Source organism: Anomaloglossus baeobatrachus, chromosome 3 (genome assembly GCF_048569485.1).
Source record: "Anomaloglossus baeobatrachus isolate aAnoBae1 chromosome 3, aAnoBae1.hap1, whole genome shotgun sequence".
Taxonomy (NCBI): Eukaryota; Metazoa; Chordata; class Amphibia; order Anura; family Aromobatidae; genus Anomaloglossus; species Anomaloglossus baeobatrachus.
Genome location: NC_134355.1, coordinates 201,155,921 through 201,444,278, shown reverse-complemented (window position 1 = coordinate 201,444,278; position 288,358 = coordinate 201,155,921).

Genomic DNA, 288,358 nt, shown 5'->3' with positions numbered 1-288,358 from the left:
GCAAACTGACCTTGTCCGGGTGTGTGGCCCGGGCACTAAGAGCAAGGTTGGCAGACGGTGGTGGCCGTCTGCAGGAGAGGCAGATCAACGCGGAACCGTAGGGGTAGGGCCGGGGATGGGCGGTGGCCCGCCGGTACCAAATCGGGGAGCGAAGTGAAGCCAGCACACACAGGCAGGGCCTACGGACCCCGCCCAGGCTTGGAGTCGCCATTTGAGGTCAAATCCGTCAGTGACCGGAACCCCAGGGGTTTCCTAACAGCCAAGACCCGATTGAAGGCAACCGTTCGACCAGCAAAAGGAAACACAGCTACCGCCACAGCTAGAGTTCCAAGGGTCAGAGCCTGTGGGAAAAAGGGCTCCTCCGGCACATACACACGCTGGGGAGCGGGTTACCAGTGGGAATCCATCGGGACCGAACATATACAAAGGTGCAGGGAAAGGCAGCCACCACTAACCGTCCAGGAGAAGCCACAGCAGCCGGCTGCGGGACCCGTCCATCCAGCCGTTTGGTTTACCAGACACTTTACGTACCTTTGTGGCTGAGTGAGTACTATCGTGCCGTCTGGCACCGCGCTGCGCAATCCAAGCAACCCTGCACCCATCCAACCCTGCCTCCCCGTCATCTCACCGGGCCCCGGGACCACCAATCCCTACCCACGGAAGGGGAAAACAACATCCCAGCTGCTCCCTGCCATCGCTCCCGGGATCCCCGTCACCAGCAGCGGTGGTGCCCAACCTCACCACAACCCATGAGTGGCGTCACGGACCAAATCCCCAAACCAAACTACCCCCTTTCACTCACGGGCGAGGAGCGCCGCTCGAGTCCCCGGATCGGCCCACCGAGCAGCCATCGCATCATTGCCGGACTCGAGCGTTAGCGAGCGCAGCGGCGTCCTTCCCCGCCCGCGACAACTTGGCATCACGAACAGGATCTTACCGTTCTGCCGGCTGGTAGAAGTGCGCCTTGTGCCCCGCCGGCGGTTTCCGACCAAAAAATTTCAGAATCCGACATCTTGGGCGCGAAGATTTTCCCGCTCGAGCGCCTTCTTGAGCAGTGGAGGCACGAAAGCCGAAGCCCCGCCCCTGAAGAGGAGGTGCCGAGAAAAGACCAAGGGGGGATGGATGGCGTCCGGCTGCATGTAAGCCGAGACCATGAAAGCAGGGACGCCAGGACTCTGTAAACAATCCAGTTCCTGGAACTCTGAAGCCGCGACACCATGTCAGCCCCGCCTGCACCGCCCGAGGCCCAGCAGCCCGCGCCCGGGACCGTGGCGTGGATGAGGGCCCGAGTAACTGAGTCTAACCAACGTCATCGGAATCAGATACGTCTCCTGGTGGAGCAGTGGACCACCAAGGTGGAAGCGCTGGTTGCGATTGCCCAGATGCATGAGATAGGAGCTGACGTGACGGAGCTGGTGAGTGACCCACGCCTCCATGTCCCACAGGGACCGGCCGCTGCGGCTGGGAGACCCGGTCTGATCCTGGCCCTTGTACCGTCCCTGCCACTAACCATGGGGCCTCCCAGCGCTAACCTGCCTGACCTGCTGCCCCGTGCTACGGCGGTGGGACCCGAAATGCTGAGTGTCGAGGGTCCGGGAGTCGGAGAGCTCGAGGAGGCTGTAGGCCCGGATGCTGCCGCGACTGGTAACGACTCACATGGTGCGGAGGAGAAGAAGGCCCCGGCCGTCCGCCTGGCCCTAGAGGGAGCGCCTGACCGTGAGGGGGTTAGGAGTGATGATTCCGGGCCTGACACAGAGCCTGTCTCAGAGGAGGAGGGAATCGTCGGCTTGTATGACATGGATGCCACTTACATCCCACGGAGCGGAAATAATGGATATCGGGTGGCCCTTCCCCCATCACGCCTGCCGTGCGCTGGAGGGGCTGGAACCCCTGTTTCTTCACCTGGGACCAGGTGAGGAGTACGAAAGTGAGCAGTGAAGGCAGCGGTTCCTCCGTTGCACCGTTGTCCCCATTGGGACCACAAGTACTATAACCTGTTAAGTGAATGTGTAAATGAGTAAATGAATGAATCAACCGAGAAAGTAACCTGATTGGCACCGTGATTGACCCAGCCGTTGCTGGCAAGTTATCCCCGTAGGGACCCTTTGTACCGTTGCATGAGGAACTCTTCATGGACATGCCTGAGAACTTGCAGGGCACCCACGAACTGGTGGGATTGTAAATATGTTGGGGCATGTTTTCGTTGCCACCTCCGGAGAGGCTGATTTGGAGGATGGGCCTGGAGGAAAGAGATGGCCCAGGCCCGCCACTACCGCAACCGGTGGCGATCCTCCGGGGGTCAGGGGTCCCCCATGGACGTGGGGTCCCCTGAAGTGACAGCTGGGTGCGAGGCACCGTACCCGTTCCCGCTCGGGCAGCCTGGATCTGGACTGGGGTCAAGGGGTGCTATCCACTTCTTAGGGGCAGAATCAGGGCTAGGTTGCTTGGGTGGGAGAGCGGAAGCCGTCCGTTGTTATTAAAAATGTAAATATCTGTGTTTTTGCAACGTTCAAGATGACCTGAAGTATGCTTAATGTGTACCGTTACATGTTATTTATTATTTTTACAGTTGAAAAGAAAAATAAAACCGGTGATGGACGGGCAGCCCACGGACGGTCTGCATTTAACCAAGGGGGAATGTGGTGCCCTGGACTAGCCAAGTCGTCACAGGTACTACAACACACACCCCCACACTGAGACAGGCACATCAGCCAGACACAAAATCCTTGTTGCCTCCCTCCAGGGGCTGATGTCCACACCAGGTGGGGTGGAGCCAGGCGGTTGGTCCTACCCACTGAGGAGTTCACAGTCCTGGAGGCGGGAGAAGGAAGTCAGTTCAGAGAGTCAGGAGTAGAGAACAGTTGGGGAAGTGATAGGAGAGGAGAAAACTGACCGTGTCCGGGTGTGTGGCCCGGGCACTAAGAGCAAGGTTGGCAGACGGTGGTGGCCGTCTGCAGGAGAGGCAGATCAACGCGGAACTGTAGGACAGGGGACGGGCGGTGACCCGCCGGTACCGAACCGGGGAGCGAAGTGAAGCCAGCACACACAGGCAGAGCGTACGGACCCCGACCAGGCTTGGAGTCGCCATTAGAGGTCAAATCCGTCAGTGACCGGAACCCCAGGGGTTTCTTAACAGCCAAGACCCGATTGAAGGCAACCGTCCGACCAGCAAAAGGAAACACAGCTACCGCCACAGCTAGAGTTCCAAGGGTCAGAGCCTGCGGGCAAAAGGGCTCCTCCGGCATATACACACGCTGGGGAGCGGGTTACCGGTGGGAATCCATCGGGACCGAACATACACAAAGGTGCAGGGAAAGGCAGCCACCACTAACCGTCCAGGAGAAGCCACAGCAGCCGGCTGCGGGACCCATCCATCCAGCCGTTTGGTTTACCAGAGACTTTGCGTACCTTTGTGGCTGAGTGAGTACTATCGTGCCGTCTGGCACCGCGCTGCGCAGTCCAAGCGACCCTGCACCCATCCAACCCTGCCTTCCCGTCATGTCACCAGGCCCCGGGACTACCAACCCCTACCCACGGAGGGGGAAAACAACATCCCAGCTGCTCCCTGCCATCACTCCTGGGATCCCCGTCACCAGCAGCGGTGATGCCCAACCTCACCACAACCCGTGGGTGGCGTCACGGACCAAATCCCCAAACCAAACAACCCCTTTCAGTCAAGGGCGAGGAGTCCCCGGATCCGGCCCACCGCTCGAGCCACCGAGCAGCCATCGCATCAGCGCCGGACCCAAGCGTTAGCGAGCGCAGCGCAGCGGCGTCCTTCCCCGCCCGCGACACAGCAACAGATATAAAAAAAAGGGACGCCTATGAAAAACTTGTCGACCTGTTCAAGAAGCATAATCCAAGCAAAACCGTGGATGAGACTGTTGTGAAAAAGAAAATTCAGGGCCTCCGCACAGTCTTTATAAGAGAATTGAATAAGGTCGAGAACTCATTGACGTCTGGTGCCCGAACTGAGGAACTATACCTGTATAATCCAAAATTATGATACTATGACTTAATGAGCTTCACACGAGACTAGAAATGAGCGAACCGGCCGTGGTTCAGCTCGAGTTCGGTTCGCCGAACGGAGGTCCCGTTCGAGTTCGGTTCATTGAACGTTCGACGAACCGAACTCGAACTGCATGGGAAACAATGGCAGGCAATCACAAACACATAAAAACACCTAGAAAACACCCTCAAAGGTGTCCAAAAGGTGACAAACGACTCACAACACAACACAAACACATGGGAAAGGGACAAGGACATATACTCATGTGAAAACAAAAGAGCTGGACAAGCAAAAAGAGGAGGAGACACAGATATATGAGTATATGCAAGGAAACATCGATGCCATTACTGTGCAACTTGAGTCCTGCTCATTTTAGGCTTCCAATCTGGATAAATTGGCTGAGCTTGCCACGTACGCCTTGGGGATCTTGTCGTATCCCGCAGCCAGCGTTCTCTCGGAACCTGTCTTCAGTGCTGCTAGGGGTCTGCTGGCAGATAAGCACACGTGTTTGTCCACTGACAATGTGGACATGGCTCTCAGAGGACTTTTCTTCCCCTGGGTCATCCAGGGGACGCGAAAGGCACGCGTATTTTTGAGAGTGCTTCATGCAAAGCATCTTTTTCATTATGAAAAGGGGGGTCAACTGATGCTAGTCAAGTGGGGTGTGTGTGGCCCAATTAGTGGAAACGAGGGAGACTGTGGTTGGAGTCCCCTTGCAGTGTTTTACATGATTTTCGAAGGGCAGGACATGCCTAAGAGGTCGAGTTTCAGCATCTGCAACTTGTTGGCTACAGAAAGGTTGCCTTTACACCCTTTTGAGACCGAGGATTTTCGAGACCTTATGCCCATTGCAGTGCCCCAATAGCCGATGGCCAGTCGCCACTCCTTCTCCAAGAAAGGTGTGCCCGTGCTACCACAGCAGGTCGCACACAACATCACCGATTCCTTGAGAAACTCTGTGTGTGACAGGGTGCATTTCACCAGATACTTGGACCAGTAAGCATGGACAGGGGAGTTACATGTTGCTGACTGGGCACTGGGTAACTATGGTGAGAGATGGAGAAAGGTTTGCTGTACAAGTCTTGCCGTCCCCACGACTTGTGTGTCAATCCTTCCTCTGTATGTACAAGTTCCTCCACTGCTTCTGCCTCCTCAACCTCGTGTGGGTCCTCCACCTCGGCCCAAACCCTGTGTGGTCAGGCCACCCTTCCTTGTAACTGCGCCCAAGGAATCCCACACACCTCCTTACTATGCTGGCAGCAGAGCTCAAGGCCATCAGGCGGTCAAATGTTTACTTTGAAATGTAGGGGAAATGTGAGACACCGCTGAGGAATTGTGGACGGTTAGCTCTGAAGAGTGAGACCGAGTTTCATCGATGGTTGTCTCCACTCAACCAGCAGCCAGGGAAGGCCGGGTGCGACAATGATGCAAACCAGTCTGCGACCCTTCTTCAGGGCAATGTGACACATGTGCCTTGTATGGCTCACGTGTTGAACCTGGTTGTCCAGCAATTTTTAAAACACTATCCCGGCCTACATGGCCTTCTGCAGAGGGCACGGTGTAACGCCTGCCTGGATCGACACACTCAGATGGGCTGTAAAGGATAGGCTAGAGGGAAGCCACTCACCAAGCTGGACACCCAGAACCCTGAAACCCTTTAACCCCTATACAGTGATTTGGAATTAGACAAGGCCCAAGTTGATCAATACCTGTGGAAGGCTGCAGTTCCAGAGAATAGTAGTCATGCAGGGTCAAAACATTAATTGAGGAAGAGGAACAGAATGGGATGGCCTGGACTTAATCAGAAACCAAGCAGAGGTGAAATGCGGATCGGCCAACGAGGTACATAAACAGAAAGCAGGAAAAGTAGTCAGGTAACAAGCACACAAAATCATAAAACTGAACTGTGGGTAACAGTAACAAGAGGTTCATAGCTTTGTCTGGCAGTGGTCTGTAGACAGGAGGGGCCTAAAAAAGGGTGTGGTAAATTCCCATTGGTTGTAGCTGAATGATGGTACTTCATCTGTGAGATACCCACCACCTACATTCAGCCTGTGGTTCTGCATCTGTCAAGGTAATGCAGCCCAGTGGGTGAGCATAACCTGCGTCCACCTGCGCCGCTGGCATCGACTCCTTTCCCATCATCAGCACTATGCACGAAAGGAACACGTTGTCACCTGGCAACCGGAGTAAAAATTGATTGAGTGGACTACGTTGGTGACTTAACAGCCGTGTGCGGCAATGATGCAAACCTGTCTGCGGCCCTTCGTCAGGTCAAAATGACACACGTGCCTTGTATGGCTCACGTGTTGAATCTGATTCTCCAGCAATTTTTAAAATACCATCCCGTCCTACATGGCCTTGTGCAGCGGGCACGCTGCTATGTGCTCACTTTCATCCTTCGCATCCAGCAGCTCAACAACTTTCATCGCTCCTGAAGTCTTAGGGTCTGGCGGTTAAACGCCGGAAATGCGATGTTCCGACACGCAGGAATTGGAATCTGCACATGTTGCAGCGTCTGTGGCAGCACCGCAGAGCCCAGCTGAAATACGGTATGATGTATACCCTGGGCTAACTTGATCCAGAGGTGGTGCAGATCACGCTGCTGGAGTGGTGTCAGATCAAGGACCTATGCACCCTTCTACACAGTTTACAAATGTCGATGAAGATGTTTAGCACTGGCGATGCCATTCTCAGCGTGACAATTCTGGTCATCTACAAGATGGAGCACACTGTAAGCATTATTCGGAGTCAGGTGTTGGTCCAAGAGGAAGGGGAGGAAGTACAGGAGGAGTCATATGCAGAAGAGATAATAAGATCTACAAGGTCCAGACGGTGAGCGGCACCTAGGCGGAAGTCAAGGGACGGTGGGGGAGAGGGATTAACAAGGGCGCATAGTATCAGCAAAAATTGTTGAGGAAGGTGCAGGAGCCCATGAAGAAATGGAGGACGAACTGGCGATGGGCATGGAAGACTCAGCAGATGAGTGAGAGCTTGCACACATTTCGGTTGTGCATGGTTGGGGGAGAGGGCAGAGGAAGGAGGCACGATTCTCACCTCTCTGCCACCAACACACCAAGGACTTGGTCCTCCTGGATGCACAAGACACATGAGCGCCTTCTTGCTGCACTACCTACAACATGACCCTCGGATTGTACGAATTCGAAGTAATGCTAACTACTGGGTTGCCACACTGTTAGATCCCCGGTACAAGACAAAATTTGGCGAAATAATTCCTGCCATAGAAAGGGACGCACGTATACAGGAGTATCTGTAGAAGGTGGTACGCAATCTTAGATCTGCTTTTCCACTAAACACCAGTGCTGCACAGAGTGAATCTCAACGCTTTGTCATGGATAGGAGGAAATGGTCTTTTACTTGTCCACATCTGAGGGACCGAGGGCTGGCTGCTGTGCTGAGATGGCATTGAGTACGGTGTCCCTGCAGAGTTGCACTTTTGGTCATATACTAAATGAGTCGAAAAAGGACAGATGCTGGTGGAAAGGGGAACAGTTGTGTTGGAAAGGGGAAAAAGGTTTTTGTCCGTGGGTTTAGTGGCTAACCAAAAGTAACATTTGCTGAAGAAACACCATCTGTTACGGTGGGACTGGCAGATTTGGATAAGGTGGTATATACTATGTTACCACTATATAACGAAAATTAATAAGAAAAGAAAGAGAAAGGTATATATCCCCATCAGCAGTCAGTGTCCACCGTGCTCCCAGATGGAAAAGTAGAGGTTGGCAACTGGAAGGTTAGGTGGAGGATACAGAGCTGTGTGGCTATGAAACTAATAGTAGCCTGAACCGAGTTAGACGCCACTCGGATCTGGACACTGGGAGCCCTGTTAGCGTCACAGGGTCAACACGCCCACCCAGCCCAGGAACTCCCTGTTAACATCACAGGGGCCATTGAGTACGCTGACCGTGTGCATTGGAGCCACACCTGTGGACAGCAGGCACATCAGCAGCAGCAGGCCTGTTAATGCCACTGGGCTGCACAAGCAGGACTGGTAGAACAGCAGCTGGTCTTAACCGTTCTGCGTTACCAACTGTGGTGGCGGCCTGCATCGACGCCCTATCCATGCCTACCTCTGGCCTAAAGCCGCAATGGGTTCAACACATGGAGGTGTGCTCTTTAGAAGACTGCGCACCTCCTTGTTGGCTCCAGCCCGTTTTATAACCTGGGTCCGCCCCAAACCAGGTTGGACCACAATGCACCTCCTGGAGACAAAAGCAGAGTGACACGTCATGAGTGGCATAACTAGCGTCCTTTTTGTAACCGCAACTTCAATAATGACCTCATGGCTGCCACGACACAAACACCTCACCAGTCATCGTCTGACCATCAAAAATGAGGTGAAAAGTCATAGGGGCGGGCCTCTGCAAGCCATTTGGGAGTGGCTGGCAACATCGTCAGGACACCTGATGCCCTGTGGTCTATATGGGCCCCCCACGTCAGGGGCAGGGCCAAAGAGTTCATTACCGGACCTAGTCTCTGATGCAGTAAATGCCTGAGCATGCTCAGTAGCATGAAATACAGTCTCTGAAAAAAGACTATCAGCTTTAGCATGGTGTCTAGGCACAAAACAGGACTTAGACCCGGCACGGAATGCAAGTACCTGTGCAAAGAGGCTTTTCGCACTAAGTGTGGGAGCATGCGCTGTATCCCGAAATGAAGTCTTAGCCTCAGGAATGGCACAGTCAGGCTGAGCATACTCAGTAGGCGAAACACTGTAGTTAGGCTGCGGCTGGGGTAAATCGGCACACGCATGCGCACTAGCTGCCTCTCCACACTTAGACGTGGAGGAGAAATTGCTCTTCGGGTGTGGACTTGGAGATGCTGTCTATGAACAGAAGGAAAAGCTAAAGGTGTGTGTTACAGCAAGGAGCCAAAGCGGAAACACTTCGTTCAATTGTGAGGCGAGTCATTTTGGAGTTTGGTAAGGAGTACCGTAACGCCAGTGAGCAGCATCTTGTGCCACAGAGCAACATTGTTACGGTGCTGTCTATACTGCTTACCGTGAGAGGAGCGTAAAGTCTGTATTTCTGGCAACTGGACATCACAGTACCCGGGTACGGTAGGCTGTGCCCAGACAATAATGCGGGCACGCAACACTTTGTTTTATTAGCAAAACACATATCTGTTCTGTGTAGGCCGACTATTTAGAGACAATAAGACTTGCTGCCTCTGCACTGTCAAATTGTCACGTACAGTTTAAATCATAGAGGGACAGCGACACATGTTTGCATTGACTGTTGATTTTCAAGATTTCCATGACTATGTTGCAGAGCTGTGTGGTTTGCATTCACACTGTTATCTTCTGCCTTATCTGTGAGGCTTCAGCTAACAAGGGTATTCAGGGGGGGTAATGTGTTTTGTCTATGTTTACGTAGATAACTGGGAAGCTCTTGTGATGTGCCACTTGTAAGTCGTGTTCGCACACACACACACACACACACGCACAAACACACAATTACTGCTACGCAGAGGGATTAGGAGGTAGTAGGCAACAGAATAGATTGTTCAATTATTTAAATTGTATGCATGGTTCTTATTGTTTGTTTTGGTAAAGTTAAACAATCATTTATCAACCCAACTGCCTAGAGTCCTTTTCCTGTTGCCTGGTTTTGCTGCATACTGGGGAGCCCACCCTGTACACGACTTAAAATGAAGCATAAGTCGCAATGTGAATTTCACTGTGCTACAATGCGGCCTAGCGTGCCTGTGCAACCACTGCCCGCCCCATCAAGTGCATCTGCGTGCTCTTCATCCTCTGTGACTGTGGGGACAGCAGTCTCACATGGTTTTTCACACTGAACTTCCACCCCTTTACACGCAACAAGGAGTGTTATTGGCAGGTCATCACTTGTTTTGGAAGTGGACACAGATGTTATTGTTGAGCTGTCAGACATCGAGAAAACCAACATTGGATGCAGGATACATTATATCCGCACCTGCACTTTCGTCGCAGATTGGCTGGACTACCTGCATTTAATAATTGCATTCCAGAAATGGAAAGGAGTGTAGAATGCACATGTGTTGTACCTTGCTTGGCAGCAAAGGAACACTAACTTAGTATTACAGACAATTTTAGGAAGGCAGAAAAAGAGTCAGCTCTTTGGGCAAATTAAATAGCGTGGCAAAAGTGGACAGGTGGGTACAGTGTCCGTGTTCTGTGGGTACCAGGACAGTAAAGGAAGCCTCCCTTTCTATCCCTCCGAATGATCAAATGCAGCAAGGAATTGTCTGAGTTTGCTATAAAATTAGCGTAGCAAAATGTGCATGAGGGTGTCATGCAGAGGTGCTGCAAATAGATTTGCACCAGTGGGACACTAATGAAAGTCCAACAGTCACTTCTTGTATGCCACAAAATGGCAGCATTTTTTGCTATTATTATAGCTTATTAAAAACAGAGCAGGAGGGTGTCATGCAGAGGTGCTGGAAATAGCTTGGCACCAGTGGGGCACTAATGGAATACAACAGCCACTTTTAGGATGCCACTAAGTTCACTCAGTGTTTGCTAGTATAATGGCTTAGTAACAATAAGTTTGAGTGTGCAATGCAGGCAGACGTGCTGCAAATATCTTTGCACTACTGGGACAATACAGAAGTCCAACAGCCACGTTTAGGATGCCACTAAGTTCACTCAGTGTTTGCTAGTATAATGGCTTAGTGACAATAAGTTTGAGTGTGCAATGCAGGCAGACATGCTGCAAATATCTTTGCACTACTGGGACTATACAGAAGTCCAATAGCCACATTTAGGATGCCACTAAGTTCACTCAGCGTTTGCTAGTATAATGGCTTAGTAACAATGAGTTTGAGTGTGCAATGCAGGCAGACATGCTGCAAATATCTTTGCACTAGTGGGACTATACAGAAGTCCAATAGCCACGTTTAGGAGGCCACTAACTTCACTCAGTGTTTGCTAGTATAATGGCTTAGTAACAATGAGTTTGAGTATGCAATGCAGGCAGACGTGCTGCAAATATCTTTGCACTACTGGGACAATAAAGAAGTCCAACAGCCACGTTTAGGATGCCACTAAGTTCACTCAGTGTTTGCTAGTATAATGGCTTAGTAACAATGAGTTTGAGTGTGCAATGCAGGCAGACGTGCTGCAAATATCTTTGCACTACTGGGACAATACAGAAGTCCAACAGCCACGTTTAGGATGCCACTAAGTTCACTCAGTGTTTGCTAGTATAATGGCTTAGTAACAATGAGTTTGAGTGTGCAATGCAGGCAGACATGCTGCAAATGTCTTTGCACTACTGGGACAATACAGAAGTCCAACAACCACGTTTAGGATGCCACTAAGTTCACTCAGTGTTTGCTAGTATAATGGCTTAGTAACAATGAGTTTGAGTGTGCAAAGGGCAGGAGGGAACAGTGGCAGGGTTGTGGGTCTCTGGGTAGAGGAAAGGAAGCCTGCCTTTCTATCCCTCCTAATGGGGAAATGCAGTGAGGAAATCCCTGACCTTAGCTACACAGACGCTGTCATCTTGTGTAGCTGTTAAACTCTGTTTTCACGGACCTGTCATCTATGGCTCTGACCCTGCTGGTATGAGCCCTTAAAAGGACTGATAGAAAGTGCATGTGACATGGACATCCTATCACACATGCCGTTGCTTCTCTGGCTAAAAGTCCACTTAGCTGTGTGTGTGTCTGGGATTGGCTGACATGCTGGCCCGCCCCACTACACGCGCGCGCTTAGGGAAGGAAGACAAGGAAAAAAAAAATTTGCGATCGCCATTATCCATACAGCAGTGATCTGAATGTGCTGTTCCCGCACACTATACACTGAAATGTCATAATAGTGTGAGTCACAGAGTGACTTACACTATTACAGCGGAAAGCCAGCTAGGAATTAGCTGGTCTTTTTACTGCTAGAACCGTTCTCAAATGTATCTAGAACTATTGAGCTTTAGCAAAAAGCTCGAGTTCTAGTTCGATCTAGAACAGCCCCCAAAATCACTCGAGCCGCGAACTGGAGAACCTTGAACCGCGAACCGCGCTCAACTCTACACGAGACCAAGAGATTCCTCGTCCACTGGCATCTATGATATCAGTGGAGGAGGAAGAAGAGGCAGAGATCCGACCTGACTCCCCTGTCGGAGATGTAAGTACCTTTTTTTTATTACCCCTAATTAGCATTTAAACTTTGTATATACATGTCAATTTTAAAGAAAATATGTACTCCAGTGTGGCAATGATTAATGTGTCTGTTTACAAAAATTATCCCTTTCAGTTCAGATAACTGTAGTCCTTTACTAGTTTTGAGCCGCTCATTTTTCATACCGTTGAATAACATTTCATATCCTGTATTACTAATCCCGCCCCTCACATTTGTTTGCAGTTCACATGTACCCATGTACCTGCTGGTTATGATATCCAATGCAAACACAATACTGTATTTGGGTTTTGCTGTATGTTTTTAAATTAGTTTTTGGGTTTGCTTTAACATGAAATTTGTCTTCCTGTAGGACCATTATCAAGCTGTGGACACACCAACAGGTGTGAATGATGCCATCGCCAGCACGGAACATGAGGATTCTACTGAAGAACATTGTACTCAAGCTGTGCGACGATCGGCATCTCAGAAAAGAAAGGCCACTACCTCGCCTTCAACCTCTTCTTCAGCTCAACTCATCGCTTTGGCCAACACTAGAGATAAGCGATGTTTGAGGTTCGCCTATTTCATGTTCGAGTGATTTTGGGGGGTGTTCGAGTCGTTCCACGAACTCGAACGATTTTCTAATAGTTCGGCAGTTCGAGTTACGTTCTAGAATGGTTCAATCACCAAAAATGTGGCTTTTCACAGCTATGTGTGCAGGGAGCCATCACTGGCAGCCTGCGGTAAGCTGGTAACCAGGGTAAATATCGGATATCCAAGCAAAGTGCTTTGCTTAGTAACCCGATGTGTACCCTAGCCTGATGTGCAAAAATCCCCGAAAGCCACGCAAAAGCACTTCCGTGTGACTTCCGTCGGATGCAGTCTGTGTCCCGCTCCAGCTCCAGCCCCGCGGCTGCCCGCTCAGCAGTGCACGCAGCTGCCCGCAGTGTACGGTGTCCGCAGCTGCCCACACTGCAGTGTCAGCATATGCCTGCACTTTAGTGTGTCCGCAGCTGCCCGCTCAGCAGTGTCCGCAGCTGCCCGCACTGCAGTGTAAGCAGCTGCGGGGATGACAAGCGCTGCCGTTAGGAGATTAGTAAAGTTCCTTACCTGTGGTGATGAAGTCCTGCCCTCCTGACGTCAGCGCTGTCACTGTCTTCCATGGCCGCCGCTTGTCACATCTCCTCTTGCTGCCGACCCAAGACTGTCACTAGTAGTTACGTCACAGGCTCCCGCGATACTTGGTTTATGAAGGCGGCAGTCATTGAACTCAGTGACAGCCCTTATGTCAGGAGTGCAGCGATCACCGCAGGTAATGTACTTTGCTAACCTCCTGACAGCAGTGCTCGTCATGCCCTGCAGTGACAGCGCTGACGTCAGGAGTGCAGGAGATCGTCACAGCAGGTAATGATCTCATCTAACCTCCTGACAGCAGCACTAGTCATGCCCTCCAGTGACCTGGGCTGACCTATTGATGTTAGCTCAGGCCACTGCATTGCTTTCCCAGCCAATATGGAACATTCTGTTTTTCATTGACTGGGACATTAACTATGGTATGGATCATCGTGGGACCCCCTTGGATTACACCAGACCTGGATTTGTTTTTCTTTCTAATAAATTGGTGAAAGAGGGAATATGTTGAGGAGTGTTTTTTCAAATAAAAATATGTTTTTCGTCTATTTTTTTTTATTACTGACTGGGTTGGTGATGTCGGATATCTGATAGACGCCTGACATCACGAACCCCAGGGCTTGATGCCAGGTGACATTACACATCTGTATTAACCCCATATATTACCCCGTTTGCCACCACACCAGGGCAACGGGATGAGCTGGAGCGGCCTGCTATTTTTAGGCTGGGGAGAGTCCAATAATCATGGACCCCCCTAGTCTGAGAATATCAGACCCCAGCTGTCCGCTTTACCTTGGCTGGTGATCAAATTTTGGGGGGACCCCCACGTGTTGTTTTTTTTTTTTAATTATTTATTTAATTTAAAATAACAGCGTGGGGTGCCCTCAGTTTTGGATTACCAGCCAAGGTGAAGCTGCCAGCTGTGGTCTGCAGGCTGCAGCCGTCTGCTTTACCCTAGCTGGCTATCAAAAATAGGGGGAACCTATGTCATTTTTTTTTTAAATGTATTTATTTTTTTGACTAAATACAAGGCTAAGCACCCCTTAGTGCCACATGAAAGGCACCAAAGGTGCAAAATTACAAAATGCAGGAGAGTGGGACATTATGTGTCTTTCTGCCATCATAATGACAGAAAAGACTGATATGAAGTGTACAAGCACAAGAAAATCACCAGAGCGCTCTACGCTGTGAAAAGCAGTACAAAATGGCACTGGAGTGAACATGTGACCGCCTCATGTAGGTTGAAGCTATCCTAAGCTAAGCTATCCTAAGCGATCCTGGGTAAATTTATGTATTTTCCCTCCTTCAGTTTTTTTGCGGTACGGAAAAAATCTCAAGGCACACGGATGACAAACGAATGACATACGGACCGTATATGGAACGGAACGGAAACAGATGCCACACGGATGCATCCGTGAAAAAAATGGACCGTTTTTTGCGGACCGCAAAAATGGATCGGTCGTGTGAATTTAGCCTTATTCTAATCTGCCGTTTATAAATAGCAGGCAGAAATAAGTGAATAGTTCCCCCCCATCGTTAGAAAATCTCCGGGGTTTCAGGGGGTAGCTGAGACGCTGGAGATCATGATTCAGGCCGGTTTTTCCAGTCCCCCCTCACGTGATCACAGGTATACACCATATACCGATGATCACGTTACAGTAAATGACAGCACCAGTAAAAAAATTATCTCCCATCTTGCATGAACAAACATGTCAGATAGGAGATAAATCTCCTCCCCAGTCCCCTCCGGTCCCCCGCTGTCGCCAAAGTGCCCCCTCCCTGATCCCCTCCCGGAAATTCAAGATGGCCGCACGCACAGCAGCGCGCCGGCCGCATTCACCCTACTCCTCTGATTTCTGTCACATATGCCATGACACATGCGACAGAAAACTCCTCCCCAGGCCCTGCCAGGTCACCCCCTATAACCCCACCGGTGTTCCCCGGTGTCCCACAGTATCTGTGCAGCATTGATCCCCGCGGCCCCCTCCTTCACAATAGACGCTGCCGTATGCACAGAGCGGCTGTCAGCTCAGCTTCCTGTGTTCAGACACAGTGAGTAGCGGTAACCATGCATCTGTAAGCTACTGCAATGCTCTGCTCATGAGGTAAAGAACATAGATGATCAGGAGAGCTATACTACATTTTCAAATGGAGGTATTTGATTTTATAGTTGCCCCGCTGAATGGCTACCAAACATGACAGTCTGTTGTACGCCACAAGAAAACATGTCTAAATAGCAAGCTCTGTTGTTTAGTATTCATTCAGCTGGATAACTGGACTTAAAGGGGTATTTCATCTCTAAGATCCTATCTCCAATATATAGTAGGTGGAATCGTAATAATATCAGTAAATACCAATATTTGGAAATGTAGAATAGTTCTCCTGATTAGGCATGCCCTTACCTCATGAGCAGGGCATTGCAGCCTTGGTAGCAACAGTTACGACATGGACTCTGCTGCTGTGGACCCGAGGAGAGTGGGTGCAGATTCATTGCACCCACACTCCGCATATGGAGGGTCTGCACTCCTAGAAAATGGGGGATACGTTCCCTGAGCATGCCCCCCATATTCTAGACGGTCTAGAGTCGTCGTAGGACCCCCTTATTTTTTTCCTTACAATAAATTGGCGAAAGAGGGAATGTTTTGGGGAGTGTTTTTTAAAATAAATTTTTTTTTGTCAATTTTTTTCGTTAGTACTGACAGTTTGTGATGTTGGGTATCTGATAGACGCCATGACATCACAAACTGCTGGGCTTGATGTCAGTTGACCTTACAGCTTGTATCAACCCCATTTATTACCCCGTTTGCCACCGCACCAGGGCACGAGATGAGCTGGGGTGAAGCGCCAGGATTGGCGCATCTAGTGGATGCGCTACTGATGGGGTGCCTGTGGCCTGCTATTTTTAGGCTGTGAAGGTCCGATAACTATGGACCTTCCGACCCTGAGAATACCAGACCACAGCCGTCCGCTTTACCTTGGCTGGTGATTCAATTTGGGGGGGACCCTACTTTTTGTTTGTAATTATTATTATTTATAAAATAATTATAAAAAAGAGCCTGGGGTGACCTCCACATTGGATCACCAACCACGGTAAAGCTGCCAGCTGTGGTTTTTCAGGCTACAGCCGTCTGCTTTACCCTAGCTGGCTATCAAAAATGGGGGGACCCCACATAATTTTTTTTTTTTAACTATTTTTTTAAATAAAAAAAATTAATGGGCTTCCCTGTATTTTGATTGCCGCCAAAGTAACGCCAGGCAGATGGGGGTGGCAACCCATAGCTGTCTGCTTTATCTGCGCTGAGAATCAAAAACACCGCGGAGAGCTACGTTATTTTATTTAATGATTTATTTTTACAGTACTGTGATGTCAGGCAATCAAAATACAGGGAAGCCCATTTTTTTTTTTAGTTATTTAAATAAATATTTAAAAAAAATATATATGGGCTCCTGCTGCATTTTTTGTATTGCTAGATAAGGGTAATCTAAGCTGCTACTGGCTGCTAACCCCCACTGCTTGGTGTTACCTTCACGGGCAATGGAAAATCCAGGGAAGCATTATTTATTTTTTTTGCCAAAAAAACTAAAAAAAAAATGACGTGGGTTTGCCATATTTTTGTATGCTATTTGTACCCTGCTGGGAACTAAAAATATAGGGAAACCCTTTATTTAGTTATTTCATGAATTTCATGAAATAATTAAAAAAAAAAAACGACATGGGCTTCCCCCATTTTTGTTTCCAGCCAGGTACAACTAGGCAGCTGAGGATTGGAATCCACAGCACAGGTTAGCCCGAGCTTTCATAGAAGCGCCATCATCTGGCTCTGTATCCAACTCTTCCAGCAGCCCTGAAACGGGTGACTTGCTGGGTAATAATGAGTTAATACTAGCTTTGTTTTACTAGCTAGTATTAAGCCAGAGATTCTTAATGTCAGGCAAGTTTGACCCGGCCATTAAGAATCTCCAATAAAGGGTTAAAAAAAGACACCACACAGGTAAAAAATACTTTAATAGAAATAAATACAGACACATTAGAGACTCCATGTTTAATACTTCCTCTCATCCTTCCACGATCATGGTCTTCTGTCTTCTTTCTCCTTCAACCCATGCAGTTCTGCTACATCAGACAGCACTGCATGGGAGGAAGACGCTGCTGCTCCTCGTGCAGTCTAATCCCTTAGTGAGTGAGCAGACGCTGCGGGCTGTAAGCGGTGACGTCACCGCTGACAGGCAGGTAACCATAGCAACGGTGCTCCGATCACGTGATTCCCGGTGCCGCTATTCACCGGCTATGGCATCAAGTCCTTGCATGTGGGCTGATTCTGTAAAGAGCGCTCACATGCAGGAACAGGGAAGCTGACCATGTGCCAGAGCATCTCGCCGGTACACGGAGATGCACAAATGAGCACCGCGTACCGGAGAGATGCACTGACAGGACCTAGCATGACATCTAGCCATGCGACCAGTCTGAAGCGAATAAGATAATAGACACATGACTGGTCACATGCTATTTTGACGTCACGATAGGTCCTATCGTCAGTGCTGGTTACCGGGAGGACGCAGCGATTATCAGAAGGAAAAGCGGGGGGAGACAGAGTGCAGGACACGTCGCGCGCACCTGTAAGGCTATGTGCGCACGTTGCGTACAGTTCACTGCAGAAATTTCTGCAGCGATCTGAAGAGCACATGTGCGCTTCTAATCGCTGCAGAAAATGTCCGTAGTGAAGCCGATTCCATGCACTCTGCCTGCAGCTCCTGCCATAAACAGAGCAGGAGCTGCCGGCAAAGCGCAGGAAAGAAGTGACATGTCACTTCTTTTTACGCAGCGCTTTGGCAGTAGCCGAAGCGCTGCGCTCTAAAGCGCCACGTGCGCACGGCCCCTGCACAATCTCCATAGACTGTGCAGGGGACGCAGGACGCATGCAGTTACGCTGCGCTACAAAGCGCAGCGTAACTGCATGTATTTGCGCAACGTGCGCACATAGCCTTAGTGTAATGGCAATGTTTATTAACTGTATGTGTACATGTATAATGTGTTTTTATGTGTTTGTGTTTGCCTCCCACTGTTTTCAATGGGGTTCGAATGGTTAGTAGAACGTTCGGCGAACGGAGCCTCCGTTCGACGAATCGAACTCGAACGCTAGGGGGCTCATCTCTAGCCAACACCATTTTGAACCAGGAGAAAAAAAACGCTATTTGCGGCTTTACACAATTTGCGGATGAGAGACTACAGCAGCTGGAAGCAACACAAAGGACGCATGCAGAAAGAGTCATGTTTGAGGCTCTTAATAAAGCGGCAGAGGGAAAACTGACCGACAAATCTACTGTGCTAGACCATGATCCATTCTCATACTCCTCATGGACTGCCTCTTCAGAGCCTGTTCAAAGCACACCCAGGAAGGTCCACCCACAGTATCCCATGGGATAGCAATCACCCAACTTTTTCCTACACCCAGTGAACAATATGCCTTTTCTGACTCTTATTATCAAGATTTGTAGTTCGTTATGTTTTATTTTGTTTGCTCTTTTAACTTTTAACATGTTGTGTTTGCTTGATTGTTTACATTTTTGTTAAATTGTAATAAATATGTTTTTTGGTTTCAAAATTGTTGTCGCCTTTACTGCATATAGTTAGTAGCTGACCTAATAAGGCGGGGTAATGGGCTGGGTTGAGGTCAGGTCAGATCCAGGGTGGGATTCAGGCAGGGGGAGGGACCACATGAGATGGGATCAGTATGAAATGATGCCACATGAGATCGACAAGGGGAAATTAATATAATCCCGCATTTGCGCACTTCCTTTCACACGCTCTGCAGATTTTGTTTTTCACTCCTGGCAATGGCTATATCAGAGGGGTGGGGACTCACCGGTGTATGTCTAATTTTCAGTAATTTTTTAATGATTCTAACCATTTGGAATTTGCATGATAATCAGAATAAAGCTTATTTGATTTTTTTAAAAAAAAACAAAAACAAAAAACATAAAAACAACCTGATTTGTACTCCCGTACATGGTGACTGGAGAGGGTCAACACTCCGGTCAGGCATCTATGACAACTGGCCATTTACTATCTAGTAGCAAAAAAAATGAGACAAAACCTTTATTTGTAAAAAACACACAAGAACAGCCCTGTTACCTATTTATTAGCTCCCACCATACCCTCCGACGTAATCCAAAGGATGTCCCACGTCGTCGCTGATTCAGCTCTGATACATTGGAGCTAACACTGAGAACCTTCTTCTCAGTGCCATCTCCAATGTACACTGACAGCAGGGCGAACTGTCAATGAGGTCATCGGAGGACACAGCTGAGTTACCATGGTAACCGGGTCAGCTGTATCCTCCGATGACCACAGAGATAGCATGGCTCTGCGTCTCCCTGCCAAGGCTGCACTGTGTCAGGCAGCGATGACGTCATCACTGTCCGACACACTGTCAGACCAGCCCAAATTCCTGCCGCATGAACTCTAGTAACCCTGCAGGGATATTTGAGTTCATGGGACGGTGATTAAGATCCGTGTGGATCACATACTTATCTTTGTAATCCACATGGAGACATGTTAGTTTTTATACAGCCGAGGTCCCAAGCTGGCTGATGTTCAGGGTGAGTATGGATGTACATCTGTCGCGGGCGGGGAGGAGGGTGTCAGCACACCGCGCTCACCCCTTCTGCTCGGGTCCGGCAGCTGCTCAGTGGTGGCTCGAGCGGTGGGCCGGATCCCGGGGTTTCTCGAGCGACACTCCTCGCCCGTGAGTGAAAGGGGGGTTTTGTGGTTGGGTGTGGGGATTGTTATAGTTCGTGACGCCACCCACGGTTGTGGTGATTTCACCACCGCTGCTCAATATGGGGATCCCGGGATGGTGATGCGGAGCAGCCAGTTATTGTGTTGCCCCTCCGTGGGTTGGGGTTGGTGATCCCGGGGCCCGGTGATGGAGAAGTAGGTGCGGGGCCTGATGGGCGCAGGGACGCGGGGGGGCAGCGCTGTGCCTTGCGGCACTGTGGTACTCACTCAGCCTGAGACACGGACACAGTTTGTACGGTAAACCAAACGGCTGGTAGGACGGTCCCACAGACGGCTGCACCTGCACTTCCGGTAGGTGAGTGTGATGTCCCTCTTCCTTGCACCTTTGTTTGACTTGTGGTAGCGGTGGATTCCCTCCGGTTACCCGCTCCCCGACTGCAATCTGGGCCGGAGGAGCTCTACACTTTGCCCGCAGGCGCTGGCCCTGAGAAACTGGTGCCGTGGCGGTGGCGGTGTCTCTCCAATACGGGTTGGGCTGTTGCCTTCAATCGGGACTTGGTTGTTGGGGGATCTGCGTCCCCGTCACTGACGGATTCGGCAAATTTGGCGACTCCTAGCCTTGCCGGGGTCCGAGAGGCCCCTGCCCTGGTGCTGACTGTCCTTCGGAACACTGCTCCAGACCACCGGGCACACAGCCAACGGGGTCCTTCCAGGAACTTCCAAACGGTCCCCCTCCAGACAGTCACCGCCGTCGCTGACCTTGTTGATCTGGCCCTACACAAAGCTGGACCTTCAGGCTTTCTTTCTTTACTGTCACTTCACTTGCTTTTCTCCTTTACTACCTTTCTACTTTCACTTTCTTAACTCCTCTACTTAGCGCCTCAAACTTGCCCTGCCTGGGCTTAACTGCCCGGTTTTCCCGCCTCCAGAGTTGTGAGCTCCTCGGTGGGCGGAGCCAACCGCCTGGCCCACCCCCTGGTGTGCATCATCAAACTCCTGGAGGAAGGCAACAAGGATTTGTGGTTAGCATTGATGTGCCTACCTGGAGTGTGGGGTGTGGTGGTGTTGTGACCCGTGTCCCCTGGCTTGCCCAGGGCGACACATTCCCCCTTAGCAAAATGCAGACCGTCCGCGGGCTGCCGTCCTACACCGGTTTTATTTTTCTGTAAAAAGGGGTAACAAGGTTAAGAAAACATAAATAACATTTTTAATCAAAACTCTTCCCAAGACGGGAGGCACATTTACTTAAACGTTGCAATGGTTTACGGTCACGGTTTCCGCTCTCTCCCACCCAAGCAACCTGGCCCTGATGCTGCCCCTAAAACCCAGGCAGCACCCCTTGACCCACAGTCCAGCACAAGTTACCCGAGCGGGATCTGTCCTTCCCCTCCAGAGGGTGGCCACCGGTTCCTTTGGTGGCTGGGCCCTAGCCTGCTCTGCTCAGGGCCCTCCCTCCAACCTGCCTCTCCGGAGACGGTATTGCGGAAACGGTAACGGTAACCAACATATTTACAAGCCACTTAACGTTTGTGGTGCCCTGCAAGTTCACGGGCTTGTCCATGGATAGTTCCCATGCAAAACTTAAACGGTCCCCACGGGGACAACGGTGCCGGCTCCGGCCGGTTCAATCACAAAAGCAAATCAGGTAAAACTCGGTAATTATCACTTTCCTTATCATTCTTCAAAACTTTTAAACAAACAACAACTTCAGTGGTGGTCCCAACGGGGACTGCTGCTGCGGGCATCCGCTGCCCTACTCCGGTCCTCCAGGCTCCAGTGCTCCTTCCAAGGGAGGGGGCGCGGCGCTTGCGAGGGCCTCTGGGCTGCCCTTCAATCTAGCGTCCAGCGCAAACCACCCTCGCTCCCTAAAGAACCGAGTGTACTGGACAATATCACCCGGCATCAGATTACGGCCAGGATGCTCCTCGGGCAGGTGGGCATTCACATCCCGCCGGGCTACAAAAACTTCGGCCTCCAGGCCCGGCTCGTAGATGAACCCGTAGCCCCGGCGGACATCAAACCGCCTCACCTGCCCCACGTACAACGGTCCTCGGGCACGGGAGGTTGCCCGCCGGAGATGCTCCTTCTCCCGGATCGCTCTGGCCACCAGTTCGGCCTTTTTCCGCTCCCTCTCCTCGGTTTCCAGGCCCAGCGGTACCGGCTCCCTATCCCAGTACGGCGCTGCTGCCAGTGCCGGTGCACGGGTCGGGCCCCGCGGGACATCCAGAACGTTACCCACTGTCAGGAAGGTGGGCGGCGTATCCCGCGGTGTCAGGGCCTTGGGCGCTGCCTTGCAGCAACAACCCGGCGCCACCTCAGCCGAGGTGTGGGGGATGGGCATAGGGGTTTTCCGCTGCCGGGCCTTGGGCTCGGAACGGGTCATCGGCTCCGGCTCGGGGAGTTTTTCAAGGGATGCCTCCGGTTCTACTTTCGGCGTCTTCCACGGTAACACCTCCGGTGTGCCGCGGGCTCCGGTTACAGGTCGGCCCGCCTGGGCGGGGACGCTGGGTGCTGCTACCGGTTGCGGTGGTAGCAGGCCTAGTGGCGGCGTCACGGCCTCCGGGACGAGTGGCGAGGGAGGCAACGGGGGGAGAGGGCTTGGACCGGGCCCCACAGCCGCGATGACCGGCCCTTCAAGGGCATCGGGACGTGGGTCACTCACCCTCCCTTTCTCCGCCTCCTCCTCGCGTCTCCGCACGGTGGCTACAACGTCCGCCATGTCGGCCTCCCACTCCTCCATGAGGAGCTGCATCCTGACCTGCAGCCTTTGATAGAGCTGCGCGGTTCGGATCTCCACCCACGCCGCGGTTCCAGGCGCGGGGGCTACGGTGTCGCGGGACGGCATCCACATGATGGTTTCTCTGTTTGCTTCCAGGAACGGTATATCCGCAGGGTCCTGGCGTCCCTGCTTCCACAGCCGCAGCTACATACGTCCAGCCGCCATCGCGTCCCCCTTAGCTCTTTTCGGCCCCTCCTCTCTCGGGGCGGAGTTTTGGCCTTCGCGCCTCTACTGCTCGAGAAGACGCTCGAGCGGGAACTTTTCGCGCCAAAGATGGCGGCTTCTGAAATTTTCCTGCCGGATGCCTCCGGCGGTAACAAGGCGCACCTCTACCTGACGGCAGAGCGGTAAGATCCTGTTCGTGACGCCAAGTTGTCGCGGGCGGGGAGGAGGGTGTCAGCACACCGCGCTCACCCCTTCTGCTCGGGTCCGGCAGCTGCTCAGTGGTGGCTCGAGCGGTGGGCCGGATCCCGAGGTTTCTCGAGCGACACTCCTCGCCCGTGAGTGAAAGGGGGGTTTTGTGGTTGGGTGTGGGGATTGTTATAGTTCGTGACGCCACCCACGCTTGTGGTGATTTCACCACCGCTGCTCAATATGGGGATCCCGGGGATGGTGATGCGGAGCAGCCAGTTGTTGTGTTGCCCCTCCGTGGGTAGGGGTTGGTGATCCCGGGGCCCAGTGATGGAGAAGTAGGTGCGGGGCCTGATGGGCGCAGGGACGCGGGGGGGCAGCGCTGTGCCTTGCGGCACTGTGGTACTCACTCAGCCTGAGACACGGACACAGTTTGTACGGTAAACCAAACGGCTGGTAGAACGGTCCCACAGACGGCTGCACCTGCACTCCCGGTAGGTGAGTGTGATGTCCCTCTTCCTTGCACCTTTGTTTGACTTGTGGTAGCGGTGGATTCCCTCCGGTTACCCGCTCCCCGACTGCAATCTGGGCCGGAGGAGCTCTACACTTTGCCCGCAGGCGCTGGCCCTGAGAAACTGGTGCCGTGGCGGTGGCGGTGTCTCTCCAATACGGGTTGGGCTGTTGCCTTCAATCGGGACTTGGTTGTTGGGGGATCTGCGTCCCCGTCACTGACGGATTCGGCAAATTTGGTGACTCCTAGCCTCGCCGGGGTCCGAGAGGCCCCTGCCCTGGTGCTGACTGTCCTTCGGAACACTGCTCCAGACCACCGGGCACACAGCCAACGGGGTCCTTCCAGGAACTTCCAAACGGTCCCCCTCCAGACAGTTACCGCCGTCGCTGACCTTGTTGATCTGGCCCTACACAAAGCTGGACCTTCAGGCTTTCTTTCTTTACTGTCACTTCACTTGCTTTTCTCCTTTACTACCTTTCTACTTTCACTTTCTTAACTCCTCTACTTAGCTCCTCACACTTGCCCTGCCTGGGCTTAACTGCCCGGTTTTCCCGCCTCCAGAGTTGTGAGCTCCTCGGTGGGCGGAGCCAACCGCCTGGCCCACCCCCTGGTGTGCATCATCAAACTCCTGGAGGAAGGCAACAAGGATTTGTGGTTAGCATTGATGTGCCTACCTGGAGTGTGGGGTGTGGTGGTGTTGTGACCCGTGTCCCCTGGCTTGCCCAGGGCGACATACATCCATACTGTTACGAACTGGCGCCACCATAGCCACAAGCAGCCTGCTGCGGTTCCTATTGCGCCCAGGCTGCCGTTCTTGGCCGTGCCTCGGGTCGTCCAGTTGGCTGTTCCTTCCACCACGTCTAAGTATGGAGAGGCGGCTAGTGCGCATGCGCGTGCCGACTTGCCCCAGCCAGAGTCTAAGCCCAGTGTTTTGCCTAGTGAGCTCAGCCTGATTGTGTCATTTCTGAGACTAAGTCCTCAGTTCAGGCTACTGAGCATGCTCCCACAATTAATCCTAACAGCCTCTTTGCACAGGTACTTGGACTTCGTGCTGTGTCTAAGTTCTGGGATGTGCCTACTGAGCATGCTCAGGCAGGTAGTCTGATTTCTGAGTCTGTTGTTCAGGCTACTGAGCATGCTCAGTCACTTAGTGCATCAGAGGCTAGGTCCGGTAAGGACCTCACTGAGCATGTCCGTGAGGTGGCAGGCCCTGATAGGGCAGAGGGTGTCAGGTGTCCAGATGACGTGGCCACTCCGGACTGGCTCGCAGAGGCCCGCCCCTATTATCTGGCACCTCACCATTGGTCGTCAGACGATGACTTGTGAAGTGTTTGGGACGTGGCTACCATGAGGTCATCAATGACGTGGCAGTTCCGGATAGGCCGCTAGTGACGTCGCTGATGATATGGCACTCTGCTATTGGACCTTGGCGGTTCCACCCTGGGTTTGGGGCGTATCTAGGTTAGAAAAGGGGCTGGAGACAACATGGAGGTGCGTAGTCTTCTTCACTCATATTCACTTAGAATTCATGGTGGCATAAGCCTTGTTGGAAGCGGTAGGTAGGGATAGGCGAACGGTGCCTGTCACGCCAAGATTCGTGGCTCAGCACATGAGGGTCAGGAGCTGTGCTTCCTTGCTACCGTTCCTGTTGTGCTATAGCAATCCAGTGGCATTAACTGGGCTGCGGCTGCTGCGTAACCTGTCCAGTTGTGCCTCTTACACACACGGACAGCATACCTGCTGTGTCACCTGTCCGAGAGTGCCCTCTATGCACACAGACAACGCACCTGTTGCGCCACCTGTTCGGTTGTGCCTCTTACGCGCACGGACAGCATACCCCAGGACCCCTGTGGAGTTAACAGGGTGTTCCAGGATTGGGTGTGTGAACCTATTATCCTCCTTGGCTTCCCAGTCTACGCTACTGGTGTGATCTCTTGGCCTGACGTGTCCTCTACACACATGGCCATTTGCGTAGTGACCAGAAACTCTAATCAAAGGACCGCTCGGCCTGTCGTGTCTGACACACGTGGCCGACAGGGCGCTGTCGCAGCGGTCTTCTCGGTCAATGCTACCTGGTCACCATCCGGCCTGACATGTTCCCTGTACACGTGGTCGGGGTTGTGCCAATTCCACCGAAACGCTAACTGGGTTGTCGTCTGGTCTGACGTGTCTCGACACACGTGACCGGTTCCCAGGTCTCCTGGGTTATCTCTGAGTCATCAGTCCTACAGTCTCCGCCTAACCCACAGGGTGCCAGCAGCTCAATTGCCATCTGGAGCACGGTGGGCCCCAACTGACGATTGGGATATATACCCCCTGGTCCTAATCTGCTGGTCCCCCCCGTAACACATACTCACCCTGTCCGCCTCAATCCTGATGCTGCCAATCCATGTCTGGCTCCTGGGGAAGCCTCCGATCTTGTCTTCTTCCTGTGCAATTGTCCTGTGTGCAGTAGCGCCAGACAGGTACAGGAAGATGAAGGACCTGTGACGCACGCACGGTCACCTTACGCGGTGACGTCACGAAGGTCTTTGAGCTTCCTGTACTTCGCTACTTCACCGGCACTTCTACACACAGGATGATTGCACGGGAAGAAGACAAGATCAGAGGCTTCATCCAGGACCCGGACATGAATCAGCAGCATCGGTGGATGGTGAGTATGGATGTATGTGGCTGTGTGTATGTATATATGTGTGTATATGTATGTATCGGTGAGTATGAAGGTGTGTGTGCGCGCACGCATTTTCCCTCTAGTGCTGCAGTTTTGTTTTAAACAAGCAAAACTGCAGCACTACAAACAGAGCAAAAAAGCAACACAAACTAATGATATGTTTGTGATGGTTTTTTGCAAAAAACATATCGTAGGTTCCGTTTTGGAAAAATAAACCCTAGCCCATCTTTGGCCATAAAAATTAATATAAGCCAGTGGCTTATTTTTGTGGAAACACGGTACGTGCACGGGCCATTATTATTTGAAATAACAACAACTATTTTCAAAAGTAAAACGTAACGTTTATTACACAAATCATTACACATAATGAAAGGATTGTTTATATAACATCATTAGACCACTATAAATTCTGATGCTGCCAAGTAACAGCACCAGGACCATTAAAATATTGGCAGTAGTATTCTCGGCAGGCCTTCGCATCATCCTTGTTTCTGTGTACGACTGGTTGAAGGCCTGCAATTGCGGGATCATTTGCACGTCATTCACTGAGTACCACTTCCCCATTTGTTAGGTCTACAGAGTCCACAAAGCCAGGCGGACAGTACCCAATTGCATCGCACCGGCGAAGTAAGTTGTGCAACACACAACAGGCCAAAACAACATAGTCTATTGAGTCAAGCTTCATGTTTATAGGTGTGTGGAAAACTCTGAAGCGGTTGGCCATGATCCCAAACGTATTTTCAACAACCCGACGTGCCCTTGGACAAGCGGTAATTGAAAATTCGTCTTTCCTCCGTCAGACTTTTTTGGGGGAATGGTTTGAGAAGATTGGCATGAAGCGGGAATGATTCATCGCAGACAAACACAAAATTAAGGTTGTCTCTAGTCTCAGATTTGGGAGGCAAGTTCATGTCACAGTTGTCCAATCGCTCTCCAAAACGTGTGTGCTCTAAAACACCACCATCGGAAACCCTGCCATTCATGCCAACATCAACAGTTATAAATTCGTAATTGGCATCAACAAGGGCCATCATAATGACGCTGAAATAGCCCTTATAATTGAAGAAATAGGATCCGCTGTTCCATGGTTGGGTGATCCGCACATGTTTCCCGTCCAAAGCCCCTCCACAGTTAGGGAACTGCCAAAGCTGCTCAAAATCTGAGGCACTCTTTCTCCATTCCTCTTTCGTTTTTGGAAACTGCATGTAGCTCCTGAGAGTGTGGACAAACGCATTACATGTCTCTGGCATTATAACACTGAACAGGAGCCTTGAAATGGCTGCAGAAAAATGTAAGTCTTGCAGTGAGCGTCCAGAGGCCAGGAATTGCAGCGTGATGACAAATATTTCCTCTGCCAGGACAGCAGCACGCATTTGTGTATTCTGCCGTTGAATAAATGGCCTAACACTTTCCAGTATCAATTTGAAAGATTACTCTGACATGCACAGATAGTTGCGAAAATCATGAGGATTATTCTCCTGCAGCTCTCTTACTAGTTGCATGTGGGAGAATTCGGACCTCTTCTTGTAGCGACTCTCTGGTCCACATGTGACGCCTTCGTTTGGAACGCCTCTCTAGCATCCGTGCCTCATCTCCTTGCTGAGCTGCCTCAATCAGCAATGCAGCAACCAAAACAGCACGCTGGGTGTCGCTCATGATGTGCAAACTTCAAAATAAAATGTTACAATGAGATAAGTATCAACAAAACAATAATGCAATTATTATAATTGAACACATAAAATTCAGCAGAAAGACAAAATGGATACCGACGCCAAACAGTATAGGCTTGCAAGTGTAGAAGCATGAACACAATGCAGAATATAGTTATATCAAACAAGACCCCAAATTATACCTACTAAGAAAATGGAATATATCTATCAGAAGGTGGAAGATGTTACGACGTGGAAGTCAGAAGTCAGAAGCCTGGAGAGCTTAAGATCCGCAAACCAGCACGCAAGCCTGGAGGTCTCTAGTATGATCAGAAAACCAGTATGCGATCTGCAAACCAGCACGCAAGCCTGGAGGTCTCTAGTACAATCTGAAAACCAGCATGCACTCTGGAACAAAGGACGGAAGTGTGACCTTGTTGCCTTATTTTCAAACAAAGCCGCAGTCGTGACCACCAATCGGAGTTGAAGAGGGCGTTGTAAAGAAAAGGCAAAACCATGCCTGCGTCGCTGAGTTCTGAGTCGCCAATAAGGTCGCTCGTCGTTGCTATGGCATCAGGAATGTTGCCCAGCGGGACCCCAACAACCAAAAAATGGTCCAGGACATTCAGCAATGACCGGCGACCTCACAGCAGCGATGTCGCTAGCAATGTCGCTTAGTGAGACGTGGCCTTTATAGTCTACTTGACTGCAGTAAACTGTTTGTGGACTTTCTTAGGCATAATCTTTAGACAAAGTTTTCTTTTGAAGATAATACCATGCAGACCAATTTGATTCAGTGTGTGGTGTATGGTCTGAGCACTGACAAGATGAACTCCCATCCCTTTAACCTCTGCAGCAATGCTTGCAGGACTCGTACGTCTATTTTAAAAAGACAACTTCTGGATATTACACTTTATTGATATGAGTAAGTGCACTCAACTTCTTTGGTCGCCCAAGGCAAGGCCTGTTCTGAGTGGAATTTGACAAACGTCTTATAGGCTAGGCCATATTAATGTAGAGAAACATTACTTTTTTTCAAATCCTCAGAGAATTCTTTGCCATGAGGCGCCATGTTGAACTTCCAGTGACTAGTATGAGAGAGTGTGTGAGTGGGAACACCAAAATTAACACACCTGCTCCCTGTTTACATCTGAGACCTTGTAACACTAATGAGTCACATGACACCGGGGAGGGAAAATGGCTAATTGGGCACAATTTGGACATTTTCACTTAAGGTTGTACTCACTTTTGTTACTAGTGGTTTAGTCATTATTGACTGTGTGTTGAGTTATTTAGAGGGCACCAGATTTACACTGTTATACAAGCTGTATACTGACTACTTTACATTGTATCAAAGTATCTTTGGTCTTGTCCCATAAAAAGATAAAATAAAATGTTTGCAAAAATAAGAAGGCGTACTCACTTTTGTGATTTACTGTACAAGTATAATTACTGGTTGCTCATTGGCAATTTACACATAAAGTAAAAATAAGTAGCTTTGTTTTCAATGGAATTACCTAACAAATGCAATTTTTCACATACTGTTGTTAAAACATCTAAAACTATTTAAACATAATAATTCTCAAGGAAAAAGAGGCATAACTGTGAAGAATGTGATAATTACAGGCACTGTATTGACTAAAATGTTTTAATTAAGTACTTAAAAGCAAGAAACGGGTAGTCATGCATGTCATGTACCTTTAGCTACCAGACAGTTCTTCACACACACTCTCAAGTATTTCCTCAAGTTCAAACACCTACTGGATAAAAACACTTTGCTATTCTATGAACTTTGTGAAGTTTTATAGTGCTTACAATTAAATAACATTATTTGCAATAAATACACATTTAATGTAGATTCATACAATTAATTTCAATGACGGAAGTCAATTTCCGCAATAAGTATCAAAATGCACGAACTGTGCCTAATCTGAAACTACTACACATGAAAATAGCCTTATTAGAATGATGTTTTAACTACATTATTATTAGGGATGATCGAATATCACAAATATTCGGCAATATTTGGCTTCGCGAATATTCGACGAATAGGTCGCCACGATGCGAATATTCGATGTGCAATGTAAGTCTATGGGAAGCCCGAATAGTTTCCATTCGGCAACTATTCGGGTTTCCCATAGACTTACATTGCGCATCGAATATTCGCAAATAGTCGAATAGCGGCGACCTATTTGTCAAATATGGGCGTAGCCGAATATTCGAGGTATTCGATCCTCCCTAATTTATTGACCCTTTAATCTTTAATATAAATGGATGTATATCGTTCTCCAAATTCGGTAGATGCCGGATAAATTATACAATCTGTGTCTAACAGTATCGGTAAGAGCTGACAGTAGGGTTTAAAGGTAGTCTGTGAGCACAGAATGAGTGTTCAAACCAAGTACAGGCGCTTGATGCATCATGGAGGGGCCAAACATTTAACTGCAGCTTCCCACCTGCTTGTATCCCCACTGTCTCCACCCTCCCCTTTTCTTTGACAGCCGTGGCTTCATAGAGCCAGATAAGGGTGGAGATAGATGGAAATCAAGCAGGTGGGAAGGTGTATGTAAGTGTTTGGTCCCACCATGATGCACAGTGCGCCGGTACTTGGTTTGAACAGTTTATCTGTGATGATAGAGTCCCTTTTAATGGCTTGGTTACCAAAGTTTGTTTGTACCGGCTGGCATTGCCCCCAGAAACTGGTTTTCCCTGATAAAGCCCAATTCAGATTGTTTTGGACTTCTTGAAGAATGATTATCCGAAGAGTCAAAATTTATAAAAACTTTGTGAAAACCAAGATTTATGTCAGTCTCAAAACTTTTAGTCGCAACTGTATAAAACTGCAGACCAGTGACCGGACAATTCATTATCTAAGTCACATGAATTGACTAAATAAAAAAATATATATAGAGACTACTGTATTTTTCGCTTTATAAGACGCATCTGATTATAAGACGCACCTAGGTTTTAGAGGAGGAAAATTAAAAAAAAAAATTGAGCCAAAGAGTGTGCTAAAACATTTTAATAAAATTAAAAAAACATTATTTTAACAATTTAGACTCAAAAGGAGGGTCTGTTATGGGGGGATCTGTGGATGATGCACTACTGTGGGGGACCTGTGGATAACGCACTGCTATGGGGGACCTGTGGATGACACTGCTATGTGGGACCTGTGGATGACGCACTATTATGGGGGACCTGTGGATGACGCACTGCTATGGGGGACCTGTGGATGACACACTATTATGGGGGACCTGTGGATGATGCACTGCTATGGGGGACCTGTGTATGACGCACTATTATGGGGGACATGTGGATGACGTACTATTATGGGGGACCTGTGGATGACACTGCTGTGGGGGATCTGTGGATAACGCACCTCTATGGGGGACCTGTGGATGACGCATTGCTATGGGGGAGCTGTGGATGACGCACTATTATGGGGGACCTGTGGATGAGGCATTGCTATGGGGGACCTGTGGATGACGCACTATTATGGGGACCTGTGGATGATGCACTGTTATGTGGGATCCGTGGATGAAACGGCTATGGGGGACCTGCATGATGCACTTTAATGGGGATCTGGGACTACCACCCCCCCTCATCCTTAAGAATACACCCATGTACTGTATACCATACATGGCTGTATTCTGAAAGATGAGGGGGGTGGTAGTCACATTTACACTTTGGCCACTACATTAGTCCCTCCCTGGAGTGTTTACACTAAAAGACTACAGCCCCCATCATCCTTCAGAATACACTGATTGATACAGTATATTCTGAAGGCTGATGATGGGGGTTGTGTTCCCCTTCGGTGTTTTTTGCTCGCCTATTAGGACCCTTCGTTCAACTGACAACACTTTGTCAGGCTCAGATCACTGATTGGTGGAGGCAGCTTTGCAGAAGTTGTCTCCACCAATCAGCATCCAGCCCTAGCGAGGAGGAGGAGAATCGTTCTTCTCTCTCTCCTCTTTCTTATGATAGTCTCCACCTGCTGCGGAGATCTAAAATGGAGCCCGCGCATGCGCAGATCGCGATCTTCGAGAGCCGCGATCTCTATCTGCGCCTGCGTAGCCTCCGACACGATGGACTTCAGGAAAATGGCTACGGAAGGCGGCGCATGCGCAGATGGAGATCTCGCATCTCTGAGATCTCCATCTGCGCCTGCGTCACCTCCGCAGCCATTTTCCGGAAGTCGCGTTGGAGGCAGCGCAGGCGCAGATAAAGATTTCAGCTATGGTGACCGCTGCTGTAGCTGATTGCCGGGGGATCCATGGCAGCCGCAGCCGATTGCCGGGGGATCCATGGCGGTCGCCACCGCAGCCGATTGCCGGGGAATCCATGGCGGCCGCCTACGCTCCAGCGGCAGCACCAGCACCAGCCTCCTGTGACTCACTCCACCGCCGCATTACTGCCCGGTAAGTTACATTCACTTTGTAAGACGCACCCCTTTTTTCCCCACAATTTTGGGGGAAAAAAAGTGCGTCTTAGAAAGCAAAAAATACGGTATATATATTTGTTTAAAAGTAATAAAAAAAGGCCCAGAAACTAAAAAAAAGTGTGTGAAAACAAACAAATATATACATATTTGGTATTTTTTTTTTATCTGGAATGATCAGATGTATACAGCTGACATGCAATTGAACTACTATATGAACATCTTTAGAAATAACTCTGCTTTTTCTTCAAACTGGCACACAAAGAATAAGTTAAAACATAATTAAAAATTCATAATTTTGTTTATAGTGAGAAACCCATCACTCCAGGTTATCTGGCAAAGAGAAGCTGCCTCGGACCCACCTGTCAAACTAGTCTCTTGTATAGCTCTTGTACAGCTCGGCCCCTAGCAGCTAATAAACTATTTTTTCTTTGAAACACCAAGAAAAACATTTATAGATATGAAATCATGCAGCGAGAAGAATCTAAGTGTATTGAAATTGCGGTGAACATTTAATTGTCATAATCCGAGTAGAGTACACTTAACAGTACTTGTGAATTCAGAACCAAAGTAGCCAAAAATGAGTCAGACCAGTCATGCATGGCACAGGGGTCCTATATAAAATATTGCACTGCTTCTGGTGCTTTTTACAGCTTGGTGCTAATGATCCTTTCATTCAGTCTGTTAATTAGACAGGAACCTGTGATAGCAAGTCCCCAGAAGCTGGCCAGTGACGGTTAGGGTGGTTTCAAAGTTCTTCTTCCATTACTAGAAGCTGTTACCTTTAAATGAAACATTGAAGCAAAAAAATTTTTTTTTACCATTTAAAAATGTATTTTCGCTACAATTAAAATAATTTTGACATTTCCAAAAAATAAAACTCACACATTTGGTATTTTTTTATAATATATCTTGCAGCCTTTGAAACATAAAAGTAGCAGATTTGTCTGTCAAATCTTAAAAGTGAAATAACGAACAGTAGTAAACAGAATAAGAAAAGTTGACATTGCTGGATCTGCTTAGGATCACTTTACACCCAACATAGCTGTGGGAAGGAAATGATTAGGGTTTCTCACGGTATTGTAGTATGAGAAATTAGAAATTAATGCCTTAATACATTTTTTATGATGATTACGATTTCATGTGTTAGAATAAAATGATTTCCATTGATCTTCAAATTCAAGAGGTCAAATTGTTTGCTTTTTAGAAATCAGTATTTTACAAATCAAGGTCTGGAAATTGTTTAAAATTAAAAAGAAAACCGGATCAAAAGAACTAGATTTATAACCTTTCAACAAAAGATTCAAAAGTCAAAATTCTCCACAGGCATACTGATGTATAAAAAAAAAAGTAATGATGTTCACCTACCGACGCCAACCTGGATCCAGCACAACCTACTTTGTGATTTGCATTTACACAGAAATAAGACATTTCACTGCTCCACCAGCAAGAGGACCACTGCAGACAGTGATTGCCAGCAGTCGACAGATTAATTCAACAGCATGGACAACTCCAAAAAATCCCTTTAAATTTTCAAAAGTAATTTTTCAAGTCTAAAAGTTTACAGGGGTCTTCTGTATATATATATATATATATATATATATATATATATATATATATATATATATAAAAAACAACTCCTTACATTACAACATTTTTGAAGCAATAATGAAGCCATATTTTAAGAAAACTCTGATTTGGTCAATGCAATTACAATAACGAAGGGCCCAAAAGTTCACATTCTTGGCTGAGATCTAGATCCACAAGGGTGTCAGTAAGCAAGCTTATCAACCTCAGATAGTCCACACTTGAAGAATCCATGTCTTCCAGTTCTGATATAGGTGTTGCTATTTATGACATGAATGACGTACCATAAATGACATATGTATAAAGAGTACAAAATAGATTATTTCTACTTTAATAGATAAAAACATTCATATGCTTCAAAGGTACAGTAATAGTGAACATAAACAGCTAAATTAATAAATAATGAAGGAAGGAAGGGGGGGAATACACTAAGAGTATTAAATGGACACCTAGTCTTCTATTATAGAGACCAATAAAATATGGTGATACAAAGCTGTCTTGAAAAGAGGAAAGTTGCTCTATATTAGTTAAAAATTGCTAATAGGATATATCCCTAACAGTGAAAAAAACACTTGATAAATTTTACTATAGGTTGTATTCCTGCAAGAGTTAATCAGTGGTCGCTGCTGGAATTCCCAGGTTAGTGTCCTCTGGTTAACAGATCACTAATAGAAGCCTGACAGGAGAAGGGTTAACTTCCTTAAGCATGTTTCAACTGTATGCAATGTCCTTCCCTTCATAGATTATATACGAGTTGACAATGATGGTATCATTTAATACCTTTAGGAAAAATCTACATAACACAGGTTGCACATGTTATGCCACTTAAAACAAAACTAATAAGGTAGTGAAGTACTCATTATTCTGTTGTGGAAATCTGCCAATCCTGGCAATGTGGGCCAATTCTAAAAACAGGCACTGTAGGGGCCTTTTTTAAAATTGTTACTCTGTTGCGGAACTGTACCAGTCTTGGCTGTGTTGGTCAACTGTAAAAATGGGCTCTGTAGGGGCCATTTTAAGTTGTTGCACTGATGGGGAACTCTGTCAATCTTGGCTGTGTGAGTCAACTCTAAAATCAGGCTCTGTAGGGGTCATTTTATATTGTATCTCTATGAGGGAACTTGGGCAATCTTGGCTGTATGGGGTCAATGATGAAAACAGACTATCAAGAGACCTTTTTCGAAATTGAAACTCTGTGGGGAACTTTGTCAATCTTGGAAGTGTCTGTCAACTCTTAACGCAGGCTCTCTAAGAGCCTTTTTCATGTAGTTGCGCTGTGGGGGAGCTCTACCAATCTTGGCTGTGTGGGTCAACTGTGATAACAGGCTCTGTAGGGGCCTTTTTGAAAATTGTTTCTCTGGGAGAAATTCTGACAATCTTGGCTGTGTAGGACAACTCTGTGTAGGTCAAAATAGGCTTTGTAGGGACCTTTTTTAAATTATTGCTCTATGGGGGAACTTTGCAAATTTTGGCTGTTTGGGTCAACTATAAAAACAGGATCTGAAGGAACCTTCTTTTAAAATTGATGTTCTATGGGGCAACTCTCCCAAGCCTTGCCGCAGACCGTCAGCTCAATCCCAAATCCAATGACCAGCTTTTTAATGGCATCAGCTATAGTGTATGATGCTTGAGATTAAATTTTGTTTCTGTGTAAGAACTGTGAAAACAGAAAGTGCAATAATCAGATAGGCACTCTATCTGTATACAGGCCACATAGTACTCTTCATCAACAAGAGTCCTACAACTAATAGTTTGCATGACACTTCAAACATACTGTACATTTAAACCACACACTCAGTTGAGTATAAAACTGTGGGTAAAGAAGTGTGATTCATGCTAAAGTAAATATAGAATATTATTTAATCAATAAAGTAAGATTGTTGTTACAAAAACAGGAAAACTCTTTTGAGGGACTGAAAACTACCTGTCAATTAGAAGGGGGATAGTGCAGTACAGTGACATTTCATAAATAAATGGAGCAAGAAAAAACAACTACACAGTATTGTTATATATACATAAATATATAAGATAAATCACCAATGAATAATAAATATGGAGGTGGAGAGATTGTATATCCGTGACCCATATCACTCGTTCCATTATCTTATGGTATGTATGCCTAATAGAAAGTTATACTATGTGCAATATGTGGTTAGGTCTAGAGTTAGATGGAGCATCAGTGGCAAGCAGCTTGTTATATATGTTAGCTTAGCAGCTGTGCAACTCAGTGTATTTATTATTGTCTAAATATCATTTTGTGGGCAACTATATTTGAATTCCTTTGTAGGTTTTGATTAACAGATTTTTTTATATATTTATGCAGTACAGACCAAATGTTTGGACACACCTTCTCATTCATAGAGTTTTCTTTATTTTCATGACTCTGAAAATTGTAGATTCACATTCAAGGCATCAAAACTTTAAATTAACACATGTGGAATGAAATACTTAACAAAAAGTGTGAAACAACTGAAAATATGTCTTATATTCTAGGTTCTTCAAAGCCACATTTTGCTTTGATTACTGCTTTACACACTCTTGGCATTCTCTTGATGAGCTTTAAGAAGTAGACCGGAAATAGTTGTCACTTCACACGTGTGCCCTGTCAGGTTTAATAAGTGGGATTTCTTGCCTTATAAATGGGGTTGGGACCATCAGTTGAGTTGTGCAGAAGTCTGGTGGATACACAGCTGATAGTCCTACTGAATAGACTGTTAGAATTTGTATTATGGCAAGAAAAAAGCAGCTAAGTAAATGTAGATTATTTTTATTGTACAACTCCATTTACAGGCGTCAAATATTATAACGCGTTTCGGCGAAAGCCTTTCTCAAACAAAAGATGATTACTGCATCACAATTCCCACTCTAAATAATAAAGGTTCATGGATCTGGTAGGAGTAAACACCCTACTCATTTGCATAATCAAATATATCAATTAACAACTCAAATCCCAAGATCCAATTCAAGTTAACAAAAAAAAAACACCAAGAAAAAAGAGATATACTTTGAAAAATGCAGAGCATATGAGGGAAAAAGGGGGAAACATCAATAATAATTAATGTGAATCATCAAAAATAAAATAAACTCTTGTTCATATAAATTATTGCAAAAAACCTTTTTGCCATTTTTTTTACTATTATAATTTTTTATAATTTTTATCCTTAAGGATTCACATAGCATCATGAAATTTAAACTAGAGAAACATAGGTTATATTATAGCAACCAAACAAATAAGCTTCCAAAAGCATTTTTACAAAGTTATATGATGGGGTTACATTTATATCACAGAAAAATACACAGAGAGAATTTAATCAGCGAGTAGTGATGAGCGAGTACTAAAAAGCTCAGGTGCTCGAGGCTCGGGCCGAGCATCCCAAGATACTCGTGTACTCGGCCCGAGCAACGAGCCCAATGTTATCCTATGGGAGACCCGAGTATTTTTCTGAAATGACCCCCGGCAGCATGTAGAAACCCTAAAAATGTCACAAAAGTCTCAGAAGAGTGCTCAGATGACATGGCAACAGCATGGGGAAGACCCCTTGAAGCATTTATCACTCAAAAGTCATAGCTGTGAACAATTTTGTCCGCGTTTTACGCCATTTTTACGGACTCACCAGAAAACCTTCCAAAATGACACCAAAATGAATTTTCATGGCGGAAATGTTAAGGGCACATACCCAATAGTGAGATAGAGCTGGTGTATGTTACTTTTGGAGATTACATGAAAGAATTTACGTGAAAACATTGTGTGGCACTCCGATGTCCCTGAGAAGAGACGTACATGAAGGCCTCTTGAGTCTAATGTGCCCATTTTGAGGAAGTGAGTCTTTGTAGTATTTTCCTTTGCCAGGGCAGTCCAAAATTGTGAGGTTCACCAATGCCCCTGCATACAGACGTGCATGAGGGCCTGTAAACCTGAAGTGCCCATTGTAAGAAAGTGGGTCTATTGTAGTATAGCCCTTAGACAGGGCAGCCAAAAATTGAGAGGCTCCACATTGTCCCTGGATAGGGACGTGCATGAGGGCCTGTAAACCTGAAGTGCCCATTGTAAGGAAGTGGGTCTTTTGTAGTATAGCCCTTTGGCAGGGCAGCCAAAAATTGGGAGGCTCCACATTGTCCCTGGATAGAGACGTGCATGAGGGCCTGTAAACCTGAAGTTCCCATTGTAAGAAAGTGGGTCTATTGTAGTATAGCCCTTTGGCGGGGCAGCCAAAAATTGGGAGGCTCCACATTGTCCCTGCATAGAGACGTGCATGAGGGCCTGTAAACCTGAAGTGCCCATTGTAAGAAAGTGGGTCTTTTGTAGTATAGCCCTTTGGCAGGGCAGCCAAAAATTGGGAGGCTGCACATTGTCCCTGGATAGAGACGTGCATGAGGGCCTGTAAACCTGAAGTGCCCATTGTAAGAAAGTGGGTCTTTTGTAGTATAGCCCTTTGGCAGGGCAGCCAAAAATTGGGAGGCTCCACATTGTCCCTGGATAGAGACGTGCATGAGGGTCTGTAAACCTGAAGTGCCCATTGTAAGAAAGTGGGTCTATTGTAGTATAGCCCTTAGACAGGGCAGCCAAAAATTGAGAGGCTCCACATTGTCCCTGGATAGGGACGTGCATGAGGGCCTGTAAACCTGAAGTGCCCATTGTAAGGAAGTGGGTCTTTTGTAGTATAGCCCTTTGGCAGGGCAGCCAAAAATTGGGAGTCTCCACATTGTCCCTGGATAGAGACGTGCATGAGGGCCTGTAAACCTGAAGTGCCCATTGTAAGAAAGTGGGTCTATTGTAGTATAGCCCTTTGGCAGGGCAGCCAAAAATTGTGAGGCTCCACATTGTCCCTGGATAGAGACGTGCATGAGGGTCTGTAAACCTGAAGTGCCCATTGTAAGAAAGTGGGTCTATTGTAGTATAGCCCTTAGACAGGGCAGCCAAAAATTGAGAGGCTCCACATTGTCCCTGGATAGGGACGTGCATGAGGGCCTGTAAACCTGAAGTGCCCATTGTAAGGAAGTGGGTCTTTTGTAGTATAGCCCTTTGGCAGGGCAGCCAAAAATTGGGAGTCTCCACATTGTCCCTGGATAGAGACGTGCATGAGGGCCTGTAAACCTGAAGTGCCCATTGTAAGAAAGTGGGTCTATTGTAGTATAGCCCTTTGGCAGGGCAGCCAAAAATTGTGAGGCTCCACATTGTCCCTGGATAGAAACGTGCATGAGGGCCTGTAAACCTGAAGTGCCCATTGTAAGAAAGTGGGTCTATTGTAGTATAGCCCTTTGGCAGGGCAGCCAAAAATTGGGAGTCTCCACATTGTCCCTGGATAGAGACGTGCATGAGGGCCTGTAAACCTGAAGTGCCCATTGTAAGAAAGTGGGTCTTTTGTAGTATAGCCCTTTGGCAGGGCAGCCAAAAATTGGGAGTCTCCACATTGTCCCTGGATAGAGACGTGCATGAGGGCCTGTAAACCTGAAGTGCCCATTGTAAGAAAGTGGGTCTATTGTAGTATAGCCCTTTGGCAGGGCAGCCAAAAATTGGGAGGCTCCACATTGTCCCTGGATAGAGACGTGCATGAGGGCCTCAAAACATTGTTCCCATTGCAAAGGAGCGGGTCTCCTGTCGTTGTAATATCCATTCTGAAAGAATGGGCGAAAAAATTTACCACTGGGGGTATACCTGAAACAACGGCCTAACTATTGTAACGGTCATCATGGTGGCGCATGAGGAGAAGGAGGAGCAGTCCCGCGATTATCCAAAGTCTAGAAGTGTGTACCCATGGGTGAGTGTAGGTACATGGCAAATTCCCGTTACAAACGTTAAATTCCGCTCTCATTTACTGGTGGTGTGGTGAAGTCTGGCCCAATCCAACCCTTGTTCATCTTGATCAGAGTCAGCCTGTCAGCATTTTCAGTTGACAGGCGGGTTCGTTTATCTGTAATGATTCCACCTGCGGCACTAAAAACACGCTCTGACAAAACGCTAGCGGCAGGGCAGGCCAGGACTTCCAAGGCGTAGAGAGCCAATTCATGCCACGTGTCCAGCTTGGATACCCAATAATTGTAAGGCACAGAGGAATGTCGGAGTACAGTTGTTCGATCTGCAAGGTACTCCTTCAGCATCTGGGCAAACTTAGGATTTCTTGTGGCACTACCCCGCACCTCAGGGGCTGTGGTACGTGAGGGGCTGAGAAAACTGTCCCACATCTTAAAGACTGTTCCCCTACCTCTGGCGGATTGGACTTTTGCCCCTCTCGGCTGTATGCCTTGGTTGTCCACTGATTCCTGACCTATGCCACTAGCGTTTTGTGAGGGGAATGCTTTGCCTACTTCCGTGACTATGGCCTTCCGGAACTGCTGCATTTTGGCTGACCTCTCCGCCTCGGGAATAAGAGACATAAAGTTCTCCTTGTAGCGTGGGTCTAACAGTGTTACCAACCATTGTAAACAAAGAGAACACACAGGAAAGAAGGTTGCATGATTGTTATCATATATATACAAGGAAAACTCCTATATAGTGCAACCATAGGCTACATATCCATACTGGACAAATCGCATGAAGATTAGGAAGAAAAGAACAAAAAGAACGATCAAACGTCCATAAGGTGAAAAAAGATTTATTATTGATCAGTGTAAAGGTGGACACACAGATAAAAATACCATTAAAACACCAAAAAAGGAACAACCGGCAGTAAGAATATTCACAGGATTTAGTAAATGCCAGACTTGAAAAAGCACCAGAAGGTCACAATGGTAAGAAGTGCATAATTATGCCTATAGATTCATAAAGTGCATAGCCACATATGTTTATTAATAATACTGCATTGTATACCCATATCAAATCATTAATGCTGTCCAAACCGTATATATTGCATAATGCGCAATCAAATCAGTCATGGGTATGATGCTGCACTATAGAGCTACATTACATCAGTGCAATCAAATATAATGCTGCACTGTAAGACTTATGTCACATCAGTATAGTTGATGTAATGCTGCTCCACAGGGCAATCTCATAGGACTATGCCACAAAGCTATATTTGAGTGTATATTGCACTATAAGACTATACCACAGACATTGGTGCAGTCAAGAGAGGCAGAGATCACATGAAATTATATCAAAATACACATGCAATCCGCTGCATAGGAGGCAGAGGTTCACCGTAAAGTGAGGATAGGGTGATAAGCCCCATAGAGTGATTTCACCTATAATAACCGCGGACATGGCATTGATTATAGAAGCGGCGATGAAGCTTACCACATGTGCAGCAGGATAGGATGTGACCTGGCCGGAAGATCCGCCTACCAACCAGTAATGATTGTCGGCCAAGATGTTCTTAACGCGAGGGTCACGAGACAGGCAGCTTACCATAAAGTCAGCCATGTGCGCCAGACTCTTAACAGCCAGTACTTCAGTATCCTGACCAACACGATGACTGAACATGCTGTCCTCCTCCTCCTCCTCCTCCTCATCTACCCTGTCCTCTGGCCAGCCACGCTGAAGCGAGGATATGACTGGTGTGCATGTCATATCCTCAATTTGGCCGGAGAGTTGCTCCATGTCTTCATCCTTCTCCTCGTCATAGTCCTCCACTGCACATTGTGATGAGACGAGGCACGGCTGTGTGTTATCACCCACACCCACTACTGTTTCTTGCTCCAACTCATCGCGCTCCGCCTGCAATGCATCATGTTTGTTTCTGAGCAGAGACCGTTTTAGAAGGCAGAGAAGCGTTATGGTGACGCTAATAATGGCGTCATCCCCACTCACCATCTTGGTGGAGTCCTCAAAGTTTTGTAGAATGGTACATAGGTCGGACATCCATCTCCACTCCTCAGGTGTTATGTGTGGAGTTTGACCCATTTCCCGACGGCTTAGGTGATGCAGGTACTCAACAACTGCCCTCTTCTGCTCACATATCCTGACCAACATGTGCAGAGTTGAATTCCAATGCGTGGGGACATCACACACCAGTCTGTGAGCCCGAAGATGCAAACGGCGCTGAAAGCCGGCAAGGCCGGCTGAAGCAGTAGGTGACTTTCGAAAATGTGCAGACAGGCGGCGAACTTTTACCAGCAGATCAGACAGCTCTGGGTATGACTTTAGAAACCGCTGAACCACGAGGTTGAGCACATGGGCCACGCATGGAACATGTGTCAGCTGGCCTCGCCTCAAAGCCGCCACCAGGTTCCGGCCATTGTCACACACGACCTTTCCTGGCTTTAGGTTCAGAGGTGTGAGCCAGTGATCTGCCTGCTGTTTCAGAGCTGTCCACACCTCTTCTGCATTGTGGGGTTTGTCACCTATGCAGATTAGCTTCAGCACAGCCTGTTGCCGCTTCGCCGAGGCAGTGCTGCAGTGCTTCCAGCTTGGGACTGGTGTGGAGGGTAAAGTGGATGATTATGCGCAGGAGGAGGATGAGGCTGAAGAGCATGACATTCCGGAGCTGTAGAGTGTGGGTGAAACCCTGACTGAGGTAGGGCCTGCAAACCTTAGTGTGGGAAGGACGTGTTCCGTCCCTCACTCAGACTGGGTCCCAGCTTCCACAATATTAACCCAGTGTGCCGTCAACGAGATGTAGCGGCCTTGCCCACAAGCACTTGTCCACGTGTCTGTGGTTAGGTGGACTTTGGCTGAAACAGCGTTGTTCAGGGCACGTGTGATGTTTTGTGACACGTGGTTATGCAATGGGGGACGGCACACCGGGAGAAATAGTGGCGGCTGGGGACCGAGTAACGTGGGACAGCTGCCGCCATCAGGTCGCGGAATGCTTCTGTCTCCACCAGCCTAAAAGGCAACATTTCCAGCGCAAGCAGTCGCGAAATGTTAGCATTTAGAACTGTGGCATGTGGGGCGTTGGCAGTGTATTTGCGCCTGCGTTCAAAGGTTTGCTGAATGGATAACTGAACGCTACGCTGGGACAAGGACGTGCTTGATGATGGTGTTATTTCTGCGTAGGCAACTGCAGGTGCAGGGCCAGAGGAGGCTTGTTCACAGGCAGCATGGACAGGGGATTGGCACGCATGCACAGCAAGCAAAGAAGTAGCAGTGACACCAGCAAGCACTGCTCCTCGACTCTGTTGTACCTCCCACAAAGTAGGGTGCTTGGCTGACATGTGCCTGATCATGCTGGTGGTGGTCAGGCTGCTAGTTTTGGTACCCCTGCTGATGCTGGCATGGCAGGTGTTGCAAATGGCCTTTTTAGAATCATCTGGAGCCAACTTAAAAAACTGCCAGACTCGGGAAGACCTAACATTTGTACAGGCACCTTGTGTCGTGTTGTTGTTCCGGGGAACGGTTGCCTGACTTCTGCCTGGGGCCACCACCCTGCTTCTTACTGCCTGTTGGGATGCTACGCCTCCCTCCCCCTGTGCACTTCTGTCCTCGCTCTGCATATCCTCCTGCCAGGTTGGGTCAGTTACTGGATCATCCACCACGTCGCTTCCTCTTCCGCACCCTGCTCCTCCTCCTGACTTCCTGACAATTGTGTCTCATCATTGTCCACCCCTTGTTGAGACACATTGCCAACTTCGTGAGAACGTGGCTGCTCAAATATTTGGGCATCTGTACATACGATCTCCTCATGACCCACTTCAACAGGAGCTGGCGAGAGGCCAGAATGTGCGAATGGAAACGTGAACAGCTCTTCCGAGTGTCCAAGTGTGGGATCAGTAATGTCCGTGGACGTGTACTCAGCCTTGTGGTAGGAAGGAGGATCAGGTTCTGAAATGTGCGGTGCAGTATCACGGCTACTCACACTTGACCGTGTGGAAGACAGAGTGTTTGTGGTGGTGCCAATCTGACTGGAAGCATTATCCGCTATCCAACTAACAACCTGTTGACACTGGTCTTGGTTCAAGAGCGGTGTACTGCTGCGGTCCCCAAGAATTTGGGACAGGACGTGCGAGCGAGTAGATGTGGCCCTTTGTTGTGGCGAAATTAGAGCTTGCCCACGACCTCGGCCTCTGCCTGCACCACCATCACGTCCACTTCCTTGTTCGTTGCCAACGCCCTTGCGCATTTTGCAATGCTGTGCTGACGTGTATTCACTAGACTTGTGCGTTATATCCAAGTTTGTGCAAAACGCACACAAGTGCACCTGTACGCTGCCACCGACAGGCACACACGTGCGGTTTTTAAATGCAAGCACGGACGCACTAAGAACCTAACAGGTTTTTAGGAGCGACAATTACTGAGAAGTTTGACACTATCAGACACTGCTGACTGACGTGTATTATTCACTAGACTTGTGCGTTATATCCAAGTTTGTGCAAAACGCACACAAGTGCACCTGTACGCTGCCACCGACAGGCACACACGTGCGGTTTTTAAATGCAAGCACGGACGCACTAAGAACCTAACAGGTTTTTAGGAGCGACAATTACTGAAAAGTTTGACACTATCAGACACTGCTGACTGACGTGTATTATTCACTAGACTTGTGCGTTATATCCAAGTTTGTGCAAAACGCACACAAGTGCACCTGTACGCTGCCACCGACAGGCACACACGTGCGGTTTTTAAATGCAAGCACGGACGCACTAAGAACCTAACAGGTTTTTAGGAGCGACAATTACTGAGAAGTTTGACACTATCAGACACTGCTGACTGACGTGTATTATTCACTAGACTTGTGCGTTATATCCAAGTTTGTGCAAAACGCACACAAGTGCACCTGTACGCTGCCACCGACAGGCACACACGTGCGGTTTTTAAATGCAAGCATGGACGCACTAAGAACCTAACAGGTTTTTAGGAGCGACAATTACTGAGAAGTTTGACACTATCAGACACTGCTGACTGACGTGTATTATTCACTAGACTTGTGCGTTATATCCAAGTTTGTGCAAAACGCACACAAGTGCACCTGTACGCTGCCACCGACAGGCACACACGTGCGGTTTTTAAATGCAAGCACGGATGCACTAAGAACCTAACAGGTTTTTAGGAGCGACAATTACTGAGAAGTCTGACACTATCAGGACTGTTTTAGACTGTGTACACCAGCCCCAGATATGGTGATGAAGGCTGGTATACGGTCACCACTAGGAATGGCTATATACCCTGCCTGCCTGCCTGTATACAGCTACAATAGTCCTGAGAAGGACTCTTCTGGTCACTAGCCTGTATTCCGACCTGGCTATACCCTGCCTGCCCGGCCTGTATACAGCAACAATAGTCCTGAGAAGGACTCCTCTCCTGTACTCCAACCTGGCTATACCCTGCCTGTATACAGCAACAATAGTCCTGAGAAGGACTCTGCTCCTGTACTCCGACCTGGCTATACCCTGCCTGCCTGTATACAACTACAATAGTCCTGAGAAGGACTTCTGGTCACACTGTTTGCAGCCCTGCTACGGAAATAACTATAAAGTACCGCAAACCTTTCCCTGAAGCAGCAACACTCTCCCTGCACTGACTGTCTGGATGGCTGTGAGCAGAGCACAGCGCGCCCGCCGGTATAAAGGCTCGTAGATGTAAAGAATCCGGCACACTAAATAAAGTGATTTCCAAAGATGATATTTCGTTTGAATATATTTTATTGTTCTTGTGAGGATATCAAAAAAATCGTATGTGTACAAGTCCAACGTTTCGACCAAAACTTATGGTCTGTTTCAAGGACTCAAAGGGTTATGGTATGATGCATATCACATGGGATATTCACTCGCATGGATTTTATATGTATCACTCTTATAGCCTTAATACCCTCACATAGATGGTAGGATGACTAACGTCCTCTTATTAGATTAAATTTGTTTAAGAAGATGGTCGTCTAACCATCCAAGATGGGAGAAAGCAATGTTCCTCACGTCTTTATAATATATGCAAAAAATGCAATCGTGAGCAAAAACAGCAACTAGATTGGATTAAATCCATCGGTTAACACCCCTGTCGCTCATGATCTGTAAATGGCTTGTCTATATGTGGCACCTAATAGAGCCTGAGAAAGGTTCAATATGGTAGGTACAGTAAGGCACCCACAGTGTGAAATAATAGGAAAAGTCCTGGGTATGAAGGTGGGGCCTTGTGTCTGTCCTGGTGAACGCCGTGCCTAGGAGTGCCTGGAGGTGACATCTACTGGACTTATATTTTCCGAGCACCTTAAGCTTTTTTTCTTAATGAGCCAGGCATCTCTATTATATTGGTATAAAGGCTCGGTCACGCTGTGCAGGCCGGCCAATCACTGCAATTCCACAACTAACAGGGCTGTGGCATTGCAGTGGTCTGCCAGCCAATCCCTGCATGAGGGCTGGCTCTCAAAAGAGCGCCAACATGCAGGGATGAAGACCACGAGTACAGCACGAGTATCGCGAGATTACTCGGTCCCCGCCGAGAAGCCCGAGTACAGTGATACTCGTGCGAGTACCGAGTAGTGATAAGCATACTCGCTCAACACTATCAGCGAGTCATTCACTACAAGAAACCACTAATGTCATAGTCTCTATTCAGACCAAGTGGCTGCAGAGATTGCAGCCTGAATATCCAATAGGTCTCTCTCCTCTTCAGCATTGTGATGCGATCCCCCCCTCGTCTGGGCAGCTGGACCTGCTCCAAGATCTGGAAACGTAGTTGGGAGACATTATGCCTAAATTCAGCAAAATGCTGGGATACAGGTAAGGTTAGATTTTTTTGCCTTATTGTATACTTGTGATTAGATAGTCTCTCTTTTAATTTTTGAGTGGTTTCACCTACATAAATTAAACCACAAGGGCATTTCAACATATACACCACAAAATTACTATCACAGGTATAATATCCATTTATTCTAAAAGATTCCCCTGTACGAGGATGCTGAAAAGTGGATCCCTTAATCACACCTGAGCAGTGGACACAGTTCAGACACGGGAATGTGCCTGTCACAGGTTTAGAAAGAAATCTCTGAACTAGTTTACTTTCACTGCCCAGGTCCACTCTCATTACTTTATCCCTAATATTCAGAGACCTACGATGAGACATAAGGGGAGGTCTGTGAAAATCTTTAATATTGGGGTCCTCAAGACAATATTGTTTCCTCAAGACTTTATGGATTAATACAGACCATGGATGATAAGTGTTTGAAAAAACTAGCCTCTGCTCTTTATCCCTCTGTGTAGATTGTCTGTCTTTCTGCTCATTCAGCAACTTTGAGGGGTAACCCCGCTGTGAAAACTTTATGGACATTTCATCTACTCTTTGTTCAAGCACCTTTGGATCGGTGACTGCACTCTTTCATATTGTGAATGTGGCAATGATTTTTTCAGATGAGGGGGATGATTACTAGAAAAAAGCAGGAGATTATTTTTATCAGTCAGCTTTCTATATAGGTCAGTTTATAGATTATGGTCGTCACCCTTAATGACAATTTTATCCAAAAAATTAATTCTGTCCAAATGACAGTTCATCGTAAACTTCAGTTCAGACCAGATAGAGTTAATCTCATTAAGGCCCGTTTCACACTTCAGTGAAAAACACTGATGTTTTTCACTGGCGTGTAAAACACGCAGATGTCCTTGCGTGGCCCGTGATTGCACTTAGAGATTCACTCACCTGCGCCCGCTCCCGCTGTCCATGCAGCTGATCGCTCCCGCGGTGCAGCATCCGGTAGGCGGTGACCCCCGCAGCAGCTGCTTCCGAGTCGGCTGTGTCGCGCATCATGAATATGCGCGACAATAATGAGCCGGCTCAGAAGCAGCAAGCTGCACGGGCTGCAGAGAGCGTCGCTGGACGCCGGGTGAGTTAAAATGTTTTTTATTTTAAAAGCACGCTTTTTTCTGGCACGTGTTTCATGGACCACACCACTGCGTGGTCCATGGGACATCAGTGATGTTAGAAAAAAATGGACATGTCTCCGTGCGGCATTCACGCACACGCGGGTACGCCGCACGGAGACACGTGCAGTGTGAGCAGACCCATTCATTATAATGGGTCTGCGTATGTCAGTGATTCTGGTACGTTTAAAACAAAGCACAAACGTACCAGAATCACTAACGTGTGAAAGAGGCCTTATAAAGACCTCCAGGGCTCGAATGTCACACCTCCAAATACAAAAAATATCATCCAGGAATCTGCGCCAAAAAACACAGTTCGCTTGAAAAAAAAACACAAGTATACAATAAGGCAAAAAAAATCTAACCTTACCTGTATCACAGCATTTTGCTGAATTTAGGCATAATGTCTCCCAACTACGTTTCCAGATCTTGGAGCAGGTCCAGCTGCCCAGACGAGGGGGGGATCACATCACAATGCTGAAGAGGAGAGAGACCTATTGGATATTCAGGCTGCAATCTCTGCAGCCACTTGGTCTGAATAGAGACTATGACATTAGTGGTTTCTTGTAATGAATGACTAGCTGATTAAATTCTCCCTGTGTATTTTTCTGTGATATAAATGTAACCCCATCATGTAATTTTGTAAAAATGCTTTTGGAAGCTTATCTGTTTGGTTGCTATAATATAACCTATGTTTCTCTAGTTTAAATTTCATGATGCTATGTGAATCCTTAGGCTATGTGTCCACGGGAGAATGTAGATGCGGATTTTTCTGCATCAAAATCCGCAGCTTTCCCGCAAAATCCGCACCTTTTCAAAGGTGCGGATTTGCCGCGGATTTACCGCGGAATTGCCGCGGATTTGATGCGGATTTTGGTGCAGATTTTTTTTTTCTTCCCAATTTTAAAGCCAAAATCCGGATGAAAATCCGCAACAATAATTGACATGTTGCAGATTTTTCCAGATCAAAATCCGCAAGAAATCCGATGCGGAAAAATCCGCAGCGTGGGCACAGCATTTTCAAAATGCCATAGAAATGGCTGGGAAGTGCCCGAGCTGCAGATTTTCGGGAAATCCGCGGCTTTTCCACAAGAAATCCGCGCATTTTCTGCAGCGTGGGCACATAGCCTTAAGGATAAAAATTATAAAAAATTATAATAGTAAAAAAAATGGCAAAAAAAGTTTTTTGCAATAATTTACATGAACAAGAGTTTATTTTATTTTTAATGATTCACATTAATTATTATTGATCCCTTTTTCCCTCATATGCTCTGCATTTATAAAAGTATATCTCTTTTTTCTTGGTGTTTTTTGTTTTGTTTTTTGTTAACTGGAATTGGATCTTGGGATTTGAGTTGTAAATTGATATATTTGATTATGCAAATGAGTAGGGTGTTTACTCCTACCAGATCCATGAACCTTTATTATTTAGGGTACCTTCACACTTAGCGATGCAGCAGCGATCCGACCAGCGATCTGACCTGGTCAGGATCGCTGCTGCATCGCTACATGGTCGCTGGTGAGCTGTCAAACAGGCAGATCTCACCAGCGACCAGTGACCAGCCCCCAGCCAGCAGCGATGTGCAAGCGACGCTGCGCTTGCACGGAGCTGCCGTCTGGAAGCTGCGGAGACTGGTAACTAAGGTAAACATCGGGTATGGTTACCCGATGTTTACATTAGTTACCAGCGCACAGCTGTGTGTGCAGGGAGCAGGGAGCCGCGCACACTGAGCGCTGGCTCCTTGCTCTCCTACCATAGCTACAGTACAAATCGGGTTAATTAACCCGATGTGTAATGCAGCTACATGTGCAGAGAGCAGGGAGCCGCGCACACTGCTTAGCGCTGGCTCCTTGCTCTCCTAGCTGCTGTACACATCGGGTTAATTAACCCGATGTGTACAGCAGCTACATGTGCAGAGAGCCGGAGCCGGCAGCACAGGCAGCGTGAGAGCTGCAGAGGCTGGTAACTAAGGTAAATATCGGGTAACCACCTTGGTTACCCGATGTTTATCTTGGATACAGCTTACCTCAGCTGTCAGACGCCGGCTCCTGCTCCCTGCTCGCTTCATTTGTCGCTCTCTCGCTGTCACACACAGCGATCTGTGTGTCACAGCAGGAGAGCGGCTTTGAAGAAAACGAACCAGGGCTGTGTGTAACGAGCAGCGATCTCGCAGCAGGGGCCAGATCGCTGCTCAGTGTCACACACAGCGAGATCGCTAATGAGGTCACTGCTGCGTCACAAAAAGCGTGACTCAGCAGCGATCTCGGCAGCGAGCTCGCTGTGTGTGAAGCACCCCTTAGAGTGGGAATTGTGATGCAGTAATCATCTTTTGTTTGAGAAAGGCTTTCGCCGAAACGCGTTATAATATTTGACGCCTGTACATGGAGTTCTACAATAAAAAGAATCTACATTCATAAAGAAGAGTGCTGGTCTTTTTCTTCAATTTTACTTTAAGAAATAAAGGTCAGTCAGTCCCAAAAATTGGGAAAACTTTGAAAGTGTCCCCAAGTGCAGTGGCAAAAACCATCAAACGCTACAAAGAAACTGGCTCACATGAGGACCGCACCAGGAAAGGAAGACCAAGAGTCACCTCTGCTGCAGAGGATGTTTATTTGAGTCACCAGCCTCACAAATCGCAGGTTAACAGCAGCTCAGATTAGAGACCAGGTCAATGCCACACAGAGTTCTAGCAGCAGACAGATCTCTAGAAGAACTGTAAGAGGAGACTTTGTGCACCAGGCCTTCATGGTAAAATAGCTGCTAGGAAACCACTACTAAGGACAGGCAACAAGCAGAAGAGACTTGTTTGGGTAAAGAACACAAGGAATGGACATTATACCAGTGGAAATCTGTGCTTTGGTCTGATGAGTCCAAATTTGAGATCTTTGGATCCAACCACCTTGTCTTTGTAGAAAAGGTGAACGGATGGACTCTACATGCCTGGTTCCCACCGTGAAGCATGCAGGAGGTGTGATGGTGTGGGGGTGCTTTCCTGGTGACACTGTTGGGGATTTATTCAAAATTGAAGGTATACTGAACCAGCATGGCTACCACAGCATGTTGCAGCGGCATGCTATTCCATGCGGTTTGCGTTTAGTTGGACCATCATTTATTTTTCAACAGGACAATGACCCCAAACACACCTCCAGGCTATGTAATTGCTATTTGACTAAGAAGGAGAGTGATGGGCTGCTACGCCAGATGACCTGGCCTCCACAGTCACCAGACCTGAACCCAATCGAGATGGTTTGGGGTGAGCTGGACCGCAGAGTGAAGGCAAAAGGGCCAACAAGTGCACAGCATCCCTGGGAACTCCTTCAAGACTGTTGGAAGACCATTTCTGGTGATTACCTCTTGAAGCTAATCAAGAGAATGCCAAGAGTGTGCAAAGCAGTAATCAAAGCAAAAGGTGACTACTTTGAAGAACCTAGAATATAAGACATATTTTCAGTTGTTTCACACTTTTTTGTTAAGTATTTCATTCCACATGTGTTAATTCATAGTTTTGATGCCTTCAATGTTAACCCTGCTGTTCTGTTCGCATTTGCTATACACTTGTACTGTTCCCGGGTCAATATGACCCGACCTATTAATTCTTGATTTTTAGCTACTCTAATTGTTTTATTTGAATACTTTTTTCATTGAAATACTGTATGTGAACATGGTTGATCATAAACAAATGAAAAATTTAAATTCAACTTAATTATTTATTTTTTTTCATAAAAAGGTTACACAGGCTTTTTGCAATTATCTTCGATTGTTGACATTCTGCACACAAATAATAAAGAAGCTTTACATTACTATTACTAAAACATGAAATTTAACTTTTTGAAAAAAATTTTTTATAAATCAACAAATGAAAAATCATAAAAACTTCAACCTTTTTAGAAAGAAAAAAGAAAAAACTGAACATGTTCTTGCGTTTTTACACTGAACACAATAATAAGACACATGTCCTTTACACAGATATTTTGAACATCCAGCACATGTCAGATTAGTCTTATTGTCACAGGAAGATGGACAGAAGCTACATCTCTTCCTTTTTTTGCTGGTAGCTGTGCTGGTGGAGGCCGTGGATGTGGAGTCTTTCTTGAGCATGCTGGACACTTTTTACAATGGCTGTTGCTCCATCACTTCTGGGGGTCACTTTTCTGCTCTCAATATATGGCCTCACCAGGGATTTTCCCAATTCCTCATGAAATAATCTTCTTTTATGCAGCTTATTCCGGTTCCAATCGGGGTCGATTTCTCTCCATAAGACAAATGCATTGTATGCAGAAACGTCCAGTATGTTATAAAATAAAATCATTGGCCACCGATTGGTTTTGCGTTTGCATGTATATGTTGATATTGATTGGTCTAAAGTATCAACTGCTCCCTTTGTGGCATTATAATCCAAAATAATGTCAGGCCTTCTGTCTTCTCTATCACTTACAGCATTGTCAGGGTGCATTGTGCTCATTAGAATTACCTGTTTGCTTTTTTTTGGAACATAAGAAACAACAGTTGTATTTCCAGAAAAATAAAAAGTAGAACTGTACACCTCTCTCTTGCTAAGGATACCTTGCGGTAGTTCAGGTTTGTTTTTTCTCATAGTACCCAGCATGGTAAGTTGTTTTTTCTTCAACATCTGGCCTAGTTGATAGGATGTAAAAAAAGTTGTCACATGTGACATTTTGTCCTTTTAGTCCATGAGTCAAATCTAGAACAACACGCATACCCTGATTTTTTTCAGGTCTTTCATCAGGGGTTTTTCCTGTATACATCATTTTGAGATGAAGTACACATAAAAAAACATAACTTTTGCAGTCAGAAATAATCAGAGACCTGTAGAACAGTATAAAATGCTATCGGGTCATATTGACCAGAACAGTACAAGTGTAACAATCAGCGTGTAGCAAAAAGTAAACGAAAAAAAAAAACAAAAACAAAAAAAAATTTAGAGATCCACAAATGAGGAGGAGTCAAGGAACCACTAGTTTCAAATCCTTATTAAAAAAAAATCTGCAGGGTCTCAAAAATCATTTCGGGTCATATTGACCCGAACAGTACAGCAGGGTTAATCTACAATTTTCAGAGTCATGAAAATAATGAAAACTCTTTGAATGAGAAGGTGTGTCCAAACGTTTGGTCTGTACTGTATATTTATTATTCATTGGTGATTAAACTTATATAATTATATATTCATACCCATACTGTGTGGTTGTTTTTTCTTGCACTATTTATGAAATGGCACTGTACTGCCATTAGTAATAGTAATATCTTAATCTATTGATTAAATAAAATTTAATTTTAGATTAGCAATAGTGTGAATGGATTCTTTACCCACAGTTTTGTACTAAACTGAGGGTGTAGTTTGCTGGAAGTACTCTGCACTTTTTTGGGGTGCAAAGAATATGGAGAGCATCAAATAGGACATGTGGCTAGAGATGAGCGAACCTCTGAAGGCTTAAGTTCGGTTCGTTGAACGGAGGCCCCGTTCGACGAACGCTCGACGAACTGTTCGACGAACCTCTCGAACCCCATTGAAATCAATGGGAGGCAATCTCAAACACATAAAAACACATAGAAAACACCTTCAAAGGTGTCCAAAAGGTGACAAACAACTCCCAAGACACCACAAACACATGGGAAAGTGACAGTGACATATACTCATGCGAAAACAAAACAGCTGGACAAGGAAAAAGAGAAGGAGACACAGATATAGGCATGGCACGCCCTTCTAAAATCATGTAAAGAACATCAAGGGTACTCCAAGCTGAGTCTCGCTTTTATCCAAAAATTGGGCCCCACAGACACCACTTCAGTGGCATCACTTGTGCCCCAGTTGCAAACTTGACAGGTAGATTTGCATCAAGCACATTCAAAAATTCGCCAGCCTTAACTGTCCCCAGGATGATACCGGGGTAGCAAAGTCCTTGCTGAACCATGACTTGTTCATCTTGGACCATTTTTACAAACACAGCAAGGGGACTCCAAGCGGAGTCTCCCTTTTTTCCAAAAATTGGGCCACACACACCACCTCAGTGGCATCACTTGTGCCCCAGTTGCAAACTTCACATGTTGATTTGCATCAAGCACATTCAAAAATACGCCAGCCTTAACTGTCCCCAGGATGACACCAGGGTAGGTAGCAAAGTCTTTGCTGAGCCATGACTTGTTCATCTTGGCTCATTTTTAAAAACACCACAAGGGGACTCCAAGCAGAGTCTCCCTTTTTTCCAAAAATGGGCCCCACAGACACCACTTCAGTGGCATCACTTGTGCCCCAGTTGCAAACTGGATGTGTTGATTAGCATCAAGCACATTCAAAAATACGCCAGCCTTAACTGTCCCCAGGAAAACACCGGGGTAGGTAGCAAAGTCTTTGCTGAACCATGACTTGTTCATCTTGGCTCATTTTTAAAAACACAGCAAGCAAAGGTTACTCCAAGCAGAGTCTCCCTTTTTTTCCAAAAATTGGCCCACACACACCACTTGAGTGGCATCAGTTGTCCCCCAGTTGCAAACTTGACAGGTTGATCTGCATGAAGCACATTACAAAATACACCAGCCTTTACTCTCCCCAGGATGACACAGGGGTAGTAAAGTCCTTGCGGATCCATAACTTGTTCATCTTGATGAACGTTAGTATGTCCACATTGTCACTGGACAGACGCGTGCGCTTATCTGTCAGCACACACCCAGCAGCACTGAAGACACGTTCAGAGACAACGCTGGCTGCGGGACACGACAAGATCTCCAAGACGTAAAGCCCGCTACACACGCTTCAATATATCTCACAATCCGTCGTTGGGGTCAAGTTGTAAGTGACGCACATCCGGCATCGTTTGTGAGGTATCTGCGTGTGACAGCTACATGCGATCAGGATTGAACGCAAAACCGTTGATCGCAAACACATCGTATCATTCTCTAGAATTGAGCGTTTTGTTGCACGAACCTAGTCAATTGTAACGTGTGACATCCCTCATACGATTTTGTTGTCTGATGCTATGTGCGCAGGTGTGCGCTCTGCACCGCAGCTTAAAAAAGGTCTGCTTCAGAGCGCAGCTGAAAAGCTGCGTTCTGAAGCGCCTCACAATGTCTGTCATTCACTAATCTCTGTCAGTCCGTCACTATCTCTGTCCCTCACTCTCAGTCCATGTCAGTCTATCCCCCTCTCTCATATACTCACCGATCCCCGATCCCCGGCGCTGCACGGCATTCACACTGCTCCGGCGGCTTTTACTGTTTTGAAAAAGCCGGCCGCCCATTAAACAATTTCGTATTCCCTGCTTTCCCCGCCCACCAGCGCCTATGATTGGTTACAGTGAGACACGCCCCCACTCTGAGTGACAGGTGTCACACTGCACCCAATCACAGCAGCCGGTGGGCGTGTCTATACTGTGTAGTGAAATAAATAATTAAATAATTAAAAAAAACGGCGTGCGGTTCCCCCCATTTTTAAAACCAGCCAGATAAAGCCATACGGCTGAAGGCTGGTATTCTCAGGATGGGGAGCTCCACGTTATGGGGAGCCCCCCACCCTAACAATATCAGCCAACAGCCGCCCAGAATTGCCGCATACATTAGATGCGACAGTTCTGGGACTGTACCCGGCTCTTCCCGATTTACCCTGGTGCGTTGGCAAATCGGGGTAATAAGGAGTTATTGGCAGCCCATAGCTGCCAATAAGTCCTAGATTAAACATGTCAGGCGTCTATGAGACACCTTCCATGATTAATCTGTAAATTACAGTAAATAAACACACACCCGAAAAAATCCTTTATTAGAAATAAAAACACACACATATACCCTGGTTCACCACTTTAATCAGCCCCAAAAAGCCCTCCTTGTCCGGCGTAATCCAGGATGATCCAGCGTCGCTTCCACCGCAGCTGCATGGAGGTGACCGGAGCCGCAGCAGACACAGCTGCTCCGGTCACCTCCACACAGCAACTGAAGACAGCCGTGCGATCAGCTGCTGTCACTGAGGTTACCCGCGGCCACCGCTGCATCCACCAGTGGCCGCGGGTAACCTCAGTGACAGCAGCTGATCGCGTGGCTGTGTTCATTTGCTGTGTGGAGGTGACCGGAGCGGCTGTGTCTGCTGCGGCTCCGGTCACCTCCATGCAGCTGCGGTGGAAGCGACGCTGGATCATCCTGGATTACGCCGAACAAGGAGGGCTTTTTGGGGCTGATTAAAGTGGTGAACCAGGGTATATGTGTGTGTTTTTATTTCTAATAAAGGATTTTTTCGGGTGTGTGTTTATTTACTGTAATTTACAGATTAATCATGGAGGGTGTCTCATAGACGCCTGACATGTTTAATCTAGGACTTATTGGCAGCTATGGGCTGCCAATAACTCCTTATTACCCCGATTTGCCAACACACCAGGGTAAATCGGGAAGAGCCGGGTACAGTCCCAGAACTGTCGCATCTAATGTATGCGGCAATTCTGGGCGGCTGTTGGCTAATATTGTTAGGGTGGGGGGCTCCCCATAACGTGGAGCTCCCCATCCTGAGAATACCAGCCTTCAGCCGTATGGCTTTATCTGGCTGGTTTTAAAAATGGGGGGAACCGCACGCCGTTTTTTTTAATTATTTATTTCACTACACAGTATAGACACGCCCACCGGCTGCTGTGATTGGGTGCAGTGTGACACCTGTCACTCAGAGTGGGGGCGTGTCTCACTGTAACCAATCATAGGCGCTGGTGGGCGGGGTAAGCAGGGAATACGAAATTGTTTAATGGGCGGCCGGCTTTTTCAAAACAGTAAAAGCCGCCGGAGCAGTGTGAATGCCGTGCAGCGCCGGGGATCGGGGATTGGTGAGTATATGAGAGAGGGCTGCTAACTTCAGTTACTCAGGAGATTAGCGGTCACCGGTGAGTCCTTCACGGGTGACCGCTAATCAGGGCGCGACACAGACACAGCCGCAGCATCACAATGAAGTCGGGTGAAGTTCACCCGAGTTCATTCTGACAGTGCGGCTCTGTCTGTGTCTGCTGTCATCTGCCATTCAGCTCTGCTACATGGCTGTCTGTGTCTGCTGTTAGCGGCCATGTAGCAGAGCTGAATGGCAGATGACATAGTAAAAACGCATCCCACATTACACACGCTTGGCAAGTCAATAAATAAAAAAAAAAAAAAGGTGCTCAATGCATACGTCACAGAACACATGATCTAAAGGATCGCACACAAAATTGACCAATTTAACATAGACTACTAACGCTCGTGTGACAGCAAATGAACGACCAACGTGAAATCTCATAGATCCCGTATGCAACCTGGGCGTGTCACATCGCAAATGCGATTGTACAACTAATTGCAACGTGTAAAGTGGGCTTAAGTGGCGAGCTCAGGTCATTTTTCAAGATTTGAAGCCCAAAATGAGCAAGGCTTCAGTTGCAAAGTCATGGCATCGATGTTCATTTGGAGATACTCCTGTATCATCCTCTCCAGCCGTTGACTATGTGTCAGACTTCTTTTCTCTTGTGGCCTTGCATTGGATAGTCTAAAAAAATTATGAAACGATTCCATAAATTTGCTGTTATTAGCACCAGATACGATGTTGTTGGTACGGTTTGACTGATAATGATGAGACAGTCCCATGCCTGGCAAGTTACAACTGGGAGATTCACTCCGTGCACCACTGGTGTTTGATAAAAAAAGCCAAGCTAAGATTGAGTAACAGCTTCTGCTGATACTCCTGCATACATGCTTCCCTTTCTATGGCTGGAATTATTTCGCCAAATTTGGACTTGTACCGGGGATCTAATAGTGTGGCAACCCAGTAGTCATCATTACTTCTAATTCCGACAATCTGAGGGTCATGTTGTAGGTAGTGCAGCAAGAAGCCACTCATTTGTCTTAAGCATCCATGCAGACCAAGTCCATGCTGTGTTTGTGTCGGTGAGGTGATAACCGTGCTTTCATCCTCTGACATCTCCCCCCAACCTCGTTCAACCGAAATTTGACCAAGGTCTCCCTCATCTGCTGAATCTTCCATGCCCATCGAGAGTTCGTCCTCCATTTCTTCCTGGTCTCCTGCACCTTCCTCAACATTTTGGCTCCTACCATGCGCCCTTGTTAATCCCTCTCCCCCACCATCCCATGCCTGCCGCCTTGGTGATGCTGAACGTCTGGACCTTGTAGATGTTGGTATCCCTTGCACATATGAATCCTCCTGTACTTCCTCCCCTTCCTCTTGTCCCACCGCCTGACTCCGAATAGTGTTTAGCGTGTGCTCCAGCATGTAAATAACTGGAATTGTCATGTTGATAATGGCATTGTCAGCGCTAAACATATTCATCGCCATGTCGAAACTGTGCAGAAGGGTGCATAGGTCCTTGATCTGAAACCACTCCAGCAGCGTGATCTTCCCCACCTCTGCATCTCGTTGGCCCAGGCTATACGTCATAACGTACAGCACCAGGGCTCGGCAGTGCTGCCACAGTCACTGCAACATGTGGAGAGTCGAATTCCAGCATGTCGGCACATTGCATTTCAGGCGATGAATCAGCAGGCCGAAAGACTTCTGCAGCGATGCAAGTCAGTCAGCTGCAGCAGTTGAACATCGGAAGTGAGCAGAGGGTGAGCGTGCCCTGTGCAGAAGCCCATCTAGGCCGGGATAGTGGGTTAAAAATTGCTGGACAACAACACGTGAGCTATACAAGGCACGTGTTTCACCTTGCCCCGACATAGGGCCGCACCCAGGTTTGCAGCATTGTCGCTCACGGCCTTCCCTGGCTGCAGGTTGAGTGGAGACAACCATTTTAGTAAACTCGCTTGCAAGAGCTGACCACAACTCCTCAGCTGTGTGACTCTAATTTCCAAGACATTTCAAGGTAAAGACCGCCTGATGCCATTGAGCTCTGCTGCCAGCATAGTAAGGAGGTGTGTGGGATTCCTTGTGCGCAGTTACAACGCACGTGGCCTGACCAGGCAGGCTTGGGGCAGAGGTGGAGGACCCAGATGAGGTTGAGGAGGCAGAATCAGTGGAGGAACTTCGACATACAGAGGATTGACATACAAGTCATGGGGATGACAACACTTGTTCAGCAGACCCTTCTCTATCTCTCACCATAGTTACCCAGTGCCCAATCAGTGACATGTAAAGCCCCTGTCCATGCTTACTGGTCCAAGTATCGGTGGTGAATTGCACCCTGTCACACACAGAGTTTCTCAAGGAAGCGGTGATGTTGTGTGCGACATGCTGGTGTAGCGCAGGCACACATTTCTTGGACAAGTAGTGACGACTGGGCATCTGGTACTGGGGCACTGCGACTGACATAAGGTCTCGAAAATCCTCTGTTTCCACCAGGCAGAAAGGCAGCATTTTGGTAGCCAAGAGCTTACAGAGGGAAAAAGTCAACCTCTTAGCTTTGTCATGGCTCAGAGGAAATGGCTTTTTATTTGTCCACATCTGAGGGACCGAGATCTGGCTGCTGTGTGGAGACGGTGTTGAGTAGGGTGTCCCTGGAAAACTGCAGGTCTGTGAGGAAAGTGCAGGCGGAGACATGATGTTGCCTTCATCCAAAGTTGGTGCTCTTGATGTCTGAGAGAGCTCTACACCAGCACTTGTTTCCCTTTCCAAAACACGACCTGCCAAGCAAACTGCCTGTTGCGGTTAAAGAGGTGGAAGGTCTGTGTGGAAAAACATATGTGACAGCTGTCCCCACAGTCATAGAGGATGAAGAGCGCGCGGATGCACTTGAAGGGGCAGTTGGTGGTTGGTCCGCTCCGCTAGGCCGCATTGTAGCACGGTGAGCTTCCCACTGGGACTTATGCTTGTAATTCATGTGACGATTCATGGAAGAAGTTGTCAAACTAGTGAGGTTTTGGCCTCTACTTATAAATTGGTGACAAATCTTACAGATCACATGATTTGGGAGATCCTTTGTGATGTCAAAAAAGTACCAGGCTAGGCAAGGCTTAGAGCCCATGCGACTTGCAGAGCCACCCCGACTTGTGCTCACAGGCAGAGTTGTGGCTGAGGATGCAGTTGTTGACGTGCTTCCAGTACTCCGACTTTGTCCATGAAGGCGCAGGGTAACTACGTCGTCAGTCGCATCCTTCTCCACCGCCTCTGGTGACCTCCTCGAGTGCCTGACTGTGGGTTACCAGTAAGTGGGATCTAGAACTTCATCATCAAGCATTGTGTTTGCACTCCCCTCGCCATCAGACCTAACCTTTTCCTGCCCTGACTGAATAGTTAAGTTGTCATTCCAATCAGGTATCTGCGTCTCATCGTCATCAGTATGTTCCTCATTGTCTCCACCAACAGGTGTTACAGTTTGGAAATGATGGTCCATGTTATGCTCAGAAACTTGGTCATCAGGGCCTGAGTCTGACTCACAAAGCTTCTGGGCATCACTGCAGACAATTTCCTGGTCTGTACTCACTGTAGCTTGGGAGTAGACCTCTGATTCCCAGCCTATAGTGTGACTGAAAAGCTCTGCAGACTTACCCATCTCTGTTACACCTTACTCTGCAGGGAGGGTGGAGACTTGAGAGCTGGGAGAAAGCAAGTGTGATTGGAGTGACAACTCAGAGGACTGTTGTTTTTTGGATGTTGAAGTTGAGGTGGAGGAGAGGCCATTTGTTGGAGCACTTGAGATCCATTCAAGAATGTTCTTTTTTTGTGCATCATCTACCTTTGTTACAGTTGTTCGGTTCCGTAAAAAAGGTAGCACATCTGATTGTCCACGGAAAGTAGTAGACATCTTACTTTTGCTGGAAGATGGCCTTTCTTCAGCAGATGTTAATGTAGCTTTCCCACCTACCCCACGGACACAAACATGTTTTCCTTTTCAAACACGCCTGTTCCCCTTTCCACCAACATCTGTCCTTTTGCCACTCATTTTGTTAGCAACAAGATTGGACACTTAAAATGTGGTAGCAAAAATGGAAAGGTGGTGTAAATTGCAGAGGTGGTCTAGCTTTATTGACAGCTGAAGAACCAACACTGACTATCCTAGTCAATTTTAGTATGCTCCTGACAGTGGCAGGACAGTTTGCAATTAGAATTGCGTAGCAAAAATGGACAGGTGTTAGCATGCACAGGTGCTGTACCGTGATTGTCAGCAAAGGAACACTAAGGTAGTATCCCAGTCAATTTTAGTATGCCCCTAACAGTGGCAGCACAGTTTGCAATTAGAAATGCGTAGGAAAAATGGGCAGGTGGGTAGAATGCACGGGTGCTGTGGGTCAGTGGACAGCAAAGGAACACTAACTTAGTATTCCAGACATTTTTAAGATGCCACAAAAAGTGTCAGCTCTTTGGGGAAATAAAATAGCGTGTAAAAAATGGGCAGGTGGGAAGAATGCACGCGTGCTGTGGGTCAGTGGACAGCAAAGGAACACTAACTTAGTATCCCAGACACTTTTAGGATGCCACAAACAGTGTCAGCTCTTTGGGGAAATAAAATAGCGTGTCAAAAATGGGCAGGTGGGTAGAATGCACGGGTGCTGTGGGTCAGTGGACAGCAAAGGAAGCCTCACTTTCTATCCCTGCTAATGAAAAAATGCAGCAAAGAATTGCCCGAGCTTAGGTATAGAGTTGAGCGCAGTTCGCGGTTCGTGGTTCTCCAGTTCGCGGTTCGAGTGATTTTGGGGGCTGTTCTAGATCGAATTAGAACTCGAGCTGCTGGGATAATGGCGATCACCATTTTTTTTTTTTCCTTGTCTTCCTTCCCTAAGCGCGCGCGTGTAGTGGGGCAGGCCAGCATGTCAGCCAGTCCCAGACACACAAACAGCTAAGTGGACTTTTAGCCAGAGAAGCCACGGCATGTGTGATAGGATGTCCATGTCACATGTCCCTGCATTATAAATACGGGCATCTGCCCATCTGGACGCCATTATCTGCCTTCTGTGTCTGGGTGTCAGTCACCACTGGCGTAGTTCCTGTCTCCGATACTGCTGTGTACGCTCTACACACAGCGCTATACAGAATAGGGATAGAAGTTTCTATTAGCCCTTGTAAGGGCTAATACCAGCAGGCTCAGAGCCATAGGTGACAGTCAGGTCCGTAAAAACAGATTTTAACAGCTACACAAGATAACAGCGTCTGTGTAGCTAAGGTCAGGGATTTTCTCGCTGCATTTCCCCATTAGGAGGGATAGAAAGTGAGGCTTCCTTTCCTCTACCCAGACCCACAACCCTGCCACTGTACACTCCTGCCCTTTGCACACTCTAGCTCATTGTTACTAAGCCATTATATTAGCAAACACTGAGTAAACGTAGTGGCATCCTAAAAGTGGCTGTTGGACTTCCATTAGTGTCCCACTAGTGCAAATCTATTTGAAGAACCTCTGCATTGCACACTCAAACTCATTGTTATTAAGCCATTATACTAGCAAACACTGAGTAAACTTAGTGGCATCCTAAAAGTGGCTGTTGGACTTCCATTAGTGTCCCACTAGTGCAACTCTATTTGCAGCACCTCTGCATTGCACACTCAAACTGATTGTTACTAAGCCATTATACTAGCAAACACTGAGTAAACTTAGTGGCATCCTAAAAGTGGCTGTTGGACTTCCATTAGTGTCCCACTAGTGAAAATCTATTTGCAGCACCTCTGCATTGCACACTAAAACTCATTGTTACTAAGCCATTATACTAGCAAACACTGAGTAAACTTAGTGGCATCCTAAAAATGGCTGTTGGACTTCCATTAGTGACCCACTAGTGTAAATCTATTTGCAGAACCTCTGCTTTGCACACTCAAACTCATTGTTACTAAGCCATTATACTAGCAAACACTGAGTAAACTTAGTGGCATCCTAAAAGTGGCTGTTGGACTTCCATTAGTGTCCCACTAGTGCAAATCTATTTGCAGCACCTCTGCATTGCACACTCAAACTCATTGTTACTAAGCCATTATACTAGCAAACACTGAGTAAACTTAGCGGCATCCTAAAAGTGGCTGTTGGACTTCCATAAGTGTCCCACTAGTGCAAATCTATTTGCAGCACCTCTGCATTGCACACTCAAACTCACTGTTACTAAGCCATTATACTAGCAAACACTGAGTAAACTTAGTGGCATCTTAAAAGTGGCTGTTGGACTTCCATTAGTGTCCCACTAGTGCAAATCTATTTGCAGCACCTCTGCATTGCACATTCAAACTCACTGTTACTAAGCCATTATACTAGCAAACACTGAGTAAACTTAGTGGCATCCTAAAAATGGCTGTTGGACTTCCATTAGTGTCCCACTAGTGCAAATCTATTTGCAGAACCTCTGCATTGCACACTCAAACTCATTGTTACTAAGCCATTATACTAGCAAACACTGAGTAAACTTAGTGGCATCCTAAAAGTGGCTGTTGGACTTCCATTAGTGTCCCACTAGTGCAAATCTATTTGCAGCACCTCTGCATTGCACACTCAAACTCATTGTTACTAAGCCATAATACTAGCAAACACTGAGTAAACTTAGTGGCATCTTAAAAGTGGCTGTTGGACTTCCATTAGTGTCCCACTGGTGCAAAGCTATTTGCAGAACCTCTGCATTGCACACTCCTGCTCTGTTTTTAATAAGCTATAATAAAAGAAAAAAAATGATGCCAGTTAGTGGCATCCAAAAAGTGGTTGTTGTACTCCATTTGTGCCCCAATGGTGCCAAGCTATTTCTAACACCTCTGCATGACACCCTCCTGCTCTGTTTTTAATAAACTATAATAATAGCAACAAATGCTGACAGTTAGTGGCATCCAAAAAGTGGCTGTTGTACTCCATTTGCGCCCCAATGGTGCCAAGCTATTTCTAACACCTCTGCATGACACCCTCCTGCACATTTTGCAACGCTATCTTTTTTAGCAAACTCATGGAATTCCTTGCTGCATTTCACCATTAGGAGGGATAGAAAGTGAGGCTTCCTTTACTCTCCTGGAACACACAGAACATGGCCACTGTACCCACCTGCCCACTTTTGCCACGCTATTTAATTTGCCCAAAGAGCTGACACTTTTTCTGCCATCCTAAAATTGTCTGGAATACTAAGTTAGTGTTTCTTTGCTGCCAAGCAAGGTAGAACACATGTGCGTTCTACACTCCTTTCCATTTGTGGAACGCAATAATTAACTGCAGGCAGTCCAGCCAATCTTTCACGAAGGTGCACGCGTGGATATAATGTTGCCTTCATCCAATGATGGTTCTCTCGATGTCTGACAGCTCAACAATACCATCTGTTTCACTTCCAAAACAAGTGACGACCTGGCAATCACACTCCCGCTTACGGGTAAAGGGGTGGAAGTTCATCGTGAAAAAGCACTTGTGACTGCTGTCCCCACAGTCACAGAAGATGAAGAGCACGCAGATGCACTTGATGGGGCAGGCGGTGGTTGCACAGCCCCGCTAGGCCGCATTGTAGCACAGTGAAATTCCCTTTGCGACTTATGCTTCATTTTAAGTCTTGTATTTGGTGGGATCAACAGTATGCAGCAAAACCATGCAACATGAAAAGCACTATTTGCAGTTGGGTTCATAAATGATTCTTTCACTTTCCCAAAACAAACAATAAGAACCATGCATTAAATTGAAATAATAGAACAATCTAATCAGTGGCCTACTGCTTGCTAAGCCCTCTGCGTAGCAGCAGTAATGTGTGTTTGTGCGTGTGTGTGTGTGTGTGTGTGCGAAGACAACTAACTAGTGGCGCATCACAAGAGCTTCCCAGTTATCTACCTAAACATAGACAAAACACATCACCCACCCTGAATACCCTTGTTAGCTGAAGCCTCACAAATAAGGCAGATGATAACAGTGTGAATGCAAACCACACAGCTCTGCAACACAGTCATGTAAATATTGAAAAGCAACATTCAATGCAAACATGTGTCGCTGTCCCTCTATGATTTAAACTGTACGTGACAATTTGACAGTGCAGAGGCAGCAAGTGTGATTGTCTATATAGTCGTCCTACCCAGAACAGATATGTGTTTTCATAATAAAACAAAATGTTGCGCGCACGCATTACTGTCTGGGCACAGCCTACCGTACCCGAGTAAGGTGATGTCCAGTTGCCATAAATACAGACTTTACGCTCCTATCATGGTTAACAGTATAGACAGCATCGGAAGAATGTTGGTCTGTGGCACAGGATGCTGCTCACTGGTGTTACGGTACTCCTCACCAAACTCCAAAATGACTCCCCTCACAATTGAACGAAGTGTTTCCGCGGTTGCTCTTTCCTGTGTGCCGATTTACCCCAGCCGCAGCCTAACTCCAGTGCTTCGCCAACTGAGTATGCTCTGCCTGACTGTGTCATTCCTGAGGCAAAGTCTTAATTTTGGGCTACAGCGCATGCTCGTTTGGACTGTGCCTGAGTCATTCTGCGACCTGCGGCTCAACACACTTACACAGGGCCCTGGTGCTTGACTCACTCTTGGGAGGCCACTAAAACTAACTGCACCCAACATCAGCCCCAGGTGTCCCCTTACACTGCAGTGGCGGTCCCCACTGACCGCAATACCGAGAGTGGTGTCACTAAAATACATATAAAGAAGCAACCTAAGTGTGACCAGACTCTTCCTCCACGTGGAGTCCCTGAAGGTAATGCACCAACACAACACCTGTGGGACTTCACACTGACTGAGAAAAGCCTCTTTGCACAGGTACTTGCACTCCGTGCCGGGTCTAAGTCCTGTGTTGTGCCTAGACAGCATGCTGAAGCGGATAGTCTTTTTTTCCAGAAACTGTATTTCATGCTACTGAGCATGCTCAGGCACTTACTGCATCAGAGGCTAGGTCAAGTAATGAACTCTTTGGCCCTGCCCCTGATGTGGGGAGCCCATATAGACCACAGGGCATCAGGTGTCCTGACAATTTGGCCAGGCCACTCCCAACAGGCTTGCAGAGGGCCGCCCCTATGACTTGTCACCTCATTGTAGTTGGTCAGCCGATGACTGTTGAGGTGTTTAGGTTGTGGCAGCCATGAGGTCATCATTCAAGTGGCGGTTCAAAATAGGACGCTAGTTATGCCACTCATGACGTGTCACTCTGCTTTTGTCTCCAGGAGGTGCATTGTGGTCCACCCTGGTTTCGGGCGGACCCAGGTTATAAAAGGGGCTAGAGCCAAGAAGAAGGTGCCCAGTCTTCTATTATGCTCCGAAAGAGCACACCTCCATGTGTTGAACCCATTGCGGCTTTAGGCCAGAGGTAGGCAGGGATAGGTCATCGATGCAGGCCGCCACCACAGTTGGTAACGCAGAACGTTTAAGAACAGCTCCTGTCCTACCAGTCCTTCTAGTGCAGCCCAGTGGCATAAACAGGCCTGCTGCTGCTGATGCACCTGCTGTCCACAGGTGTGTCCCCCAGGCACACGGACTGCGTAACCAATGGCCCCTGTGTTGTTAACAGGGAGTTCCGGGGCTGGGTGGTCGTGTGGACCCTGTCACGCTAACAGGGCTCCAAGTCTCCAGATCCGAGTTGCGTCTAACTCGGTTCAGGCTACTATTTGTTTGAGAGTCAACCTGCTCTGTATCCTCCACCTAACCTTCCAGTTGCCAACCTCTCCTTTTCCATCTCTGAGCACGGTGGACACCGAATGGCGATTGGGATATCTACCTTTCTCTTTCTTTTCTTCTTAATATTTTTTATATAGCGGTAACATAGTATATACCATCTTATCCAAATCTGCCAGTCCCACCATACCAGATGTTGTTTCTTCAGCAAATGTTAATGTTGCTTAACCACCAAACCCACGGACACAAACTTTTTTACCCTTTCCAACACACCTGTTCCCCTTTCCACCAGCATCTGTCCTTTTTCAACTCAGTTTGTATATGACCAAAAATGCAACTCTGCAGAGACACTGTACTCAACGCCGTCTCAGCACAGCAGCCAGCCCTCGGTCCCTCAGATGTGGACAAGTAAGACCATTTCCTCCTATCGATGAAAAAGCGTTGAGATTCACTCTGTGCACCACTGGTGTTTAGTGGAAAAGCAGATGTAAGATTGCGTACCACCTTTTGCTGATACTCCTGCATACGTGCGTCCCTTTCTATGGCAGGAGTTATTTCGCAAAATTTTGTGTTGTACCGGGGATTTATCAGTGTGGCAAAGCAGTAGTCAGCATGACTTGGAATTCGTACAATCCGAGGGTCATGTTGTAGGTAGTGCAGCAAGAAGGCGCTCATGTGTCTTGAGCATCCAGGAGGACCAAGTCCTTGGTGTGTTGGTGGCGGAGAGGTGAGAATCGTGCCTCCTTCCTCTGCCCTCCCCCCCCAACAATCTCGCACAACTAAAATGTGAGCAAGCTCTCACTAATCTGCTGAGTCTTCCATGCCCATCGCCAGTTCGTCCTCCATTTCTTCCTGGTCTCCTGCACCTTCCTCAACTGTTTTGCTGATACCATGCTCCCTTGATAATCCCTCTCCCACCGTACCATGACTGCCGCCAAGGTGCCGCTGACCATCTGGACCTTGTAGATCTTGTTATCCCTTCCGCATATGATTCCTACAGTACTTCCTCCCTTCCTCTTGGACCAACACCTGACTCCGAATAATACTTACAGTGTGTTCCATTATGTAGATGACCAAAATTGTCACGCTGAGAATGTCATCGCCAGTGTTAAACATCTGCGTCGACATTTGTAAACTGTGTAGAACGGTGCATATGTCCTTGATCTGACACCACTCCAGCAGCGTGATCTGCACCACCTCTGGATCAAGTTAGCCCAGGGTATACATCAAAACGTATTTCAGCTGGGCTCTGCGGTGCTGCCACAGACGCTGCAACATGTGCAGATTCAAATTCCTGCATGTCGGAACATCGCATTTCTGACGTTTAACCGCCAGACCTTAAGACTTCAGGAGCGATGAAAGTTGTTGCGCTACTGGGTGCGAACGATGGAAGTGAGCACATAGTGAGCGTGCCCGCTGTACAAGGCCATGTAGGCCGGGATGTTGTTTTAAAAATTGCTGGACAATCAGATTAAACACGTGAGCCACACAAGTCACGTGTGTCACATGGGCCTGACGAAGGCACGCTGCCATGTTTGCATCATTGCCGCACACGGCTGTTAAGTCACCACCGTAGTCCGCTCCATCAATTTGTACTCCTGTCGCAAGGTGACAACGTGTTCCTTTCGTGCATAGTGCTGATGATGGGAGAGGAGTCGACGCCAGCAGCGCAGGTGGACACAGGTTATGCTCACCCACTGGGATGCGTTACCTTGACAGATGCAGAACCACAGGCTGAATGCAGGTGGTGGGTATCTCACAGATGAAGTACCATCATTCAGCTACAACCAATGGGAAGACAGAACACCCTTTTTTAGGCCCCTCCTAAACAGACAGACAAAGAGACATAACTATGAACCTCTGGTTACTGTTACCCCCAGTTTAGTTTTATGAGTTTGTGTGCTTGTTACCTGACTACTTTTCCTGCTTGCTGTTTAGGTATCTCGTTGGCCGATTTGCATTTCACCTCTGCTTGTTTTCTGATTAAGTCCTGTCCCTCCCTTCTGTTCCTCTTCCTCAATTAATGTTTTGACCCTGCATGACTACTATTCTCTGGAACTGCAGCCTTCCACAGGTATTGATCAACTTGGGCCCTGTGTCATTCAACATCACTGTATAGGGATTAAAGGGTTTCAGGGTTCTGGGGGTCCAGCTTGGTGAGTGGGTTCTCTCTAGCCTATCCTTTACAGCCCGTCTGAGTGTGTCGATCCAGGCAGGCGTTACACCGTGCCCTCGACAGAAGGACATGTAGGCCGGGATAGTGTTTTAAAAATTGCTGGAGATTCGGATTCAACATGTGAGCCATACAAGGCACGTGTGTCACATTGCCCTGAAGAAGGGCCGCAGACTGTTTAGCATCATTTTCGCACCCGGCATTCCCTGGCTGCTGGTTGAGTGGAGACAACCATTGATGAAACTCGGTCTCACTCTACAGAGCTAACCGTCCACAACTCCTCAGCGGTGTCTCACATTTCCCCTACATTTCAAAGTAAACATTTGACCGCCTGATGGCCTTGAGCTCTGCTGCCAGCATAGTAAGGAGGTGTGTGGAATTCCTTGGGCGCAGTTACAAGGAAGGGTGGCCTGACCACACAGGGTTTGGGCTGAGGTGCAGGAACAACATGAGGTTGATGAGGCAGAAGCAGTGGAGGAACTTGTACATACAGAGGAAGGATTTAAACACACAACTCGTGGGGACGGAAAGACTTGTACAGCAGACACTTCTCCATCTATCACCATAGTTACCCAGTGCCCAGTCAGCGACATGTAACGCCCTGTCCATGCTTACTGTTCCAAGTATCTGTGGTGAAATGCACCCTGTCACACACAGAGTTTCTCAAGGAAGCGGTGATGTTGTGTGCGACCTGCTGTGTTAGCGTGGGCACCCCTTTCTTGGAGAAGGAGTGGCAAATGGCCATCAGCTCTTGGGGCACTGCAATGGGCATAAGGTCTCGAAAATCCTCAGTGACAAAAGGGTGAAAGGCAGCCTTTCTGTAGCCAAAAAGTTTGAGATGCCGAAACAAAACCTCTTAGGCATGTCATGCACTTCGAAAATCATGTAAAAAAACAGCGAGGGGACTCCAACCACAGTCTCCCTCGTTTCCACTAATTGGGCCACACACACCCCACTTGACTGGCATCAGTTGATCCCCATTTCCAAAATGAAAAAAATGCTTTCCATGAAGCACTCTCAAAAATACGCATGCCTTTCGCCTCCTCTGGCTGACCTAGGGGAAGAAAAGTCCTCTGAGAGCCATGACTTGTTCATCTTGGTTCTTTTAGAAACACAGCGAGGGGACTCCAACCACAGTCTCCCTCGTTTCCACTAATTGGGCCACACACACCCCAGTTGACTGGCATCAGTTGATCCCCCTTTTTAAAATGAAAAAGATGCTTTGCATGAAGCACTCTCAAAAATACGCATGCCTTTCGCCTCCCCTGGATGACCCAGGGGAAGAAAAGTCCTCTGAGAGCCATGTCCACATTGTCAGTGGACAGAAACGTGTGCTTATCTGCTAACAGACCCCCAGCAGCATTGAAGACAGGTTCCCGAGAGAACGCTGGCTGCAGGACACGACAATATCCCCAAGGCGTACGTGGCAAGCTCAGGCAATGTATCCAGATTGGAAGCCTAAAATGAGCAGGGCTCAAGTTGCACAGTAATGGCATCGATGTTTCCTTGCATATACTCATATATCTGTGTCTCCTCCTCTTTTTCATGTCCAGCTCTTTTGTTTTCGCATGAGTATATGTCCTTGTCACTTTCCCATGTGTTTGTGTTGTGTTGTGAGTTGTTTGTCACCTTTTGGACACCTTTGAGGGTATTTTCTAGGTGTTTTTATGTGTTTGTGATTGCCTGCCATTGTTTTCTATGTGGTTCGAGTTGTTCGCCGAACCGGTTCGCCAAACCGAACTTGAACGAGACCTCCGTCCGGCGAACCGACCTCGAGCCGAACCGTGACCGGTTCGCTCATCTCTAGTTAGGTAGCCAAACGCTGTTATCTAAAGCCCTACTTAGCGTTTTCACGGACCTGCCTAGCAGCTATGGCTGTGAACGCCTGTAAATCAGCCCTGAAAAGAGCTGAAATAACCAGTAGTCCCTAATCCCTAAAGCGCTCTGCAGATTGCACTGTATCTCTATAGCACACACAGCAGCAGCATCTGGAGCGGTGACGGTCACCCACACGCAGCAGAGAGATAATAGCGGCGACGGGGAAAATGGCCGTGTCTTATAAGGCAAGGACATGTGACATGCACAGCCTATGACACATGCCCTTGCTTGTCTGGCAAAAATCCACTTTGCAGTGTTTGTCTCTGTGATTTGCTGACAGCCTGGCCCGCCCCACTGTACACGCGGTTAGGGGAAAAAAAAAATGGTGATCAGCATTCTCTCAGTACTCAGCAGCAGCACTGATATAATCCCCGTCCCCCCCGCACACTATACGTTGAATTTTGATAATAGCGTGATTCACAGTGACTCACACTATTACAGTGAAAAGCCAGCTAGTAACTAGCTAGGCTTTTTGTTGATCGAACCGTTATCGAATGTAACTCGAACTGTCGAGCTTTTAGCAAAAAGCTCGAGTTCGTCGAACATCTCGAACACCTCCCAAATTCACTCGAACATGAAATTGGCGAACCTCGAAATTCGAACATCGCTCATCTCTAGACGTGGCCATGGTGCTGCTGCAGGTGATGAAGCTTCCGCAGGGAGAGGATGTTGGTGATCTGTGCTCGAATTGCACCCAAATGAAAAACCTTTCTCTGGTGCATACAGCGACAGGACGTTCCTCAGCATGCCCCAACATCCAGAACCACCGTCTGATATGCTCCGTATTAATGGGAGGTAGCCTCTCAAAAAAAAATTTGGAAGGGTATGTGTCCACATGTCTCTGTCTACTCAGTGAACTGTCTGCCCCCTTTAGGTGCAGTTACTTCACTTCAGCTTCCACTGGGTCAAATCTTAATTATGGCCCCAGTACGGACAACAAACAAAACAGAAACAGAGAACTATTCCATTTTTCCTAGCTCTAGTATTAGGCGTGGCTGCCTGATTTGAACAATAATTTTTTTCAAACTAAACAATTTGGGCCTCAAGGATACTCATTCAACAGCATCGGGGCAGCGCACAAAGGAAATGGGGGTGGTACTAGTGGTAACAAGGCTAGCTGTTGGACTGCCAGCTCAATACCAAACCCAACTATGAGCTTTTTAACTTTAACAGCTGTAGTGTACACTACTCTAGCTGAAATTTAGGCTCTGTAAAAGAAATGTGAAAACAGGCTCTGTAGTGGCACTCTTAGAATTTTGGCTTTGTGTGGATCAACTGTGAAAATAGGCTATATAGTGGCCCTTTTTACAATTGTTGCGTAAGGGAACTCTTTAAATCTTGGCTGTGTGGGTCAACTGTGAAAACAGACTCTGTAGGGGCCTTTTTTTAAATTGCTCCTTTGTGGTAACTGTTCCAATATTGGCTGTGTTGGTCAGCTGTGAAAACAGGCTCCGTGGAGACATTTTTTTAAGTTGTTGCTCTGTGAGGGATCTTTTCCAATCCTGCCTGTGTCGTTCAACTGTAAAAACAGGTTCTGTAGGGGTTTAAATTGTTGCACTGTGGGGGAACTCTGAAATCACTTTTTGTGGGGACACTGAATTTTTTAAATGTATTCTTTTATTCCCAATGTAACCATGATTGCTATGCTGACAGAACCCCTTTAAGTAATTTTCCTATCCACATTTGTTTTCAGGGCAATCGTCTTTCTTTTACCCCTATTTAGATTCTCTTTTCAGCCCCCAAGCCCTTATTATGACCGTTTTACAGCCATTTTACAGCACAGAGGTTCAGATCTGTAATGACCTGTATAGGGTTTGAGGTCTGGGGTCAAGTTTGGATCAAGTTCAAGAACCAAACCAAACTTTTAACCAAACTGGTGAACCCAGGACACCTGAACATCTTTGTGTCCACTCTTCCCTAGCTCCATGTAACAATTTTGTAATACAACATACAACAATCTCCACTTTTTCTAATATGGGGTGAAATTCAATGTTGGGGTTTTCCCAAATACACATTATCCCTATTGTGCGAAAGGGCAAAAGTATTTAAAATTATCAGGCAAAAATTATTTGGCTTTCATAAGTCAAAGTTTCTTTAACCCCTTCACGACCGCGGGCCGTAAAATTACGTCCTATTTTAACGTGACTTAACGACCAGGGACGTAATTTTACGGCCTAAACTTCATTTGATTGCCGTGGCCATAGCAACGGCTTTCAAATGATGTCCCCTGCTGTTTCTTACAGCAGGGGACCTTTGCTTGACCCCAGGGGGGGTGGCATCGCCACCCCCTATCGACGATCGATGTGATTGGCTGTTCAAATCTGAACCGCCAACCACATCGATCGCACTAATTTCGGCAAAAATAATGCCCGAATTAGTGCGATCCTGTGAGATCCAGCTATGAGATGCCGCAGCTGCAGCAGCATATCATAGGTGGACCTCAAACATGCCGCCCCCAGCCCCTGCAGCTCTGATTGGAGCGATCGTGCTATGACGCGCAATCGCTCCAATCAGTGTGCAGTGGGGCGGTCTGATCTGCCGGTGGCCGCCCTCCCCAGGCCTGTGCTGGCCTGTGAGCCCTCCCCCAACATGTCTGCAGCGTGGAGTGGCTGGTACTTTTGGTACCACGCCACCGCTGCTGCTGCCGCCGCCGCCTCTGATGTCTCCGCCGCTGGTAATTATTCCGCTCCCTGCGCGCTCCCGTGAAGGCCCCTGCGCGCTCCCGTGAAGGCCCCTGCCCGTGCCCCCCCGATCTGCCCCCCTACGCCCCGATCTGCCCCCCTACGCCCCGATCTGCCCCCCGGCATCCCGATCTGCTACCACCGCTGCTGCTGAGGTCACCGCTGCTGCTGCAAAGTGAGTACTGTGCTCACTTTGCAGCCCGTGCGCGCTCCCGTGGTGCCCCTGCGCGCTGCCGTGATAGCCCCTGCCGTGCCCCCCCCCGCGATCTGCTCCCCCCAACCACCCCCCCCCCCCCCGACATCCCGATCCGCTCCCCCCGCGATCTGACTGCCTCCCCCATTATTTCTATTCTGCTTCTGCAGCTCCCTCTCCGGTCTCCCCCTCTGCTCTCCCCCCTCCCCCTCTGCTCTCAACCCCCCCTCTGCTCTCACCCCCCCCCTCTGCTCTCAACCCCCCCTCTCCCCCTCTGCTCTCCCCCGACGTCCTCTTACCTGTCTTCACCGGCCTGACCACATCTGCGTCCATCGCTGGGTCCTTCCTGGGCATTCTGCTGATCTGCCTGCTGCTCCTGTAAAGCTGTCCATCTCTCTGCCATCTGTTCCTCTGCAGCTCTTCTGGTCAGTGATCCTCCTGCTAGTCCTATGGGTACTGTGAGTATAACTTTTTTTTTTTTTTTTTCCGTATCCCCTGTCCATTTTTACACCTCATCCGTCCGTGCATCCCGCCAAGCGCTGATCAGGGATGCAGATAACGGATCGGCATCCCTGCTCAATTTTTGGCGTGACTTTTTTTTCCGTATCCCCGACGCTTTTTGTATCGCATCCGTCCGTGCGTCCCGCCAAGCGTTGATCAGGGATGCAGATAACGGATCGGCATCCCTGCTCAATTTTTGGCGTGACTTTTTTTTTCCGTATCCCCGACGCTTTTTGTATCGCATCCGTCCGTGCGTCCCGCCAAGCGCTGATCAGGGATGCAGATAACGGATCGGCATCCCTGCTCAATTTTTGGCGTGACTTTTTTTTCCGTATTCACGACGCTTTTTGTATCGCATCCGTCCGTGTGTCCCGCCAAGTGCTGATCAGGGATGCACATAACGAATCTGCATCCATGGTCAATTTTTGGCGTGACTTTTTTCCGTATTTGCGACGCTTTTTGTATCGCATCCGTCCGTGCGTCCCGCCAAGCGCTGATTAGGGATGCAGATAACGGATCGGCATCCCTGCTCAATTTTTGGCGTGACTTTTTTCCGTATTTGCGACGCTTTTTGTATCGCATCCGTCCGTGCGTCCCGCCAAGCGCTGATCAGGGATGCAGATAACGGATCGGCATCCCTGCTCAATTTTTGGCGTGACTTTTTTTTTTACGTATCCCCGACGCTTTTTTTTATCGCATCCGACCGTGCGTCCTGCAGCGGCCGATCAGTGCACTGCGTTTGAAAAGTCAAATGGCGCTCCTTCTCTTCTGAGCCCCGCCATGCGCTCAAACAATTACTTTCCACCACATATGAGGTGTCTGTGTACTCAGGAGAAAATGCACAATACGTTTTATGGTGCATTTTTTCCTGTTACCCTTGTGAAAAAAAAGCTACCTAGTTGAAGCAACCGTTTTGTGGTAAAAAAAAATTTTTTTCTTTTCACGGCTCAACGCTATAAACTTCTGTGAAGCGCCCAGGTGTTCAAAGTGCTCACCAAACATCTAGAACAATTATTTGAGGGCTCTAGTTTCCAAAATGGTGTCACTTGTGGGGGAGCTCCACTGTTTAGGCACCATAGGGGGTCTCCAAACGTGACATGGCGTCCGCTAATGATTCCAACCAATTTTGCTGTCAAATGGCGCTCCTTCTCTTCTGAGCCCCGCCATGCGCCCAAACAATTACTTTCCACCACATATGAGGTATCTGCGTACTCAGGAGAAAATGCACAATACATTTTATGGTGCATTTTTTCCTGATAGCCTTGTGAAAAAAAAAGCTACCTAGTTGAAGCAACCGTTTTGTGGTAAAAAAAAATTTTTTTCTTTTCACGGCTCAACGCTATAAACGTCTGTGAAGCCCCCAGGTGTTCAAAGTGCTCACCAAACATCTAGAACAATTATTTGAGGGCTCTAGTTTCCAAAATGGGGTCACTTGTGGGGGAGCTCCATTGTTTAGGCACCTCAGGGGGTCTTCAAACCCGACATGGCGTCCGCTAACAGGTGCAGCTAATTTTGCACTCAAAAATTCAAATGGCGCTCCTTGCCTTCCGAGCACTGCTGTGTGTCCAAACATTTGATTTCCACCACATATGAGGTATCTGCGTACTCAGGAGAAAATGCACAATACATTTTATGGTGCATTTTTTCCTGTTACCCTTGTGAAAAAAAAAGCTACCTAGTTGAAGCAACCGTTTTGTGGTAAAAAAATTTTTTTTTCTTTTCACGGCTCAACGCTATAAACTTTTGTGAAGCCCCCAGGGGTTCAAAGTGCTCACCAAACATCTAGAAAAATTATTTGAGGCCTCTAGTTTCCAAAATGGGGTCACTTGTGGGGGAGCTCCATTGTTTAGGCACCTCAGGGGGTCTTCAAACCCGACATGGCGTCCGCTAACAGGTGCAGCTAATTTTGCACTCAAAAATTCAAATGGCGCTCCTTGCCTTCTGAGCACTGCTGTGTGTCCAAACATTTGATTTCCACCACATATGAGGTATCTGCGTACTCAGGAGAAAATGCACAATACATTTTATGGTGCATTTTTTCCTGTTACCCTTGTGAAAAAAAAAGCTACCTAGTTGAAGCAACCGTTTTGTGGTAAAAAATTTTTTTTTTTCTTTTCACGGCTCAACGCTATAAACTTTTGTGAAGCCCCCAGGGGTTCAAAGTGCTCACCAAACATCTAGAAAAATTATTTGAGGCCTCTAGTTTCCAAAATGGGGTCACTTGATCATGCTGTTTTTTTCCTTTGTCCTGATGAAGAAGGCGGACATGCCTTTGAAACGCGTAGACCTGGCCTAAATAAAGAAAATATAGCAAAGAATTCATCACATCGTTTGGCTTCATGGTTTTAGCGCAGTGTTAAACCCGACTTTCTTATCCATTCATGATTCCCTGTTGCATCATCGGGGCTGCTGCTTGACCATTTTCTGCATACATAGGAGTTGTGCCTGTCACAACTTCCATAGGTGAGCACCTGTTTTCATTTTCTAAGCCTGCATTGTTTGCCAGATAAGACCCTATGTGCGCTTTTCTCTCCACAGCATTTTGATTCTGGACAGGTTGTGTGAGCAGGCACACCACAAAATATAAGCAATGATCAGGGACCACCTGGTAACCAGAAAATCCCATCCCAGAGGCCGCTGGCACCTCTGTCTGAATATGCCGTGCCGAAGGGCCCAGAGAGTCCACAGATGATAAGAGCCACCAAGTGCTGTGTTCCAAACCGAGCTGATCCCACTGATGGCAGGTGGATGCTGGACCCTCACAGCCTAAATAAATAAGTAACACTTGCAAATCGCCATTGCACTGGCCACCCACTCCCAGAGGGGAATGAAAAATAGAGACAATGGATGAAAAAAAGGTGCAGTGCCTGGGCACTGCTGATCAGTCGTGCCACAGAAGAAATGTCTTTCTTTAGTTAACTACAACATGTTTCTCGAATGATCCGTCCCCTTCTTCAGATGGCAGTACAATGAAATGAACTGCAATCCCATAAATATTGGGTGCAGTAATCGCATGATGAATTCATGATTATCAATTAATTAACACTAATCAACAACAATAAAAAATACCAACAATAAAAGAATATCTGCTGGTACATAGATGTGAGTTAAAATGTCATAAATACGTAAAATGAAATTAAAAACAATTTAGCAAAAATTAATAAGAGTATCCCTAATAAACCGAAACATTTGTAATATCAAAATAAAAACCTTACTACACTAACTAACATAATTATTTATTTGATATGTTCAATGTGATATTGAGTGTAGTTAATTTTAAAATCCAGTAGGTTTCCCTTTGGACTACTCTCCTAAAATGCTCAGAGACATATTCAGATATTTGTACCAAAATGGTGAGTTGTTGGAGGTTGGGTATTTTTTTTGGTATTCTATGAAAAAGTGTTTGGATACACTATAGTTGAAATCCCCCTGCCTAATGTTAAATCTACGTGATAAGACATTTATGCATGCTCTGGATAGTGCAGCCCACATATTGCATGCCGTGTGTACACTCATGCATGTAAATAATATAGGAAGAATTACAGGATAGGAATTGTTTAATAGGAAAAATTTTGCCCGGAATGTTTGACTTAAAGGATTTTTCTTGTGTGCACTGGTCTTATAACAAACACTCCGGGTGACCACAAAGGAACAACCCCCTAAGATCACTGGGGAACATCTTTTTTACTTTGTGACTTGTAGACAAGCTAGTTTGGCTGGGTGCATTAAGGTTCTTCAGATTTTTGCTTTATCAGAAAATAACCATGGGGTGATTTAGCAGAATTGTGATTACACCGGATCGTTACCCAAAATGTACCAATTTTTCTTTATTAGTTTTTTTAATCACATTATAAAACGTACTAAAAGTGGTGATGAGATTATAACTATATTTGGAGAGGGTTTATGTATTCCCTGTGATACCACTGTTCATTTTCCTGTTCATCACAGATATACAATCTATTTGTTGAAGTGGCTTCATCCTATTAAATACATCAATGATGAGGTTTTTGGTGGGTATCCCTTGACTAGAAATCTTTTTCTCAGTGTATCAGCTTCTTTTTTTAAAAAAATTAAAATTATTGGAACAATTCTTTCTAATATGCCAATATTGGACATATGGGATGTTTTTTACCCATTTGGGTGGATGGCTACTGCTGAATTCCAACTGCTCACATCCACCTATTTGAAATAGGTGAATGTTACAATTTTTCCTTCTGAATTTTTGGAGCTGTTTAAATCCAAGCATTGTATTTGTTCATCTGAGCATATGGCTGAAAATACCAATCCCTAAGAGTTTAATTCAATTCCTCAACAAAGGAATGGAGACTTTTAACAGTTCCTTTCCTGACGAAAAAAAAAGGTCATCTATGAAACGACGATAAAAATAGATGTGACCCATCTGCAGGAAGGACTGCACAATAAAAGGGATTTATGCCCCTTGTATAGATTTGCATAACTTGATGTGCCACATCTATTTTTATCATCTTTTAATAGACAACATTTTTTTCATCGGGGACTTTTTGGTGAAGCTGGCAAATTCGAATTTCAAAAGATCCAGTCATCTATATGACCTGTCTAAATCACACCCTGATGAAATAACCCAAATGCACTGCAATTATTCATAGCAACTTCTTAGGCTAAAATTGGCTTGTAAGTAATATGTTGAAGTAATCTACCCAGAGGCTTCTTTTAGATCTGAACTGTGCATATTCTCTGTAAATACAATTCTGCAGCTTAGACATGTATTTCTAGATACAACAACACCAAATACACAATCAAAAATTGGGAAAACAAGACATTTATATGAACCAAAAACAAGATATACAGATGCAAGATGTATCTGTATAACTTTTTTCTTCACAGATGTATGACACACTTGTTTCGATAACAACACATCTACTGGTATAAATTCTTATGTGGCACGGATTGTTTCCTTGATTGTACAATTGTTTATGGGAGGGATTTCCAGGTCACATGATATTGATGTGTTGTTTACTTATGCATCCATGGGGAAACTCACATGAAACGTATCTACGGAGGTAACATTATAGCATGGTTTTTTTTCGCTGGTTATACACTTGTTTATGGGAGGGATTTGCGGATCACATGATTTTTGTGCATCCTGTTTATTTGTGTATCCATGGAGACACTCATGTGAAGCGTATCTCCGGATGTGACGTTCACATCTAACATGGTGAATTAACTACACTAACAAAGGCTGGATAGTCTGGATATGATATCCCTCCTCCTTGCCAATGAGTCCTTGGTAACGCTTATTGTGTCATATGGAATGACCAGACGTGACAGATTTACAGTCATATGAAAAAGTTTGGGCACCCCTATTAATGTTAACCTTTTTTCTTTATAACAATTTGGGTTTTTTCAACAGCTATTTCAGTTTCATATATCTAATAACTGATGGACTGAGTAATATTTCTGGATTGAAATGAGGTTTATTGTGCTAACAGAAAATGTGCAATCTGCATTTAAACAAAATTTGACCGGTGCAAAAGTATGGGCACCCTTATCAATTTCTTGATTTGAACACTCCTAACTACTTTTTACTGACTTACTAAAACACTAAATTGGTTTTGTAACCTCATTGAGCTTTGAACTTCATAGGCAGGTGTATCCAATAATGAAAAAAGGTATTTAAGGTGGCCAATTGCAAGTTGTTCTCCTATTTGAATCTCCTATGAAGAGTGGCATCATGGGCTCCTCAAAACAACTCTCAAATGATCTGAAAACAAAGATTATTAAACATAGTTGTTCAGGGGAAGGATACAAAACATTGTCTCAGAGATTTAAACTGTCATTTTCCACTGTGAGAAATATAGTAAAGAAATGGAAGAACACAGGTACAGTTCTTGTTAAGCCCAGAAGTGGCAGGCCAAGAAAAATATCAGAAAGGCAGAGAAGAAGAATGGTGAGAACAGTCAGGGACAATCCACAGACCACTTCCAAAGACCTGCAGCTTCAACTTGCTGCAGATGGTGTCAATGTGCATCGGTCAACAATACAGCGCACGTTGCACAAGGAGAAGCTGTATGGAAGAGTGATGCGAAAGAAGCCGTTTCTGCAAGCACGCCATAAACAGAGTCACATGAGGTATGCAAAAGCACATTTGGACAAGCCAGTTACATTTTGGAAGAAGGTCCTGTGGCCTGATGAAACAAAGATTGAGTTGTTTGGTCATACAAAAAGGCATTATGCATGGAGGCAAAAAAACACGGCATTCCAAGAAAAGCACTTGCTACCCACAGTAAAATTTGGTGGAGGTTCCATCATGCTTTGGGGCTGTGTGGCCAATGCTGGCACCGGGAATCTTGTTAAAGTTGACGGTCGCATGGATTCAACTCAGTATCAGCAGATTCTTGACAATAATGTGCAAGAATCAATGACAAGTTGAAGTTACGCAGGAGATGGATATTTCAGCAAGACAATGATCCAAAACACCGCTCCAAATCTACTCAGGCATTCATGCAGAGGAACAATTACAATGTTCTGGAATGGCCATCCCAGTCCCCAGACCTGAATATCATTGAAAATATGTGGGATAATTTGAAGCGTGCTGTCCATGCTCGGCGACCATCAAACTTAACTGAACTGGAATTGTTTTGTAAACAGGAATGGTCAAATATACCTTCATCCAGGATCCAGGAACTCATTAAAAGCTACAGGAAGCAACCAGACGCTGTTATTTTTGCAAAAGGAGGATCTACAAAATATTAATGTCACTTTTATGTTGAGGTGCCCATACTTTTGCACCGGTCAAATTTTGTTTAAATGCGGATTGCACATTTTCTGTTAGTACAATAAACCTCATTTCAATCCAGAAATATTACTCAATCCATCAGTTATTAGATATATAAAACTTAAATAGCTGTTGCAAAAACTCAAATTGTTATAAAAAAAAAAAGGTTAACATAGAGGAGCCCAAACTTTTTCATATGACTGTGCATCACGTCTGGGTGCGGATCCAGATGTGGACTTGTTCCGGAGGTGAAATTACATGGATTATGGTTATTGAATCACGGCACTATAAAGAAGTATCTGAACTGGTTTTCTACCACTCCTGGAAGAAGCATCGCTAAATGCGAATGGTGAGTTGGGTGTGAGGGACGCCATTCCCTTTCTCCGATGACTCTCTTTATAGGTAAACTGTAGGCTAATATAGAACCTCTGTTAAGTTTATGTGATTGTGATGTGACTTCTGTTTGACATGCTATGGACACGCTTGTGTTTCTACTTTATGACTTTGTTGAACATGTAAATACATGCACTATCTATATGTATGATTATTTATATATTATTGTTTGTTCCGGCTTCATTTATCCTTAAAATACATAGGTGGGTTGGCTACGTGTTTCCAATATTCTATCTACCCTGGTTGAGGGATCATTTTTTTTAAGACATTCCATTGTATTTTTTTTTTAAAAATTATCTACTTAATAAAGATTTAATTATTCTATGCAGTTGCATATGTTGTTGTTAGTTCATGTATTTTTATGTTATATTTTTAAACAACAAATAGTTTTAGCATACTTCTCAAATTTGAAAGAAAGGAAAGAGGGGTACATACTGCTTTGAGCGCCATTGCGCTTTCTATTTTAAACTACTTCCCTAACTTTGCCTGGTACTTTTATGGCACCCCAGGGTTCAGTTGCCACAAATATACCTGTACCTGGGCAGGGAAGGATATCCACATCGGGTAATCCCACATACAACATTTCCACTCCAAGCCTGGAGGGGGACCTCTACAAGTCGAGTTCAGGTGAGGTCCCCTTTAAAGCCAGGTTTGGAGGCGGAGTCAGAGAGACAGTTGACAGTTGGAGAAAAGGAGACTGTGCGAGCAGAGAGTGAGGGAAGACATCAAAATGGAGAGGGCAGTGCTTAGCCCGCACAAGTAACTGTGTGACCGCCTGAGGGATCAAGAGTGAGGCAAAAGAGGAGTGACCGGGGAGGAGGAGCCAGACCGGTTCATCCCCAAGGAACAGCGCTGATTATCGGACACCGGCATCCGAGATTGTGAGGGATCTAATCTGCCCAGCAATAAAGACCGGGGGCCAGGGACACTGCAGATTTCCTGGTCGCAGCAGCACCTGAAGGCAAAGCCGCTACACAGAGCTTAGGGACCGCAGTGAGTACAACAGTGCCCCTTAGAGAATTGGTGTGATGCACTTTATTTCTTTCATCTGAGAAGCCAAAGCCATAGGTTGCTGCACTAAAGTGACAGTTGAAAAAGCTGTGAAGAAAAACCACCATATCTGTGTACTACAAAAACTGCCCTGGGGACCCCGCTTCACCTACGGGAAGCGTAAACAACTGGCTGCCTAACCATCACCCCAGAGGTCTGACCTGCAGCCCCAGTAACCATACTGGAACCGTAGGTGGCGTCACGAAATACTTTTATTTATTTATTTGTTTATTTATTTTTTTCTGTATTATTTTTTTTTATTTTTATTATTTATTGACTTTCAGCGACCACCAGGGCCACGGAACCGGGCACAGGCCCCCGTGACATAATCCCATTAACCAACACCCGGAACCGAGTACCCCACGGCCCTGGGGCGGGTCAGCTTTTGGCGTCACGAACAGGATTGGACAAGGCCCAGTAACCCTGGGTAACGTGTGCCTTGAAAACTGTTTAATAATAACTGAACTTTGCTGCCATTTTGAGCATTTGAAAAATTAACTGCGCCACAGTGAGGATGAAGATGCAAGGCGATGCTGATGCCGCTGGAGCAGCTGCAGCACCTGAAGCTGTAGCCCCGATCATGCCGCTTGCTCTGCCATATGTCCCAGGGGCGGCATGGTTACCGCAATATGCTGGGGAGTCCAATACCCTAGCTGAATTTAGAGAAAAGATGTGCAATTTCCTAGATATATACTCTATGACTGACAAGCAAAAAGTGTCTGTTTTGCTGGGGCAACTGACGGGTGCAGCAGAGCGAGAGGTTAAATCCTGGCTGAATACAGATAAAAGGACAATAACCCAGATATTTGCTAATTTAAAAGCTGCTTTTGAAACTCGTACTGTAGCTGAGCTAAGAATGAGGTTTTACAACTGCAAACAAAGACCGCAGGATAGCATACGGGATTATGCATTGAACCTTCAGGAGGCGCTGCAGGCTGAAAAGCAGGTAGACCCTGAAAGTGCACGAGAGGAAGATAAAATGTTAATTGAACAGTTTCTTGAGGGGCTACATTAACCAATTCATCAAACACAGCTGCGTCTATGGGTCATGGAGCATCCGAGTCTAGACTTTGTAACTCTGAAGAACCGGGCCATTAGAGCACTGCGACTCCCTGTGACTACAGACCCCGCACCTCAACCGCGGCAAGCCATCACCTCTCCCTCAGAGGTGGCGTCCCTTTCCTTAACTCCAGCAGAAATCAATGGACAGACTGTAATACCTGGTGCCTCTGATGACTTGCGTTCCCAGGTACAGCAACTGACAAAAGATGTGGCCATGCTCCTAAAGGCCATGCAACTCCAGCAGAAACCACAGTCGTCGGAGAGGATCCAGTTGGCTGACAGCCCTGAGGACATCCCGTGGATGCGAGGAAGGAGGAACCCACCGCCCAGAAGAAGACCCAATGACCGCTACGACTCATCAGGACAGCCTATCTGCCGCCGTTGTAACGAGGCGGCCCACTTTGCCAGGTCATGTCCTTTAAACCAGCGACTGCTGGGGCAGCGGGCTGGCCACCAGGAATAAAACAACCAGGCCCATCGAACTGGCGCGATAGATATGTGGGAGGATGACCATTCCTATCTATCGTGCTAGATGGCATTCCCACACTTGCTCTATTGGCCACTGGCTCACAGGTGACGACGATCCCGCATATCCTTTACAAAAGATTTTGGGCCGATTCTGAGCTCATTCGCCCAGACCCAGACCTTACTATATATGCTGCTAATGGACAGCCGGTATCACAAGTAGGGTACAAGGAGGTGACGATAAAGGTGGGGAGGGAGGAGCTAAAGGGCCAAGGACTTATTGTGGTGGATACTGATTGTCGTGAAAGAAATCCAACAATGATATTAGGTACTAATGTTGTTGAAAATTGTCTAGGAGAAGTTCTTTTCTTGCTCCAGCAGGTTGCAGAAACTGCCAGCATCGGGCAGCAGAGGGTCCTACAGAAAGAAATCAAAGCCCTTCTGCAGAGACAACAGGTAGAGTTGTCTGGTGGAGAAATCAGCAGTGTACGGGTAAGCGACCCATTCCCCATTGTGTTACCCCCAAGAAGTGAAGTGATGATTTGGTGTCGGGCAGCTATAGGCCTCAGAGGGCGGGATTACAGGCAATGGTGGAGCCCATGTACTCAGATAGTAGGCCCACAGTCCTGACAGCCAGGGGGATAGTTGATGTACGCAAAGGGAGGGTACCTGTACGAGTTTTAAACTGTGGAGAGGAAGAGGTCAAGCTACCCAGATATGCTACTGTTGCCAAGTTGTTCACTGTCAACAACAACTCAATTCAGGCAGTGGAACCCTTGACCCCGTCTGACCAGGCGGAGGACAAAAGCTCCAAGGGACAGCTGGAGGACTGGTGTCAGAAGCTGCATGTCGGCACTGATTCCACCCCTTCTTACCAAAGGTACGGAGTTTATCGGGTAGTGAAGGAATATGAATGGGTCATTAGTAAGCATCCATTAGACTTTGGGTGGATAAAAGGGGTACACCATCGCATACCCACAGGAGACCATCCACCTATAAAAAAGAGATACAGGCCTATACCACCAGCTCACTATCAGTGTGCTAAAGATATGTTATGGGAAATGAAGGAAGCTGGGGTTATTAGAGATAGTTATAGCCCCTGGTCAGCCCCACTTGTCCTGGTAAGAAAGAAAGATGGCACAATGAGGATGTGCGTTGACTATAGGCAGATAAACCGCATAACACACAAGGATGCTTACCCGTTGCCCCGCATTGAGGAATCACTTGCTGCACTGAAAGCTGCTAATTTCTTTTCCACCTTGGATCTTACCAGTGGGTATTGGCAGGTTTCCATGGCAGAAGAAGATTGAGAGAAGACCGCATTCACGACGCCGATGAGTCTGTGTGAGTTCAACAGCATGCCGTTTGGACTCTGCAATGCACCCGGCACGTTCCAAAGGCTGATGGAGTGTTGCCTAGGGCACCGAAAGTTCGAGACTGTACTGATATATCTTGATGACGTCATCGTGTATTCCAAGACGTATGAGGAACATCTGGAGCACCTGGCCGAGGTGTTTGAAGCATTGTCAAAGTTTGGTATGAAACTAAAGCCTTCAAAATGCCATTTGCTGAAGCCGAAGGTTCAGTATCTTGGGCATGTGGTCAGTGCGGATGGTGTGACACCAGACCCTGAAAAGGTCAGTGCTATCAGAGACTGGCCAAAGCCAACAACCGTCAAAGAGGTGTGTCAGTTCTTGGGGCTAGTAGGATACTACAGGAGGTTCATAAAGGACTTCACAAAAATAGCGGCGCCTTTGCAAGATCTCCTGGCAGGCCAGACCAAAAAGGGCAAGACTTCTGGCCCTCCGTTGGAATGGGGTGAAAAAGAAGAAGACTCCTTCAAGCACATGAAGTGGGCCCTGACCGGTGAGGAAATCCTGGCCTACCCTGATTATAATCTGCCATTCGTGCTGTACACAGATGCCAGTAATGTGGGATTGGGAGCTGTGCTGTCACAGGTGCAGAATGGCAAAGAACGTGTAATTGCCTTTGCAAGCAGGAAGCTCCATCCTACTGAGAGAAACCCAGAAAACTACAGTTCGTTCAAGCTGGAATTCCTGGCCTTAGTCTGGGCCGTCACTGAACGATTCAAGCACTACCTGGCATCTGCGAAGTTTACCATATTTACGGATAACAACCCGCTTACTCACTTGGACTCCGCAAAGCTAGGTGCACTAGAGCAGCGATGGATGGGCCGGTTGTCAAACTATGACTTCACCATCAAATATCGGGCAGGCCGCAAAAACGCTAATGCTGATGCATTGTCGAGAATGCCCCATTTACCAGATGCAGGAGAAGAATTGGATGAGCTAGAAGAGATAGAGCTGCCGGCTTTTCACCGCAACAGTGCATCCCAGTGTAACCAAGGTGTTAAAGGCAAACGCCAAGAGGCCACGCTGAACCCATTACCTTACCACGGGTGGGAGGAAACGCAAGACAGCGATCCGGCTGTTCGCCTAGTTAAAGAGCTAATAATCCAACCAGACTCAAGTCTTAGCCCAGATGCCCCACCGGAAGCGCAGCACCAGTGAAAGGAAAAGAGCAGATTGTTCATCTACAGGGGTAGGCTATGCAGACATTACATCAACCCCCGAACCTATGAGAGGGTGTTGCAAATAGTGGTACCAAAGAGAGATGTTCAGATGGTGCTGGAGGTGTACCATGATGGAGCAGGACACTTCGGGTGGAAGAAGCTTGAGGTACTGTTATGCAACAGAATCTATTGGGTTGGCATGAGAACTACCATTGAGAACTGGTGCCGAAACTGTGGCCCATGCAACCTGAGAAGAAAGGATCGTGACAAAGTGCTCCATTACAACCAATTGTCACCAAGCAGCCGCTGGAACTTGTAGCCTTGGACCATGTGAAATTGATACCCAGTAGATCCGGTTATACGTATGCCCTCACTATGGTGGACCACTATTCCCGGTTTCTGGTGGTAGTACCTGTAAAGGACTTGACAGCAAGAACCGCAGCAACAACCTTTCAAGCCTACTTCTGCAGACCACATGGCTACCCGGAACAGGTGTTGACGGATTAAGGTTCTGCGTTCGAAGCTGAAGTGTTCCAGGAGTTTTGCAACCTGTATGGATGTAAGAAAATCCGAACTACACCAAATCACCCACAGACAAACGGCATGTGTGAGAAAATGAACCAGGTGGTTATAGACCTGTTGAAAACCTTGCCCTTGGAAGAAAGAAGCATGTGGCCAGAGATGTTGCCTGATTTAGTTGATATGTACAACAACATCCCTGTGAGTTCCACCAATTGCACGCCAGCATACTTGATGAGAGCAAGACCCGGGAAGTTACCAGTTGACTTAGAAATGGGAATTGTTGTTCCTGAAAAAAGTTCACCTGAAGCTGATTGGGACACTAAGCGCCAAGAGCAGTACAAAAAGGTACAGGAGTGCGTAGAAAGAAGCCTAGACCAAATTAGAGAAAGGCAAGAGAAAGATTATAACAAGAATGCACCAGCTGCTCCTTTAATACCTGGAGAGATGGTTCTAAAAAGAAAAAGAAAGACCCATAAGCTTGATGACCAGTGGGAAGCAGAACCATACACAGTATTGCCCTCTGAATTTGACAACAAGAAAATCTGCTTAATCAGCAAGGATAAGGGAAAAACGTCAGCGGCAGTTTCTAGAGACCACCTTAAAAAATGTCCTGAACGGTTGAAGCAAAAAGAAGTAATCCCCTGTATACCTCAACCTAAAGAGGAAAAGAAAGAGAAGATGATAAGAACAGTACTTGGTGATTTTCCTGAAAGTTGGCCTCAGTACAATGGAGCCATAATTATACAATTATTGACTGGCGCTCAACCAGTAGAAGTCCCAGAAAGACTGGAAGAACCGGTCAACGTTTCAGAAGAACTACCTGTCGCAGTAGAACCAGAGAACCCTGCTATTGGGGATCCTGCCAGTCCTATGGTAAGACTAAGACAACATTCACGCATACCAATATTGCGTAGATCCTCATGCAGACTAGTAGATAGTGCACGCATAGCACCAGCACTAGGTACCAGTACACTGCACCGACCAGTTGTGACACAGGCATTACGTAGGTCTAGCCATAGCAACTTTGGTCAGCCCCAGTCCCGTTATATAGAAGAATATTAAAAAGAAAGTGTAGTAGTTAGTAAAATGTAAAAATATTTTATTTGTTTGTTTATTGCAACTAAGTAAATTTGTAACCGTCAAGCGTGTTGAGCCTGCAGGACTTTTTGCAGGAACTTTTGCATCTTCTTGAACTTTTATGGACCAATGGACCATAGAACTGGTAGTGGTCAAAAACTTTCTTATATATACCATACTCACATTTTGCAGAGGAAGCACTGCATTTTTGTTTTATTGGTTTTTGTAATTTTTATTTTTTAAGACTTTGTACTACTCTTTATTGTTGCTAATGTTTTATAAGTTTGTGTTTCCAGTCCAGGAGTACTGAATTTTAACTAAGGGGGAATGTGGCACCCCAGGGTTCAGTTGCCACAAATATACCTGTACCTGGGCAGGGAAGGATCTCCACATCGGGTAATCCCACATACAACATTTCCACTCCAAGCCTGGAGGGGGAGCTCTACAAGTCGAGTTCAGGTGAGGTCCCCTTATAGCCAGGTTTGGAGGCGGAGTCAGAGATACAGTTGACAGTTGGAGAAAAGGAGACTGTGCGAGCAGAGAGTAAGGGAAGACATCAAAATGGAGAGGGCAGTGCTTAGCCCACACAAGTAACTGTGTGACCGCCTGAGGGATCAAGAGTGAGGCAAAAGAGGAGTGACCGGGGAGGTGGAGCCAGACCGGTTCATCCCCAAGGAACAGCGCTGATTAACGGACACCGGCATCCGAGATTGTGAGGGATCTAATCTGCCCAGCAATAAAGACCGGGGGCCAGGGAGACAGCAGATCTCCTGGCCGCAGCAGCACCTGAAGGCAAAGCCGCTACACAGAGCTTAGGGACCGCAGTGAGTACAGCAGTGCCCCTTAGAGAAGCTCCCGCCGCCTGTCATACAGGTGAAGACAGTGAGAGAGGGACAAGTTATAGGTACAGGCAGCCTAGTACCAAGGAGAAACATAGCGCAGCAGGGAGGCCACACAACTGACCTGTTGCAGAGATCCTGAACTGTTCCCAGATTACCCAAAAACTGTAACATCAGAAACTGAACCCATTTTTAATAACACCTGCAAGTAAAACCTGGTCAGAGTTAATGAATTGGTGTGACGCACTTTATTTCTTTCATCTGAGAAGCCAAAACCATAGGCTGCTGCACTAAAGTGACAGTTGAAAAGGCTGTGAAGAAAAACCACCATATCTGTGTACTACAAAAACTGCCCTGGGGACCCCGCTTCACCTACGGGAAGCGTAAACAACTGGCTGCCTAACCATCACCCCAGAGGTCTGACCTGCAGCCCCAGTAACCATACTGGAACCGTAGGTGGCGTCGCGAAATACTTTTATTTATTTATTTGTTTATTTATTTTTTTCTTTATTATTTTTTTTTATTTTATTTTTTTTTTTTATTTTTATTATTTATTGACTTTCAGCGACCACCAGGGCCACGGAACCGGGCATAGGCCCCCGTGACATAATCCCATTAACCAACACCCGGAACCGAGTACCCCACGGCCCTGGGGCGGGTCACTTTATATGTGCCCACACAGAAATATTGCTCCTAATGTTCTCTCAGATGAGCAAGATTAGTGTTCCCACACAGTACGACACCTCTTTCATACTGCTTCACCTAGAATACCCTTCCCATACACAGTATATGCCTATACACACTATGATGCCACCAAAGCCTAGCAAACACATTATGATGTTCCCACACTTCACCTCACCAATATGATTCCCCACAGCCTCTCACACAGTGTAATACATACAAAGCCCCACACAATATGATACCAAGGCCCCTCTCCACACACAGACACACAATATAATGCCCCACAGTCCACCCCAACAGTATGATACCCCTACAGTCACTCCAACAGAGTATGAAACACCCATAGTCTACAGACACAAAATATGATGCTCCAAGGCCCTCACACCGTATGAAATACACACACACAAACTTAATTGCCTCTCACATCACTGCTCACTGCTCTTTGGTTACTGAACTGGTTTGCTCGCTGCATGTTCTGCTTTCAGGCCATGTGTCATTCAGAATGTACCTAGACCAGGTTGATGAAGCAAAGTACCTGTTAACTCCTTGGCTCACCATTACATTCACCTGTATCTGTGTCCAGACGACATAGATGCAGTTCAATTAAGGACATATCCTTGATGAAATGGGACTGCAGGACAGCTCTCCAACTGAAGTACTGTCCTGCTAGGTTCGGCATGGTTGGGAGGTGGGCTCTTATGGAAGGTGCCTTCTGCTAGTTTCACCAATCATTGATTTGCTTTGAATGATTGCTACTATGTGTCCATATGTTTGCTTATACCATTCACCCTATTACACCTAAATGAGAATTGGTGATGTAGTTCTATATCAGAGCTCAAAAATGATTGAAAATATTCACAAGTCAGAGAAATGCATCCAGCTCACAATAAGACAGACTTCATGCAGATATTTAGTTTAACTTTGCATCAGAAACAAAAGGGCAGACATTTTAAAACATCAGCCATTAAACACTCACTAGTGTCGTCACCCGCAATCACACTGACAATGCAAATGTTTTTAACAGCTGCTTTCATTTGCCTCCCATAGTGAGATGAACCACCAGAGCAATAGAAATGGGACATGGTTTCTCCGTAACTGAGAAACCAGGAATGGGAGCATTCGTTCTGAAAACACCCACATAAAAGGCAGCTTTTCATTTCCAATACAGTAACATTTGCATGGCTGAGCTTAATCTGACAGTTATTTATTTGTAGGCTAAAGCAAGAGGATGATACTTGCCAGGTTTCACAGATGGCTTTTTTCTCAGATGAACTGGTTACACTGGAACAAGTGTCTGTCAATCTCTAGATGAATAGCACTCATTCCAATACTTCCAAATGTGAAGTGCTTAAAAATAGCTCAATAATGTAAGCTGCAAATGCTAAAGATGAGTGAATCTTTAAAAATTTGATTTGCAGCTAATTTATTTGCCATAAATTGCAATACTGCAAAGCCATAAGTTACAGAGAATTCATTATAATATAAGTTATAACACTCTGTGGTCTCCTAGGACTGTACTGAACTCCTTTCAATCTAGGGGTAAACAGAAAGTAGTAACCAACAGCCTGATTAAAAACTCACTGCACTGATAGACTGTTTAACCCCTTAAAGAATGTGGGCAGTAATATTGCGTCCCTGCGGTCATAGTGTTAATCCCCACCTGCTGCTGCAGGTTGCAGGCAGGGATCCGCACACATGTCAGCTGATTTGTACAGTGATCTGTTAACCTTAACCTCTTAAATGGCGATGTCAAGATGTGACATCGCTATTAGAGTTGAGCGCGGTTCGTGGTTCGTGGTTCTCCAGTTCGCGGCTCGAGTGATTTTGGGGCATGTTCTAGATCGAACTAGAACTCGAGCTTTTTGCAAAAGCTCGGTAGTTCTAGAAACGTTCGAGAACGGTTCTAGCAGCCAAAAAACAGCTAAATCATAGCTTGGTTTCTGCTGTAATAGTGTAAGTCACTCTGTGAATCAAACTATTATCACATTTCAGTGTATAGTGTGCGTGAACAGCGCCTTCAGATCACTGCTGTTTCTATAATGGCGATCGCCATTTTTTTTTTCTTGTCTTCCTTCCCTAAGCGCGCGCGTCTTGTGGGGCGGGCCAGCATGTCAGCCAATCCCAGACACACACACAGCTAAGTGGACTTTGAGCCAGAGAAGCAACGGCATGTGTGATAGGATCTGCATGTCACATGTCCCTGCATTATAAAACCGGACATTTTCTTCACGGACGCCATTATCTGCCTTCTGCGTCTTTGGTGTCAGACATCACTGTCGCAGCTCCGTCTTCCTGAGTCCTATAGCCGATACAGCTGTATGCGCTGCATACACAGCGTTAGACAGCTTAGGGAGAGCACTTTATAGCAGTCCTTTTAAGGGCTCCAACCGGCAGGGTCAGAGAGCCATAGGTGACAGGTCCTGCAAACAGCAACAGCGTCTGTGTAGCCCAGGTCAGGGATTTCCTACCTGCATTTCACCATTAGGAGGGAATAGAAAGGCAGGCTTCCATTCCTCTACCCAGAGCACCACAATCCTGCCACTGTACCCTCTTGTCCTCTGCACACTCCAACTCATTATAACTAAGCCATTATACTAGCAAACAGTCAGTGTACCTAGTGGCATCCTATACGTGGCTATTGGACTTTGCTATAGTCCCACTAGTGCAAAGACATTTGCAGAGCGCGTCTGCCTGCATTGCACACTACAACTCATTCTAACCAAGCCATTATACTAGCAAACACTCAGTGTACCTAGTGGCATCCTATACGTGGCTATTGGACTTTGCTATAGTCCCACTAGTGCAAAGACATTTGCAGAGCGCGTCTGCCTGCATTGCACACTCCAACTCATTAAAACCAAGCCATTATACTAGCAAACACTCAGTGTACCTAGTGGCATCCTATACGTGGCTATTGGACTTTGCTATAGTCCCACTAGTGCAAAGACATTTGCATAGCGCGTCTGCCGGCATTGCACACTCAAACTCATTTTAACTAAGCCATTATACTAGCAAACACTCAGTGTACCTAGTGGCATCCTGTACGTGGCTATTGGACTTTGCTATAGTCCCACTAGTGCAAAGACATTAGCAGAGCACATCTGCCTGCATTGCACACTACAACTCATTCTAACCAAGCCATTATACTAGCAAACACTCAGTGTACCTAGTGGCATCCTATACGTGGCTATTGGACTTTGCTATAGTCCCACTAGTGCAAAGACATTTGCATAGCGCGTCTGCCTGCATTGCACACTCAAACTCATTTTAACTAAGCCATTATACTAGCAAACACTCAGTGTACCTAGTGGCATCCTATACGTGGCTATTGGACTTTGCTATAGTCCCACTAGTGCAAAGACATTAGCAGAGCACATCTGCCTGCATTGCACACTACAACTCATTCTAACCAAGCCATTATACTAGCAAACACTCAGTGTACCTAGTGGCATCCTATACGTGGCTATTGGACTTTGCTATAGTCCCACTAGTGCAAAGACATTTGCAGAGCGCGTCTGCCTGCATTGCACACTCCAACTCATTAAAACCAAGCCATTATACTAGCAAACACTCAGTGTACCTAGTGGCATCCTATACGTGGCTATTGGACTTTGCTATAGTCCCACTAGTGCAAAGACATTTGCATAGCGCGTCTGCCTGCATTGCACACTCAAACTCATTTTAACTAAGCCATTATACTAGCAAACACTCAGTGTACCTAGTGGCATCCTATACGTGGCTATTGGACTTTGCTATAGTCCCACTAGTGCAAAGATATTAGCAGAGCACATCTGCCTGCATTGCACACTCCAACTTTTTTAAACTAAGCAATTTTACTAGCAAACACTCAGTGTACCTAGTGGCATCCTAAACGTGGCTATTGGACTTTGCTATAGTCCCACTAGTGCAAAGACATTTGCAGAGCACGTCTGCCTGCATTGCACACTACAACTCATTGTTACTAAGCCATTATACTAGCAAACACTCAGTGTACCTAGTTGTATCCTAAACGTGGCTATTGTACTTTTGTCTATTCACAGTATTGGAACGATATTTGCAGCACGTCTGCCTGCATTGCACACTCTAACTTTTTTAAACTCAGCCATTTATAGTAGCAAACACTCAGTGTACCTAGTTGTATCCTAAACGTGGCTATTGTACTTTTGTCAATTCACAGTATTGGAACGTTATTTGCAGCACGTCTGCCTGCATTGCACACTCAAACTTTTTTAAACTCAGCCATTTATAGTAGCAAACACTCAGTGTACCTAGTTGTATCCTAAACGTGGCTATTGTACTTTTGTCTATTCACAGTATTGGAACGATATTTGCAGCACGTCTGCCTGCATTGCACACTCTAACTTTTTTAAACTCAGCCATTATACTAGCAAACACTCAGTGTACCTAGTGGCATCCTATACGTGGCTATTGGACTTTGCTATAGTCCCACTAGTGCAAAGACATTAGCAGAGCACATCTGCCTGCATTGCACACTACAACTCATTCTAACCAAGCCATTATACTAGCAAACACTCAGTGTACCTAGTGGCATCCTATACGTGGCTATTGGACTTTGCTATAGTCCCACTAGTGCAAAGACATTTGCAGAGCGCGTCTGCCTGCATTGCACACTCCAACTCATTAAAACCAAGCCATTATACTAGCAAACACTCAGTGTACCTAGTGGCATCCTATACGTGGCTATTGGACTTTGCTATAGTCCCACTAGTGCAAAGACATTTGCATAGCGCGTCTGCCTGCATTGCACACTCAAACTCATTTTAACTAAGCCATTATACTAGCAAACACTCAGTGTACCTAGTGGCATCCTATACGTGGCTATTGGACTTTGCTATAGTCCCACTAGTGCAAAGATATTAGCAGAGCACATCTGCCTGCATTGCACACTCCAACTTTTTTAAACTAAGCAATTTTACTAGCAAACACTCAGTGTACCTAGTGGCATCCTAAACGTGGCTATTGGACTTTGCTATAGTCCCACTAGTGCAAAGACATTTGCAGAGCACGTCTGCCTGCATTGCACACTACAACTCATTGTTACTAAGCCATTATACTAGCAAACACTCAGTGTACCTAGTTGTATCCTAAACGTGGCTATTGTACTTTTGTCTATTCACAGTATTGGAACGATATTTGCAGCACGTCTGCCTGCATTGCACACTCTAACTTTTTTAAACTCAGCCATTTATAGTAGCAAACACTCAGTGTACCTAGTTGTATCCTAAACGTGGCTATTGTACTTTTGTCTATTCACAGTATTGGAACGATATTTGCAGCACGTCTGCCTGCATTGCACACTCTAACTTTTTTAAACTCAGCCATTATACTAGCAAACACTCAGTGTACCTAGTTGTATCCTAAACGTGGCTATTGTACTTTTGTCAATTCACAGTATTGGAACGTTATTTGCAGCACGTCTGCCTGCATTGCACACTCAAACTTTTTTAAACTCAGCCATTTATAGTAGCAAACACTCAGTGTACCTAGTTGTATCCTAAACGTGGCTATTGTACTTTTGTCAATTCACAGTATTGGAACGTTATTTGCAGCACGTCTGCCTGCATTGCACACTCAAACTTTTTTAAACTCAGCCATTTATAGTAGCAAACACTCAGTGTACCTAGTTGTATCCTAAACGTGGCTATTGTACTTTTGTCTATTCACAGTATTGGAACGTTATTTGCAGCACGTCTGCCTGCATTGCACACTCTAACTTTTTTAAACTCAGCCATTATACTAGCAAACACTCAGTGTACCTAGTTGTATCCTAAACGTGGCTATTTTACTTTTGTCTATTCACAGTATTGGAACGATATTTGCAGCACGTCTGCCTGCATTGCACACTCTAACTTTTTTAAACTCAGCCATTATACTAGCAAACACTCACTGTACCTAGTTGTATCCTAAACGTGGCTATTGTACTTTTGTCAATTCACAGTATTGGAACGTTATTTGCAGCACGTCTGCCTGCATTGCACACTCAAACTTTTTTAAACTCAGCCATTATACTAGCAAACACTCACTGTACCTAGTTGTATCCTAAACGTGGCTATTGTACTTTTGTCAATTCACAGTATTGGAACGTTATTTGCAGCACGTCTGCCTGCATTGCACACTCAAACTTTTTTAAACTCAGCCATTATACTAGCAAACACTCACTGTACCTAGTTGTATCCTAAACGTGGCTATTGTACTTTTGTCAATTCACAGTATTGGAACGTTATTTGCAGCACGTCTGCCTGCATTGCACACTCAAACTTTTTTAAACTCAGCCATTTATAGTAGCAAACACTCAGTGTACCTAGTTGTATCCTAAACGTGGCTATTGTACTTTTGTCTATTCACAGTATTGGAACGTTATTTGCAGCACGTCTGCCTGCATTGCACACTCAAACTTTTTTAAACTCAGCCATTTATAGTAGCAAACACTCAGTGTACCTAGTTGTATCCTAAACGTGGCTATTGTACTTTTGTCTATTCACAGTATTGGAACGTTATTTGCAGCACGTCTGCCTGCATTGCACACTCTAACTTTTTTAAACTCAGCCATTATACTAGCAAACACTCACTGTACCTAGTTGTATCCTAAACGTGGCTATTGTACTTTTGTCAATTCACAGTATTGGAATGTTATTTGCAGCACGTCTGCCTGCATTGCACACTCAAACTTTTTTAAACTCAGCCATTATACTAGCAAACACTCACTGTACCTAGTTGTATCCTAAACGTGGCTATTGTACTTTTGTCAATTCACAGTATTGGAACGTTATTTGCAGCACGTCTGCCTGCATTGCACACTCAAACTTTTTTAAACTCAGCCATTATACTAGCAAACACTCACTGTACCTAGTTGTATCCTAAACGTGGCTATTGTACTTTTGTCAATTCACAGTATTGGAACGTTATTTGCAGCACGTCTGCCTGCATTGCACACTCAAACTTTTTTAAACTCAGCCATTATACTAGCAAACACTCACTGTACCTAGTTGTATCCTAAACGTGGCTATTGTACTTTTGTCAATTCACAGTATTGGAACGTTATTTGCAGCACGTCTGCCTGCATTGCACACTCAAACTTTTTTAAACTCAGCCATTTATAGTAGCAAACACTCAGTGTACCTAGTTGTATCCTAAACGTGGCTATTGTACTTTTGTCTATTCACAGTATTGGAACGTTATTTGCAGCACGTCTGCCTGCATTGCACACTCAAACTTTTTTAAACTCAGCCATTATACTAGCAAACACTCACTGTACCTAGTTGTATCCTAAACGTGGCTATTGTACTTTTGTCAATTCACAGTATTGGAACGATATTTGCAGGACATCTGCCTGCATTGCACACTCAAACTTTTTTAAACTCAGCCATTATACTAGCAAACACTCACTGTACCTAGTTGTATCCTAAACGTGGCTATTGTACTTTTGTCTATTCACACTACTGCAAATCTATGTGCAGCACCTCTGCATGACAACCTCGTGCTCTGTTTTTAATAAGCTATAATGATAGCACAAAATACTGCCATTTTGTGGCATCATAGAACTGGCTGTTGTATTCCATTAGTGCCCCACTGGTGACAAGCTATTTCTAGCACCTCTACATCACACCCTCATGCACATTTAGCTACGCTAATGTTATAGCAAACTCATGGAATTCATTGCTGCATTTCATAATTCGGAGGGATAGAAAGTCAGGCTTCCTTTAGCTTTTCCTTCTGTTCATAGACAGCATCTCCAAGACAAATTTCCCCTCCACGTCTAAGTGTGGAGAGGCAGCTAGTGCGCATGCGTGTGCCGATGTACCCCAGCTGCAGCATAATTACAGTGTTTCGCCTAGTGAGTATGCTCAGCCTGACTGTGCCATTCCTGACGCTAAGTCTTCATTTCGGGATACAGCGCATGCTCCCACACTAAGTGTGAAAAGCCTCTTTGCACAGGTGCTTGCATTCTGTGCCGGGTCTAAGTCCTGTTTTGTGCCTAGACACCATGCTAAAGCTGATAGTCTTTTTTCAGAGACTGTATTTCATGCTACTGAGCATGCTCAGGCACTTCCTGCATCAGAGACTAGGTCCGGTAATGAACTCTTTGGCCCTGGCCCTGATGTGGGGGTCCCATATAGACCACAGGGCATCAGGTGTCCTCCCAAATGGCTTGCAGAGGCCCACACCTATGACTTGTCACCGCATTATTGATGGTCAGACGATGACTGGTGAGGTGTTTGGGTCATGGCAGCCATGAGGTCATCATTGAAGTTGCGTTTCCAAATAGGACGCTAGTTATGCCACTCATGACGTGTCACTCTGCTTTTGTCTCCAGGAGGTGCATTGTGGTTCACCCTGGTTTGGGGCGGACCCAGGTTATAAAAGGGGCTGGAGCCAACAAGGAGGTGCGCAGTCTTCTATTATGCTCCGAAAGAGCACACCTCCATGTGTTGAACCCATTGCGGCTTTAGGCCAGAGGTAGGCAGGGATAGGGTGGTGGATGCAGGCCACCACCACAGTTGGTAACGCAGAACGGTTAAGACCAGCTCCTGTCCTAACAGTCCTGCTTGTGCAGCCCAGTGGCATTAACAGGCCTGCTGCTGCTGATGCGCCTGCTGTCCACAGGTGTGGCCCCTACGCACACGGTCAGCGTACTCAATGGCCCCTGTGTTGTTAACAGGGAGTTCCTGGGCTGGGTGGGCATGTGGACCCTGTGACGCTAACAGGGCTCACAGTCTCCAGATCCGAATGGCGTCTAACTCGGTTCAGGCTACTATTAGTTTCATAGCCACACAGCTCTGTATCCTCCACCAAACCTTCAAGTTGCCAACCTCTCCTTTTCCAACTGGGAGCACGGTGGACACTGACTGCTGAAGGTGATATATACCTTTCTCTTTCTTTTCTTATTAATTTTTGTTATATAGCGGTCACAGATTATATACCACTTTATCCAAATCTGCCAGTCCCACTGTAACAGATGTTGTTTCTTCAGCAAATGTTACAGTTGTTTAACCACCAAATCCACGGACCAAAATTTTTTTCCCCTTTCCAACACACCTGTTCCCCTTTCCAACAGCATCTGTCCTTTTTCAACTCATTTTGGGATATGACCAAAAGTGCAACTGTGCAGGGACACCGTACTCAACGCCATCTCAGCACAGCAGCCATCCCTCGGTCCCTCCGATGTGGACAAGTAAAAGACCATTTCCTCCTATCCATGACAAAGTGTTGAGATTCACTCTGTGCAGCACTGGTGTTTAGTGGAAAAGTAGATCTAAGATTGCGTACCACATTCTGCAGATACTCCTGTATACGTGCGTCTATTTCTATGGCAGGAATTAGTTCGCCAAATTTTGTCTTGTACCGGGGATCTAACAGTGTGGCAACCCAGTATTCAGGATTACTTCAAATTCATACAATCCGAGGGTCATGTAGGTAGTGCAGCAAGAAGGCGCTCATGTGTCTTGTGCATCCAGGAGGACCAAGTCCTTGGTGTGTTGGTGGCAGAGAGGTGAGAATCGTGCATCCTTCCTCTGCCCTCTACCCACAACCTCGCACAACCGAAATGTGAGCAAGCTCTCACTCATCTGCTGAGTCTTCCATGCCCATCGCCAGTTCGTCCTCCATTTCTTCATGGGCTCCTGCACTTTCATCAACACTTTTTGCTGATACTATGCGCCCTTGTTAATCCCTCTCCCTCACCATGACTGCCGCATAGGTGCCGCTGACCATCTGGACCTCGTAGATCTTGTTATCCCTTCCGCATATGACTCCTCCTGTACTTCCTCCCCTTCCTCTTGTCCCAACACCTGACTCCGAATAATAATTACAGTGTGCTCCATCATGTAGATGACCAGAATTGTCACGCTGAGAATGACATTGCCAGTGCTAAACATCTTCGTCGACATTTCAAAACTGTGTAGCAGGGTGCATAGGTCCTTGATCTGACACCACTCCAGCAGCGTGATCTGCACCACCTCTGGATCAACTTATCCCAGGCTATATGTCTTACCGTATTTCAGCAGGGCTCTGCGGTGCTGCCACACACGCTGCAACATGTGCAGATTCCAATTACTGCGTGTCGGAACATCGCATTTCCGGCGTTTAACTGCCAGACCCTAAGACTTCCGGAGTGATGAAAGTTGTTGAGCTGCTGTGTGCGCACGATGGAAGTGAGCACATAGCGAGCGTGCCCGCTGCACAAGGCCATGTAGGCCGTGATGGTGTTTTAAAAATTGCTGGAGAATTCGGATCAACACGTGAGCCATAAAAGGCACGTGTGTCACATTGCCCTGAGGATGGCCCGCAGCCAGGTTTGCATCATTGCCGCACACGGCTGTTAAGTCACCAACGGAGTCCGCTCCGTCAATTTGTACTCCGGTCGCCAGGTGACAACGTGTTCCTTTCATGAATAGTGCTGATGATGGGAGAGTAGTCGATGCCAGCGGCGCAGGTGGACGCAGGTTATGCTCACCCACTGGGCTGCATTACCTTGACAGATGCAGAATCTCTGGCTGAATGTAGCTGGTGGGTATCTCACAGATGAAATACCATCATTCAGCTACAACCAATGGGAAGACACCACACCCTTTTTTATGCCCATCCTGTCTGCAGACCACTGCCAGACATAGCTATGAACCTCTGGTTAATTTTACCCCCAGTTCAGTTTTATGATTTTGTGTGCTTGTTACCTGACTACTTTTCCTGCTTGCTGTTTATGTACCTTGTTGGCCGATACGCATTTCACCTCTGCTTGTTTTCTGATTAAGTCCTGGCCGTCCCATTCTGTTCCTGTTCCTCAATTAATGTTTTGACCCTGCCTGACTACTATTCTCTGTAATAGCGGTGTGACTCACATTTCCCATACATTTCAAAGTAAAACTTTGACCGCCTGATGGCATTGAGCTCTGCTGCCAGCATAGTAAGGAGGTGTGTGGTAGTCCTTGTGCGCAGTTGCAAGGAAGGGTGGCCTGACCACACAGGGTTTGCGCAAAGGTAGAGGACCCACACGAGGTTGAAGAGGCAGAAGCAGTGTATTAACTTCTACATACAGAACAAGGATTGAAACAACTCGTGGGGACGGCAAGACTTGTACAGCAGACCCTTCTCCATCTCTCACCATAGTTTGCCAGTGCCCAGTCAGTGACATGTAATGACCCTGTCTATGCTTACTGGTCCAAGTATCTGTGTTGAAATGCACCCTGTCGCACACAGATTTTCTCAAGGAAGTGGTGATGTTGTGTGCGACATGCCGGTGTAGCGCGGGCATGCTTTTCTTGGAGAAGCAGTGGTGATTGGGCATCTGGTACTGGGGCACAGCGACAGACATAAGGTCTGTAAAATCCTGTGTGTCCACTACGCGTAAAGGCAGCATTTCGGTAGCCAACAGCTTACAGAGGGATAGAGTCAACCACTTAGCTTTGTCATGGGTCGCAGTAAGTGGCCTTTTATTTGACCACATCTGAGGGACAGAGATCTGGCTGCTGTCTGTAGACGGTGTTGAGTAGGGTGTCCCTGGAAAAATGCAGGTTTGTGAGAAAAGTGCAGGCGGAGACATGATGTTGGCTTCATCTTGCCTTCAGATCTGTTCATCTTGTATCATTTTTAAAAAACACAGCAAGCAAGGGTTACTCCAAGCGGAGTCTCCCTTTTTTTCCAAAAATTGGGCCCCACACAGACACCTTATCAGTGGCAGCACTTGTGCCCTAGTTGCAAACAGGATGTTTTGATTTGCATCAAGCACATTCCAAATCCACAAGCATTTACTCTCCCCAGGATGACACAGGGGTAGTAAATTCCTTCTGGATCCATGACTTGTTCATTTTGATGAACGTCAGTCTGTCCACATTGTCACTGGACAGACGCGTGCGCTTATCTGTCAGCACACACCCAGCAGCACTGAAGACACGTTCAGAGACAACGCTGGCAGCTGGACACGACAAAATCTTCGAGGCGTAACTGGAGAGCTCTTGACATTTTTCTAGATTTGAAGCACAAAAGGAGCAAGGCTCCATTTGCAAAGTCATTGCATCGATGTTCATTTGGAGATACTCCTGTATCATCCTCTCCATCCGTTGACTATGTGTCAGACTTGTTGTCTCTGGTGGCCTTGCAAAGGAGGGTCTAAAAAAATTATGAAAAGATTCCATAAAATTGCTGTTACCAGCACCAGATACGGTCCTACTGGTACGGGTAGACTGTTGAAGATGACGAGGCCGTCCCATGTTTGTCAAGTTACAACTGGGAGAATCACTCCCTTCACCTGCACGGTTGTTTGGTGGAAAAGCCGAGCTAAGATCGAGTAACAGCTTCTGCTGATACTCCTGCATACGTGCGTCCCTTTCTATGGGTGGAATTATGTCACAAAATTTGGACTTGTCCCGGGGATCTAATAGTGTGGCAAGCCAGTAGTCATCATCACTTCTAATTTTGACAATACGAGGGTCATGTTGGAGGTAGTGCAACAAGAAGGCACTCATGTGTCTTGCGCAGCCATGCGCACCAAGTCCACGCTGTGTTTGTGGCATAGAGGTGCTAACCGTTCTTTCTTCCTCTGTCATCTCCCCCCAACCTCTTTCAACTGAAATTTGACCAAGGTCCCCCTCATCTGCTGAGTCTTCCATGTCCATGGACAGTTCGTCCTCCATATCTTCATGTCCTCCTGCACCTTCCTCAACATCTCACCTGCTACCATGCGCCCTTGTTGATCCCTGTCCCCCATGGTCCCATGCCTGCCGCGTTGGTGATGATGAACGTCTGGACCTTGGTGATGTTGTTGTGTCTTGCGCATATGAATCCTCCTGTAGTTCCTCCCCTTCCTGTTGTCCCACCCCCTGACTACGAATAGTGTTTAGCGTGTGCTCCAGCATGTAAATGACTGTAATCGTCATGCTGATAATGGCATTGTCAGCGCTAAACATATTCGTCGCCATGTCGAAACTGTGCAGAAGGGTGCATAGGTCCTTGATCTGAGATCACTCCATCAGGGTGATCTGCCCCACTTCTGCATCTCGTTGGCCCAGGCTATACATCATGACGTATTGCACCAGGGCTCGCCGGTGCTGCCACAGTCGCTGTAACATGTGGAGAGTTGAATTCCAGCGTGTCGCCACATCGCATTTCAGGCGATGAACCGGCAGGCCGAAAGACTTCTGGAGCGATGCAAGTCGCTCAGGTGCGGCGGTTGAACGGCGGAAGTGAGCACTGCAGACAGTTTCCGTGCCCTGGTCAGAAGGCCATCTAGGCCGGGATAGTGTGTTAAAAATTGCTGGACAACAAGGTTAAACACGTGAGCCATACAAGGCACGTGTGTCACCTTGCCCAGGCGAAGGGCCGCACCCAGGTTTGCAGCATTGTCGCACACGGCCTTACCAGGCTGCAGGTTGAGTGGAGACAACCATTTATCAAAATCAGTCTCCAGAGCTGCCCACAACTCAGTCGCTGTGTGACTCCTATTTCAAAGACATGTCAAGCTAAAGACCGCCTGATGCCGTTGCGCTCTGCTACCAGCATAGTAATGAGGGGTGCGTGATTCCTTCTGCGCAGTGAGAACGCTGGTGGCCTGACCAGGCAGGCTTGGGGCGGAGGTGGAGGACCCAGATGAGGTGGAGGATGCAGAAGCAGTGGCGGAACTTGGACAGACAGAGGATTGACACACAAGTCGTGGGGACGGCAAGACTTGTGCAGCAGACCCTTCACCATCTATCACCATAGTTACCCAGTGGCCAGTCAGCGACATGTAACGTCCCTGTCCATGCTTACTGGTCCAAGTATCGGTGGTGAAATGCACCCGTTCACACACAGAGTTTCTCAAGGAAGCGGTGATGTTGTGTGCGACATGCTGGTGTAGCGCGGGCACACCTTTCTTAGAGAAGTAGTGGCGACTAGGCATCTGGTACTGGGGCACAGCGACAGACATAAGGTCTCTAAAATCCTGTGTGTCCACTAGGCGGAAAGGCAGCATTTCTGTAGTCAACAGCTTACAGAGGGATAGAGTCAACCTCTTCGCTTTGTCATGGGTCGCAGGAAGTGGCCTTTTATTTGACCACATCTGAGGGACAGAGATCTGGCTGCTGTGTGTAGACGGTGTTGAGTCGGGTGTCCCTGGAAAAATGCAGCTTTGTGAGGAAAGTGCAGGCGGAGACATGATGTTGCCTTCATCCAAAGTTGGTGCTATCGATGTCTGAGAGAGCTGTACACACTCACTTGTTTCCCCTTCCAAACCAACTGACGACCTACCAAGCAAACTGCCTGTTGCGGTTACAGTGGTGGAAGTTGTGGGTGGAAAAACAGGTGTGACAGCTGTCCCCACAGTCCTAGAAGATGACGAGCGCGCGGATGCACTGGAAGGGGCAGGCGGTGGATGGTTCGCTCCGCTAGGCCGCATTGCAGCACGGTGAGCTTCCCATCGGGCCATATGATATTTATTCATGTGACGATTCATGGAAGAAGTTGTCAAACTGCTGAGGTTTTGACCTCTACTAAGAGAACCATGACAAATTTTACAGATCACATAATTTGGGCGATCTTTTTCTATGTCAAAAAAGGACCTGGCTAGGCAAGGCTTAGAGGCCATGCGACCTGTTGATCCACCCCGAATAATGCTCAGAGGCAGAGTGGTGGCTGAGGATGCAGTTGTAGACGTGCTACCAGTGCTCCGACTGTGTCCAGGAAGGCGCCAGGTTACTTCGACGTCGGTTGCATCCTCCTCCACCGCCTCTGTTGACCTCCTCGAGTGTCTGACTGTGGGTTGACAGTAGGTGTGATCTAGAACTTAATCATCAATTGTTGTGTTTGCACTCCCCTACCCCTCAGACCGAGTTTCTTCTTGCCCTGACCGAATATTTAAGTTGTCATCCCAATCGGGTATCTGCGTCTCATCTTCATCAGTATGTTCCTCATTGCCTATAACCACAGTTGTTGGAAAGGCAGCATTTTGGTAGCCAACAGTTTGCATATGATGAAAGTCAACCTCCAAGCCATTTCATGCCCTTCTAAAAGCATGTAAAACACAGCGAGGGGACTCCAACCACAGTCTCCCTCGTTGCCACTAACTGGGCCACACACACCCCACTTGACTGGCATCGGTTGAGCCCCCTTTTGAAAAAGAAAAAGATGCTTTGCATGAAGCACTCTCAAAAATACGCGTGCCTTTCCCGTCCCCTGGCTGACCCAGGGGAAGAAAAGTCCTCTGAGAGCCATGACTTGTTCATCTTGGTTCTTTTAGAGACACAGCGAGGGGACTCCAACCACAGTCTCCCTCGTTGCCACTAACTGGGCCACACACACCCCACTTGACTGGCATCGGTTGACCCCCCCTTTTGACAAAGAAAAAGATGCTTTGCATGAAGCACTCTCAAAAATACGCGTGCCTTTCCCGTCCCCTGGCTGACCCAGGGGAAGAAAAGTCCTCTGAGAGCCATGACTTGTTCATCTTGGTTCTTTTAGAGACACAGCGAGGGGACTCCAACCACAGTCTCCCTCGTTGCCACTAACTGGGCCACACACACCCCACTTGACTGGCATCGGTTGAGCCCCCTTTTGAAAAAGAAAAAGATGCTTTGCATGAAGCACTCTCAAAAATACGCGTGCCTTTCCCGTCCCCTGGCTGACCCAGGGGAAGAAAAGTCCTCTGAGAGCCATGACTTGTTCATCTTGGTTCTTTTAGAGACACAGCGAGGGGACTCCAACCACAGTCTCCCTCGTTGCCACTAACTGGGCCACACACACCCCACTTGACTGGCATCGGTTGACCCCCCCTTTTGACAAAGAAAAAGATGCTTTGCATGAAGCACTCTCAAAAATACGCGTGCCTTTCCCGTCCCCTGGCTGACCCAGGGGAAGAAAAGTCCTCTGAGAGCCATGACTTGTTCATCTTGGTTCTTTTAGAGACACAGCGAGGGGACTCCAACCACAGTCTCCCTCGTTGCCACTAACTGGGCCACACACACCCCACTTGACTGGCATCGGTTGAGCCCCCTTTTGAAAAAGAAAAAGATGCTTTGCATGAAGCACTCTCAAAAATACGCGTGCCTTTCCCGTCCCCTGGCTGACCCAGGGGAAGAAAAGTCCTCTGAGAGCCATGACTTGTTCATCTTGGTTCTTTTAGAGACACAGCGAGGGGACTCCAACCACAGTCTCCCTCGTTGCCACTAACTGGGCCACACACACCCCACTTGACTGGCATCGGTTGACCCCCCCTTTTGACAAAGAAAAAGATGCTTTTCATGAAGCACTCTCAAAAATACGCGTGCCTTTCCCGTCCCCTGGCTGACCCAGGGGAAGAAAAGTCCTCTGAGAGCCATGACTTGTTCATCTTGGTTCTTTTAGAGACACAGCGAGGGGACTCCAACCACAGTCTCCCTCGTTGCCACTAACTGGGCCACACACACCCCACTTGACTGGCATCGGTTGAGCCCCCTTTTGAAAAAGAAAAAGATGCTTTGCATGAAGCACTCTCAAAAATACGCGTGCCTTTCCCGTCCCCTGGCTGACCCAGGGGAAGAAAAGTCCTCTGAGAGCCATGACTTGTTCATCTTGGTTCTTTTAGAGACACAGCGAGGGGACTCCAACCACAGTCTCCCTCGTTGCCACTAACTGGGCCACACACACCCCACTTGACTGGCATCGGTTGAGCCCCCTTTTGAAAAAGAAAAAGATGCTTTGCATGAAGCACTCTCAAAAATACGCGTGCCTTTCCCGTCCCCTGGCTGACCCAGGGGAAGAAAAGTCCTCTGAGAGCCATGACTTGTTCATCTTGGTTCTTTTAGAGACACAGCGAGGGGACTCCAACCACAGTCTCCCTCGTTGCCACTAACTGGGCCACACACACCCCACTTGACTGGCATCGGTTGAGCCCCCCTTTTGACAAAGAAAAAGATGCTTTGCATGAAGCACTCTCAAAAATACGCGTGCCTTTCCCGTCCCCTGGCTGACCCAGGGGAAGAAAAGTCCTCTGAGAGCCATGACTTGTTCATCTTGGTTCTTTTAGAGACACAGCGAGGGGACTCCAACCACAGTCTCCCTCGTTGCCACTAACTGGGCCACACACACCCCACTTGACTGGCATCGGTTGACCCCCCCTTTTGACAAAGAAAAAGATGCTTTTCATGAAGCACTCTCAAAAATACGCGTGCCTTTCCCGTCCCCTGGCTGACCCAGGGGAAGAAAAGTCCTCTGAGAGCCATGACTTGTTCATCTTGGTTCTTTTAGAGACACAGCGAGGGGACTCCAACCACAGTCTCCCTCGTTGCCACTAACTGGGCCACACACACCCCACTTGACTGGCATCGGTTGAGCCCCCTTTTGAAAAAGAAAAAGATGCTTTGCATGAAGCACTCTCAAAAATACGCGTGCCTTTCCCGTCCCCTGGCTGACCCAGGGGAAGAAAAGTCCTCTGAGAGCCAGGTCCACATTGTCAGTGGACAGACACGTGTGCTTATCTGCCAGCAGACCCCCAGCAGCACTGAAGACAGGTTCCGAGAGAACGCTGGCTGCAGGACACGACAAGATCCTCAAGGCGTACGTGGCGAGCTCAGGCAATTTATCCAGATTGGAAGCCTAAAATGAGCAGGGCTCAAGTTGCACAATAATGGAATCGATGTTTCTTTGCATATACTCATATATCTGTGTGTCTCCCTCTTTTTCCTTGTCCAGCTGTTTTGTTTTCACATGAGTATATGTCCTTGTCACTTTCCCATGTGTTTGTGTTATGTTGTGAGTTGTTTGTCACCTTTTGGACACCTTTCAGGGTGTTTTCTAGGTGTTTTACTGTGTTTGTGATTGCCTGCCATTGTTTCCTATGGGCTCGAGTTCGGTTCGTCGAACGTTCGACGAGCCGAACTCGAGCCAGACCCCCCGTTCGGCGAACCGCCTCGAGCCGAACCGGGACCGGTTCGCTCATCTCTAATCGCTATGTTAATGGTGATCGCGGTAGATCTGTACTCACAGGCCGCCACTGGAAGTCACGTGACGCGATCACGTGAATCCGATGGTTGTTATGATAGGATACAGTCATGTGATGACTCCTATAGCTCACATGACTAAGGTCCTGTAAGTAGCAGCCACGTACTGAAGCTTACACAAGATGATGATTTCTCCCAGTCTAAACTGTGCTGCTCTGATCGGGAGAAATGATTGAGCGATTAGACAGCTGATCCTTATAGTCCCCTAGGGCACCTAGTAAAATAAAAAAAAGTTTAAAAATGTTTTGAAAATTAAAACAAAACAAAAAAAAAACTACAAGTTCAAATCACTCCCCTTTAGCTCCATTGAAAATGAATGAGTTAAAAAAATAAAAAAATATACACACATTTGATATCATCGCGTTCAAAAATGTGCAGTCTATCAAAATATAAAATCAATTAATCTGGTAAACGACATAGCGGCAAAGAAATTCCAAATGCCAAAATTACAATTTTTGATTTCCGCAGATTTTTTTTGTAAAATGCAATAACGATCACAACGTAGCATCTGCGCAAAACTAGTACCATTAAAAATGTCAGCCTGAGATGAAAAAAATAAGCCATCACTGAGTCATAGATCATGAAAAATAAGAACGCTACGGGTCGCAGAAAATGGCACAAAACGTGTGCCACATTTTTGGACAAACTTCTGATTTTTTTAAACTTTTAGATAAAAGTAAAATTATACATGTTTGGTGTCTACAAACTCGCACTGACCTGAGGCATCACACCAACACATCAGTTTCACCATATAGTGAACACTGTGAATAAAATATCACAAAAACAATAGTGCAATTTTTCCGCATTTGGAATTTTTGTTGCTATTTTCCAGTACATTATATGGTAAAACACATGGTTTCATTTAAAAGTACAGCTTGTTCGGCAAAAAATGAGCCCTCACATGACCAGATTGACTGAAAAATAAAAAAGTTATGGCTCTCGGAAGGAGAAAGGAAAAAAAAACAAAACGGAAAGAGCAAAATCAACCGGTCATAAAGGGCTTAAACTTTTTAAAATGTAAAAAATGTTCAAAATGATTATTTTTTGGGGACAGATAAATGTTGTGCCTTTGTTTATACACAGGCAGGGTGGACAGAAGAAACTTTTTGACAAGCAGTGGTTGAAAAATTATCCATCTTTCTAAACTTGCAACAGGCTTGTTGCTGAAGATGCTATAGCTTTTGGTTAACAAGTCTTCAAAAAAAATTAATATATGTTAAAGCAATGGCCTTTTTTATCAAGCTGTCCAAAAATTATTCCTATTTTGGAATGAACTTTGCCAAGATGGGAACTCTGACTTTCCTTTTCATATGTCAATTTGCCCAACCGAAGAACTTCTTAAAAATTTTGACAAAATGTAATATTTGTGAAAAAAAATCCCTTATAGAAGTCAAAGAAATTTGGATGAATAATTGTAAAACTTTTGTAAAAATTTTTGCCTTTCCAATTTTTTTTTCCTTTCTGACCTTCCCTGCACAGGGGCTGGACATCCCTGTTAACCCTGCAAGGAAGAGATAGTGCTCACCAGGTCATACCTGCAGTTGGCAACTGTCAACAGCTTCACCAAGCTGACAACATTGAAGTTTTTGACAACTCACCTGTCTCCCCGCCCAAAAATGTTTTAAGTATTTTGAAAACATTTGATTATTTCATGAAAGAAAATTACAATTATGAAATTGAAAGACGTTTGATTTTATAATTAGAAACCAATTTCTCCATTTTTCACAATCCAGATCAGAGAGCTGCAGGCAATAACATTTAGTTTAAGCTAAATATTAGAAAGAAGGTGAATTATATTAAAAAGTTTTTTCAAGTGACACAATACGATTTGATGCTAAAATATTTTAGCATTGTGTGCCACACCTGTCAGGCATAGTTTTTAGTGCAATATTAATGGGGACTAGGTATCTTCCATTGAGGCTGATAACACAGAATGTTTTGCAAATTACAGTACGTTCTACATGGACTTGCATCTATTGTGGTGAACTTTTACAAGTGGGAACAAAATTTCTATGCAAACGGATGCCTGAATGTGTGATTAATGGGCACAAAAAAAGAGAACTGACTATGCATTGGAGGTAAAGTTGAAAGTTTACAGAAAACAGTGGGAGATGATGTTTATGAGGCTGTGGACAACAAGATCAGACTATTTAACAGAAAGAAATGACAGCGTAACAGAGAGAGAGGAGGAGAAGAAGAACAACACCATGAGGCTTGCTCATCTTGCTTATGTAATTGCTTTCAGCTACAGATTCGGTTTGCCAAATTTTCTGAGGTTGAGGAAGTAGAAGTGGAAGCGATAGATCCAGAAGTTTGTCCTAAATGCCTTGGGGAGTTTCATATTTTGGGGAGTAGCCCTTTCCCTGCCTGTCCTCACAGCCACCAGAGTAACCCAGTGCCCAGTCAGCGAGATGTAATGCCCCTGGCCATGCTTGCTCATCCAGGTGTCAGTGGTGAAATGCACTCTGGGAGACAGATTTTTTCAAGAAAAAGGTAATCTTGGCTGCAACATGATGGTGTACCGCAGACACAGCTTTATTAAAGAAAGAATGGAGACTGGGCAACTGGAACTGGGGGACTGCAACGGCCATCAGGTTTCGTAAAACCTTTGTATTCATAAGGTGGAAAGGCAGCATTTCCGTGGCCAACAGTTTTGAAGTTGTGAATTTTAAGCACTTTGCTTTGCCTTGTGTGGGAGGAAATGGTCTTTTACGTGACCAAAACTGTGGGACCACGGGCTGGCTGCTGTACTGAGAGAGGGTCGAGTAAGGTGTACACAGCAAGAAAAAAAGATGCATTTCAAGTTATTGTACAACTTGAATCATATAGATTAAACAATTTTATATTTTATAGATTGGACAAATAAACAGATGTAACTACAGGATGAAAACAGAAAACACTATACTCTGCACAGAAAACGACAGATTAAAGTAAGAAATCACTACAGAAAGCAGAGAGTTTAACAATAATAGTAAGAAGGCGACAGAGTATACAAATACACTATATCAAGTATAAACAAAGCAAAGAAATGTGTGGTAAAACCACAAGGATCATATCTTGAGAAAAGTGGATGATTCCAATTTTAATACTATTTTTAATTGTTTATACAAATTTTCATTTTTTATTGTACCTGAATCTTTGGTCAATTAACCACTTGTAGTATATACAGTATTACTACTGTATTGCTGTATATAATAAAAATCATGGCATCTTATGACTAGAGTTGAGCGATGTTTGATGTTTGAGATTCGCCAATTTCATGTTCGAGTGATTTTTGCGGGTGCTCGAGATAGAACTCAAACGCAAGCTTTTTGCTAAAAGCTCGATAGCTCGAGTTATGTTCGATAACGGTTCGATCAGCAAAAAGCCTAGCCATTTACTAGCTGGCTTTTCACAGTAATAGTGTGATTCACTGTGATTCACGCTATTATCAAATTTCAGCGTACAATGTGCGGGGGGATGCTGTTTAGATCGGTGGTGCTGAGAGAATGCCGATCGCCATTTTTTTTTCTTTTTTTTTTCCTTAGTGCGCGTGCAATTGGGCAGGCCAGGATGTCAGCCACTCCCAGACACACACACAGCTAAGTGGATTTTTGCCAGACAAGCAAGGGCATGTGTCATAGGCTGTGAATGTCACATGTCCTTGCCTTATAAAATACAGCCATTTTCCCTGTGGCCGCCATTATCTGCCTTCTGCGTGTGGTTGACAGTCACCGCTCACGCTGCTGCCGCTGATCCTGCTGTGTGCGCTATAGACATAGTGCAAGCTACACAGCGCTGTAGGGATTAGACACTGCTTGTTGTTTCAGCCCTTCTCAGGGGTGATTTCCAGGCGTTCATAGCCATAGCTGCTAGGCAGGTCTGTGCAAACGCTGTGCATAGCTTTAGATAACAGTGTCTGTGAACCTCAGCTCAGGGAATTCCTTGCTGCATTTCATCATTAGGAGGCATAGAAAGTGAGGCTTCCTTTCCTGTCCTGGTACCCACAGAACCCGGGCACTGTACCCACCTGCCCATTTTTGCCACGCTATTTTATTTGCCCAAAGAGCTGACACTTTTTCTGCCATCCTAAAAGTGTCTGGAATACTAAGTTAGTGTTCCTTTCCTGTCCACTGACCCACAGAACACGGGCACTGTACCCACCTGCCCAGTTTTGCTACGCTATTTTATTTGCCCAAAGAGCTGACACTTTTTCTGCCATCCTAAAAGTGTCTGGAATACTTAGTTTTCCTTTCCTGTCCTGGTACCCACAGAACCCAGGCACTGTACCCACCTGCCCATTTTTGCCACGCTATTTTATTTGCCCAAAGATCTTACACATTTTCTGCCATCCTAAAAGTGTCTGGAATACTAAGTTAGTGTTCCTTTCCTGTCCACTGACCCACAGAACCGGGCACTGTACCCACTTGCACACTTTTGCCACGCTATTTTAATTGCCCAAAGATCTTACACTTTTTCTGCCATCCTTAAAGTGTCTGGAATACTAAGTTAGTGTTCCTTTCCTGTCCACTGACCCACAGAACCCGGGCATTGTACCCACCTGCACACTTTTGCCACACTATTTTATTTGCAAACTGTGCTGCCACTGTTAGGGGCATCCAAAAATTGTCTGTGATAGTCAGTGTTGGTTCTCCAGCTGTCAATAAAGCTAGACCACCTCTGCAATCTACACCACCACTCAATTTTTGCATCCACATTTTAAGTGGCCAATCTTGTTGCTAACAAAATGAGTGGCAAAAGGACAGATGCTGGTGGAAAGGGGAACAGGCGTGTTGGAAAAGGAAAAAAGTTTGTGTCCGTGGGGAAAGTGGGAAACCTACATTAAATCTGCTGAAGATAGGCCATCTTCCAGCAAAAGTAAGATGTCTACTACTTTCCATGGACAATTCGATGTGCTCCCTTTTTTACGGACCCGAACAACTGTAACAAAGGTACATGATGCACAGAAAAAGAACATGCTTGAATGGATCTCAAGTGCTTCAACAAGTGGCCTCTCCTCCACCTCAACTTCAACATCCAAAAAACAACAGTCCTCTGAGTTGTCATCCCAATCACACTTGCTTTTTCCCAGCTCTCAAGTCTCCACCCGCCCTGCACAGTATGGTGTAACAGAGATGGCTGAGTCTGCAGAGCTGTTCAGTCACACTATAGCCTGTGAATCAGAGGTGTGCTCCCAAGCTACAGTGAGTACAGACCAGGAAATGGTCTGCAGTGATGCCCAGAAGCTTTGTGACTTAGATTCTGGCTTTGATGACCAAGTTTCTGAGCATAATGTACACCCTCATTCCCAAACTGTAACACCTGTTGGTGGAGACCATGAGGAACATAATGATGACGATGAGACGCAGATACCTGATTGGGATGACAACTTAACTATTCAGTCAGGGAAAAACGAGGTTAGGTCTGAGGGCGAGGGGAGTCCAAACACAACACTTGATGATGAAGTTCTAGATCACACTTACTGTCAACCCACTGTCAGGCACTCGAGGAGGTCACCAGAGGCATGGTGGAGGATGCAACTGATGACGAAGTTACCTTGCACCTTCCTGGACAGAGTCGGAGTACTGGAAGCATGTCTACAACTGCATCCTCAGCCACAACTCTGCCTCTGAGCACAAGTCGCGGTGGATCTGCAGGTCGCATGGCCTCTAAGCCTTGCCTAGCCTGGTCCTTTTTTGACCTTACAAAGGATCTCCCAAATCATGTGTTCTGTAAAATTTGTCGGCAATCTATAAGTAGAGGCCAAAAATTCACCAGTTTGACAACTTCTTCCATGAATCGTCACATGACTAACAAGCATAAGTCCCAGTGGGAAGGTCACCGTGCTACAATGCAGCCTAGTGGAGCGGGCCAACCATCTGCCCCTTCAAGTTCCTCACGCTATTCATATTCTATGACTGTGGGGACAGCTGTCACAAGTGGTTTTACATGCAGACCTTCCACCACTTTAACCGCAACAGGCAGTTTGCTTGGTAGGTCGTCAGTTGGTTTGGAAGGGGAAACAAGTGCTGGTGTACAGCTCTCTCAGACATCGAGAGCACCAACTTTGGATGAAGGCAACAACATGTCTCCGCCTGCACTTTCCTCACAGACCTGCATTTTTCCATGGACACCCTACTCATCACCGTCTCCACACAGCAGCCAGATCTTTGTCCCTCAGATGTGAACAAAAAAAAGGCCATTTCCTCTGAGCCATGACAAAGCTAAGAGGTTGACTTTATCCCTCTGTAAGCTCTTGGCTACCGAAATGCTGCCTTTCTGCCTGGTGGACACAGAGGATTTTCGAGACCTTATGTCCGTCGCAGTGCTCCAGTACCAGATGCCCACTTGCCACTACTTCTCCAAGAAAGGTGTGTCTGCGCTACACCAGCATGTCGCACACAACATCCCCGCTTCCTTGAGAAACTCTGTGTGTGACCGGGTGCATTTTACCACCGATACTTGGACCAGTAAGCATGGATAGGGGCGTTACATATTGCTGACTCGGCACTGGGTAACTATGGTGAGAGATGGAGAAGGGTCTGCTGAACAAGTCTTGCCGTCCCCAAAACTTGTGCGTCAATCCTCTGTATGTAGAAGTTCCTCCACTGCTTCTGCCTCCTCAACCTTGTCTGGGTCCTGCACCTCCGCCCCAAGCCTGCCTGGTCAGGCCACCCACGTTGTAACTGCGCACAAGGAATCCCACACACCTCCTTACTATTCCTGCAGCAGAGCTCAGCGGCATCAGGCGGTCTTTACCTTGAAATGTCTTGGAATTAAGGGGTACTTTGCACATTACGACATCGCAGGTGCAATGTCGGTGGGGTCATGTCGAAAGTGACGCACTTCCGGTGTCACTTTCTACATCGTAGTGTGTAAAGCCTAGATGATACGACTAACGAGCGCAAAAGCGTCGTAATCATATCATTGGTGTAGCATCGGCGAAAACCATAATTACCTTGCTGCAACGGTCCGATGTTATTCCTCGTTCCTGCGGCAGCACACATCGCTGTATGTGAAGTCGCAGGAGTGAGGAACATCTCCTACCTCCTTCACCGCAGCTCCTGTCGGCTATGCGGAAGGAAGGAGGTGGGCGGGATGTTTACGTCCCGCTCATCTCCACCCCTCCGCTTCTATTGGCCGCCTGCCGTGTGACATCGCTATGACACCGCACGGCCCGCCAACTTAATAAGGAGGTGGGTCACCGGCCAGAGCGACGTCGCAGGGCAAGGTAAGTGCATGTGAAGCTGGCGTAGCGATAATTTTCGCTACGCCAGCTATCACCACATATCACAGCTGCGACAGGGGCGGGGACTATCACACTCGGCATTGCAGCATAGGCTTGCGATGTCATAGTGTGAAAACTACCCCTAAGAGTCACACAGCGGATGAGTTGTGGTCAGCTTTGTGGTCTGAGTTTCGTAAATGGTTGTCTCCACTCAACCTGCAGCCAGGGAAGGCAGTGCGACAATGCTGCAAACCTGGGTGCGGCCCTACGCCGGGGCAAGGTGACACACATGCCTTGTATGGCTCACGTGTTGAACCTTGTTGTTCATCAATTTTTAACCCACTATCCCAACCTAGATGGGCTTCTGCACAGGGCAGGGCCACTCTCTGCTCACTTCCGCTGTTCAACCGCCGCAACTGAGCGGCTTGCATCACTCCAGAAGTCTTTTGGCCTGCCGGTTCATCGCCTGAAATGCGATGTATCGATACACTGGAATTCGACTCTCCGCATGTTACAGAGACTGTGGCAGCACTGCCGAGCCCTGGTGCAATACGTTATGATGTATAGCCTGGGCCAACGAGATGCAGAGGTGGGTCAGATCACGCTGCTGGAGTGGTCTCAGATCAAGGATCTATGCACCCTTCTGCACAGTTTCGACATGGCGATGAATATGTTTAGCGCTGACAATGCCATTATCAGCATGACAATTCCTGTCATTTACATGCTGGAGCACACGCTAAACACTATTCGGAGTCAGGGAGTGGGACAAGAGGAAGGGGAGGAAGTACAGGAGGATTCATATGCGCAAAGGATACCAACATCAACAAGGTCCAGACGTTCAGCATTACCAAGGCGGAAGGCATGGGACGGTGGGGGAGAGGGATTAACAAGGGTGCATGGTAGCAGCCAAAATGTTGAGGAAGGTGCAGGAGACCAGGAATAAATGGAGGACGAACTCTCGATGGACATGGAAGACTCAGCAGTTGAGGGAGACCTTGGTCAAATTTCGGTTGAACGAGGTTGGGGGGAGATGTCAGAGGAAGAAAGCATGGTTAACATCTCTGTGCCACAAACACAGCGAGGACTTGGTCCGCGTGGATGCGCAAGACACATGAGCGCCTTCTTACTGCACTACCTACAACATGACCCTCGGATTGTCAAAATTAGAAGTGATGATGACTACTGAGTTGCCACACTATTAGATCCCTGGTACAAGTCCAAATTTGGTGAAATAATTCCAGCCATAGAAAGGGACGCACATATGCAGGAGTATCCGCAGAAGCTGTTATGCAATCTTAGCTCGGCTTTTCCACCAAACACCAGTGGTGCACGGAGTTAATCTCCCAGTTGTAACTTGCCAAGCATGGGACTGTCTCGTCATTATCAGTCAAACTGTACCAGCAACACCGTATCTGGTGCTGGTAACAGCAGTTTTATTGAATTGTTTCATAATTTTTTTAGACCATCCACTGCAAGGCCACAAGAGAGAAGAAGTCTGACACATAGTCAACGGCTGGAGAGGATAATACATGAGTATCTCCAAATGAACATCGATTCCATGACTTTGCAACTGGAGCCTTGCTCATTTTGGGCTTCAAATCTTGAAAAATGGACTGAGATCGCCATGTATGCCTTGGAGATCTTGTCGTGTCCAGCTGCCAGCGTTGTCTCAGAACGTGTCTTCAGTGCTGCTGGGTGTGTGCTGACAGATAAGCGCACGCATCTGTCCACTGACAATGTGGACAGACTAACGTTCATCAAGATGAACAAGTCATGGATCCGCAAGGACTTTACTACCCCTGTGTCATCCTAGGGAGAGTAAACGCTGGCGTTTTTTTGACAGTGCTTGATGCAAATCAACCTGTCCAGTTTGCAACTGGGGCACAAGTGATGCCACTGAAGCAGTGTCTGTGGGGCACAATGTTTGGAAAAAAGGGAGACTCTGCTTGGAGTCCCCTTGCTGTGTTTTTAAAAACGAGCCAAGATGTACAGGTGATGGTTCAGCAAAGACTTTGCTACCTACCCCGGTGTCATCCTGTGGACAGTTAAGGCTGGCGTATTTTTGAATGTGCTTGATGCAAATGTACCTGTGAAGTGTACAACTGGGGCACAAGTGCTGCCGCTGAAGTGATGTCTGTGGGGCCCAATTTTTGGAAAAAAGGGAGACTCCGCTGGGAGTCCCCTTGCAGTGTTTTTAAAAACGAGCCAAGATGAACAAGTCATGGTTCAGCAAAGACATTGCTACCTAGCCCGGTATCATCCCGGGGACAGTTAAGGCTGGCGTATTTTTGAATGTGCTTGATGCAAATGTACCTGTGAAGTGTACAACTGGGCCACAAGCGCTGCCACTGAAGTGGTGTCTGTGGGGCCCAATTTTTAGAAAAAAGGGAGAATCCGCTTGGAGTCCCCTTGCTGTGTTTTACATGATTTTAGAAGGGCATGCCATGCCTATATCTGTGTCTCCTCCTGTTTTTCCTCATCCAGCTTGTTTTGTTTTCGCATGATTATTTGTCCTTGTCACTTTTCCATGTGTTTGTGTTTTCTTGTGACTTGTTTGTCACCTTTTCGACACCTTTGAAGGTGTTTTCTATGTGTTTTTATGTGTTTGTGATTGCCTCCCATTGTTTTCTATGGGGTTCGAGAGGTTCGTCGAACGGCTCACCGAACCGAACTCGAACGCGGGCTTCGTTCGACGAACCGAACCGAACTCGAGCCTCTAGAGGTTGGCTCATCTCTACTTATGACACCCAAGATTTAGCTGTATGTCACAGGAGAAATTGTGTGATAGACTCGCAGAACCGATAGGCTCCCAAATGACTGCCTTGGCTAGATTGCTGCCCTTAAATACCACTGTCAATGAGTGGCAGCAGCATTTCAGAGATTAACAGCATGTAGCTGGATTCTCCCCCTTTGGGAAGCAGGCATAGCTCCTGAGCTCATTCCAGCTAGACATATTACATTATGAAATAGTTTGTCATAAATGTAATCTTTTGATTCTTATTACAAAAACATTTATATGTAGAAGTAAAACTATTTGATGTCATAGAAACAAGAGCCGAGTAAAAATTTTCATTGTCAGATTTGAATTCAGTAAGAGGTCAAAATCATTAACATCTTTACGGTTGGGGACGCGACAGTGATTTCTGCACATGTCTGCTGATTTGAACAGCAGACATGTGGGGCTAACAGGTGGGGGTGGATTGGCGATCCACCCACGTCTGCTTGCCACTTAGATTGCACTGTCAAAATGTGACAAAGCAATTTAAATGGCCACGGCAAGGATTGCGCCATTCCCTGCCGCCATCAGAAGCCCCGTGACGTGATTACGTGATGGTTGCCATGGTAGCAAAGGGTCATGTAACGACCCTTGCTGCTATTAGGACATTTCCTGTAGGAGCTGACAGAGCGGCAGCTCTTACAGGAACGCTGCATTTCTGCTGATCAGAGCTGTAGCACTCTGATCAACAGAAATGCACAGGCAATCAGACTGCTGATCCAAAAAGTCCCCGGGTGACTAGTAAAATAAATAAAAAATGTAAAAAAATGTTTTTAAAACTATGAAAAAATAAGAAAAATCTAAAAGTTCAAATCACTCCACTTTCGCCCTACTGAAACTAAAACATAAAAATAAAAAATATATATGAATTTGGTATTGCTGCATTCAGAAATGCCCAATCTATCAAAATGCAAATTAATTAATACGATCGGTAATTGGCTTGGCAAGAAAAAAAATCCAAAAACCCAAATTACGCTTTTTAGTAGCTTGCAAACATTTTTTTAAAATGCAATAACAGGCGATTAAAATACAGCATTCATACAAAAATAGTATAATTAAAAATGTGAGCTCAAGTAGCAAAAAATAAGCCATCACTGAGCCACAAATCCCGAAAAATGAGAACCCTAAGGATCTCAGAAAAATGCTACAAAAGCACAATTCTTTATTTAGACAAACTTATATTTTTTTTTAACTCTTCAGATAAAAGTAAAAGTATACATGTTTGATATCTATGAACTTTGTACCGAGCTGAGGCATCATACTGATACATCAGTTTTACCATATAGTGAGCACAGTGAATAAAAGACTAAAATATTAGCCATTAAAAGGTATCAACCACTGAGGACTTCAGTTCTTTTAAACAATTTTGTTATCTCTACTGGCTAACACGGTACAAAGATATTTTTTACTTGTATTAAAATATTCCCAAAACAATTGTGCAATTGCACTTTTTTTGCAAATTCACTGCAGTTGGAATTTTGTTCCCTTTTTTCAGTACAATATATGGTAAAACTAATGATTTAATTCTAGAGTACAACTCGTCCTTCAAAAAGTAAGCCCTCAAATGGCAATATTGCCAGAAATATAAAAAAGTTATGGCTCTTGGAAAAAGGGGAGCAAAAAACGAAAACGAAAAACAGAAAATCACCCGGTGTTGAAAGGATTAAAGGGAACCAATCATCAGGATTTTCGAATATATAAGCTAAAGCCAGTGCTATACTGGAACTATTATACAGATTATCTACATAAAATTAGTGGTCAGCTTGGATGTTTAGGCTTTCAAATCCAACAAAAGTAAAGTTTAAAAAATCAGCAGCTGCTTGAGTGGCAGCTGCAATAGAGCAGATAATATCTGGGTGGGTATTCATATGGATTTCCCCCCACGCCTGTTGTTCCACCATCTCTCTGTTCTCTATGTTAATTTTACTATTCACTTATTTCTTCAATAAGTTGACGCCTGCGCATAACGCTTATCTCCAGCGCCATCTTTGTGAAGATCGTGTTACCCCCTGCTATTCTATTCTTGCGGCTGAGACTGTGGTGCATGCGCCCTTGCTTCTTCTAAAAGTAAGATATTTTCTGCTCCATTGCAGCTGCCACTCAAGCAGCTGCTGATTTTTTAAACTTTACTTTCTTGAATCTGAAAGCCTAAACATCCAAGCTGCCCACTAATGGTATGTAGAGAATCAGCCTGATAGTGCCCGTACAGCACTGACTTTAGCTTATATACGAAATCCCTAGTGATTGGTTCCCTTTAAGAAATGTCTCATTTCATAACTGAACCTGACAAGTTTTGAAAATATACAGAACAGTGTCTGTGTCCTTATTCTTCATATTATTGAGCTCTATTGACTCACTTCTGATCCTTTACTACATTTTATTTCTATTATGTACATTTTTTACTTTCTGCCCACTTTGAGCTCACATCTGCATCCCTAATATCCGTCACTGATAAACATGGTGTTTACAAACTGCTTGCACTAGTTTGTGCTTGCAAGTCTTCCTGGCATTATCTCCATAATCTACTTTTGTGCTTTTGTGGCAAATCCGCATGCTCTATTTTGCGTCTGCATACACCGCACATTTCCACTTCTACTTTACCAATTTATGTCTTTGATACAATTAATTTCCTACTTATGATCCTTGTGGTTTTACCACAAATTTCTTTGCTTTGTTTATACTTAATATTGTGTGTTTGTATACTCTGTTGCCTTCTTACGTTATTGTTAGAATCTCTGTTCTTTGTAGTGATTTCTTACTTTTATCTGTCATATTCTATAGTTATCTTTCTTTGCAAAGAGTATAATGCTTTCTGTTTTCATCCTTTAGTTACAGTTGTTTATTTTATACAGTCACTTCACTGGCGCATCCACTACATTCTTCAGATACAAAATGTTCTTCATATTTAGCAGAACCAGAGAATATATTAATTATATTAAACATTGATTCTGATGATGACTTGCCTGTACAAACCCATAGGGCTCTTTTGAGTTAATATGTTAATGCATATTTATTTAGTTTTGTCATAAACATGCTTTTTAAAGAATTTGACGTGTTCTGTTTTTATTTAGGTACATGGGAAAAATTGCAGTAATGCAAATGTAAGCGAATAAAACAGGTATTTCTTGAAGTGAAGAAACTTCATCTACAGATGTCAGCACACCTGCGCTAGCCTAGTAACATTTGCCCCAACACAGAAAGTTTTTGTCATTTCAACATGGTTAATAATGTGGGAAAATCTTACATTTTACCTTTGTTTCTACAGTGCGATATTTTACAAGAACTTTGCCATTTAGACACAGCAATTCATTTGTGTGTGATCCACCTTGACTAAACATGCAAAGAATTATTAAGAATACATATCAGGCATAGACATTGATTTATGATATTTGTGAATATATCAGGCAATAATGCACAAGAGGCTTTTAGATCTCATCAATTTAACAACTTTCTATATGATCTTTGTCAATGTTATTATCGGAACTAATATTTGTAAAAACTTTCTTCATTCACAAGTAGAGTTGAGCGTGGTTCGTGGTTCGAGGTTCTCCAGTTCGCGGCTCGAGTGATTTTGGGGGATGTTGTAGATCGAATTAGAACTCGAGCTTTTTGCTAAAGCTCGATATATATAATAGTTATTCATTTATATAGCGCTGTTAATTCCACAGCGCTTTACATACATTGGCATCACTGTCCCCATTGGGGCTCACAATCTAAATTCCCTATCTGTATGTCTTTGGAGTGTGGGAGGAAACCGGAGACCCTGGAGGAAACCCACGCAAACACGGGGAGAACATACAAACTCCTTGCAGATGGTGTCCTTTGTGGGAACTGAACCCAGGATCCCAGCGCTGCATGACTGCAGTGCTAACCACTGAGCCACCGTGCCGCCCTCACGCGATGATCCCTGTATCCATTCACCGCTGGTCTCTCTTTCACCACCTTCAGACATGAGTAATTACAGAAAGTGATCGGCAGCCGCTGCTCACACTCCCTGTTGATTACTCCTACATCTGAAGGCGGGGAAAGAGAAGCCGGTGATGATTGGGTGCAGGGATCGCGTGATGTCCCAACTAGAGTTGAGCGAGTAAATAACTATTCGCACTCGCTATACTCATAACGAATACTGTCTAATACTCGCGGATTTGTTACGAATAGCTCGATAGTTCTAGATACGTTCGAGAACGGTTCTAGCAGCAAAAAGCAGGGCATTTTACAGCTACAGTGTGCAGGAGCCATCGCCTGCCAGAAGCTGGTAACCAAGATAAACATCGGGTATCCAAGCAAAGCGCTTTTGTTAGTAACCCGATGTTTATCCTAGTTACGTGCAGGAAGCCAAGGTGAGGCTGCCAGCTGTGGTCTGCAGGCTGCAGCCATCTGCTTTACCCTAGCTGGCTACAAAAATAGGGGGAACATTTTTTTTTCATTTTTTGGCTAAATACAAAGCTAAGCACCCCTTAGTGCCACATGAAAGGCACCAAAGGGTGCAAAATTACAAAATGCAGGAGAGTGGGACATTATGTGTCTTTCTGCCATTATAATGACAGAAAAGACTGATATGAAGTGCACAAGCACAAGAAAATCACTACAGCGCTCTACGCTGTGAAAAGCAGTAGAAAATGGCACTGGAGTGAACATGTTACCGCCTCATGTAGGATGAAGCTATGGATCCTGGGTAAATTTATGTATTTTCCCTCCTTCAGTTTTTTTGCAGTACACAAAAAAAAACAGAAGACACACGGATGACAAACAGATGACATACGGATCGTATACGGAACGGAAACGGATGCCACACGGATGCACCCTTGAAAAAAAACGGACTGTTTTTTGCAGACCGCAAAAATGGATCGGTTGTGTTAATGTAGCCTTATTCTGATCTGCCGTTTATAAACAGCAGGCAGAAATAAGTGAATAACGCCCCCCAGCGTCAGAAAATCTCCGGGGTTTCAGGGCTAGCTGAGACCCTGGAGATCATGATTCAGGACGGTTTTTCCGGTCCCCGCTCACGTGATCACAGGTATACACCATACACCGATGATCACGTTACAGTAAATGATAGCGCCGGTAAAAAATTATTTATCTCCCATCTGGCATGAACAAACATGATAAATCTCCTCCCCGGTCCCCTCCGGTCCCCCGGTGTCGCCAAAGTGCCCCCCCTGATGCCCTCCCAGAAATCCAAGATGGCCGCACGCACAGCAGCGCGCCGGCCGCATTCACCCTACTCCTCTGATTTCTGTCGCATGTGCCATGACACATGCGACAGAAAACTCCTCCCCAGGCCCTGCCAGGTCACTCCCTATAACCCCACCGGTGTTCCCCGGTGTCCCACGGTACCTGTGCAGCGTTGATCCCCCCACGGCTCTCTCCTTCACAATAGACGCTGCCGCATGCACAGAGCGGCTGTCAGCTCAGCTTCCTGTGTTCAGACACAGTGAGTGGTGGTTATGCTTCTGTAAGCTAAATGGGCAGCACGGTGGCTCAGTGGTTAGCACTGCAGTCTTGCAGCGCTGAGGTCCTGGGTTCAATTCTCACCAAGGACACCATCTGCAAGGAGTTTGTATGTTCTCCCTGTGTTTGCGTGGGTTTCCTCCGGGTACTTCGGTTTCCTCCCACACTCCAAAGACATACAGTGCTATGGAATTAATAACGCTATATAAATGAATAAATTATTATTATTACTGCAATGCCCTGCTCATGAGGTAAGGAACATAATTGATCAGGAGAGCTATATACTACATTTCCAAATGGAGGGATTTTCTTTTATAGTTTCCCTGCTGAACGATTACCAAACATGAGAGTCCGTTATACGCCACAAAAAAACACATCTAAATAGCGAGCTCTGTTGTTAAGCATTCATTCAGCTGGATAACTGGACTTAAAGGGGTATTCCATCTCCAAGATCCTATCCCCAATATATAGTAGGTGGAATAGCAATAATATCAGCAAATACCAATGTTTGGAAATGTAGAATAGTTCTCCTGATTAGGCATGCCCTTACCTCATGAGCAGGGCATTGCAGCTTTGGTAGCAACCATTACGACATGGACTCTGCTGCTGTGGACCCGGGGAGAGTGAGTGCAGATTCATTGCACCCACACTCCTCACATGAAGGGTCTGCACTCCTAGAAAATGGGGGATACGTTCCCTGAGTGTCTCCCCCCCATATTCTAGACGGTCCAGAGTCGTCGTGGGACCCCTTTATTTTTTTTCTTACAATAAATTGGTGAAAGAGGAAATGTTTTGGGGACTGTTTTTCAAATAAATTTATTTTGTCGATTTTTTTTTGTTAGCACTGACAGTTTATGATGTTGGGTATCTAATAGACGCCATGACATCACAAACTGCTGGGCTTGATCTCAGGTGACTTTACAGCTAGTATCAACCCGATTTATTACCCTGTTTGCCACTGCATCAGGGCACGGGATGAGCTGGGGTGAAGCGCCAGGATTGGCACATCTAGTGGATGCGCCACGTCTGGGGTGCCTGCGGCCTGCTATTTTTAAGCTGTGGAGGCCCAATAACTATGGACCTTCCCACCCTGAGAATACCAGACCACAGCTGTCCGCTTTACCTTGTACCTGAAGATACAACTAGGCAGCTGGGGATTGGAATCCGCAGCACAGGTTAGCCCGAGGTTTCTGGGCGCCTCTGCTGCGAATTGCAGTCCGCAGCCGCCCCAGAAAATGGCGCTTTCATAGAAGCGCCATCATCTGGTGCTGTATCCAACTCTTCCAACAGCCCTGAAGCCGGGTGGCTTGTTCGGTAATAATGAGTTAATACTAGCTTTGTTTTACTAGCTAGTATTAAGCCAAAGATTCTTAATGTCAGGCACGTTTGACACGGCCATTAAGAATCTCCAATAAAGGGTTAAAAAAAGACACCACACAGAAAAAAATACTTTAATAGAAATAAATACACAGACACATTAGAGACTCCATCTTTATTACCCCCTGTCAGCCCTCCACGATCCATGGTCTTCTGTCTTTCTCGTTCAACAAATGCAGCTCTGCTCCATCACTGCTGCATGGGGGAAGACGCTGCTTCCCGTGCAGAAATCACTCTGTGAAGGCTGCACGGGAAGCAGCATGCAGCCTTCACTCCGTGAGAGATCAGTGCTGCTGGCTGTTAGCGGTAACAGCGGTAACGCTGACAGACGCGTTACCATAGCAACGGTGCTCCGATCATGTAATTCCCGGAGCCGCGGTTAGCGGTGACGTCACCGCTAACTGCGTTGCTATGGCAACGGTGATCTCCGTTAATGACCAGCTGTGTCAGCCGGTCCCTAATGGAACGGGGAGTCGACCGTGTGCCAGAGCATGTCGCCGGTACATGGCGATACACAAATGTGCACCGTGTACCGGAGAGTGCAATGACAGGACCTAGGACAGGACATGACGTCAAAGCCATGTGACCAGTCATGGTCAGACTGGTCACATGGCTATTTTGACATCACGATTAGATTAAAAAGCTCGGGTGCTCGAAGCTCGGGCCGAGCCTCCCAAGATACTCGTGTACTCGGGCCGAGCAACGAGCCCAATGTTATCCTATGGGAGACCCGAGTATTTTTGTGAAATGACCCCCCGGCAGCATGGAGAAACCCTAAAAATGGCACAAAAGTCTCAGAAGAGTGCTCAAATGACATGGCAACAGCATGGGGAAGACCCCTTGAAGCATTTATCACTGAAAAGTCACAGCTGTGAACAATTTTGTCCGCGTTTTACGCCATTTTTACGGACTCACCAGAAAACCTTCCAAAATGACCCCAAAATGATTTTTCATGGCGGAAATGTTAAGGGCACATACCCAATAGTGAGATAGAGCTGGTGTATGTTACTTTTTGAGATTAATACATGAAAGATTTTACGTGAAAACATTGTGTGGCACTCCGATGTCCCTGAGAAGAGACGTACATGAAGGCCTCTTGAGTCTAATGTGCCCATTTTGAGGAAGTGAGTCTTTGTAGTATTTTCCTTTGCCAGGGCAGTCCAAAATTGTGAGGTTCACCAATGCCCCTGCATACAGACGTGCATGAGGGCCTCAAAACATTAAGTGTCCATTGTCAGGAAGTGGGTGTATTATAGTATAGCCCTTAGGCAGGGCAGCCAAAAATTGGGAGGCTCCACATTGTCCCTGGATAGAGACGTGCATGAGGGCCTGTAAACCTGAAGTGCCCATTGTAAGGAAGTGGGTGTATTATAGTATAGCCCTTAGGCAGGGCAGCCAAAAATTGGGAGGCTCCACATTGTCCCTGGATAGAGACGTGCATGATGGCCTGTAAACCTGAAGTGCCCATTGTAAGGAAGTGGGTCTATTGTAGTATAGCCCTTAGGCAGGGCAGCCAAAAATTGGGAGGCTCCACGTTGTCCCTGGATAGAGACGTGCATGAGGGCCTGTAAACCTGAAGTGCCCATTGTAAGGAAGTGGGTCTATTGTAGTATAGCCCTTAGGCAGGGCAGCCAAAAATTGGGAGGCTCCACGTTGTCCCTGGATAGAGATGTGCATGAGGGCCTGTAAACCTGAAGTGCCCATTGTAAGGAAGTGGGTGTATTATAGTATAGCCCTTAGGCAGGGCAGCCAAAAATTGGGAGGCTCCACGTTGTCCCTGGATAGAGACGTGCATGATGGCCTGTAAACCTGAAGTGCCCATTGTAAGGAAGTGGGTCTATTGTAGTATAGCCCTTAGGCAGGGCAGCCAAAAATTGGGAGGCTCCACGTTGTCCCTGGATAGAGACGTGCATGATGGCCTGTAAACCTGAAGTGCCCATTGTAAGGAAGTGGGTCTATTGTAGTATAGCCCTTAGGCAGGGCAGCCAAAAATTGGGAGGCTCCACGTTGTCCCTGGATAGAGACGTGCATGAGGGCCTGGAAACCTGAAGTGCCCATTGTAAGGAAGTGGGTCTATTGTAGTATAGCCCTTAGGCAGGGCAGCCAAAAATTGGGAGGCTCCACGTTGTCCCTGGATAGAGACGTGCATGAGGGCCTGTAAACCTGAAGTGCCCATTGTAAGGAAGTGGATGTATTATAGTATAGCCCTTAGGCAGGGCAGCCAAAAATTGGGAGGCTCCACGTTGTCCCTGGATAGAGACGTGCATGATGGCCTGTAAACCTGAAGTGCCCATTGTAAGGAAGTGGGTCTATTGTAGTATAGCCCTTAGGCAGGGCAGCCAAAAATTGGGAGGCTCCACGTTGTCCCTGGATAGAGACGTGCATGAGGGCCTGTAAACCTGAAGCGCCCATTGTAAGGAAGTGGGTCTATTGTAGTATAGCCCTTAGGCAGGGCAGCCAAAAATTGGGAGGCTCCACGTTGTCCCTGGATAGAGACGTGCATGAGGGCCTGTAAACCTGAAGTGCCCATTGTAAGGAAGTGGGTGTATTATAGTATAGCCCTTAGGCAGGGCAGCCAAAAATTGGGAGGCTCCACGTTGTCCCTGGATAGAGACGTGCATGAGGGCCTGTAAACCTGAAGTGCCCATTGTAAGGAAGTGGGTCTATTGTAGTATAGCCCTTAGGCAGGGCAGCCAAAAATTGGGAGGCTCCACGTTGTCCCTGGATAGAGACGTGCATGAGGGCCTGTAAACCTGAAGTGCCCATTGTAAGGAAGTGGGTGTATTATAGTATAGCCCTTAGGCAGGGCAGCCAAAAATTGGGAGGCTCCACGTTGTCCCTGGATAGAGACGTGCATGATGGCCTGTAAACCTGAAGTGCCCATTGTAAGGAAGTGGGTCTATTGTAGTATAGCCCTTAGGCAGGGCAGCCAAAAATTGGGAGGCTCCACATTGTCCCTGGATAGAGACGTGCATGATGGCCTGTAAACCTGAAGTGCCCATTGTAAGGAAGTGGGTCTATTGTAGTATAGCCCTTAGGCAGGGCAGCCAAAAATTGGGAGGCTCCACATTGTCCCTGGATAGAGACGTGCATGATGGCCTGTAAACCTGAAGTGCCCATTGTAAGGAAGTGGGTCTATTGTAGTATAGCCCTTAAGCAGGGCAGCCAAAAATTGGGAGGCTCCACGTTGTCCCTGGATAGAGACGTGCATGAGGGCCTGTAAACCTGAAGTGCCCATTGTAAGGAAGTGGGTCTATTGTAGTATAGCCCTTAGGCAGGGCAGCCAAAAATTGGGAGGCTCCACGTTGTCCCTGGATAGAGACGTGCATGAGGGCCTGTAAACCTGAAGTGCCCATTGTAAGGAAGTGGGTGTATTATAGTATAGCCCTTAGGCAGGGCAGCCAAAAATTGGGAGGCTCCACGTTGTCCCTGGATAGAGACGTGCATGAGGGCCTGTAAACCTGAAGTGCCCATTGTAAGGAAGTGGGTCTATTGTAGTATAGCCCTTAGGCAGGGCAGCCAAAAATTGGGAGGCTCCACGTTGTCCCTGGATAGAGACGTGCATGAGGGCCTGTAAACCTGAAGTGCCCATTGTAAGGAAGTGGGTGTATTATAGTATAGCCCTTAGGCAGGGCAGCCAAAAATTGGGAGGCTCCACGTTGTCCCTGGATAGAGACGTGCATGATGGCCTGTAAACCTGAAGTGCCCATTGTAAGGAAGTGGGTCTATTGTAGTATAGCCCTTAGGCAGGGCAGCCAAAAATTGGGAGGCTCCACATTGTCCCTGGATAGAGACGTGCATGATGGCCTGTAAACCTGAAGTGCCCATTGTAAGGAAGTGGGTCTATTGTAGTATAGCCCTTAGGCAGGGCAGCCAAAAATTGGGAGGCTCCACATTGTCCCTGGATAGAGACGTGCATGATGGCCTGTAAACCTGAAGTGCCCATTGTAAGGAAGTGGGTCTATTGTAGTATAGCCCTTAGGCAGGGCAGCCAAAAATTGGGAGGCTCCACGTTGTCCCTGGATAGAGACCTGTTAGGTTCTTAGTGCCTCCGTGCTTGCATTTAAAAACCGCACGTGTGTGCCTGTTGGTGGCAGCTTTCCGCTGCATTTGTGTGAGTTTTGCAAAAACTTGGATATAACGCACAAGTCTAGTGAATACACATCAGCACAGCATTGCAAAATGCGCAAGGGCGTTGTCAACGAACAAGGAAGTGGACGTGATGGTGGTGCAGGCAGAGACCGAGGTTGTGTGCAAGCTCTAATTTCGCCACAACAAAGGGCCACATCTAGTCGCTCGCACGTCCTGTTCCAAATTCTTGGGGACCGCAGCAGTACACCGCTCTTGAACCAAGACCAGTGTCAACAGGTTGTTAGTTGGATAGCGGATAATGCTTCCAGTCAGATTGGCACCACCACAAACACTCTGTCTTTCACACGGTCAAGTGTCAGTAGCCGTGATACTGCACCGCACATTTCAGAACCTGATCCTCCTTCCTACCACCAGGCCGAGTACACGTCCACGGACATTACTGATCCCACACTTGGACACTCGGAAGAGCTGTTCGTTCACGTTTCCATTCACAAATTCTGGCCTCTCGCCAGCTCCTGTTGAAGAGGGCCATGACGAGATTGTATGTACAGATGCCCAAATATTTGAGCAGCCACGTTCTCACGAAGTTGGCAACGTGTCTCAACAAGGGGTGGACGATGATGAGACACAATTGTCAGGAGGAGGAGCAGGGTGCGGAAGAGGAAGACGACGTGGTGGATGATCCAGTAACTGACCCAACCTGGCAGGAGGATATGCAGAGCGAGGACAGCAGTGCACAGGGGGAGGGAGGCGTAGCATCACAACAGGCAGTAAGAAGCAGAGTGGTGGCCCCAGGCAGACGTCAGGCAACTGTTCCCTGGAACAACACGACACAAGGTGCCTGTACAAATGTTAGGTCTTCCCGAGTCTGGCTGTAATACTATTGTATGTATTGAGGATTTCGATTGCGTTAGGGAAATGACAACCAGAGACGAGTTCTTGGTGCAAGACGTTTATAATATGCAACCAGCAAATATGTACATAAACGGAACAAAAACACAGTAGAGCATAAATACAGGAAATACCTTCCAGGGACGGAGCGAAAGGGAATTCCCGGGACCGCGCACCGGACTCCCCCAGGGAGACCACCAAGAGCGAACCCCTATACAGGGACTGTCTGGCAATCACCCCAGAAGCCCTAAATGCGCAGCAGCCGGGACACAAAAGGGCAATAGGTAAGTCCAAAAATGTCCGTACTTGATGTGAGTCCAGAGTGGTATTAAACGGAAGGAACCGGGCAGAAGTGCCGACCAAAGACGGCAAACGGAGTCCGGGCACAGCTAGATGATAACAGATGAAGTCCAGAGTCGGTGTCGGTTGTTTTCCAAGAGGATCCGAATAACAATCAGGAACCAAAAGCAGCAGGGCAGGAGCACACAGGAAGCAGTATACTCAGGCACTGGACTAAGCTTTAGGGGCGGCTTTTAAACAGATGGACAGGAAGTAGGGCAACAGAACAGAAAACTCCATGTTAACAAAGGGCAAGCTCTTTCAAAAGAAAACTGGAAAACCCGGAACTCTGACACTGGCAGTTTTTTAAGTTGGCTCCAGATGATTCTAAAAAGGCCATTTGCAACACCTGCCATGCCAGCATCAGCAGGGGTACCAAAACTAGCAGCCTGACCACCACCAGCATGATCAGGCACATGTCAGCCAAGCACCCGACTTTGTGGGAAGTACAACAGAGTCGAGGAGCAGTGCTTGCTGATGTCACTGCTACGTCTTCGCTGGTTGTGCATGCGAGCCAATCCCCTGTCCATGCTGCCTGCGAACAAGCCTCCTCCACTCCTGCACCTGCAGTTGCTTACGCAGAAAGAACACCATCATCAAGCACGTCCTTGTCCCAGCGCAACGTTCAGTTATCCATTCAGCAAACCTTTGAACGCAGGCGCAAATACACTGACAACACCCCACATGCCACAGTTCTAAATGCTAACATTTCGCGACTGCTTGCGCTGGAAATGTTGCCTTTTAGGCTGGTTGAGACAGAAGCATTCCGCGACCTGATGGTGGCAGCTGTCCCACGTTACTCGGTCCACAGCCGCCACTATTTCTCCCGGTGTGCCGTCCCCGCATTGCATAACCACGTGTCACAAAACATCACACGTGCCCTGAACAACGCTGTTTCAGCCAAAGTCCACCTAACCACAGACACGTGGACAAGTGCATGTGGGCAAGGCCGCTACATCTCGTTGACGTCACACTGGGTTAATATTGTGCAAGCTGGGACCCAGTCTGAGCGAGGGACGGAACACGTCCTTCACACACCAAGTTTTGCAGGCCCTACCTCAGTCAGGGTTTCACACACACTCTACAGCTCCGGAATGTCATGCTCCTCAGCCTCCTCCTCCTCCTGCGCATCCTCATCCACTTTACCCTCCACACCAGTCCCAAGCTGGAAGTGTCGCGGGCGGAGGAGGGGACGGTGCGCTCTCCCACTGCTCGGGTCCGGCTGACGCTGCTCTACGGCTGCTGCTGCTCGTTGGCTCGAGCGATGGCCGGATCCCGGGGACTCGAGCGGCGCTACTCGCCCGTGAGTGAAAAGGGGTGGTTTGGGTTTTGGGGATATTGTCCGTGACGCCACCCACGGTTGTGGTGATTGTGTGGACACCACCGCTGCTCTGGACGGGGATCCCGGGAGCCTGTGACAGGGAGCAGCTTTGTTGTTATTTCTCCCCTCCGTGGGTAGGGGGGTTGGTTGTCCCGGGGCCTGGTGATGGGGTAGAGATGGATGACAGGCGGGTTGCGGGGCCTGATGAGGTGCAGGGTCGCAGGGGCAGCGCTGTGCCGCACGGCACGGAGGTACTCACTCAGCCCAATGATGATGACACAGTTCACGGTAAAACAAGTGGCTGGATGGACGGGTCACTCGGACGGCTGCGGTTGTTCCTCCCTGCAGGTTAGTGATGACTGTCTCTCCCTGCACCTAAGTTAAGTGTTGGTAGTGATGGTTTCCCAACGGTAACCCGCTCCCCGACCTGGATATGGGCCGGAGGAGCCCCTTTTGCCCACAGGCGATGGCACTGGGAGACGGTTGCCCTTGGCGGTGGCTGTGTCTCCCCTTCACGGTTGTACGGTTGCCTTCTATCTGGACTTGGCTGTTTGGAAACCCTGAGGTTCCCTTCACTAACGGATTTGGCAAATTCACGGCGACACCAAGCCTTGCCGGGATCCGAAAGTCCTCTGCCAATGGTGCTGGCTTCTTTTTGTATACCGGTCCGGTACGGCCGGGTCACCACCCGTCCACGGTCCTTACGGCAGACTCCAATCGGCCTCCACTGCAGACGGTCACCACATCCTGCCAACCTTGCTGTCCTGTCCGGGCCACACACCCGGACCAACTTCAGGCTCTTTGCTGTCACTTTTCTCCTCTCTACTACTTTCCTCCTTCCACTTCCTTAGCTTAACTCTCACTGCCTGTGTTTTCCCTCCTCCTCGGTGGGTGGAGACCAACCACCTGGCTCCACACCCTGGTGTGGACAACAGCCCCTGGGGAAGGCAACAAGGATTTTGTGTTTTGACTATGATATGCCTGCAGGGAGTGTGGGGTGTTTAAGTGTTGTGCTCTGTGGCCCCTGGCTTGTCCAGGGCGACACAGAAGCACTGCAGCACTGCCTCGGCGAAGCGGCAACAGGCAGTGCTGAAGCTAATCTGCATAGGTGACAAACCCCACAATGCAGAAGAGGTGTGGACAGCTCTGAAACAGCAGGCAGATCACTGGCTCACAACTCTGAACCTAAAGCCAGGAAAGGTCGTGTGTGACAATGGCCGGAACCTGGTGGCGGCTTTGAGGCGAGGCCAGCTGACACATGTTCCATGCGTGGCCCATGTGCTCAACCTCGTGGTTCAGCGGTTTCTAAAGTCATACCCAGAGCTGTCTGATCTGCTGGTAAAAGTTCGCCGTCTGTCTGCACATTTTCGAAAGTCACCTACTGCTTCAGCCGGCCTTGCCGGCTTAAGACGCCGTTTGCATCTTCCGGCACACAGACTGGTGTGTGATGTCCCCACGCGTTGGAATTCAACTCTGCACGAGTTGGTCAGGATATGTGAGCAGAAGAGGGCAGTTGTTGAGTACCTGCATCACCTAAGCCGTCGGGAAATGGGTCAAACTCCACACATAACACCTGAGGAGTGGAGATGGATGTCCGACCTATGCACCATCCGCCAAAACTTTGAGGACTCCACCAAGATGGTGAGCGGCGATGACGACATTATTAGCGTCACCATACCGCTTCTCTGCCTTCTAAAATGGTCTCTGCTCAAAAAAAAACCATGATGCATTGCAGGCGGAGCGCGATGAGTTTGAGCAAGAAACAGTAGTGGGTGTGGGTGATGATAACACACAGCCCAGCCTCGTCTCATCACAACGTGCAGTGGAGGACTATGACGAGGAGGAGGATGAAGACATGGAGCAACTCTCTGGCCAAATTGAGGATATGACATGCAGTCATATCCTCGGTTCAGCGTGGCTGGCCAGAGGACAGGGTAGATGATGAGGAGGAGGAGGAGGAGGACAGCATGTTCAGTCATCGTGTTGGTCAGGATACTGAAGTGATGGCTGTTAAGAGTCTGGCACACATGGCTGACTTTATGGTAAGCTGCCTGTCTCGTGACCCTCGCGTTAAGAACATCTTGGCCGACAATCATTACTGGTTGGTAACACTGTTAGACCCACGCTAAAAGGAGAACTTTATGTCTCTTATTCCCGAGGCGGAGAGGTCAGGCAAAATGCAGCAGTTCCAGAAGGCCATAGTCACGGAAGTAGGCAAAGCATTCCCCTCACAAAACGCTAGCGGCATAGGTCATGAATCAGTGGACAACCGAGGCGTACAGCCGAGAGAGGCACAAGTCCAATCCGCCAGAGGTAGGGGAACAGTCTTTAAGATGTGGGACAGTTTTCTCAGCCCCTCACGTACCACAGCCCCTGAGGTGCGGGGTAGTGCCACAAGAAATCCTAAGTTTGCCCAGATGCTGAAGGAGTACCTTGCAGATCGAACAACTGTACTCCGACATTCCTCTGTGCCTTACAATTATTGGGTATCCAAGCTGGACACGTGGCATGAATTGGCTCTCTACGCCTTGGAAGGCCTGGCCTGCCCTGCTGCTAGCGTTTTGTCAGAGCGTGTTTTTAGTGCCGCAGGTGGAATCATTACAGATAAACGCACCCGCCTGTCAACTGAAAATGCTGACAGGCTGACTCTGATCAAGATGAACAAGGGTTGGATTGGGCCAGACTTCACCACACCACCAGCAAATGAGAGCGGAATTTAAAGTTTGCCATGTACCTCCACTCACCCATGGGTACACACTTCTGGACTTTGGATAATCGCTGGACTGCTCCTCCTTCTCCTCATGCGCCACCATGATGATGACCGTTACAAATTGCAATACTTAGGCCTTTGTTTCAGGTATACCCCCAGTGGTAAATTTTTTCGCCCATTCTTTGCAGAATGGACATTACAACGACAGGAGACCCGCTCCTTTGCAATGGGAACAATGTTTTGAGGCCCTCATGCACGTCTCTACCCAGGGACAACGTGGAGCCTCCCAATTTTTGGCTGCCCTGCCTAAGGGCTATACTACAATAGACCCACTTCCTTCCAATGGGCACTTCAGGTTTACAGGCCCTCATGCACGTCTTTATCCAGGGACAACGTGGAGCCTCCCAATTTTTGGCTGCCCTGCCTAAGGGCTATACTACAATAGACCCACTTCCTTACAATGGGCACTTCATGTTTACAGGCCATCATGCACGTCTCTATCCAGGGACAATATGGAGCCTGACGCTGCCACCGACTGCCACACACATGCTGTTTTTAAATGCAAGCACGGACGCAATAAGAACCTAACTGGTTTTTAGGAGCGACAATTACTGAGAAGTCTGACACTATCAGACACTGCTGACTGACGTGTATTATACACTAGACTTGTGCGTTATATAATAGTTTGTGCAAAACGCGCACCTGTACCCTGCCACCGACTGCCACACACGTGCTGTTTTTAAATGCAAGCACGGACGCAATAAGAACCTAACTGGTTTTTAGGAGCGACAATTACTGAGAAGTCTGACACTATCAGACACTGCTGACTGACGTGTATTATACACTAGACTTGTGCGTTATATAATAGTTTGTGCAAAACGCGCACCTGTACCCTGCCACCGACTGCCACACACGTGCTGTTTTTAAATGCAAGCACGGACGCAATAAGAACCTAACTGGTTTTTAGGAGCGACAATTACTGAGAAGTCTGACACTATCAGACACTGCTGACTGACGTGTATTATACACTAGACTTGTGCGTTATATAATAGTTTGTGCAAAACGCGCACCTGTACCCTGCCACCGACTGCCACACACGTGCTGTTTTTAAATGCAAGCACGGACGCAATAAGAACCTAACTGGTTTTTAGGAGCGACAATTACTGAGAAGTCTGACACTATCAGACACTGCTGACTGACGTGTATTATACACTAGACTTGTGCGTTATATAATAGTTTGTGCAAAACGCGCACCTGTACCCTGCCACCGACTGCCACACACGTGCTGTTTTTAAATGCAAGCACGGACGCAATAAGAACCTAACTGGTTTTTAGGAGCGACAATTACTGAGAAGTCTGACACTATCAGACACTGCTGACTGACGTGTATTATACACTAGACTTGTGCGTTATATAATAGTTTGTGCAAAACGCGCACCTGTACCCTGCCACCGACTGCCACACACGTGCTGTTTTTAAATGCAAGCACGGACGCAATAAGAACCTAACTGGTTTTTAGGAGCAACAATTACTGAGAAGTCTGACACTATCAGACACTGCTGACTGACGTGTATTATACACACTAGACTTGTGCGTTATATAATAGTTTGTGCAAAACGCGCACCTGTACCCTGCCACCGACTGCCACACACGTGCTGTTTTTAAATGCAAGCACGGACGCAATAAGAACCTAACTGGTTTTTAGGAGCGACAATTACTGAGAAGTCTGACACTATCAGACACTGCTGACTGACGTGTATTATACACTAGACTTGTGCGTTATATAATAGTTTGTGCAAAACGCGCACCTGTACGCTGCCACTGACTGCCACACACGTGCTGTTTTTAAATGCAAGCACGGACGCAATAAGAACCTAACTGGTTTTTAGGAGCGACAATTACTGAGAAGTCTGACACTATCTGGACTGTTTTACACTGTGTACACCAGCCCCAGATATGATGAAGGCTGGTATACGGTCACCACTACCCTGCCTGCCTGCCTGTATACTGCTACAATAGTCCTGACAAGGACTCTTCTGGTCACTAGCCTGTATTCCGACCTGGCTATACCCTGCCTGTATATAGCAACAATAGTCCTGAGAAGGACTCTGCTACTGTACTCCGACCTGGCTATACCCTGCCTGCCTGTATACAACTAGAATAGTCCTGAGAAGGACTTCTGGTCACACTGTTTGCAGCCCTGCTCCGGAACTAACTATAAAGGGCCGCAAAGCTTTCCCTGAATCAGCGACACTCTCCCTGCACTGACTGTCTGGATAGTTGTGAGCAGAGCACAGCGCGCCGGCCGATATAAAGGCTCGGTCACGCTGTGCAGGCCGGCCAATCACTGCAATTCCACAACTAACAGGGCTGTGGCATTGCAGTGGTCTGCCAGCCAATCCCTGCATGAGGGCTGGCTCTCAAAAGAGCGCCAACATGCAGAAATGAAGACCACGAGTACAGCACGAGTATCGCGAGATTACTCGGTCCCCGCCGAGCAGCCCGAGTACAGCGATACTCGTGCGAGTACCGAGTAGTGACAAGCATGCTCGCTCATCACTAATCACGATAGGTCCTGCATCACTGCTGGCAGTGATGGTCACCGGGAGGATTCAGCGATCATCGGATGGAATAGCGGCAGGAGAGAGAGTGCAGGAGGGATCGCGGGGACCGGTAAGTGTTATGGCAATGTTTATTAACTGTATGTGTACATTTATAATGCGTTTTTATGTGTTTGTGATTGCCTCCCATTAGTTCCTATTGGTTCGAGTTCGGTTCGTCGAACGTTCGCCGAACTGAACTCGAACGAGACCTCTGTTCGACGAACCGAACTCGAGCCGAACCACGGCCGGTTCTCTCATCTATATTCACAAGGCCATATGAATGAGCCATTTAAGTGTCATATTATGTTTTGTTCACTAGAAGAAATGGATTCCATTCTTAAACCTTTGTTCTGAAAAAGTCAACTAATGCAGCTAAAGAAAAAGCTATAAAGTATGAAAGCTTCTATATCCTTCTAATAACTGTAAGCAAAATCATCTGCTGTACTAAGTATTTTAAGAAAAGCCAATAATTGTTCTATGTATTAGTTGCTGGAGAATAAGGCTATGTGCGCACATTGCGTTCTGCCGTGACAAATATTCTGCAGCGTTTTGTCACTGCATGTGCGTTTCAAAACGCTGACAAAAAGCTGCATTTTGGATGCATTGTGAGTGCATAATAGATGCAGAATTCATGCCTTCTGGATGCTTGCTCTGCCATAGACAGAGTGGGAAAAGCATCCAAAACGCACAAAATAAGTGACATGTTGCTTTTTACAATGCATCGATGTTGTCAGAAATTTGGAATGCAAAATGCTGTGTTTTAAAATGCAATGTGCGCATTGAATTTGCTTAATTCTCATAGACTTTGCTGGTGACGCAGGACGCTGCAATTTAAAATGCTGCGTAAATGCATGAAAAAAACGCAACGTGCTCACATAGCCTAAGTGTAGTTTGTAGAGGGGTTACTACAAAGAATTCTTCAATATGTAACTAATTGAAAATATTTAACCCCTTACTAACACTTGTTAAAAATGTTTAGCACATGTTAGATGCAGGTGTATGGCGCAGACTAAGGGCGGCTTTGCACCCTACGACATCGCAGGTGCGATGTCGTTGGGGTCAAATCGAAAGTGACGCACATCCGGCGTCACTTGCGATGTCGTAGTGTATCAATCCTAGATGATACGATAAACGAGCGCAAAAGCATCGTTATCGTATCATCGTTGCAAGCTCCGACTTTTCCATAATTTTGCTGCAGCGATGGTACGATGCTGTTCCTCGTTCCTGTGGCAGCACACATCGCTGTGTGTTACGCCGCAGGAGCGAGGAACTTCACCTTACCTGCCGCCGGCGGCTCTACGGAAGGAAGGAGGTGGGCGGGATGTTTACAACCTGCTCATCTCCGCCCCTCCGCCGCTATTGGCCGCCTGCCGTGTGACGTAGCTATGACGCCACACGACCCGCCCCCTTAGGAAGGAGGCGGTTCGCCGGCCAGAGCGACGGTCGCAGGGCAGGTGAGTGCATGTGAAGTTGGCGTAGCGATAATTTTCGCTACGCCAGCTATCACACGATATCGTACCTGCGACAGGGGCGGGGACTATCGCGTGCGACATCGCAGCATCGGCTTGCGATGTCGTAACGTGCAAAGCCCGCCTTAGGCTATGTGTCCACGTTGCTTTTTACCTGCTATTTACCTGCTTTTTGGCTGCTTTTTTAACTGCAGCGTTTAATGCCAAAATGGATGTGTTCTGCTTTTCAAGCATAGTCTATGGGAATTTGGGTTTCTTGTCCGCACTATGCTTTTCAAAATGCTGCCTTTTTGTGGCAGAAATTTGGGCAAAAACTCTGCTTTTCAAAGAAGCAACATGTCAATTGTTTTTGCCATTTGAGTTTTGAACTGCAAAGCAGAGTTTTTTCCCAAATTTCTGCCACAAAAGGCTGCAGTTTGAACAGCATAGTGCGGACAAGAAACCCAAATTCCCATAGACTATGCTTGAAAAGCAGAACACATCCATTTTGGCATTAAACGCTGCAGTTGAAAAAGCAGCAAAAAAGCAGGTAAAAAGCAGGTAAAAAGCAACGTGGACACATAGCCTTAGGCGGGCTTTGCACACTACGACATCGCAGGTGCGATGTCGGTGGGGTCAAATTGAAAGTGACGCACATCCGGCATCGCATGTGACATCGCAGTGTGTAAAGCCTAGATGATACGATTAACGAGCGCAAAAGCGTCGTAATCGTATCATCGGTGCAGCGTCGGCATAATCCATAATTACGCTGACGCGACGGTGCGATGTTGTTCCTCGCTCCTGCGGCAGCACACATCGCTGTGTGTGAAGTCGCAGGAGCGAGGAACATTTCCTACCGGCATCACCGCGGCTTCCGTAGGTTATGCGGAAGGAAGGAGGTGGGCGGGATGTTTACATCCTGCTCATCTCTGCCCCTCCACTCCTATTGGCCGCCTGCCGTGTGACGTCGCAGTGACGCCGCATGACCAGCCCCCTTAATAAGGAACTGGGTCGCCGGCCAGAGCGACGGTCGCAGGGCAGGTGAGTGCATGTGAAGCCGGCGTAGCGATAATTTTCGCTACGCCAGCTTTCACAAGATATTGTACCTGCGACGGGGGCGGGGACTATCGCGTGCAACATCGCAGCATCGGCTTGCGATGTTGCAACGTGCAAAGCCCGCCTTAGAAGCTGGCAGAGACTCGCTGTGTTATACAGTCAGCATCCGCCTGTTATAAGAGCAATTAGAGCTGAGCTTTGATCACTGCTGTTAACCCCTTGAATATTGCTGTCAAGATCTGACAAGCATTTAAGGTGCATGGTTCCAGGGGGCACAATCCCAGCCTCTCCTGTGATGCCACTGAGGGATGCCAGTGGTTTGCCACTTTAGCAGTACATAGATTAAACAATCAGACAATTGCAGGTTCCAGTACCCTAAAGCTACGTGCACGTGTTGAGTATTTGGTCAGTTATTTACATCAATACTTGTAAACCAAAACCAGGAGTTAGTAAAAAGTACAGAAGTGGTGCCAATTTTTCTATTATACTTTTCTTCTGATTGTTATACTACTGATTTTGGCTTACAAATAGGTAAAAAACTCAACAAATACTTAACGTGTACATGTGTCCTCAGGCCACGTTCACAAACTGATAACCCAACAAAATGTAAGCCAATTAAATACCTCAAAGTTCCAAAATTCAAAGCAAAGATCTAAATTAGAAGACAAAGGACTCTAGTGTATAATAAGTCAGCAAATATTCTTTATTTATAACAACATAAAATCATCAACACACTATGAGAATGAAAGGATGAAGAAAAAAAGGACAAATACTGTAACAAAAAGATACCACAAGTATTCATTTTGCATAATTGAAGGACATCTGATTTTGATAAATGTTAATATCACTCATAAGCTAATAATGGTCAGAATTTCATAATATATGACACTTGAAAGTGATTTGTGCAACAGTGCATTGCTATGTATATCATAAATAGTAAATATAGTACTTAAATATATCAACTCAAGAAAAAATATCTAGCATACCATCTTTTATGGATTTTCTTAACAGCAATCCTTGCAATTTGTTTTTTACTTATAGTTTTTATCGCACAAAAGTATTTTTTTTATTGCTTTGGTTATTTAAGTAGATTCTGATGACTTGAGAATTAAAACCTGCACATATCATAAACCCTCAGCAGGGAATACAATTTTGAGGGCAGATTCATGCCGATAGTTGTAACATGAAATATATTGGTTGCACTGTAAGAAAATTTAAACAGCATATAAATGAACACATTAGGGATTCAGTTAATAATGAAGCTAGTAACAATCCATCTAATGTACCCCGACATTTCCTTCAGAAGAATGGGGGAGATTTAAAGAATTTTGAATTTTTCAGCTTAGAAAGAATTAATGCTTTTCCAAGAGAAGGAGACCATAGGAGACCATAGGAGAACTTTACTAAGCAGAGAGGCTTACTATATCTTAATGATGAAAAAAAGGGAGCCAGCACGATCTGAAATTGGCATGCATCATATAAAAAGTGAAAATTCACAGATTTATTCCAACTGTACTATAATAAAAAAATGAGATTTTTAGCAAATAATTGATCAATTTTTTGAGCCACCCCTGCCAACGTCACGGCAAATCTCAATAGGGGGGTCCTACTCTACATTCTGTATTTCATGTGCCATGCGGCCTCCTAGATAAAGTTAAAAGCAGAACCATAATGGAGCACACATACCTGTAACCTGTATATAACCGCTTCTATGTTGCAAAAAAGGCACTTGTGGATAGAGACCAGCCCAGGTCCCAGCATGTGGAGCAAGCTCTGCACATACCAGGACTATATCAGAACTGATCCTCCCAGTGCCAAACAGCAACCATTGATAAAGGCGGACCAGATCCAAGATGGTGCTTAATTAGCATTGCCTGTGGAAAGGGGTGAGGTAACTGAATCTGAACAGCTACCAACAGGAGGAATACATAGCAAACCAAAATCAGGCGTGCATGGCATGGTGTTGGTCAGTCACCAGATTGTAGCATAACTACGGTCAAAACAAAGAAAAAAAGGGAGCCAGCACGATCTGAAATTGGCATGCATCATATAAAAAGTGGAAATTCACAGATTTATTCCAACTGTACTACAATAAAAAAATGAGATTTTTAGCAAATAATTGATCAATTTTTTGAGCCACCCCTGCCAACGTCACGGCAAATCTCAATAGGGGGGTCCTACTCTACATTCTGTATTTCATGTGCCATGCGGCCTCCTAGATAAAGTTAAAAGCAGAACCATAATGGAGCACACATACCTGTAACCTGTATATAACCGCTTCTATGTTGCAAAAAAGGCACTTGTGGATAGAGACCAGCCCAGGTCCCAGCATGTGGAGCAAGCTCTGCACATACCAGGACTATATCAGAACTGATCCTCCCAGTGCCAAACAGCAACCATTGATAAAGGCGGACCAGATCCAAGATGGTGCTTAATTAGCATTGCCTGTGGAAAGGGGTGAGGTAACTGAATCTGAACAGCTACCAACAGGAGGAATACATAGCAAACCAAAATCAGGCGTGCATGGCATGGTGTTGGTCAGTCACCAGATTGTAGCATAACTACGGTCAAAACAAAGAAAAAAGGGAGCCAGCACGATCTGAAATTGGCATGCATCATATAAAAAGTGAAAATTCACAGATTTATTCCAACTGTACTACAATAAAAAAATGAGATTTTTAGCAAATAATTGATCAATTTTTTGAGCCACCCCTGCCAACGTCACGGCAAATCTCAATAGGGGGGTCCTACTCTACATTCTGTATTTCATGTGCCATGCGGCCTCCTAGATAAAGTTAAAAGCAGAACCATAATGGAGCACACATACCTGTAACCTGTATATAACCGCTTCTATGTTGCAAAAAAGGCACTTGTGGATAGAGACCAGCCCAGGTCCCAGCATGTGGAGCAAGCTCTGCACATACCAGGACTATATCAGAACTGATCCTCCCAGTGCCAAACAGCAACCATTGATAAAGGCGGACCAGATCCAAGATGGTGCTTAATTAGCATTGCCTGTGGAAAGGGGTGAGGTAACTGAATCTGAACAGCTACCAACAGGAGGAATACATAGCAAACCAAAATCAGGCGTGCATGGCATGGTGTTGGTCAGTCACCAGATTGTAGCATAACTACGGTCAAAACAAAGAAAAAAAGAGAGCCAGCACAATCTGAAATTGGCATGCATCATATAAAAAGTGAAAATTCACAGATTTATTCCAACTGTACTACAATAAAAAAATGAGATTTTTAGCAAATAATTGATCAATTTTTTGAGCCACCCCTGCCAACGTCACGGCAAATCTCAATAGGGGGGTCCTACTCTACATTCTGTATTTCATGTGCCATGCGGCCTCCTAGATAAAGTTAAAAGCAGAACCATAATGGAGCACACATACCTGTAACCTGTATATAACCGCTTCTATGTTGCAAAAAAGGCACTTGTGGATAGAGACCAGCCCAGGTCCCAGCATGTGGAGCAAGCTCTGCACATACCAGGACTATATCAGAACTGATCCTCCCAGTGCCAAACAGCAACCATTGATAAAGGCGGACCTCCTGTTGGTAGCTGTTCAGATTCAGTTACCTCATCCCTTTCCACAGGCAATGCTAATTAAGCACCATCTTGGATCTGGTCCGCCTTTATCAATGGTTGCTGTTTGGCACTGGGAGGATCAGTTCTGATATAGTCCTGGTATGGTGCAGAGCTTGCTCCACATGCTGGGACCTGGGCTGGTCTCTATCCACAAGTGCCTTTTTTGCAACATAGAAGCGGTTATATACAGGTTGCAGGTATGTGTGCTCCATTATGGTTCTGCTTTTAACTTTATCTAGGAGGCCGCATGGCACATGAAATACAGAATGTAGAGTATGACCCCCCTATTGAGTTTTGCCGTGACGTTGGCAGGGGTGGCTCAAAAAATTGATCAATTATTTGCTAAAAATCTCATTTTTTTTATTGTAGTACATTTGGAATAAATCTGTGAATTTTCACTTTTTATATGATGCATGCCAATTTCAGATCGTGCTGGCTCCCCTCTCTCTATATCTTAATGATGGAGACTTCTATTCCTGGTGTTTTGAACAAACGTACAGATCTTATTTTACACAATTGAAGAAATAGAAGATCAGAATTTTGTCTGAATTTTATTAATATGGAATTGTAATTAATTGACCTGTTTTTTTTCTTGTTCTTTTAATTGGGGACATGTGTGTGGGAGGGGTGTGTCTTTCTCATGGGTTAGAATATATAAAGACTTTGTAAATGTTTGCGAAATATGATTAAGAGACATGAAGCCTTGAAATGCATAAACCATATTGGGGTATATTTTTTACTGCCAATCTGTTTGTCACTTTCGTATATGATGTTTTTCAGAAACAAAAGCCTTTCCTTTTTTAAAAAGCCAGATTTTTTTCAATGTTGCTGGAACCTATCTATCCGTTGCACTCAGGGAAACAGGTGAGATGGACTTTTTTTTGCACTTCAGCTTAATTAGCAAAAATCTGGTGACAGATTCCCTTTAAAGCTGACCTACGCAAACGTGTTTCTGCTGTATGTTAAAAAAATCATGAATACAGTACTTAGAATGAAATATAAAGTACAAACACTCCATACATGCTAAATTCAAATGATATGTATATTACAAATGATAAATACCATACATAAATAGGTATATAAAGTGCAAACGTAAATATTCTATACAAGTCCCATACAGATTATAATGTTATGTACAAAAAGTACCCTGGGTAAGTAATGATTAAAGTGAGTGCATGAAATCAAAATAATCAGATAAATAAATAAATACCACAAAAAGGTGACCTGTGGAAAATTGCATCCACTGTAAACACTACCTATTGGTAAATGCAGTGTAATATTTAAATCATAAATAAGCTTGTATACATCAAATATGTCAAACATGATATCATGCACTTTTTTTACCCAAATTATGTTGTCACTGTGGTGACCTGTGCACAAATGCATATAATATAAAAATAGATGGTAAATGCAACCTGTTTTATCAATTCATGCAATTGCAATCACTTATACCATCATGCATATAAAAGAGGACCTATATATGAGGGGCTGCTGATAAGTCTTTGGCTTTACCCAGAAAGAAACGAAATAGGATGATGAAACTTTACATTTATTCCACACACTCTCCACTGATGTCAACACACTTCTTACATCAGTATTCCAAGTTCTGTAAGCCTAGCAAAAAGAAGGATTTCGGTTGGGCCGCAAACCAGGCATCCATAGCAGCCATGGCATCAGGAATGGTGTGAAATTTGGTACTCTTGAGGTGTTTCTTCAGGTTTGGAAACAGATGATAGTCTGAGGGAGCTAGATCTGGTGAATAAGGTGGGTGGTCAAACAGCTGGAAGCCCAGGTCTGCCAGTTTTACCGTGGTCGCTATTGCTATGTGAGCGGAGGCGTTGTCTTGCAGCAACAAGATTCCTTTGGACAGCTTGCCGCGCCTTTTGGCCTTCAGAGCTGCCTTCAATTGGTCCAAAAGTTCAATGTCATACCTTGCATTGATGGTGGAACCCTTCTGAAGGTAGTCCACTACAGCACGCCCTCCTTATCTCAGAAAACACATGCCATCACCTTAGTGGCTGATTTTTGCACCCTGAACTTCTTTGGATGAGGAGAACCACTGTGCCTCCATTCTTTTAGCTGCTTCTTGTTTTCAGGGTCATACAAATAAATCCAGGTCTCATCCATAGTGACCAGTTGATAAAGGAAGTTCTTATCAGTCCGGAAATGCTAATAAATGGATCGGGAGATTTATCACTCGCATACTTCTCTGATCTGTTGTCAAACATTTGGAGACACTTTGCAGATCGCTTCCTCATGTCCAAATGTTCATGGATAAGGACACAAAAACGATCACGGGAAATCCCCATGATGTCTGCTATTGCTTTAGCTGAAATTCGTCAATTTTCTAGTATGAGGTTCTGCACAGCATCGACGATCTCCGGAGCAACAACCACTCTAGGTCGTCCAGGACGTTCCTCATCATTGGTGCTGAAGTGGCCCAGTTTATTTTTTGCAACCCAGTTCTTAACTGTGGAATATGAAGGGCATTGATCCCCCAATGTCTGCGACATATCACCATGAATATCCTTGGCGGACTTTCCTTGCAAAAACAAGAATTTTATTACTTCTCTGCTCTCAGTTGCTGTAAATATCGCATTAGACTCTGCCATTTTGTTTTCCCGCGTGCGTAGAACACTGTTGCCATAAGCAACAAACACAAAATTTTGAAAACATATATTAGACACATAAGGCTTTAATGTTATGCAACATTCGTTACCATAGAAACAAAAAAAGATCACAAAGACTTATCATCAGCCCCTCATATAATGTAGATAATAAATAGGGGATCATATATGTGTGTCCTCAATGACAATACTGTAGTAAGTAAGTATATATAAATGAAGCAAAGATGTTTAAAAAATTGGTTTCACACATATAGATGCTGTATGTTAAAGGGAACTTGTCACTACAATTTTCGCCATGAAACTAAAAGAATCCCCTTCTGCAGTTCCTGGGCTGCATTTTAGAAAGGTTCATCTTGCTACTGGGCCCTCTTTCAGACCTATATAAACACTTTATAAAATCTTACCTTTTGGTATGCTAATGAGCTTTGCTGGCCACGGGGGCGGGCTGTATTACGTCCGTTATTTCCCCTTCTGCTGCTGTTCGCCATCCCCCAGTGTTGATTGACATAGATGAGGCCGCCGGCCTCATGTTACTCAGTGCTCCTGAAGTCTCGCGCATGCCCAGTGGCACTATCGTGGGACTGAGGACTGTTCAAATCGTGAACGCCGGTGATCTTATTGCACAGGTGCAAGATTATGGGCGGGTACTTGGATGACGCGAGTAATCACAATGTCATCACTATCATCATCCTAGTAGCAGCCCATAATTTTGCGCCTGCGCAATACCATTACCGGCGCTCGCGATTTGAAGTGTCCAGCGATAGTGCCACTGCGCATGCGCGAGATTATGGGCGGCTACTTGGATGACGCTGGTGGTGACATTGTCATCACCAGCGTCATCCAAGTAGCCGCCCATAATCTCGCGCATGCGCAGTGGTACTATCGCTGGACAGAACTGTTTTCAAGTCGCAAGCGCCGGTGATGTTATTGCGCATGCGCGAGATTATGGGCGGCTACTTGGATGACGCTGGTGATGACATTGTGATCACCAACGTCATCCAAGTACCCGCCTATAATCTCGCGCCTGCGCAATAAGATCATGGGCGCTCACGATTTGAACAGTGCTCAGTCCTGCGATAGTGCCACTGGGCATGCGTGAGACTTCAGGAGCACTGAGTAACATGAGAGCAGCGGCCTCCCCTATGTCAATCAACACTGGGGGATGGCGAACAGCGGCAGGAGGAGGAATAACGGACGCAATACAGCCCACCCCCGGGGCCAGCAAAGCTCATTAGCATACCAAAAGGTAAGCTTTTATAAAGTGTTTATTTAGGCACGAAAGGGGGGCCACTAGCAAGATGAACCTTTCTATAATGCAGACCAGGAGCTGCAGAAGGGGATTCTTTTAGTTTCATAGCAAAAAATTCAGGTGACAGGTTCCCTTTAATGGCTGTGAGTTCATTGTTATCCTGATAGAAATATAATAGCCATAGGCAACCTAGATTAGTGCCTCAAAGGAAATAGCAAATTAAGACAGGTAAAATCCCTACTTTGTTGTATCAGACTAAACCCCTATGTTCCCACAATGAACTGTTAAAGAGTTTTTAATGTTGCAGAATTTATGCAGTTTTTTCTTCCCGTTTTTATCTAAATTAGGTTACTTTTATTGCATTTTTGATTATTAGTTCTTTGTCTCTTTTTAGTATGTCATGTTTTAAACAAAGGTGTTTGTTTTTCAGACAGTTTTCACCTTCCTGAGCCGGCCATTTTTTTTCAATTCCCATCAGTGACACTTTATGAGGTTATAACTCTGGAACGCTTCAATGGATCCCAGTGATTCTGGGATTGTTTTTTCGTGACAAATTATACTTTTTGATAGTAGTAAATTTAGGCTGATGTTTTTTTGCGCTTATTTGTGAAAATATCAACATTTGGCAAAGGTTTGAAAATGATGCAATTTTCAAACTTAAAATTTTTATGCCCCTAAAACAGAGAGTTATGTCACACAAAATAGTTAATAAATCAGATTTCCCACGTGTCTACTTTACTTCAGCGCAATTTTTGAAACTTTTTTTATTAGGACGTTAGAAGGGTTATGAGCAATTTCTCATTTTTTCAACAAAATTTACAAAACTATTTTTTTAGGGATCACATTTAATCTGAAGTGACTTTGAGTGGCTTTTGTAACGGAAAATACACAAAAGGGACATAATTTTAAAAACTTCATCCCTTAAACTGCTCAAAACCACATGCAAGAAGTTAATGATTAACCCTTCGGGTGCTTCACAAAAACTAAAGCAATGTGGAAGGAAAGCATGAAGATTTTACTTTTTCCCTCAAAAAATGTTATTTTGGACCCAAGTTTTGAATTTTAGAAGGGTAACCTGACAAAATGCACCAGAAAATTTGTTGTACAGTTTCTCCAGAGCCCGCTAATACCCCATATATGTTGAAAAACCACTGTATGGGCACACGACCAGGCTCAGAAGGGAAGGAGCACCATTACATTTTTTCAATTCAAAATTTCGCTGGAATCATTAACAGACACCATTTCCCATTTGGAGAGCTGCTGATGTGCCTAAGTAGTGGACCCCATTCTAGAAATTAGATCCCTCAAAATTTGTCTAGATGTGTAGTGAACACCTTGAAACCCCAGGTGCTTCACGGACTAAATAAAGTTGAGCCAAGAAAATGTAAAAAAAAAAAAATTTTCATTTAAACCAAAGGGACTGATAAAACCCAGCTTGGAAATCCACCAGCTTTCCCTTTTAGAGAGGGCCTTAAAAAGATTACCACCTCGTACCCCCAAATCCACCTGATCAATGGCTTTTATTTTTAGAAATCTTGCATCAGATTTATGGTACAATTTAAAATGCTTCGCCAGAGTTTTTAGTTGGTCCAAAACTTTTACTGTTTTTGCCTTTCCTATATCTCTGACATGTTCTCGCACCCTGATTTTACGTTCTCGGGTCGTCATCCCCACGTATATCCACTCACATGGACATGTAGCATGGTATATGACCCCCTTTGACGAGCATGTCAGAGTATGTAGAATTTTAAATGTCCTCGTCCCTTCGGCATTTTTAAATTATTTTGTTTTAATTAAATTCCTGCATGCTTTATATAATCCACAGGGGTAAAACCCCTGTAGATCTTGTCTGGCCATCTTTTTCACTCCTGAAGGTTGGTAATGGCTATGAACCAAATGATTCCCAAGATTTGAAGACCTTTTAGCCGTAATGAGAGGTTTCGCTGGAAGGATCTGTTTCAACGTTGCATCAGTAAAAAGAATATTTCAATATTTATAGATAATTTCTTTGATTTGATCCCAATGATTATTGTCATGAACAGCCGGGGGAGTCACTCGGATATCCCGCAGCTCTTCGCTGATTTGTTACAAACACGAATACTTTCTAGTGCCCCCCTTGTCTGCAGGCCACTTTTGGTACTGCAGGACAATGAATAGAATGAGGCTGCTTAGCTGATAATGCCAAATATTGGAGGTCTCACAGCAAGGGTAAATGTATATATCACCGATTCCCGCTAATGGAATATATATATAAATATATATATATACACAGCTCGGTACCCTTAATGATAGCACTCCAATAATTCTATGCAATAACAATTACGCTGCTACCACCCACGTTTTCGGCATAGCTGGGGACCCGTTTCAGTTAGCATAAGGCCCTTTGGGGTTTTGGATTCATATATAAAGCATGAGGAAAGAAACTATTAAATTTTATATATTTAATCTGAAAATAGGCAGTGTTTAAAAAATATACAAGAATTTACAAAAGGGAACAATACAAATTACAGTATAGACAGTTACATAAAAATAAAAAGCATAAACATGAAACTTACTAAGCTTGTGCTATAGCAGTGCCGTCTGAATTTACGGAGGGAGGGACTCCAAGAGAAGAAGATGTTACAATCGGCTAGCATCACCCTTTCTGATGCCCTCCAACTGACTGACACCCCCCAGAAAGGAGCTGTTGCTTTTATGCCTTAGGTAGCCCCCCTTCTCTGTGACCTCATTTTACAGTCTCTTGTGGGCTATGCCGAGATGGTCACAAAGGTTCCTTAATTCTAGCTTTCCCCATATCTTTGCCCCTGGGCCACACAGGTGAAAGATATTAGCATCATATTTTATATCTCGTGTTTACATTTACATAGACACCAAACACAACGCGTCTAGCACGATTTTACTGGCCAATACTAATTTGTTGTGATACCGGCGATCTCCCCGTCAAGTGAAATGGTGTGCCAGGTTCAGCACTCCACAGGGATTCTGGAAATATGATTTTCATTTTTCTAGTATTAACGGAGCGCTTAAAACTGTTTTGGAAGGTTTTTTTTCCCTCCAATAGAACAAAGGATTGTCTTTCTCTGTATCTTTTTGGTTGCTGTTCTACCATCACCCAAAGTCATAAATACCTAAACTTTCAGGCCGATCAGATAATCGTCATGATGATCTGTGGCTGATGGCAGAAAGGAGGGGGGTGAAGATCCTTCAACAGTTTTACATGACACCTCCCCCTTTTTGAGGTAGCATGGGAGATTGATTTGCCAATCGTCTCCTAAGCCTACTTTGCTGGCATCCCCCTGCTGGGACAACCCGTCAGCATTGCCATGCTCAACACCCTTCCTGTGTTGAATGGTAAAATCATACTGCTGTAGTGCCAAGCTCCACCGCAGTAGCTTACCATTGTAGCCGGCCACCCGGGATAGCCAGCTGAGAGGGTTCTGGTCTGTTACTATGGTGAAGTTGCGTCCATATAGGTAGGGCTGCAGTTTCCGCAGGGCCCACACAATAGTGAGGCACTCCTTCTCCACAGTGGCGTAGGCCACTTCCCGGGATAAGAGCTTGCGGCTGAGAAACACCACCGGATGCTCTTCTCCCTTCCCATTTACCTGGCTGAGTACTGCACCCAGGCCAAATGCACTGGCATCTGTCTGGGCTATGAACCGTCGGGTGAAGTCTGGGGCTTGTAGGATTGGGGATTTGGCGAGGGCAGCTTTCAGTGCTCTGAAGGACCGTTCACAGTCATCTAATAAGGAATAACGTTTGGAACACCATTCTAAGTCCGAACTCGGTGCAAAAACCTAAAAAAACATCACTATGGGGAGATAAGGTATGCACACCAGTGACTATGTAAGGGGAATACATGAAATAGCAGAAACTGCTGTGTGAATACTGACTTGAAAAATCCAATAGCTATATGCAAGAGTGAAAATGTGAAAAATGGAATCTGCATTACTGCCATGAACATATGAATCAAGAGAAATTTAGCTACTGAATTGATCAATGCAATAGAGCCCCAACACTGCGCCAAAGTATTTCTCTACGTTGGGGTCCCTAGCTTGTGTGTGTCCTCTCATGCAGTTAAAAAACTTACCGTGTATGGGAAGCTGAGACCCAGGCTATTTATGCGTATGATATGGATTGGCAATAGGTGTGGTTGGGGAGGGTTCACAAACGAAAAACTACCAACAAATAAGGAATAACGTTTGGAACACCATTCTAAGTTCGAACTGGGTGCAAAAACCTAAAAAAACATCACTATGGGGAGATAAGGTATGCACACCAGTGACTATGTAAGGGGAATACATGAAATAGCAGAAACTGCTGTGTGAATACTGACTTGAAAAATCCAATAGCTATATGCAAGAGTGAAAATGTGAAAAATGGAATCTGCATTACTGCCATGAACATATGAATCAAGAGAAATTTAGCTACTGAATTGATCAATGCAATAGAGCCCCAACACTGCGCCAAAGTATTTCTCTACGTTGGGGTCCCTAGCTTGTGTGTGTCCTCTCATGCAGTTAAAAAACTTACTGTGTATGGGAAGCTGAGACCCAGGCTATTTATGCGTATGATATGGATTGGCAATAGGTGTGGTTGGGGAGGGTTCACAAACGAAAAACTACCAACAAATAAGGAATTCTCAACATTTAGTCCTAAGTAAAGTGGCACTTCAAAATACAATATAATCAACAACTTTGATCATGTATCCATGTTCAAACAAGAAGTGACAATAAATCGATTAAAAATTGAATTTTTATTGAAATATAGATTTAAAATCAAACAATTTATAATAGAAAACAGCAAGAAATAGTGCAAGATGATACATATAGTACTAGGATCATGGACTGAATTTCATTATTTAAATATACCTTAACTATACTCCATATATACAGAATTTATAGGAGCTTTATTTTATTTTAAATAAGTAAAACATAATAAATAACACCTATACTGAATCTTATATAACCAATTACTGACCAAATAGATTTATCTCAAGACGAAATTTTTTCTCAAAAAACTGCCAATAAAGTGCCCATGTGCTGAAAAGGTGGGAGAGGAAAGGAAGGGAGGGGGGAGGGAAGGGGGGGAAGGGGAAAGGCTGGGGAAGGGAAAGGTGAAATGGGGATGGAACGCCAAGAAAATAATGATTAGAATAAATAAGCTTAAATTCAAGCAATAAGTTAGGCGACCATCATATATAATAAATTATTCCCTGTCATGAATAAGTACAAACACATAGGGCAAATCCTAAGGCAGAAATACTCCAGAGAAATATTTACCCAAATGTATAGGTGGTATAGCAAACAGTCCACGACCCCTCACTCCGACACGTGTTTCGCCCTGTTGCTTTATCAAGGAGCGTGACCGGAGTGGGAAGCATCGCAGTTTAAATATCCCCAATAGCCAATGAATTAGTGCAAAACAAATTGTGTCTTTAAGTTCAGCCAATCAACTTCTATTTTACATACTCGTATGTGTTTGCTCACTTCCCGGTTCTGTCATGTGATACTTATGTCATCATTACCAGAATGCTCTGCGATAAAAGCGTTCAGGACGCCATGGCAACTCACCATGGAATCCCGAACGCTAATGCATATAATTGCTCACTTCCTGGTTTTATCAGGTGACGCTATACGTCATCACTACCAGAGTGCACTACGGTGTAAGTGTTCTGGCCGCCATGGCAACCTGCCATGGAACCACGGACGCTAAGGCATATAATTACTTACTTCCTGGATTTGTCATGTGACATACATGCGTCATCACTACCAAAATGCACTGCGGTATAAAGCGTTCAGGACGCCATGGCAACTCACCATGTAATCCCGGACGCAGATACATATAATTGCTCACTTCCTGGTTTTATCAGGTGACGCAATACGTCATTACTACCAGAATGCACTGCGATGTAAATATTCCGGCCACCATGACAACCTGTCATGGAATCACGGACGCTAAGGCATATAATTGCTTACTTCCTGGTTTTATCATGTGACATAAATACGTCATCATTGCCCAGATGCATTGCGATATAAGCGTTCCGCCCTCCATGGAAAATTGCCATGGAAATATAAATAACACATCTAACATAGAAGCGCATGACTCAACACAGAATACCAATCCACTGATTAGGTCAGATAGATAACAGACGCAATCGTCACTAGGCGCCTCAAAAAAACGCGCCCCACATATTCTAGTGGATTGACTCTAGCGGATTAACTTATAGGCGTACACAAAACCTGATTCATAAGAAGACACATGGTACTATAAAGACAACACACCTGTCTACCATAATTATACAGAACATTTTATAACAACCACATTCCCATGGGCCCTAAAAACACATACCATACATTTATGTTAAATATTAGCGACTAGTTAATTAGGTCGAAATACCCAGTACATACATATAGGTTCGACATTTGTTATACAGTGGAGTAAATCCCACGATTGTCTATCCTCAAAAAATGTCCCATATATATAAAACATACAAATACATGTATGAAAAAGTCAAGACCAGAAATGCATAAGTCACAATAAATATATTTTTTTGGAGTTTTTTCCTCCCCAAAAAATGCGCTATTGACATATTCCCAACCTGAACGGCTGGGTACCATAGCCGGTCAGATTGTTTAATGTCCTCTATGGTGCCCTAATGCCAAGCATATTAGCACCACGCGCTATGCACTTCATGATCATTACATATATTCAATATTCAATAAGAGAAATTCACACCTAACAGCTGACAATGTATAATATCATAACCAAATCCATTCAATGTGGTTTTCCAATGTTCGTCTGTTTAGGTCAGAGATTAGATCAGAAAGATGTTCCATTATTCAAAGATACCAATCGATAAAGATCAACTTTCCATAGTATATGGGGATGAAGAAAATTAGCACAATAAGTCTAGAAAAAGAAAAGAACAAATTAAAATCTTAAAAAGTGAAATCAAGCGATCATTAATCCCACTGAGGTCAAACATTTAAAAGAAACTAAAAAACCTGTTCTATAAGAACTAGCATCAATACAAAGATACAGAAACTCAGCACAAAAAATAGACCAAATCTACAGCTATTGATTAGATTAAGCCTACAGCCATTAGTTAGACCCTACTAGGTCAGATCACATTAATTTATATTCTCCCCTTATGCAAACTACACTAAGCATCTTATGGATTAAACTTTTTCTTACAAGAATGCCGAATACCCCATATTCTCATTTAGCCCTTGGGGCGATAGAGTGCCCAGCCTATAGATCCATTTACATTCGATCTGTGCCAATGCCCGACCTAGATTCCCACCTCTAGGGCCCAGTGATACAAGGTCAATACCCTTCGCTTTTAAGACGTGTGGGTTGCAATTATGGAATTTGCGGAAATGTTTTGGGATAGTCTTCAACAGGCTCTCATCCGTAACAGATTTGGCCTTCTCAATGTCTAGGCAATGTTCGCGGATTCTCACTTTAAGTTCTCTCGTAGTAAGACCCACATACACTTTGTTACATGGGCATTCTATTCTATATATCACTCCTTTTGAGGCACATGTTATACGATGCCGAATGTCAAAGCATCTAGATGCATCATGGTTATGGAATTTTTTTGCCTTTACCAAATTGGCACAAGCCTTACACAGGCCACATGGGTAAAATCCTACCAATTCATCTTGATTTGCTGTAATCGTCCTAGTTGGATCATAATGACTACGCACTAACATATCCCGTAGATTTTTTGCCCTTCTGGCCACCATAGATGGTTGCTCAGGTAATATTCTCTTTAAAATAGGGTCAGTTTTTAATACATTCCAGTGTTTTTGCATTATCATCCTTAGATCTTTCCATTTGTTATTAAATGTGGTAATGAATCTTACTTGTTGATCATCACTTTTTGGATTCGACTCAGCGAATAGAAGGGAATTCCGAGTAGATTGATTTGCCCTCTTGAAGCCTTGCTTTATGGTTCTTTTACTATAGCCTCTTTCCGCAAATCTCTGCGCCAATTCAGTAGATTGAACTTTAAAAGTATCATCTTCCGAACAAATTCTTCTTACTCTAATGAATTGTCCAATCGGAATTCCTCTTATTGTATTCCTCGGATGTGCTGATGTTACATGCAGGAGTGAATTTGTAGCTGTTGGTTTCCGAAATATCTGTGTCGAAAGAAGGCCATTAGGTAAAGTGATAATCTTCACATCCAAAAAATTAATTTCCCGACCATACTCAAATGTTAATTTAATATTCTTTGAGTTTTGATTCAGACTTGCCATAAATTCATGAAGTTCTTTGATGCCCCCTTCCCATATAAACAACACGTCGTCTATATATCTCATCCAATTAACGACATTAAGAGTGTTTATATTATCATCATTTTGAAACACATCCCGTTCCCACGCACCTAAAAATAAATTTGCGTATGACGGTGCACAACAGGCCCCCATAGCAGTTCCTTGCATTTGAAGGTACGTCTTTCCATTAAATGTGAAAAGATTATGGGTTAATATGAACTCCAAGAGTATCAATATTAACTCCCTGGTTGACCGTGGGATATTACTACATCCAAGATACCATGCTGCCGCCCTAAGACCATCAGAGTGCCTAATGGAAGTATACAAGGATTCAACATCCGCAGAAACTAGAATCATATTTTCATCCAAATGTATACCATCTAAACGTCTCAGGGCCGCTGTGGTGTCTTGAATGTATGAAGGGAGCTCACGTACCAAAGGTTTTAAGTAATAGTCTATAACCTGACACACAATTTCATTTAAACCTCCATTGCCGGATATAATAGGTCTTCCAGGGGGGTCTGTAGGGTTCTTATGAATTTTTGGAATCAAATATAAAGTTGGAAGTCGGGGATGAAGCTCTTTAATAATCTCCAAAAATTTTTTTGGGATAATACCTTCATCAAAAGCCACTTCTAAAATTTGAATAAGCTCTCTATGGAAAGATAGGATGGGATTAGAGGATAACTTACGATAACAACTAGTATCATTTAATAATTTAGTGGCTTGCTTCTCGTAAAGGGTATTTGGCCATAATACAATGTTTCCGCCCTTAGCAGTTTCTGCTATTTGTAAAATGTATTCCCCTTACATAGTCACTGGTGTGCATACCTTATCTCCCCATAGTGATGTTTTTTTAGGTTTTTGCACCCAGTTCGGACTTAGAATGGTGTTCCAAACGTTATTCCTTATTTGTTGGTAGTTTTTCGTTTGTGAACCCTCCCCAACCACACCTTTTGCCAATCCATATCATACGCATAAATAGCCTGGGTCTCAGCTTCCCATACACGGTACGTTTTTTAACTGCATGAGAGGACACACACAAGCTAGGGACGCAAACGTAGAGAAATACTTTGGCGTAGTGTTGGGGCTCAATTGCATTGATCAATTCAGTAGCTACATTTCTCTTGATTCATATGTTCATGGCAGTAATGCAGATTCCATTTTTCACATTTTCACTCTTGCATATAGCTATTGGATTTTTCAAGTCAGTTTTCACACAGCAGTTTCTGCTATTTCATGTATTCCCCTTACATAGTCACTGGTGTGCATACCTTATCTCCCCATACAGTCATCTGTCCAGGTGACTACTTGCGGTAGTTTCTTTTTGGTGAGGTCCGTCAACGGCTTAGCAACAACACTATAGTTAGGAACGAACTTCCTATAGTACCCTGCCGTACCCAAGAAGGACATCACCTGCTTCTTGGACTTGGGAGTAGGCCAGGAGGTGACGGCATCAACCTTCCCTGGCTCTGGTTTCAGGGTTCCGCCACCCACTCGGTGTCCGAGGTACTGTACCTCCGTCATGCCGATCTGACACTTCCCTGGCTTTATAGTAAGACCAGCGCTTTGGATCCGCCTGAGCACCTGCTCCAGGTGCCCCAGGTGTTCCTCCCAAGTGGGACTAAAGATGGAAATGTCATCCAGGTAAGCGACTGCAAACCCTCCTAGTCCCTCGAGCAGCTGGTCAATGAATCGCTGGAAAGTGGCAGGAGCATTTCTCATGCCAAAGGGCATGACGAGGGATTTGTACAGCCTGAATGGGGTGATGAAGGCAGACCTTTCTTGTGCTTCCTTGGACATAGGAATCTGCCAGTACCTTCGACTCAGGTCCATCGATGCATGATATTGGGTACGCATCGGTTGCTGTGATTGCATTTAGCCTCCTGTAGTCCACACAAAACCGGGTTGTCCGGTCCATTTTTGGAAACAAAACTACAGGCGAGGCCCATGCACTTTTGGACCTCTGGATCACTCCCAGGACTAGCATTTCATCGATCTCCCTTTTTATGTCCCTTTGTACCTCTAGGGAGACACGGTATGGGGGTTGACAGACAGGGGAATGACTCCCTGTGTCCACCTGCTGGGTGGCTAGGGATATCTTCCCTGGGACATTCGTGAAGGTCATCAGGTAGAGCCAGAATAACTCCCGCAGCTGGGAACTTTGGTCCACGGATAGCTGTGGGTTGAATGCCGCCTCCTCGATAGACCCTCCATCCCGGGCCGAGGCGAGCAAGTCCACCAAGACTTCACTTTTGCCTTCCTCGGGAAGACTACACACAGGAAGGGCAAAGGCTTCCCTGTCATGATGAGCTTTCATCATGTTGACATGGAAGACCTTTTGCCTCTTCCTGGCATGGTCGATGGTAACCACGTAGTTCACATCATTGAGGTGCTGATGCACAAGGTATGGACCCTCCCAGGCCGCCTGAAGCTTGTTCTGGTCATTGGGACTAGGACCCACACCTTCTGACCCACTTCGTACACCCGCTCTCGAGTGTGTTGGTTGTACCATAGCTTCTGGCTGGCCTGGGCTTGCACCATATTCTCATGCACTATCTGCGTCACTGACTGCATTTTGTCACGGAGCCGAATGACATACTCCACAACGGACACTTCTGGGGAGTTCAGTTCCTCTTCCCACGATTCTCTTACCAGACCAAGAGGCCCCCGGACTCGTCTGCCATACAGGAGCTCGAAGGGGGAAAACCCCGTTGAGGCCTGTGGTACCTCTCTGTAGGCAAACAGCAGGTGTGAGAGATACTTCTCCCAGTCGCGTCCATTTGACTCAACAAGCATCTTAAGCATTTGCTTAAGGGTACCATTAAATCGCTCACACAAACCATTGGTTTGTGGGTGATAGGCGCTTTATACCAGATGCTGCACCTGCATTTTCTTACAGAGAGCCTCCATTAGGCGAGACATGAACTGAGTCCCCTAGTCGGTAAGCATCTCCCTGGGAAATCCTACTCAGGAGAATATGGCCAGGAGGGCATCTGCCACCTTATCGGCCCTAACTGAGGACAGAGCCACTGCCGCCGGATACCGGGTAGCATAGTCTACCACAGTAAGGATGAAACATTTTCCAGAGCTGCTGGGGACGGCCAGAGGCCCAACAATGTCCACAGCGACCCTCTGGAAAGGCTCCTTTATCACCGGCAAAGAGATCAGGGGAGCTTTGGGAGCAGGCCCTGACTTTCCCACTCTTTGACATGTGATACAGGAGCCGCAGTAATTTGCAACATCTGTCCCCATTTTGTGCCAATAGAAGTGGTGAGACAGCCGGGCCTTGGTTTTGCTGACCCCCAGGTGTCCGGCGAGTGGGATCTCATGGACGATCCGCAGCAACTCACTCCTAAAGCGGTGAGGCACCACCAGCTGTCTTTCTTTCAGCCACTCCTGTTGGGGGTTGCAGGGAACAGTCTCCTTATCGGTCTCAGAGGAGGGCTTCTCTGCGAGGTCCCTTAACGTCTCTAGACTGGCATCAGTTCATAGAGCCACCTGGAACTCTTGGCTAGAGGCAGCCAAAAGTGACGTTAAGGTTCCAACCTCACCGGGACCCTCTGAGACCCGCTCTGGGTCCGTAACCAGTTCCGTTATCCCTCTGTGTGAAGAGGTGTTAGAAGGCAAGGTTTCATTTGCATTCTGGCCACTCTGACTGCGGGTGACCGCACCGAAGAAGGCTATCTCCCCGGGAGATAACAACTCTTCCCCATCAGCCTGACAGGTACTACGGACTGTGTCACTGTCCGCTGTGACACTGGTCAGCTGCATTTGACCACTTTCCTCGTGGTTCTCATGTCTGCCTCCATCTCTGTCAGCACAGACACTTACTACCTTGGGGTCGTCCTCAGCCACATCACCCTGCAGCGTGGCATGGCTGAGTTCCCCTGTACAAGCCTCCACTTTATTACCATGCACAACATTTGTAATCACATTCTGGATATCCGCATTCGGGTCACATGACTTAACAGCGCTTGCATCACATGACTTATCAACAACATTTGTATCACATGACTTATCGGATTGGAGAGGGTCATCAGGGAGAAACTGTGCAACCAATCGTCCCAGATCAGTCCCCAATAAAACATTGGTTGGTAGATGTTCGGACACCCCCACTTCCCTCCACCCTCTCCCAGCACCAAAGTCGAGGGAAACCCGGGCCATTGGGAAGGATGGACGAACACTCCCAGCCACAGTGACAGTCAGGAGTTTTCCCGGAATAAAGTTTTCAGCAGGCACCAGTTCGGGGCGGATCAGTGTTTGGTCAGCTTCAGTGTCCTTGAGCCCCACAGTGGGGGTTCCGCCCACGGCGACGGGGTGCAGGTTTTCGCAGGCCCTACCATCCGCCTCCCCCACCAAAAGGACAGTTCCACTAGGCCCTTGGGCTTTGGATGTGGGGTTCCTCTTCTGCCTCTGGGCAAGCGGAGCTGAGGTGTCCAGGCTTGTTGCAGGAAAAACACCTGCGAGTGTCAGAGGTGGGCCCGGCACTGGTGGATGACAAAGGACCTATGGGAGGTCGCCTGGTAGGGGCAGAGTTGTTATCCCTCGGGGAGATAGCCTTCTTCGGTGCTGTCACCCGCAGTCAGAGTGGCCAGAACGCAAATGAAACCTTGCCTTCTGACACCTCTTCACTCAGAGTGATAACGGAACTGGTTACGGACCCAGAGCAGGTCTCAGAGGGTCCCGGTGAGGTTGGAACCTTAACGTCACTTTTGGCTGCCTCTAGCCAAGAGTTCCAGGTGGCTCTATGAACTGATGCCAGTCTAGAGACGCTAAGGGACCTCGCAGAGAAGCCCTCCTCTGAGACCGATAAGGAGAGGGTATTCTGGGACCAGGGGAGGTTGTACCGGAAGACTGTTCCCTGCAACCCCCAACAGGAGTGGCTGAACGAAAGACAGCTGGTGGTGCCTCACTGCTTTAGGAGTGAGTTGCTGCGGATCGCCCATGAGATCCCACTCGCCGGACACCAGGGGGTCAGCAAAACCAAGGCCCGGCTGTCTCACCACTTCTATTGGCCCAAAATGGGGACAGATGTTGCAGAAAGGAAGGGGGTGAAGACCCTTCAACAGTTTTACATGACAATTATTATATGGAGTAAGCAATCTCACCTCAACAATTTCTTTTACTGTGGAATCAATGGTGTTTTTATAAATCAATTCATTTCTTGTCGCATTACAAGCACGTTTCAAAGCCTTCCTAATTGGGTGATGTCCATCCCCCCTCTCTCTAAACCTTTTATACATATCTCAAGCCTGTGTCTCGAAATCCTCCTCCGTGGAGAATATTCTTCTTAGTCGAAGGAATTGACCTGTAGGAATTCCCCTATTAGTACTAGGAGGATGTGAGGAACTGGCGTGTAAGACCGTATTGGCCGCAGTAGGCTTTCTAAAAAGATCAGTAACCAACTCACCCCTCACATCAGTCTGAATGCTGACATCCAAAAAGTTGACACTCCGGCCATATTCATAAGTCAATTTGATGTTTTTCGTATTCTGGTTACGGTACTTCATCGTGACATCCAGCTCATCTGGGGTACCCTCCCAGATGAGCCAGATGTCATCAATGTATCTAATCCAATTGCGGATTTTATCTATTCCCACAAGAAAGGATGAAGCAAAGTATATATATATATATATATAAATTATGCCGGCTTTTATGTTTTTTTTGTGCCAGCACAGAGAATTAAGTGTGAATCTCCTAATTTAACATTGTCATGTGGTTTTCTAGTCTTTCATTGATGAATATTTTATTACTAAATAAGACATGAAAGTACCACAAGAAATAGTTAGTCCCACTTTAATATAGTTTTGTGACTTTAATCAGGAAATCCCCCACATTTTTTCACGTTTTCACTTTTTGGTGGTACATTGTCTTTGATTTTATATAAATATATGTAAGTTTGTGTTTTTTGATTTAAGTTTTTTTTGAAACAATAAAATATTTAAATATTTGTTATAGTATACTCTTGTGTTCTTTGTTAAAAATAATTTGTGGAAATGGTGTATGTATGTACCTGAGGACCTTTTTGTATCTCTATCTTTATGCAATATTTATATGCTTTATCCTGTAAATTTGTATGGCATTTTCTATTGAAGAAAAAATGCATTGTTATTCCCTCAAGCCACTTTGCTGCAGTTTTTTGTATAGTTTGTTTGTGGCAGGATTGTAAATTGCTTACATTATGGTATGTCCTTGTAAAGTTGAGATTTGGATCATTCTCTTACTAATGCTGAGAAATACGCAGATGGTGTTGCCGGAGGGTGTGGAGGGCTGCACATTAATTGTTGCCACACTGCAGCCATGATGACCCTCCCATGGCCGGTGCAACCTCTGTGTTGTGCACTTCCTCCTCCTACTCCTCTGTAGCGGTGCTATGTTGTCTTTGTAGCATGGATCCAGGAGGCATGTCACTAAGTAATCACCACTGGTTAGAATCCTTGCTACTCAAGAATCTTTGCGCAGTCACAACAGTATCTACTGGATCATGTGTGATAGGCTTCCAAGAGTAAACAATGAGTTGTCCTCAGTCACAGTTGTGTGGACTGGCCCATCTGTATAACCCAGCCACACTGTAGTGTTGCCCCTGACCTGACTTCCCAAACACCCTGATGGCAGACAGTTCCTCCTCTCAGAACCAGCAGCTAACAATGCGATACATGTGGACACATACTCTTCAATCATGTTTGCTAAATGCTGACTACTGGAAATAAGTGTAGCACCCCTGAACCCATCAGGGTGCTACAAGGTTCTGCATCCGCACCAGGATGCAGGGCCTACCCCCTTAGGTACCCAAAACCCCAGTGCCGGTAACACCAAAAACCCAGGTAATCCAAGTTTTCCCTAACAATTCCCCATATAATGGTACCCAGCTAGGGTGGGACCATAGATGGCTGCCTAGAGGTGGAGCCACTCCAGTCCACTAGGTGACCAGGTGGGAGGGGCAGACTGTGGAGAGTAGTTGGGAACACAGGAAGTCAGTAGTCAGAAGGGAGACTGCAGTGAGGCCCCCTTCACACGTCCGAGTCTCCGGTACGTGCTAGGTCCGTGCCCGCATGTACCGGAGACACGGGCACACGTAAACCCATTAAAATCAATGGGTTTCTGTGCATGCACATGTGCAGCCATTGACCCGTGCCTCCGTGTGGAGCAGACGTGAACCCGTGTGCTCCACACGGATGCATGTCCGTTTTTCTCCGGTAACACGGGTGTCACGCGGCCGGAGAAAACACACGTGTCTAAGTAAATAATAACAAATCATTACTCACCTTCTCCTGCCCTCCTGCCCTCCTGTCTCTGCCGCTCATTATGCTCATTTAATATTCACTTCACTGCGGCGGAAGCAGCAGCAGCGGGGAGTCGGCAGGGCTGGAGACCAAAGTTCAGCACCACGGACAGAGACGCCAGGGACAGAGTTTAAAGTTCTCGTTCTCCGTGTGTTATCACGGATAACAGATGGAGAACACACGTAGTGCCATAAACACGGCACACGGAGGGGAAAACACACCTTTGACACGTCCGTGAAACACGTGCGTCATTTTCACGGACATGTGAAGGGAGCCTGAGACAGAGCAGTCAGTAGTCAGTGAGTTCAGAGTTAACTGTGGCAGTGAACGTGTGAGGCAGTGAAGGTGAAGGCGATGACTGAGCAACGTCCTGACTCGGGTTGACGGTGACCTGGTACCCATGAGAGGTGGTTGCCGGTGGAGTACAGTGGAGTACTCCCGGAACTATGCACTGACGGGTACAGGACCCTAGGACAGGAAAGAGCTTCAAGCCGACCTGTTAACACCTGCACAGCAAGGGGACTATCAAGGACCTTGCTGACTCTAAAGAATCCGAAGACTCAGAAGCAAAGAGAGAACCAGGGACAGGACCAGAAACTCCAACCCCACAGGTTTTACGCTAACATCAAGCAGACAGAGGTGGGCAAACAACAGACTGGGGACCCCCAGTGTTCCATACCACACGGATCCACTTACCAGAGACTGATGCAAAGGAAGAAGGTACCAGAGAACCAGACTGGCACTGGGACGAAGGGGACCTGGAGGCGAAACCAGCCGGCTTCGGGCAACCAGTTAACACCCGAAAAGTGAGTAAACCAGTTGCACTGAATACCTGTCTGGACTCCTTCTTCCAACATCCACTGCACCATACACCCGCTTGGGCAATACTCTACTTGTGGAGGGACTACCATACTAGCTGCTCATACCATCAGCCCCAGTAAGAACATTCTGCAGCGCCGGCTCCCTACACTTAGCCGCAACACCGCAAGTGATGTCACAAATAACTTTATTCACAAATCCCCTATAAATATTCTCCATTGCAAAAAGGGCCCTGGGCATGGAACCGGGCAACGATCACCACCGTGAGGAAAGTGAGGACAGTGACAGTTGAGAGTTGAGAGTGAAGAGTGAAGAAGAGAGGAGGTGAAGTGGCTCTCGTGAGGAGAGGCCACGGAGGAGAGCTCCTGTATACTAGGTGGCAGACGTTGGTTGGGGCTTGGTAGGAGCTGGAACCCCGTTCGCAGGGGACAGTGTCAAGGGGCACGGACTGCCAAGGAGGGCAGCTGGTGGCCTTGGGCTATCACCGGGCAGGGGCAAGGGCACGATGGGGTACGTGGACCCTAGGCCGGAAAGTAGCTTCACGCGTTCCGGTAATTTACCCGACGGGGGTGAAGACTTCAATTGTCATCCCCAACCCGCTCCAAAATCGGGGTACTAGCGCACCGATGGGATAGGACTTTCCCACTACAGTCCAAAGAAATCCTACGCGTGAAACCTGAGAGCAAGCTCACTTCATTAGCCATACAGGTGACAGGGACCCAGAGAGTTCTATACCGACGGGTCCAAGTGAAACTAAGGTGCCTGAGATAGGGCCACAGACCACCAACAACACCGAGGGCACAGATCCAGGCATGGTCCCCGCAGACTACGATGGTGCTCAGAACTTTGGTTTAGAAGTTGTCAGTGTGGTTATTCTGGGACTGAGTGAGTACGTTGAAAATCCCCTGCACCTATCCCTCAACGGCACCCAAACATCTCCCATCACCAACGGGCACCCGGGACCCAAACCCCCTACCCACGGAGGTGTTAAAAATCAGGCTGCCACACCATCGTCACCGGGCTCGCCAATGGCAGTGGTGGTCCCCCACATTACCACGCATCGTGGGTGGCATCACAAACTTTCCAAAAATTCCCCTGTACATAGTCCCCCCTTTTAACTCGAGTGTCCGCGCGGACGCCCCAGGATTCGGAGACCCCTCGAGCCACCGCGGCTCCGGACCCAAGTGGCTTGGCCGCTGACGTGGGGGCGGTACATTCAGCCTCAGTTTCTGCCTCTTTTCTTTAATACAGTAGATTGTGAACAACGGCAGATCCATATTTACTTTTGTACTACAACCCCTGGCAAAAATTATGGAATCACCTGGCTCTGAGGATGTTCATTCAGTTGTTTACTTTTGTTTAAAAAAAAAGCAGATTACAGACATGGCACCAATTTAAAGTCCTTTCAAATGGCAACTTTCTGGCTTTAGGGAACAAAAAAAATCATGAAAACATAATGTGCTAGCCAGTAACGGTTACTTTTCAAGGCCAAACAGTGGGAAAAAATTATCGAATCACTCAATTATGAGGAAAAAATTATGGAATCATGAAATATAAACAAACAATAGAACAGTCCAATACATTCATTAGTATTTTGTTGCACCACCTCTGGCTTTTATAACAGCTTGCAGTCTCTGAGGCATGGAGTTAATGAGTGACAAACAGTACTCTTCAGCAATCTGGCTCCAACTTCTCTGATTGCTGTTGCCAGATCAGCTTTGTAGGTTGGATACTTGTCATGGATCATTTTCTTCAACTTCCACCAAAGATTTTCAATTGGATTGAGTTCTAGACTATTTGCAGGCCATGTCATTGACCTTATGTGTCTTCTTTCAAGGAATGTTTTCACAGTTTTTCCTCTATGGTAGGATGCATTATCATCTTGATAAATGATTTCCTCATCCCCAAACATCCTTTCAATTGATGGGATAAGAAAAGTGTCCAAAATTTCAATTTAAACTTGGGCATTTATTGAAGACGTAACAACAGCCATCTCCCCAGTGTCTTTACCTGACATGCAGCCCCATATCATCAATAACTGTGGAAATTTACATGTTCTCTTCAGGCAGTCATCTTTTTATTGTTTAGCTTTTCTGTATGTAAATCCCATTTCCTTTAGGCGGTTTCTTACATTTCGGTCACAGGTATTGAATCCAGTTTCCTCCCATGCATTCCTCATTTGTTTTGTTGTGCATTTCCTGTTTTGGAGACAGTGTTTTAAATTTCCTGTCTTGACGCTTTGATGTCTTACTTGGTCTACCAGTATGTTTGCCTTTAACAACCTTCCCATGTTATTTGTATTTGGTCCAGATTTTAGACACAGCTGACTGTGAACAATCAACATCTTTTGCAACATTGAGTGATGATTTACCCTCTTTTAAGAGTTTAATAATCCTCTCCTTTGTTTCAATTGACATCTCTCGTGTTGGAGCCATGATTCATGTCAGTCCACTTGGTGCAACAGCTCTCCAAGGTGTGATCACTCCTTTTTAGATGCAGACTAATGAGCAGAGCTTATTTGATGCCGGTGTTAGTTTTGGGAATGAAAATTTATAGGGTGATTCCATGTTTTTTTTTTCATAATTGAGTGATTCCATAATTTTTCCCCCTGTTTGGTCTTGAAAAGTAACCGTTACTGGCTAGCACATTATGTCTTCATGATTTTTTTTTTAGTATTTCTCAATGCCAGAAAGTTGCCATTTGAAATGATTTTAGTTTTGTGCCATGTCTGTGATCTGCTTTCTTTAAACAAAAGTAAACAACTGAATGAACATCCTCAGAGCCAGGTGATTCCATAATTTTTGCCAGGGGTTGTAGTCACCCAGTCAGGTACAAATTAGGTTTGTTTTTTGTATTTTTTTTTTTGTATTGGAATTTATTATTGTGTATAGACTTGCAAAGTCCATTTCATTACAGCATCACTTCAGGCTTTTTTTTATTTCACAGTTGGAGTGGTATCCTTAATCCATGTTCCCTATCCCTAGCAGAATACTTACCAACCGCCATCTTCTTCTGCTCTTAGCACCACTACGATGGTGTTCTGCTGTTTGTGACCTGCCAGATGGCTCCAAAGGTTGCTGGGAAAGCTGAAGGTCACTTCCAATTTAAGTCTATGGGAACCATAATGTGGCTCTCATAGACTTCCATTGAGAGTTTGTGACCATTAGCTCTGACTCCAGTTGAGTTAAAATCAGTGGTGTGACAAGAGTCGGAATGGCTCCAGTGAAACGTTTGAGCCTGGCCACCCTCCTCTAATGTTAGTCAGATGTATGGGCCATTGTAGCATTTTAAATCCTATAAAGACAGATGAGTTGCCTACCCCCCCCCCCACACACCCTCATTGTGTAGTAACGACCTCCCATCCTCTACCAAAATACAACATCCTGGGCCACTTCCTGGTACATATATCCCCATCCTGGTAAATATGTGCCCTATCCTAGTATATGTCCCCATCATGGCCTCATCCTGGTACATGTCCTCATCCTGGTGTATGACCCCATCATCGCTATATCATGTTATATATGGCCCCATCCTGGTATATGCCTCTTATCATGGCCCCATCCTGGGATATGTGTCCCCTTCATGGCCATATCTTGATATCTATGTCCCCATCATGGCCCCTTTCTAGTATATGTCCCAATCATCGCCCCATCCTGCTTTATGTTTTCATCATTGCCCCATCCTTATATAAGTCCCCATCATGGTGCCGGCCTAGTATATGTCATGACACGAGATTCAAATAGCAACAGCGCTGCTGCGCTTGCAAATCATATAGATCCCCAAGGCACCTTTTCCATATACTTCAGTGCTTCAGTGCACATCATCCTTCACCCTTCAGTCACCTACTATACAGCGAATTGACTAAGACCCAGGCGGGTCGAAACGTCGTTGGATGTTGATTGATCACTTGATTTAAATAAACTATTTTTCACCTTCTTGCAAATTTGCAATTTGAGTGCAGTTAATTCATTATTATAGGCCTAGTATATGTCCACATAATGGCCCCATCCTAGTGTATGATCCCCGTCATAGCTATATCTTGGTATATATGGTCCTATCCTGATATATACATCCCCATCATGGCCCCATCCTGGTATATACGTCCAGATCCCAGCCCCATCCTGGTAGATGTCCCCATCATAGCCTCTTCCTAGCATATACGTGCCCATCATGGCATCATCCTGGTTTATATGTCCCCATCATTGCCCCATCTTGCTATATATGTCCCCATCATTGCCTCATCCTGGTACATGTCTTCATCTTGGCATATGTCCCCATCCTGGCATCATCCTAGTACATATGTTCCCCCATCATGTCGAATACAGTTAAAAAAGCTATTATACTTACCTTCACTCTGTTCGCCTGGTGTCCTCCTCCAATGCTGGCATGCTGGCAACTGACTTCAGCCTGTAAGCGATGCAGCGCAGGACATCACTATTATGCATGCCCACTTACACAGATGTCAGCTGCCGATATATTCGCTGATCCACACACCCAGGATTATAGGTTTGAAGAGCAGTGAATATCCATTATTTTTTTTTATGGGAGGTCACATGTGCTGCTATTAAAGAACATGAATATTCACTACTCCCCATGCTCATAATCCCAGCCATTTATCAGCACCAGCTTCAGTGCAAAGAGGTGGGCGGGATTATGAGCTTGGGGAGCAGTGAATATTCATATCCTTAATCGGTAGCCACCACATTTCAGTGCAGGAATCTGACAAGTCTCTGTGCTGCAATGCATTTCAGTTGGATGAGCGCATTCGGAAACAGGTAATGGGGTACTGTCCTGAAACTCTAGTCACAAGATCGTACTGTGAAGAGTAAAAGATAGAAACTTGCAAGTATGTTACTAGGGGTAGAGAACATGCATTATTGATACCACTCCAGCAGTAAAATAAAAAAAACATAATGCTTGAGTGGTGATTTAAGTAGTGCGTTTCACAGTGCATATATTGAAAGCAATTTTCATGATATCTATAATCATTTTTTGCTACCTCTGTCACTGTCCTTTATTATATCTTTTGTCAACCTAAATAATGTTTAAAAAAAATGTGTAAAAATAGTATCAGAGAAAAACATATCAGGCTACTGTGTAATCTTGCATTCTTTTCTTAGCGATCTAATATAGATATCTTAAAGTCAAATGTAAATAATTGTGTAACACTGGTTTCACACCTGACGTAGATATTTAAAGACATAGGAAAAGAAGGTATGCAGTGTAAACTCTGTGAGCCTCTATATGACAAATTTCTCACGTGTCCACTGCACATGAGGACTGCTGCAAGGCACAAGTTGTCACCTAAGCATATAAATGAGAATGACTTTTACAAATGTTTGTGTATGTCTTAACTGAGGACATAAAAACTTTTCAAATAAAGGAGAGGCAGCACCAACGAAACTTTTGCTTTTAGTGGCTCAGTTAGGCAAACATTTTGTGTGTATATTGGTGTGCACCTTTTACTGACCAGATATTCAGATGTGGTACACCGCAGATACATTTGCAGTAAGAAAGGAAACTGAAATTAAAGTACAAACCGATCTACTACAAAAGAAAAAGCCTTTTGTAAAAATTGATACAGTTTAATAAAGATTTGGGAATGAACAGAAAATAAGATTTTGTGGGTTGAGAGAAAGAACAATCTGTGAAGAAAATGAAAGACAATGGCCAGCAGAATTATTTAGGTTATCAAAACTGGAGAAACATTGTACCAAATGTTAAAAATACATTATACATGCCTGGCCATTTTGACGTGGGCCAAACATTGTTTTTGGAAAAGGGGTTTAATTATAATCAGAATTTTTCAAAAAACAATGTAAAAAAATCTAGATATTTAACCATGCATATCTGTTTTTGACCACCTTTTTTACTAGTCCAGTTTGACAAATGTACACATCACACCAATACTGCGACCTGTTGATGCAGTTTGTTTTCTGTATTTTACCTGCCTACCAAGCATTTTTTTTTCTTGTGTGACACCCCCTCTCTGGGCAGAGTGTCCGATAGCTCTCACCTTAAGGCCCGTTTCACACGTCAGTGAAAAACAGTGATGTTTTTCACTGGCGTGTAAAACACGCACATGTCCCTGCGTGTGCCGTGAATCACGGCACACGTGGGTTGTCTAAGTGCAATCCGGGCTCCGTTATCCGTGGCCCGTGATTGCACTTAGAAATCAACTCACCTGCGCCCGCTCCCGCTGTCCATGGTGCTGATCGCTCCCGTCACGCAGCATCCGGCCGACGCTGACCCCCGCAGCAGCTGCTTCCGGGTCGGCTGTGTCGCGCATAATGAATATGCGCGACAGTAATCAGCCGGCTTAGAAGCAGCAGGGAGAACGGGCTGCAGAGGACATCGCTGGACGCCGGGTGAGTTAAAATGTTTATTATTTTAAATGCACTTTTTTTCTGGCACGTGTTTCACGGACCACACCACTGCGTGGTCCGTGGAATATCAGTGATGCCAGAAAAAAATGGACATGTCTCCGTGCAGCAATCACGCACACGCGGGTACGCTGCACGGAGACACGTGCAGTGAAAAATCACTGACGTGTGAGCAGACCCATTCATTATAATGGGTCTGCGTATGTCAGTGATTCTGGTACATTTAAAAAAAAGCACAAACGTACCAGAATCACTGACGTGTGAAAGGGGCCTAATATAGCGCACTGCCTCCACCTAAATCTTGCTAGGAGCTCTAAGGAATTGCAGGAGGATCTTTCTTTTCTACTAGGGATCGACTTGGCGACACCCCTGTCCATGCTCTGTACACACTTACAAGAGATAAGGTTGAACTAATTAACAGGTTTATTTACAGGAGGACAAAACTCCCAACTGACAAATGAGCAACCTATCTCCAGTTTGCAGGACTTGGTCCCGGACTCTGCCGTTGTAGCAAGGTTTGTTTTTTCTCCCCATCCACCAGAGGCCTGATCAGTCAATCTGTAGGCCTCCTTCAATTGTTCCTTCAGCTGTGAACATACTTCAGGTAGTTCTTCCCAGATGAATGGCCAGAGGAGGTTCTGAAACTAATATCCACTGGTAGTCCTGGTTCCCTTCCAAATATGAAAAAGTATGGTAAGTACTCAGTTGACACATTTTTGGTACAGTTGTAGGTGTGGACCAGTTAACTTAGGCTACGTTCACACTTCCGATATTTTGTATCAGTCACAATTTGCCACTCAGAGAAACAACACAATCTGTTAGGCGGATTCTGTTGTTTCCCATAGACTTATATGAGCGCTGCACCCGCCGCATGGCACATCAGTCATTTAGTGACTGACCGTCAGGTGGGAGGGACGAAGAATGCAATGTATTTTGTAGCGGCAAAATAACGCACCCGTCATGATTCCATCGTCATCCGTCAGGAGGCATAATGTATGTCTAAGGTGCAGGATTCCATTGTCATGCGCCACGAGACAGTGCAGGATTCCGCCCCGTTCTTCTGAGCATGTCCAGCAAGTCCAAATGTAGCTTTGAAATCCTATGAATTCATTCCTTCTCTCTCTCTCTCTCTCTCTCTCTCTATCTCTCCCCCCTCCCCGGGAACTGTTTGACTGCGTTTTTTTTACTGAAATCATTTAACCTAAGGAATCCGCTATTCCATTTCTTGCCATGTGACTGATGCAAAACAACGCATGTGACTGATGCAAAGCAATGGAAGTGTGAACATAGCCTTATGTGTTGGCTCCAACGTCCTTTCTGATTTGGATCCAAGGTGTCCAGCATGTTTAGAAGGGTACAGTTGAACCTCACATGCTGAGGGTCTCCTTGAGAATGAAATGGTGTGGTCCTGGACTTCTTGATTCCACATTCTTAATTAGCTGACTCTCGAAGTTTCTTCCTTGGTCAGAATGGATGCATGCTGGTAGCCCATAATTCACAAAGAATTTCTCCCACAAGATTTTTTTCTACGGTAGTTGCCTTCTGATCTCTGGTGATATAAGCTTAAGCATATCTTGTGAAATGATCAGTGACCACTAGAACATTGCTGACGTTTCCTTTATTAGACTCAATGGAAATAAAGTTGATGCACACTAGATCAAGGGGGCCATTACTTGTGATGTTGACAAGGGGGGCAGACTGGAAAGGGAAGGTTTCCCTCAGCATACACCATTCACAAAATTGACACTTACATTCAATGTCAGCTTCCATCTTTAGCCAATTAACCCTAGAACGCATACCTGGGGCCTCGCAGGCCTGTTAGGTCATTTGTTTTCTATGGTAGATTGAATTGCTTGCGCGTTCTAGGGTTAAACAAATCTTCCACAAGGCCTGTGGTCTTTTCAATACCAAGGTGCCCACGGTCGTCATGCAACACTTTTATGACCCTCTCAAGAAACTGAGAAAGAAGCACCAACAGGACACAAACGTCCCGGTTTTAGCATTGGACATCTCGATACACCAATCCATTTGTCACCACCAGAAAGTCTAACTGTCGGGTTAACAGAAAGGACTCTTTTGTCTTCAGTGCATTTCCCTAAGGCTTTTGGCCCCTTTTCACCACCATCAAACAACTCCCACAGAAGTGTCTTCCTGTTGAGCCTTTTCAATCTGGTTTTGAGTCAGTTGAGGCAGGCATCAATATTGATCAACAAATAGAACAATAGTGGAAGAGTTTCCTCTGGAGCCCCTAAGAAGGCAGCACAGCCACCTGATTGAGCCATCTTCCCTCAATTTCAATGACACACAGCATTCACCTCTAGGGCTAGAACCACAATCCAGGCTTCTATTTCTTCATTCAACATCTGCCTGAGCAGGTGGGGCTAAGCATCAGCATCAATGTTGGTAGCACCAGGTCGGTACTTCAGTCTGAAATCATATGTAGCTAGCGCAGCGAACCTGTAGACTGTGAGCCCCCGTGGGTAGGGTCCTTGCTCCTCCTGTACCAGTCTGTTTTTGTAATGTTCATGATTGTTGTACTTGTTTTTTATTTATACCCTTTTCACTTGTAAAGTGCCATGGAATAAATGGCGCTATAATAATAAATATAAATATTAATAACTATCGATGGCCAGTAGTATTCAGTTTTGCTGTGGTCCTCCCATAGGTCAGTGGATTGTTGTCAGTATGACCTTCGAAATGCACTCCATAGATGTAGTCATTCAGCTTGTCCACTGCAGCCCATTTCAAGGCCAGGAATTGCAGTTCACTTGAAGCTAATCCTCGACTGATGTAGTAGACTGGTCGCAGCACGCCATTGGGCTCCTGGTATAGGACTGCTCCAAGTCCCTCAAAACAAGCATCCACGTGAAGCACATACAGCTTGTGGGGTCTCCTTAGGCTAGTACTGATGCCTGGGTCAAACAGGACTTCAGTTTCTCAAAGACCACATCATACATTGACGTCAATATCTATCCAAAAGGCTCATTTAGCTTGAAGGAGGGTTCTGTTGCAAGCTTCTTGAAGCGAGCTGTCCCTTGAGGTGGTGATACCCTTAGGTCAGTGCTATCAATGCCTTTTTGAATTTGTAATACTGTGGAAAAAATATTCTGTAGTGCCTGCAAAAGCCTGCAGATCTGAGCTCCCCCAATTTGGTGAGTTTGGGCCACTCAACCACATCCTCGACTATGGATGGATCAGTGAAGATTCCTTCCCAGCTGACAATGTGTCATACAAACTTCACAGTCTTGTTGCAGAACCGATACTTGTTGAGGGATAGTTTTAGCCCACCTTCTTTTAACCAGTCCAACACCTTGAATAACCTCACTTTGTGCTCTTCAAACATGTGGCCAAATACAATCAGATCATCGAGGTAGACCAGGACCTCACGAAAGTTCAAGCCTCCCATCAACTTGTCCATACATTTATGGAAAGTAGCAGTGGCACCGGTCACTCCTTGGAGCATCCTCTGGAACTGATACTGTATGATTCTATAAAGCAAATGAAAGGAATCTTCCCTTGATCCTCGGTATCTGGTAGTACTCACTCCAAAGATCTAAGACAGAAAACCATTGGCTGCCTTGCAAAAAATCTAAGGCTTCACCAATCTCAGGCACAATATATCAATCAAGCACAGTTAGGGATGAGTGAGTATACTCGTTACTACTCGGTACTCGCCGAGTAGTACGGTATTCGGGCTACTTGTTACTCTGCGAGTATCTCTGTAATTACTCCTTAGGATTGGCGAGTCCATTGTAAGTCAATGGGAAATATGAGTAATTATCTGCTGGAGCCTACAAAGCGGTCTGGGGGCTGTGTATAAGGCTGAAATGGATGCATGATTGTTTAAAACAACCATACATCCATTTCAGCCTTTTACTCAGTCTCCAGACCATTTTGTAGAGTCCAGCAGACAATTAATCAGCTGATGCATGCTCCCCGTTGCCCGGTGCTTTGCTCCCTGGTGCTGAGCTCCCCGCTGCTTGATCCTACGCTCCCTGGTGCTGCACTCCCCGCTGCCTGGTGCTTCGCTCCCTGGTGCTGCGCTCCCCACTGCCCGGTCCTTTGCTCCCTGATGCTGAGCTCCCCGCTGCCCAGTGCTTCGCTCCCTGGTGTTGCGCTCCCCGCTGCTTCGCCCCCCCGCCCGGTCCTAACTTAGGATCGGGCTTTGAGGCAGCAAGGGAACGAAGCACCGGTCGGTCTCCCCCTCTCACCCCCTCTCTCATACTCACCGATCACCGGCCCGGTGCTGCATGGCTGTTACGCTGCTACAGCGGCTTCTCCACTTTTGAAAATGCCGGCCGCTTATTATTCACTGCTTCCACCCACCGCCCACCGACGCCTCTGATTGGTTGCAATCAGACGCGCCCCCACGCTGAGTGACAGCTGTCTCACTGCAACCAATCACAGCAACCAGTGGGCGGGTCTATATTGTACAGTACAATAAATAAATAATTAAAAAAAATGACTTAGGGTCCTCCCCAATTTTGATAGTCAGCTAAGATAAAACAGACAGTTGGGGGTTGGTATTCTCCCCCTGGGGAGTTATAGTTATTGCTCCTCACAGGGTAAGAATAGCAACCGGCAGCCGCCCCAGATTTGGCAAATCCATTAGATGCGCCATACCTAGCATTTATCCCGGCTCATCCCAATTGCCCTGATGTGGTGGCAATCGGGGTAATTGAAGGGGTTATGTCACCTGAATTTTACCAGGTGACATTAACCCCTGAATAAGTAAAGTTCAGCTTCGCTTAAAACCGGACTTATTAATTCACTTCTAGTAAAATAAAATAACACACGCAAAACACCTTTATTCAAAATGAAACACAGACAACAAACTTTTATTGTAAATAAAATCAGACAAACCCTCATTTACCATTTTATTAAATCCCCTAATTCCCTCCAAAGTAGTCCAATACAAGGTCCCACGCAGTCATCAGTTCAGCTCCATGTTAGTGACGGTAGTGAGGGTTAATCCTCTCTCTACCGCCGCTAACAACAGAATGACTGGGTTATGTGGTGGGGATTTGGTAGGTCTAACAGTGTGTCGGGCAGTGATGGTGTCATCGCTGCCCGACACAGTTTAGCGTTGGCAGGGAGACACTGAGCCGCAGAATGACAGCTCTGACATCATCGTTCCGATAACAGCGGGCTTCAGAGCTGTCATTCTGTGCTGGTTTTTGCTCTAAGCGGCAGCTTCATGTCACCGCTCAGTACGAGGACTGGATACAGCAGAGCTAGCATGGGACCTTGATTGTGGATTTATGTCGGAGCTGGGTATGATTGGGGTTAATAAATGGGTTAAAGAGGGTGTCTGTGTGTTTATTTTTAAATAAAGGAATTTTATCTGTGTGTGTGTTTTATTAACTATTTAATTACAGGATTGGTAATATGGAGGTCTCATCGAAACCTAAATATTACCAATCCAGGGCTTAATGACAGGTGTCAATTATCACCTGTCATTAACCCCTTATTACCCCAATTGCCACCGCATCAGGGCAATTAGGATGAGCCGGGATAAATGCCAGATATGGCGCATCTAATGGATGCGCCAAATCTGGGGTGGCTGCCGGTTGTTATTCTTACCTTGGGGGGGGGCAATAACTATGTGCCTCTCCAGGGGAGAATACCAACCCCCAGCTGTCTGTTTTATCTTGGCTGACTATCAAACTTGGGGGGACCCTACGTCATTTTTTTAATGTATTTATTTATTTACACACTTGGCTGTCACATGGAGTGGGTGGGGTGATGATATTACATTAGGTGTATTCTGCCGTACTGCCGGATCCGGCACCAATGTAGTACAGTTCAATACAGTTCACTGGCATAGCAGCAAGCTGCAGTCACAAGCTGTCACATGCTGTGGTGACATGACCGCATGTGACCGGAGCTTGCCGCGATGCCTGTGAACTGTATTGAACTGTACTGCATTTGTGCCGGATCTGTCAGTGTGGCAGAAAATCACTGATATGAGAGCAGCACCGAAGGCTTTCCCGTCCGATACTTCCCGCCCCTCTGCCCAGTGCTTCACTCCCCCGCCGCCTCCGCGCCCGATCCTAAGTTAGTTCCAGGCGGGGAGCGCAGCAACAGGGAGTGGGGAGCGAAAGACTCGGGCGCGGTGCGTGCAGCTGATTTTTTTTAGCGCCCGTCTTTTAAACAATCATGCATCTATTTCAGCCTTTTCCTCAGCCCCCAGACTGCTCTGTAGGGTCCAGCAGACAATTACTCGCATTTCCCATTGACTTGCATTGGACTCGCTACTCGTAACGACTACTCGAGTAAAAGGACCTACTCATTAGTAGTATAGCGATTCCGAGTATTTTACTACTCGCTCATCCTAAGCACAGTGCATTTCTTCTGAGCGCAATAATACACGACAGATTTTGATAGCCCAATTCTTCTTCCAAGTGATCAAACTAGGAGTTACATATGTGCTGTTGGACTCAATGATGACTTCAGTGTCCAGTATGCCTTGTAAGTGCCTTATAACATGCTCTATGTCTGCAGGAGCCAATCTTTGGAGTCTTTCTTGAAACGGCTTTTCACCAGTCAGCTGAATGTGGTGCTCCACTCCTCTTGTGAGGGCCAGTTCCCAATCACCCACTGAGAAGGTTCCGGCATGCTTCATCATAGCACTTACAGACTTATAGACTTACAGACTTACATAGCAATACAGACTGGTACATGTTGTGCTGGTCCCATGAGACATTAAGGAAATCTCTCCGACTGGGCAGGATTAGATATAGCCATAGAGTACATCTCTGATTTTGAAGGGGTGTCACTATTGGACTCTACTGGGTCCCTTCCCCTTTTCCCATTTGCCTTTTCTTACTAGGTGGGGGGACCCAAGATTTCTTTGAATTCCACCTCTTTGGACACTGGCGAGCCATATGATGGGTGCTTCCACAGAGAAAACCCTCTTTTGACTTTGCATTTTCCACCTAACTGTGTTCATCATTTGCCATTTTCAGAGGCTGTTTTTGGCTCTTGTCAGCTGTCTCAACAATTTGCTTTAGCTGCACCACCTTCAGAGTCCATGCAGTTAGAAGTTGGGCAATTTGTTACCCTTGCTATTTAATGACCTTCAAGAATTCTTCCTTTTGCTGGCTCAGCTCAAGATGCACAGGGGCAGCAGCCACTCGCTGGGTAATTTGCTCTCTGGCAGCCAGGAGAGCTTCATCTCTTTGCACTTTCTTAAACAGTTGATGGAAAGAATGGGGAATCTTTTCTTTATCACAGCACCTCAGTCATTGAGCAATAGGATCATGAGGCAGAGTTCTGAGGTGCACTTGTTTTAGATTACACTGATCAACTTGTTTGGACCTAAGTCCGCCCTTTGATACAATTTCATGCACTAGCTTATCCAATCGATAAAGATAATTTGACATCTTTTCACCGGAGTCCTGGTAAGTGGTTCAAAGTCTATAAAGGAGATTCGTGGCATCCTCTGGGGACCCAAAAGCATTTTCAGGGGCAGTCATGTAATCTCTAGAAGCTGTCTTTGACTGACTTATCCAAGCAGCCTGCACCACTTCCACAGCGGGACCATTCAGATTTTCCACAATATTCGGCTTCTTGACATCATCAGTGCATTGCCATTCTTCTATTACTGAGTAACATCCCTCCATGTGTCATACCCTTCTTCACTAGCTGGGATGAGAGATACACCCGAAAAGTATCTCAGAAGATGGTGGGTCCCCTTCAGGCTGCAATTTTGTTAAGTGGGTGACTAACATCATCATAGCTGCCAACACATCAACCATAGTAGTTGTTTCTTCAGATTTGTCCTGAATAGGAGTGGGAGGTAAACATTGACTAGACCTCTTGGGCTGTGTACTTGTGTCAGGAGATGATGTCCCTGCTTTGAGCTTAACAGGCCAGTTGATCTTCCAATGCTGCCCAGGTTTTAATGGCATTGTTCAAACAGGTTGAATGACATGACAGTCAAAGAGGTGGAATGGCATGGCATAGCTATGATAGACGGGAAGCACACTTTTTCCAATGTCCTCTTAGTAGTGGTTAGAGCAGCTGATAACTGGTAACTGACTCCCTTCTAGAAATGAGCAAACCTGTTCGGTAAAGGTTCGCTAATGTCAAATTTGGTACGAGCATGAGCTTGTTCATTCTCCCAAAAGTCGGTAATGTTTGGTTTTGTTTGTTTTCTGCCCCCGAAGCTGGCCGCGTTTCCAAAAATGCTTTTTTAATAGCATTTTCTACTTTTCGAAAGGACCGGAGTGCTGTTTGATGTGGAGAAGTGTAAAATTAGTTCAAGAGGCGGGGACTTTGGCATGGCAAAACCAGACGTGTGCAGCATCATGTTTTTTTTTTCCATAACTTTATTTGTGGATGTTGCTGTAGCCAATCACGGCGCAGAAAACACCCACCCACAAGGTTCAGACAGAAGAGCTTTTGTGATTGACTGCCTAAGTTAAATGTCTGTGTGCATATAAATCATGGATATGTTGGGTCAACGCCATTTTGTGAATGGGACACATTAGGGAAGATGCTGCTGCCGGGGCTGCTAAACAGTGAGCTTAGCTCAGGAAATATGTTAGGTAGTTCAGATAGATAGTAGAGCGATAGTTTACAATAGGGATGTGCAGTGTAGGGAAAGGTATGTGTGTGTGCCTTCTATCGGCACATTTTATGATCGAAATAGGGATTGGTACTTGCAGCTTGTAGTGCCTGCTAAATAGTTGCCAGTGAAGCATATAAATAAGTATTACTATGTATTACTGGCTGCTGAAAAGTATGCAAACACAGTTATAGGTCTTGCTACTTGTTAGTGTGTGGCCTAAAAAAATAGCGAAGTATCTAAAAAATGGTTCCGGGCAATTTTAATTGCCTGCTGCAAATTACGCAAACACATTTATAGGTATTGGTAGTTAGCCGTGCTTGGCCAAAAAAAGTTGCTAGCAAAGTATCTAAAAAGTGGTTCTTGCCAATTCAAATTGCCTGGTCAAAATTCTGCAAACACAGTCATAGGTGTTGTTACTTGTTAGTAGCTGGCCTAAAATATTTCCTAGGGAAGTATCTAAAAACTAGTTCTGGGCAATTTTAATTGCCTACTGAAAGTTACAGAAACACATTTATAGGTATTGGTAGTTAGCCGTGTGTGGCCGAAAAAGTTGCTAGGGAACTAACTAAAAGGTTGTTCTTGCCATATTTAATTGCCTGGTCAAAATTCTGCTTACACAGTTATAGGTACTGTTGCTTGTTAGTACCTGGCCTAAAAAACGTGGTAAGGAAGTATCTAAAAAGTACTTCTTTGCAATTTAAATTGCCAGCCCTATACTACGCAGTGAAATACATGTATACTGTACGTATTGTTAGTGGTACATGCTTAAAATTTGCAACTGAACAAGCTTAAAAGGTCTTCTTGGCACATTACTGTGTCTGCTCCAAATGACATAGTAATCCGCATTTGTAGGTACTTTTTAGTGCCTTCACAATATTGCCAACTCAGGAAGGAAATAATTTATCTTTTGAGTCTGGTGTATGACAGGTGTGGGTGCAGGGTTGCAAAACATCTGTTTTAAAGGGGAAGGGTATATTAACCATGAGTGGTACATCCCGACGAGCTTGTCATGGAAGGGGGAATAGGTGGGGTGTTATAGGTGTACGTGTGGAAAGATTTGTTAGTCATAGGTCTAGTGAGCAAATGCCAGCTCATCATATCCCAAGAGAAATTAGAACAACTTACGTTACTGGACAGCCTACTCCACTAGAAATCTTTGGCAGCCGAGCATCATTTCAACTTTGAAATGAGGCAGATAAACAGCAGATGCTAGAGTGCATGGCAAGCACAGCATCAATTGGCCTCTCCTCCTCTTCATTCACCTCAACATCACACACACTTCATTCCCCAGAGGTACCACCCCAATTACACTTGTTTGCGCCCATGTCATAAATCTCCAACCGGCAAACTGACTGTGGGGACTCACACATGGGCGAGTCGGCAGAGCTGCTCACACATTCTATCCCATGGACATAACAGGTCCCCTTCAAAGATTCCCAGACTCTTGAGGAGGAAAGCATCTGCACTGATGCCCAAAATCTTTGTGAGTTGGATTCTGGCTCAGATGAAGTAGGGTCCCAGCAGGATTCCGACCTTAATCAACTGAAGTTAACCCCCAGGCGTGGAGGTGATAACGATGAGACTCAGATATCTGAGGCAAACATGTACTGTGCTGTGATGTCAAGTCAGGAAGAAGAGGAGGGGACAACATAACACATGATGACAAAGTTGTAGATCCCACTTGGTGTGAACCCAGAAAAGTTGTAGATCCCAGCAGATGACAAGAAGGAGGAGAAGACGTGAATGTTATGGTGGTGATGCCCGCAGAAACATGTAGTGATGCAACCATGAGAAGCACTGCATCCTCACGCACAACTCTGGCTGTGGCCAGCAGCGGTTGCAGGTCTGCAGTTCACAAGAAGGGTTGCCTAGCCTGGGCCGTTTTTGAGACTGCAAAGGATGACCAAACTTCCATTATCTACCAACATTGTAAACAACAACTAAGTAGAGAGAAAACTTCTAATAATTTGACAACTACATGCATAAACAGGCACATACGCAACCAACATGCATTACTGTGGGAATCTCACTGCGCTAAAATGTGGACTAACGAGCCTACCTATCCACCGGCCGCCAAATCAACATCATCTGCTGCTTCTTCCTCCTCCTGCATCACTGGGAAAAGCATTGTAATACAGGTCTCCGACCGCAGAACTTCCTCTTGTGTACCCTCTACAGTGGGGGTGACAGAGGGCCCATCAGTTGTTCTGAAAGTGACCATGCCTGGTATTTTTGATCCATGTGAGACACTGAGCACACCACATGTTTCTCAATCCAGCATTGCTTCTCGCACTACAACACTCTCCCAGTCCACCACTCAGTCGTGTACACCTTACTCCCCTCTCTCTCAGCACAGCAGTCAGCCCTCGATCCCGCAGTTTTGGTCACATAAAATACCATTTCCTCCCACAAATGGCAAAGCAAAGGGATTGAACTACACAATATTGAAACTGTTGGCCACGGAAATGCTGCATTTTCACCTGGTGTATATAGAGGTTTCCAAAACCTGATGTCGCAGTCCCCCAGTACCAGTTGCCTAGTCACAATTACTTCTCTAATAAAGCTGTGCCTGCGCGACACGATCATGACATTACTCCTCGCTGACTGGGCACTGAGTTACTCTGGTGGCTATGGTAGCAGATGGGGAAGGGGCTTCTTATAAAGTGTTGATATCCCCAAGGCTTTCAGGACAAAGTTCTGGATCTACTGCTTCCCCTTCTGCTTCCTCCACCACTAGGGCTTCCACCTGCACCCTCAACCTCTCCCTTAATGTAACACGTGTTCATAGAGTGCAGAGAGAATCCCCCCACCTCTCTACAGCTCAGCCAGGGCTCAATGCAATTACTGTAGGCAGTCCTAAAATTAATCTGCATCGGACAATGCAGTCACACAGCTGCAAAGTTGTGGACGACTATCCAGGCCGAGTTTGATCAATGGCTGTCTCCACTGAACCTGGAGCAAGGGAAGGCTGTGTGCGGCAATGGCGCAAACCTGTTAGTGGTCCTATGCCTGGGTGACATCCTACATGTAACTTGCATGGTTTATGTCCTAAATCTGATTGTGCATAAATTTCTAGCCCACTTTCCCGGGCTGGATGCACTGCTGGACAAAGCATGCTTGGTGTGTGCTCACTTCCGCCGTTCACACCCCGCGGCTAAATGACTTGCAACGTTACAAAGGACTTTCGGCCTACCAGCTAAGTGGTTGATATGAGATGTGCCGACATGGTAGAATTCCACTATGCACATGTTTCAAGGAGTGAAGTAACAGCAACAAGCCCTTGAGCACTATCATCACATGCAATGAGACATAACCTTGGACAACGCAATACTAATGTGGGGCATATCACGATTGGAGAGTGGGCATAGATGAAGGACATCTGCACCCTCCTGCACAATTTTGAAATGGCAACAAAGAGAGTTAGCACTGACGATGCCATCTTCAGCATCACTATTCCACCATGTACATGTTGGAGCACACTTTCAATAGTCTGTGGAAGGAGGTGGGAGTCCCAGAGGAAGAGGAGATAGCAGGGGAGCATGAGTACAGGTGGGTGTCACGAGAAGGTAGAGTCCTTCAATAGAGGCAGCCTCATAGTAACAGACAAAGTGGTAGCGAAGATACAGAAGCCAAGTAACAAATTGAGGAAGAAGAAAACTCTGGAGATATTGATCCCACCTCTTTTGTCCGGGGTTGGTTGGAGGGGGCATAGAGGAGCCAAACTTGAGCATTACCCCGCCACCAACACAGCATGAACTTGGACCGCATGGAAGCGTCTGACACATGAGTGCCTTCTTGCTTCACTATTTGCAACATGATGTCTGTATCATTACTACTAGAAATAGTGCTGACTACTGGGTTGCCACTCTGTTAGATCTACCGCTACAAGAGTCAATATAGTAAGATGTTTACACCCCTGGTAAGTGATGCTCGGATGCTGGAGTATCAAAACAAGCTGGTTGATCATCTTAACAGTACTTTTCCACAAAACAGCAGTAAGGCAAACAGCGTGAATCGCAGTTCCAGAAGTTCAACCACGGAAATGTTGTGTCGTCAATGCAAACGTATTACCAACAGCAGGAGTTCAAGTGGCAGAAGTAAGGTCTGTGATTTTTTACACCCTTGCATTTGTGATGCCCTGGACTAGCCAGGTCGTCCCAGGTAGTCCCATGCACACACACACCCTCCCTAAAAAGGTGACAGCAGCCAAACTTCAAAACCTTGTCACCACCCTCCAGGTTTGATGTCCACACCAGGGGGGCGGAGCCAGGCAGTTGGCTCCGCCCACCGAGAAGTTCACAGGCCCGGAGGCGGGAAAACAGAAAGGGTAGATTAGCTTTGACAGTGGAGGAGAGAAGTCAAGTTCAAGGGCAGACCTGTGACCAGGCCTGCCAATAGTCTACTCAGGTGGCTGGGTTGGAGCGCAGTCACCTCTGGCAAGGAGGCAGATGGTGGTGGCCGCCTGCAGAAGCTGGGATTACAGCCGGTGGAACCGTAGGAACCGGGGTCGGTTGGTGGCCCACCGGAACCAAACCGATTGGAAACCAAAGCACCAGGAGGGGTACTCAGACCCAGCACAAAGCGCAGAAACCACAGGGCTGAGTCAAATCAACTGATTGAGGACTGGACTTAAGGATCTTTCCCACACAAGACCCGACCCGACTGAAGACAACAGCCCAACCTTTAGAGTAAAGCCACCGCCAAGGCATAGAGACCCAAAGGGCCAGCGTCTGTGGGCAAACAGGGCTCTCCCATCACCCATCAAGCCGGGGAGCGGACTACTTGTTGCTTAGGCATAGGAGTCAGAACATTCACATTAAGGAGGTGCAGGAGAAAAGCGGAAACCACCAACCAGTTAAGCGAGAAGCTGCAGCCAGCTGCGGGCACCGTTCATCACCCTGTTTGGTTTACCAGAGACTCCAGTGTGTTGTGTCATAGTGAGCACACCAGTGCCTTCGGGCCGTGCACCGCTCCGCACCGCACCAGCACCCAGCACACACCCATCCCCTCACCTTGGCACCTCCCTCGGGCCCCCGGGACCATCACCCCCTACCCACGGAGGAGTCAACACCGAGCTGCGCAACACCATCCCCGGGAGGCCTAGTCAATGGCAGCGGTGGTGTCCATCCATTCACCACAACCCGTGGGTGGCGTCATAAACTTAAATTCCCTACAAAAAAACGCGGCCCCGGCCGTGGAACTCCCCACCAAAGTCCCTGCGTGTAGCGCCAACCCCCTTGCAGAGCGACGTGACCCCGGGGTCCGTGAGGAGCTCGAGCCACCCACCATACGAGCACGGATCTGAGCGGCTCGGCATCCAGCCGAGCCCGCGAGGCAGTACACATTCACCAGCAGAACAGAGTAAAAGTCTGACACAGTGAATGACTGGAGAGGATGGTGCAGGAGTATCTAGAGCTTAATATCGATGACATAAGGGGGATTGGACCCTTTTGCATTTTGGTCTTCAAAAATGGAAGAGTGGCCTGAGCTTGCCAGTCATGCCTTGGAAAATTTGGCCTACCCGGCAGCCAGGTTTGGTGACTGTAGAGGCCAGGTCATCTGGCGTAGCACCCCATCACTCTTCTTCTAAGTCAAATAGCCCTTACACAGCCTGGAGGTGTGTTTTGTGTCATTGTCCTGTTGAAAAAAAAATGATGGTCCAACTAAACGCAAACCGGATGGAATAGCATGCCGCTGCTGTAGTAGCCATGCTGGTTAAGTATGCCTTCAATTTTGAATAAATCCCCAACAGTGTCACCAGCAAAGGACCCCCACACCATCACACCTTCTCCTCCATGCTTCACGGGGGAAGCCAGGCATGTAGAGTGCATCCATTCACCTTTTCTGCGTCACAAAAAGACACAGTAGTTGGCTCCAAAGATCTCAAATTTGGACTCAGCATACCAAAGCACAGATTTCCACTGGTCTAATGTCCATTCCTTGGGTTCTTTAGCCAAAACAAGTCTTTTCTACTTGTTGCCTGTCCTTAGCAGTGGTTTCCTAGCAGCTATTTTACCATGAAGGCCTGCTGCACAAAGTCTCCTCTTAACAGTTGTTCTAGAGATGTATCTGCTGCTAGATCTCTCTGTGGCATTGACCTGGTCTCTAATTTGAGCTGCTGCTAACCTGCGATTTCTGAGGCTGGTGACTCGGATAAACTTATCCTCCGCAGCAGAGGTGACTCTTGGTCTTCCTTTCCTGGGTCGATCCTCATGTGAGCCAGTTTCTTTGTAGCGTTTGATGGTTTTTGCCACTCCAATTGAGGACTCTTTCAAAGTTTTCCCAATTTTTGGGACTGACTGACCTTCATTTCTTAAAGTAAAGATGGCCACTCATTTTTCTTTACTCAACAGTTTTTTTCTTGCCATAATACAAATTCTAACAGTCTATTCAGTAGTACTATCAGCTGTGTATCCACCAGACTTCAACAATATACTGTATGTATAGACCAGCTCACCCGTCCAAGCTCAGTGTTACAAACCGGCGCCGCCATAGCCGCAAGAAGCCTGCTGCAGTTCCTGTTGCGCCCAGGCGCCGGCTGCCATTCTTGGCCATGCCTCGAGTCATCTAGTTGGCTGCTCCTTCCACCACATCTAAGTGTGGAGAGGCAGCTAGTGCGCATGCGCGCCAATTTACCCCAGCCAGAGTCTAAACCCGGTGTTTTGCCTAGTGAGCATGCTCAGCCGGATTGTATCATTTCTGAGACTAAGTCCTCAGTTCAAGCTACTGAGCATGCTCCCACAATTAATCCTAACAGCCTCTTTGCACAGGTACTTGGACTTCGTGCTGTGTCTAAGTCCTATGTTGTGCCTACTGAGCATGCTCAGGCAGATAGTCTGATTTCTGAGACTGTTGTTCAGGCTACTGAGCATGCTCAGGCACTTAGTGCATCAGAAGCTAGGTCCGGTAAGGACCCCACTGAGCATGTCCGTGAGGTGGCAGGCCCTGATAGGGCAGAGGGTGTCAGGTGTCCTGATGATGTGGCCACTCCGGACTGGCTCGCAGAGGCCCGCCCTTATGATCTGGCACCTCACCGTTGGTCGTCAGATGATGACTGGTGAAGTGTTTGGGGCGTGGCTGCCATGAGGTCATCAAAGACGTGGAGGTTCCGGATAGGCCGCTGGGGACGTTGCTGATGATATGGCACTCTGCTATTGGACCTTGGTGGTTCCACCCTGAGTTTGGGGTGCACCCAGGTTATAAAAGGGTCTGGAGACAATATGGAGGTGCGCAGTCTTCACTTAGAGTTCATGGTGGCATAAGCTTTGTTGGAAGCGGTAGGTAGGGCTAGGCGAATGGTGCCTGTCACGCCAAGATTCGTGGCTCAGCACATGAGGGTCAGGCGCTGTGTTTCCTTGCTACCGGTCCTGTTGTGCTATAGCAGTCCAGTGGCGTTAACTGGGCTGCGGCTGCTGCGTCACCTGTCCAGTTGTGCCTCCTACGCACACGGACAGCATACATGCTGCGTTTCCTGTCCGGTTGTGCCTCCTACGCACACGGACAGCATACCTGCTGCATCACCTGTCCTGTTGTGCCTCCTACGCACACGGACAGCATACCCCAGGACCCCTGTGGAGTTAACAGGGTGTTCCAGGATTGGGTGTGTGAACCTATTATCCTCCTTGGCTTCCCAGTCAACGCTACTGGTGTGATCCCTTGGCCTGACCAGAAACGCTAATCGAAGGAACGCTCGGCCTGTCGTGTCTGACAAATGTGGCCGACAGGGCGCTGTCGCAGCGGTCTTCTCGGTCAACGCTACCTGGTCACCATCCGGCCTGATGTGTTCCCTGCACACGTGGTCGAGGTTGCGCCAATTCCACCGAAACGCTAACTGGGTTGTCGTCCGGTCTGACGTGTCTCTACACATGTGACCTGTTCCCAGGTCTCTTGGGTTATCTCTGAGTCATCAGCTCTATAGTGTCCGCCTAACCCACAGGGTGCCAGCAGCTCCATTGCCATCTGGAGCACGGTAGGCCCCGACTGGCGATTGGGATATATACCCCCTGGTCCTAATCTGCCGGTCCCCCCCTAACACTCAGGATGTAATAAATGTTCCTATTTCCTCTTATAATGCACGAATCCAGACTGGGAGCCAGTCCTGGATATACAGAAAGTAGAAGAGATCCAGCAAAGAATCGGGAAATCCAGGTGGCATAAAACTTGTACATTTATTCATAGAAAAAAATTAAAAGTATGACAGAGGTGAGGACATAAAGTAAATGCAGGACAAATGCATCACGGACAACAAGTTTCAGCGGTGAAAGCCGCCTTCTTCATGGTCCAAGCCAAAACTGAAATCATTTTATATATATACTGTGCTACTACTGCTATGGCTGCTGGGGCTGCTAGTGCTAGCATTGCACAGCAAGACATCCTTGCCTGTCCCATTAAACTATATATTGTGCAGCTCCTGCCACTGCAAACAATTCCTGCCTTTGCATTGTGTTCTTAGAAATTACTTCTGATAGTAAACCTACCCTGCGCAGGATAATTTAATCTTAACCTGCTCCCAAAAAATGGATAATTTTTAGACTACTTTTGAAATACATTACTTCTTAATTTTGTATAGCTTGTCAAATGGTCATTGCTTATTTCTTTTCCAAACAGCCACACTGGGAAAAAAAAGGATAATTTTGGACAGCATGTAAAGAAAGCCAATGTATCTTCATTTTAAAGTATGACAAACATGTTTCTGATTCTAAAATAGGGATAATGTTTGGATGGCTTGCTAAAAAGCCATTTATTCTTCTTTTTCCAAACAGCATACCTGTGGATGATATGAAAAGGGAATAATTTTTGGAAAACTTATAATTTTTATTTTCCAAACAATTTTTTTACACTCCTTTCCAAAAATGCATTCCTCTCTTCAGCCTAAAGCATTTTCAATAAAGCTGGATACTACTTGAACATAAAACTGTAGGCTTTTAGCCTGGATAGAGGCATATTAGGTTAGGGTCCCAACAAAGAGATACGCCTTGTCGCTGGCTGCATGAACTCTCATGAAATGGGGAATTTGTGCTTTAAATATCTAATTTTTTAAACATAGTTTCAATAGCAGTAATAGAGTTCCAAATTCCTATATATAATATTTGATATTATAGCATTTCAGAGTGCTGCTGTATTTTTTTTAATTATACTGAATTCTCAGCTTGCACATGTTTACACTTGTCTTGTTCTGTTTGGAGATGCTGGTTAGTCTTTTATATACTGTATGTAGTACATACCTTTCTGACTGAGCTCTCCTCCCTTCATTCTAAGGTGTTTTCAATTAAGCTGGATCCTACCTGCCCATAAATTGTAGACGTTTAGCCCGGATAGAACCATATCAGGTTAGGGCCCAAACAAACAGAGGACGCCTTGTCGTTGGCTGTTGGGTTCTCATGAATTTGCCAATTTGTGCACTTAGTATCTAATTTTTTAAACATAATTCCAATAGCAGTAATGCAGTTGCAAATTACTATATTCAATGTTTGCATGTGATAGGACACCTGTTCCTAAAAAATTGAAAATTTTGGGGCGACTTTTTAAACAGACATTACTTTTTGACATGGTGAACAGCAATCCTATGGCTCCCAAAAAGAGGGATACATTTGGATAGCTTGTCAAATAGATATTACATCTGCACATTCCAAACAGAAACACTGTAAAAAAATTGATAATTTTGGAAAGTATGTAACAAAGCCAACCTACCGTCATTTTTAAACACAACAAATATGTTTCACATTCTAAAATAAGATAGTTTTTGGATGGCTTGTTAAAAAGCCAATAATTATCTTTACAAAGTAGCAAACCTGTTGATATGAAAAAAAAGATCTTTTTGGAAGACCTGATTAAAAGCTATACCATTTTAATTTTTCAAACCAAACAGACCTGAAGAAATCTCCAAAAAGACATAATTTTTGGATCGCCACTTTCCAAAAAGCCAAAGCTTCATCTGTTCATGCTGCTTACATATGAACACAAGCAAGACATACATATGCGTCTAAAAAGGGAAAATTTTTGTAACATTTTTACACAGAAAATGTTGGGTACTACCAGTTACCATCATATTCGTATATGTTTATGTCACTTGGACATTAGTAAGTCTGTATTTTCTTAAGAAATCTGTAAAGGAGTTAAGTAAAGTCATAGGAGACCTCAAAGCAATTTTCATGTCTTTTCCTGGCATTTTAAGGCTTTGCATTATTGCGATTAAAACCAAATCAATTAGCTGCAAATATTTATTTTTTTTAAATTGTTACACAAAGATTTTCACAATCTTTATCAACTGTCATGGCTGCGTTGGGCTCTGTTGAGACTACAGAATTCTGACATTCCGCCTGATAACTCCACTGGTGTCAGTGATCTATGCAGGTAATCTCGGACGTCAACCTGCTGAGTGCTAATTCAGAGGCAAGCTAGAAGGAGTTAATTCACGACATGACCTAAATACTGTACTTTGTACTACTACAAACACTTCATTAAGGACTTCACCAAACTGGCAGTCTCCTTCAAGACCTCCTAGTGGGCCAAAAGAAAAAGGCCAAAAGTAAGAGTCCCTCAATAGTGTGATAGTGTGGGATAATAGATTAGATGAGTCCTTCAGAAATCTCAAGCAAGTGCTCACCGCAGAAGAGGATCCCACCATGGCAGAGATCTTTGAGGCACTATCCGACTTAAAGGTAAAACCATCTAAATGTTATCTAATGAAGTCCAAAGTACAGTATTTAGATCATGTAAGTGCAGATGGAGTGGCACCAGAACCAGACAAAGTGACTGTCATCAAAGAGAATTTACCTCACACCTAAGCTTCTTCCCTTTCTCCTTGTAGGGCGCACACACAAGCTTTATTATCAGCTCAGGTGAACAGCCCCAGTAAGGGAGTCTAGGCAAATGTTTGTATTTGGTGAACAGCAGAGAAAACAAATCTCATTAAAGTTGGCAATACCTGTTATACATTTTGAAATACACATGCAGCTTTTCATTGTGGTGACTCAGGCACAGGGCGGCACATTAGCAATAGTTTATCTTAGTTGGTCTGGGAAGGTGTGATGATCCAGACTATCTGGTGTTATAACTATTGTTCTGTGTGATTGTGAACTTAACCTGTGTTGCCTTTATGTTGCCACCCCCCTGCTCTTGTTTTTCTCCCGAGTCTCTCTTTGTCTAATGCTGTGTGTGTGCAGTGTGTCAGAGTTTTGGTTTTCCCATGTCTGTCCCTATCTGCTTACCATCTCACTAATGCCCCATCCCTCCCTCAGGGGAGGAGGATACTAGAGTAGTATTTCTCAGGAGTATAGTAAGGCACGAGACTGGTGTCCCTACCATTAGGAGTAATCCAGAGGTGAGGGATAGCCTAAAGTACCCTAGCATAAGGGACAGCATAGGAGCCTCCCATTAAAAGTCCATTCAGGAGAGCAGAAATGCAGGAGGCATCTGTATAACAGCTATTTTGCATGTCTTTCATGGTTCAACAGATATGATGTTATCCAGATGCCTGCTGCATTTCTGCTTTCATGTATGGACTTTCAATTGCTTGATATTGAATATAGGATCTTTTACAGAGGGTGAGTGGTACTTGTTCTTTGCTATTTTACACTTGAAGATTATAATGTAACTTTACATGTGTTTCCTTTGATTTATATGCTTCGTCCACATTACGTCTGTACCCGTTAGAAGTGCGCTTTTTAACATGTTTTGAGCATGCTTCCTAACCCTATATATACCCCTCTGTATGTCCCATGTGCTGTAATATTATTGTCCAGAAGAATAAGCCTGTTTGCTTGTAATTGTGTGGTTTGTGCACTAATTAAATATTTTGTATGACATGATTTTGCTAAAAAATTTGATATATTTTGCATTGTGTTTAATTACTGCAGTTGATTCTGTTTGATTCAATGTTGCTTTGAACCATGTTGAAAATAAATAATTTCTTCACTTCATCCGGATTCCTTTATCCTTTCTATGGCAGAAATTACTCTTTTCTTTTCCTAGTTGTTATTGGGTTTTTATGCCAACACAAAGTAGAAAGTATTTGTATAGTGTAAAAAAATGATACATGGCTTTTAAGTATTTTAAAAAAATGTAATCTGAATCCAACTGTGTGTAATTTATTTTCAGTATAACTACAAGTGTTCTTTGAAGACCTCAGAAGTTTCTTTGAGAACATTAGGTATCAAACAGCATCCAAGGTAAACCAAAGAATACATCAAATAGGTCTCAGCTCAAGTTGTTGAAAAGAGTAATGCAGGGTTTGTTTATAAAAAAAATAGTCCAAGCTCTGAAAATCTAAAGGAATGATTTCAATAATTCTCTGCAAGGAGAAAGGTTTTCCCCTTAGACCTCACTATAGCTTCTCATACAGCCAGATTAGATCTCATACTTTACACTGATGATGGGCAATCACCCTGATGTGGCATAAATCCTAAGTCATATGAAAAGTCTCATTAAAGGCTCTCTTTTCACTTTTAGGATTGCTACTTCCAATAGAAGTTTCCCCTAAACCCATCTATAGCTTCTCATACAGCCAGATCAGATCTCATATCCACTGATGAGGGGCAATCACCCCGAAACACTGTGTCTGGAAATTGAGGTTCTGATCTGGCATGAATCCCAAGTAATATGAAAAGGCTTGTTAAAGGGTCGCTTTTGACTTTTAGGATTGCTTCTTCCAATAGGTGGCACTAAAGTTTGTCTCCTTCCTCCCTGAAGAGACAATTAGAATAAATCATTAAAAAATGAAAGGAGTATGGCTCAACTGCAAACTTACCAAGACATGGCTGTTCACCTACATTCACATATGAGAGCACTTTTTTAGAGAAACAGTCAATAGGCCCATAGTCACTCGGGAGGAGATGACAAGATTCAAAGGTCAGGTGAGAGAATCTATCTACAGGACAACTTTTAGAATACTTCCCATATCTGGCCTTCAGGGAAAACTGGCAACAATAAAGCCATTTTTTTAAAGCAAGTTTGCAAAAACCATGTAGGGGACATAGCTAGCATGTGTAAGAAGGTGCTGTGGTCAGATTGGACCAAGGTAGAATTTCTGGGGATAAATGCAAATAACTATGTGTGGCAAAAAACTAACACTGGATATCACCCTGAAAACACCATCCCCACCATTAAACATGGTGGTGACAGCACCATGCAGTGGGGATGTTTTTCTTCAGCAGGGACAGGGAAAATGGCCAGAATGTTATGTTTAACATGAAAAAATGTGTAAAAGCTTTTGGAATATTAATACGATTTCAAGGCACTATATGCAGTGATCCATTGTTTTGTATAAACTATATGCAGTGGGACAATCACTTTTTCACACTGTGAAACTCTATGTTGATGCCTTTTCCCAAAAAGCTCTACTTTTGTCTCATCTGACCAGAGAACATTCTTCCAAAACGTTTTAGGCTTTCTCAGGTAAGTTTTGGCAAACTCAAGCCTTGCTTTTTTGGGAAAAGGCATCAACATAGAGTTTACAGGAAAAAAAGAGGCATTCAAAGAAAAGAACACGGTCCCTAAAGTCAAACATGGCGGAGGTTCCCTGATGTTTTGGGGTTGCTTTGCTGCCTCTGGCACTGGACTGCTTGACCGTGTGCATGGCATTATGAAGTCTGAAGACTACCAACAAATTTTGCAGCATAATGTAGGCCCCAGTGTGAGAAAGCTGGCTCTCCCTCAGAGGTCATGGGTCTTCCAGCAGGACAATGACCCAAAACACACTACAAAAAGCATTAGAAAATGGTTTGAGAGAAAGCACTGGAGACTTCTAAAGTGGCCAGCAATGAGTTCAGACCTGAATCCCATAGCACACCTGTGGAGAGATCTCAAAATTGCAGTTTCTAGAAGACACCCTTCAAATATCAGGGACCTGGAGCATTTTGCTAAAGAAGAATGGTCTAAAATTCCAGCAGAGCATTGTAAGAAACTCATTGATGGATACCGGAAGCGGTTGTTCGTAGTTATTTTGGCTAAAGGTTGTGCAACCAAGTATTAGGCCGGGGCCACACGGGCACTACTGCGATCCCCTTGCATGAGACTCGGCTCGTGCTGGCAGTACAGCAGAGCCGAGTCTCATGCTTGTGTCCTTGCAACTGAGGTCCGTTCGTGCGAGCAGACCTCAGCTGCGGGGGGCGGGCCGGCACTCAGGAGGGGAGGGAGGGATTTCTCTCCCTCTCGCCTGTGTAGCCGGCTATAGACATTCTCGCATTGCACTGGCAGTACACCGGTGTACCGCGAGTGCAGTGCGATTTTTCTCTCGCCCCATTCACTTGAATGGGTGCGAGAGAAAGAGTCTCGGATTACAATCGCAGCATGCTGCGATTGTTTTTTCGGTCCGATTAGGGCTGAGAAAATAATCGCTCATGTGTGCTGTCACACAGGCTAGAATTGGTCCGAGGGGAATGCGATGTTTTATCGCACTCCACTCGCACCGATTTTCTCGCCGTGTGGCTTAGCCCTTAGGCTGAGGGTGCCAATACTTTTGTCCGGGCCATTTTTGGAGTTTTATGTGAAATAATCAATGATTTGATTTTTGATTCATTCTTTTTTGTGGTTTTTCATTGCAAGCAAAATAAATGAAGATGAAAGATGATAATACCAAAGAATTTGTGATTGCAATCATTTTCAGGAAGAAACAGAGTATTATCTGACAGAATTGCAGGGGTGCCAATACTTTTGGCAAGCAATGAATATATATACATATATATAATATATATATATATATATATATATATATATATATATTACATATTGTATTACATATTTACAATTTATTAGTTTTTTGTGTTCTAAAGTTGTATTCCAATAAATATTTTATGTTCTATCCAAATATCTGGATTATTGTATCATAAAAATAATTAAATGTCTGATGTTCACATTGTATTACAATACATTTTTCACTTAAATATAAGCATTATACTTAATGTTATTATTTAGTAAAATATTCAGCACATTCTGCATTGTACTACTGTCCCCAATTTATTATACATTTTAGCAGTCGGAGTCGGTGCATTTTATACCGAATCCGACTCCACCAAAATGAGCTCCGACTCCGACTCCACGACTCCGACTCCACAGCCCTGCATTTAAGTGCGATAAACATGCAAAAGAATAATGAACCAGGAAGGGGGCAAATACTTTTTCACACCCCTATAGTGTCATGAAATAATGGTGCTATAAAAATGTATTTATCCATGTGATATTGCAGCAGTAGTAATGTTATGAATAATAACAATAATCAGAGTAATCATTTCTCAATTTGCAACAAAACAGGTTGGCAGAGTATTTTTTCAATGCAGCCTCCCATGTTTCTCATGACAGCACTGTTGAGTTATCACGCAGTATTGTAATAGCCAACACAAGCTTCAGCTGTAGCCTAGAGAATGCAGAGTTCATCAGTAAATAGAAGTGAAACTGTGGGAGTGTGTTGCACTCACCAATCCAACCCATAGACTAAATTTTCAAGTATTACAACAAACAACTAGAGATATGGTTCGATTCGGTTCATGTTCGCGAACTTCACCTGTGGTTTCCGAATGGTTCGACGAACATATCCAAACCCATTGAAGTCAATGGGGGGCAAAAACAAAGGCATAGACAACACCTTGCCGAAGAGAGTTAAGGGAGTGCTTGAAAATAATACTGGCTATACAAAATATTGACACATTGGACACTATTTGACCATTTTCACTAAGGGGTGTATTTACTTTTGTTGCCAGCAGTTTAGACATTAATGGCTGTGTTGAGTTATTTATAGGACACAACATATTTGCACTGTTATACAAGCTGTACACTGAGTACTTTACATTGTATCAAAGTGTTATATCTTCAGTGTTGTTCCATGAGATAAAATAAAATATTTGCGAAAATATGAGGGGTGTAGTCACTTTTGTTAAATTTTGTATAAACAGTGGAAATTAAAATTAGAGAACAACGCACAATTTCCTAAATGTTAAGGTCATTGCATAGTCCTATGTGATTATATCCTAACATGAGGAGACTAGCAGTATTTTAAGCTTATTTCATAAATTGAATTTATTGTAAAGCAGATAATAAAAATGTAAATGAAATAAATGGAAACGAACACTGATCAAAATAAGAGAACACTTTCGGATACCTGCAAGCTATTGGTGTTAATCTGGCGCCTAGTGATAATTTCCCTAATTATCTGACAAACCCTTTGTAACTGGCAGCCTAATTTTCCAGTTTGCGCTGACTTTGAAAAAATGGTGAGCTATTCCAAAGCAGTTGAAACAAGCTGGCAACAGGTTGTCCAGATGAAGACCAAAGAGATGAACCTATCAGATATAGCAAGAGAAGTTGGTTGTTCCAAGTCAATGATTTCAAGAATATTGCATCTCTGCAACATCACAAACTCTTTCAAGGCCCCAAGAAGGCTGGTCACCCTCTCAAGAGAGGACAGGATAATGCAGAGACTCTCCATGGGTAATTATTTCAACACTGCAGCTTGAATTGCTCAGCAGTTCATCACTGAACAGGGTAAGGATGTGTCTTGTCATACAGTGTTTCACAGCATTTAAGAGCATTTGGACTGAAAGCCTACTCTACAGTGACCAAACCTCTCATTAGCAGAAAGTCTCAAAAGACTAGACTCATCGTTGGTGAGGAGCATGTTGTGTGGATAGAGGAGAAGTGGTCCACAGTTCATTTTAGTGATGAAAGCAAGTTTAATTTATTTGGGTCTGATGGGAAACATTATGTTTGTAGACAAACTCGGGAACGACGGAACCCAAAGTGTGTTAAGAAGTAAGTGAAAGGGAGTGGAGGAAGTGTCATGGTTTGGGGAGTTGGACCTCTAATACAGCTGCATTGTAGAGTGAATGCAAGTGTGTATCAGAGCCTACTTCAACAACACATGGTTCTTTACTTGCGTTTATCACTCAGTTACCCAGCAATTTTCATGCAGGACAATGTCCCCTATTACACAGCAAAATAGGGAAAGCAGTTCTTTGAAACAGAAAACACTGAAATAATAAAATGGTCAACCCAGAGTCCTAATCTAAACCCAATAGAAAACCTTTGCAAAATCGTTGGTGACAAAGTTATGGCCAAGAAACCCACAACAGTCAAAGAACTGTGGAAGAGACTGTTAAAAGAGTGGACCAAAATCACACCAGAGCAATGTGAGAGACTAGTGATGGCCTGTGGCTGTAGATGTGCTGAAGTCATTCAAAGCAGAAGCCTGTACACTTCCTACTGATTGGTGACTTTTGTTACCTTCAGAAAAGTAGTTATAATCTTTTTCTGTGCTATAGTTATTGCTGTTCTCTAATTATGATCATCACATATTGGGCAAAATAAAGGTTTTATATTAGTGATGGGCGATCCCGATCTGTAAATATTGAGGATCGTACTGATCACATAGTGATCGTGTACATGATCCCGATCACAAGCTTTCCTGGGAAGCTCATGTTACAGATTGGGTCCAGTGGCTGTGAAAAAAAGCACATTGTTCAAAAACATTATGATTATACTTACAAGTTCTGCGACGCATCCTGCAGACTCTGTCTCCCTGCCGCTTCTGCTTCCGCATCTGTCCGATCATTTCTGTGCCCCCCGGTAATCACCTCTGACTAAAAGGACCTTCCGTGACGTCATAGCCATGTGACAAGTCATGTGTGAATGTTGTATTAGCTCATTGGCTACAGACTGGTCACATGACTATGACATCATCAAAGATCCTGGTAACTGAACTTTCATTGTCACTGTGCGAGTGTCGCATCGCATCACGGCACACAATCTCCCTACAAGAGCGGTCAGCTGCATGTATTTCCATGCAGCTGAAGCGCTCCTGTCCTGATTGCGTCAGGAGAGGGATGATACAATGAGAGATGCAAGTGCAATCATACCCTCAGTGTCCGCCTGCTTCTCTCTCTGTATAGAGCGATGTAGCAGAGCTGACAATGCTCTCTCTGCTTCTCACTTTATATAGACTGTGTCTGTACTGAGTGATGAAGCAGAGCTGACAATGCTGCCTGCTTCTCACTGTGTATAGACCGTGTCTGTACAGAGTGATGAAGCAAAGTTGACATTGCTGTACCTGTGGATTACGTTGGACTAAGGATTGTTTTTATAATAAAGATGGAGTCTCTAAATGTTTTTTTTTATTTTATTTCTAATAATAAAACAAAATTCTCTGTGTTGTGTTTTTTTTACTGTTTACCAGAAATTCATGGTGGCCATGTCTAATATGGCATGACGCCATGAATTTTGGGCTTAGTACCATTTGAGAATACAAAGCTGGTATCAACCCCTTTATTACCCAGCGAACCACCAAGCAAAAAGGGCCGCTGGACGAGCTGGGTAAAACGCCTGGAAATGGCTCTAAGAAACAATGCGCCATTTCCAGGGGCGGCTGCGGGCTTCCAAGAATCCCAGCCCTCAGCTGCCTGGCTTTACCTGACTGGCGATCAAAATAATTTTAAAAAAAATAATGGGCTTCCCTTTGTTTTGATCACCAGACAAGTAAAGCCAGGCAGCTGGGTATGAGGGTGGCAGCCCGTAGCCGTCTGCTTTATCTGAGCTGAGAGTATATATATATATATATATATATATAGTACAGACCAAAAGTTTGGACACACCTTCTCATTCAAAGAGTTTTCTTTATTTTCATGACTCTAAAAATTGTAGATTCACATTGAAGGCATCAAAACTATGAATTAAAACATGTGGAATGAAATACTTAAAGTGTGAAACAACTGAAAATATGTCTTATATTCTAGGTTCTTCAAAGTAGCCATCTTTTGCTTTGATAACTGCTTTGTACACTCTTGGCATTCTCTTGATGAGCTTCAAGAGGTAGTCACCGTAAATGGTCTTCCAACAGTCTTGAAGGAGTTCCAAGAGATGCTTAGCACTTATTGGCCCTTTTGCCTTCACTCTGTGGTCCAGCACACCCCCCAAACCATCTCGATTGGGTTCAGGTCTGGTGACTGTGGAGACCAGGTCATCTGGTGTAGCACCCCATCATTCTCCTTCTCAGTCAAATAGCCCTTACACAACCTGGAGGTGTGTTTGGGGTCATTGTCCTGTTGAAAAATAAATGATGGTCCAACTAAACGCAAACTGGATGGAATAGCACGCTCCTGCAAGATGCTGTGGTAGGCATGCTGGTTCTGTATGCCTTCAATTTTTTCAATTTTGAATAAATCCCCAACAGTGTCACCAGCAAAGCACCCCCGCACCATCACACCTCCTCCTCCATGCTTCATGGTGGGAACCAGGCATGTAGAGTCCATCCATTCACCTTTTCTGCGTCGCAAAAAGACACGGTGGTTGGATCCAAAGATCTCAAATTTGGACTCATCAGACCAAAGCACAGATTTCCACTGGTCTAATATCCATTCCTTGGGTTCTTTAGCCCAAACAAGTCTCTTCTGCTTGTTGCCTGTCCATAGTAGTGGTTTCCTAGCAGCTATTTTACCATGAAGGCCTGCTGCAAAAAGTCTCCTCTTAATAGTTGTTGTAGAGATGAAAAGGTGTGTCCAAACTTTTGGATTTTGAACTTTTATATATGTATATATATATATATGTATATATATATATATATATATAAATAAAAACACATACAAAATATAGTTGTATAAAAATAAATAATTAACAATAATGACATAGCGCTCCGAGTTATTTTTGATTCTTAGCGCACATAAAGCAGATGGCTAGGGGCTGCCACCCCCATCTGCCTGGCTTTACTTTGCCTGCCAGTCAAAATACGGGGAAGCCCATTTTTTTTAGTTGTTTTAAAAAAAATAATTAAAAAAAAATGTGTGGGCTCCCGCTGCATTTTTAGTATTGCTAGCTAAGGGTAATCCAAGCAACTACTAGCTGATAACCCCCACTGCTTGTTGTTACCTTCAGTGGCAATGGAAAATCCAGGGAAGCCCTTTTTTTTTTATTTGGGCAAAAACAAAAAAAAAGATAACGTTGGCTTCGCCATATTTTTCTATGCTAGTCAGATACAGCAGACAGGTACGGTCTGCCCCCAATTCCCAGCTGCCTATTTCTACCCGGCTGGGAACTAAAAATATAGAAAGCCCTTTTTTTAATTATTTCATGAATTTCATGAAATAATTTAAAAAAAAATGTTTGTGTCCAACCAGGTAAAACTAGGCAGCTGGGAATTGTAATCCTCAGCGCAGGGTGGCTCCAGCTTTCTTACCTCCTACCCCCGCTGCAAATTGCAGTCCACAGCCACCCCAGAAAATAGCGCTCTCATAGAAGTGCCATCTTCTGGGACTGTATCCAACTCAACCAGCGGCCCAGGTAGGGGGATGGCATGCTGAGTAATAAGGGGTTAATACCTTTGTTTATATGCTTTGTTTTACCAGCTGGTATTAAGCCTGAGATTCTTAATGTCAGGCCAGGTTTGAACCGGCCATTATTAATCTCCAATAAAGGGTTTAAAAAAAAGACACCACACTGAGAAAAATACTTTATTAGAAATAAATACACAGACACACTTAGGGACTCCATCTTCACTACTCCCTCTCACAGCCCTCCACAATCCTATTCTTCTGTCTTTTGTCACCGATCTTGCTCTCCTAGAAGAACGCTTCTGCTCCCCGTGCTGTCTAATCACTGAATGAGTGAGCAGAGACTGCAGGTTGGTAAGCGGTGACATCACCGCTGCCACCGTTGCCATAGTAAGCTAACGAATGGGTCACTATCACCTGATTCTCGGCGCAACTATTCACCGTCTGTGGCATTAATGTGTGTAGCAGTCAATCCCTGCATGTGGGCTGACTTTGTAAAGAGCGCCGACATGCAGGGAGGGGGAGCCGAGCATGTGCTCGAGCATCTCGCCGGTACTCGGCGCTCACCGAGCATCTCGAGTGTTGAGATGCTCAGGTGAGCACCGAGGACTGGTGAGCATGCTCGCCCATTCCTATCCACTGACACTACAGGACCTTGCATGACATCATGGCCATGTGACCAATCTGTAACCAAGAAGGTAATACAAAATTTACACTTTACTGTTCACATGGCTATGACATCATGAAAGGTCCTTTAGTAAGCGGTGGTTACCGGGAGGGCACAGCGATTGTCGGACTCGGAAGAAAAAGTGGCGGAAGACAGAGTCTGCAGGACGCGTCGCGAGAGCGGTAAGTATAATGACATTGTTTATTATTATCTATATTCTTTATTTTACAGCCCACCCCATCCCATAACTGTAAAGCCCAAGATCGGTGATCGGACGCAAGATCATGTTATCTCGATCCCGATCTCTACAAAATGATTGTGTGAGTCTCCCCCTTCCCGACCATCGGTGGGATTGCCCATCACTAGTTTATGTTGATAAACTTTGGCTCTTTTGTAAAACACTGTTCTTGTGTCATAGTGCACGCCTTACAAAAAAACCTTCCAATGTCGATCAATGTAGATTACATTATTCCTGAAAAAAGCAAGTGATCATACATTGTTCTCTAATTTTGATCTCTAGTGTATGTATCTATATACAGTCATATGAAAAAGTTTGGGCACCCCTATTAATGTTAACCTTTTTTCTTTATAACAATTTGGGTTTTTGCAACAGCTATTTCAGTTTCATATATCTAATAACTCATGGACTGAGTAATATTTCTGGATTGAAATGAGGTTTATTGTACTAACAGAAAATGTGCAATCCGCATTTAAACAAAATTTGACAGGTGCAAAGGTATGGGCACCTCAACATAAAAGTGACATTAATATTTTGTAGATCCTCCTTTTGCAAAAATAACAGCCTCTAGTCACTTCCTGTAGCTTTTAATGAGCTCCTGGATCCTGGATGAAGGTATATTTGACCATTCCTGTTTACAAAACAATTCCAGTTCAGTTAAGTTTGATGGTCGCCGAGCATGGACAGTACGCGTCAAATCATCCCACAGATGTTCAATGATATTCAGGTCTGGGGACTAAATGGCCATTCCAGAACATTGTAATTGTTCCTCTGCAGGAATGTCTGAGTAGATTTGGAGCAGTGGTTTGGATCATTGTCTTGCTGAAATATCCATCCCCTGCGTAACTTCAACTTCGTCACTGATTCTTGCACATTATTGTCAAGAATCTGCTGATGCTGAGTTGAATCCATACGACCCTCAACTTTAACAAGATTCCTGGTGCTGGCATTGGCCACACAGCCCCAAAACATGATGGAACCTCCACCAAATTTTACTGTGGGTAGCAAGTGCTTTTATTGGAATGCCGTGTTTTTTTGCCTCCTTGCATAACGCCTTTTTGTATGACCAAACAACTCAATCTTTGTTTCATCACTCCACAGGACCTTCTTCCAAAATGTAACTGGCTTGTTCAAATGTGCTTTTGCATACCTCAGGCAACACTGTTTGTGAAATGCTTGCAGAAATGGCTTCTTTCGCTTCACTCTCCCATACAGCTTCTCCTTGTGCAACGTGCGCTGTTTTGTTGACCGATGCACATTGACACCATCTTCAGCAAGATGATGCTGCAGGTCTTTGGAGGTGGTCTGTGGATTGTCCTTGACTGTTCTCACCATTCTTCTTCTCTGCCTTTCTGATATTTTTCTTGGCCTACCACTTCTGGGCTTAACAAGAACTGTACCTGTGTTCTTCCATTTCCTTACTATGTTGCTCACAGTGGAAACTGACAGTTTAAATCTCTGAGACAACTTTTTGTATCCTTCCCCTGAACAACTATGTTGAATAATCTTTGTTTTCAGATCATTTGAGAGTTGTTTTAGGAGCCCATGATGCCATTCTTCATAGGAGATTAAAATAAGAGAACAACTTGCAAGAGACCACCTTAAATACCTATTCTCATGATTGGACACACCTGCCTATGAAGTTCAAAGCTCAACGAGGTTACAAAACCAATTTAGTGCTTTAGTAAGTCAGTAAAAAGTAGTTAGGAGTGTTCAAATCAAGAAATTGATAAGGGTGCCCATACTTTTGCACCGGTCAAATTTTGGTTAAATGCGGATTGCACATTTTCTGTTAGTACAATAAACCTCATTTCAATCCAGAAATATTACTCAGTCCATCAGTTATTAGATATATGAAACTGAAATAGCTGTTGCAAAACCCCAAATTGTTATAAAGAAAAAAGGTTAACATTAATAGGGGTACCCAAACTTTTTCATATGACTGTATATATATATATATATATATATATATATACACACAGTATATATACTTTACAACATATTCAGATTTTTTTAATGACCTTTTTGGCATCAAACACCTTTATTTGCTTAAAGAACAAAGTTCAGCAAATTCATTTTTTATCATTTGCGTCTAAGGACAGCTGCAAAGTTTTTTTTAAATTTTAACTACATGATTTAGTTAAATACTGTTTTAGTTAATATTATATATTTGCAGTGATGAACATTTGAATGGAATTGAATTATACTCGCATTTTCCAAAAAATATGCATTTACCAAAATTTTTTTTTCTTGTAAGTCGCTTCTGCGCAGTGTCGGTGAGGCCACCATTTTTCTGAACCATGAAAGGGCATTTAAATGGTTAAAAAAAAATAAAGGTAATTCCTTATACTCACCTTACCTCTTTGACCCTGCACTACTAATTATCACCCATCTGGTCCTCACCACATCTTCTGATGTCCCACATGGGCTTCTGCTCATGTGCGCCGGAGGTCACAGCACAAATAGTTATATTATGAGGCTGAGTCCTTCAGTTGACTTGCACCAAACTTTATTGAGTCTCATTAAAGGTGGAAGTCCCAGCTTAGTTTGAGAGGCCTGGGGATTCCAGTGCGAGTGCGAGATGTGGCTAGGACGGGACCAGTGGAACGGACTAGTGGAACGGTCAGAGAGCGGTAACATGAAAATAAGGATTTTATTTTTCCATATTTTGTTCTCGGGTGTCGAGGACATTATAGGACATTATATTAATAATTTTGCCGTAAATTGAATTTCCCAGGAAAAGCATGCAGACAAGGAAATTTCAATATTGCTTGATCCGCTCATCTCTGTGTTACATGTGTTACTTGTACATTTATATCAAATGTAAAATAAAATAAAGAGGGCTTTGGTTTTAGATTTGATGTACAGACTAAAAAGGGAATCAGAATAGAATAAATGTAGTAATTCTTGGAAATGTAATGTAGTTTACTTAAGATCCTTAGTCGAGTTACTGTAATAAAGAAAGTTAAAAAAATAAAATATATCTTTGTACCGTGTTAGCCAGTAGAGATAAAAAAATGTTTAAAAGAACTGAAGTCCTCAGTGGTTGATACCTTTTAATGGCTAACTGAAAAGATGGTAATAATAGCAAGCTTTCGAGACTACTCAGGTCTCTTCATCAGGCATGGCATAACACAAAATCTGAAGAGTCACATATTTATACACAACAGGACTTAGAATAGTGCAGTAAGAAAAAAAAAAAAACAAGTTATATGAAACATATAACTTGTTTGTTTTTTTTTTTTTCTTACTGCACTATTCTAAGTCCTGTTGTGTATAAATATGTGACTCTTCAGATTTTGTGTTATGCCATGCCTGATGAAGAGACCTGAGTAGTCTCGAAAGCTTGCTATTATTACCATCTTTTCAGTTAGCCATTAAAAGGTATCAACCACTGAGGACTTCAGTTAAGTTAAAAAAAATAAAACTCTGATGAAAAAATGCACTTTTACAAAAAAGGAAGTATCATGAAATAATATAAACTTCCACATAGAGAAGATGCAATGTTAATGGGGATCCCAGATTGGCTGCAGTCTGCATCTCTCGCTCCTCTCTCTGATGTTGGAGATTTAATGAAGTAGCTTGTGAGAGAATGGAAGGGATGTTCCTCGCTGCACAGATGGCTCTTTGTCACTGCTGACACCTGCCATCTGCTTGTTTGTGTAAATGATGTTGGAGGGGCATCTTGAGCTTCCAATCTGCTAAGCTGTCTCTGCCAGCTTCCACTGACCTCCTGACCTCAAGTGTCAGACAGGTCCAGAGAGTTTGTTCTTTCAGCTCAGTTGGCTGTTTCTTTCCTATATTGACAATCGCTTCCCAGCCAGAGATATTCACTACTGGGGCAGCAGCTGCCCTTAGCTTGTGGCTCCTCTCTCTCCAGGGTTCTGTGCATAAGTTATACATTACACTGCCTACTGTTGGAACTTTTTCCATGAATTCAAAGACAATCCCTAATAACTATGATGGCAGACGTCCCAGCCCCACATTGCCACACAAGCATTTCTGGCTGTTGATAGTTTTATTAACCATTTTTGTTATGAGGGCGTTGGGTTAACAGTGCAATGTGAACTAATGTTTAAGCATTATGTGACTCACAATATATCGCCTTGCTTAAAGTTTCATAGTTACATAGTTTTTATGGTTGAAGGGAGATATAAGTCCATCGAGTTCAACCTATAGCCTAACATTGTTTGCTACAACCACTTCTTTACTTCTTTAGAGCTTCTTCACACATTTTAAAGAGAACCTTTCGTCAGAATTTTAAACCACAAACTAATGACATGTATGTAAAGGCACTTTTATGCTGATAAAATCCTTACCTATCCTGTAGAAATCTATTTGCTGTTTTGGAGAAGTCCATAGTTGAAAATGTATGGTAATGAGGTGCAAGTGCAGTGGGGTGAGCGCCTCACTTACAGCTCTCCTGCTTCTGTCCCTATCCACGCCCGCTTCATGTCTCTTGTCTCTGACTGAAAGGTTATGCATAATACAGTCACCTGTCAGTCAGTAACATGAGGCAGTCAATCGGTGGAGAAAAGGATGAAAGGCAGAAAAGCTTTAAAGACATTATCCATTACTTTTACATTAATGGTCTACCCTTAGGATAGGTGATGAATACCTTATTGGCCCACACCCAGCAACCACACCAATCAGCTGTTCTCGGTGGTGGCAGCAGCAGATGGCAGGAAATGTTCAGTTCCAAAACAGCCACATCTTCTGATGGCAGCTGTGACCAGGTAGTGCACATCCACCTTCTATTGATTTGAATAGGAGGTGGATGTGCAGTATCCGACCGTGGCTGTTATTAGTTGACAGGGCAACTCTGGAATTTAACAATTCTGACCTCAGGCTACCGCCGCCAGCACTGTGAACAGCTGATCGGCAGGGGTGGGGGGTTTCGGACCACAGGTGATTAGACATTGAATACCGATCATAAGGATAACCCATCAATGTAAAAGTGATGGGCAACCTCTTTATGTTCAGCGCTCACCCTACTGCACATACAGCTCATTACCATACAATTTCAACTATGGATTTCTTTAAACCAAAAAAACTGGTTTGTAGAAGAAAGTTAAGAATTTAGTCAGTATTAACACCTTCAGCCCACCACTGTTTTCACCTCCATGACAAGGCCAATTTTTTCAATTCTGATCAGTGTCAATTTTGATATACTGTATTTTTCGAATTATATGACGCACTTTTCCTCCCAAAAATTTGGGAGGAAAATGAGGGGTGCATCTTAAAATCTGAATGTAGCTTACCGGGGAGTGAAGAATTGGCAGGGGGCTGTCTGTGCGGCTCTCTGTGCAGTCGGCCAGGTGCCTGTTGGTGCGTATGGGCAGCTGCCTCTCTGTGCCAGCTAAGCAAGCATTGTTGACCTTAGGGAGATCAACATATCCACTGTGGAGACACCATCACGTGTTTCTCAACGCAGTGATTCTAGAGCAAAGCCCCCTGGGAAGTATGCAAATGAGAAAGCCGCGGAGACACCATCACATGTTTCTCAACGCTGGCAGGAAACTAGCCAGGTCTTTCACCGGGAAGGAACAACCACGGGAAGGGCAGTCTCCAGTCAAGGAGACCACCTATACCAAACATGGTATCCATCCACAGACAGCCGTTTCGGGGTATTTGCCCCTCATCAGTGTGGAGTAGGAATCTGGCTAGTGGGGGCAATGCCTAGTAAAAGACTACTTAAGCAAGCATTGTTGACCTTAGGGAGATCAACATATCCACTGCGGAGACACCATCACGTGTTTCTCAACGCAGTGATTCTCTGTGCCAGTGACCGGCTGCCTCTCTGTGTGGATGGGTGGCCTGCTGGCTGCCACTCTGTGTGGGCAGCCGGCTGGCTGTGCGGACTGCAGTGGCTATGCAGAGGATGTCCCAGATGGTCTGTCCGCAGTCCGGGCTTCAAATGATGGCTCCCAGAGTTAGTGCGTGCGCAGATGGAGCTCTTGGATGAGAGCTTTATCTGTGCATGCGCCAGTCCGGGCACCATTTCTTTAAAGCCCAGACTGCCGACAGAGCAACTGGGACACTCGCCGCACCAGCCTGCTCCACCACACAACCACCACCGCCGCCAGCACTGACCCACCACCGCCACTGTCAGCACTGACCCGCCACTGCTGCGAGCACTGACCCGCCGCTGCTGCAAGCACAGCCTCTGCCTCCTGTGACCTCATTCGACCACTGTTGCAGCCCACTCTGGTAAGACAACACCGAAGTATAAGGCGGACCCCATTTTTTTTTTAATCTCTAAATTTGGGGTGTGTTTTATTAATTCGGTGTGTCTTAGAAAACGAAAAATACAGTAGTAACTCTGAAATGCTTCAACAAATCTCTGTGATTCTGAGAATTTTTTTCATAACATAACGTACTTGATGACAATGGTAAATTAAAGACAATATTTTTTGCATCTATTTGTGAAAATATTGGAAATTAGGCTAAAAATTCGGAAAATTTTGCAATTTTCAAACTTTCAATTTTTATTTCCTTAAATCAGAGAGTTATGTCACGCAAATAGTTAAATAACATTTCCTACATGTCTATTTTACATCAGCACAATTTTTGAAATTTTGATCATTTGTTTTTTGTTAGGAAGTTAGAAGGATTACAAGTTCATCAGCAATTTCTCATTTCTCCAACAAAATTTACAAAACCAATTTTGTAGGGACCACATCCCATTTGAAGTGACTTTTAGAGGCCGAAATGACAGAAAATACCCAAAAGTGACACCATTCTAAATGCTGCACACCTCATTGCTCAAAATCACACCCAGGAAGTTTATTAACCCTTTAGGTACTTCACAGGAACTAAAGAAATGTGGAAGGAAAAAATTAAAATTGTACTTTTTCCCACAAAAATGTTAATTTAGCCCCACACTTTGCATTTTCACAAAGGTAACAGGAGAAAATGAACCATACAATTTGTTATGCAATTTCGTCTGAGCATGACAATAGCCCATTTGTAGAGTCAAACTACTGTTTGGACACATGGCAGGGCTTGGAATGGAAGGCGAGCCATTTGACTTTTTGAACGTAAAATTGTCTGGAATTGTTAGCTAACACCATAGCTCATTTGTAGAATACCTGATGTGCCTAAACAGTGGAATCACCCAAAATTAACCTCATTTTGGAAACTAGGTCAATCAAGAAAATAACCTAGATGTTTGCTGAGACCGCTAAACGCCTAGGTGTTTCACAGAATTTTATAACATGGAGCTGTGAGAATGAAAATAAATACATTTTTATCACAAAAATGTTGTTTTAACCCCAAATTTTTCATTTTCATAAGGGAAATAGGAGACGTGCACCCTAAAATTTTTGTGCAATTTCTCTTTAATTCGTCACTACCCCATATGTGATGGAAAAGTTGTAATTCCCTTACCGGCATCCTCGCACTGTCCTACTCCTCTCCCTGGCGTGGATGCCAACACACTGACTGTCCTTTCCACTCAGCTGTGGCTGCTGTGTCCTCAGTTCTAGCTGCAGTTTCCCAGGGCCTGCATAAGCTGTATAATTCTCCTGCGCACCTTTTCTTTAGAGCCAGAATGCCTTAACCCGAAAGTGCCTCTCTGCCTATGACTGAGGAGCATCAGGTACTATAGGTACTTTCTCCTTAAGGGAGATGCCTGGGCAATGTAGTCTATTCATTGCTAGTTGTCAGGTCCCTAGGTGCTATTACTGCTGTTTAGTGCTGGGTTTCATATTGCTTATACCTTTCTATGTTCCAGTACTTGATGTATCTGCTGCATCTATTACTCTGGATGAACCTGGTATCCCGGCACCGGCCGCTTCGGCATAATACCTTATTGCCCAAGTCTGGTATACCAGCTGCTGTGGCATTGTACCCTCTTGGCTAAGCTTGCCATACGGGCTGAACCACATCAACCGAGCCTGCCACATCAGTTGTCCCGACTGCATCTACCACATCAGAGACTGTCTGTGTCCATACCTCTGGGGTCAACTGTAGCAACACCAGTTTCTCTGTGTGGCAACTGGATTATACACAAGTATTACAAAAGTACTGATACAGAAGAGCTAGGAAGGGAAGTAGCATCATTTGACTTTGTGAAAGCAAAATTGGCTGGAATTGTTAGAGGTCCCAATGTTGTAGTTGGAGAGCCACTGATGTGCCTAAACAGTGGAACCCCCCACACGTGACCCTATTTTGGAAATTAAGACAAAACAATCACTGATCTCAGGGAGACCAGCCAGAGAAAACAATAGTCATTTTCCATGTCGAGACTCCTAACAGAGGCTCCACGGACCTTTTTGATTTGCATACTTCCCAGGGCGAAATGCACCTAGGATTTAACTGTGTTGAGCACCTTCGCTGGCTGCCGGCAGTGTTTTCTCTGGCTGGTCTCCCTGAGATCAGTGATTGTTTTGTCTTTCTGGTCTACTAGGCATTGCTCCCACCTGGCCAGAATCCTACTCCACACTGATGAGGGGCAATACCCCGAAACAGCTGTCTGTGGATGGCTACCTGGCCTTGGTATTTCTCTTGTCAGATCTTTAAACCTGTCAAGAGCTAGATATTGACTAAAAGGGCCACTTAGTATGGTGGTTATGGTGGTCTCCTAAAAAGAGCCACTCCTTGGCTAAGTCCCTTCTCGGAGGGATATCTGGCTATTTTCCGTGTCAAGACTCCTAACGGACCACGGACCTTTTTGATTTGCATATTTTGGAAATCAGACACTTTAAGGAATTTGTCTAGATGTTTGGTGAGCACATTGAAACCACAGGTGCTTCACAGAATTTTATAACACTGAGATGCAAAAATGAAAAAATACATTTTACCACAAAAATGTTGCTTTAACCCTAAATTTTTCATTTTTACTTAGGTAACAGGAGATAATGGATCATACAGCTGTTGTGCAATTCAACAGTTGTGTAAGTTCACCAGTACCCCATATGTGGTCAAAAACTACTTTTGAGGAACAGCACGAAGTGAAGGAAAGAAGCGCAATTTTTGAGTTCAGATTTAGTTGGAAAAATTTGGGAGTGCCATATCACATGCAAAGCCCCTGAGGTGCCAGAACATAATAAATCCCCCACAGTGACGCCATTTTATAAACTTTAGCCCTCAAGGAATTAATTTTGGGGTCCAATGAGAATATTGATAAAAGAGGGGACAACATTTTATATTGTCCAGTGAAGAAAAAATAATAACATTATTACCACTAATATGTTGTTTTAACCACAAATTTCCAATTTTCAAAAGAAGAATTGATAAAAAAGGCTCCATAATATGTTACACAATTTCTCATTAATGTGGCAATACCCCACATGTGACTGTACAACACTGTTTGGTGCATCACAGGACCCAGGAGAGAAGGCGCTCCTTTTGACTTTTGTAGCACAGATTTTCCTATAATAGTTTGCGGACTCCATTTGCAGAGCTTTTAAGGGCCAAAATGGCAGAAACCTCCTCCAGTGACCAAATTTTTTAAATTACACCTTTCTGGGAGTTCATCCGCAAGGGTAGCTAGAATTTATTATCTGGAAAACACCCATGAAATCAAATGCAGTGAAAGTTGCAGAATTCAAAATTGCAATTAACCTCTTATAAGCCCTATACATTGTGGTGCCTGTACTTTGTGCCCAGCTAATGATTCTGAAGACACGCGCCCTTTAAATTATGTGGGCTCTCCTCATTACAATGATACCAAACATGTGAATATTAACTGTGGTTACGACACATTGTGGTGCTCAGAAGAAAGTTGGGCATTTAGATTTGGGAGAGCAGAATTTCCTGGATTTCTCTTTTGGCAGTGGGCACAGCACTTTTCCAGAGCCCTTGTGCTACCAGTTACGTGGAAGCCCCCAATATTTCCGTTAACAGATGCTAAACCTGAGTAGGAACTTGTGTTTTTGTGGGTTCAGTTGAATGCTATTTAGTGGCAATTTAGGTTCAGAACATTTGGGATCAGTTCACAATTATCTATTGTGAGCACTTACATCAAGGTTACAGCTACTGTATATCTCCGAAATAGATGATTCATGTGAAACCCCCAGCAGATCCATTCACTATGATGAGGCAGCAGAGTTAATCCAGACTCTGCTAGGCCTCTGTTTAGCTGTGTCCGTCTTTTCAAAGCTGCATAAAGCTGCTGTTGACCGCTTTTCTGTACATGCCTAAAAAGACCTGTAAAAAGTTTGACACTGCTGGACCACAGGCTAGAAGGAAGTTCAAAGTGACTGCCTCATTATAGTGAATTTTCCATTAGGAATTTTGTCTGAATTACATTTTTCAGAGATTTACATGTAATCCCCTGTGTTAGCACTCAGCGTAGCATGCAGGATAAATGTGAGCCCCATTGTACTGCTTTGGGAGGCAGAATAAACAAATCAGTAGATAAAAAATTGATTTAATTAATATTTTTTTACACTGTTCACATTGCGGTATAAGTGATTAGTAGGGATGAGCGAATGTATTTGCCAAGATTCGGTATCCGGCAGATAATGGTGTATTCGAGGTATTCGGTTTATGGACTTCATGGCTCCATTTTCCAGCCAAGGAACACATCTGTCGTTGCTTGCCCTCACAGTAACGCTGCAGCCATCTTTGTTGTGGTGTTACTGTGATTGGCTTGGCTGCACAGCGTCATAGGGGCTATATGAGGCAGCCACCATTTTGTGTGCACGCATTCATTCCTGAGCAACTGGTGTAGCTAGACTGTACTGTGTGCGGGACAGCGTTTTTCCAGCCAACTAATACTAGTCCTTCTTAGGGCTGAAGTTATTTAGCATTAGCTGATAGCGACTGTGTAAATCATAGAACCAGGTATAGGGACAGTGCAGTGCGTTCTATGAGATAGTGTTCCTGCTGCAGAATACAAAATAGTCCTTATAAGGGCTGAAGACAATTTCCACTATGTGCTAGCAGCTGTGTAAATTATATAATGTATAGGGACAGTGTTACTACATTGCTTAGTTAGGTGACAGCCGTTCCTGTTTTAAACCCGCAAAAAAAAAAATCCTCTTATTAGTGGTGCATACGGTCTGTTACTGCAGTGTGTGATATAGGGAGAGCTTATTCACAGGCAGGGAGAGATTTAAAGCTGTCCTGACATCTGCTACTAATATTCAACAATGTCAGCACTACTACATCCCTTGTGTCTGTTATACTAGCAAAAGGTATTACAACTTGCAAAAAAAGGTCCCAACATTGTAAAAACAACAGATTCAGGTGTAGTGTAGTGCCTGTCAGCCACCATCTTAATTCACAGTCTGAGTGTTACCAATTTGGATTAATTTTTGGGGCTTCCTATCTTACACAAATTAGATAGTGGCTTGCTCTTAATAAACCACAGTCTCAGTGTTACCCAATTTTTATTAATACTTGGTGTCCGTGGCACTACTTGTGCCTCAAGGCCAGTACCTTCCTATCAGCAAAGTAGCATAATTTTGGGGGCTTCATATCCTACGGAACTTAGATAGTGGCTTGCTGCAACTAACACACAGTCTCACTGTTACCCAATTTTTATTAATACTTGATGTCCGTGGCACTACTTGTGCCTCAAGGCCAGTACCTTCCTATCAGCAAACTAGCATAATTTTAGGGGCTTCATATCTTACAGAACTTAGATAGTGGCTTGCTCTTATTAAAACACAGTCTCAGTGTACCCAATTTTTATTAATACTCGGCGTCAGTGGCACTACTTTTGCCTCAAGGCCAGTACCTTCCTATCAGCCACTCAGTGTAATTTAGGGGGTTTCATATCTTACAGAAACTACATAGTGGCTTGCTCTTATTAAAACACAGTCTCAGTGTTACACAATTTTTATTAATACTTGGTGTCAGTGGCACTACTTGTGCGTCAAGGCCAGTACCTTCCTATCAGCCACCTAGAGTAATTTTGGGGGCTTCATATCTTACAGAACCTACATAGTGGCTTGCTCTTACTAAAACACAGTCTGAGTGGCAAAAAACAATACTAAAATAAAAGTGTTGTCAAACCCTGTTTTCTTTTGGGGCTGAAAGACATTCACAACATCTTTGTCGACTCCTCCAAGTGGTAGTTTGTCCAATAAAGGTACCTTTTGGTTTTTAGACATACAGAAACAGCTATCGTGAGAAACTGTTAACACAAGTTTAACAACCCGGCATAAGGCTATGTGTCCACGTTGCTTTTTACCTGCTTTTTACCTGCTTTTTTGCTGCTTTTTCAACTGCAGCGTTTAATACCAAAATGGATGTGTTCTGCTTTTCAAGCAAAGTCTATGGGAATTTGGGTTTCTTGTGCACACTATGCTGTTCAAAAAGGTGCCTTTTTGTGGCAGAAATTTGGGCAAAAACTCAGCTTTGCAGTTCAAAACTCAATGGCAAAAACAATTGACATGTCAATTGTTTTTGCCATTTGAGTTTTGAACTGCAAAGCTGAGTTTTTGCCCAAATTTCTGCCACAAAAAGGCACCTTTTTGAACAGCATAGTGTGCACAAGAAACCCAAATTCCCATAGACTTTGCTTGAAAAGCAGAACACATCAATTTTGGCATTAAACGCTGCAGTTGAAAAAGCTGGTAAAAAGCAGGTAAAAAGCAACGTGGGCACATAGCCTAAGTGTAGCTCCACTGCCTGTAGAAAAGGTCACATTACTGTATTCACCTTCAAATAATCAGACCAAAAAAATGGAAAAAGAGGGGGTAAGAGCCGTGGACAAGGTGGTAGTGACAGTGGTGGTCGCCCAAGCAGTGTGATCGAGCCAAAGAAAAAGGTTCCTGCTTTATCGACCTCTGCCTTCCAATCACAATTTTCTTGTCCACGTGGGAAAGCGCTCTTGCGCCCTGAACAGTGCGAACAGGTAATGAGTTGGCTAGCAGAAAATGCCTCCAGTTACTTGTCGAGTAGCAAATCCCAAGAGTCCACACAGACAGACTTGAGTAGCCCAGAGGCTAGCCCATCGAATCCTCAGCCTGGTCCTCCTTCCTCACAACATCAGTATTCTAAGGAAACATGACACCAAAGAAGGTTAATTTGAGGAACTATTTACGGGACCCTTTAACCTTTCTTGCCTCTCACCACACAACACCACCAACGCAGGTGAGGCCGTAGTGTGCAGTGATGCACAAATCTTTGAGCACCTAAGGCCAGAAGAAAGCCATGTTGTTGGCCGTGACATGCTGGGCAATCAGGTGGAAGTGTTGGAGGATGATGAGACATAGTTGCCCTCAGGTCAGCCTGAAACCTCCATTCCCGAAGATGTTGACCTTCAGGAAATTGAAGATGACCTGGTCGATGATGAGGTGACTGATCCAACATGGACGGGTGGCATGGATTGCGAGTGCAGCAGCGCAGAGGAGCATGTGCCCATAGTCCGCAATAAGGCTGTAAGACATTGACTTCTGACAGTGGTCGAAACCCTATCAACTGTGCACATGACACCACCACCTGTGCCATCTCAGAGTCCAAGGGTCCGTGCACCACCTGTGCCATCTCAGAGTCCAAGGGTCCGTGCACCACCTCAGCCATCTCAGAGTCCAAGCGTCCGTGGTGCGATTGTGTAGGAGATTTTTTTCCAAGAGTCCTTTGGATCAAACGGTTGCCATTTGTCAAATCTGTCAGACCAAGCTTAAAAGAGGAAAAAACAAAAAGCCAGCACCAAATGTGCACTACAGCACTAAACATTCCAAACTGTACTTATTATAAAAAAAATTTTGAGATTTTTGGCAAAAAATTGCAATTTCTTGAGCTGCTTCGCCACGTCACGGCAAATCTCATTTGAAGCAGTCCTACACTAAAATATTTTTATAAAATGTGCCATACGGCCTCACATATGAATAGTAGAACTGCTCTTAGCAGCACTTACCTGGTCTATTTCAATCCCGTACCCATGACTGAGTCATGGCTGTGGGCGGGACAGGTCCAAGCAAATGCTGCATGAAGTAAATAGCCTGTGGACAAAGCCTGATGACTTAATGTGAACAGTCACCAACCGCCAAAATCCAGACAGATGGAATACATCCCAAATTGGGGTGCATAGCAAGGTGGAGGTCAACCACCGACCAATTCAATGAAGAAAAAACAAAAAGCCAGCACCAAATGTGCACTACAGCACTAAACATTCCAAACTGTACTTATTATAAAAAATTTTTTGAGATTTTTGGCAAAAAATTGCAATTTCTTGAGCTGCTTCGCCACGTCACGGCAAATCTCATTTGAAGCAGTCCTACACTAAAATATTTTTATAAAATGTGCCATAGGGCCTCACATATGAATAGTAGAACTGCTCTTAGCAGCACTCACCTGGTCTATTTCAATCCCGTACCCATGACTGAGTCATGGCTGTGGGCGGGACAGGTCCAAGCAAATGCTGCATGAAGTAAATAGCCTGTGGACAAAGCCTGATGACTTAATGTGAACAGTCACCAACCGCCAAAATCCAGACAGATGGAATACATCCCAAATTGGGGTGCATAGCAAGGTGGAGGTCAACCACCGACCAATTCAATGAAGAAAAAACAAAAAGCCAGCACCAAATGTGCACTACAGCACTAAACATTCCAAACTGTACTTATTATAAAAAATTTTTTGAGATTTTTGGCAAAAAATTGCAATTTCTTGAGCTGCTTCGCCACGTCACGGCAAATCTCATTTGAAGCAGTCCTACACTAAAATATTTTTATAAAATGTGCCATACGGCCTCACATATGAATAGTAGAACTGCTCTTAGCAGCACTCACCTGGTCTATTTCAATCCCGTACCCATGACTGAGTCATGGCTGTGGGCGGGACAGGTCCAAGCAAATGCTGCATGAAGTAAATAGCCTGTGGACAAAGCCTGATGACTTAATGTGAACAGTCACCAACCGCCAAAATCCAGACAGATGGAATACATCCCAAATTGGGGTGCATAGCAAGGTGGAGGTCAACCACCGACCAATTCAATGAAGAAAAAACAAAAATCCAGCACCAAATGTGCACTACAGCACTAAACATTCCAAACTGTACTTATTATAAAAAAATTTTTGAGATTTTTGGCAAAAAATTGCAATTTCTTGAGCTGCTTCGCCACGTCACGGCAAATCTCATTTGAAGCAGTCCTACACTAAAATATTTTTATAAAATGTGCCATACGGCCTCACATATGAATAGTAGAACTGCTCTTAGCAGCACTCACCTGGTCTATTTCAATCCCGTACCCATGACTGAGTCATGGCTGTGGGCGGGACAGGTCCAAGCAAATGCTGCATGAAGTAAATAGCCTGTGGACAAAGCCTGATGACTTAATGTGAACAGTCACCAACCGCCAAAATCCAGACAGATGGAATACATCCCAAATTGGGGTGCATAGCAAGGTGGAGGTCAACCACCGACCAATTCAATGAAGAAAAAACAAAAAGCCAGCACCAAATGTGCACTACAGCACTAAACATTCCAAACTATACTTATTATAAAAAAATTTTTGAGATTTTTGGCAAAAAATTGCAATTTCTTGAGCTGCTTCGCCACGTCACGGCAAATCTCATTTGAAGCAGTCCTACACTAAAATATTTTTATAAAATGTGCCATACGGCCTCACATATGAATAGTAGAACTGCTCTTAGCAGCACTCACCTGGTCTATTTCAATCCCGTACCCATGACTGAGTCATGGCTGTGGGCGGGACAGGTCCAAGCAAATGCTGCATGAAGTAAATAGCCTGTGGACAAAGCCTGATGACTTAATGTGAACAGTCACCAACCGCCAAAATCCAGACAGATGGAATACATCCCAAATTGGGGTGCATAGCAAGGTGGAGGTCAACCACCGACCAATTCAATGAAGAAAAAACAAAAAGCCAGCACCAAATGTGCACTACAGCACTAAACATTCCAAACTGTACTTATTATAAAAAAATTTTTGAGATTTTTGGCAAAAAATTGCAATTTCTTGAGCTGCTTCGCCACGTCACGGCAAATCTCATTTGAAGCAGTCCTACACTAAAATATTTTTATAAAATGTGCCATACGGCCTCACATATGAATAGTAGAACTGCTCTTAGCAGCACTCACCTGGTCTATTTCAATCCCGTACCCATGACTGAGTCATGGCTGTGGGCGGGACAGGTCCAAGCAAATGCTGCATGAAGTAAATAGCCTGTGGACAAAGCCTGATGACTTAATGTGAACAGTCACCAACCGCCAAAATCCAGACAGATGGAATACATCCCAAATTGGGGTGCATAGCAAGGTGGAGGTCAACCACCGACCAATTCAATGAAGAAGCTTAAAAGAGGCAAAAAAACTTCCAGCTTGGGCACCTCCAGCATGAGAAACCATAAGTTAGCCAAGCACACCACTAGGTGGTTGACAGCTCTAGGTGAAAAACATAATTTCCAGAGTCAAAAGTCTGCCACTTCCCCTGGGCTGCCTGCTTCCCAAATTGGTGTGCAAGAAGGTGGCGCTGATGCCTCCTTCTCCCAACCTGATGTTGGCCAACCTCAATCATCACCGACATCAGCTTTGATGTCCCAGCGTTCCGTTCAGTTGTCCTTATCACAGACCTTCGAAAAGAAGCAAAAATACCCCGTTACGCACCCAAGGGCAGAAACCATAACTGCACACATTGCACAATTGATAGCCTTTTTTTTAAGATGTTGCCGTATCGGCTTGTGGGAATAGAGGCTTTCCGCAAGCTTTTCGCGGTGTAAGTGTACTGCCCCGCGGGCTCGGCTGCGACCGCCGAGCCGCTCGGATCCGTGCTTGTACGGTGGGTGGCTCGAGCTCCTCACGGACCCGGGGGTCACGTCGCTCTGCAAGGGGGTTGGTGCTACACGCAGGGACTTCGGTGGGGAGTTCCACGGCTGGGGCCATGGTGGTTTGTAAGGGATGTAAGTTCGTGACGCCACCCACAGTTTGTGGTGAATGGATGGACACCACCGCTGTCGTTAACTAGGCCTCCTGGGGATGGTGTTGCGCAGCTTGGTGTTGACCCCTCCGTGGGCAGGGGAGTGATGGTCCCGGGGGCCCGAGGGAGGTGTTGAGGTGGGGGAGCGGGTGCGGGCTGTATGCTGGTGCGGTGCGGCGCGGTCCGAAGGCACTGGTGTGCTCACTATTACACAATACACTGGATTCTCTGCTAAAGCAAACGGGATGATGAACAGGGCCAGCAGCCGGCTGCAGATTCTCCCTTATCAGGTTGGTGGTTTCCGCCTTTCTCCTGCACCTCTTTGTGTGAATGTTTGACTCCTATGCCTAAGCAACGGTAGTCTGCTCCCCGGCTTGCTGGATGTCGGAAGAGCCCTGTTTGCCCGCAGACGCTGGCCCTTTGGGTCTCTATGCCTTGGCAGTGGCTTTACCCTAATGGTTGGGCTGTTGTCTTCTAACGGATCTTGAGTGGGAAAGGTCCTTAAGTCCAGTCCTCAATCAGTTGATTTGACTCGGCCCTGTCGGTTCGGGGCTTCGTACTGGGTCTGAGTACTCCTCCTGCTGCTCTGGTTTCCAATCAATTCCCTGGTTCGGTACCGGCGAACCACCGCCCGACCCCCGTCCCTACGGTTCCACCGGCTGTAATCCCAGCTCCTGCAGGCGGCCACCACCATCTGCCTCCTTGCCAGAGGTGACTGGCCTCCAACCCAGCCACCTGAGTAGACTATTGGCAGGTCTGGTCACAGGTCTGCCCTTGAACTCGACTTCTCTCCTTCACTGTCTAGAGACTAGACTCTACTCTGAATTTGTGTCTTTTTCCCGCCTCCAGGCCTGTGAACTCCTTGGTGGGCGGAGCCAACCGCCTGGCTCTGCACTCCTGGTGTGGACATCAAGCCTGGAGGGTGGTGACAAGGTTTTTAAGTTTGGCTGCTGTCACCTTTCTAGGGAGGGGGTGTGTGTGCATGGGACTACCTATGACGACCTGACTAGTCCAGGGCATCACATTCCCCCTTGGTTTAATGCAGACCGTCCGCGGGCTGCCGTCTATCACCAGTTTATTTTGTTTCTGAAAGATAAAAAATGGGAACACAGTGCAAGTATACTAACCGTTGCATAAACTTTGAATATTAGCTTTTTAAATCTTCCCTTACGGGAGGCACATACCTGAATGTTGCAAACGGTAAACATTTATTAATAACGGGAAATGGGACCAGGTGCTTCCAGCACTCACCCAAACAACCTGAGCCTTGATGCTGACCCTAAGAAGTGGGCAGCACCCCTTTTCCCCAGTCCAGGAACGGGCCCAGGCGTTATCCAATGGGACGGGTGCAGGGTTTCACATCTGCCTGTCTTTTCAGAGGCCCAACGTCCAAGGGGACCCCTGACTCGGAGGATGGCCACCGGTTGTAATGGTGGCGACCTCGGCCATCTATTTCCCGCAGGCCCATCCTCCAGTCTGCCTCTCTGGAGGCTGTGAAACCGGAAGGCTGGTTAAAGGAAAGTGTTATTTACAAGCCCAATAGTTTTTGGGTGGCCTGCCAGTTCTCGGCCTTGTTTTTATGAAAACGGGGGAAAAACAAAGTCCCAATGGGACAGTATGGTCCCAACGGGGACTGTTCCACTTTGGCAGCCGGGTTCCGCTGCCTTTACTCCTGATCCTCTTCCTCATACTCCTCCTCAATGGCAACCTCAGGGCTGTGCGGTGGGGGAGAGGACTGGGAGCGCTGCGGGACATCCTGGCGCACCCTCCTTTTAACGCTGAGGGCAAACCAGCCCCTCTCCCCGCAATGCCAGGTGTAGGTCACCTTGTAAAACTGTAAAGGGGAAAAAAGCGCAATATGGTCTTACCTGGTATGAGGGTGGACAGACAAGACAAAGAAGCACTCACCTGGTGAGGTTGTGCCAGTCACAACCCCTTATGATAGCCTGTGAGTGCCCGGTGGTTTAGCTGCAGCCCCGGGAGAGGAATTTTGTATCACACAGGTAGAAGAGAAGACCGGGTTTATGCCGCGCTAAAAACCACTGATGCGTGTAAATTAAAAGATTTCCTTTTTATTGAACAGTTCCTACGCATTTCAGAAACATCCGTCTCCTTCCTCAGGAAAAGAAATCATGATCAGATGATTTCTTTTCCTGAGGAAGGAGACAGATGTCTCTGAAATGCGTAGGAACTGTCCAATAAAAAGGAAATCTTTTAGTTTACACGCATCAGTGGTTTTTAGCGCGGCATAAACCCGGTCTTCTCTTCTACCTGGGTGTAGGTCACGGGATCTCCTGGAACCAGATCCCGATCCGGATGGCCCAACAGGAGGTGGGAGTTGACATCCCATCGGGAGACAAAAACCTCCGCCTCCAGACCCAGTTGAAAGATGAACCCCCATCCACGCTGGGGGTCAAACCGGCGGACTTGGCCTTGGAAGGTCGGGCCTCACACCCGGTAGGTGGCACTCCTCAGGTTCTCCTTCTCTCGGATTATGCGGGCTACGATCTCTGCCTTCCTCCTCTCACAGGCCTCGATCTCTCGGCCCAGCTGGTTTGGCTGCCGCTACCAATACGGGGCGTTCCGTTGCCCTTCTTAGGCACGGGTTGGGGCCAGCCGGAGCTCCCCCCTGTGCCGGCCACAACCTGCACCTTCTCTTGGGAACCCCGCTGTGTCGCGACCTGGGGCGCTGCCTTGCAGCAACAACCCTGGGCGCTGCCTCCGCCGAGGCGTGGGGTCAGGAAGCAGCTAGCTTTTCTTGCTGGGCGAGTCTCCGGGGTGCGATAGCCTCCCTCTTGGCCGGGCGGACTGCCGGAGCCGGGGTCTCTCGGGGCGTCACTTTCTCCGGGACTGACGGGATCACATCTGGGACAGGCACCTTCTAGGGTAACGGGGTCGGTGCAGGCCGATCGGGTGGCTGTCCACATGCTGCGGCCACAGGCGGCTCCTCCTGGGCGTCTGGGACGGGTTCCGCCACCGGTGACTGGGGTGTGGATCCAGGCGGAGAGGCAGCGGCGACCACTACAGGCAGTGGGGGAGGCAGTAAGGAGGGCAGGAGCAGACCGGGTCCCTCAGCTGCAGCGGCCGGTCCCTTTCGGACTCAGGGGCGTGGGTCGTGTACCCTTTCCTCCAAAACTGCCGCTACTTCACATGCCCGCACGGCGCCAGCTATCCCCTCCATCTCGGCCGCCCATTGCTCCACAAGGTAGCGTACCTGGGCTTGGAGACGGCAGCACATCATGGCCATCCGGGCTTCCACCCACGCCGCTGTTCCGGGTGCGGGCTCCGGGAATTCGGGCTTCTCAGACGGGGCAGACATGTTGCGGCTTGTGCTTCCAGGAACCAGATGGGTGGCAGAGTCCTGGAGTCCCTGCCCTTTTTCTCCTCAGTCACATGAGGCTGGATCTTCACCTGCCCCCCCCCTGGTATTTTCGGGGCACTCCGCTTGCTTTCTGCACCGCTGTGCTCTCGGGGGGCGGGGGCTTCACTTTTCGCACCCTTTCTGCTTAGAGAAGACGGCTTGGGCGGGAAACTTCGCGCCACTGGATATTGACAAAATAGCAGATTCTGCAATTTTTCAGCAGGACGCCGCTAACGATAACCTCAATGCGCATTTCCACAGGTAAGTGGACGGTTCTATCCTGTTCGTGATGCCAGAAGAGTCGATGTGTACCTCCCTGTTACGAGGGGGACCCGGGGAAGCGTGCAAAGATGGTATAGAGACAGCTTCCGCCGGTCAAGGTCCACTGTGCGATGTAGGGGACCGCTGCTATGGTTATTGAAGAGTGAGCGGGTTGTTGCTGACGATCGTCTGCTACGTCACAGACGATCTACGTACACTGGCCCGCCCTAACCCGTGAGGGTCGTATGGCACGGGGCTCACAGCTCGGTGTACTTGTTGCACAAGGAAGCACAGCGGTGCCCGCGCATGTGTGCCCAGAGAAAAGTCACGGAAACGTGGCACGAGGGTAGCACAGCGGTGCCCACGCTCGTGTGCCTCAAAAACCAGGTGAGTTCAAAGGAGTACCGAGGAGCTCACCTAGGGCAGGAGCACGGCCTGCAAACAAGGAACTGCCGGGGCAGCAAGGGCAGGAACACGGCCTGCAAACAAGGTACTGCCGGAGCAGCAAGGGCAAAGCCCACAAGTAGACAAAAATGCCTGTACAGCCGTGTAGCAGCAAACTGCCAGCCATCCAACAATAGAGGAAGGTCGCGCGCCGCCATATTGGCAGGAGGAGCTTTTAAGGAGGCGCAGCTCCACCCAAGGGCGGGCGCGAGGCGGAGATGACAGCCTTGGCCCAATCAGGGTCCACGATGTCCCAGCCCAGCTAGTCAGGGTTCACCACATCACCAGCCTCGTCATCAAACCATGTGACATCAGTGGGCGAATCAGAACATGCCACATAGTGCACATGCTCATCTTCCTGCCTCTGGGACATAGAAGCGGGATCCTCGGTTTCACAATGTGCAAGGATAACTGAAGTCTTGCTGCTTCCCTGAGCAGTTAAGCTCTGCACATTACGCAGTCTCCCAGACCTTCAGCGCTGCTGAGCAGGAGGGCTTGTGGCAGGCAAGGAATGGGAGACCGCTTCATTCCTTGCAACAGGAGAACCACAAGGTGCAACACTCCTGCTGCCTCTCTGAGCAGGCATCCCCTGCATATTGCACAATCTCCCAGACCTTTGGTGCTGCTGAGCAGGAGGGCTCGTGGCAGGCAAGGAATGGGAGACCACATCATTCCTTGCAACAGGGGAGCCACGAGGTGTAACACCACCCCACGGGCTTGGCTGCGACCGCCGAGCTGCTCGGATCTGTGCTCGTACGGTGGGTGGCTCGAGCTCCTCACGGACCCAGGGGTGATGTTGCTCTGCAAGGGGGTTGGAGCTACGCGCAGTGACTTTGGTGGGGAGTTCCACAGCCTGGGCTGCAGTGGTTTGTAAGGGATGTAAGTTTGTGACACCACCCATGGTTTGTGGTGAATGGATGGACACCACCGCTGCTGTTAACTAGGCCTCCCAGGGGGATAGTGTTGCGCAGCTTGGTGTTGACCCTTCCATGGGCAGGGGAGTGATGGTCCCAGAAGCCCAAGGGAGGTGCTGAGGTAGGAAAGCGGGTGCGGGCTGTATGCTGGTGTGGTGCGGCGTGGTGTGCAGCCCAAAGGCACTGGTGTACTCACTATGACACAATACACTGGAGTCTCTGGTAAACCAAACTGGGTGATGAACAGGGCCCGCAGCCAGCTGCAGCTTCTCCCTTATCAGGTTGGTGGTTTCCACCTTTCTCCTGCACCTATTTGTGTGAATGTTTGACTCCTATGCCTAAGCAACGGTAGTCCACTCCCCGGCTTGCTGGGTGTTGGAAGAGCCCTGTTTGCCCACAGATGCTGGCCCCTTGGGTCTCTATGCCTTGGCGGTGGCTTTACTCTAATGGTTGGGCTGTTGTCTTCTAACGGGTCTTGTGTGGGAAAGGTCCTTAAATCCAGTCCTCAATCAGTTGATTTGACTCGGCCCTGTCGGTTCGGGGCTTCGTACTGGGTCTGAGTACCCCTCCTGGTGCTCCGGTTTCCAATCGGTACCGGCGGGCCACCGCCCGACCCCGGTCCCTATGGTTCCACTGGCTGTAATCCCAGCTCCTGCAGGCGGCCACCACCTTCTGCCTCCTTGCCAGAGGTGACTATTGCCAGGCCTGGTCACAGGTCTGCCCTTGAACTCGACCTCTCTCCTTCACTGTCAATACTAGACTCTACTTTGAACTTGTGTCTTTTTCCCGCCTCCAGGCCTGTAAACTCCTTGGTGGGTGGAGCCAACTGCCTGGCTCCGCCCCCTGGTGTGGAAATCAAACCTGGAGGGTGGTGACAAGGTTTTTAAGTTTGGCTGCTGTCACCTTTCTAGGGAGGGTGTGTGTGTGCATGGGACTACCTGGGATGACCTGACTAGTCCAGGGCATCACATAAGAACATTGATACTCTGTGCCTAGCTGCCACTATTTTTCTCGTTGTGCCGTCCCCGCGCTCCATAGTCACGTGTCTGTAAACATCAAATGGGCTCTCACCACGCCATAACAGGGAAGGTCCACTTAACCACAGACATGTGGACAAGTAGAGGTAAACAGGGATGCTACATCTCACTGACGGCACACTGAGTGAACCTGGTGGCGGCTAGTAAAGAGTCTGAGCCGGCAACATCCCATATAATTCTCACACCCAGAATAGCGGAGTGGGAATTATATTATTATATAATTATATATCAATCACAGTTTCAGTAGCCACCTACACAACAACAACTCCCTCCTCCTCCTACTCTTCATCTGACTCCTGTACATCCTTCTCAACATTCACTGGTGTCCAACCGTCGACATCATTCCCCAGCTGGGATGTCTGCAGCACTGCCTTAGCTAAGCGGCAACATGCTCTACTGAAGCTCATCTGTATCGGTGACAAATCGCACACGGCACCTGAGCTTTTCAAAGCAATAATTGAGCAGATAGATAAGTGGCTTGAGCCTTTGGACCTCTTTCCAAGGATGGTAGTGTGCGATAATGGTCATAATCTGGTGGCAGCTTTAAAGCTTGTAAAGCTTGTACACGTTTCTTGTATGGTCCACGTTGTAAATGTAGTAGTTCAGCACTTTCTGAAGAAATACCCTGAGATACCAGACCTACTTACCAAGATATGACGTATTAGCGCACATTTCCACAAGTCATTTCCCTCTTTTGCTGGCCTGTTGGGAGCTGTTGGGAGTACCTTCTGATGCTGTGCTACATGGTGTCTGAACCATTATCCCCTGGGGAAACTGAATGTATTAAACTCCTTGGAATGTTATGCTCTGTTGCAAATCCTACCAATTTTTTTAAAAAAGCTGTCGGGAGTACCTTATGATACTTTGCTACATGGTGTCTGAACCATTACACCCTAGGGGAACTAAATATATTAAACTCCTTGGCATGTTTTGCCCTGTTGCTTATCCTACTATTTTTTTTAAAATAAGCTGTTGGAAGCTGTTGGGAGTAACTTCTGATGGTGTGCTACATGGTCTTTGAACCCCTCCCCCTGGGGAAACAGATTTTTTTTAAATCCATGGTGTTAGCTAGTGGAATAAAGCCTGAGTTCCAGAGTCAAACAATTGCCACTTCCACGGTGCCGCATGCTTCACAAACTGCGGTCTATAAAGTAGGCGATGATGCCTCCTGCTCCCAACCTGCTTTTGGTCAGATGCAATCATCAGCAATGACATCAGCTTTATGTCCCAGCGTGGCGTTCATTTGTCCATAAAACATACATTTCTGAATCATTTGAATAGAATTTGAATAGAGGACCACTGGAGCCGATGGTGTTGGTGGAGGAGGAGGAGGAGGAGGAGGGCAAGGCCAACACCCAAATGGCCACATTGGCAATAGCACTGTAAAGTGTTATGGAGTACGTATTCAAACTTTCACACTAATAATATAGGGGACGCAGAAAACTACAAATGACTGCCATCCCTCCCCAATGTATGTTACATGACCCACCTGAGAGCCCTAAGAAGTCTGAGATTTGAGGACAGCCAGTGGCCCTTCCTACATTTGAGTAGAGGGCCACTGGAGCCGGTGGTGCTGGTGGAGGAAGAGGAGGAGCACAAGGTAAACATCCCAACGGGCACATTGTAGCTGACCTTTTAAAGTGCTGTCAAAAATGTCCCAAAAAAGGAAGTATGAGACAGACACCAATATAATGTATAAGTTACAGCCCTTTCTAATCGAAAAAGAAGGAAAAATTTAAAAAACGAAACCTGTGAAAATATGCTTAAGGGGTTTTTTTTGGAGGTCCGGGCTTGATTTGATGTTTTATTACAGTTATTAGGCACTAGAAACTGTTTCTTAGCAATTTCCCCTCTTTTACTTTGGTTTGAGAGCTGTTCTGGTGACTACGTAAACACCGCATGCTGCTCTGAGCACGTTATTCAAAGACACCAGAAATGCAGTCAGGCACCTTCTACAGGCTGTGCCCATACTGTTTCAGCCTTTTCCCATCCATTTCAGCCTTTTCCTCAGTCACAATAGGTCACCGACAGGTCCGTTGTAAAATTATTCTGGTTTCCCATAGACTTACATTGGGGGTCGAATATTCACGAATACTCGAATAGTTGCGAGGTATTCGTCGGATATCTGTCAAAGTGAATAATAGGGTATTCGATCATCCCTAGTGATTAGGCAACTTTATTCCTCTAGTCAGAACGATTACAGCGGTACCAGATACCAAGTAAAGGTTTATTGCATCACAGAATTTTGAAGGCTATAGCATTTTTATTTTCTACTGACAGGATAGATTTGTTTTCTTTGTGACATGAGTAGGAGTTTTTATTGGTATCATTTTGGGGCAACATAATATTTTTTTATCGCTTTCTATTCCACTATTATGATGCAGAATCAGGAAGAAACAGAAATTAATTAACTGATTTTTTTTTTCCTAAAAGTGGTAAGACAGCTTTATTCTTCGGTTCTCTACAATCACAGTGATACACCATTAATATGTTTTTTTTCTGTTTTGCCACTTTTACACCATATAAACTATTTTATAGAAAAACAAATAGTTTTTGCATTGCTGTGTTCTGAGATCTATGCATTTTTTTGTTGACAAATCTGTATGGTGGCTTCTTTTTGTGGGACAAGATGATAATTTCAGCGATACCATTTTTATTTACATGTGCCTTTTTGATCGCGCTTTATTCCACTTTTTTGTCAGCTGTATGATGAAAAGACATACAGTAGCTTTTGCTACTTTTTAATTTTTTTTAGTGTGTTCAATGAAGGGTTTAACTAGCATTATAGTTTTATAGATCAGGTGTTACAGATGTCACAATGCTAAATATGTGTACTTTTTTACATGACTATACACATTTATTGGAATATTTTTTTTTTCATTTTTTGTTCTTTATTATTTTTTATATTTTTACATTTATTTAAACTTTTTTTTATTTTTTTTACTTAGTCCTTATTTGGGACATTACCTTTTATTGCTCTGATCTCTGATCTAATGTATTGCAATTCACCTGCGTTGCAATACATTAGAACTGATAGTGCAACACTGACAAGCCTCTGTCATCATGCTTCCAGAGGCTTTCTGTAGCTGTGTGATTTGGAGGTTATTATGATTACCTTGGGTCACCATGGCAATGATCTTGCCCTTGCAATCACATCGCAAGGGCACCAGCTAGAGGGGAGAATGATCCCTCTCCCTGCCACCTAAATGCTGTGACCGATATCAATTGTGTCATTCAGGGGGTTAAACAACCAGGGACAGGGAAAAAAGGTCCCATGACTCAGAAAGCCAGGGCTCAGCTGACAGGTAAGCTGAGTCCTCAGCGGCGATTGCGTGGGCACAGCACCTGTGCCTCCAAAATGGCCATGACACACTCATTATGTCATGGGTCGAAAACTCCTGTCCAACTATGACGCACTGGGAAAGTCATACCTCATGATTGGGTTAAAGCACCTTTAGTAGTTTGGGGTGTATAATCCTGATGATAGGTTGTCTTTAAGGCAGTTAACCTCTTAACGACTGCAGGCAGTAATATTACATCCTAGCGGTCATAATGTTACTGCCCGCGGTCTGCCAGCATGCCGTGATCGGTGCACATCTCAGCTGATTTTCACAGCTGAGATGTGTGCCTGCTACGCATGATCAGAATCGGTATGTGCTTGTGCCGTTTAATCTCTTAAATAGCGCTGTCAATAGGTGACAGCGGCATTAGAACGTCATCGGCGGTAAACTTTTACTTACCGGACGATACCGGAAGTCACGTGATGTGATCGGGTGACTTCCGGTGGTTGTCTTGGTAGCACAGGGTCATGTGATGACTCCTGTACTACACATGAATTACTTTCAGTTTCACTTGGCCCGGAGCCGAGTGAAGCAGAAAGTTAGCATATCTGCTGTTTACAGCTCTGTAGCTGTGATCAGCAGATAGGGCAGAGCGATCGGATTGCTGATCACTATAGCCCACTAGGGGGACTAGTAAAATAAAAAAAAGTAAAAAAAAAGTTTTAAAAAATGAAAAAAAAACAAAAAACCTAAAAGTTCAAATCACCCCCCCTTTCGCCCCATTGAAAGTTAAAGGGTTAAAAAAATAAAAAATATACACACATTTGGTATCGCCACGTTCAGAAACGCCCGATCTATCAAAATATAAAATCAATAATTCTGATCAGTAAACGGCATAGCTTCAAAAAAATTCCAAACGCCAAAATTATTTTTTTTTGTCGCCACAACTTTTGCGCAAAATGCAATAACAGGCGATCAAAACATAGCATCTGTGCAAAAATGGTACAGTTAAAAATGTCAGCTCGAGGCGCAAAAAACAAGCCATAACTGAGCCATAGATCCTGAAAAATGAGAATACTACGGGTCACGGAATATGGCATAAAACATGTGCTACTTTTTTCGGACAAACTTCCGATTTTTTTTAACCCTTTATATAAAAGTAAACCTATACATGTTTGGTGTCTACGAGCTCTCACTGACCTGAGGCATCACACCCACTTATCAGTTTTACCATATAGTGAAGGAAGTGAATAAAATATCTCAAAAACAATAGTGCTATCGCACTTTTTTTTTTCAATCTTTCTGCCATTTTCCAGTATACTAAATGGTAAAACGTATGGCTTATTTTAAAAGTACAGCTCGTTCCACAAAAAATGAGCCCTCACATGACCATATTGACTTAAAAATAAAAAAGTTACGTCTCTCAGAAGAAGAATGACGAAAAAAAAAACGGAAATCGAAAAATCGGCCAGTCGTGAAGGGGTTAAAATTTCATGGACTTAAATTATTTTTTTTTATAACTGAGTATTTATTGATTTTGCAACAGAACCTTACAGGAATAGATCACTCCAAAAATAGAGTGCATAAAGTCAATGCAAACCATGTGACAAATATAGTATAGACAAATTGAATTGACGAGACAATGAAACATGAAGGGAAAGGGGGAACAGCCCAGGGGGTTGATTATATTGTTTTCTAAGTAATTACCCTTATTAAACATTCTGAGCCCAGTATACATGTGGCGGCCTGGACAAGCCAGGGGCCACAGAGAACAACACCCACACACCCCATACTCCCGGTCAGGCACACCGAAGTCAGACACAAACCCTTGTTGCCTTCCTCCAGGGGCTGATGTCCACACCAGGGGGTGGGCCAGGCGGTTGGCCCCGCCCACCGAGGAGTTCACAGTCCTGGAGGCGGAAAAGTAAGGCAGATTAGTTTGGAAGTGGAAGTGAGAGAAGTAAAGTGGCAGTTAAGCAGCCTGAAGTTGGTCCGGGTGTGTGGCCCGGACAGATCAGCAAGGTTGGCAGACGGTGGTGACCGTCTGCAGGAGTGGCCTATTGGAGTTTACCGTAAAGACCGTGGACGGGCGGTGGCCCGGCGGTACCGGACCGGTACACAAAGAGAAGTCAGCACCATCCGGCAGGGGCTTACGGACCCCGGCAAGGCTAGGAGTCGCTGTGAATTTGCCAAATCCGTCAGCGAAGGGAACCTCCTGGGTTTCCCAGCAGCCAAGTCCCGACAGAAGGCAACAGTCCAACCGTGAGAGGGAAACACAGCCACCGCCAAGGCTACCGTTCCCAGGGCCAGAGCCTGCGGGCAAAAGGGGCTCCTCCGGCCCATATCCAAGCTGGGGAGCGGGTTACCGGTGGGAACCCATTGGAACCGTTTACCGTACATAGGTGCAGGGAAAGGCAGTCACCATCAACCTGCCGGGAGAAACAACACCGCAGCCGTCTGTGGGACCCGTCCATCCAGCCGTGTGTTTTACCGAGAACTGTGTCCTCATCATTGGCTGAGTGAGTACCACCGTGCCGTGCGACACAGCACTGCCCCCGCGACCCTGCACCTCACCAGGCCCCGTAACCCGCCTGCCATCCATCCCTACCCCATCACCGGGCCCCGGGACAACCAACCCCCTACCTACGGAGGGGAGAACTAACAACAAAGCTGCTCCCTGTCACCGCTCCCGGGATCCCCGTCCAGAGCAGCGGTGGTGTCACCAATATCACCACAACCGTGGGTGGCGTCACGGACAATACTCAAATCCCCCACAATCAAATCCCCACCCTTTTCACTCACGGGCGAGGACTCCCGGGATCCGGCCCACCGCTTGAGCCACCACAGAGCAGCGGCAGCAGCAGCCATACCTGAGCAGTGGGAGAGTGCAGCGTCCCGTCCTCCGCCCGCGACAACTTGGCGTCACGAACACGTTCTACCAACTGGTGGAAGTGCGCCTTGTGTGACCGCCGGAGGTGTCCGGCCAAAAAATTTGTGAAGCCGCCATCTTGGGCGCGAAGAATTCCCGCTCGAGCATCTTCTCGAGTAGTGGAGGCGCGAAGGCCAAAACCTCGCCCCTGTAGAGAAGGAGCCGGAAAGAGACTAAGGGGGACGAAATAGCGACTGGTCGCATGTGAGCGCGGCTATAAAAGCAGAGACGCCAGGACCCTGCAGCTATCTTGTTCCTGGGAGAGGCCACCAGCAAGATGTATATGCTGTCCCGTAGCACCGTAGCCCCCGCGCCTGGAACCGCGGCGTGGGTAGAGATCCGGACCGCGCAGCTCCAACAACGGCTGCAGGTCAAGATGCAGCTCCTCTTGGAGGAGTGGGAGGCCGACATGGCGGAGGTTATAGCGACCGTACGGAGACGCGAAGAGGAGTGAGCTTCGGAAGGGAGGGTGAGTGACCCACGCCCCGGTACCCTTAGTGGGTCGGTTATCGCGGCTGCGGGACCCGGTCTGAACCCGCTCGCCCTGCTACCTCCCTCGCTACCCGTATCGGCTGCCGTGACCCCGCCACTAGGCCCGCTACCCCCGCAACCGGTAGCGGTACCCTGCATGTCCGCCCAGGCGGATCGACCTGTAGCCGGAGCCCGTGACCGACCGGAAGTGCTGCCCTGGAAAGTACAGAAGCCCGAGCCGGAGGCATTTACAGAGACTTCCCCAGAGCCGGAGCCAACAGGCCACTCCGTGCAGAAGGCCCAGCGGAGGAAACCCCCTGTGCCCATTCCCCACACCTCGGCTGAGGTTGCGCCGGGATGCCGCTGCAAAGCAGCACCCCAGGCCAAGTCACCGCGGGACCTTCCACCCAGATTGCCAGTGGTGGGCAGTGTCCAGAAGGTCTCGCGGGGCCCGACCCGTGCGCCGGAGCTCGCAGCAGTCCCGTATTGGGACAGGGAGCCGACACCGCTGGGCCCGGAGATTGCGGAAAGGGAAAGGAAGAAGGCGGAGTTGGTGGCCCGTACGATCCGGGAGAAAGAGAGCCTCCGCCAAGCGACCTTCCGTGTCCGGGGCCCCCTGTATGAAGGGCAGGTGAGGCGGTTTGATGTCCGCCGTGGCTATGGCTTTATATATGAGCCAGGCCTGGAGGCCGAAGTCTTCATAGCTCGGCGGGATGTTAATGCCCACCTGCCGGAAGAGCACCCAGGCCGCAACCTGATGCCGGGCGACCTAGTACAGTACACCCGGCACTGTGGGGAGAGGGGGTGGTTTGCGCTGGATGCCAAGCTGAGGGGCAGCCAAGAGGCCCGGGTGTCCACCACGTCCCCTCCCCCAACCAACACGGAGGAATCGGAGTGATGGCAGCAGGGTACCGTTGCAGTTGTCCCCATTGGGACCACCAAAGTACCGTTTAAAAGAATGAAAAAGAATGATTACCGTGAAGTTCACCTGATTGACCAACAGTGATTGAGACCGGTCGTTGCCGGCACCGTTGTCCCCGTGGGGACTGTCTACAAGTTTTGCATAAGGGACTCCTTATGGACAAGCCTGAGAACTAGCAAGGCAACCACAAACTTGTGGCATGTAAAAATAAAATGTTTTATGGCTTTCACCGTTACCGCCTCCAGAGAGGCAGATTGGAGGAAGGGCCCGCAGTGGAGCAGGCTGGGGCCCAGCCACCACCGGAACCGGTGGCGATCCTCTGGGTGTTTCAGGGGTTCCCCATGGACGTGGGTCCCCTTAAAAGGACAGAACCCGCTCGGGCAACTTGTGCTGGACTGGGGTCAAGGGGTGCTGCCTGTTTGCTTAGGGGCAGCATCAGGGCCAGGTTACTTCGGTGGGAGAGAGCGGAAGCCGTAACCGTTTGCAACGTTAAAGTAAGAGTACCTCCCGATGTGGGAAGATGTTATTTTAATTGTAATTCCTGTTTTACCGTTATCTTTTTCAGTTGTGAAAATAAAACCGGTGATGGACGGGCAGCCCGCGGATGGTCTGCATTTTTCTAAGGGGGAATGTGGCGCCCTGGACAAGCCAGGGGCCACAGAGAACAACACCCACACACCCCACACTCCCGGTCAGTCACACCGAAGTCAGACACAAACACTTGTTGCCTTCCTCCAGGGGCTGATGTCCACACCAGGGGGTGAGCCAGGCTGTTGGCCCCGCCCACCAAGGAGTTCACAGTCCTGGAGGCGGGAAAAGTAAGGCAGATTAGTTTGGAAGTGGAAGTGAGAGGAGTAAAGTGGCAGTTAAGCAGCCTGAAGTTGGTCCGGGTGTGTGGCCCGGACGGATCAGCAAGGTTGACAGACGGTGGTGACTGTCTGCAGGAGTGGCCTATCGGAGTTTACCGTAAAGACCGTGGATGGGCGGTGGCCCGGCGGTACCGGACCGGTACGCAAAGAGAAGTCAGCACCATCCGGCAGGGGCTTACGGACCCCGGCAAGGCTAGGAGTCGCCGTGAATTTGCCAAATCCGTCAGCGAAGGGAACCTCCTGGGTTTCCCAGCAGCCAAGTCCCGACAGAAGGCAACAGTCCAACCGTGAGAGGGAAACACAGCCACCGCCAAGGCTACCGTTCCCAGGGCCAGAGCCTGCGGGCAAAAGGGGCTCCTCCGGCCCATATCCAAGCTGGGGAGCGGGTTACCGGTGGGAACCCATTGGAACCGTTTACCGTACATAGGTGCAGGGAAAGGCAGTCACCATCAACCTGCTGGGAGAAACAACACCGCAGCCGTCTGTGGGACCCGTCCATCCAGCCGTGTGTTTTACTGAGAACTGTGTCCTCATCATTGGCTGAGTGAGTACCACCGTGCCGTGCGGCACAGCACTGCCCCCGCGACCCTGCACCTCACCAGGCCCCGAAACCCGCCTGCCATCCATCCCTATCCCATCACCGGGCCCCGGGACAACCAACCCCCTACCCACGGAGGGGAGAACTAACAACAAAGCTGCTCCCTGTCACCGCTCCCGGGATCCCCGTCCAGAGCAGCGGCGGTGTCACCAATATCACCACAACCGTGGGTGGCATCACGGACAATACTCAAATCCCCACCCTTTTCACTCACGGGCGAGGAGCGCCGCTCGAGTCCCCGGGATCCGGCCCACCGCTCGAGCCACCACAGAGCAGCGGCAGCAGCAGCCGGACCCGAGCAGTGGGAGAGCGCAGCGTCCCCTCCTCCGCCCGCGACATACATCCTACAGATTCCATGTTGTTTCAAAATGTTCAGACATGTTATTTATTAAAGCTGTGAGATGCTCCACACCTCGAATGTCGTGCACCCGAGAATGTCACTTACTGAGTGAAGGGGAACGAGCCATCTGCTATTAAACATCTTGCGGCTGTAGTCAAATGCAAAAGAATCTGTTGGTTCCTACTTCCAATCTGAAATGGAGGGATACTAAGCAGAATATAGGGTCTAATGGAATGTGGAGGTCTGCAACCTCAAAGATTAAATTTTTGACCTTATACCAAAACCTTTGTATGGCAGTAAAGTACCAAAAAATATGGGTTAAGTCTCCATCATTGGATCCACACCTCTAACATTGGTTAGGTATGGAGTTAAATTATTTTTAATGTTTTTTGTTTTGTTCAAAAAAGTTCTAATTTAGTAACAAATTGTTTATGAGTCTAATTTTAAAGTCTCATTGAGAAGTCACCTGCTCTCACCTTTTGAGCAAATATTAAAAAACACTGAAAATTCAGCCAATAATAAATCAAAATGCTATTTGTGAAGAAGCTTTTAGAACAAGCAAACTTTGAAAAGATTTTTAAATATATAACTGGATCCAAAGATATATTTTATTCTCCTCTTCAGGCTCATTTTAAAAGTTGTGGTTTGTGTTTAGACAGACTACTACTATAAGGGTTTACTTACATCTGCGTATAAATACGCCGAGTGTGATCCAAAAAAAAAATTGGATTGCACTCACACGAATGGTATTAAACGAGTCAGTGCTTATCTGCGATTTTTCCTCAGCTGTATTCAGCCTGAGGAAAAATCACAGTATCCCTATTTTGCCCGATTTTTACATATACATTACTATTCTGTAATAGTAATTAAATGTTGATTAATAGCTGCTGAGAAATAAAATGCATTGCATACAGATGGCATACGCATGTCATACGGATGCTAGATGAGAAAAAAATCACACAATCGTATATGGCACTTGTCCCCATTAGGAAGTCACTGGTCTCCTGCGTGCTGTGTATTTTGATTGCCGGCTGATTATTACTGTTCTGAGCCGTCAACACTTGTGAGAAATTCCGTGCCAGCCGCTGACTGGGAGTGACCAAAGGAGCCTTGTTCTCAGACTGGGGCTCCATGGGATTCAATAGCCATGGTGGGACATTATGTATGGAGGGTGCTGGGCTCTGCCCACCCCAGACCTGCAGGCTGGCTGCAACTTGTTGTAATACGGTTGTGAAATGTTATTTTATTCTGTCTTGTCATTTTACTGTTTGGCAACAAGATGGCCATAATGTGCTCGACCACTTCCCTGGTCCTGGAGTTTGGAGTTAAGGGGGGAGAGTGGGGAGGAGCAAACCCTGAACTTTATCTTTTAGGTTTGTGTCAAACAGTGTTCTTCTCTGTACTCACTAGGTGTCATGGCGGCTTTGGACCCTGTTCCCACTACAGAATCTTACAGGCAATCTGGTGTCTCTTAGTTCTTCAACCAGAGCCAGATGTCAGGTGTTTCCTCTTTACTGCTTAGTTAATTTCTGCTGGCTTGTGAACTGCTACGAGGAGCTCAGGTTGCTTATGACCTCTCACAGCAGCCTCCACCCTTTATAAGGTGCTGAATCCGGCTCCTCATTGCTGATTATAGCTCCAGCATTGCTCCAGCAATTTTGGTCTTTAGCGTTTGATTCAGTTTCTGGAGATCTGTTGTACGATATCTTTTATGATGTGGAAATATCTCTGTTGTCAGTTTATTTTCTCCCTGTATCTTATTTCTTCCTGTGCATGTGTTGTCTCTCCCCTGTGTTTGTTTGCAGTGTGTTTGTGTTTTGGTTCTCCCCTGTCTGCATTATTTGTGGGGTTTGTTACTTCAATCCCGGCCCTCCCCAGGAGTGGAAGAGAGAGAGTGTTAGACCAGGGTATGGACAACAGTAAGGCTGGGGCCACACGGGGATTACTGTGATCCCCTCGCATGACACTCTGCTCACGCTGGCAGCAGAGCCGAGTGTCATGCGAGTGTCCCTGCGACTAAGGTCCGTTTGTGCGAGCGGAACTCAGCTGCGGGGGGCGGGCCGGCACTGAGGAGGGAAGGGCTTGCACGGAGGAGGAAAAGGAGGGATTTATCTCCCTCTCTCCTCCGTTGCCAGCTATTGCCATTCTCGCACTGCACTCGCGGTACACTGGTGTGTTATGATTCGGAACCATGGAAGACCACCATAAATCATTGGTAAAAGGTGACAAGAGCATTGCCAACTAATCTGGCCGCCATCCCCTTACTAACCATCAACACTAGAAGTAGCTGAGGGGTGAACTAACATCCTGTGCACCGCGAACCCAGCCGGAGAACTAGCTATTCTAAAGGAATGAAAGATGAATAACTCTCTGCCTCAGAAAATAAATAAACAATAGCAAGCCCCTCACATTCAAAGACTGCGGTGATATAGGAAAACAAAATACACAGATAGATGATAGGATTAGCAAAAGGTGAGGCCCTACTGACTAAATAGGACAGGACAGGAAAGCAACTGATGGTGGCCAGAGAAAAACCCTGCAAAAATCCAAAAACCTGATAGTTCAAAAAGCCCTCAGATCGCTGGATCTGAACTCCATTCTATACCAGGCGCTCTTGTCATACCAATAAATAGAAAACAGGAACCATTACAAATTCAAGAAGCAACAAACACATGGACTAATAGGAGCAATACTCCAAACATAGCTGCAGGAAGCTTCCCAGCTAAGCAACTGAGAGGGAAGATCCCTGCATGCAACAAAACTGAAAACAACCACAGCAAATGACAAACTCAGACAAGAGCAAAAAGAACAAAACAACAAATAAAGAGCCAAGCACTTATCTGGGGTAGATGTGGTCTGGAGCAGGATGAAGCAGGCTGGTGAACAAAGATCAACTGACATCCGGCATAGCCTGCTATCAGACCAGGGTTTAAATAGGCAGAGAGTTAGCAATGGAAACGCCCATTGCTCAACACACCTGATCTCTGACCAAATCATTCCTGGCCACAAGAGGGAGCCTCACAGCAGCAAAAGCAAAACTGATATTCACAACACCGGTGTACCACGAGTACAGTGCGATTTTTCTCTCGCCCCATTGACTTGAATGGGTGCGAGAGAAACAAGACTCACATTACATGCTGTGATTGTTTTCTTGGTACGATTAGGGCTGAGAAAATAATCGCTCATGTGTGCTGACACACAGGCTAATATTGGTCTGACTGGAATGCGATTTATTATCGCACTCCACTTGCACCGTTTTTCTTGCCGTGTATCTTAGGCATTAGGGTGAGGTTGGTGGTTCAGACTTCATCACCATAAAGTGTACCTCTGGGATAAGGGACAGCACAGGGTCCCCAGTCTGAGAGCCAGTCTAGGTGCCCCTGCTCAGTTATAATATAATCAGCCACCTCATTTTCTTATGGATCCTGTTACTAGCCTTGCAAAGCAAATTCAGTAGCAGAGCTAAGAGGGGTGGTTCAGTTTCAAGCTCAGTTGTCTTCCACGGTGCAGGGTGGATTGGTGGTCAGTGTGTCTGAACCCAAATTGTAGCTGCCCAAGTGGTTTTCAGGGCATCACAGTTGGTTTGTCTCCTTCCGGGAGGCATGTAAGCTGTACTTCCACCTGTGTTCTCTCTCCTTTGGGAATGAGGCTCAGCATGTGGTTATAGCAATTTCCCTTTTAAGTGGTGACTCACAATCATGGACCTTTTCCTTGCCCTCCAATTCCCCTGTGTTTGGGTAGGTGGACATTTTTTTTTCTATGCTCGGCCTCTTCTATGACGACCCCAATAAGGTGTCTTTGGCCAAATCCAAGATCCGTTCACTGAAACAGGAGAATAAACTGGCAGATGATTACTGCGCAGAATTCGCTTGACACACAGTGGAACAACTCTGTGTTATGTCAGCTCTAGCGACTTCTGCTCCGATCGCCAGGCGACGCCGTGTTCCTGCCGTGGATGGTGCTGGTGATGGGAGAGGAGTCGATGCCAGCAGCACCGGTGGACGCAGGCTCCGATCATCCACTGGGTTGGGTTATCTTGGGATCTGCAGTACCACTGGCTGACTGTGAGTGGCGTGTGTCTTCCAGCTGAAGTTGCCAGCGTTCAGCTACAGCCAATGGGAAGACACCACACCCTTCTTACCTCCCTCCCTGTCTGCTCACCTCTGCCAGAGATAGTTCTGATTTCCTGGCTCCTGGTCTGCCCCATTCTGTTTTGTGATTCCTGTGTGCTGACTTCTGCGTGTTTTCTGACTACCCTTCTGCCTGCTGTTTTTATACCTCGCTGCCCGATCCAGATTTGACCTCTGCTACATTTTCTGATTATGTCCTTGTCTGCCGATTCTGTCCCTGTTCTGCTATTCCTGGTTTGACCCTGCCTGACGACTACTCCCATCAGACTGCAGCCTTACACAGGTAATGATCTCCAGGGCCCTGTGTAATTCCAAATCCCTGTAAAGGGGTTAAAGGGTTTCAGGGTTCTGGGGTCTTGCTTGGTGAGTGGCTTTTCTCTAGTCTGTCCATTACATCCCACCTTAGTCTGTTGATCCAGGCAGGCGTTACATTATCTCTGGCCCATCTATAAGGAGAGAGAAAAAAAATGGATTCTGTCCATGCTGTGCTAAACCAGGTGCACACCCTTTCTGGCCTTGTTCATGGACTTACACAGCAAGTGCAGGATCTCAGGTCTGCTCAGGTTCTAGCACCTGCAGCACCTACCTCATCGTGTCCAGAGTCCCATCGACTGCAAGGGAGCAGATCACGTTGTGGAGCCAAACATGAAGAGCCTGGATCTCAGAGGCAATCGCTTCCAAGGCAGCAGCATCACCTCAGTGAGCTCCAGGATACCCACTCAGGGGCCCAGGTACTCCCTGCAGACCCTATGAGGTTAATGGTACCTGTTTCATTGTCTCACCAGGGAAAATCTGTACGGCTGCAGGCCTTTGTTGATTGTGGCTCTGCAGCTAATTTCATAGACACTATTGTGGCAAAAGAGCTGGGTTTGATTTTGCTAAGGTTTAATGCACCTATTAGCATATCTGCCATTGATAGTACCTCTCTCACTCAGGGTGTGGTTACTTTTGTAACTCCAGAGATCTACATCCTTGTTGGGGCTCTGCATGTAGAAGCTGTGTCATTTTTTGTTCTTGAGAATCTGATGTCTGGAGTTGTATTGGGCATGCCATGGCTGCGCAACATAACCTGGTCATAGACTGGCACCAGGGTGAAATTGTGCGCTGGACCCCTGAGTTTCAGGAGACATGTATGTCATTATCTATTAACATGACTAGAGCTGAACCTATCTTCATACCTTAAGCCTGCTTTACACGTTGCAATTTCGCATACGATATCGTATGCGATTTGCAACACCCCCATCGTATGTGCAGCACGTTCAATTTGTTGAACGTGCCGCACAAACGATTAACCCCCGTTACACGTACTTACCTTTCATACGACCTCGATGTGGGCGGCGAACGTCCACTTCCTGGAGTGGGAGGGACGTTCGGCGTCACAGCGACGTCACGCGGCAGCCGGCCAATAGAAGCGGAGGGGCGAAGCTGAGCGGGACATAAACATCCCACCCACCTCCTTCCTTCCGCATTGTGGGCCGGGATCTGCAGGACGCAGGTAAGATCTGTTCATCGTTCCCGGGGTGTCACACACTGCGATGTGCGCTACCCTGGGAACAATGAACAATCTGATGTTCAATTCTAGAGAAATGAACGATGTGCATGCGATGAACGTTTTAATGTTCAATCGCAATCGCACGTACCTGTCACACACTGCAATGTAACTTACAATGCCGGATGTGCGTCACTTACGACGTGACCCCGCCGACACATTGTAAGATATATTGCAGCGTGTAAAGCAGGCTTTATGCATTCAGGGAATTTGCTGATGTGTATTCTGTATCTGAATCTGAAAAATTACCTCCGCACAGAGATTATGACTGCCCCATAGATTTGGTCCCCAATTCCCGACGCCCCAAAGGCAAAATGTATAATCTGTCTGGTCCGGAGCGTCAGGCCATGAAAGATTATATAGTAGACAGTCTGCAGAGAGGGTTTATCAGACCATCCAGGTCACCAGTCGGCGCTAGATTCTTTTTCGTTGATAAAAATGACGGTGGCCTCAGATCTTGTATTGACTACCGTGAACTTAATGCTATTACTGTAAAGAATCAGTACCCTCTGCCACTCATCCCTGATCTATTTAACCAGCTCATAGGAGCCCGGTGGTTCACCAAGCTGGATCTCAGGGGAGCATATAACCTAATCCGCATCAGAGAAGGAGATGAGTGGAAAACGGCCTTTAACACTCCAGAGGGACACTATGAGTACTTGGTAATGCCTTTTGGGTGTAATGCGCCGGCTGTCTTTCAGAACTTTAATGACATTTTCAAAGATATTTGTGGTCAATATGTGGTGGTCTATCTGGATGACATCCTGATTTATTCTCCTGATGCTACGTCATATGTCCAACATGTATTCACTGTACTCCAGAGACTCAGGGAGAACTCCGTATTTGCTAAATATGAGAAATGTGTTTTTTTTAGGCAGAGGTTAATTTGCTGGGTTATATATTGTCTGCAGAAGGCTTCCGCATGGATCCCTCTAAGCTTCAACCGATTAAGGAGTGGGTGCAACCCAAGTCTCTGAAAGCCTTGCAGTGTTTCCTTGGGTTTGCTAATTATTATCGCAAATTTATTAGAGATTTTTCCAAAATTGCCAAACCCCTCACCGATTTGACTAAAAAGGGGGCTGATGTGGTTAATTGGAAGCCAGAGGCGATCTATGCCTTCTCTACATTAAATGAATGTTTTTCCTCATACCCGATTCTGGTTCAGCCTGACCTTATGCGTCCGTTTATTGTAGAAGTTGATGCATCTGAGGTCGGAGTGGGAGCGGTGTTATCACAAGGTACTCCGTCTCTCACTCAGCTTCGTCCTTGTGCCTTCTTTTCCCGCACGTTTTCTCCCACAGAGAGAAACTATGACATTGGTAATCGTGAGCTGTTGGCAATTAAATGGGCCTTCGAGGAATGGCGCCACTTCCTCGAAGGCGCCAAATAGAAGTTCACAGTCATCACAGACCATAAGAACCTCACTTATCTGGAATCTGCTAAGAGACTCAATCCTAGGCATGCTAGGTGGGCATTGTTCTTCTCCAGATTTGATTTTGTGGTAACATTCCAGCCCGGTACCAAGAACACAAAAGCGGATGCACTTTCCCATAGCTTCTGTCCCTCTAAGTCTGAAAACTCTGAACCAGTGCATATTTTAGCTAAAGGCATTATTATGTCTTCTGTTTCCTTAGATTTGATAGAAGAGGTCCATAATACCCAAGACCAAGCTCCTGAAACCACTCCTGTCCATGAACTGTTTGTCGCCCCCTCACTTCGCCTACGGGTACTCCAGGAATCCCACAATTTTGTGCTTGCAGGCCACCCTGGTATAGGCAATACCCTTCGACTAGTAACCAGGAATTTTTGGTGGCCAACCGTAGCAAAAGATTGTAAGGAATATGTACTGGCTTGTGAAACTTGTGCTCGAGCCAAGGCACCCCGTACCCGCCCTGCCGGATTTCTCCAGTCCCTACCTATTCCAGTAAGCCCTTCCACACATCTCTCCATGGACTCCATCACTGACCTTCCACCCTCAGAAGGGAAGACTTGTATCTGGGTAGTAGTGGATAGATTCAGCAAACAGTGTCATTTTGTTCCTTTGTCCGGATTACCCAATTCTGAAACTCTTAGCAAGTTGTTTATGAGGCATATTGTGCGGTTACACGGGGTTCCGGAAAATATTGTTTCTGACCGAGGAACACAGTTCGTCTCGAAATTCTGGAGGGCGTTTTGTAAAAAGATCAATATAGAGCTATCTTTTTCATCTGCCTACCACCCAGAGACCAATGGTCAGACTGAACGTTCCAATCAAACCCTTGAACAATATCTCCGGTGTTATGTGTCTGACCGTCAGTCTGACTGGGTAGAATATCTGCCGCTAGCTGAGTTCGCCATCAATAATTAGTATCAGGAATCCATCAAGACTACCCCCTTTTTCTGCAATTTAGGGTTGCATCCACGTTTTGGTTCTTTTTCTTCCGCTGTGGTGGATACTCCTGAGACTGAATCAACTGTGGACAAGCTGAAGGCTATCTGGTCTGAAGTGAAAGAGAACTTGAAAAGGGCAAAGGTTGGTCAAGCCTCCTCTGCTAATAAGAGACGTTCCAAGGGCCCTAGCCTTGGAGTTGGGGGCAAGGTATGGTTATCTACACAGAATATTAAACTCAAAGTCCCTTTTGCTAAGCTGGGTCCGAGATTTATTGGACCTTACGAGATAATCGAAGTAATTAATCCCACAGCTTTCCACCTGCAACTCCCCCCATCCTTTAAGATATCGAATGTGTTCCATAAGCCCCTCCTCAAGTTGTATCGTGTCCCCATTCACCCGGTCAGTGCCCCCCCCCCTTCTCCTGTTTTGGTTGAAGGTACCTTGGAGTATGAGGTGCAGAGAATACTTGATTCCCGTTTTGTCAGAGGGGTGGTACAGTATTTGGTGCATTGGAGGGGTTACGGCCCTGAGGGGAGGTCATGGGTCCCTGCGAGCGATATTCATGCTAAGGGACTAGTCCGGCGGTTTAACCTCCAGCTTCCTGGCAAGCCAGGTTTTGAGGGTCCGGAGGCCTCTCGTTGAGGGGGCGTACTGTTACGTCACCACCGGAGTCCGCTCTAGCGACTTCTGCTCTGATCGCCAGGCGACGCCGTGTTCCTGCCGTGGATGGTGCTGGTGATGGGAGTGGAGTCGATGCCAGCGGCACCGGTGGGCGCAGGCTCTGATCATCCACTGGACTGGGTTATCTTGGGATCTGCAGTACCACTGGCTGACTGTGGGTGGCGTGTGTCTTCCAGCTGAAGTTGCCAGTGTTCAGCTACAGCCAATGGGAAGACACCCCACCCTTCATAGCTCCCCTCCTGTCTGCTCACCTCTGCCAGAGATAGTTCTGATTTCCTGGCTCCTGGTCTGCCCTATTCTGTTTTGTGATTCCTGTGTGCTGACTTCTGCGTGTTTTCTGACTACCCTTCTGCCTGCTGTTTTTGTACCTCGCTGCCCGATCCGAATTTGACCTCAGCTACGTTTTCTGATTACGTCCTTGTCTGCCGAGTTTGTCCCTGTTCTGCTATTCCTGGTTTGACCCTGCCTGACGACTACTCTCATCGGACTGCAGCCTTCCACAGGTAGTGATCTCCAGGGCCCTGTGTAATTCCAGATCCCTTTATAGGGGTTAAAGGGTTTCAGGGTTCTGGGTGTCCTGCTTGGTGAGTGGCTTCCCTCTAGTCTGTCCATTACATCCCACCTGAGTCTGTTGATCCAGGCAGGCGTTACACTCTGCTTTCAAGATCCAGTTTATTCAAGGCATTTCAGAAAGGGATAAGGAGGTTTTAGTCATGTATGAGACCCCTCTCTCTCTGGAATCTACTATGGTGCTAGTAGTCCGTATTGATGGCCGATTCTGTCAGAGGACCCTTGATGCCACATCCATCTGGGAGGGTGCAGCAGTTCCTCGGTCACCCCTGGAGACCTTGGTAGAGCCCATGTAGCTCAGTGGGATGACTCAGGTGAAAGAGAGTCTCTTATTTTTGAAGAAGGCGTGAGACAACGCTGAAAGGCGTAGTCCTGTGTGACTAACACCTCTTCATCTGCTCCAGACTGTGGAATATTGGATTTTAAAATTTGTATTATAAAGACTACTTTTTAATTGAAGAAAAACTTTTCCAATATATTATTTCCACTGTATTTTTCTATTTTTCTGGTCTCTGAATCAAGTGTATGTTTTTTCTGTATCAGAAAGGGGCACTTCATCAGCATTTGTCCCCAGGTACCTAAGAAAGGCCGGCTATAGGAAAACTGCTAGGCCCAGGGGAATTGAGGGATTCCTGACTGGGTCTACACATCTCCACAATGGTTACTCAGGGGGGCTGTTAGGTCACCATTAAAGTGTTTCTAGATAGTTGGGCATAGACCATTATCATTGTCAAACACTTTCCCCATTATCTGTTAATCTAGTTACCCTATCCTGTTTGGATTGTGGTATCGATTCATCACCTCCGTTCCAGGGGATCTTCAAGGAGTGCGTACAAGATTTAGATCTCCGTTCTGGGATCTTCCATTCTATGCTTGATAAAGCCCATATGTAGGGCGAAATGTTGAAAAATACCCCTGGGATGCTGTCCATGCTGTTTGTCTGTGATATAGTAACCAAGAGGATCACTAGGATTTAGACTTGTGTCCCCTATCCTTGGTGAAGGATTCCACCTGAGGTGCTGCAAACAGTATGTTTTGTACTTGCCATTCTGAGCATGACACCTGTCAGGTGCTCAAAAACCTTCCAGCTCCAGTCTTGTTGAGGTTTCTTTGGCTCTCCTTGCACAACCCAGTAGTTGACTGGAAAACTGAGAACATTGTTCACTGCAGCCCATACTGTATGGCACACTGTTTGGGGACCTGTGTCTCATCTGTTACTCCCAGTGTACCTGCATTTTTATCTGAGTTTAAGGATGTGGTCTCAGAGAAATGGTTGTCAGCAGTTGCTGCCGCACAGATCGTACGACTGCACTATGAGGTTGAAGACAGGGCTAGGTTGCCCAAAAAAGAATGTACAATCTGTCAAGTCCAGAGAGACTTGCTCTCAAGGAGTATATTGCTGACAGTTTGGCTAATGGTCACATTAGGCCTTTGTCTTCTCCGGTTGCGGCAGGATTTTTCTTTGTTAAAAAGAAAGATGGTTCATTAGCCCCGTGTCTAGATTTTCGAGAGCTTAAGCAGATTACGGTGTGTGATCCATATCCCATGCCTCTTATTCTGGACCTTTTTAACCAGATCTCTGGTTCAAAGTAATTCTCATAAATGGACCTATGGGGTGCCTATAATCTTATCAGGGTACGTGAGAGGAATGAGTGGAAGGGTTAGGGTTAGGGCGGTTAATACACTGGAGGGTCACAATGAAAATCTGGTAATGCTCTTGTGCCGCCCCTGCCCCCTGCAGCGGTTGAACCGTTCGGATCTGGGGTTGCTGTAGCTCGAGGGTCTCCGGACTCGGGGGCTTGCGGCCACTCAAATGTAAAGGGCGACTATTTCCAGGGGATAAGAGTTTGTGACGTCCTGGGTGTTGCTGCCCTCATGGGGGAGCCCGTCCGGGTATCCGTCCCCTATAGTACTTCCGAGTGGTCCGGAGCCTGCCTCCATGCACAAATTAGAAGTGTTCTGGTGGCCCGTTGGCATAAAGCTGTCCGGGCCCCGCTCCCTACTTGTTGGTAGTGGATCTGTGCTCTCAAGGGCTCACACTTGGGATTTCTGTGGGTTGCGTGCATTGGGAGGCACTAATCCCCTCGTTGCGCTAGTGCCCCTGATCTCTGAGCTTCTTGGGGACAGTCCACAAAGTCATTCTCCTCCACAGGTTAATTGCCGGGTTGCCTGAAGCTAATCCCCGACCTAGGGTTCTGTACCCAGCGTTATTTCGGTCCCAGACCAGTTATTAGACTTGAGCTGCTGACCGCTCTCTAAGACCAGGTATAGGCACCCAGCCTCAATACCCTGCAACTGGGTCTCTGACTCCTCCGGGCCCAGACCAACCTCTAACACCCAGGGAGCCACACACTCCCTCAGCTCCTCACTACTCGAGGGCTAACACTGCACTACTCTACTTGCCTCCCACCAGTCTGCCTGACCCCTAGGTGAGCGGCCCTATTCCAGCTAGGCAGCCCACTGGTGTGTCTGACAGGGTGTGATGTGAGGTGTGGTTGGGAACCCAGAATCAAACATAAAGGGGTGGTGCGTGTACCTGTGTCCATTGTCACCGCATTAGATGCCAGCCAGTGTGCATGATCAGAAGTCTTGTCACTTCCGGTCATGTGCAGAAGACCTCTCTGAAGCTGGGACGCATACCCCCGGCTTTATAGTGCGCATGACAGGAAGTGTGATGACTTCTGATCATGCGCACTGCCCAGTGTTTGATGCGGTTACAACAGACACAGGTACGTGCATCACTGCTGATGATGCTAGGCAATGGGCATTGACTAGCATGTTAGCATGCCCCAGTGGGCATGCTAACGTGCTGAGAAGGCAGAATGAGCAAAGGAACTAACGCTCTTTGTGACTAGTCCCTGTGCTCATTAGCATATCATAAAGGATCTACTGATTAATCTTTGGTTAAGGAAAGGGGAAGAAGTTGCATCAGTGACAACAGCTTCTGCCCTTTGCTCTAATGATGCTTTGGGCAATCGTACAATTGCGCAGAACCTTCTCTGGCCACATCATGTCTGGGAGTCTTGGCTCAAAGGCTCAGGGATTTCAGTGCTTGTGGCAGAGAACAGAAAATGTGATGAGAACTGGACGGGTTATGGTGAGCAGTGGAGAAAAGATGACTGGGGAAATGAATACAAGGATTATTCTTACATAATATAACGTATTTTGTTCCGTGATTTGTAGAAACACTAGATCATAACAAGTGACATTAAGTTCATGGAGAACAAATTCTTTGCAAATCAAATTTCCTAGTAATATTGCTTGAATTTGAAGTTTGCCTAATTTGCTCATCTCTAGTAACAGCAACTTCTTCAGACCACTGCATACTGTCAAATTAAATTAACCACACACACACACACACACACACACACACACACACACACACACACACACACACAGTGTATACACACAGTGTATACAAGTTTGTAAAGGAATGATGGAAAAAATCTAGAACTTCCTATCTCTCCATAGAATTATGAAACAAAAGAAGTGATGGGATGTTTTTTTTTTATGCCTCCCAGACTCCACTTCAACTGCCAGCTCAGAACACATGGTCCTAAGGCTATGTTCACATGTCCTGTAATCATTTCCGCTTTTGCATCCGTTTGGAAAATGCAAAAACGAATCTGTCAATGGATGGGTTAAAACTGGTCATCCGAAAGGTTGAATCCGTAAGCCAGCCATAGTTGTTGATGTCCAAACAGTCCTGCTAGCAGAACTTTTCTGCTGCCGATCCAAATACGGGTCACTAACGGATGAGTTGAGGCATATTGGGAGTTTATGGGAAAAAGATCCACTAGGGTAATTTATAAAAATTTTTTAAAAAAAATAAGAATAAAGCATGAGCTTTATACTTACTAATGTCCACGCAGCTATAACTGTGCTTCTAGGCCGCTCACTCTACTTCCGGGGCTCCTCATTATCTTCATGACCTAAGATTGACATCCTAAACAATTCGAACCTCCCACGCGCGTCTTCAAAATTTCTCACGAGCTGCGCCAATGCTCTGGAACACACTACCAAGAACAATCTGATTAATTCCCAACATCCACACCTTTAAGCTGGCACTAAAAACACATTTCTTTAGACTAGCCTATCACCTCACCGCCCTGATCTAATCTAGTCCCTTTCTGCCCTTCATAAAATTTATTTCCAATTCTTGTCCCCTGTATCTTCTGGTTCCTTCATCTTCATGTACTTTTTTACACTCTGTACCTGTATAAATTCTGTCTGGCGACCGGTCCATGCAGCTAGTTTTTAATCCCCTATTAAATCGATGGCTGGACCATATATGACAAGCTTTTCCCCCCCAATCACCTTTTGTGCCTCCCCTATTTCCTCATAGATTGTAAGCTTATGAGGAAATAGGGTTAAGCCCTCACTGCTCTTGGTATCTTAATTTTGTTATTTTCTATTGTCTCATATTGTCTGTACATGTCCCCTCCGAATTGTAAAGCGCTGCGGAATATGTTGGCGCTATAGAAATAAAACTTATTATTATTATTATATGCACTGCTTCCATTGCCCACTGGCAGTCCTGGTGTCTCTGATTGGTTGCAGTCCGACAGCGCCCTCAGCCTTTGAAACATTGTGTCTGACTGTAACCTATCAGAGGTGCTGTGTGTGCATCTCTACTAGTGTCAAAATAATAAATAAAGAAAGAAAGAAATTGGCATAGGGTTCACCGTATTATGATACCCAGTAAAGATAAAGCATTTGGCTACAGGCTGCAGCCCACAGCCATGAAGTTATCTTGGCTGTGTATCAAAATAAGAAGAACCCTCGTCTATTACTTCGAAAAGACAGAGCAGTGGACTAAGGGGTATGGGGAAGGAGGCCAGGGAGGAAAGAATAGAGACAACCTCTTGCCAGAAGGAGGTAATTACCGGGCAACTCCAAATCAGGTGGATAAACTCCGCGTCCTCCCCATGATACCGCAAGTATTCCGTTGTCGGCAGGTGATGCATCTGGAATAATCTCATTAGGGTTAAATATGCATGGTGTACTACAGTGGGTACGGAAAGTATTCAGACCCCTTTACAATTTTCACTCTTTGTTTCATTGCAACCTTTTCGTAAATTCAAAAAAGTTCATTTTTTTCTCATTAATGTACACTCTGCACCCCATTTTGCTAATTTATTAAACAAGAAAAACTATAATATCACATGGTCATAAGTATTCAGACCCTTTGCTTAGACACTCATATTTAAGTCACATGCTGTCCATTTCCTATTATAATTTTTTCCCGTTAAAAACCACAAATAGCAGGCTTGAGCTGGAGCACACACCTAGCTATGACTAGATTATAATATGCTGTTTTGTGGTACCTAACTATGTTCCCTATACTGCACTTCCCTTTTCTACACTATTACTCTCCTATCTATCTCTCTCAACTACCTGTGACTAAACACTTAGCTAAGTTAACTGTCAAACAGCACCTTTCCTAAACTTTAACAATCACAAAATGGCGCTGACGCCGCATGTCTGCATTTTGCATGTAGAGGGATTTGTGACTTAGGCAGCCAATGACACAAGCCCTTGTGTGTCAATGTTGTGGATTGTTTCTGTCCCCTAATTGGCTTCAGGGAACATCCACACATAAATTTATGGTAGGAAAAAACCCCAACTCATCTGACCTTGCCCCACCTCCTCATCAAATAAGTCCCCCACTCATCATACAGCACCACTACAGTAGCCATAGTAACATTAAGGTTTTAGAAAAGCCACAAACATGTAACGATCCAAACTAAACATCACCGTATATTCGGTCAAATGTTTCCAATGCCAAACTAATCCCGCAAGAATCATACGATTTTGAAATTTTTCGATCTTTTTGATCATGACTACTCATATGTATTCATGAAAAATAATGAACAGAATGCAAGTCAATGAGAAACTAGAATAATTTTCAGCAGGACCTTGGAAGTTGGTCTAGATGGACTGTAAAAATGCTGATATGGATGGAAAAGTGCTGCAACTGAATGGAAACAACATGGGGAAAATGCCTGGATACATTTCTGACTCACATTTGGTTTCTGGGAATGATATTATCAGAGTATTATCGGGATTAACCCCTTAAGGACGAAGCCAGTTTTGTACTTAATGACCAGGCCATTTTTTGCAATTCTGACCAGTGTCACTTTATGAGGTCATAACTCTGGAACGCTTCAACGGATCCCGGTGATTCTGACATTGTTTTTTCGTGACATATTGTACTTCATGATAGTTATAAATTTAGAACGATATTTTTTGCTTTTATTTGTGAAAAAATCGGAAATTTGATGAAAATTTTGAAAATTTTGCAATTTTCAAACTTTTAATTTTTATGCCCTTAACCCAGAGAGTTATGTCACACAAAACAGTTAATAAATAACATTTCCCACATGTCTACTTTACATTAGCGCAATTTCTGAAACAAAATGTTTTGGGGTTAGGAAGTTAGAAGGGGTCAAAGTTCATCAGCAATTTCCCATTTTTTCAACAAAATTCACAAAACCATTTTTTTAGGGACCACATCACATTTGAAGTGACTTTGAGAGGCCTAAGTGACAGAAAATACCTAAAAGTGACACCATTCTCAAAACAGCACGCCTCAAAGTACTCAAAACCACATCCAAGAAGTTTATTAACCCTTCAGGTGCTTCACAGGAACTAAAGCAAAGTGGAATGAAAAAAAGCAAAAAATAAAATTTTACCTAAAATGTTGCTCTACCCCAAATTTATTCACTTTTAGAAGAAATAACACAACAAAATGAACCCCAAAACTTGTTACCCACTTTCTTATGAACGCGCCAATACCCCACATGTGGTCAGAAACCTTTGTTTGGACAAATGGGAGGGCTCGGAACAGAAGGAGCAATATTTGAATTTTGGAAAGCAAATTTGGCTGAAATAGATTGCGGGCACCATGTTGCATTTACATGTCCGCCAAGGTACCTAAACAGCAGAAACCCATTACAAGTGACACCATTTTGGAAACTAGACCCCTTAAGGCTTCTATCTAGGGGTATAGTGAGCATTTTGGATCCACAGGTACTTCACAGATTTTGATAACGTTACGTTGTCACATTGAAAATTTTCATTTTTTTCTCAAAAATGTTGCTTTAGCATCAATTTTTTCACTTTTTCAAGAGGTAATTCCAAAAATGTGACCCCAATGTTTGTTACCCACTTTTTTATGAGCGCGGTGATACCTCACTTGTGGTCTGAAACCTTTGTTTGGAGAAATGGGAGGGCTTGGAACGGAAGGAGCAATATTTGAATTTTGGAAAGGAAATTTGGCTGAAAAAGATTGCGGGCACCATGTCGCATTTGGAGGACCCCTAAGGTACGTAAACAGCAAAAAAACACCACAAGTGACCCCATATTGGAAACTAGGCCCCTCAAGGAATTTATCTTGATGTTTGGTGAGTACCCTGAACCCCCAGGTGCTTTACAGAAGTTTATAACGTTGAGCCATGAAAATAAAAAAAATAAAATTTTACCACAAAATTGTTACTTCAACCAGGTAGCTTTTTTTTTCACAAGGGTAACAGGAAAAAAATCACCATGAAATTTATTGCGCAATTTCTCCTGAGTTTGTTGATATCTTGTATGTGGTGGAAATCAACTGTTTGGGCACACTACAGGGCTCAGAAGAGAAGGAGTGCAATTTGACTGCAAAATTGGCTGGAATCAATAGCGGACGCCATGTTGCATTAGGAGAACCCCTGAGGTGCCTAAGCAGTGGAGGTCCCCCACAAGTGACCCCATTCTGGAAATAAGACCCCTCAAGGCTTTAATCTAGGTGTATATTGAGCATTTTGAATCCACGAATACTTCACAGAATTTGATAAGCTTAGGTTGCCATATTGAAATTTTCATTTTTTTCACAAAAATGTTGATTTAGCGACACATTTTTCACTTTTTCAAGAGGCAACAACAAAACGTGTACCCCACAGGTTGTTATCTAATTTCTTGTGAGCGCAGGGATACCACACATGTGGCCAAAAACCTTTGTTTGGATAAATGGGAGGGCTTGGAATGGAAGGAGCACCATTTGAATTTTGGAAAAGTTGAAGTAAATTGCGCGCACCATGTCACATTAGCAGGGCCCCTTGGGCACCTATACATCAGAAACCCCCCACAAGTGACCTCATTTTGGAAACTGGACCCCTCAAGGATTTTATTCAGGAGTATAGTAAACATTTTGAATCCACAGGTACTTCACAAAACTGTTGCTGTAGCAAAAAATTTCTCACTGTTAAGGGGGCTTTACACGCTGCGACATCGCTAATGCGGAGTCGTTAGGGTCACGGAATTGGTGACGCACATCCGGCCGCATTAGCAATGTTGCTGCGTGTGACACCGATGAGCGATTTTGCATCGCTATGTGTGACGCCGCAGGATCGAGGAACCTCTCCTTACCTGCCTCCCGGCCGCTATGAGGAAGGAAGGAGGTGGGCGGGATGTTCCGGCCACTCATCTCCGCCCCTCCGCTTCTATTGGGCGGCCGCTCAGTGACGTCACTGTGACGCCACACGGACCGCCCCCTTAGAAAGGAGGCGGTTTGCCGGTCACAGCGACGTCGCCGGGCAGGTAAGTATGTGTGACGCATCTGCGCGATGTTGTGCGGCACGGGCAGCGATTGCCCGTGTCGCACAACAGATGGGGGCGGGTACCCACGCTAGCGATATCGGGACCGATATCGCAGCGTGTAAAGTAGCCTTTAGGCTATGTGGCCATGATCCAGCGACACGGCGTCTAGTACCCAGTGTCAGCCTCCTGCAGAAATGTGAGTGTTGTCCACGGGAGAACGCAGCTGCCCATGCCCACGATTTGGGTTCAGGCTGCTGTGGACTTTAGTTCTATTCTACCTGCAAAGAACACTCATCTCCGCAGCATAAATTGACATCCTGAGGCTCGGGAAGCTGCGCCACAGGTCGATTTATGCTGCGGAGAAAAGAAACACAGTGGGCACGGGATTTCTAAAAATCCTGCCACTGTGCTTCTACTGCACAACGCAGCGTTATGGACGCAGGGAAAACACTCTGCGCCCAAAACGTTGCAAACCCTGATTGTGGGCACACAGCGTAAAATGCTACAATGGATGAATGGATAGATGTCAAACATATATAGCGTCCCACCCCCCTGCATATTCTAAGCTGGCGCCCTTTAGTGCCTTTCATGTGACACTAAAGGATGCCTAGCCTTGTATTTAGCCCAAAAAAAAAAAAAGAATTAAAATAAATGACGTGGGGTCCCCCCTATTTTTGATAGCCAGCTAGGGTAAAGCAGACAGCTGTAGCCTGCAAACCACAGCTGACAGCTTCACCTTGGCTGGTGATCAATTTGGAGGGCTCCCCAAGCTGTTTTTTTTTTTTAATTATTTATAAATAAATAATTAAAAAAAAAAAACAAACGTGGGGTCCCCCCAAATTAGATCACCAGCCAAGGTGAAGCTGACAGCTGGGGTCTGGTATTCTCAGGATAGGAAGAGCCACGGTTATTGGACTCTTCCCAGCCTAAAAATAGCAGGCCGCAGCCGCCCCAGAAGTGGCGCATCCATTAGATGCGCCAATTCTGGCGCTTCGCCCCAGCTCATCCCGCGCCCTGGTGCGTTGGCTAACGGGGTAATGAATGGGGTTGATACCAGGTGTGTAATGTCACCTGGCATCAAGCCCAGCAATTAGTTATGTCACGGCGTCTATCAGATACCCGACATAACTAATTGACAGTAATAAAAAAAAAATTGACAACAAAAAAAATTTTATTTGAAAAAACACTCCCCAAAACATTCCCTGATTGACCAATTTATTGAAAAGAAAAAAAAAAATCCACAATAATCCATTTGGACGTCCCACGTCGACTCTGGACATTCTAGAATATGGGGGACACGTTCAGGGAACGTATCCCCCATTTTCTAGGAGGGCAGACCCTCCATTTGAGGAGAGTGGGTGCAAAGAATCTGCACCCACCCTCCCCGGGTCACAGCTGCAGAGTGCGAGCAGCCAGCGTCCTGAACACAGGAAGCTGACAGCTGCGCTCTGCTCATGTGACCGGAGTCTGCTGTGAAGGAGCCGGAGGAGGGGGCCGCGGGGGATCAGAGCTGCGACAGGTATGTATGACACCGGGGGACACCGGGGAACACCAGGGGGGGGTAGGGGGGGACCCGGCAGGGCCTAGGGAGCAGGTTTCTGTCGTATGTGTTATGGCACATACGACAGAAACCATAGGAACAGTGGAAATGCGGCCGGCGCGCTGCTGTGATCGCCGGTGCGCGCGGCCATCTTGGATTTTCGGGAGGGGGTTGGGGGTCGGGGGGGGCACTTTGGGGACACCGGGGGACCGGAGGGAACCGGGAAAAAGATTTATCTCCCATCTGGCATGTTTGATCATGCCAGATGGGAGATAAATCATTTTTTACCGGCGCGGTCATTTACTATAACTTGATGATCGGTATACGGTGTATACCGGTCATCAGGTGAGCGGGGACCGGAAAAACCGGCCCGAATCATGATCTCCAGGGTCTCAGCTACCCCCGGCAGCTGAGACCCCGGAAATTTTCTGACTCTGGGGGGCGCTAGACCCTTTTTTCCGACCGCCGTTAAAAAGCGGCGGATCGGAAAAAGTACCCTTATTTACCGCCGTTAAAAGGCGTATCGGCGGTCGTAAAGGGGTTAAAGTAATTAGAATTACTGAGATTCCCTGTGGCTGCCACACTACTTCCAGGTCCGCTCATTAAATCTGATCTCAAACACATGCATGGCTTTCCTTGCCCACCTTCTCTACCAGTGTCTCTGATTAGCTACCCTTACAGAGGCTGTATGGGCCCTGATAGGAGTGTAAATATAAATAAATAAATAAATACATGCGAATAATGTTGCAGAGTCTCCCATATATATATATACCAAGGACAGACAAAGTATACGGCTACAGGTTGCAGCCCCCAGCTGTGGGTGTTATCTTTGTTGTGCAGAAATACATAAATGTATTTATTTTTTTAAAATAGCATGCAGTCCTCCCCAATTTTGATACCCAGCCATGATAAAACCGACAGCTTGAGGCTGATATTCTTGGGCTGGGGAGACTCATGGTTATTTCCCCCCAGCCTAAAAATAGAAGTCTGCATCTGCCCAAAATTGTTACATGCATTAGATGTGACAATTACAAAACTTTTCACGGATCATCCCGATTGCCCTGGTGAGGTGACAATCGGGGTAATATAAGCGGTTAATGACAGCTCACAGTTGCCACTAAGCCCTAGATTAAAAATGGGGAGGAATCTATGGTACCCCCCATTACTGATCCTGTATGAAAAAAAGAAATAAACACAAACAATGAAAAAAATCCTTTATTTGAAATAAAATCCAAAAAAATCCCTTTTTTCACCCCTTTGGTAGCCCCAAACACCCAGTTCCAACGCAATCCACACGAGGTCAAATGATGATTCCAGCTCTGCTAGATACTAAAGTCACAGTGCATGGGCACAGAACATGTCCACACACTGTGGATTCAGGCAGAGACTCACTGAGTCTCATCTGTGAGTGGAGAAGTCACTCAGTTTAACTGCAGTCATAGCTGGAGATTTTCATAGTAACCCACCTTTGAAATCAGGTAAACTGAAATCTGGTGAACTCATTGAAATCAGTGACCTCACCTCAGGGATGATATATGGCTATGCATCGAGATTAACTCTGTGCCTGTGATCACCATCAGTAAGTATTTTGTAACTGATCATCTGTGCCCAATATCTGGAGCTATACCAGAGACCACAGGTATGACTCCGGCTTTTCACACACCAGCCACTGTGCACGTTTTTGGTATCCCACAGTAGGGCTACTAAGTCATCCTCATGTATTATTATATCATAGACTCACCTCTCTGTACCATTACCTCATTAAGGCATTACTTACCTGTTACCTACAGTTAGTAGCAGAGTTACCTCAGTAGGGCTTTTTATCTAATAGGAACACGAGCAAATACTATCATTATGCCTACTGTAGGTATGCAAAGAGTATTCATGAGCAATGTACTATTACACTGTTTTTAACATATAATGTGAATGGGATACTTTGTTAGCGCTTTGTTGTGTAGCATAATCTCATAAGTTATTATATTACCTTGTTCTGCAGCATCATCTCATTATATTATATTATTATACATTAGTAGCGCAAGCAAGAGAAAGAAGTCCTGCACCACTCAATCCACCTTAGTTACCTTGTGCAATTAACCCACATGCGTGGAATCCAGCTCCAGTGTTAGAGAATGTCCAGTCTTAGCGTGCTGGTCAGAAGGCAGAAAACGAATCCAATTAAGTCTATGGAAGAAAGAAATCTGACCGCCATCAGCTTCAGTGCCGGGCATACTTTATTGAAAGTTCAACAGTGCATAGTAAAAGAGGCGAGAGGAGACCTGGATGCGGGGTCCCTCATCTGAGGGCGACGGCCATTTCGCCTGCCAATCAGGCTTCCACGGGTCCCCATGTGAGAACGGACCTCCACTCCTTAAAAAGGGGAGTGCATCCAGGTCACGTCACCACACATAAAAGCAGGGGCAATGTCAACAGTATTTTAACACTTTCATCACTGTGCAAAAAAAACCTTTAGAAGTGTGCATACTTGTCATACCATAATTTAAAAACAAAAATACATACAAACGAGAAATGACACTGGGGAGGGTGAAACACAATGTGTATCTCAAAAAAATTTTGTTTTGGTTATATACAAACATAATATTTCATAGAAACACTGTCATATCATTGCGGTCGTTTAACCCTAAGTTCCACTGCGCTCCAAACTTTATTATTAATCTGGCCTCAATCTGTAATAATAATTTATGGTGATCACCTCCTTGAGGAGGTAAATTAATTCTCACCAGGCCAGCGAAACACAGGGTATCCGCTCTGCCTCCAGGTTCATCATGTATGTGATCAATTAATCTCGGGGAGCCCTTGCCCGTGGAAATAGAATTATAGTGTTCTCTGAAGCGTATATACATGCATCTTATGGTTTTACCAATGTAAAACCTTCCACATGGGCATAATACCACATATACCACAAATTTGGTCTTGCATGATATGAACTGTCTAACCTGGTGTGTATGAGATCCTATCTGAATAGAGGCGCCCGTGAGGTGTAGGCTACAAAACCTGCATTGGCCACAATGATAATTCCCCACTGGGGATTGTCTGTCAATCCATATCCCTGGGCTGGCCAACCTATTCCTCACGAGCAAATCTCTCAGATTATGGCAGTGTCTTTAGGTAATCAAGGGTCTACAGCATGTCCTCATATTTAAATCTGGATCTCTCTCTAAGATATGCCAATTGTTATTCAGGGCTTTCCTTATTGCACTGTCCAGGGGGCCAAACTTGAAACTAAACACAAATCTTTTGTTATCATTCTCTATTTTTATATTAACTCGCTAGTTATTGTGACCAGTATGCGATTCCATAGATATTGTTTTTTCATAAGCTGAATCAATAATTGCATCTGGGTAACCCCGTTCCTGTAATCTCAATTTTAAGTCCATAGCCTGTTCTACAAAAACCTCACTGTTATCATTAATTCTCCGCAGCCTAAGGAATTGTGAATAAGGTAATGCGGCTTTTGTGTGTTGTGGGTGAGCGCTATTGTAATGCAAAAGGGAATTGGAGGCTGTAGGTTTTCTGTAAACTCTGGTGGAGATTATACCCTCCTTCACAGACGCCTCTACATCCAGAAAATTAATCACATCACCACCAAAGGTAAAAATGAACGACATGTTCATGGTATTGACGTTGTTGAGGTAGAGCACAAATTCAGTAAATTTCATATTTACTCTCAAAAAAGCCCAAAAAGATATTTGCATCGCACAAGATACGGAGGTACCCATCGCTGTACCCCCGCATTGTACATACCATTTTTCTAGGAACATGAAGGCATTTTTTGATAGCACGAACTCCATAGCCTCACCCACAAACTCACAAAAAAGGGGACTCTTGCCACAATTAGCCACTATTTTCTTGGTTGCTTGAATACTCAACATTTGTGGAATTCGAGTATACAGTTAGGTCCAGAAATATTTGGACAGTGACACAATTTTCGCGAGTTGGGGTCTGCATGCCACCACATTGGATTTGAAATGAAACCTCTACAACAGAATTCAAGTGCAGATTGTAACGTTTAATTTGAAGGTTTGAACAAAAATATCTGATAGAAATTGTAGGAATTGTACACATTTCTTTACAAACACTCCACATTTTAGGAGGTCAAAAGTAATTGGACAAATAAACCAAACCCAAACAAAATATTTTTACTTTCAATATTTTGTTGCGAATCCTTTGGAGGCAATCACTGCCTTAAGTCTGGAACCCATGGACATCACCAAACGCTGCGTTTCCTCCTTCTTAATGCTTTGCCAGGCCTTTACAGCCGCAGCCTTCAGGTCTTGCTTGTTTGTGGGTCTTTCCGTGTTAAGTCTGGATTTGAGCAAGTGAAATGCATGCTCAATTGGGTTAAGATCTGGTGAATGTTCCACTTTTTTGCACTCATGAACTCCTGGGTAGCTTTGGCTGTATGCTTGGGGTCATTGTCCATCTGTACTATGAAGCGCCGTCCGATCAACTTTGCGGCATTTGGCTGAATCTGGGCTGAAACTATATCCCGGTACACTTCAGAATTCATCCGGCTACTCTTGTCTGCTGTTATGTCATCAATAAACACAAGTGACCCAGTGCCATTGAAAGCCATGCATTTCCATGCCATCACGTTGCCTCCACCATGTTTTACAGAGGATGTGGTGTGCCTTGGATCATGTGCCGTTCCCTTTCTTCTCCAAACTTTTTTCTTCCCATCATTCTGGTACAGGTTGATCTTTGTCTCATCTGTCCATAGAATACTTTTCCAGAACTGAGCTGGCTTCATGAGGTGTTTTTCAGCAAATTTAACTCTGGCCTGTCTATTTTTGGAATTGATGAATGGTTTGCATCAAGATGTGAACCCTTTGTATTTACTTTCATGGAGTCTTCTCTTTACTGTTGACTTAGAGACAGATACACCTACTTCACTGAGAGTGTTCTGGACTTCAGTTGATGTTGTGAACGGGTTCTTCTTCACCAAAGAAAGTATGCGGCGATCATCCACCACTGTTGTCATCCGTGGACGCCCAGGCCTTTTTGAGTTCCCAAGCTCACCAGTCAATTCCTTTTTTCTCAGAATGTACCCGACTGTTGATTTTGCTACTCCAAGCATGTCTGCTATCTCTCTGATGGATTTTTTCTTTTTTTCAGCCTCAGGATGTTCTGCTTCACCTCAATTGAGAGTTCCTTAGACCGCATGTTGTCTGGTCACAGCAACAGCTTCCAAATGCAAAACCACACACCTGTAATCAACCCCAGACCTTTTAACTACTTTATTGATTACAGGTTAACGAGGGAGATGCCTTCAGAGTTAATTGCAGCCCTTAGAGTCCCTTGTCCAATTACTTTTGGTCCCTTGAAAAAGAGGAGGCTATGCATTACAGAGCTATGATTCCTAAACCCTTTCTCCGATTTGGATGTGAAAACTCTCATATTGCAGCTGGGAGTGTGCACTTTCAGCCCATATTATATATATAATTGTATTTCTGAACATGTTTTTGTAAACAGCTAAAATAACAAAACTTGTGTCACTGTCCAAATATTTCTGGCCCTGACTGTATAAACTTTCCACATCAATTGCTGTTAAATTGAAACTCTCTTGCCACGTAATGCCATGCAACAGTGATATAAAATCTCCACTATCCTTAACATAGGAGGGAATGTGTGTTAATAATGGTCTTAATAGCCAATCCAGATAGTGTGAGAGGGGTTCAGTCAGTGACCCAATCCCTGCCACTATCGGGAGGCCCGGAGGGTTATCGATATTTTTGTGTATTTTGGGTATGTGTGTCGCCCTGGGCAAGCCAGGGGACACAGGTCACACACCACCACACCCTACATCCCAGTTAGGAACACCAAAGCTAACCAAAAATCCTTGTTGCCTTCCTCCAGAGGCTGATGATGCACACCAGGGGGTGGGCCAGGCGGTTGGCTCCGCCCACCGAGGAGTTCACAGCTCTGGAGGCGGGAGAAACCAGAGAGATTAGCCCAGGCAGGGCTCAAGTTCAGCTCAGGGAGAGCTTGAGTGAGGAGTTAAGTGGAGGAGTAAACAAGTAGTGAAAGTAGAAAAGTGGTAAAGGAGGAAAGCAAGTGAGGTGACAGGAAAGAAAGAAAGCCTGAAGGGTCCAGGTGTGTGTAGGACCAGGTCAGCAAGGTCAGCAACGGCGGTGACTGTCTGGAGGGGGACCGTTTGGAAGTTCCTGGAAGGACCCCGGAGGCTGTGTGCCCGGCGGTCTGGAGCAGTGTTCCGAAGAACAGTCAGCACCAGGGCAGGGGCCTCTCGGACCCCGGCAAGGCTAGGAGTCGCCATAATTTGCCAAATCCGTCAGTGACGGGGACGTAGATCCCCCAACAACCAAGTCCCGATTGAAGGCAACAGCCCAACCAGAGTAGAAGAGACACCGCCACCGCCAAGGCACGAGTTTCTTAGGGCTAGCGCCTGCGGGCAAAGAGTAGAGCTCCTCCGGTCCAGCTTGAAGCCGGGGAGCGGGTTACCGGTGGGGACCCATCGCAACCAACAAGTACACAAAGGTGCAAGGAAGAGGGACATCACCGTCACCTACTGGGAGAGCAAGTGCAGCCGTCCGTGGGACCGTCTATCCAGCCGTTGGTTTACCGTAAAAACTGTGTCAACGTCTCAGGCTGAGTGAGTACCACGGTGCCGCAAGGCACAGCGCTGCCCCCGCATCCCTGCGCCCACCAGGCCCTGCACCTCCCTCACCATCACCGGGCCCCGGGATCACCAACCCCTACCCACGGAGGGGCAATGCAACACCTGGCTGCACCGCATCACCATCCCCGGGACCCCCATATTGAGCAGCGGTGGTGAAATCACCACAACCGTGGGTGGCGTCACGGACAATAAATACTTCCCACACCCAACAAACCCCTTTCACTCACGGGCGAGGAGTGCCGCTCGAGAAACCCCCGGGATCCGGCCCACCGCTCGAGCCACCACTGAGCAGCAGCCGCCGGACCCGAGCAGAAGGGGTGAGCGTAGTGTGCTGACACCCTCCTCCCCGCCCGCGACAACTTGGCGTCACGAACAGGATCTTACCGCTCTGCCGTCTGGTAGAGGTGCGCCTTGTTACCGCCGGAGGTATCCGGCAGAAAAATTTCAGAAGCCGCCATCTTTGGCGCGAAAAGTTCCCGCTCGAGCGTCTTCTCGAGTAGTAGAGGCGCGAAGGCCAAAACCCCGCCCCGAGAGAGGAGGGGCCGGAAAGAGCTAAGGGGGACGCGATGGCGGCTGGACGCATGTAGCTGCAGCTATAAAAGCAGGGACGCCAGGACTCTGCAAACATACCGTTCCTGGAAGTAAAGAAGAAGCCATCATGTGGATGCCGTCCCGCGACACCGTAGCCCCCGCGCCTGGAACCGCGGCGTGGGTGGAGATCCGAACCGCGCAGCTCTACCAAAGGCTGCAGGTCAGGATGCAGCTCCTCATGGAGGAGTGGGAGGCCGACATGGCGTACGTTATAGCCACCGTGCGGAGACGCGAGGAGGAAGCGGAGAAAGGGAGGGTGAGTGACCCACGTCCCGATGCCCTTGGAGGGCCGGTCATCGCGGCTGTGGGGCCCGGTCCAAGCCCTCTCCCCCCGCTGCCTCCCTTGCCACCCGTCCCGGAGGCCGTGACCCCGCCACTAGGCCTGCTACCACTGCAACCGGTAGCAGTACCCAGTGTCCCCGCCCAAGCGGGCCGACCTGTAGCCGGAGCCCGCGGCACCCCGGAGGTGTTACCGTGGAAGATTCCGAAGGTTGAACCGGAGGCATCCCCTGAAAAATCCCCCGAGCCGGAGCTGATGACCCGCTCCGAGCCGAAGGCCCAGCAGTGGAAAGCCCCTATGCCCATCCCCCACACCTCGGCTGAGGTAGCGCCGGGTTGTTGCTGCAAGGCAGCGCCCAAGGCCAAGACACCGCGGGACACGCCGCCCAGATTCCTGACAGTGGGCAACGTCCAGAATGTCCCGCGGGGCCCGACCCGTGCGCCAACGCTGGCAGCAGCGCCGTATTGGGATAGGGAGCCGGTACCGCTGGGCCTGGAGATCGCTGAGAGGGAACGGAAGAAGGCCGAGCTGGTGGCCAGAGCGATAAGGGAGAAGGAGAATCTCCGACAGGCCACGTTCCGTGTCCGGGGTCCGTTGTACGAGGGGCAGGTGAGGCGGTTTGATGTCCGCCGGGGCTACGGGTTCATCTACGAGCCGGGCCTGGAGGCCGAAGTGTTTGTAGCCCGGCGGGATGTGAATGCCCACCTGCCTGAGGAGCATCCCCGCCGCAACCTAATGCCGGGAGACATCGTGCAATAAACCCGGCACTGTGGGGAGCGGGGGTGGTTCACGCTGGACGCTAAGTTAAGGGGCAGCCAAGAGTCCCGAGTGAGCGCCGCGCCCCCTCCCTTGGAAGGAGCACTGGAGCCTGAAGGCCTGGAGTAGGGCAGCGGAGCACCGTTGTCCAGTCCCCGTTGGGACCACCATTTTGTTTGTTGAAAAGTTTGGAAAGTTTTGAAAAATGATAAGAAAATGATTACCAAAGTTTCACCTGATTTATCGTGATTTGCAACCGGCTGGAGCCGACACCGTTGTCCCCGTGGGGACCGTTCAAAAAGTTGTTTTGCATGGAGGACTATCCATGGACAAGCCCGTGAACTTGCAGGGCAACCACAAACGTTAGTGGCTTGTAAATAAGTTGTTTGCCGTTACCGTTTCCGCAATGCCGCCTCCGGTGAGGCAGGTTGGAGGGAGGGCCCTGAGCAGAGCAGGCTGGGGCCCAGCCACCAAAGGAACCGGTGGCTACCCTCTGGAGGGAAGGACAGATCCCGCTCGGGTACCGTGTGCTGGACTGTGGGTCAAGGGGTGCTGCCTGGGCTGTAGGGGCAGCATCAGGGCCAGGTTGCTTGGGTGGGAGAGAGCGGAAACCGTAACCGTAAACCGTTTGCAACGTTAAAGAAATGTGCCTCCCGTTAAGGGAAGAGTTATTAAAAATGTACATATGTTATTATTTTACCATGTTATCTTTTTCAGAAAAATAAAACCGGTGTTGGACGGCAGCCCGCGGACGGTCTGCATTTTGCTAAGGGGGAATGTGTCGCCCTGGGCAAGCCAGGGGACACAGGTCACACACCACCACACCCTACATCCCAGTTAGGCACACCAAAGCTAACCAAAAATCCTTGTTGCCTTCCTCCAGAGGCTGATGATGCACACCAGGGGGTGCGCCAGGCGGTTGGCTCCGCCCACCGAGGAGTTCACAGCTCTGGAGGCGGGAGAAACCAGAGAGATTAGCCCAGGCAGGGCTCGAGTTCAGCTCAGGGAGAGCTTGAGTGAGGAGTTAAGTGGAGGAGTAAACAAGTAGTGAAAGTAGAAAAGTGGTAAAGGAGGAAAGCAAGTGAGGTGACAGGAAAGAAAGAAAGCCTGAAGGGTCCAGCTGTGTGTAGGACCAGGTCAGCAAGGTCAGCAACGGCGGTGACTGTCTGGAGGGGGACCGTTTGGAAGTTCCTGGAAGGACCCCGGAGGCTGTGTGCCCGGCGGTCTGGAGCAGTGTTCCGAAGGACAGTCAGCACCAGGGCAGGGGCCTCTCGGACCCCGGCAAGGCTAGGAGTCGCCATAATTTGCCAAATCCGTCAGTGACGGGGACGTAGATCCCCCAACAACCAAGTCCCGATTGAAGGCAACAGCCCAACCAGAGTAGAAGAGACACCGCCACCGCCAAGGCACGAGTTTCTTAGGGCCAGCGCCTGCGGGCAAAGAGTAGAGCTCCTCTGGTCCAGCTTGAAGCCGGGGAGCGGGTTACCGGTGGGGACCCATCGCAACCAACAAGTACACAAAGGTGCAAGGAAGAGGGACATCACCGTCACCTACTGGGAGAGCAAGTGCAGCCGTCCGTGGGACCGTCTATCCAGCCGTTGGTTTACCGTAAAAACTGTGTCAACGTCTCGCACAGCGCTGCCCCCGCGTCCCTGCGCCCACCAGGCCCTGCACCTCCCTCACCATCACCGGGCCCCGGGATCACCAACCCCTACCCACGGAGGGGCAACGCAACACCTGGCTGCTCCGCATCACCATCCCCGGGACCCCCATATTGAGCAGCGGTGGTGAAATCACCACAACCGTGGGTGGCGTCACGGACAATAAATACTTCCCACACCCAACAAACCCCTTTCACTCACGGGCGAGGAGTGCCGCTCGAGAAACCCCCGGGATCCGGCCCACCGCTTGAGCCACCACTGAGCAGCAGCCGCCGGACCCGAGCAGAAGGGGTGAGCGTAGTGTGCTGACACCCTCCTCCCCGCTTGCGACATATACAATACCAGTGGGGCCTTGTAGGGAAGGATGGAATCAGCTTATCCGCTTGTGTGCGGGAAAGAAACTCAAGGGTCACATACTTGTCCAGTAATCGCGTGAGTTGTCTTTTTTAGTCGCAAATGGGGTTAATCAATAAGGGAGTGTATGTGGATCGATCCTGGAGCTGTCTTAGACACTCCTGTACATATGCTTTACGGGTTAGGAACACTATATTTCCTCCTTTATCTGCTTCCCGAAATATAGTGTCCTCCCATGAACGCATTGTTTGAACTGCGTTCAATTCACCCTCAGTTAGATTCTTATTAAGACTGGGATAAAACAAAGCTTCCACCTCTTTTAGTACTGTGTCCTGAAATAGGTCAATCAGGTTGCCCTATATAACGGGAGGATGGAAGTCAAATTTTATGCCTTTTGTGAATCTCATGGGCTCACAGATTATTTCATTCAAATTGAATTTCTGATCCAACTCAGAATTGTTCAGGCTCAACAGCAACTCTGTTTCCTGAATTGTGGCTGGATCTGGAGCTGCCTCCTGGATCCAAAATGGAAGAGGACGACGGTGGCGAGGGAAAGGAGGAGGACATCGGGATGTCAGTAGAGATGAGCGAACCGGTCGCGGTTCGGCTCGAGTTCGGTTCGCCGAACGGGTGTCTCGTTCGAGTTCGGTTCGGCGAACGTTCGACGAACCGAACCGCATAGGAAACAACGGCAGGCAATCACAAACATATAAAAACACCTAGAAAACACCCTCAAAGGTGTCCAAAAGGTGACAAACAACTCACAACACAACACAAACACATGGGAAAGTGACAAGGACATATACTCATGCGAAAACAAAAGAGCTGGACAAGGAAAAAGAGAAGGAGACACAGATATAGGCATGGCACGCCCTTCTAAAATCATGTAAAACACCGCAAGGTGACTCCAAGCGGAGTCTCCCTTTTTTCCAAAAATTGGGCCCCACACACACCCACCCCTTCAGTGGCAGCACTTGTGCCCCAGTTGTACACTTCACAGCTAGATTTGCATCAAGCACATTCAAAAATACGCCATACTTAACCGTCCCCACGATGACACCGTGGTAGGTAGCAAAGTCTTTCCTGATCCCAGCTCTGTGCATCTTGGATCATTTTTAAAAACAATGTAAGCAAGGGTTACTCCAAGCGGAGTCTCCCTTTTTTCCAAAAATTGGGCCACACACACACCCACCCCTTCAGTGGCAGCACTTGTGCCCCAGATGTACACTTCACAGCTAGATTTCCATCAAGCACATTCAAAATACACAAGCATTTACTCTCCCCAGGATGAGACAGGGGTAGTAAATTCCTTGTGGATCCATGTCTTGTTCATTTTGATGAACGTTAGTCTGTCCACATTGTCACTGGACAGATGCGTGCGCTTATCTGTCAGCACACACCCAGCAGCACTGAAGACACGTTCAGAGACAACGCTGGCAGCTGGACACGACAAAATCTCCAAGGCGTAAGTGGAGAGCTCTGGCCACTTTTCAAGATTTGAAGCCCAAAATGAGCAAGGCTCCATTTGCAAAGTAATGGCATCGATGTTCATTTGGAGATACTCCTGTATCATCCTCTCCAGCCGTTGACTATGTGTCACACTTGTTGTCTCTGGTGGCCTTGCAAAGGAGGGTCTAAAAAAATTATGAAAAGATTCAATAAAATTGCTGTTACCAGCACCAGATACGGTGCTACTGGTATGGGTAGACTGTTGAAGATGACGGGACCGTCCCATGTTTGTCAAGTTACAATTGGGAGATTAACTCCCTGCACCTGCACGGTTGTTTGGTGGAAAAGCCGAGCTAAGATCGAGTAACAGCTTCTGCTGATACTCCTGCATATGTGCGTCCCTTTCTATGGCTGGAATTATGTCACAAAATTTGGACTTGTACTGGGGATCTAATAGTGTGGCAAGCCAGTAGTCATCATCACTTCTAATTTTGACAATACAAGGGTCATGTTGGAGGTAGTGCAGCAAGAAGGCACTCATGTGTCTTGCGCAGCCATGCGGACCAAGTCCACGCTGTGTTTGTGGCATAGAGGTGCTAACCGTTCTTTCATCCTCTGACATCTCCCCCCAACCTCTTTCAACTGAAATTTGACCAAGGTCTCCCTCATCCGCTGAGTCTTCCATGTCCATGGACAGTTCGTCCTTCATTTCTTCATGTTCTCCTGCACCTTCCTCAACATTTCGCCTGCTACCATGCGCCCTTGTTGATCCCTGTCCCCCATGGTCCAATGCCTGCCGCGTTGGTGATGATGAACATCTGGACCTTGGTGATGTTGTTGTGTCTTGCGCATATGAATCCTCCTGTAGTTCCTCCCCTTCCTGTTGTCCCACCCCCTGACTCCGAATAGTGTTTAGCGTGTGCTCCAGCATGTAAATGACTGGAATTGTCATGCTGATAATGGCATTGTCAGCGCTAAACATATTCGTCGCCATGTCGAAACTGTGCAGAAGGGTGCATAGGTCCTTGATCTGAGACCACTCCATCAGGGTGATCTGCCCCACCTCTGCATCTCATTGGCCCAGGCTATACGTCATGACGTATTGCACCAGGGCTCGGCGGTGCTGCCACAGTTGCTGTAACATGTGGAGAGTCGAATTCCAGCGTGTCGCCACATCGCATTTCAGGCAATGAACCGGCAGGCCGAAAGACTTCTGGAGCGATGCAAGTCGCTCAGCTGCGGCGGTTGAACGGCGGAAGTGAGCAGACAGTTTTCGTACCCTGATCAGAAGGCCATCTAGGCCGGGATAGTGTGTTAAAAATTGCTGGACAACAAGGTTCAACACGTGAGCCATACAAGGCACGTGTGTCACCTTGCCCAGGCGAAGGGCCGCACCCAGGTTTGCAGCATTGTCGCACATGGCCTTACCAGGCTGCATGTTGAGTGGAGACAACCATTTATTAAACTCAGTCTCCAGAGCTGCCCACAACTCAGTCGCTGTGTGACTCCTATTTCCAAGACATGTCAAGCTAAAGACCGCCTGATGCCGTTGCGCTCTGCTGCCAGCATAGTAATGAGGGGTGCGTTATTCTTTCTGCGCAGTGAGAACGCTGGTGGCCTGACCAGGCAGGCTTGGGGCGGAGGTTGAGGACCCAGATGAGGTGGAGGAGGCAGAAGCAGTGGCGGAAGTTAGACAGACAGAGGATTGACACACAAGTCGTGGGGACGGCAAGACTTTGGGCAGCAGACCCTTCACCATCTATCACCATAGTTACCCAGTGCCCAGTCAGCGACATGTAACGTCTCTGTCCATGCTTACTGGTCCAAGTATCGGTGGTGAAATGCACCCGTTCACACACAGAGTTTCTCAAGGAAGCGGTGATGTTGTGTGCGATATGCTGGTGTAGCGCAGGCACACCTTTCTTAGAGAAGTAGTGGCGACTGGGCATCTGGTACTGGGGCACAGCGACAGACATAGGGTCTCTAAAATCCTGTGTGTCCACCAGGGGGAAAGGCAGCATTTCGGTAGCCAAGAGCTTACAGAGGGATAAAGTCAACCTCTTAGCTTTGTCATGGGTTGCAGGAAATGGCCTTTTATTTGTCCACATCTGAGGGACAGAGATCTGGCTGCTGTGTGTATACGGTGTTGAGCAGGGTGTCCCTGGAAAAATGCAGGTTTGTGAGGAAAGTGCAGGCGTAGACATGATGTTGCCTTCATCCAACATTGGTGCTATCGATGTCTGAGAGAGCTGTACACACGCACTTGTTTCCCCTTCCAAACCAACTGATGACCTACCAAGCAAACTGCCTGTTGCGGTTACAGTGGTGGAAGTTGTGTGTGGAAAACCAGGTGTGACAGCTGTCCCCACAGTCCTAGAAGATGAAGAGCGCGCGGATGCACTGGAAGGGGCAGGCGGTGGATGGTTCGCTCCGCTAGGCCGCATTGCAGCACGGTGAGCTTCCCACTGGGACATATGATATTTATTCATGTGACGATTCATGGAAGAAGTTGTCAAACTGCTGAGGTTTTGCCCTCTACTAACAGAATCATGACAAATTTTACAGATCACATAATTTGGGCAATCTTTTGCTATGTCAAAAAAGGACCAGGCTAGTCAAGGCTTAGAGGGCATGCGACCTGCTGATCCACCCCGACTACATCGGATTGTCCACGGTAAGTAGTAAACATCTTACTTTTGCTGGAAGATGGTCTATCTTCAGCAGACGTTAATGGAGCTTTGCCACCTTCCCCACGGACAAACCCTTTTTTTCCTTTTCCAACACGCCTCTTCCCCTTTCCACCAGCATCTGTCATTTTGCCACTCATTTTGATTGCAACAAGATTGTGCACTTAAAATGTGGTAAAAAAATTTAGAGGTGGTGTAGATTGCAGCGGTGGTCTATCTTTATTAACAGCAGAATAAACAACAATAACTATCCCTGACAATGCAACTACAGCCCTTAAACTGGCAGCATAGTTTGCTAGTATAATGGCTTAGTAACAATGAGTTTGAGTGTGCAATGCAGAGGTTCTGCACATAGATTTGCACCAGTGGGACACTAATGGAAGTCCAACAGCCACTTTTAGGATGCCACTAAGTTTCCTCAGTGTTTGCTAGTATAATGGCCTAGTAACAATGAGTTTGAGTGTGCAATGCAGAGGTGCTGCACATAGATTTGCACCAGGGGGACACTAATGGAAGTCCAACAGCCACTTTTAGGATGCCACTAAGTTTCCTCAGTGTTTGCTAGTATAATGGCTTAGTAACAATGAGTTTGAGTGTGCAATGCAGAGGTGCTGCACATAGATTTGCACCAGTGGGACACTAATGGAAGTCCAACAGCCACTTTTAGGATGCGACTAAGTTCACTTACTGGTTGGTATTATAATGGCTTTGTAACAATGAGCGTGAGTGTGCAATGCAGATGTGCTGTAAATATCTTTGCACTAGTGGGACAATAATGAAGTCCAACAGCCACTTTTAGGATGCCACTAAGTTTCCTCAGTGTTTGCTAGTATAATGGCTTAGTAACAATGAGTTTGAGTGTGCAATGCAGAGGTGCTGCACATAGATTTGCACCAGTGGGACACTAATGGAAGTCCAACAGCCACTTTTAGGATGCCACTAAGTTTACTCAGTGTTTGCTAGTATAATGGCTTAGTAGCAATGAGTTTGAGTGTGCAATGCAGAGGTGCTGCAAATATCTTTGCACTAGTGGGACAATACAGAAGTCCAACAGCCACTTTTAGGATGCCACTAAGTTTCCTCAGTGTTTGCTAGTATAATGGCTTAGTAACAATGAGTTTGAGTGTGCAATGCAGTGGTACTGCAAATAGCTTTGCACCAGTGGGACACTAATGGAAGTCCAACAGCCACTTTTAGGATGCCACTAAGTTTCCTCAGTGTTTGCTAGTACAATGGCTTAGTAACAATGAGTTTGAGTGTGCAATGCAGAGGTGCTGCACATAGATTTGCACTAGTGGGACACTAATGGAAGTCCAACAGCTACTTTTAGGATGCCACTAAGGTTACTCAGTGTTTGCTAGTATAATGGCTTAGTAACAATGAGTTTGAGTGTGCAATGCAGAGGTGCTGCACATAGATTTGCACCAGTGGGACACTAATGGAAGTCCAACAGCCACTTTTAGGATGCCACTAAGTTTCCTCAGTGTTTGGTAGTATAATGGCTTAGTAACAATGAGTTTGAGTGTGCAAAGGGCAGGAGGGTACATTGGCAGGGTTGTGCGTCTGGGTAGAGGAAAGGAAGCCTCCCTTTCTATCCCTCCTAAGGGGAAATGCAGCGAGGAAATCCCTGACCTTAGCTACACAGACGCTGTCATCTATGGCTCTGACCCTGCCGGTATTAGCCCTTACAAGGACTAATAGAAACTTCTATCCCTATTCTGTATAGCGCTGTGTATAGAGCGTACACAGCAGTATCGGAGACAGGAGCTACGCCAGCGGTGACTGACACCAAGACACAAAAGGCAGATAATGGCGTGCTGGAGGAAAATGTCTGTTTTTATAATGCATGGACATGTGACATGGACATCCTATCACACATGCCGTTGCTTCTCTGGCTAAAAGTCCACTTAGCTGTGTGTGTATCTGGGATTGGCTGACATGCTGGCCCGCCCCACTACACGCGCGCGCTTAGGGAAGGAAGACAAGGAAAAAAAAAATGACGATCGCCATTATCCAAACAGCAGTGATCTGAATGCGCTGTTCCCGCACACTATACGCTGAAATTTCATAATAGTGTGAGTCACAGAGTGACTTACACTATTACAGCGGAAAGCCAGCCAGTAATCAGCTTGTCTTTTTGCTGCTAGAACCGTTCTTGAGCGTATCTAGAACTATCGAGCTTTAGCAAAAAGCTCGAGTTCTAGTTCGATCTAGAACAGCCCCCCAAATCACTCGAGCCGCGAACTGGAGAACCTGAAACCGCGAACCGCGCTCAACTCTAGATGTCAGTAGTTTCGGACAGATGGATGGCAGAGGACAATGGGGCGGCGGGTCCGGGGGGGCACTAAGCTGCGGTTGGGTGAGAGACGGGTCCCCAGGGGGTTTGGGTCATGTAGTGGACGCCGGGCCAGAGCAAAGACGAGGTGGTACCATGGCGGTATAGCCATGAGCATGCAGGTGGCGTCAGGCCAGTGGTCACAGTTTCACGGTGGGGGATGCACTTTTAGGTCATTGAGGCTCACAGGGGCTTATGATCGCGGGTTGCTCAAGCAGGGGAGACAGAGAATTTAGTTGAATGTTCATTGGTTGGGTATTATGAGGAATCTTATTCTGCATGGTAGTTCATATTGTTTGGATACGCTGGACGAGGTAAATGGGTAAGGGGGTCCCGCAGTACGGAGTGTGCGGGAAGTTTTCGGGGGATTTCGTGAGTGATGAGTGTGAGGGCAGGGCTCCGGTATAGTGTAAGAGTTGCTGTAGATCAGGGGAGCAAGGAGAGCGGAAATGTGGGAGATTGTGAGGCGTTGGTTGTTGTCATGGTTTTTGAGGGTTTGAAACCCCATTTTGGGTGCGGCGTGTTTGGTGCGGTTTGGGGTATTGTTAGTTCGAGGGCAATATGGCTTGGTCCTGGATGGATTGTGTTGGTGGATGGTAGCCTAGTGGCTAATTCATGGTTAGTTCTCTTATTGCCCCATTATGGAGTTTGGTGCTGGGGTGAATGAGGGTCCAGTGGGCCTGAATTGGGGTTCCTGTAGGTGGTAGGCAGCTTTGGGCGGTTGCTGGTGAGCTCGGTACTCCGCAGTGGGGGGCTGCGGATGGAACAATGGTGTTCCTCGTACACGCGTGAGTATGGAGGGCTATGCAAGTTGGGTTGGAACTTCTGGATTGGGTCCTTGTCGTGCAGGGAGTGTAATACATGTGTCCTAAGGCCATCTAGTATTGTGTGTTTGGTGGGATTGGGCAAATGGCATATTTGGACGGGTGGAGTCCTATTTTATGTCTACATGCAATTAAAAAAAAAAAAAGAAAGTGTGGCCCGGAGGTACAGTAGCTATGTGGCTCTTAGTAAGGGTTAGCTTGGGAATTGAGGTGCTTCAGTCTAAGGCGGAAGAGTATTGGATTTGGAGTGTGCAGTTGCAGGCTACGAGACAAAGTGGCGCATCTTACGGTGGTTGGCTTTGAGTGGGTACTACGGTGTGGCAAGGTTTGTATCTAGCATGGGGTGTAATATGCGGGCTCAAAGGGGGGGGTGTGTACAAAGTTTCCTTTAACACTAGAACTACCGGACTCGTGACACCTATATAGAAATACATGGTGCAAAGTAGTCAAAATGACTACCTCAATAGTTCTAGTGTTAAGAACAATATGTTCGGACATGGTGTTTGGAAAGTTTGTGGCTCCTGATGCCCGTAGTTGCATATGGAGTCAATCAGGCTAGTGGTGTGGGGGGCAATGTTATGGTGTACTTTGTAGTGCAGGCAACTTGTCGTTGGTGTGGTTTACTGCAGGAAGTGGGATGTGAATTATTGTTTGGTGAGGTGTTGTTGGGGACCTTGGGGATCGAAAGTAATGCTTCGGCATCTTTGCCTCAACCATAGGTGCAGGGCGAGGGTTATGATTCCTTTGTGGATTTGTGGGTGTGTTAACTTTGGTGCACATGGTTCCGTTAGGTCGGGTGGGCTTCCTGGAATGTTAATGGGGCCCACATTCGGATGATGGTTGTCTGATAGTGTGGTGGTTGTGTCGCGGGCGGAGGAGGGCACGCTGCGCTCTCCCACTGCTCGGGTCCGGCTGCTGCTGCTGCTCGGTGGTGGCTCGAGCGGTGGGCCGGATCCCGGAGACTCGAGCGGCGTTCCTCGCCCGTGAGTGAAAAGGGGGTTTGATTGTGGGGATTTGATATTGTCCGTGACGCCACCCACGGTTGTGGTGAGGTTTGTGACACCACCGCTGCTCTGGATGGGGATCCCGGGAGCGATGGCAGGGAGCAGCCTGGATGTTAATTCTCCTCTCCATGGGTAGGGGATTGGTTGTCCCGGGGCCCGGTGATGGGGTAAGGATGGATTGCAGGCAGGTTACGGGGCCTGGCGAGGTGCAGGGTCGCGGGGGCAGCGCTGTGCCGTACGGCACGGTGGTACTCACTCAGCCAATGATGTACACAGAGTCTCCGGTAAAACAAGCGGCTGGATGGACGGGTCCCACAGACGGCTGCGGTGTTGCTCCTCCCGGCAGCTTGATGGTGACTGCTTTTCCCTGCACCTGTGTAGTGTGTACGGTTCCAATGGGTTCCCACCGGTAACCCGCTCCCCAGCTTGGATATGTGCTGAGGGAGCCCCTTTTGCCCGCAGGCTCTGGCCCTGGGAACTTTAGCCTTGGTGGTGACTGTGTTTCCCTCTAACGGTTGGACTGTTGCCTTCTATCGGGACTTGGCTGCTGGGAAACCCAGGAGGTTCCCTTCGCTAACGGATTTGACAAATTCCACGGCGACTCCTAGACTTGTCGGGGTCCGTAAGTCCCTGCCGGATGGTGCTGACTTCTCTTTGCGTACCGGTCCGGTACCGCCGGGCCACCGCCCGTCCACGGTCCTTACGGCTAGCTCCAATAGGCCTCTCCTGCAGACGGTCACCACCGTCTGCCAACCTTGCTGATCCGTCCGGGCCACACACTTGGACCAACTTCAGACTCCTCAACTGCCACTTCCCTTCCACCACTCTTCTCCACTGCAAACTATCTGCTCTCTTTTCCCGCCTCCAGGACTGTGCACTCCACGGTGGGAGGGACAAACCGCCTGGCCCACCCCTTGGTGTGAGCATCAGCCCCTGGAGGGAGGCAACAAGGGTTTTTGTCTGACTTTGGTGTGCCTGACCGGGAGTGTGGGGTGTGTTGGTGTAGTGCTTGTGATGTCCTGGCTTGCCCAGGGCGCCACATTCCCCCTTAGTAAAATGCAGACCATCCGTGGGCTGCCCGTCCATCGCCGGTTTTATTTTCACAACTGAAAAAGATAAACGGTAGAACATATAAACACATTTTTTCAATCTTCCCACATTGGGAGGCACATACTTAAACGTTGCTAATGGTAACGGCTTCCACTCTCTCCCACCCAAGCAACCTGGCCCTGATGCTGCCCCTAAGCAAACGGGCAGCACCCCTTGACCCCAGTCCAGCACAAGTTACCCGAGCGGGTTCTGTCCTTTTCAGGGAACCCACGTCCATGGGGAACCCCTGAAACCCCTGGAGGATCGCCACCAGTTGCGGTAGTGGCGGGCCTGGGCCATCACTTCCCTCCAGGCCCATCCTCCAAATCAGCCTCTCCGGAGGCGGTAACGGTTTAGCCAACATTTTTATTTACATGCCACTAAGTTTGTGGTTGCCCTGCCAGTTCTCGGGCTTGTCCGTAGCAGTTTCTACGCATTGATTGCAAACAGTCCCCTCGGGGACAACAGTGCTTCGTAGCCAATGGGCTACCACAAACAAAACTGTAGGGTCCCAACGGAGACTTGCCGTAGGGTCCTAACGGGGACTGTCAGCTGGGTCCCAGGGGCCATCCACAACACCTGGCTCCGGTACAGCTAGCTCCTGCAGCTTTCCCACAGTCCACCATCGAACAGCACGAGACCCCAACGCCACCCACACACAGGGGTGACACTGTCCCACAGGCCTCCATTTTCAGCTGCCGATGATGCGGCTACGACTGCTCCTCCAACCGGACTCCTTAGCCCTGAGGGCCGTCTGGAACGTCAGTAGAGTCCCAATGGGGACCGACGGCAAGGTAACCGGGGACCGCTACCATGCTTTAACTTTTCTTACTTTAAGGCTGGCCATTTGCAGGGCACTGACCTGCAAAATGCCCCCACTGCCGACAGTACCTGCAGCGCGCCATCCATGTGTCTCCGAAGGCGTGAATGACGAGCAGGGCCTCATCTCCCGACAGGGACTCCGTATCTTCCCCTGAGCTACTTCCATCTGTCGTTTCCTGTCCCGAGCTGGCTCCACCTGGGCCTTCTGCACCGCCCGCCATTCCAGTCACGGTCGGGCGGGTTGCGGGGCAGACGTCCTCCCCGCGGCAGGTGGGCCGCTGTCAGCTGCCGCGCGGGGAATTACTACCGCATTCTCGGAGCCCGCAGCTCCTGCACCACCGTCTGCCAACCTTGCTGATCCGTCCGGGCCACACACCTGGACCAACTTCAGACTCCTCAACTGCCACTTCACTTCCACCACTCTTCTCCACTGCAAACTATCTGCTCTCTTTTCCCGCCTCCAGGACTGTGCACTCCTCGGTGGGCGGGACCAACCACCTGGCCCACCCCCTGGTGTGAGCATCAGCCCCTGGAGGGAGGCAACAAGGGTTTTTGTCTGACTTTGGTGTGCCTGACCGAGAGTGTGGGGTGTGTTGGTGTAGTGCTTGTGACGTCCTGGCTTGCCCAGGGCACCACAGTTGAGTACGTGGGAAGGTCTTGAACTTTTCTGAGTAAGGCAGATTGAGCCTTGTTATTTTTAGAGAGTTTTGATGACGGATCACATCGGTCGGGGGTGACCGGTAGTGATTTATTGCTCTTGGGGAGTGATATTTTAATGCATGTGTTGTGAGTCTGGGGGAAGGCCGAGGGCAGTTTTTTCCCTCGCCTATTGGTTAGGCTGCAAGGACGGCTTTAAAGGAAATTATGAGGTTATGGATCGCAATTATTGCCAAGTGGGGTCACTTTAACCGTTTTCCGGGGGGAACTTGGTTTTAGGGTACGAAGTGACCCAGTCAAGTAGGCAGTGCAAGTGTGATCCTGTTTGTAATATATCAATCCCAGTTGCAGTTAAATCCATCTGGAGACAGGAGGAGGGGCATGGTGACGGTGTAGCAGTTTACTTGGTCAGTAATGGGTAGGCCGAGGGTACTGTCAGTATTGCGATTAATTGGTTTAACTGATGCTGGTAGGGCATGGCGGTGATCCAGGAATGGTTTGGGAGCTCGTGGCACGGTGTGTCGGGGTGCTTGAGTGGCCGTCAGAGGGAGCCAGTGATGTGGCTGTGTCCCTGTTGAGTAGGAGACCAGGTTACTTAAAAGTTGATTTAGTAATATGAGGTGGTACTGGCTTATATGTAGGATGGTGTGGATAGGAATGAGGTGGATTCCTGTACATTGTTTTGGGAACTGAGTCGTGGTATCAAGGGTGTTTGATGCATGGTGGTGGCCTTGTTATAAGGTGGCCACGGTGTTGTGGCCTGTACTGAAGGGCGATTAAAAAGAAAAAAAAAAATATGAATAAATTGGTACACGAGTAGGTTCGAAGTGATTTGAGGTGGCATGTGCAGTCACCAAGGATGACGGGAGTGCGGTGTAGTAATGTGAGTTGGTAACGTTGGCTGGTGTGTATATGGGATGCTCAGAGTTTGAGTTGATGGATGGACGGGTTTAACGGTTGGTTTTCGGCTTGCAGGTTGGAGAAGCAAGCGTTGGGTGTGTGGGGTCCAGGCCACGTAAGGTGTCATGTGGCTTGTCCTGTGGTGGGGGTAAGTCTGGTCCAGAGGCGGTTTAACGGATAATGTTATTTGATTGGAGAGTCACTTGTAGGATATAGTGGCTCCGGTTACAAGGATCTTGCAGGCATGAGTCCTGCAAGGTGGGGGTATTGATCCATAGGTGATTCATACCTTATCTCCGGCCCGGTGTGTGTTGCGGCCAGGGATCATGTTTTGGTGGTGGAAGGTGGTTTCTGGACCGGGCCTACCCAGGGTTAAGTATTGTATTACGTACTGTATTATTATTATTATTATAGTATTAACTGGTATTACCTATTGTTAAATGTTGGGGACGCCCGTTGGACGGCGCCCCCTTGTGTTAGTGTGTAAACAATAGGCAATAAAGGGCAGCTGTGGCCATTTTTACCAAGTCGCAAGCAGTGTCCGTGTATTATTGATACCGGGTAAGGGTAATTGGGAATATTATAGGGATCAACGACTGAAAAATTCCTCCTGAAATGTCATAATCTTCCTGATTTTTCCTTAACACTAACTGAAGATGTGGCGCCCCTGACCTGGTCAGGCACCACTGAGTACTGCACCCATGCTGGGGACAGTACAATACAGGTAATCCAGAAGGCTGACAGGGGTGTGGTACACAGGCGCATAGTAATCAGCTCTCACACATGTACCCATGAGAGGACCCCTGGGGATCCCAGGAGGGGGAAAAGCCTTGACCTTCACTGGAATAGTGGAGGGGGCCAAAAGCCTCCATCTCCTCTCAAGGGGTGTGGTAAGAGAATCTGGTTGCTAGGTGGCGTAGGCAAGAACAGGAGAGGAGGGGCAGTGAGTCAGTTAGGGCAGAACTCCATAGGGCTCAGTGAGGAGCAGACCTGTGGGGCTGTTGCTGTCTAACAGCGCCCGCGCAGTGGCTACTGACGGGGGAGAACGGTCAACTAGGAGTGCTACCCGAAATCCATCTTCAGCTAAAGAAAGGGCACGGAGTGGGAAGTAAGGAGACTGCTAGAGAGTACCAGGCCCAAACGGGCGGCAGATCCCGAAGCGGAGATAGAACCAGCTTTCTTTTGCTAAACCTGCCGGTGTGGGGCTCTCAAAGCCCACGCCACAACACCACAAAAGCCGCAGCCACGTAGCCACAGTTAGGGCCCATAGGTCACAGGAGGCAAGCAGCTGGAGTGGCCTGGTCCAGGCGACAAGCAAACGGCAAACGAAGGGGAGAGAGGCTGCAGCATCTTCCCTGGGTGACCCCCATAGGGACTCAAAGTCGGGGTCACCCCAAACCACCAAGGGCTAAGGAAGGCGAGTTAGTAGTCACCCTCACAAGTCAGCCTGAAGGACACCTGGTTCCCGCCTGGTTCATCCCAGCTACGCCCGGGTTACTCACCCTGCCACCTGAAGTGAGTAAAAACCCTGAAAGACATTCTGCCTGTGTGGAGTTATTCTGCGCCTTGTGGTACTACGCACCTACATCGGGCCCTGGGGCTTGCCTCACTCTCAGGAGGCTATTCCAACTAACTGCACATACCATCAGCCCCAGGCGACCCTCAACCTGCAGTGGCGGTCCCTACTGGCCGCAATACTGAGAGTGGCGTCACGACAAGAAGAAGATCTCCTACCTGTGACCAGATCCAGCCGAGTGGAGTCCCTGAAGGTAATGCACCGACACAACACCTGTGGGGCTTCACATCTGGCGTCACGAACAGGATAAGGACTAGACCTGTTCAGACAGGTGACCATGTGCCTGGGCGGTCCGCTTGAAAAATTGGAAGCGCCGCCATATTGCCACCATGAAAAGCGCGCTGAAAAACAACAGCAGCCCGCGCTGGGAGAAGTTAACGCCCACGAAGAGGTGTGGCTACCCAGAGATCCCCTGCAGAGTTCTGACCTCGCTTGTGAAGAGAGCGGAAGCGTCCAGAGACGGCGGAACGGAAAAGAAGCCAGCAGCTTGTTGTTAGAGAAAATGGCGTCTGAATGCAGAGACCCAGAGCCAGGCTCCGCTGCCTGGTGGTGTCGGGAGCTTGCCGAGTTCTGCGATCAACTGGAGGCCAGGGTCGGAAGGCTGATCAGAGAGGGACGCGAGGAGTTTCTATGGATGACCGCGGCGGTTCGGGCCTACGAGGAGGGAGCCGCGCGACGCATGCCAGACCGAGCGGCGACGACTCAGACCCCGATGGTGCCACCGATGGGTGAGTCCAGAGATGCCCCAGCCAGCGCAAGTGCCCCGACCCCTGCTGCCACGCCCGCGGTCCCAGAAGAGGCGCCCGGCGCGGCGCCACCGAGCCAGGCCGCAGCCACGCTAGATGCGGCCCGCCAAATCCAGGCCGCCGCCGCCATGCCCCGCCTGGCCCGCAAAGGTCCGACTACCACTGCGATACTGATCCGTGCCGCAGGTGTGACGCTGACCCAGGCTGCCACCCTGCTGAGCCCAGTCCGCCAAGACCCCACCGCAGCAGCGACGCTCGTCCGCGCCGCAAGTGAGGTGCTGAACCAGGCCGCAGCCCCGCCAGGTGCGGCCCGTCAAGCCCCGATCACAGCAGCGACGCCCAGCTCAGCCTGCACAGAGCCCTCTGCAACAGCGACGCTGATCCAGGCCGCCGCCATGCCAGGCGTGGCCCGCCAAGACCAGGCCGCCGCAGCGATGCCCTGCCCGGCCCGCCAAGACCAGGCCGCCGCCATGGCAGGCGCGGCCCGCCAAGAAAAGACTACCTCATCATTTTCCCCGGCCTGCAAGGCCAGAGCAGACACCGCTCCCCAGTCCAAAGAAGTCCCTACTAGGAAATCCCTGATAGGTGAAGACTCCGCATACTGGCAGCTGAAGGCTGACCTGGAGGCCAAGTTCCCACAGGAGATGGTGGACAGATACATGCTCCCTCCGCACACCCCTAAGGCAACCCCTGCGGCAACCACGCCGAAGAGTCCACCGCCTGGGCCAGCTGAGGAACACTCATCCCCAGCGCTGCCACAACCAGAGTGCAGCGAAGAACTAAGGGGGAGAGGAGGCCAGGAAGCTGAGGAGCTGACTCTGGAGCCACCAGCAGTGGATCCATACTCGGAGCCGGAGATGCTGCCATATTCCCGCTGGGATGAGGAAGACCTGACACCATCTGCTGACGAAGATCTGCCTAAAAGTCTCACCTGGGAGCTTGCAAGCTGTACCACGCAGAGTTCAGGCCGCAAGACAAGGCGTCGCAACAAAACAACGCTGTCCCCTGCACCGCCATCCCCAGAGCAGAGGGAAGTCACGGCCAGAGACCTACAAGAAAAAAGGTTCCTGAGAAGAGCCCAAGCACAGGTCAGAGGACCCCTTTGTAGAGGAGTTGTGGAAGACTTTAACTTGAAAAGCGGATACGGCTTTATTGTGGCACCGGGTATGAAAGAGGGCATTTTCGTTAATAGGAGGGATGTGAGAGCCCACTTGCCCAGAGGACACCCTGGCAGAAACTTAAAAATGGGAGACTCAGTACAGTTCACTATGCATCAGGGAGAAAGAGGCTGGTATGCCTTAGATGTAGCACCATGTCCCAAAGAAGAAAGAAAAGACAGAGATAAAGAAACAGATGCAGCAAAGGAAACAGATGAAGATCAAGAAAGAAAAGACAAGGAACCTACAGATGAGACTACCTCAGACGACGACAAAGAGCAAGAAAGCAGCAGGTGCCGCAGCCCAACAGGCCAAAGCCCTGGTATGGAGGAGTAAAGGAAAGTAAGAAGTTCAGCAGTTAGAAAGTTAAAGTTTTGAAAAGTTTGTTTTGCAACGTTTACGTTTAAGCATGTGCCCACAAAAACTATTGTGAGAAAACCATAAACCTTAAGGCTATGAACTGGCTATAGCCACAAACTCTCGCAGTGTAAATAGTTACACCAGAGGGCACCACCACCACCAGAGTCAGCCTGTTTAGGGGCTTGGCTCGTCTGCAACCAGGAGGAGCCCGTCCGTATATAGGGCCTTGGCTCACCTGCGACCAGAGAGCATGCCTGTTTATGGGGCCTGGCTCTCCACCACAAAGAGGGTACCTGGTCAGCACCAACTGTGGAGGCCGCCTCTGCATCCTGCCAGAAGAGGCTGAGGGCGCGGATCCACCAGGCCAGGTATACCCTGAAACCACCAGCCCATGTAAGCCGCCTCTACATCCTGCCAGAAGTGGCTGAAGCCGCGGCCAACGTGAAAGGGTTTGGGTGGGTTAACGGACTTGTGGGTGGAGGGTGGTGATGTATGGTACCTGGTGCTTTTAAAAATGTTTTACATGTTTTAATGTTTTATGCATTTTAAAATGTTGTCTTGCAGCCCGAGGACGTGCTGGTGATAACTAAGGGGGAATGTGGCGCCCCTGACCTGGTCAGGCACCACTGAGTACTGCACCCATGCTGGGGACAGTACAATACAGGTAATCCAGAAGGCTGACAGGGGTGTGGTACACAGGCGCATAGTAATCAGCTCTCACACATGTACCCATGAGAGGACCCCTGGGGATCCCAGGAGGGGGAAAAGCCTTGACCTTCACTGGAATAGTGGAGGGGGCCAAAAGCCTCCATCTCCTCTCAAGGGGTGTGGTAAGAGAATCTGGTTGCTAGGTGGCGTAGGCAAGAACAGGAGAGGAGGGGCAGTGAGTCAGTTAGGGCAGAACTCCATAGGGCTCAGTGAGGAGCAGACCTGTGGGGCTGTTGCTGTCTAACAGCGCCCGCGCAGTGGCTACTGACGGGGGAGAACGGTCAACTAGGAGTGCTACCCGAAATCCATCTTCAGCTAAAGAAAGGGCACGGAGTGGGAAGTAAGGAGACTGCTAGAGAGTACCAGGCCCAAACGGGCGGCAGATCCCGAAGCGGAGATAGAACCAGCTTTCTTTTGCTAAACCTGCCGGTGTGGGGCTCTCAAAGCCCACGCCACAACACCACAAAAGCCGCAGCCACGTAGCCACAGTTAGGGCCCATAGGTCACAGGAGGCAAGCAGCTGGAGTGGCCTGGTCCAGGCGACAAGCAAACGGCAAACGAAGGGGAGAGAGGCTGCAGCATCTTCCCTGGGTGACCCCCATAGGGACTCAAAGTCGGGGTCACCCCAAACCACCAAGGGCTAAGGAAGGCGAGTTAGTAGTCACCCTCACAAGTCAGCCTGAAGGACACCTGGTTCCCGCCTGGTTCATCCCAGCTACGCCCGGGTTACTCACCCTGCCACCTGAAGTGAGTAAAAACCCTGAAAGACATTCTGCCTGTGTGGAGTTATTCTGCGCCTTGTGGTACTACGCACCTACATCGGGCCCTGGGGCTTGCCTCACTCTCAGGAGGCTATTCCAACTAACTGCACATACCATCAGCCCCAGGCGACCCTCAACCTGCAGTGGCGGTCCCTACTGGCCGCAATACTGAGAGTGGCGTCACGACAAGAAGAAGATCTCCTACCTGTGACCAGATCCAGCCGAGTGGAGTCCCTGAAGGTAATGCACCGACACAACACCTGTGGGGCTTCACATAGAAACTTCATAGAGCAGTCCAATTGTATATCCTCCCATTCTTTGGTGAAAACTATATCATCCTGGAAATGTGCCAGGGATTTATAATACGGAGGCCCCTAGGGACCCTGTTACAGTCTACGTAAGATTGCAAGGATTTAATGGTCCAAAACAACCACACCTCTCTCTCTGAGAGGGAATGAATTTTGTATTCCAGTGATTTAACACCCAGTACCTCAGTGTCCTTTCTCGTGTTACATTCCTCAAAGAAGGAAGCCGCATCAGCTCGACCCGCCTGTACACCTGTAATATCCGATGATGGAACGCTGGTGCTGTCCATAGCTTCCATGATAATAAACGCAAGGGTGGCAAAATTCAGACGTAACACTTACTTAGTAGCGCGGTGGAAAAAGAGTGTGCAAAAGAACTCCTGAAGGAGAAATCCAAAGTAGCGCAAGCAATAGAAAGAAGTCCTGCACCACTCAATCCACCTTAGCTACCTTGTGCAATTAACCCACATGCGTGGAATCCAGCTCCAGTATTAGAGAACGTCCGGTCTTAGCGTGCTGGTCAGAAGGCAGAAAACGTATCCAATTAAGTCCAGGTAAGAAAGAAATCTGACCGCAATCAGCTTCAGTGCTGGGGATACTTTATTGAAAGTTCAACGGTGCATAGTAAAAGAGGCGAGAGGAGACCTGGATGCGGGGTCCCTCACCTGAGGACGACGGCCGTTTCGCCTGCCAATCAGGCTTCCATGGGTCCACATGTGAGAACGGACCTCCACTCCTTAAAAAGGGGAGTACATCCAGGTCACGTCACCACACATAAAAGCAGGGGGAATGTCAACAGTATTTTAACACTTTAATCACTGTGCAAAAAAACCATTTAAAAGTGTGCATACTTATGTCATACCATAATTTAAAAACAAAAATACATACAAACGAGAAATGACACTGGGAAGGGTGAAACACAATGTGTATCTCAAACATTTTTTGTTTTGGTTATATACAGGGCAACCTGATTGACCTATTTCAGGACACAGTACTAAAACAGGTGGAAGCTTTGTTTTATCCCAGTCTTAATAAGAATCTAACTAAGGGTGAATTGAACGCAGTTCAAACAATGTGTTCATGGGAAGACACTATATTTCTTGAAGCAGATAAAGGAGGAAATATAGTGCTCCTAACTAGAGTTGAGCGCGGTTCGCGGTTCGAGGTTCTCCAGTTCGCGGCTCGAGTGATTTTGGGAGCTGTTCTAGATCGAACTAGAACTCGAGCTTTCTGCTAAAGCTCGATAGTTCTAGATACGTTTGAGAACGGTTCTAACAGCAAAAAGACAAGCTAATTACTAGCTGGCTTTCCGCTGTAATAGTGTAAGTCTGTGACTCACACTATTATGAAATTTCAGCGTATAGTGTGCGGGAACAGAGCATTCAGATCACTGCTGTTTGGATAATGGCGATTGCCATTTTTTTTTTTTCATTGTCTTCCTTCCCTAAGCGCGCGCGTGTAGTGGGGCGGGCCAGCATGTCAGCCAATCACAGACACATACACAGCTAAGTGGACTTTTAGCCAGAGAAGCAACGGCATGTGTGATAGGATGTCCAGGTCACATGTCCCTGCATTATAAAAACGAGTATCTGCCCGTCCGGACGCCATTATCTCTTCTGCGTCTGGGTGTCAGTCACCGCTGGCGTAGCTCCTGTCTCCGATACTGCTGTGTACACTCTATACACAGCGCTATACAGAATAGGGATAGAAGTTTCTTTCAGCCCTTGTAAGGGCTAATACCGGCCAGGTCAGAGCCATAGGTGACAGTCAGGGCCGTGAAAACAGATTTTAACAGCTACACAAGATGACAGCGTCTGTGTAGCTAAGGTCAGGGACTCCCTCGCTGCATTTCCCCATTAGGAGGGATAGAAAGGGAGGCTTCCTTTCCTCTACCCAGACTCACAACCCTGCCACTGTACCCTCCTGCCCTTTGCACACTCAAACTAATTGTTACTAAGCCATTATACTAGCAAACACGGAGGAAACTTAGTGGCATCCTAAACGTGGCTGTTGGACTTCTGTATTGTCCCACTAGTGCAAAGATATTTGCAGCACGTCAGCCTGCATTGCACACTCAAACTCATTTGTTACTAAGCCATTATACTAGCAAACACTGAGGAAACTTAGTGGCATCCTAAAAGTGGCTGTTGGACTTCTGTATTGTCCCACTAGTGCAAAGATATTTGCAGCACGTCTGCCTGCATTGCACACTCAAACTCATTGTTACTAAGCCATTATACTAGCAAACACTGAGGAAACTTAGTGGCATCCTAAACGTGGCTGTTGGACTTCTGTATTGTCCCACTAGTGCAAAGATATTTGCAGCACGTCAGCCTGCATTGCACACTCAAACTCATTTGTTACTAAGCCATTATACTAGCAAACACTGAGGAAACTTAGTGGCATCCTAAAAGTGGCTGTTGGACTTCTGTATTGTCCCACTAGTGCAAAGATATTTGCAGCACGTCTGCCTGCATTGCACACTCAAACTCATTGTTACTAAGCCATTATACTAGCAAACACTGAGGAAACTTAGTGGCATCCTAAACGTGGCTGTTGGACTTCTGTATTGTCCCACTAGTGCAAAGATATTTGCAGCACGTCTGCCTGCATTGCACACTCAAACGCATTTGTTACTAAGCCATTATACTAGCAAACACTGAGGAAACTTAGTGGCATCCTGTATTGCAAATATAAAAATGGCTATTTTTGAGTTATAAATTATGTTATACTATAACATTGATTAATCAGACAGACAAAGTGTACATGGTTACCAAATCTTGTATATACGTAAGGATTTCTGTGTGTTTGTCTTGAATATACAGACAAACAATATATCCATTTACCTAGCTCAAATACCTGATGTGTATTCTTGGGAGACTTCAATGCTGTGGTTTTATTACCCCATTGTCTGATGTGTGGTGTATCTGTGAAGCCCCACAGGTGCTGTGTCGGTGCATTACCTTCAGGGACTCCACTCGGCTGGATCTTGTCACTGGTAGGAAATCTTCTATTTGTCGTGACGCCACTCTCAGAATTGCGGTCAGTGGGGACCGCCACTGCAGATTAAGGGATGCCTGGGGCTGATGGTGGGTGCAGTCGGGTGTAGTAGCCTCCTGAGAGTGAGGCAAGCCCCAGGGCCCTGTGTAGGTGTGTAGAACCACAAGGCGCAGAATAACTCCACACAAGCAGGATGTCTTTCAGGGGTTTTACTCACAGTTGATGGCAGGGTGAGTAACCCGGGCGTAGCTGGGATGAACCAGGCTGGAACCAGGTATCCTTCAGGCTGACTGATGAGGGTGACTACCGACTCGCCTTCCTTAGCCCTTGGTGGTTTGGGGTAACCCCGACTTTTAGTCCCTATGGGGGTCACCCAGGGAAGTAACTGCTCCCCTCGTTTGGTTGCCGTTTGCTTGTCGCCTGGACCAGATCACTCCAGCTGCTTGCCTCCTGTGAACTATGGGCCCTAACTGTGGCTACGTGGCTGCGGCTTTTGGGTGTTGTGGTGTGGGCTTTGAGGGCCCCACACCGGCAGGTTTAGCAAGGAAAGGTGGATCTATCCCCGCTCCGGGATCTGCCGCCCGTTTGGGCCTGGTACTCCCTAGCAGTCTCCTTACTTCCCACTCCGTGCTCTCTCTTTAGCTGAAGATGGATTTCGGGTAGCACTCCTAGGTGACCGTTCTCCCCCGTCGGTAGCCACTGCGCGGGCGCTGTTAGACTGCAACAGCCCCAGGGGTCTGCTCTTCTCTGAGCTCCCTGGACTCTGCACTAAACCGGCTCACTGCTCCTCCTCTCCTGTTCTTGCCTACGCCACCTAGCAACCAGGCTCTCCACCACACCCCTTGAGTGGAGATGGAGGCGTTTTACCCCCTCCACTATTCCAGTGGAGGTGAAGGCTTTGCCCCCTCCTGGGATCCCCAGGGGTCCTCCCAAAGGTACATGTGTGAGACCTGATCACTATGCGCCTGTGTAGTCACACCTCGGTCAGCCTTCTGGATTACCTGTATTGTACTGTCCCCAGCATGGGTGCAGTACTCAGTGGTGCCTGACCAGGTCAGGGGTGCCACATTCCCCCTTAGTTATCACCAGCACGTCCTCGGGCTGCAAGACAACATTTTAAAATGCATAAAACTTTAAAACATGGTAAAACATCTCTGGCTCGGGGTATGAATCCACTGCTGATGGCTCCGGAGTCAGCTCCTCAGCCTTCTGGCCTCCCCTCCCCCTTAGTTCTTCTGAACACTCCTGTCGTGGCAGTGCTGGGGATGGACTTTCATCAGCAGGCCCGGGCGGGGGACTCTTTGGCGTGGTCGCTGCAGGAGTCGCCTTGGGGGTATGCGGAGGGAGCAGATACCGGTCCACCATCTCCTGTGGGAACTTGGCCTCCAGGTCAGCCTTCAGTCTCCAGTATTCGGGGTCCGCACCTATCAGGGACTTCCTAGCAGGGACTTCCTTGGACTGGGGAGCGGTGTCTGCTCTGGCCTTGCAGGCCGGGGTAAACAATGGTACGTCTGTCTTTTCTTGGCGGGCCGCGCCTGACATGGCGGCGGCCTGGTCTTGGCGGGCCGCGCCCTGCATGGCGGCGGCCTGGTCTTGGCGGGCCGCGCAGGGCATCGCTGCGGCGGCCTGGATCGGCGTCGCAGCTGCGATGGGATCTGTGCAGGCTGGGCTGGGCGTCGCTGCAGCGATCTGGGCTTGGCGGGCCGCACCTGGCGTGGCTGCGGCCTGCTTCAGCGTCACCGCGCCGGACGCCTCTTCAGGGACCGCGGGCATGGCAGCAGGGATCGGGGCACTCGCGCTGGCAGGGGCAACACTGGACTCACCCATCGTTGGCAGCATCGGGGTCTGAGTCGTCACCGCCCGGTCTGGCACTCGGCGCGCGGCTCTCCCCTCATAGGCCTGAACCGCCGCGGTCATTTCCAGAAACTCCGCACGTCCCTCTCTGATCTGCCTTCCGACCCTGGCCTCCAGTTGATCGCAGAACTCGGCAAGCTCCCGACACCACCAGGCAGTGGAGCCTGGCTCTGGGTCTCTGTGTTCAGACGCCATCTCCTCTAGCAGCAGACTTCTGGCTCCCTTTCTGTCCCGACGTCCCTGAACGCTTCCGCTCTCTTCACTTGCGAGGTCAGGACTCTGCAGGGGATCTCTGGGTAGCCACACCTCTTCGTGGGCGGTAACTTCTCCCAGCGCGGGCTGCTGTTGTTTTTCAGCGCGCTTTTCATGGTGGCAATATGGCGGCGCTTCCAATTTTTCAAGCGGACCGCCCAGGCACATGGTCACCTGTCTGGACAGGTCTAGTCCTTATCCTGTTCGTGACGCCAGATGTGAAGCCCCACAGGTGCTGTGTCGGTGCATTACCTTCAGGGACTCCACTCGGCTGGATCTTGTCACTGGTAGGAAATCTTCTATTTGTCGTGACGCCACTCTCAGAATTGCGGTCAGTGGGGACCGCCACTGCAGATTAAGGGATGCCTGGGGCTGATGGTGGGTGCAGTCGGGTGTAGTAGCCTCCTGAGAGTGAGGCAAGCCCCAGGGCCCTGTGTAGGTGTGTAGAACCACAAGGCGCAGAATAACTCCACACAAGCAGGATGTCTTTCAGGGGTTTTACTCACAGTTGATGGCAGGGTGAGTAACCCGGGCGTAGCTGGGATGAACCAGGCTGGAACCAGGTATCCTTCAGGCTGACTGATGAGGGTGACTACCGACTCGCCTTCCTTAGCCCTTGGTGGTTTGGGGTAACCCCGACTTTTAGTCCCTATGGGGGTCACCCAGGGAAGTAACTGCTCCCCTCGTTTGGTTGCCGTTTGCTTGTCGCCTGGACCAGATCACTCCAGCTGCTTGCCTCCTGTGAACTATGGGCCCTAACTGTGGCTACGTGGCTGCGGCTTTTGGGTGTTGTGGTGTGGGCTTTGAGGGCCCCACACCGGCAGGTTTAGCAAGGAAAGGTGGATCTATCCCCGCTCCGGGATCTGCCGCCCGTTTGGGCCTGGTACTCCCTAGCAGTCTCCTTACTTCCCACTCCGTGCTCTCTCTTTAGCTGAAGATGGATTTCGGGTAGCACTCCTAGGTGACCGTTCTCCCCCGTCGGTAGCCACTGCGCGGGCGCTGTTAGACTGCAACAGCCCCAGGGGTCTGCTCTTCTCTGAGCTCCCTGGACTCTGCACTAAACCGGCTCACTGCTCCTCCTCTCCTGTTCTTGCCTACGCCACCTAGCAACCAGGCTCTCCACCACACCCCTTGAGTGGAGATGGAGGCGTTTTACCCCCTCCACTATTCCAGTGGAGGTGAAGGCTTTGCCCCCTCCTGGGATCCCCAGGGGTCCTCCCAAAGGTACATGTGTGAGACCTGATCACTATGCGCCTGTGTAGTCACACCTCGGTCAGCCTTCTGGATTACCTGTATTGTACTGTCCCCAGCATGGGTGCAGTACTCAGTGGTGCCTGACCAGGTCAGGGGTGCCACATATCTCTGGTTCATCTATGCCCAATGACTGGCCATCAAAGGGCATGGATCAATAAGACTACAACACATTAACTTTAAGGCTTGTAATATTGTTCAAGCCTTTTTAAGATCAGCTGTATAGCACAGATGGAAGCTCGTGTTACCTGTACCGAGATGTCCGGTCAGTGTTGGGATTTCCAGGAGTCCTCTGTCTATGTCATGCTTCTCTGATTCTTAATATTCCAGACAGATGATGTCCAAAACTCCTTGGTGATACAGATGATGTCCAAAACGTAAGTATTTAACTGTACTTAACCTTTGTATGTTCAATATACAAAAGTGTACGCAATATCATACTTTTCCTTTAAGTTTGTATTTCATATTAACCTTTATAATAAAATTACTTAATTGCCTTCTTTAAAGCCGTATCTGAACCTTAGTGCTAAAAATATTAGCAAAACACATCCTAAAAGTGGCTGTTGGACATCTGTATTGTCCCACTAGTGCAAAGATATTTGCAGCACGTCTGCCTGCTTTGCACACTCATACTCATTGTTACTAAGCCATTATACTAGCAAACACTGAGGAAACTTAGTGGCATCCTAAAAGTGGCTGTTGGACTTCTGTATTGTCCCACTAGTGCAAAGATATTTGCAGCACGTCTGCCTGCATTGCACACTCAAACTCATTTGTTACTAAGCCATTATACTAGCAAACACTGAGGAAACTTAGTGGCATCCTAAAAGTGGCTGTTGGACATCTGTATTGTCCCACTAGTGCAAAGATATTTGCAGCACGTCTGGCTGCATTGCACACTCAAACTCATTGTTACTAAGCCATTATACTAGCAAGCACTGAGGAAACTTAGTGGCATCCTAAAAGTGGCTGTTGGACTTCTGTATTGTCCCACTAGTGCAAAGATATTTGCAGCATGTCTGCCTGCATTGCACACTCAAACTCATTTGTTACTAAGCCATTATACTAGCAAACACTGAGGAAACTTAGTGGCATCCTAAAAGTGGCTGTTGGACTTCTGTATTGTCCCCCTAGTGCAAAGATATTTGCAGCATGTCTGCCTGCATTGCACACTCAAACGCATTTGTTACTAAGCCATTATACTAGCAAACACTGAGGAAACTTAGTGGCATCCTAAAAGTGGCTGTTGGACTTCTTTATTGTCCCACTAGTGCAAAGATATTTGCAGCACGTCTGCCTGCATTGCACACTCAAACTCATTGTTACTAAGCCATTATACTAGAAAACTATGCTGCCAGTTTAAGGGCCGTAGTTGCATTGTCAGGGATAATTATTGTTGTTTATTCTGCTGTTAATAAAGCTAGACCACCGCTGAAATCTACACCATCTCTCAATTTTTACTACCACATTTTAAGTGCACAATCTTGTCGCAATCAAAATGAGTGGCAAAATGACAGATTCTGGTGGAAAGGGGAAGAGGCGTGTTGGAAAAGGAAAAAAAGGGTTTGTCCGTGGGGAAGGTGGCAAAGCTCCATTAACATCTGCTGAAGATAGACCATCTTCCAGCAAAAGTAAGATGTTTACTACTTACCGTGGACAATCCGATGTGCTCCCTTTTTTACGGACACGAACAACTGGAACAAAGGTAGATGATGGCCAAAAAAGGAAAATGCTTGAATGGATCTCAAGTGGTCCAACAAGTGCCCTCTCCGCCACCTCAACTACCGCATCCAAAAAACACCAGTCCTCTGAGTTGTCAGCCCAATCACACTTGCATTCTCCCAGCTCTGAAGTCTCCATCCGCTCTGCACAGTATGGTGGAACTGAGATGGCTGAGTCTGCAGAGCTGTTCAGTCACACTATAGCCTGGGAATCAGAAGTCTGCTCCCAAGCTACAGTGAGTACAGACCAGGAAATGGTCTGCAGTGATGCACAGAACCTTTGTGATTCTGATTCAGGCCGTGAGGACCAAGTTTCTGAGCATAATGTTGACACTTTTTCACAAACTGTAACACCTGTTGTTATAGACAATGAGGAACATACTGATGACGATGAGACGCAGATACCAGATTGGGATGATAACTTAAATATTCGGTCAGGGCAAGAAGAGGCTCGGTCTGAGGGTGAGGGGAGTGCAAACACAACAATTGATGAGGAAGTTCTAGATCCCGCCTACTGTCAACCCACAGTCAGGCACTCGAGGAGGTCAACAAAGGCGGTGGAGGAGGATGCAACTGACGACAAAGTTACCTTGCGCCTTCCTGGACAGAGTCGGAGCAATGGTAGCACGTCTACAACTGCATCCTCAGCCACCACTCTGCCTCTGAGCACTAGTCGGGGGGGCTCAGCAGGTCGCATGCCCTCTAAGCCTTGCCTAGCCTGGTCCTTTTTTGACATAGCAAAAGATTGCCCAAATTATGTGATCTGTAAAATTTGTCGTGATTCTCTTAGTAGAGGGCAAAACCTCAGCAGTTTTGACAACTTCTTCCATGAATCGTCACATGAATAAATATCATATGTCCCAGTGGGAAGCTCACTGTGCTGCAATGCGGCCTAGCGGAGCGAACCATCCACCGCCTGCCCCTTCCATTGCATCCGTGCGCTCTTCATCTTCTAGGACTGTGGGGACAGCTGTCACACCTGGTTTTCCACGCACAACTTCCACCACTGTAACCGCAACAGGCAGTTTGCTTGGTAGGTCGTCAGTTGGTTTGGAAGGGGAAACAAGTGCATGTGTACAGCTCTCTCAGACATCGATAGCACCAACGTTGGATGAAGGCAACATCATGTCTATGCCTGCACTTTCCTCACAAAGCTGCATTTTTCCAGGGACACCCTACTCAACACCGTCTACACACAGCAGCCAGATCTCTGTCCCTCAGATGTGGACAAATAAAAGGCCATTTCCTGCGACCCATGACAAAGCTAAGAGGTTGACTTTATCCCTCTGTAAGCTCTTGGCTACTGAAATGCTGCCTTTCCGCCTGGTGGACACACAGGATTTTAGAGACCTTATGTCTGTCGCTGTGCCCCAGTACCAGATGCCCAGTCGCCACTACTTCTCTAAGAAAGGTGTGCCTGCGCTACACCAGCATGTCGCACACAACATCACCGCTTCCTTGAGAAACTCTGTGTGTGAACGGGTGCATTTCACCACCGATACTTGGACCAGTAAGCATGGACAGGGACGTTACATGTCGCTGACTGGGCACTGGGTAACTATGGTGATAGATGCTGAAGGGTCTGCTGCACAAGTCTTGCCGTCCCCACGACTTGTGTGTCAATCCTCTGTCTGTCCAAGTTCCGCCACTGCTTCTGCCTCCTCCACCTCATCTGGGTCCTCCACCTCCGCCCCAAGCCTGCCTGGTCAGGCCACCAGCGTTCTCACTGCGCAGAAGGAATCATGCACCCCTCATTACTATGCTGGCAGCAGAGCGCAACGGCATCAGGCGGTCTTTAGATTGACATGTCTTGGAAATAGGAGTCACACAGCGGCTGAGTTGTGGGCAGCTCTGGAGACTGAGTTTAATAAATGGTTGTCTCCACTCAACCTGCAGCCTGGTAAGGCCGTGTGCGACAATGCTGCAAACCTGGGTGCGGCCCTTCGCCTGGGCAAGGTGACACACGTGCCTTGTATGGCTCACGTGTTGAACCTTGTTGTCCAGCAATTTTTAACACACTATCCTGGCCTAGATGGCCTTCTGACCAGGGCATGAAAACTGTCTGCTCACTTCCGCCGTTCAACCGCCGCAGCTGAGCGACTTGCATCGCTCCAGAAGTCTTTCGGCCTGCCGGTTCATCGCCTGAAATGCGATGTGCCGACACGCTGGAATTCGACTCTACACATGTTACAGTGACTGTGGCAGCACCGCCGAGCCCTGGTGCAATACGTCATGACGTATAGCCTGGGCCAACGAGATGCAGAGGTGGGGCAGATCACCCTGATGGAGTGGTCTCAGATCAAGGACCTGTGCACCCTTCTGCACAGTTTCGACATGGCGACGAATATGTTTAGCGCTGACAATGCCATTATCAGCATGACAATTCCAGTCATTTACATGCTGGAGCACACGCTAAACACTATTCGGAGTCAGGGGGTGGGACAACAGGAAGGGGAGGAACTACAGGAGGATTCATATGCGCAAGACACAACAACATCACCAAGGTCCAGACGTTCATCATCACCAACGCGGCAGGAATGGGACCATGGGGGACAGGGATCAACAAGGGCACATGGTAGCAGGCGAAATGTTGAGGAAGGTGGAGGAGAATATGAAGAAATGGAGGACGAACTGTCCATGGACATGGAAGACTCAGCGGATGAGGGAGACCTTGGTCAAATTTCAGTTGAAAGAGGTTTGGGGGAGATGTCAGAGGATGAAAGAACGGTTAGCACCTCTATGCCACAAACACAGC